Genomic DNA, 281,488 nt, shown 5'->3' on the forward strand with positions numbered 1-281,488 from the left:
ATCTGTGGTGCCTAATACAGTAGCTGCTAATTAAAATTAAATTTAAAATGCAAGTTCTTAATCATGCGTGCCACATTTCAAGTGCCCAGTAGCCACCTAGGGCTCGTGGCTACCACATCGGACCACAGTTGACACCATTTCCCGGAAAGATCTACTGGACACGGTGGTCTAGAGGAATCCCCATTCCAGGCAGGGCCGATGAAAAGCCTCTGTAAATCATCATATAGAAAGGCAACATTGCCACAGAGGATTTCTAAAACTCAGAGCCAGAACATCTTGCCCTTCTTAGTGTGGCTGAAACTCAATGCCGCTGAGCAAGATGCAGGCAGGTCTCATGTAAAAGACAGGATCGCTGGCTGGGAGGTAGGTGTTCATGGACACTGATGAGATGAAACAGGAAGAGGATTATTGAAATATTCCTGACAAAAGAACAAAAGAGCTGACCGGAAGCTACTCAGAAGCGGGTTGAAAGGTGGCACGGCCTGATCACTTGAGGAGAATGGTTGATACTTGTCCTGAATCTCCTGAGCTGGCTTTTTGAGATGATCCCTGGCCTCTGAGAGTCACAGCCATGACACGGGGGGAGCAGGGGTGAAGCGGGGGGAATCAGAGCAAGAAGTCCTGAGACTGCGGTACTCCTTCCAGCGTAGAAACTCACCAGCACAGCCCCTGTGAGTGGTGCTCAGGATGCGCACTGCACGAGGGTGTGCAACTGAGGGGGCGAGTGGGGTCTGCCACCTCCCCACGAGCTCACCGACTGGTGTGCCCACTGATCCATGCACTCATGACCCCACGCACCCACCCCTGACTTAATCCACCCATTCGCACAAAAGCATCACGCAGCTAGCAGCAGCCCAGACTTCTAAAAAAAAGTCCTCTTCTTTAAGGTCTCAGTTATATCTTCTATAAAATGAGTATGATAGGCTTGAAGCTTGTCTATGTCCTAATCCCTGAGACCCGTGAATATGGCACCTCATGCGGCAAAAGGGACTTTGCAGGCGTCATTAAATTAAGGAGGAGACTTGAGATAGAGGGGTTATCCTGGCATGCAGGTGGGCTCGATATAATGACAAGGCTCCTTCCGAGAAGGAGGCAGGAGGTCAGAGAGAAGAGACAATGCTGTGCCACTGCCCCTCGAGGCGGAGGAAGGAGCTCTGAGCCAAGGAGTACAGGCAGCCCGCAGCTGCGAGGGAAGCCGCTGGACCAATCCGTTGGGACTTTTTTTTTTAGATTTATTCATTTATTTTAGAGAGAGAGAGCGAGGACGAGGGGGACAGAGGGAGAGGGAGAGAAAGACTTAAGCAGACTCCATGCTGAGCGTGGAGCTGGAGGCAGGGCTCCATCCCAGGACCCCGGGATCATGACCTGAGCCAGAACCAAGAGTCAGTGCTTAACCGACTGAGCCACCCCAAACCCTAGTTTTGGGACTTCTGATCTCCAAAACTGTATGGTGATACACTTGTGTTGGTGTTGTTTGAAACTACTAAATGTGTGATAATTCGTTATAGCAGCAATAGAAAACCAATAAATAAGGATGTTGGAAAATGTCTAAAATCACTTTCAACAGAACAAATGAATCCCACAGTTTCGAATCCTGCCCCCAAAAGCACATCATATGGATTACCTTTCACTTGAGAAGAGACAGATAACATGATTGCTTTTGTTTTCAGCCTTCTTCGCTCACTCTGTTTGTATCTGTCTATCATGCTTCCACTCCCTTTTTTTAATTCTAAGAGCAAGTCAATTTTAATTGAAAAAAAAGTAACAACATACATTCTCGGATGTTAACGAAGATCAGTGTCCCGGGTCCACGGCACAGCAGTCGAGCATGTGAAGGGAAAAGGGCTTGAGAGTTGGAGAACTGGAGCTGGAGTCCCCTCCAGGAGCCCCGCCTCAGGACCACGGCTCTGTGAGAGGATCACAGCCCAGGGCTGCGGCTGGGGCTCGGGGAGCACGCCACCGGGCCCCCCATACATCCAGGGCGTTAGGACTGAAGGTCCCGCCAGGATAGGTACTGCCATTTTCAACGGCTGACAACGCAAAATCCCACACAGTCACTCCTCCTGTGTCTCCCACCAAGGGAGAGTATTTGATTGATTTGATAATTTTATTTTACTTTAATTTTAATTCCAGTATAGTTAACATAGTGGTTTGTCTCAGGTGTACAATATGATGATTCAACAATTCTATATATCACCTGCTGCTCATTACAAGAGCCCTCCTTAATCCCCATCACCTGTTTCCCCCGTCCCCCTATCCCCTCCCCTCTGGTAACCACCAGTTTGTTTTCTAGAGTTAAGAGTCTGTTTCTTGGTTTGTCTCTCTCTCTCTCTTTTTTTTCCCCCTTTGCTCATTTGTTTTGTTTCTTAAATGTCACATATGAGTGAAATCATATGATATTTGTCTTTCTCCGAGCAACTTATTTCGCTTAGCATTATACTCTCTGGCTCCATCCATGTTGCCGCAAATGGCAAGATTTCATTCTTTTTTATAGGTGAATAACATTCCGTCATCTATATATACCACAACTTCTTTATCCATTCATCAGTGGATGGACACTTGGGCTGCTTCCATCGTTCCCCTCTTGTAGATATAAGGACTGGTTCTTATCCAAGACCACCCCCCAAAAGGAATCTGCTCCTGCCCCAGACCAATGGTCACCTCTGTACCCACAGAGTATCCCCCCTCCAGACTCCTCACCATGGGCATCCCATCCACCCAGAGCCTCGCGATCCCTGGAGGGACTCCCAGCTCCCACACGCAGCAAAGCGAGAGTAGCCCAGAGCCCTGGGAAAGGGCCGCCAGCCCACTCAGTGAGAACCATCTATGCTGTCTGTCCCCGCAGGAGAGAGTCGGTGCTTGGGCTCAGGCGTTACCACAGGGGCAGTCCCTACCCCTCAGACAGTCGGCGCCAGCCTGGACTGACCGGAGATGGCCACAGGCTTCTTCAGTTGTGCTCATTCCGCTATGTAGGAATTCTTTCTCTCTCCCTCTTTGGAGAACACAAAAGTTTTTTGTGCTTATGTGTGTGGAAGTGGGGGAAAGGGCAGAAATAAGAAATTTAATGATCTATTATATTTATAAAGGACAATATTGGAAACTAGAGATTCGCTCCACCTCTGAGCCCCACAGCTGTGCATGTCATCAGCTGCATCCACCTTGCCCCCCAGCCCACAGCGGGCTTTGCAGCGTCGCACCCCGGGCCCCAGACGTCAGGCGTGGCCTGGGCCGACAGCAGACTGCTGGGCAGGTCCCAGGCAGGCTGGGGGGACCAGGACACAGGGGAGCTCTGCCAGCCTCTCTCTGCCTGCTCTTGTCCCCTACAGAAGGATGCTGGTGGCTGAGGTTCAGGACCTGAATGTCTTAGACACCTTGACTCCGGACATCAGGCAGCCTGTGAATCATTTTCCAAATTGCCTCTTAAGATTTCGTTTGGGGGGCAAAGGTGGCAGGATCATTCCCAAGCTGAGAAATTGACAAGACTTACTTATTAGAGATTTCAGGCATTATTGGTGTGCCAAATATCTATAGTCATGATTGAAAGCACGAGGAAAATTCATCGCATCCACCATTTTAAGAAAATTATTAAAATATGTAAAAGCTCCCCCCCCCAGCATTCTTCAGAGAAGCGAACAATTAGGCTACTCATTCTGCGCACTGATTCAAGCCAGAAAGCCCTCGACTGCTTTGTCTTCCTAAGCCGCAGGCGACTGCCCTGTGAGCACTTCTCGGGCCTGCCCCTATCCCTCCGGCACCACCGCCTCAGGCTGAGCCCGGATGCTGCCGGGCTGGACATCCAGCAACCTTCTCCTTGGTGCCCCACAGCTGGCCTGCCCCCCGAACCACGTTACCCAAAGGAGCTAGAGCAGCCACTCTACTAAAGAACCATCAGCTCTCGCACTTCAAACACACCCTGGGTTCTCTGTATTAGGATTCGCATCCATCCACATGGGACTCCACCACGGTGGCCTAACCAAGTGCCGGTTTATCCGGCTCGCTCACAAGCCATCCTGGAGGAGGGAGTGGCCGTGGCTCCCCAGTGCCATCGGCCCCAGTTGGGGGGCTACCCCCCCCAACAGGGCCTCCAGCCACGGCCGCCCTTCCAGGCAGGAAGAGGAAGGAAATGAAGAGGCAGCACAGTCATGTACTCGGGACCAATTGGCCAAAACTCCAAGGAGGTTAGGAAGCTGAGTATTTTCACTTGCCAGTCACTATAGAAAAGTAAGACGGGGCGCCTGGGTGGCTCAGTCGGTTAAGCGTCTGCCTTCGGCTCAGGTCATGATCCCGGGGTCCTGGGATTGAGCTCCACATCGGGCTCCCTGCTCGGCTGGGAGTCTGCTTCTCCCTCTCCCCCTCCCCCTGCTTGTGTGCACTCTCCTTCTCTCTCTCAAATAAAATCTTAAAAAAAAAAAAATCTGTGGGCACCTGGGTGGCTCAGTCGGTTAAGCGACTGCCTTCGGCTCAGGTCATGATCCTGGAGTCCCGGGATCGAGTCCCGCGTCGGGCTCCCTGCTCGGCGGGGAGCCTGCTTCTGCCTCTGACCCTCCCCCCTCTCATGTGCTCGCTCTCATTCTCTCTCAAATAAATAAAATCTTTAAAAAATAAAACAAAATAAAAAGATAATAAAGATTAGAAATCAGGCTATCAAGGTGCCTGAGTGGCTCAGTTGGTTAAGCGACTGCCTCCGGCTCAGGTCATGATCCTGGAGTCCCTGGATCGAGTCCCGCATCGGGCTCCCTGCTCGGCAGGGAGTCTGCTTCTCCCTCTGACCCTCCCCCCTCTCATGCTCTCTCTCTATCTCATTCTCTCTCTCAAATAAATAAATAAAATCTTTAAAAAAAAAGAAAAGTAAGACAAGAAAAATGGGATTGGGACGGGCGTCAAGTGGGCCAAGGCCTTCTGCTCTAGGGACTGGCCTGCATTACAAGCTCCTCACTGATGGAGCCTGGTGCAGTCCTCTAGCTTCATGTCTTGCCACCACTCCTGGAAGCTCGGCACCCCGGGCCTGCTGCTCTTCCGGTTCTCAAAACATGCGGGCCCCTCTCGTCCCCCAAACATTTGCACACATTCGTTCTGACACACACCCTCCCTTGACCAGCTACCTCTGGCCCTTCTCCCTTACAAGAAGCACCCTCCGCACATGATTTCTGCACTTCTCAGCTGTAGATTAGATGACTCTCCCAGATCCAGCCACTGCACTATGGTTGGCCATTGACTTGCACGTACTGTTTCCTACTGCGATGTCCATGAGGCACTGCTGTGCTCGCTGTTACGTTCTCAGGTCCTGGTCCAGAGTCTGCCACGTAGCGAGGAGTGGATCACTGCCTGCTGAATAAACAAGACAGGGGTCCCCCCGCGGCTGTAATCTGCTGTTGTTATTGGCCAATATATTGGAATTGTCTCATTCCACGCAACAGCACTGAGCTGCCTTGTGTCAAGGGAAGGTTTGCAACAGCAAACAAAGCTGCTGGAGATCATCTCCTATTGAGCATGTGTTCGCCAAAACCCCGAGCTCCCGCTGAGATCGTGCGGGAAGTTGAGGGAGACAGACACACGGAGGCAAGCAGGGAAAATGACGAGAACACCCCTGGCTGGGAGAGGATCAGAGGCTGGCAGGTCCGGTGGGGGTCAGGGTACCAGCCCTATGGGGAGGGAGCAGAGTCTCTGCCAGGATGGCTGCGAGATCCCCAGACCTCCCAACCTAGACCAAGACACCTGGGGTCCACCTGGCAGAAGCAGCCGAGGTGCAGACTTTAAGGGCCCCAGAGGGCTTGAACAGTGGGCATCTCAGCAGTGCCCAGTGGGCTTCCAGACTTTTGAGTGTTAGTATAGCACTCCTGGAACCTGACCTGACCTAAGCCTTTTATCATTTGAATGCTGCGATTTGCTGCTGATTCATTCATTATGACAAAGGATAGTTTTGTTGTCTTCTCTGCTCAGTTCATGAAAAACAATGTCATGTCCTCCAAGCCCTCCCTGACAAGGGCTTGTCTGAATTTCCCTGATGATCCGACTTGCTTGCAGTGATTTCGAGCTCACATTGCAACCTGTCTTTCCTAAACGATGGATCCACGTTCTCGCCTCAAAACACAATTCTTAAATGTCCATAATTTAAGGAGGGAAATGAATAATGACCATAAAATGGGAAAACTAAGAAATGCAGTTTTGTGTTATTGAAAGTAGGCAAATTAAACACAGCTAAAGATACATATTTGACTGAATGGAACCATGGCAGGAATTTGAAGCAAATTGTGGAAATTGTGCGTGTGGAAGGGAAAAGTACAGAGAAAAAGAAAAGGAGCTGCCCTGGCACTGGGGTGGTCATCATTCCTGCAATAGGTAGGTGTATCAAATCAACACCGTGTACACCTTAAACTTGCTCACAATGTTCTGTGTCAGTTCTATCTCAGTAATGCTGGGGGGAAAAACTGTCCCAGAGTTAGCTAGTCCAGAATCTGTGACATTCCACCTGCTCTGTCCCACTCCCTCCTCACACACGCACAACCCAAGAAGGTTGAGAACTGGGATCAGTGGTGGGGGTCCAGGGATGGGCTCCTGGCCCAACCTGAACTCATGTGGGCCATTTCCTGGATCACTTCAACTTTCCAGAACAAAGTTGTGAGGTGTGAACCTAGTGACACATTTCCAGCCCCGGGGAAGAACCAGGTGTGAGGGGGCAGAGCACGCAGAGAGAAACATAGGTGAGGGAAAGCCTTGGCAACATTCCAGCCAGGGTCCAGCGATCCTCGGGGCCCAGCCATGCCTCCTTCTTTTGGCAATTTGGTTCCATGACAAGTAGATTCCTGATTTGGCTTATGACGGTTTAAGTTAGGTTCCCTCCCTTGCAACAAAAGAGCTCTGCCTAGTACCCTTTGTATCTATTTAATTCAAAAAACACTTGAGGAACACAGACTGTAATATAGGGCACTGGGTTTTACATTTGGAAAGAGATAACAACACCTACGGGTTCATCTCATCAGACACTGGGCTCTCCGCTCTCAAAGCACTAACGGATCTGGCAAGTAATCCCACTGAGGTTACATTCGAGCTGGTTTTTAAGATGTGTAGTTGTCCAGATATACAAGGCAGGGACAAGCATTCAAGTATAAGAAATACTCTGTGCAAAGTCAGAGGAAGAGCAAATGGTTCATTTTGGGGGGAGGGGTTAACGTATAAAGAGGAAAAGGAAAGACAAGAGAAATGAATAGGTGCAAATTCATAACAGACCTTGAAGTGCATGTTAAGAGACTTGGGATCAGGGATCTACAAAAGGAGTGACCACAACCCAGTGATGTATTCAGGCAAGACCAGCTACGTAATTTGTAGGACCTCGAGCAAAATGAAAATGCAGGGCCCCTTGTTCCAAATATTTAAGAATTCCAAGATTGTTACAGCAAAGCATTAAACTAAGCATGGTTCCCTTCTATGAGCGACTATACAGGTCACACCCCCACGAAGTCACGGGCACAGAGAGTTTGGTGACACTGTCCTGGAGCATGACAAGAAGAACAGCAGAAGGTTCAAGAGAGCAGGCAGACAGAACTCCACTGAGAAAGGCAGAGACAGGACGAGGTTCTGGCTCACCTACACCCGGACATCATGAGAGAAGATAGGAGAGATTGCATTTTTTTAACTCAGCAAACAAGGAACCATCAGAATCTTCAAATATAACCAATGAATTAGAATCTCTCTTTCTTGAAGAGGAGGGGACAGGAAATAAGGTGAAGTCACCTTCAATGTTTCCACATTGCCCTCCTTGAGTTATTTCTACTGACCCACTGGGCCGAACAGGATCCAGGGGATATTAAATCCAGCTGCTCTCCTTGAGAAAGACAAAGCAGTATCAGGGGCGTCCCGCCCACCCCCTCATTTCAACCATTCAGGGCATCAGTCTGGAAGCAACGAGGCTGCAGTTTGTCTTCATGGGAGTGCTTTCAGAAGCTCATGAAATAGGTCAGAATATAACACTAACTCAAAGGCTACATGATCTGGGAATTCATCCTCTAAACTGTGTCTTTTAACAATGTTTAACATTTATTCCACTTTTTAAAAAGCCAGATAAAATGGAAATGCATACTACTAAGTGAAAGAAGTCAGTGTGCAAGGCTACATTCTGTAGGATTCCAGCTCTATGACATTCAGGAAAAGACTAAAGCTATGGAGATAGGGAAAAGATCCATGGTTGCCAGGACTGAGGGTAAGGGGAGAGGGGGATGAACAGGCAGACACAGAGGACTTTCCAGGCAGTGAGACTACTCTATATGATACTATAATGATGGATACACATCCTTATACATTTATCCAAAGCCACAGAATGTGCAAGAGTGAACTCTTAGATATAAAACTATAGACTCTGGGTGATAATGATGTGTCCATGTAGGTTCAGCACTTATAACAAATGTGCCACTCTGGTGAGGGACCATGATAGAAGAGGTATTGCACATGTATGGGGGGCTGGAGATATTTGGAAACTCTTTGCACTTTCTGTTCAATTTTGCTGTGAACCTACAACTGCTCTAAAAAAAATGAAGTTTATTGATTTTTAAAATCAAGATGTATTTATTATGGAAAATGCCAATGATTTTTTTTTCAAAAATTTATTTATTTATGAGAGAGAGAGAGCGTTGAGGGGAGGAGCAGAGGGAGAGAATCTCAAGTAGACTCCCCACTGAGCATGGGGCCAGATGCGGGCTCTATCCCACAACCCTTAGATCATGACCTGAGCCGAAACCAAGTGTCAGATGCCCAACCAACTGAGCCATCCAGGCGCCCAGAAAATGCCAATGCTTTTTTTAAACTGCCTCTAATCCCGTCGCCTCAAAAAAAAAAAAAAAAACCCACTTTTATTGTCTTTTGTTTGAATCCCTTTTATATTTTTCTAAGCCCATGCACATGTATCTGTGTTATGTGCGTGTTTTCCTTATTAAAAAAATGGCAGGGGTGCCTGGGTGGCTCAGTCAGTTAAACATCAGACTCTTGATTTCAGCTCAGGTCATGAACTCAGGGTCCTAGCATCGAGCCCCGCATCGGGCTCCCCGCTTAGCAGGGAGTCTGCTTGTCTCCCTCTTCCTCTGCCCCAATCTCTCCCAATCTCTCTCTCTCTCAAATAAATAAATCTTAAAAAAAAAAAAGGGATAAGTGGATATTGATGTCTATTCTTTTTAGTGAAGATGCATTATGAGCATACGCCCATATCAAAACATTTGAAGATACAACAAAGTAAACTTGGTGCATAATCCCCGTGGTGGATCCTGTGGATTGTTCCACTCCATCTCCATCCACATTCTCTGTTGCTACACTCCACAAGTCCCTGGCTCCCCTGAGCTTAGATTCTGGATATGAATCATGTTCTGCCAACTCAGTGAACTTACATGAAGTTTGGAAAGTGGAACTGAGGTGGAGGCCTCTCTCCTCCCTTTTTCAGATAGATTTTGCTGGCTAACAAAATCATGGAGATAAGAGATTTCTTAGGGGCTGTGTCCCCAGTGCCCCTTCTGCAGTCCTCTGGGTGCTGGGAGAGCAAGAAAAGGCTGCCACTGTTTTTTTGGTTTTTTGTTTTTTTAACTCTCTGACCTAGGATAGTAACTATGGGATTGTGGGGGTTTTAGTTGGTTTTGTTTATTTGTTTGTTTTTTGTTTGTTTGCTTTCCAACTTTATGGAGATATAATTGACATATGACTTTACATTAGTTTAAGGTATACAACCAAATGATTTGATATATGTATATACTGAGAAACAATTCCACAAAATTTTAGTTAATGTTCATCAACTCACAGAGTTACAAGTTTTGTTCTTGTGATCAGAATTTTGAAGATCTACTCTCTTACCAATTTTTAAAAATACAATACAGTATTCTTAACTATAGTTACCATGCTGTACATGACAAGCCTAGAACTTAATTATCTTATCACTGAAAGTTTATACCCTTTGACCACTTTCACCCATTTCCCCCAACTTCTTGCCTCTGACAACCACCTTTAGATTCCACATATAAGTGAGATCATACAATGTCTATCTTTCTCTGATTTATGTCACTTAGCATAATGCCCTCAAGCTCCACCCATGTTGTCGCAAACAGCAACATTTCCTTCTTTCTTACTGCTGAATAATATCCCATTATGTACGTATCCCACATTTTCCATTCATCTATCAATGGACACTTAGGTTTTATCCATGTCTTGACGATTGTAAATAGTCACCCCCAGGCTGCCTTAAATATGGGGGTGCAGATATCTCTCCAAGATAGTGATTTCACTTCCTTTGGATATATGCCCAGAAGTGGGATTGCTGGATCATATGATGGCTCTGTTTCTGGTTTTTTGAGGAACCTCCTTACTGTTTTCCATAGTAGCTGCACCAATTTACACTCTCACCAACAGAGTGTGAGGGTTGCCTTTTCTCCACATCATGGCCAACATTGGTTATCTCTTATCTTTTTTATGATAGCCACTCCAAAAGGTGTGAGGAGGGATTGCGTTCTTGAGCTTGGAGTTCCAGCAGGGGCCTCAATGGAGACCCCCGTGCATGGCTTCTCAGTCATCCTAGGAATCATTCCCATTCCCAGAGGTTATCCAAGAGCCTACTCCTTCAATTCTTCCACAGACTCTGTGAACACTTAGTTCCCTGTATTAAATCCCTCCCCACTTGAGATATTTAGAATGGTTTCTCTTTCCTACATGGAATCCTGACTGACACAATCTTATCACTTCAAAAATTTTATATCAAAGTAATAGAATTCCCACTTCTGCCTATTTATTGTAGCATGAAGTCTGCCCCACTTATCTTGCCTTTTTACAGATTGACCTTTTATCTATCTATTTATCTATCTATCTATCTATCTATCTATCTATCCATCTATCCATCTACCTGCCTACTATCTATGTGCCCACAGACATAAACATGGTTTTGTGTCGCAAAATGGAATTATGCTGCAAAGCTGGTCTGCAACCGTCTTTTTTCCCTGAACGTTTTTCCTGAGCAGTACATCTGTCTCATTGTTTCCTAGGAGCCGCACGATATTCTGTAATATGACTGCAGCATAATTTATTCAACCATTGTCAACAATCCCTGTTGATGAACACCTGTGTTTTTCCAAATGTTTGTTGTGAGTGCTCTCTAATGAGTACCTTTTTACATACCTCTTCATAAACTTTGATCTTACTGATGCAAGATAGATTTCTATGAACAGAATTACTGGATCCAAGAATATGAGCATCTCAAAATTGTAATAGGCACTGTTAAATTAAATTCCAAAAAGCTTCATTTTTACACTCCCAGCAAAACTGCACAAAACTGCCTATTTCCGCATAACTCAGTGATAACTGGATATCAACAACTTTTTTTTTTGCCAATCTAATAACATTTAAAAAGTAGTATACCATTGTTGTCTTTATTTTTGTTGTTGTTGTTTTATTTTTATTTTTTAATTTAAATTCAATTAGCCAACATATAGTACATCATTAGTTGCAGATGTAGTGTTCAATAATTTGTTGTCTTTAAATTGCATGTCTTGGATTACAAGTGAGATTGAGTGTCATTTCAGATCTTTCCTGGCCATCTGCAATATATGTCCTGTGACTGTCCTGTCACATGTAACCGGCTGAACATTTATTTCCTTATCTATTAGTAAGCCATTTTAGTATATTAAAATATACAATTAGTATATTAAAATATCCCAAAGGAGGTACACACACACACACACAGAGAAGAAGAGAGGAGAGGGAATATTCTCCCAGTTTGCCGTTTAGTATTTGTTGCTGTTTATATTGACTTTGGCCTCAGTAGGGCTTTTAGTAGCCATGGATTTCCTGCATTGCTCAGAAAGTCACCACGACCTCGAGATTTTACACATATTTTCCTAAAATTTTTCATATGTTTTGGTGTTTTGTTGTTCTATATATAAAGATTTAGCCCTTCAAATTTTTAGTTTTGTATATTATACAAAGTTAAGATTTAACTTTATTTTAGTTCAAACGGATAGACTGCAGGGGCGCCTGGGTGGCTCTGTTGGTTAAGAGTCTGTCTTCAAGGGCGCCTGGGTGGCTCAGTTGGTTAAGCGACTGCCTTCGGCTCAGGTCATGATCCTGGAGTCCCTGGATCGAGTCCTGCATCGGGCTCCCTGCTCAGCGGGGGGTCTGCTTTTCCCTCTAACCCTACCCCCCACATGCTCTCTCTCTCTATCTCATTCTCTCTCTCTCAAATAAATAAATAAATAATCTTTAAAAAAAATGGAAAAAAAAGGGTCTGTCTTCGGCTCAGGTCCTGGGATTGAGCCCCACATCGGGCTCCCTGCTCCTCAGAGAGCCTGCTTCTCCCTCTCCCTCTGCTGCTCTCCCTGCTTGTGTGCCCTCTCTCTCTCTGTCAAATAAATTAATAAAACCTTAAAAAAATGGATAGACAGCAGCTCCAACACTAATTATTGTCTAAACTACCTTTCCTCCACTAAAATGCATATATACCTCGATCTCTCTCTGAGTTCTTATTTGTGTTCCATTGGTCTCTTGTCAATTCCTATCCAAATGCCATATTGATTCGATTCTAGTGGCTTTAGAGATAGTAAGCTCTGCTGTCTATTAAAAAATAAAAAAACAAGTTCCCCTTACTAATTTTTTTCTTTTTCAAAAATTTCTTGCCATTTATCACACATTTATTCTTCAAGGTCAATTTCAGATTTATTTTCTTTGATTAAAATAAGCTGGAAATTTTATTCAAATTAAATTAAATTTATATATTACTTTAGGAATGATTGACATCTTGGAATGATGGAGATTTTTATCATATGAAATCTCCCCATCCAGAAAGTACGACACATCTCTTCAATTTATTCATGCCCTGTCCTTCAAGAACACTCCTCTTTCCTTCATATGGATCTTGTGACTCTCCTATTAAGTTTCTTCCTCGAGAGATTGACAGCTCTGTAGAATATGACAAACTAGCATGGACTCACGGCTCCCTCCCTTGAACCAAAGTCTGGAGAAGCCACCAGAATGAGAGGGAGGCCACTGGATTCCAGGACAACAAGTGGGAGAAGTGCTTGGGAAGACAAGGTGACTGAGGCCCAGTGGGAAGGGAAAGAAGGTTCCAGCGAAAGGGAGCCAGGCTGCACAGCTGGGGGAGTGTCAGGAAGCAGTCATCCACTTGGGCCTTCTATTCTCTTCCCCACATTGCCGGAGAGGGTGACTGGCCCTCCAGGTACCAGCTTACACAGGAGACAAAGAGCTGATGACAGGAAGTGCATGCAGTCAGGCCAATTACCGAGCTTTCCCTTCCACACCCTCCTCCCCTAGTCTCACCTGGGGAAGAAGCAGCCGTAAGAGAGGGCCTCTGGAAAGAAGAAATACGTAGAGTAGGTGGGCAGGGGGAGCTAAAGGACAGGGTCACCTGGTGGGTGGAATGAACAGAAAATGAGACCATCTTACAAATACTAGAAGCTCTTTACTGTGGGTTCGACCCCATTCCCACTCTCAAACTCGCCAACAGAAGAATAAGCCAGGGCAAAGGCTTCCATCAAATTACGTATTGCCTGTCAAAGTATTTGACGGTCCAAAGGATCGTGAAGCTTGCCCAGAAAAATGTTAGCAGAACAGGCCAAAGACTGTAATCCTTACAAAGGCCTATTTGCAAGGCTGAACTTTCTTTTGCCATAAAAAGATACAAGGGTACTTAAAAGACAAAACAAAACATGGAGCAAACATCATGCTTCACCACAAATTATTGAAAACATTCCCTTTGAGCTTGGGAACAAGAAATGGATGCTGACAATGACCATTCTCATTCAGGTGAAGGTGCTATACAGTAGAATGGAACCAAAAATAACCTACAAGTCCATCCTGGTGTGGGAATTTTCCACCTTGGGAAATTTTATCAAGCTATACACTTGTGATCTGTGCCTTTTTTTATATGTATGTTATTGTAGGGGAGGCAAAATAATTTTCCCTCTATGCTTCTAGGTTCTTGGCTGAGACCCCCTGTAATAAAAGACAGATTAATGGGAGAAAAAACAAATAGAAACTTAATAATATGTGTTCTTCCTGTCTATGTGGAAGACAGACAGGAAAACTGAGAAACTCTCCAAAATGGCCCAAGCCATCAATTTAAATACCTAGGCCAGCTAAAGACAAAGGAAGGCCTTGGGGGTGGGGAGTCACCAGGAAAACACAGTGAATAAGAGTGAGGTTGTTCAGCACATCATCCTGACCTTCTCCACTGATCAGAGGGTCTAGAGATTGAGTCATCCCCATCTTCCTCGTACAGAGAGGGAGACACCCTTATGAATGGAGATTCCCCTCATAAATGCAAATGTCTCTTACAATAGGGTCACTTCTACTCCATTTTCGAAGTATCTCCTATGTTTGCTGTTTTCTTAGAAATAACCAGCTCAAAAGAGTCAATATGCCAAAGAGGTGTGCTTTGAGGTGGCATATTCTGTTCTCCTTCATTATAGTTTGATCTAAAAACAAAAGAGACTCTAGCCAAATTTCAACATTAAAGAGTAAGCACAAGCCTTACACACACACACACACACACATACACACACACACATTTGGGAGAAATCACCCTCCTGTCAAGAAGTTCATTGTGCTGCAATGTCCGTGGGGGAAATTCACCAATCTGTGTCCTGCCTTTTATTGTGGTAATGAGCATTTGAAATACTTCTGTCTCTGAAAAATTGAGAGATTTGTAATGGTGTGCAATTGGCAAATCTGCAATAGGCAGATTTCTCCTGAAGCTACCTGATCCCCCTACAGTCTACCCCACTTACTCTTATAATTTTTTTCTTTATTTTTATTGAAGTACCATTAACATAGAGTGTTATTAGTTTCAGGTGTACGATATAATGATTCAACAATTCCATGCATTATTCAGTGCACATCAAGATAAGCATGCTCTTCATCCCCTTTATCTGCCCTACTCATGTTGCCAGGTAAACCAGGGTAACCCCAGGCCCTGGGACCTTGACCCAGCCAGACCCCAAGGAGTCTCAGAAATTCTTTGTCTTATCAGGAGAATGAATTCAAGAACAGACACACAGCACAGTGGACAAGTTACCTAAGCAGGAAAGTTTATTAAAGGTAAAAGTATACTCTCGAGATAGGAGAGCGGCCAAGCTTGAGAGAAAGAGAGAGAGAGTGCTGTATGCCCTGGGGGTTGGGTTTCTATCTTTTATTGATAGTTGTTAACTAGGAGGCAGAATATTTATTACTTGGGGCGGGAAGCAAGATTTCAAGTTTTTTCTTCCTTATTTGGTCAGGGGTTTCCTGACATGGCATCTGCCATCTTGGGCCTGTCTGGTTTGATCCGGCTTCTTGTGGAGGGCTGCCAGGACAGGCCTCTGACCTTCCCAATAGCTGGCCAGGACTTCCTTGTTGCAGACCTGCAGGTCTCCTGTTAGAACCTAACTAACTGCCTACTCCAACATTTATTCTTAATATTTTTTTAAGATTTTATTTATTTATTTGTCAGAGAGAGAAAGAGCACAAGCAGGGGGAGGGGTAGAAGGAGAAGCAGACTCCCTGCTGAGCAAGGACCTCAATGTGGGACTCCAGCCCAGGACCCTGGGATCATGACCTGAGCCAAAGGCTGACACTGAACCAACTAAGACACCCAGGCATCCCTTCTTAATATTTTTTTAAACTTCCATTTCCCTACCTGCCTTATTCCCAGAAGCATCATGCAGAATCCATTGCGGACTCCAGCCACTCCCTCCCTTCTGTAAGGAGCAAGTTTACAGTCACGCACAGCAGACCATCCCATGAGCAAAATTATGGGCTCACAACATCCCACTCTTTATGCATCTCTCCATCCTCAGCTGCACCTGAACCATTTCTTCCCTGCTGCTGCCTTCTCTAGAATTAATTAATTCATCAAATATTTATTGAGAACATACTATGAGTCATCGTAGAAACTGGGAATACAATAGGCAATAATGTCCCTGCTCTCGTGGAATTTGCAGTCTAGTGGGAGAGGAAACAATATTGAAACCCGCACCTCTAATTTTTTTCAAGTAGTGATATCTGCTTAGAAACTAAGAACAGATCAAGAAAACAAATGATATGGAACCTACCATGTGAGGATCTGGAGAAAGAGCACATGCCAGCTCCTTGTGGAAACATATCACACGTGTGTAAATTTGCTGTAATTGAAGTCCCAGGTGACCGAGACCGCGTCTGTGTGTGTGGTTCTGTCACTCTTGTTTCTGTGGCTTTCCTGCTTATCCCATGCATCTGAAGCGAGTGCCCACCACACCACAGGTATTTGGCCCCTGTTTGTGGAGGAAATGAACAGGCAAAATGGCAGGAGGGAGACAGGACCGAGGGGGCACAAGTCAGAAAACACAGAGCCCTGAGGGCCAGGGAGCACATTCCGGTGGATTCTAGGGGCTCAGGAACCCTGCGCAGGCTGTTCGGTAGGAGGGGGTGGCTCTCCTTTATGTTTGGGACGGTCCTTCTCTCTGCTTAATGGCAAAAGGGAAGCCTGTGTAGAGATGCTTCCTGTTTGAGCCTGACCTCCCAGCAAAGGGTCGGTGATGCTGTAGGCAGTGCCTTTGCTCTAGGGTCCAGCGGTGACCCCCCCATGCCCTCCAGCCCAGCACCCCCCCGACCACCACCTGTCCTCAGATTAGAGTGTCCAGACCCAAAGTGACAGGCTCCATGGCAAGCTGACATATCACCCTCGGAGCTAGAGACTCCCTTCTTCTGGATCTATTCATGGCCGGATCCCTTCAACCTACTGGGTCTCTGATCCAAAGTCTGGGTCTTTGAAATCCACAATTGTGATCAAACTAACAATACTATTAGCAAATCATAGATAACGTGCCTTGAGCACTAGCTATGGGCCAGTAAATGAGTCCCTACGGTATCCCCATTTTATTTTTTGTTAAGATTTTATTTATTTATTTATCTATTTATTTATTTATTTATTTTAGGGGGGAAGGGCCGAGGGAGAGGGAGAGATTGCAAACAGACTCCCTGCTGACCACAGAGCCCAACACAGGGCTCAATCTCACCACCTTGAGATCATAACCTGAGCTGAAATCAAGAGTCGGATGCTTAACCACCTGAGCCACCCAGGCTCATCATTCCCATTTTAAAGATGAAGAAATCTGGAGAATACACCATTTTAAATAACTTACCCAAGGTCACATGCCACTAAAAGATGGAACCAGGATCTGAGCTCAGGGGGTCTGTTGTCTTAGACCCTGGGTGAGAGGGGTGGGGCCTTCAAGAAACTGCAGTGGGCCATACAAATGTATAGAGTAGACCTTCAATAGTCCATCTTTGACCCTGAACATAAGTAAAACATATTGAGAGGAACAGTACCAAGTTCTGCCTATCAGTGCTTAGTGCCCACAGTACAAAGCCCAAAGATTCCAGGCACCAGGACTCCGTTTTTTTTTGAGACGAACCTGGCCCAGCCCCTGAGGAACATCTCAATTTCCAGAGTTGGAACTCTTGGGTGAGCCTGCACTGGCTCCATCTGTAGGCCCCAACCCCTGTGACAGGCTGCCCACCATTCTGTTACTGCTCTAACAGGCCTGGAGTCCTGCCAGCCCCCTTCCTGCCACTTTAGGTGGAGAAAGTCCAGACCTCTCAATGAAGGAGCGTCTTTCTCTCCTTGTGGCGTTTAGAGCTCTGAGGGGACAACCCATTTCCTCTCCTGCACGTTCTAAAGGAAATGAGAAATAGAGATAGGACTCAAATAAGGATCACAGCACCAGCCTTGTCTTGAGGTGGGCCAAGAATGCAGCTGGGATCCAAAGTAAGAAAGGCCTTCCTGAAACCCCTCTCCCCCAGATCTAAGCTCCGAGACAGCTCAGCAAGAAGAGCCTCTATTTACTTCTCACCTGGTGGAGAGGGAAGGGTCCCAGAGCCCCAGGGAAAGCTGTCATGGGCATATGACACTTGACCTTGAACTGTGGACCAGTGGATGTCAGACTTGGGAGAGCTATCAGCACAAGCCCCACCTCTTCCCAAAAGGAGGAGCCTGTCAGAAGCAGATGGAAGCTTCCCCTGCCTAGGATGGTGGAGAGGGAAGGGTCCCAGAGCCCCAGGGAAAGCTGTCATGGGCATATGACACTTGACCTTGAACTGTGGACCAGTGGATGTCAGACTTGGGAGAGCTATCAGCACAAGCCCCACCTCTTCCCAAAAGGAGGAGCCTGTCAGAAGCAGATGGAAGCTTCCCCTGCCTAGGACCCTCTCCAAAAGAATCCATGACCTGGTCTTGCTGGATCCAGCTGCTATTATGTCCTCTCCAGCATTCCTTACTCCACTGATAGAGAAATGAAGACACAGATGACTGAATAAGTGCACCTATGAGAGTCTGGGACAATTGGTGGAAACTGGGGGAGGTGGTGGGCACTTGGACGGGGAGCTGCAGGCTATCGGGGCGGGTGCTGCATGACCGGGACCTCCTCCCATGAAAAGGAGTCCCCAGGTGGCCGGCTGAGGTTGTCAGGGTCTAACTGTGGCCAGGTCAGCAGGCAGGGGCTCGAGAACTCACCCTTCACGCTAGCCTTGAGCAGCAGGACGACGGAAAAGTACTAAGACATGAAAGAACAGTATTTCAGGCATGCAAAAGATTTATTTCAAAAAGATTAATGACAGGAACATTTAGAAAATCTGATGCAGCATGATGCTCTCAAGCAAACTGAAGGAAATAGGGACTTGGTGAAACGTGAGCGTTGAAAGAACATACTAAATCCAAGAAGGAATTCCAGACAGGCTCAAAACGTGCTGTGGGATTTTCAGTGACATTAGAAATAGGAAGGATCCCAGTATGCCAAACAGAAAAACGAATCAGTGATGCGGAGGAAAGCCTTAAAAAAGTGAAAGCTCACATTATAAGGACAAGGCACACAGGTAAGAGTGCTCTGCGTGATGGTAAACAAGGAGGAGAAGTAATGGAAATATCACACAATGAGAACTGGTGGTCCTGAAGAAAAAATAGAACAAATGAAACAGAAACAACAACAAAACATTTCTTTTTAGATTTTTAAATCTTCAAATTGAAAGGATTAAAGAATTAAAGATCATTCTAACTTATAATGACTACATCCTAATGGATGGTGGGTCAGAATGCTGGAAAAACTCTCCCCTGGATTATGCAGATAATTCTTTAAAGCACAATCAAAAGGGGTGGGTTTCCCTTTAAAGGGAAATGCAAATGTTAGCAGGGCTGCAGGTAAACACAGGCAGTCTTCCAGGAGAAAAAAAAAAAAAAAGTTGGCTCAGTTGCTCCTAAACATACTGAAAATGCATGGCTCTCTACCTTGACCAAATACTGGAATCCCTTTGATGCTTGGGTCCCACTCCCAAAAATCAGATTTAATTGGCCTTGGGTGTGGCCTGGTAATTCTATGAAAAGCCCCTCTTCCCTGCACTGTCCCTTGTGCGGAGGGAAACAGGGAAGAGAAGGCAGGGGGAAATACGGTCCCCCAACGCCCCAGAGCCATATGTGTAGGAAAGCGACGCCTCAGAGCCAGGGACAGGGCAATGTAAGGTGTGACCCCCCCCTCCCCACCCCGCCAAGGAGGCAACTTCAGCACAGACAAAAGGGGCTCAGGACCACAGCTGGTTCTTGAGGAACACTTCACCTCGTGTTGAATACTTCAAGTTCTGCCAGTTCAGGAAGTTAGGGCTGAAGACCCCACCAATGTGGACGGTGCTGATATCATGTGGTGACAACACGTAGTCCCACATGTTCACGTCTCCGATGTCTCCCACCAAGGACTGGTTGGTATCAAAGCCCCCACCGAATGAATCCTGCTCCTGCCCTAGGATGATGCTTGCCCCTGCCCCCACAGAGTACCCCTTCTTCAGACTCATCCTCACCATGGGTTTCCCATCCACCCAGAGCTCTGTAATCCCTGTGCTGGACTCCCAGGTAACACAGAAGTGCCTTGGTGTGTAAAAGGTCTCAGGAACCTTGAAGTAGATGTCAGATCCACCCACGGATACGCTGTATAAGCCAATCTTTTCCCTGAAGAGAAGGATCTCATTGTGCTGAGCCCTGGTGGCATAAGAGAAGAGGCTATAAGGGCGGGACAAGGCGGTGTAGGCTCGTAGGCACACGGTGAAAGCACTCAGCGGCTTCTGCACCGGAGGAAACAGGGTCACAAAGGATGTATCTGATTCTCTGGGGAACACAAAGGCCTTTCTGTACGTGCCTGTCAGATAGAAAACAGAGAGAGAAAGTGTCAGCAGCTGAGTTATGTTAAAAAAAAAAAAATTCAGATGAGTACATTTAAAGATCTAGTTGGCTTTAGTCACTGATTCATGAATCAGGAGGCACCGCATCTAGCCGATAGAAAGGAGCTCTGAGGAGCCGTGTCACAGAAGGTTCGGGAAGAAAACGTCTCTAGCAAAGAGGAGATTATTTCAGGCAGTCACCTTCCTATGGGGGAAGGGAGGATTGCTCTCAGGAGGACGACCTCACTAGCGCTGAGTAGGTGATTCCAGATTGACTGGATAAAGGTTACACTCCAAGGGGAGGCTGGCCCTGCAGTCAGGTTAGGTGTTAAGTCTTGGTTTGCTGATGTGGGGCTTAACCCAGGTGATTCCACTGGGGCCAGTGGTCTCTTTTTTAACAGTTTGTCAGGCCACGAAGATGTATTCTCTCTGTATGTATGGATAGAACAGATTTAGAAACCAGATCGCCCTCATCCCCAGACCACCACCTCTCCCCTATGCTGGGCATTTTCCCTGTGGCTTTGCACAATCTAGCCCAGAGACAAGAACTCAGTGACCATCTGAAGCAAGCGCCTACCTCCTTGGAAAAAAGCACCACTGAGGTTAACGATGACCAGGAAACACAGCAACAACTTATCCATGTTTCCTCCCTGTGGTCAATGTATGCAGAATCTGGTTATCGTCCTGGAAAGAAGATCAGCGGCTGAGATCCCCATCTTGGGTCTGTTCCCCCTTGACCTTTTATGGGCTACAGTCAGCACGACTCAGCTGATGGGTAAATGATTTTCCAAAATCTCCCTGTGAAGCCATGAATCAAAGCTCGAAGAGCAAATAAACCAAGAGAAATCACAAAATGAGAGATCAATGTGGGTTATTTATTAAAGACTCCGCAGTGCCTGCTGGTGTTCCAACAACCTGTGTGGCGGTGCTTGGCAAATACACCAGTCACAGTCTGGAAATCCAGTCTCGGGAAGTGCTCTAAAATATCAGTAGTGGCCGGGGGGGCAGAGGACGCTCTACTCACAAAGACAACCACGACATTACTTAGGAGAGAGAAATTAGAAAATTGGGGCATGGTGAAGGAAACCATATGTATCTACATCCACTCCATAGAGCGGATAGCCACTTACAATGCGGGCTGTGACTTTTATGTTACAACTTGTAAAAATGCTTATGAGACTATAAAGAGAACAAATAACATACATTTGTTCATACACTATTTTTTTTAAAGAGTAACTTGCTTGAAAAAAAAAATCTGTAAGGAATACCCCCCAACGATGAGTGTTCTTAACATAGTAATGAAATTATGAGGGGCTTTTTCCCTCACTAACAACATTTCTGTAAGGTGGTTACATGACTTCTAAAACGAAGTGTGTGTGTGTGTGCATTTAATGAAGAAGCAAGGAAAGGGAGACTGGAGATCAGTAGCTCTTGAAGCTCCGAAACTACTCTTTCATTTTATCAACAGGATACCCAGTCTGACTGTGGCTATTTAGCTTTACTCGCAAAAAACCTAGAACGGAGAACAAGATCAGTTTGACATCCTGATTTTGTATTTTGCAGTACATACATTTCTATATAAAACATTATAGTTTCATGTGAAAAGACTCTTGAGCTTATTCGTCATGGTCTCATCATGACTTTTCCCGTGGATATTCAATGAAAAATTGGTAATAAGGGTTATTTTTCAATCGACTGGAAGAACCAACTATCATGTGGGTAGCTTAGTCCAAACATACAAAGTAATGGGACTGTTACAAATGGTTAGTACATTTCTGGAAAACTTTGTTTTTGTTTTTATTTTTTAATGATCTGTAGTTAAGGGGCACCTGGGTGGCTCAGTAGGTTGAGTGTCTGCCTTTGGCTCAGGTCATGGTCCCAGGGTCCTGGGATCGAGCCCCGCGTCGGGCTCCCTGCTCAGAGGGGAGTCTTCTTCTCCCTCTCATTCTCCCCTTGCTACTCCCCCTGCTAGTGCACTCGCTCTCATTCTCTCTCTCTCAAACAAATAAATAATTTTTTAAAAAATAATATGCAGTTAAATTTGCTTTCAAATGACCCTCTCCCAAAATTTTTGCATCTTATTTTTAAAATATAAGATTGGCTTCAAAAGATTTTCTTATTTTAACCATTTGCCCAATGAAAGATAGATGCATAATTTGAACAGAAAAATACATATAATAGGTAAGAGATTGGGACCCAGAAGGAAGAAGTGTTTTCCCTGTGCTCAAACTGCCTTCTTGTTAGCATTGGGCTCCCTGGGTGAGTCCAGAGAATGCAAGTACCAGTAGGATGGGTGGATGTTATGGAAATATATGGATTTCAAGGAGCCCAGCACATTGTCAGAAAGATCTCCAAAATGGATATTCTGAACAAGGCTTAACAATGAAAGACAGTGAGATAGAGAGACATGGAGATAGGGAGAGGGTGGGCTAACGCAATGAAAGAGAAGAGAAAGAACAAGGAAGAGGGACTCTAAGCCCTCTGCAGTGAGTGTTTCACAATCAGCTCCTGGTTCCAGTAACCTGCTGGAGAGCATGGTGACCGCTCACCGGGTCTGACCGCGGCCATGAACCTCATCAGGGGAGAGGTTCGGTAAGTCTGCGTACCGCGCGACCCTTACTCCAGCCTCAGATGTGTTTGCTTGGAAGCTCTCTGCTCCCTTTCTCCTACAGTTCACAGCGCTCCAATAAAAATCCTGAAGGATCTCAGCCTTTCCCCACACCTTGGCACCTCGGTTTCTCCCTGATTTCAAGCTCCAGTGGATGAGACAAACACCTCAAACTGCAGCGATCCAAAGTATCAATTGTGGGAAAAGAAGAACATTCTAAGACAAACAGAATGTTGGTTATCACAATGCAAGTCTATTGAATAAATAAAAATTTGTTGGATGGTAAACATAGGGCTATCATTTTATTTAATCCTGGAGCAGCTAGATGCTAGACTCCAGGGCCTGAATAACGTATTTGGTGTGCTCTCCCAGTTCAAACAGAAGCCACTGTAATGTGAGGGAAAGAGGAAGCAAGGGGCACAACAGGCAGAAGAGCCACACAATCAGAGACAACAGCTGTCTTCCCGAAGCTATCGCTCAGCCTAGAACCGGGGTTCCCCAGCCCCGACTGGTAGAGACCGGCTGCACGTTGCAGTCCCTGAAGGAGCTTTAAAAATTCTGGGTCTCACCACTAGACTTCTGCTGTAGCCAACTATGGTGTGGCCCAGGCAACTGGATTGTTAAAATCTCCCAGGACATTACAATACAAGCATCTCAAGTTGAGAATCACTGGCCTCGAGGATTTTTCATATGCTTCCATGCCCTGGGTAAAGGCTTCCCAGGATATGAGATTATGTCCACCAGCATACATGGCAGAGAAGGTGGGGGTTTCCAAGTCACAGAACTTTGACAAGGTGCCATGGGCTTGCTCTGCCTAATGTCTGTGTTGATTCTGAGGCAGAGCAGAATCTTTATGCGCAAGCCATTCTCCTACACGTGCAACAACAAAATGAAAGCCAGGGAGATTGCCAGGACCCCAGAAATGGTAGCCAACAGCCTGGATGCATGGAGAGACTTCCCCACGAGGAAGCATGCCCACATCCTTACCCTCTTTCCTCCACCAGCCGCGTGAGAGTGGAGGATAAGCCTATGCTGCCAGGAGCAGTTTAGAAGCACGGCCCCCGCAGCAGACCGCCTAGGTTCCATCCCAGCTCTGGGCAAGTTAATTAACTTCTTCGGACCGCAGTTTCTTATCTGTTAAATGAGGACTATAAAATAGTATTACCTCATAGCACTGTCATGGAACAAATAAATATACGTAAAGGACTTCAAACGGCGCCCAGAACGTGGTAAGCAGTCCTCAAAAGACATTTTTAAGATTCTGCCCTGAATGATTAAGCAATTATCATCCCGGGAGTGGGAGTTTATGAGATCACTCATCTGAGTGTATGAAAGGATGTGGGGTAGAGGAGGTCTCACTGAATGGGTCCTCAGAGAATGCACCAGAGGTAGGCTAAGGGATAACCTGAGTCAAGATGTGCTAGATCCTTCTTTAAAGATGACCACCTGCCTTTAAGCTTACTGGGAGCCAGTCATGTTCCCCAAATAAGACATCTGAGCCACCAGGAAGACACTAAAGTGAGGGTTCCAAAAACATATTGGGCAACTGAGCTTGCGAATTGTAGATTCCTGGGATCTAACTCTGGAGCATCTAATCCAGTAAGTTGGCGTCAATGAATCTACACGCATAATGAATACCCCAGGTGGTGATGATGCCTGTAGTCCACAGGCCACAACCTAGCCAGGCCATCCAGGAAACTTGAGCTAGGAGTCTATATTTACTGAAGGAGAAGGCTCACAAGCACACATAGGCCACCTCCTGGTGCAGGAGAAATGACAAGGTGCATGGATGCGACAGAGGCGGGGAACTGCAGGAAAGAAATCCCACCTCCGAGACTAGAAGTTGCTTATCTCAGATAAAGCTCTTCAGAAATCAAAGCAATACTTCTGGAATTCTATGGATCAGAAATCTATACTGGAGACGCTTGATTTGGGTATTTGTATTGTTGTTGCCACTGTTATTGTTGGTGTTTTAAGGATCTGGAGTCAGTTGCTATTTTTGTCAACCCTTGCACATCAAACCAGGAAGAGTTAAAAGCATGGGGGGGGAAATCACATACTTAGCATCCAAATTGCTTTGTCACCTGGGACTCCAAATCCATTTCTCAGGCCCCAGCCCCATTTCTGAGGCAGCCTGCAGTCCCTCCTCCAGGCCCTGGATAGACCTCGGAGATGGGTCCTCATCCACTCATCTGGCTGAAGGCCATGCAAGGCTTGTCACCATGACCAATGGCCTACTATTTCTGCTGGACACGGGGAGATTTTTGGTACCTGATCTGCATGTCCATGGGTGCTCACACTGGGATCAGGCCTGGCCCTGTCTCTTGTCAACATGGCTACTTTCAGTCCCCAAAGTGTCCTATCAGGTAGCAGCCTCCAGCATCTCCTTATGATTTTACATTTATAATCTCTGACATATGTGATTGAGCTACCCCCTCTTCTTTGGCCTGGAAAGGTGCTGCAATATCTCTTCAGGGGCTGGACTACTGCTTCTGTGGGACCTAAGCTCCTTCCCATGGATAGAATTATATAAATCTATTCTCCTTATCCCACCCTTTTGAAAGAAAAATGTTTATTGTTTACTATGCACGGGCCCTTTGTATAGTTTACTTCCTTTTTCTCATAGAAGGCCCTCTATGATAGTTTTATTGCAGGATTTAGGTATCATTTGGCCCTCTGTCCTTTTAACTTCAGCCTTAATGCCTGATTCCACGACTGGACAAACTGGATGCATGATTCCTACTATAAAGGAAAACCAGTGCTGATGACGTGGCTTTATTAACATCAACGAGAAGTGGCCTCAGTGGACAATTAATCTTACTTTCCATTTACTGTGAAGAATTGTTTAGAACCAACTCACCCAAACTAAAATCACCCTTTTGGCAGATGTCACCCAACATTTAATTGGATTATGTCTGACAACTCCATACAGCGTCTCCAGTATAGATTTCTGATCCATAGAATTCCAGAAGTATTGCTTTGATTTCTGAAGAGCTTCATCTGAGATAAATGTGTACAAATGTGTCAGTCACCTTGGGATATATTTTCTACCAAAATTACATGGATGTATCTACCAGTGAGCTAAATTGTTTAAATTTAAACATTCCAGGAAAGCTTTATTGAGAATTTTTAATGTTCACTAAATGCAACTATCAGCTGTAAAAATTTTCCTAGCTAAAATTATTAGGGCCAGAGGCTGTCCACTAAACTATGTGTAGTAAAGTAACAGTAATTGAATTCTGAGGAAAATATTAGCTCAGCCCCCGTCCCTGGAGAGTTGGGATGGTCTTCTATAATTAAGACATATCTCCTGACTGGATTCTTTAACTAGAAAAAAGTGTCAACCCTCTCTTCTGCTTAGCTGAATGTCAGGGTATATGGATCTGCCCTAATTGGACAACAGAGAATATTTGCACTCACATTTTTGCCCAAGAATATATCCTTAACTTGTATGCTTCCAAATAGTTATCAAAAGTCAATTAGGGGACTCAGTATTCATAAATAATTACCTGAAAGATTTGCTGTTCATCCTCCTAATATCCTGAACCTAATCTTTAGCAAAACCTTTGATTGCTGTCACCTCAGACTAATTCCACCACACTATATTTTGATGGTATATAATGAACCTATGTTCAGGGATATACAGCAAAACAGCCTAATGATAATAACAGCAGAAACTGTTTGGAGAGCTTTCTCCATGCCAAGCACTACATGAAGTGCTCTCTATGCGTGATCTTGTTGATTCTTATGACAACCCTTGGAGCTACTAACTTTTGAAGGGGAGCCGAATAAGCCACCCCAAAATATGCCACTTTGGCATAGCGATTATTTTGAATTAAAGTTACTTAAGAAAGAGCCAATGCAAGAAGGACACTCCGAACCTCCTCTGTCCCTCTGAAAGCAGGAAATAAGTCTTCCTTGTGAAAGGTACCCTCCCTGCACCAGGAAAGTAGAAGGCATCCTTATTACCAGAGGTAGAAAATTTAGGGCTAAGAAGACTGTATAAACAAGCCTGTTACTTCCTCACTAATTTGCTATCCAAAGTCCAGATGCCTTTTCTCATCAATTCTTCATGAATTTTTTGTTTCCTTGGCTAACAAAATTTTTTGTTTCCTTCTTTGAGTCTCATATTTTTATAGGAACCCATTGTATGAAACTAAACTTGTTTTCCTCTTGTTAATCCGTCTTATGTCACTTTAATTATTAGGCCAGCCAAAGAACCTAGAATAGAAGAAGGAAAAAGTTTTCCTTCCCTACAGTTTTGATGCCCATCGTGGCCCATCGTGCCCATCTCCACTGGCTGACACTCTTGCTCCGGGGCCATGCAGCTGGGGGATCCTAGGGACTCTGACAGGAGCCAGCAGAAAGTAAGAATTCTTAACCACGTCAGTCTCCTGGGTCTCTGCCTGCAGGGTCTGCTGGGAGCAAGAGTAGAGAGAGTCTTTTTCTTTTCTAAATTTAGATTAGCAGGAGAAAATTTTTGTGTAAACTAATTTCTTGGGTATAGCCATTATGGTAAAGATTTGTTATGAGTACTCCTGTTTGCTCTTGACCCCTTTCCTCCCAGAGATGGTCACTGTTTTCCTTTTTCTATGTCTTCTGTGTCATTTGTGATGAGGAGGGAAACCATGGGGTAGAACACAGACAGAGGCCCTATGAGCCTGCTGCTCAAGCCAGCCTCACAGACTGGTGAGTTCATGGTTCTCACCAGACTGGCATCTGTTTAGACAAATTTTGCTGTGGGTCCCCTGTGTGAAAACCACACGAGGTTCATCTTGTTCTATGTCCTCAGAGGTTGGCTTTGTGACCAGGGATAATATTCTCTCTGGTTTCCACCAGCTGGAAGGTATCCCTTCCAGCGTGCGTGTGTCTAGCAGCACTCTCTATGTCCTCCCATGTTAGCTTGCAGGGGCATTTGTCACAAGGGCTCCAATCCATAAGGGGCCTTTGTCATCTCAACCTTCATTGTCTTGTTAGTGCTGGAGAGATCCCATTTCAGTAGCACCTGCCTGGTGTCGCAGATCAGCAAGTCCAGGACTGCAGGCAGGTCATGTTTTTGGGAAACTGGAGACACCATTTTCATTACACAATTCCTACAACATATGACCATGAAGGGTTTGGGGGGTTTTTTTTAAGATTTTATTTATTTATGAGAGAGAGAGCATGAACAAGCGGGGGTGGGGGCAGGGGCAGAGGGAGCAGAGGGAGAGGGAGAAACAGACTCCCCCTGAGCAGGGAACCCTACTCAGGGCTCGAGATCACGACCTGAGCCAAAGCAGATGCTTAACCAACTGAGCCACCCAAGTGCCCCAAGGGTTTTGTTTTCTTAGGCTAAGTCTGGGAATAAATTTTCTGGATCTTGTAAGGGTTGTATCTTTTGCACCCTCATTTGGTGGATTTTGTGTGTGTGTGTATGCATCTCTTTTGCATCCTTGGTTAAGCCATTAAGGCTAATTGGTTTGAGCCACTATTGAGATTAATATAAGATCCTACTCGGCAAGCCTGGGTGGCTCAGTTGGTTAAGCGTCTGCCTTCACAGCTCAGGTCATGATCCTGGAGTCCTGGGATGGAGCCCCACATCGAGCCCCAGATCAGTCTCCCTGCTCAGTGGAGAGTCTGCTTCTCCCTCTGCCCCTCACACTGCTCTTATGCTCTCTTTCACTCTCTCTTTCTCTCAATAAATAAATAAAAGCTTTAAATATATATATAAACATATACATGATCCTACTCATCAATTGCCAAAGGATCCTTTGAATTGGAAAACTTCTATATTTGAAAAAAAAAATCAGAGCGTTCTAATCCTAAACAAACAGTCTTATTGCTACTTATGGAAAGACCAAATTAAAAAGTAGATACAAACAAGAATAACCGCTAGTTTTAGGAACTCCTGTAAGAAGATGAAAGAACAGAAATTAGACTTAGAACAAAAATTAAAGCCCACATCTGACATCAATTCCCCTTCCTAAAATCCAGCTGCATCTCCTCAGCAAATTTCTTTAACTCCCCCAAACTCCTCCACTTTCCCCAGAAAATCCCCTAAATACCTGCCACCTGTTTTAGCTTCCATTTCCCTACAAGATTTACAGACAGCACTCTGGCCTGTTCTCTAGGCTCAGGGTATACAGGTTACTCATGTAAGTGCTGAAACCCAGAAAGTGAATTTCACAGACGCACCTGGGACAGAGAGTAAGGCTCGCTTTGCTGGGCTCCATCGTCTGCTCTTTCAGCTTCAGGCCTTTCTGTGCAACATTCTTTGTGGATACATCCTGGACCCACCCCCCGCAACCCACCACCACCACAAAGAATTCATGTCCTCTGGATAGCAACAGATCTTCTAAGTTACAATGCCCTTTAACTTCCACTTTCAGAAGACCCTGACAAATTTAGGGAGGAATTAAAAAGATTAGTGTCCATTCACCACACCACTCATGAGGACCTTGATTGGCTGCTAAGATATTCTCCCACCATAATTGTAGTGTGGTTAACAGACAAGCCAAGGGCCCCCTGGGGACAAACGCCTCTCACAAGGGAAAGAGATGGCCAGCATTTCTCCCAGGCCCTCCTACAAATGATCAAGAAATGGATTAACTGGAGGCCAATGTCCAGGGGCTGATAGAAGCAATAGTAGAGTCTTTCCCCCGTATGGCAAATTTGTGTAAGGTTGAATTGTGCTCTCAGAAAGAAGAACATCCAAAGGCCTTTGTTGAATCCTTTATACAGAACTTTCAAAGGCATACTATACTATATCCTGAAGCTCCAGAATATAGAAATCTTTTAATTTCCACCTTAGTAGGACATCTCCCTGACATAAAAAGACATATTCAAAATAATGTGGTTGCATGGACGAGTCCACCTCTAAGCATTATCGTGGAAGCTGTGATCCAATTCTCTGAAGATAGCTTGTAGGAAAGCAAGACAGAAAGGGAGTTAAAACCAATAATTCTTGATCTGTCACTTGAATCTCTGGAGAGGCAAAAGTGTGACTCTGAGAGCTACTCGGAGTCCACTCAGACCTTTTCCTATTTGCCTTCAGACATTTGCAGATCTCACCAAAAAAAAAAAAAAATCCAAATACTGGAAGTCAGTTGTTCTGCATTTTAGAAAAGGAAGAAAAAATTTAAATAGTAATTACCCTAGACTTCTGATAATAGACAAATATCCTTCAAAACGCCTAGGTGAAAATTCACATTCTTTCTCTGTCCCTTCCAAATGTAAACCTTGCCATGTCTCTAAAATGTAAACACCCCAGGAGACAACTAAAACATAGCCCATGACCACTTGAGACTGAAGGGAGGCAGGGAGCTTTTTAAAACACAAGATTTTAGAGATTCCCCTGCCCAAACGCTAGCCCACAGCCCCCCATAAGATCACCTGTCAAGGACAAATACAAACCTTAAATGTCTTCTCCAGAAGCACTGTAAAAACTTTAGCCATTTGAGCAGGTAATCTCAACTTGTTCTGTCTGACAAATACAGTTTGAATTCAACTGTTATTTATAAATTAGTGACTTTTATATTACTGTATCTTCTTCGTGGCTAGAATTTTCAAAACAAGGCTAGAAGTTCTCTGTGTTTATTTGTATGTTTATGTATGTCTGTGTATGTCCATGAACCGAGATGGTATTTTCTTCTACCCCCAGAAGGTATTGTCAAAATTAATTTGTAAAAGAGCTCTATTTAATTGGCTTAAAAATAAGTCCTTATGAATTAAGAGTTCCCAAAACTCAGAAATATAGACACTAACATGCATGTTCTTCAAGTTCATGTGATCTGGGATCATCTAACTAAAAAGCTAGTTTATGTTTGTTGGTTAAATTAAAATATACACGTCTTCAGAGTTATCCAAAAAAAGAGTTATCAACATTAAATCTAATGCAGACATACAACATTTATTCCACCTGCGTTTACTAGTCAAATACATTCATGGTATCTCTTAGAAAATTTGTCAGCCAGGAAAAGAGCTTGGAATCACGGCTGAGTGTCTCGTGAAGTGTGCGTTCAGAGTCTAAACATAATTGTTCCATGCAAATAATACCGATATATGTAAGTAGGATAAAAGTTTATAGATGAACTTATCAGCAATAATTGTGTTTCCCAAGTCTTTTGAGTAACTTAAAACCTTAGAGTTTTACTAAGATAAGTTAAATGGTGGATATTTATTAAATATCTAGGTCATTTCCAAATCTGATAAAATATTGAAACATTAATTACCAGACATAGGTTTATCTACTTTTGGCCTTCTATTACATAGAAATTAAAGGTATTTGGGTCTGTTAGTAATCATGTCCAAATGTGTCATATTGAGAGGTTGTTCTATGAAAGAGCACATGTTTCTAGAAATTATGAAATGTATTCATGAATTTGCCAATCTAGAGAATGCTGATGTAACAGTTCACAAATGCTTACTTCTTAGTTTTTACTAGACATTAAGGGTCCTAAGAGTTAAAGAATTCTTTTTTTTTTTTTATGATATATCTATTTGAGAGAGAGAGAGAGAGCAGAGGTAGGGGCAGAGGAAGAGAGAATCTCAAGCAGACTCCCCACTGAGCGTGGAACCCAATGCAGGGCTCAGTCTCATGACCCTGCGATCATGACCTGAGCTGAGACCAAGAGTCCACCGCTCAAACAACTGAGCCACCCAGGCACCACTAGGGTTAAAGAATTCTAATTAACACGTGTAGTTAAAACTGTTAGAAATAATAAGGAAAGCAACTCTGTATGCAAGGAAAGTGGGATGTGTTTTTAGGTACAGAAAGGTCTGAGGTACAGAGATGCATTTTTTGTTAAGGGGGACAAAAAAGTAAATTTGTCTTGAAGTAAAATTGGTTATTTCAGAATGAGAAGGAAAATAATGGAGGACAAACTAACAGTATATTTGGAGAGAGAGAAAGAATTTTACCTCATGGAGTCAAGCTGGCTAAAAATGGGTTAAAAGGGTTTTTAAAATAAGTATTAGTATGGACAGGTTGTTTATGTAATGTTTTATCTGCTAGAAGGACAAAGTGTTTTTGGACTATTTGTCTGTGCTTAGAAAGACGTGATGAGGGGCACCTGGGTGGCTCAGTTGGTTAAGCGACTGCCTTCAGCTCAGGTCATGATCCTGGAGTCCCTGGATCGAGTCCCGCATCGGGCTCCCTGCTCGGATGTGATGAAAGGGGTTTTTTACCTTTTAAGTCATCTGCCTAGAAAACAAATATTTTGTTTTACTAAAATCATTCCCTGTGCTTCATGTTGTCTTTATCAAGTGTTTGATGACTTAACTGAGTCTTAATATCAAGAGCTGAGTTTTACTTAACACTGTGTAACCTTCTATATTTGCCTTTAAAATAGTTTCTTTGGTTAAATATCATTTCATAATTATCTGTGATTCTATTCAGTCAAGTGTCCAAACCTTTTGATATTTTTAACAAACTTCTCCAAATCAAATTCTAAGTGAAGTTTTTTGACCTGGAAGTGATTTCCAGAAAGTCCCTGAAACATCTCAAAAGATTTGTTCTCTCTCCTTATAAAAGAAAAGACATTAAACTAAGTTAGGCTTATTTGATGTTAAATTACATGGCAAGCACGGTCACATAAGTGATGCAAAACCTTCTTAGTTTATATTCGTGTGGATATACGTTATTAATATAAGTGGCTCCCGAATTTATATAAAATTTCTGAGATCCTAATATACTCTGGTACAACATTATCAGTCATAATTCCAGTTATTATCTTAAAATATTGTGTGTCGCTGAAACAATAATGGATTTTCAACAGATTTTTAACCATGGTCATTTTTTTAAGTCTTTTTATCATTTACAGAAGTTATTGTTTTATTCTGATGTTTTTGCAAAAGTCATCTTCAGAGAAATTCATGAAAACGACATTCACAAAAAGGGGTATCTGATAACTTTTAGATCACACCACTGAAGTGGGTAAGAATTTATAGAACTCTAACAGAGAAACCGAGGGCTTGGTACAACTTCTAACAAAAAAATCAAAATCTGCTGGAATTAATTACATGGAACTAAATAAATGAGCTGATAAGTATGATCATAATCTCTATGATTTTAAATTTTGGAACATTGTTGGTTGTTTTACGTTTGTTTTTCCAGATTTAAGAAAACCTTTCTCTCTTAAACTATCAGCAATTTGCTAACATATACCAATGTGAATAAAGACAAAACATTTGTCTTTTTCTCCCTACCTGTTCCCTCAAGAATTTGGAAACTCTTAGTGCATATTCTTATTTTCATGGCAATATAGGTATTTATGTGAGGTCAATAAGAATCTGCTGTCCTTGTGACAGCATACAATTGGAAACGTTGGGTGTACCAAGGCTTTGACTGAAAGGTCATACTTGAGAATAATCTGCATCGCATCAGACGTGACCAGACAGCTTTCAGAACGAAGGTTGACTTTATGAAATCAATAAAACCCCTTGGAAAAACAGCCTGGTACCTTGCTGACAAGGTTCTCAGCAGCTTCACCAGGCACGTAAGGAAGGTCACCTATTGGCAAGCTCGGGAACCTCAAGAAGAGAGGCATTTACCCACGTGGATAGGTAATACAGAGCTGATGGCAAGTCCTTGGCCTGGCTTCCTAATAAAGACCACCCTCTGCACAATTAAAGCAAAATTCTTAGTAATACAGGAAGATCCTCATGAAAACACTGAGCAGCCTCCCTAAGGGCCAGGAGAGCATGCGGCCATGATCTATAGGCTTCAAAACCTGCTGTGCGTCCCCAGCATGAAACCACCCCATAATACCGTAAGTGCTCAGGAGAAAGCTGCCAAGATAGTTCTCCTGGGTTGATAACATTTTCTGAGAATTAAAGTGACACGCGGGACCAGATTTTAAATTTTGACCAAACCGTGTCTTGGAGGTGATAGCCCCTCAAAGGTCATGGGAGCCCCGAGCTGCAGCTGCAGGAGTGGGGCCGCGGGGCTCTGAGCCTCTCCCAGTTACTTGAGTCAGGGGACCGCGTCGGTGAGCTGGCGCGCAGGTTTCGAGCGGTCCGCCCCTAACCATGTACGGGTCTAATCATCCCACAAGCCCTGCTATTTTTAGGGCACAATTATGCAGAACAGGAAGATTTTCAGGAATGCGTATATCACATCATAGTGGGAAAAAATGCCTGTTATTTCAAAAAGGATGGATTTTAGAACAATGTTGAATAAAAAAGGCAAGTTATAAAAGCTATGTAAGTGTTATCTCTTACTCAGCTTTTAAAATTCAAAACAATAGGATATAATACACATCAGTATCTATATATCTACTGGGTCTATAAAGTATTTTTAATGAATAATTCATCTAAAAACCCACAACTCCAGGCTCACAAGGAGAGAAACCTCAGACACATTTAAATTGAGGGGCTTTCCACAAAATACCTGACCAGTACTCCTCGAACCTGCCAAGATCATGAGATGCAGGGAAAGGCGGAGAAACTGTCACAGACCAGAGGAGGCCAAGGAGACATGATGGCGAGTGGGATGCGGTCTCCTGGACTGAATCCTTGAACATAAAAAGTACATTAGTGGAAAAACTAGAGAAATCTGAGTGAAGACTGGAGTCCAGTTATGAGTAATATGCCAACACTGGTTTTTTTAGTTTTGACAAATGGACCACGGTAAAGCAAAATGCTAAAATGAGGGGAAATTGGATGAAGGGCTTATAGGAACTCTGTATTATTTTTGTAACTTATCTATAAATCTAAAACTATTGCAAAGTAAAAGTTTATTTTTAGAAGTTCATTAAAAAAATACGTAAGAAAGATATAACGTAACCTCATTGCTATGCTTGCATCTGAGACAGAGGACAAAGCTGTCTTTCGATGATTCGAGTTTGTTGTTTTTTTTTTAATCTGATGCAATTTCCATCCTTGGTGGAATCATTTCTCCAAACAAAAAATATAATTTTTTTAAAAAGGAATATTTTAAAGTTACAAGTAACCATTAGAAGAGTATATATACATACAACTTCCAAACAAGAGAGAAAATGTAAGTGTCGGGGTGTAAGGAAGCTGATAAATTGCACTGCTCTCCTTTCCATCTGAGTTCTGAACCAACTGAGAGAAATTAAGAAGTCAGACAGACCGAGGTCAAAACATTGACTTTAAGACCACAGGGCTGGGCTGGTGAAGAGGGCTTCATACTGACCGCCAGATATAGACAGCCTCACTCACCCCACTGCAGGTGGTGCTGGAGCAGACAGATTTCCCCTCCTGGGTGCAGAGTACCTATTGTCAGAGTCACCACAAAGCCAAGAACAGACCCAAACAGGTGCTATCTGCAGACAGGCAGATCCCCAAATACACACACCCAGCCATACACAAAGCAGGGGACAGAAAGGGATGGCCACCCATATGCTCAGTTCCCCATCCCAAAGTCATCAATGGATAAGTCATTCCTTCCAGATGGACGACAGAGGACCCTGCTGCCAGTTCTGTGGAACGAAAACTCCCGACTCGTAGTGTTTGCTGGTTTCCATGCCATCAATAGTCCCACTAGGGCTGACTTCAAGCTACCACTGTGACATCTGGAAGGGGGCTGCAGAGCCTGCCCCAGCCAGCTGAAGAACACAACTACTTCTCCCCTGGAGGGAACTGAGTGGAAGGGGAGTGAGGCCAGGAACTTTTCTCTGATGTTGGTTCCATCTCCTATGAGGAATGAGAAGTAAATATTTCATCCCCAAATACCTCTATTTTTTGTTCTTTTCATCCACAGGGCTCAACCAATACACCTGTGACCAGCCAGAGATGTGGCTGTCCCAGCACTTCTTTACAGATTCTGCTACAACAGTTGGTAGTCAATGTAGACTTTGCTTTAGAAACTGAAATGGGTCTAAACAATAGATTAATTAAATAACTACAAGGCCATGCTACAACCAAGCCTAAAGTTATCTCCCTACTCTTCCCAATCCAAATGATTTCTAGTCATATGGTCCAAGTATAGCTCCATCAAAAATTTTGCAATGAAATTAAAGGACAATATTAAGGTATTTCAGGATTAAATGTCAACAGCATATAGATGCACCAATCAAAATTTTAAAATCTCTTCATTATTAAATTTCCAGGGAGACGATGTTTATAGCAGCAATGTCCACAATAGCCAAACTGTGGAAAGAGCCAAGATGTCCATCGACAGATGAATGGATAAAGAAGATGTGGTATATATATACAATGGAATATTATGCAGCCATCAAAATGAATGAGATCTTGCCATTTGCAACGACGTGGATGGAACTGGAGGGTATTATGCTGAGCAAAATAAGTCAAACAGAGAAAGACATGTATCATATGACCTCACTGATATGAGGAATTCTTAATCGCAGGAAACAAGCTGAGGGTTGCTGGAGTGGGGGGTGGGGTGGGAGGGATGGGGTGACTGGGTGATAGACACTGGGGAGGGTATGTGCTATGGTGAGTGCTATGAATTGTGCAAGACTGTTGAATCACAGGTCTGTACCTCTGAAACAAATAATGCAATATATGTTTTTTGTTTGTTTGTTTGTTTTTTAAAGATTTTATTTATTTGAGAGAGACAGCACAAGAGAGAGCAAGCAGGAGCAGGGGGGAAGGGCAGAGAGGGAGAAGCAGACTCCCCACTGAGCAGGGAGCCTGATGCGGGGCTCGATCCCAGGACCCTGGGATCATGACCTGAGCCGAAGGCAGACGCTTAACGACTAAGCCACCCAGATGCCCCAATGCAATATATGTTAAGGAAAAAAAAAAGAATATAGCAGGAGGGGAAGAATGAAGGGGGGAAATCGGAGGGGGAGATGAACCATGAGAGACGATGGACTCTGAAAAACAAACAGGGTTCTAGAGGGGAGGGGGGTGGGAGGATGGGTTAGCCTGGTGATGGGTATTAAAGAGGGCACGTTCTGCATGGAGCACTGGGTGTTGTGCACAAACAATGAATCATGGAACACTTCATCTAAAACTAATGATGTAATGTATGGGGATTAGCATAACAATAAAAAAATTTTTTAAATTTCCAGGGAGAGATTAAAGTCTAAAAATTAAATTCCCTTGTAAGTAAAGTCCAAATTAATTAAAGTCCAAAGTCAAAGTGTCTCACCCTTGTGAGTTAAAAACCCACAGAAATCCCCCCAATTTCTTACCATGCTGATATCAGCCTGGCATGCTGCACAGCTCCGTGTAGAGTCACATTCCTTCGCTGTCTGCAGCCTGGGCCTCTTCCAGGACAGGAGTGTGGCTCCTTCAAGTCCTGCAAAGTGGGAAGAGCCCTTCCTTTAAAGAGTTCAAAGAGTTGAATGGGACACAAAGATTAACACAGCATGGGCTTCCCCCCGGAAAATGTAGAAAACAAGCTAAAATCACAGCTACTAAATCAGATACCCCTGACAAAAATAATAATAATTAATAATAATAATAATAATTTTCCCCAAACCCAGGACTCAGTGTTGCCAAAGGCAATATTAGAAATTCCATAATGTCTGAGAGAATGAGGATGAAGAACATCTTGGTTTGGGCTTCACAAGATGCCAGTGAATTAATGGTCATTGTTCCGAGTCTATAAGCTAGAAACTCATTGAGAAGAATCTCTTGAAAGACTAACCTGAAATCCAGGGATTTGCCCCAACTGGGATAGAAACCCAGTCCCACACGCTCTGAGAGCAGGACTGGGGCCATTGCCTGAACCGTTTGGGAATCAACAATATTGGTAAAGCCTGTCACCATGTCTCATTTGATGTATCTTGCTTCAAGCCCTTTTGATTCCTACCCATCCCTTTGAGCCTTTTGGTTTTGACGTCCCGTTTCTGACACCTGCTGCGGGCTCTCGGTGAGTGACACATTCTGGGCAGGAACGTCTCCTCCTAAAGAATTGGTTCAGGTTGGGGGCACCTGGGTGGCTCAGTTGGTTAAGCGTCTGCCTTCAGCTCAGGTCATGATCCTAGGGTCCTGGGATCGAGCCCCGCATCGGGCTCCCTGCTCCACGGGAAGCCTGCTTCTCTCTCTCCCACGCCCCCTGCTTGTGTTCCCTCTCTTGCTGTCTCTCTCTCTGTCAAATAAATAAATAAAATCTTTAAAAAAAAAAGAATTGGTTCAGGTGGGAACAATTGGGGAAGGTCCTTCCTGGGTGCTTACTACTATTTCAACTTTATCATCACCCCAAGCAGATTTCTGAACTAAAGTTGCTGTTGATGCTTCTGAAGTTTGGCCCATGGGGCCAAACACCCCCCTTAAGAAATCCCTTGACCAGCTTTTGAATGCTCCGGGCCATCCCTGAGCGGTGTCCTTTCTGTCTCGGCATTTTCTGATGTAGCGAACAAAGCCAGAGCCAGCTTTGGAAGGGATGACTCAAGTCAAGTAAAAAAATAATAATAATAATAAAATATACTTGCTATGGAAATGTAGCTTCAAGATAACTCCTAGTGAAAGGGGAACCCTCTTACACTGTTGGTGGGAATGCAAGCTCGTGCAGCCACTCTGGAAAAGAGTATGGAGGTTCCTCAAAAAGTTGAAAATAGAGCTACCCTATGATCCAGCAATTGCACTACTGGGTATTTACCCCAAAGATACAAAAGTAGGGATCCGAAGGGGTACGGGCACCCCGATGTTTATAGCAGCAATGTCCACAATAGCCAAACTGTGGAAAGAGCCAAGATGTCCTTCGACAGATGAATGGATAAAGAAGATGTGGTATATATACACAATGGAATATTATGCAGCCATCAAAAGGAATGAGATCTTGCCATTTGCAATGACGTGGATGGAACTGGAGGGTATTATGCTGAGCGAAATAAGTCAAACAGAGAAAGACATGTATCATATGACCTCACGGATATGAGGAATTCTTAATCGCAGGAAACAAACTGAGTGTTGTTGGAGTGGGGGGTGGGGTGGGAGGGATGGGGTGACTGGGTGATGGACACTGGGGAGGGTGTGTGCTCTGGTAAGTGCTGTGAATTGTGCAAGACTGTTGAATCTCAGATCTGTACCTCTGAAACAAATAATGCAATATATGTTAAGAAAAAAAAAGAAGAAGAAGAAGGTAGCAGGAGGGGAAGGATGAAGGGGGGGAAATCGGAGGTGTAGACGAACCATGAGAGACGATGGACTCTGAAAAACAAACAAGGTTCTAGAGGGGAGGGGGGTGGGAGGATGGGTTAGCCTGGTGGTGGGTATTGAGGAGGGCACATTCTGCATGGAGCACTGGGTGTATGCACCAACAATGAATCATGGTACACTTCATCTAAAACTAATGATGTAATGTATGGGGATTAACATAAGAATAAAAAAAAAAAGTGATAATTCATCTCAAAAAAAAAAAAAAAAAAGATAACTCCTAGCAACACCGCCACTGGTCATTTGTACATTCTGTCCAAAGCTTCTGCAACCTGAACCAACTCAGGCGTGATTGAGAAGTGAGGGAGAATCGGGGAAACCCAGATGTGATGTCACCATTTTTCTCAGCCAGCTGCTTCTTGCACCACCAAGGAACGGCAACTACCACGGAGGACACCACCACAGAAAACAGCCGCCGGGGAAATCCAGAGTCACATGCTCTCCCTTGCAGCCCATCTGTCTCTGTCCTAGAAGGACCATCTTGTTGTATTTGCCTCTGCCTCTGTTATTCAGTTTTACTGATACAACCTTCCAACTAAGTGAGACTTACTTATTTTTATTTTTTAAGGTAAAGTCCAAAATGTGGTGTATTTTATCTTAATTTATTCACGAAATTAGTTTTATTGGAATAGTTACTGTTTGGGACATTGAGCCCATTACATTGTTGGAGAAGTTCTGCGTGGCACGCCCCAAGCCATATTTCCCCCATAATCCCTATTACCTTTTAGGATATAATTTTAAAGAACAGAAAGTTTCCTCATAATATATTGTATTACACCAGAAATGCCAGCTGAGAAATATTCACAGAGAGATTGAAAATCTTATGAAATTATTTATACAGAGTTTCCTATCTTTAAGATTGGGCTGAACACTTAAGCCAAATACTGATGGTGTAGACACTCTGTACAGAAAGCAAATGGTTGGACTCCCAAAAATCGGCAACAAGTATTCACTGACAGCTGCTAATTTAAGTCTCTTACTGGTAGAAACTACGGCAGAAGAAATATTGTGTAGGGTCTTCGGGAAAGACTTTTCCAGCAGCAGGTAGCATAAGTGGAAAGGATTTTGCTTCTTTAGGAACCAGAACCAGGAACCCAAGCAATTGTCCCTTTCTCTGCATCCTTCAACTCTGCTCCAACTGAAGGATAAGCTCTTGGTCTTGATTCAAAAGTATAAATAGAGGAATAACACACCTAGTCCAGACTAGGTCAGATCACCATTGGTCCAAATCAACTGTTGTCGGTGATTTAAGAGCACATAATAAAAACACTGTCTCCAGGAACCATCCTCCATGTGGGGTGGGGCTCAGTTATCAGAAGAAAGGAGCTGGGAAGAAGCCAGAACACATCGGCCCCCACAAGGCCTCAGAAGACCTGCATCTCCTTCCCCCCCGGGGCTGGACTACTCCCCTCGGGACAGTGCCTTTGCTCTCTCGGTCTTTGGCCTAAAGGGTCACGTTTCCTATTGTGCTGCTGGGAAAACAGGGGCTCTGAGCACGAGTTAGGGATTGCAGAGCAGCTAACACTTCCCACAAGATGATGAAGACAAACAGCTTGAGGAACCCGTGCATTATTTTTTCTGTGCTGTGTTCCATAAGGTCTTACTTGGTATCATGTCTTCAAAAAAAAAAACAAAAACAAAAAACAAACAAAAAAAACCCACATTGTTTTATATGGTCTCTAAGGTCCCTTTAAGCTAAAAAAAAAAAAAAAAAAAATCCTCCGTTCTGATCCCCCACGATTACCACTTCGGTAGGCTGCTCGTTACCCCTTAAACACTCCCTTCAGACGATGGTGCTTTGGAGAAGGAAGGAAAGCAGTCCCAGCAGAGCTGAGGCCGGGTTCTGATAAGTGGGACCCCCCGTGTGGCTGACACCAACACCGAAGAGCCTGACACACACGGGGGCAGGAGGGAGGTTTGATCTCGGAGAGTTGGCCCTTCAGGACTCTGCTCCGAGAGGAGCGGAAAGGACCTCAGGGCCACGTCCAGGACTTGGTGAGCGCACCACCAGACAGACACCTCCCACGATGGTGCCCTCCCGGCCAGAACACGAGGACCGAAGGTGCTACCAGCAGAGACACGGCCGATCTCACCTGGTGACGGCACGAAGTCACACACGTTTACACCTCCAGTGTGTCCCACCAAAGACTGGTTCTTATCCAAGACCGTCCCCACAAAAACCATCTGCTCCTGCCCCAGAACAACGCGTGTCCCTGTCCCACAGGGTATCCCTTCTCCAGACTCCTCCCCGCCCTGGCTGTCCTACCCACCTGGAGCTCTGCAATCCCTGGGCCAGGTTCCCAGCCCCAACACATGTGCTTTGGACCAGGGGCGGCGCTCCGTAGGATCTTGAAATACATATCAGAACCACCCACGGACCCTTCTCTTCAGAGAGGAGGATGCATGTTCTTGCTCCAGGATGTTCTATGCCTAGAGACTGCCCCATGGGTGACAGCAGGACAGAATCTGCCCACAGCTGTGAAGGACTTTGTGGCTTCTCTAGCTGCCCCTCAAGTGGGACAGAGACATCATCCGGCTTGATGCGGAACAAAGGCTTTCCTGCCCATGTCTGTGGGAGAGCAAAGTAGAGGAAAGAAGTTGCATGGCTTGGAACAAACACAAAGACCTCTTCTCTCACTTCTCTGTACAAATGAGGTAACCACACGTCCCACTCTGCCCCTTAGCGCTCCCCCAGGCTGTGGGTTCCCTGCCTGTGCTCTGAGCAGCCTCTATTCCCTCAGACCAGAACTCAGGCACCGCCCCGGGCAACCTCTCGCTTCCTGGGCAAAACCATGGCGGGTGGTGAGCACCGGGAAACAGCAACAGCTTCTCGTGTCTACTCACTGCTGTGCTTGCAGTTGAGCCGCCCAGACATGTCCATGGAGAGGGTGTGGGAAGCCACCGCCCCAGGGCCTTGGTGGCCAGGATGTGACTGTCTCAAGACCTCCCCCTTTCTGCATTTATACCCACAGCAATGGGGACATCCCAGCTGGTATGTGAATGTGGATGGTTTCCCAGACTCAGCCCCTCAGGCCAGGAGTCTGGGCTCCAGAGTCAAGGCAGCAGGATCATTCCAGAAGAGGGGAAGCCATGAGGCTACAAAAGGCTCTTGAGCCTGCCGGTGTTCCAGCTCTGTGAGAAAATGTTTGCCAGCCTGGAAACAAGGGGCGGCCGGTTGTGTTTCCCAGGTCCCGCTACCTTGGGTGGCCATTCTTGGAAAGCCAGGAGGTAAACCACCGAGCCAGAAGGAAGAAGGTCTTCACCTCCATTTTATGGAATGAACGTAGCTGCCCTCCACCCGGGGGCTTTGACAGGTACAGCCTAGACTCGGACCCTCCAGAGGAGTGGAGGGAGCAATCAGTCAGGCCAACGATGTTTCACAACCACAGCAGGAAGCCAAGATTCAAAGCTTTACCAGGAGAGGAAGCAGAGTGGTTCCCCGACAGTGTGGGTTACCCATTGGACATCCGTGTTACTGCAGGGCTTGGCTCGGGGTGGGGGGGTGCAGATCCAAAGTCAAGGACGATGGGCAGGACAGAGGAATGGGCATGACTCCCCCTCCCCCTCTCCATTGCTCCCGTGCTAGGGCTCTGGAAACAACGTGAACAGAGCACCCACGCTTCAGGGGCAAACACATTTGAGCATCGGAACGGGACAGGCATTAGAGGTCACCCAGCTCCAACACCTCAGAGACATCAGGTGACCGGACCGAAACCACACAGCCTGGCGGGCCTGCCTGGTCCAGTGCCCTCGCCCTTACGATGGCCTCCTGGGAGGACCCACAAAGTGCAAGGACTCTGGCCACTTTGCAGGCCAGGAGCCAGGAACAGTGATGAGCAGGGTCTGCTGGAGAACACTGGCTAACAGAGAGCAGGTCTGAGGTACGCCTGCTGTGCGGCCATCTTGCCCAGTGCTGACCCGAGGACCCCCCGGCCCCACCCTCCCCTCGAGGACTCTGGATTCAGCCTGTTCCACCCTCTTCTTCAAAGACCCCTCTCGGTCTCTCAGCTTCTCACTCGACAGGCTACAGAACCTGTGTCTCCTGAGCTCCACTCTGGCTGTTTGCCCTTCCCTCTCCAAGAAAATGCACAGACTTCACTTGAGGTTTTTGTTTTTGTTTGCTACAATAAACAATGAAACAGACATCGGAAATACAAATTACTGACATGAGAAGTGCGTGAACCCTGATAAAGCACGCACAGAAAGAGTTGCCCAGATTCTCTCGAGACTCTCTCTTTGCAGACATCATTCTGTGTAGTTTTATGATTTTGCACTGTACTCCCTGATAGGGTCACTTCATCATCTGTTGGTAATTTCCACGGAAGGCAGGGTAAATTCTGTAAACTTGTTTGGTTCACTCAAGACCCACACCTCCACATCCTAGCTCCCCTTCCTGATCTGCCATACCTGGGAAGCAAAAGGGTACATTGCCCAGATCTTTTGCCGCCGAGTTTGCACGTGTGACATTAAGTTTAGCCAACCAGTAACTCTTACAAGACAGCTGGGTGCACAAAGCCCTTGCAAGTGAATCGGTCTGCAGAGCTTCCGCTTCCGTGTGAGTCAGTCCTTGAGCTGAGCCATCTGAGCACATTTGTTCTCAAGGCAGCTCCGAGGCTGTCCTCTCCTACCTCCTGTTTCACCATAACAAATGAGGAGCATCTGCCACCCCTTAGCTTCCAGACTGATGAGCTTTGAACTATATACCCTTCTCTTTCCTCCAATGTACGGAGAAGTTTAATCATGATGTCTAATGAAGTTAATGGGATGACTTCTGATATTAACCCATGATTCTGACTTACCTGCCTCCAAAAGCCAAACCCCAGTTCTCACACATTTGCAGAAGAAATATTATGCCTTTTATGATATCGTTTCATAAAATTTTCGTCTCACACCACATTGGATTATTACAAACTCAGCAATAAGAAAGAGCACAGTTGACATGTTATCTGATTTTTATAATTTATTATAAAAGTTAATAATCACATTCGATCGACATCATTTTAATCTGGACTTTACTGATTGTAGTAATCTATATCACAAGATTCTTTCCATAAGTTATTTCTTAATGGTTTGTACAATAGCCTTTGGAAATACAAATCTAAGCAGTAAAATATATTATTTGAAAATTAATCATTCATAAACCAAACATACATTGTTATTGGCATATATAAAATTAAAATTTAGTTGTATATTAGTTATGATAAAAAAAATCTTGTGATGCAAATTTTTCCAATATCTGAATAATATCATTAAAACTCCAGTAAAATTTCACCTTTGGATATAAAAAAAAAAAATTTGTAATAGGATGTTGTGAAAGGTTGAATTGTAACCCTCCCAAAAAAAACATACATATTGAGGTCTGAACCCCCAACATCTCAGACTGGGAACTTATTTGGAAATAGGGTTGTTGCAGATATTATTAGTTATGTTAAGATGAGGTCATCCTGCAGGAGAAAGGGGAACCCTCCTACACTGTTGGTGGGAATGCAAGCTGGTGCAGCCACTTTGGAAAACAGTATGAAGGTTCCTCAAAAAGTTGAAAATAGAGCTACCATATGACCCAGCAATTGCACTACTGGGTATTTACCCCAAAGATACAAACGTAGTGATCCGAAGAGGTACATGCACCCCAATGTTTATAGCAGCAATGTCCACAATAGCCAAACTATGGAAAGAGCCAAGATGTTCATCAATAGATGAATGGATAAAGAAGAGGTGGTATATATATACAATGGAATATTATGCAGCCGTCAAAAAAACCCGAAATCTTGCCATTTGCAACAACGTGAATGGAACTAGAGGGTATTATGCTGAGCAAAATAAGTCAATCAGAGAAAGACAAGTATCATATGACCTCACTGATATGAGGAATTCTTAATCTCAGGAAACAAACTGAGGGTTGCTGGAGTGGTGGGGGTGGGAGGGATGGGGTGGCTGCGTGATAGACATTGGGGAGGGTATGTGCTATGGCGAGTGCTGTGAATTGTGCAAGACTTTGAATCACAGACCTGTACCCCTGAAACAAATAATACATTATATGTTTAAAAAAAGAAGAAGAAGAAGAAGAAGATAGCAGGAGGGGAAGAATGAAAGGCGGGAAATCTGAGGGGGAGACGAACCATGAGAGACTATGGACTCTGAGAAACAAACTGAGGGTTCTAGAGGGGAGGGGGGTGGAGGGATGGGTTAGCCTGGTGATGGGTATTAAGGAGGGCACGTTCTGCATGGAGCACTGGGTGTTATACGCAAACAATGAATCGTGGATCACTACATCAAAAACTAATGATGTAATGTATGGTGACTAACAACATAATAAAATAATATTAAAAAAAGAAGACGAGGTCATCCTGAAGCGGGGTGGGGGGGGGTTGCTGATCCATCCAATACGACTGGTGTCCTTATAAGAAGATCCAGCTAAGGACCACCAAAGACCAACAGCAAACCACCAAAGGCCAGGAGGCAGCAAGGAATGCTCCCCATGGGATTTCCAGGGCCCCAGCCCAGCTGTTGCCTCAGTTTCAGACCTCCAGCCTCCAGAACTGGGCGATATCCATTTCTGTTTTCAGGCACCCAGCTCCCGGTGCCTTGTGACAGCAGTCCTAGGATACGAATACAGAAGTATTTGATTTCAGGTTTGAACCCCACTGTCACTTTCTAGTAAAAGGCGTTGATGTTGTATATTGTTTAAAACTGTTGAAATTCGCCAGGCTGTGGCTAAGATTCCTCCTTAGGAATCAGAATCTTGAAGAAAGCAGACATGAGGATTCCGTCGGACACAGAAAAGCAACAGTTTGGGGTTTTTATGGGAGACGCAAGCTCTAATAAAAATATAATGGAAGTTTTTCAACAAGGACAATCAAAGTAGAATTGAAAGCAAAACACCAATACTTACACATAATGACTCTCACCTATAACATGTATTTCTCATAACGACAATTCTGCTTTGTGATCCTCATCATAAAACACTGCCAAACAACAGAATGAAAACATCTAATGTGATGTACAGTAATTTATTTATAGAACATTCAGACTGTAAAATTAAATGAATTAATTCTTTGTGAGGAAAGCTACTGGTAAAATTACCAGTAAGCTTCACATTTTTATACACACACACACACACACATACGCACTTCATTCTAGGTGTGAATAAAATTGAGTTCTTACAGAGCCGTGAAAACCAAGAGACCTACCAGAAGGCCTTCGCTCTCACTGAGCATTAGGACCGAGGATGAGGACAGCCGCGTTGACCCCCCTGTCCACCCCCCGCCCCAGATTGACCTTAGCCCGCCTCCGTACAGCTTCCAGCGGTGTGAGGCTCCTGTGGAAGGTTTCCAGCTTTGAATCAAAGCTATGCTTTCATGTGTCTGCGTCAGACCAGTCGAGTCGTCTTGTGGAGTCCACCGTCCTCATGGAGCTAACTTCTCAAATGCTTTATGTAACACCGTTTGTGCTCATTTGCATGCCTGGTGCACCTGCTCTCTGACACTCATCTGGCTCTGTGCGGCAGACGACCCCTCTAATAAGAAACGTAACCAGGGGCACCTGGGTGGCTCGGTCGTTAAGCGTCTGCCTTCGGCTCAGGTCATGGTCCCAGGGTCCCGGAATCGAGCCCCGCATCGGGCTCCCTGCTCAGCGGGGAGCCTGCTTCTCCCTTTCCCTCTGCCCCTCCCACCTCCCTACTCATGTTCTCACTCCCTCTGCTCTCTCTCTCTCAATAAATAAATAAATAAGCTTAAAAAAAAAAACCCTAACCAGAAGGGCCTGCTCTCTTGTGGAAAATCCCTAGGCTTTGGAGATCGCATTCATATAAGAGTCATGGGAATAGACACATATTAATGTGGCTCCTTTTCTTCGTGGGGGAGAAGGGGGACTCCTCATTCCCTTTAAAGGGGGGGAAACACTGGTTTTCAAAGATGAGACTAAACCTTTATCTTGAATTTCACACGAGTACTTGCAACGAGGGAGGTGTTTAGACCTTCCGTGTTCACTTCAGAGTACTTTCCGTGGGTTCTTGCACAGGGAACCCTTGGCTCACCTGGTGGCTTCTCCAGCCGGATTTGCATTAATCCTTCCTGAGACTGGACGGTTTTCTGCTTTTTATGGGTGCCATTCTTCACAGGTATTAAAGCTAAACCCTCCGCTCCCTCACCATCAGCCTTCAGTGAGTGTGCGTCCTCGTTGTCAGGAATGTGGGGGGATTAACACTTTGACTCTTCAATGAGATACCGGTTTGAAGATCCCCTTAGAGCGAGAGGAGCACATATTAATTTGTGCGGCTATTGCTTCTCGCTGGTCTTCGATGTCCCAGGATTTGGAAGAGGTTCGATTCTAATGCTGGCGTGAAGATTTAGAATCCGTAGCAATCAAAACAATATCCTTCTGGCTCATTTAATGATGACTGCCATGTCCCTGCAGATGGCACCTCCAGTGCTGTCTTCAGTGACCCACACGGGTGCTTGGGCCAGTCGCCAGCGGCAGCCCCACGTTCACGTGTGGCAGCTGGGGGCAGAGAGGACCCAGTCAGTTCCCATTTAAATCGAGTTTTCAGGGCTGGTTTGAGTCAGCTCGCTCACTAGTGTAACTATTTTTCCAGTGAAAAGTAGAAAATCTTGCATAAATATGGAAAGGGTTATGCTCCTGGAATACTGTTAATGGGGAAAAGATTTTATATGCCAACTCTGTCACTGCCATTAAATCAAGTCCATGTTCTGATAAAATTGTAGTCTGTATTGTGAATGAAATGACAGAATAATTACGGTGACAATAATGATAATTATACCAAGAAGCCTTACAGACACCGTTCTAAGCGCGTTGCCATATTAACCTGGTTAGTCCTTACAATTCAGGGTACGTGCATTATCCCCATTTTACCAGATGAGGACACTGAGGCACGAAGAAAATTGTGCACCAGAGTATGGAAAAGATTGTGGTAGATTAATGTCCCATGACTTACAGATAGGAAAACCCACAGATGCTTCCAGTCAATACATTGTGTCCACATTTACAGAGAACAAAATGTATGCAAAGAGTGTCCTGGTGATGTTATTGTTATAATTTGGAAACTCTTAACCACACGGGATCTGGCCTACACTAAGAATGGGACTAGGGTCTCCACGGACAGAACTATTGTCCAGGCCAGCTTCGTGGGGGTCACACAGGGCCCTGCTCTTCGAGGGTCCCTGCCTAGAAGAGTCCATATGCCAGCCTTAAGTCTTCATCGTTGCCATCTTGAAATACTTAACTTTTGAACAAGAGGCCCCAGATTTTCACTTTGCACTGAGCCCTGCAAACGATGTAACCCATCCCGATTGTTACAATGACTATGCAGGAATTAAGTTTCATTCCTTTCATCCATACTTTAAACATTGCTTTAGCTTGGGAACAAGATTTTATTGATAAACAAGGCTTGTTTACAAAAAAAAAAAGGCAAAGTTCTGACTTATAGGGAGTAACGGATGTTGCCATTTAAATTGTAAATATTATAAAATCAAGGGAGTTAAACTTGTCATCTTTTTAAATTGATGTGAGAGGAAATGGGATCCTCTCATCCCAGCTAGTCACTGTGTTCAGAAGTGAGCTGGTTGTCATGGAAATGCATAATAGCATGTTTATTTGGGTTAAATATGAAGTCAGACTTTTTCTGACAGAAGAGAAGTTGATTTGGCTGATTTGTTTGACAATGAAGAGTGGTTTTGCTCATTAGAAAGAGTAAACATAGGCCTCGTTTGTGCCCAGGGGAATCGTTTATGCATGTTGTCCTAGCATGATAACTGACGGCCCACCATCATTAGGTTATATGGAGGATAACTTTCACACAGAGTTAAATCTCCAAGGCGAAGATTTTTTTACTGCTCCCCCTAGAAAGTATATAATAAATGTATGTTATCAAAATATTATATTAACACCAGTGTGTTAAAATTAATATTCCAAAATTTTCTAAACCTTTCTATGTATGTCGGGTTAAACAGAGATTTCTAAAGGGCAATGGATAAAATTAAGGGTCACTCGATAAGTCTTGATAAAGTCTTTTCAGTATAAATCAGAGAAATTGGAAATTAGGGAAATAAATCCATTTGCAAGTCAGGCGGTTTTTAAATGTCTTGTTCAACAAAGTTAAGGAGAATCGAATCAGGGGCTAGAACCTCATACGTAAGTTTCCTGACAGAGAATTTGTGACTTGGGCCATATAACTTGGAAGGAGCTCAAAGGATTAAGCATGGATCGGGATGCGGCGTGGGCTGTTGACCCCGGGGGTTTAGGAAGTCAAGCAAAACTAGCCATCACATTTCCTTAGACGAGGAGAGTAATCTTTGTGTACTTCCTACCATAAAATGTAATCCCCTCACTCAAGACTTGAGGCAAATGGAGTTTCTCTTCCTTAAAGCCAACGGAGCCCAGAAGCTAAGGAAGTGCTGAAAAGTGGTAAGTAATAACCCACAATGAGAAGGGGGGTGTCAGAGTGACACGAGACCCAACTTCATGAAAGAGTTCGAATAATTGCAGCAACAAAATAAAGCAGCATTGGATTACAGCCTAAGATGTAAAATAAATATCTATGAGTTCATAGTGATATAAATCGAGGATTCAGTAAATAAATATGTGGGAGAAGAGACAGACATCTCACGCAGAGGAATTCCAAATGACTTTACATACACACTCCCCCCTCGAGGAGGAGACAGTTAGGAGAGGTTGGGGGGGTGACCCCCCTCCAGATGTGTGGGCCCTGCCCTGTGTCCCCCTTCCAATGAGCAGGGAGGCGGGGAGGCGGGGTGGGGAGACACCCACAAACACCACCTCTGCCAGGGGGCTAAGTCAACACTGACAGTCACAGATCATGTCACAGTTTTGTGCCCCGGCTGTAATGTGATGAAAGTGGTACTTCCCCTCTGATTTCAGCCGCCCCAACCCGGCAACCACAGTCCAATCATGAGAGGAATGCCCCACGAATGCCCATCACGGAGCGCACTACAATATACTGACCAGCACTCTAACACTGTCAGGGCCATCAAAAACCAGGAAGGTCTGAGGAACTGTCACCGCCCAGGGGAGGCTGAGGAGATTCGACAATAAATGTCATGTCACCTTGGATGCAATCGTCCAATAGAAAAAGGACATTCAGGGGCGCCTGGGTGGCTCAGTCATTAAGCGTCTGCCTTCGGCTCAGGTCATGGTCCCAGTGTCCTGGGATCGAGCCCCGCATCGGGCTCCCTGCTCGGCGGGAAGCCTGCTTCTCCCTCTCCCACTCCCCCTGCTTGTGTTCCCTCTCTCGCTGTGCCTCTCTCTGTCAAATAAATAAAATCTTTAAAAAAAAAAAAAAAAAGAAAAAGGACATTCAGTAAAAACTAAGAAAATCCGAATAAACCAGGGGCTTTGGGTAATAATGATGCATCAATATTGGTTCATTAACTGCAACGAATGTACCTATTAAAGTACAAGGTTCATAGTAGGGGAAATTGTCAGGGGTAGGGAGTATATGGGGAACCCTTTCTACTATCTTCCCAATTTTTCTGTAAATCTAAAACTGTTCTAAAATATAAAGTCTATTATAAAAAATAGTGATAATAAAAATGAATGGAGCTTAACAATCAGAATATCTATCATTATTTTATCATCTTTATTAAACTGGGACAAATTTCTACCTTTATATCTAATAATAATGTATACGAAATACAGCATATGGCGGAACATATTAAGTTTTACCATGGGGATCCAATCAGTAAAAAGACCATATTTATTTATTTGAGGTGGGGAGGGACGGGGGAGAGCGAGAGAATCTCACTCAGACTCCCCACTGAGCGTGGAGCCAAGGGGAGGCTCCATCCCAGGACCCTGAGATCATGACCTGAGCCAAAACCAAGAGTCGGATGGCTTAACCGACTGAGCCACCCAGGCTCCCCGACCCAGTTTCTTCAATAAATTACAAGGGGAAAGATGACAAACAGGGAGCCTATGCAGAGGTTTAAGAGACATATAAACCAATGAAATGTGAGGACCGTATTTGGGTCCTGATTTAAACAACCAAACTCCCCTGTCCCACTTTGCTCACTGTCTCACCTGGGCATTCTCATTCACCTGCCTGACAAACTATCTGCACCCAAGCCCATGTCTCAGGGTCTACCTTTGGAGAATAAACTTAAAATAATTTTTTTTTAAATAGAAGAAGAAAACTAAGTGTTCCATTTCCAGTTCTTGGCTGCACATAGCCTTGGAATTAAGCCCAGCTCCCCCTTCCCCAGCCCCAAAAGACATCAGTCAGTAGGGATCAAGATGAAGGAACTGAGCCTTTCCTATTCTCTTCTTTTTGGGGCTTTCAGAAGAACCAGTGTTTGTGGACAAGAAAGAGGAGGGGGTGTAGGAGGGGGAGGAAGGAGAAAGGTAGACATGCTCTAGAGGCTCCTATGGGTACTTTTTTTAGTTTATTAAGATAGAGGACACTGGAAGTTGGAACCACAGACAGAAAGAGAAATGAAGAGCCTGGGAAATGTGAATGGGACATTACAATTTATTTGTGCATTTTTGTGACCCTGATTGTTTCTTAAAACTAACTCAGAGCCATTTCTCTTAGAGAGACTACTGCTGCCAGATAATGAATCAGGTAATTCTTGCATCTGCCCTAACCCTCCTGTAGTTATTCATCAAAAGACTGTCTTCTTCCTGATTACAAAAAAGATTCAGTAGAAAAGATCCTTTAATGAGAAATCAGGGAGCACTATCACCCTTCCAGGTCCTGCTGGGTGGCAGACACTGGGACAAATCACTGAAGCTCTCGGACCTCAGCGTCCTCATCTGTGAAACAGGAACTTTGCCCCGTAAGGTTTGAGACTCTCTTCAGTTTCAAGAATCCTACAGTGCTATTATTGTTGGTGAGCAAACCCTCTTAAGGAAGCTCATTCCTCTCAGGAACGTATCTGCCCCCCCACCCTCCCCGGGTTCCCAGTGGGCTGGAGAGGGAGGAGCTGACCCCGGTGCGGACCCCCCCACTGCACAGCCTGAGCCCCCCTGTGGGAGGAGTCAGCGCCCCCCAAGCTGCAGCGGGATTGGGGACAGCCCAGCCGGCTCCAGCCCCCCAGGCCAGGCAAGGGACACAGGCAGGCCCCGTGCACCGGCTTAGCTGCTCCTGGGACCAACCACCTCAGAGGCTGCCTCCCCATCACCTCCCTCCAAAGACTGGCCCTTGATGAGGTCCCACCGAAGGCAGCCTGCTCTGGCTCCAGGACTCCTCGCAACGTCCTGTCTTAGAGTCTTCCTCTCCGGAGGGCTTCCCTGGGGACAGACTTCACCGGCACCGGAGCGGCTGTGAGCCAGGGAGATAGAACACGGGAACATGGGATCCTCGTGATTCTTGAGAGCCCCCCACACGCGCACAACCGCGCACACACCGCCCACATGCACACATGTGCACACGCATGCACGCACACGGACATGCCCACACCCACACACACACATGCAGAGAGACATGCATAGACACGCCCACACACATACCCAGGAATATGGTGCACACACGCTTTCCCTAAGGGGTGATGTCACCTGGCGGCAGAGGACAGCTAGCTCTAGTTTACAGTGAGATCAGAGGAGACTCACACACGGGAAAAGGCCAACAGAAGCCTCATTAACTGTAGTTTAAGCCTGGTATTAGTCGACTCTTCAGAAAGCCTACAAGCCATTCCCCTGAGGCTTGTAGGAGAAACAAAGCAGCGAGGGGAAGTGATTTTCTCCACAAGCAGAGACCTCAGTCTGCCGCTCCTGTTGTTAAGGAGCATAAATCCCCACCAATAATCACACTGATCTTCACGTCACTTCTCAAAACATAAAATGCCTTTCAGCTCCTCACCTCACCTGACTTTCACAGCAAGCTGTGAGTTACTGGGGTCATGAGGAAAGAAGCAAGGGGATCGGGAGACCTAGTCTCTGCCACCTGCTTGCTGGTGGCTTAAGGGAGTGACTTGTCCTCAGGGCAAGTTTTGCCTTCATTTTACAAACCAGGAAGCTGAGGCCCAAGCAGGATAAGTGACTTGTCCCGACCAACCAGCAATATCAACGGCACAGACTAGAAAGAGTGAGCACTTGAAGCAACAGCTTCTTTGTTACGGGGTCTCTTGTCCACGTAGAAATGATATTCGGGGGCACCTGGGGGGCTCAGTACGTGAAGCATCTGCCTTCGGCTCAGGTCGTGATCCCAGGGTCCTGGGATCGAGCCCCGCGTTGGGCTCCCTGCTCAGCGGGGAGCCTGCTTCTCCCTCTTCCTCTGCAGCTCCCCTTGCTTGTGCTCTCTCTTTCTCTCAAATAAATAAATAAAATCTGAAAGAAAGAAAGAAAGAAAGAAAGAAAGAAAGAAAGAAAGAAAGAAAGAAAGAAAGAAAGAAAGAAAGAAAAAGGAAGGAAGGAAGGAAGAGAGAGAGAGAGAGAGAAAGAAAGAAAGAAAGAAAGAAAGAAAGAAAGAAAGAAAGAAAGAAAGAAAGAAAGAAAAAGAAAGGAAGGAAGGAAGGAAGGAAGAAAGAAAGAGAGAAAGAAAGAAAGAAAGAAAGAAAGAAAGGAAAAGAAAGGAAGGAAGGAAGGAAGAAAGAAAGAGAGAGAAAGAAAGAAAGAAAGAAAGAAAAAGGAAGGAAGGAAGAAAGAAAGAGAGAGAGAGAGAGAAAGAAAGAAAGAAAGAAAGAAAGAGAAAGAAAGAAAAAGAAAGGAAGGAAGGAAGAAAGAAAGAAAGAGAGAGAGAGAAAGAAAGAAAGAAAGAAAGAAAGAAAGAAAGAAAGAAAGAAAGAAAGAAAGAAAGAAAGAAAGAAAGGAAAAGAAATGATACCCAAAGGCTGAGTTGGGCAGGGTGGGTAGGACGCAGGACTCCTGAGGTGCAGAAGACAGGAAATCCATCACTGAAAAATCATTTTTATTGTTTTCTCCTTGTTATTTTTTCAGAGAAATGACTGTGTAAATGTCAATGCCTGTGGAATCAATAAGGAGCAAAAGGAGGGGGTGAGCATGACTCACACATGTGACTCCCCCAAACCCCACGTCTGACAAATAACCTGAGGCCACCGAAGCGTTACAGGCCCCACCTGCCAGTCACAGCTGGTAGTGAAGTGTCTCGCGAAGTGTCTTGTGCAGACCCATCCTCACCGCTTCTAGGCACTTCGACGGGGTGAGAAGAGCAGAGGCCTAGAAGTGCGGCGTCCAGACGCCCAAAGCACCTCGGTTAGAATCCTCTTTTCGGTGTTGTCCCAAATCTACTGCTTGCAGGTCTGAAGCCATGCCTCCTAGCTCTGATGGGATAGCACGAGCTGGTTTGTGCCTACAGAGCCACTTCCTTCCTAAAGAGTCCAATCACACCCTTTTCCACCTTGCTCTTTACCACCTGAAGAGCCCTTGATGGAGGAGCCATTCACCTCAGTACTTGTCTTCCCAGAGGACCGCCCCCCAACTCTGCTGAAGCCTGGAGGAGGGGCTTTCCCCAAAAGAAAAAGGAGGAACAGGAAGCAGAGCAAGAGTTCCAGCGTAGTGCTGGCCCAAGGGCTCTGCCAGCAGCCGAGCCCACGCAGGTGGGACGAGGCAGCCCCTGCCGTTCACCCCCCCAGGGGGACATTCCTATCATGGCCCCGTTGTTGGGCAGCCCATCTGCCCACTGCCTGCCTTCCAGCTGTAGTCTCCCTATCCGGAGTTTTACTTCTCCTGGATTTTTAGTGGGAAAGGTTCAAGACAAGGTAAAGAAATTCGTGTGCATTTTTTTCATCAAATATAGCCCTTTGGGAAGTGTAGTGGGTGTGACTCAGCTTTACACTAGGAAGTCATAAAGTTTGCCAGCGCTAACCTCATCCCACGTCACCCTCTGCGGTGCAGAAGTACCAGTACGACGTGATTCGGTGCTTACCCAGAGAAGGAAGAATCACTGATTCCCAAACCTCTCTGTACCACTAACTGCTGCTTTCCATGTGAACTCTGCTGTGCTGGTTTCACTTGCTCCATTAACATTTATAGAATGTGATTTATGAACCTCAGAGAGTCTGATCCATTGCACCTTATACAACTGGATAAGCCGAAAGGAAAATGCACACACTCATCTTGGCATTAAAAACAAAAAGACAGTTGTCCCACTTATGCACCATCATGGTCGGATGATAATATGCAGAGGACGCACACTGGCCGAGGGGCTGGGGAGCAGATGCACAGTCAGGGTGGGCTCAGAAGCATGGTGAGGGTTGTGTCCGGAGAAATCTCATTCAGCTGTAGTAATGGAGACCCAAATACAGCAGCCTAAGCAAAACAAAGGGTTCATTTTGTCACATACAAGAAATCAAAAGATACAAGGCACAAAGGGTGGTGATGTAGTTTCACAAAGTTATCAACAACCCAAGTTGCCTGGAACTTATGAACCAACCATTCTTATTCGGCGACTCCCGTTCTCAAAGTTACAAGATGACTGATGAGATCTAAGCCATTGTATCTGTTTTCAAAACTAGCAGAAAAGATAAAAAGACTAAGGGCAAAAGATTATGCCCTGGCATTCTGTCCCCTTTCAAGGAAACTTCCCAGAAGTCCCACCTAACAACTTTTATTTTTTTTAAGATTTTTATTTTTTTATTTGACAGGAAGAGTGCAAGCAGGGGGAGCGGGAGAGGGAGAGGGAGAAGCAGATTCCCTGCTGAGCAGGGAGCCCAACACAGGGTTCCATCCCAGGACCCCGGGATCATGACCTGAGCGGAAGGCAGACGCTTAACCGACTGAGCCACCCAGACACCCACGACTTTTGCTTAAATACCATTGGCCAGACTTGGCTTGTGACCAAACGTAAGGGTGATGAACGAGGGTTTACTTCGAGGCAGAATGGAAAAATAGATATTGAGGGGGCAAAAAGCAAATGCTTTCACAGCAATCCACAATCTGTATAAAGTCAGTGAGCTGGGTTGTGGGATCTCAGCTCAGCTCAGCACACAGTGGACATGAAATCGTCGAGATGGTGAGAGGTATGTACTGTAGGGGTGAGCTTAGTAGGACAGCGGGAAGCATGCAGAGTCAGGTGGGAGATTAACAAAGTGAAGAGTGGGACGTAATCTGGGTGGGCTCAGCGAGACAGCGAGGGGTATGCAAAGTCGGTGCGGGTTCAGAGTTAGTTAGCGTCCCTTTGGCCAGTCCGGATGAACCTTCATGAAAGCCGTTAGACCCATTTTGCAGCTTTTGTCCATAAGAACCACTCGCACAATTAAGGGAAGTGAGAAACCCCCTGCTGTCCTCAGTGGAGGCCATGCCCACCCCACTGGCTGTGTACACACTTTGTAACGAGGGTCTGCCTTCATCAGGACAGATGTCACATTTGCAGGGACAGGTGGTCCCTCCTGTCAGTCCCAAGCAGCCTCCACTTTGCTATGGTCCTTCTGTGGCCCAGCTTCCTCAGGTTAGCAGGCTTCATACATCACAGCGGGCAGGTTTATACACCTCGACCCAAAGCCAGAATTGCTAGCAAATTACCTTGACATGTTGATTGCTTGCCTTATCTCACCCTGGAGGCCTCCCCAGTCCTCCTTCACACCCTCAGAAACACTTCCAATTACTGCACTGGTTTATCAGGGACTGCTTTCTTGGTGTTCCCATTCTGCTCTCTACAACCTTGGTTGTCTGAGTGATAGATCTCTGAGTTGTTGCTGCATCCCTCTTAGATTTGCCCCCGCTTGTCTCCGCCTCTGTTCCTCGAGGATGGGTTTTATTGCCCTGGAGATGTGGCTTGCACCCTCTGTAAGACAGATTTCCAGAAGCAGAATGCCAAACATAACACTTCGTCAGACTTCTTGATTTACACAATGGGAGGAAATCTTTACTTAGGATCTCAAAGGACAGCAGAGAATTTCAACATAAACCGGGAATAGTGCTCTGTTGTTGATCCAGCCAATGCCAAGTTGATGATGGGAAGGCACACTGGTGTGTCACAGGACTGCAAAGCACCATCCCAAATCCCTCCCAAGGCCAGCATTCCCAGCCCCCTCAGACCCTGCAGCTCAAACACTGCTACGCCTATAGTCAAGTATGACATTGTAGAGATCAACAACTTTGAGAGTCACACCTGAAATTGCTTGATTTGGGTTAGGAACGTGGTTGATGACATGCCCTTAAAATCATCATAAACTCTAAGAGTTGGCACTGACTCATTGACTTACCTGCCATAAAGTCATACGTTTAGAAATAAGCTCAATGTGAGTTCTTAAGAACAGTGGTCTGAAAGAATGGATATTTGAGGACCCACCCTATCTTTTTTTTAAGATTTTATTTATTTATTTGAGAGAGAGAGAGAAAAAGTGAGAGCACGAGCTGGGAGAGGGGCAGAGAGAAGAGGACTCCCCACTGGGCAGGGAGCCCGATGATTCCAGGACCCCGGGATTGTGACCTGAGCAGAAGGCAGACAATTAACTGACCGAGCCACCCAGGCACCCCAAGGACCCACCCTATCTTAATTTGCATATGCCTTAATGTATTCCCGGAAAATGGTTAATAATTGATCCAGTCTCCTTTGCCCAAGAAATTACCCATGGTTATATATTCTCAACAAACCTGTGAGACAAAGTGCCAGAGCTCTGCTGGGAATCAGATATTGAGTTTTGTTTTGATTTGGGTTAGTTATCTTGGATGGGAAATTCCCCTTCCTTTGATAATACCCCTTGAGATAAGTTGGGATTTCACACAGGTAAAGTTACATCAAAAATCTAGACTCTGTAGGGAAACTGACTTTTGTTCACTTGTAGAATGAGTAAGAAGCAATCAAAATTATCATTCATGAACCCACATCACAGGAACATGTCTGATCTTCTTTGGAGAGGTGGGCTGACCCCAATTTCAGGCCACCACAGGAACTCAGTATAAATTTCCAACACTATGTTATAATTTATAGAAGCCTAGCTAACTCAACAACTGGCAAGAATAATAATTATTGCTCCTTGGTTACAAAATATTTCTTTTGTTCAAGCATTCTTTGAACTCTCATTCCATATAAAACAGCTCCATCATCAAAGAGGCCATGAGAATTTGCCAGTTGCTAGATGGTAACATGAGGTTGTTGAGCCTTCCACAGTCCTCTTGTTTACTTGGCTGCTCAATGAGATGGAATCTCCGTATTGGGTCGGGACTGCTGCTAATGAAGGGTCCTGAGCCAGGGTGGGAAGCCAGGCAGAAAAATAGAACAAATCTGGGAATTACAGGTAGGGGCTGGAAATGGGGAAAGCCAACAGGGCTCAGAAGCCCAAATGAACAGTCAGGAATCAGATGCCTCTCAGGAGTCAAGACTAACCTCTCAGGATGTTAAAGACCCAGCCAGCAGTTAGGAACCAGGAAACCCACAGGCACCAGAGCCTGGCAACATCAGATTTGGAGTCATCATCACAATGGGTTTGACACTGACGTACCTGCTCTCAGGGGAAGAGGCTCTTCCTCCAGTTCTGTGGGGGCAATCTAGGATGTGACCCTTCTGTGTGGTTCAGGTAGAAACAGAGGGTCCGCGTGAGAAGGGATGGAGTTGAATGAGAGAGGCACATGTGTGGAATTACACTGAAAGACACAACACGACATTCAGTGCGGTGCTTGGGGACGGTCAGAACCGCCAGCCGGTATTTAGACACTTATGTCGTGTCAGGACTGGGGGGCACACTGGCCAGGAATAGCCATGAGGGGTCAGGGGAAAAAATGGAAATGGAGAAATTTTACTTTGACACTTTCCCAGCTCCCTCTCTGTCAGTTCCACATCTCCACCTTCTGGCACACTTCCTTGCTGGTTCCCCAGTGCCAAGCAATCCCAGGCTGCCCATCTGTGGTCCACATTCTTCTTCGGAGGCATGGCACTCACATCTCTCCATTCCTCAAAGTTGTCCAAGTTAAAAAAAAAAAAGTGCTTTTTTTTTTTTTTTAATTTAGAAGGCATGTCACAGATGCTAAGAGGAAAGCAGGTGCACCAGAGAAAGTCTAAAGGAGGTATAAATGATGAGTATGCTTTGTGCTCCTGAAGGTATTAGTACTTGAAGGGAAGAACTAATTAATACAAAAGAGCCTCTAGAGCTCTGTCCCCCAGCGCTCTAGATGAATAGGGGTTAAAAAAAAAAGTCTCTCTTCTAAAAAAGAATTACTTAAGCATATGACTTGACTTACATCTTTTTAAAAAGTTGTTGGTTTCCTTCACAATAAAAAAAAAAAAAATCAAGGCTTCTAAGGACGCTGTCTGAAAGGGATAACTGATTCGTCTCCCTTATCTCCCTTTTAATCAAATATAGTTCTAGAAAGAAACACAGACAACTTGAATTTTAATGGTTTCCCAAAAATGATACTTGGCCATATTAAAAAAAAAAAAAAGCAGACATTCTGTTTTCTAGGACAAGAGATAAATTATCACAGAGGCCACACGGCGCAGCGGGGAGAGCACGAAGTCCTCGTATTTTCCCTCCAAGCCCCTCCTTATCACTGGCTCAGCTCCTCACAGAGACAACACTTGCAGAGTCCTTCTGAAGATTACAAATCAGGTATGTGAAGTCTCCAGCACAGACCCGGCACACTGATGGATACCAGCCATTGTTGAATGAGCGTGCTTACCTAAGGGACGCCCAACTGCCTCTCGTAAATGCATTTCTACCTCATCCAAGGAGAGAGCGTGGCAGGAGAAATTCCTGCATAAGATCCAGAAAACTGGGGAACAGTCTCAGCTTGCACCAGCTGGCTGTATGAGTCTCCGCAAGACATTTGTGTCCTCTGGGCCTCTGATTGCTCATCTGAAAAATGAAGGATTTGAACTACACGATAACTTTGGTCACTTCTGGATCCAGGGATCTCTGACACCAATTCATGACCTTCCCAGGCAGAAGGAAGGCTGGTAAAAGGCTGCCCCTTTTAGATGGTTGATCAGAGATCCGATGTGCCCAATGTACCTCTGCATTCACCCTTCCACCTGTGGTTCCCAGCCCTGCCCCGCCTCTTCAGACCCTGCTCAAGACCACAAATGGTCTTTGACCCCCAAGACCAGATGGAAACCCCTCCACTGATACTGCCCTGAGATTTAGGATAATATGCTTAAATTATCCGGTCCTCAGTTTTCTCCTCTGCAAAAGTAGCAGAGTAATCTTCACCTCATTGACCTGTGATTAGGATTAGATGAGACACCAAATAGGGAAATGATTTATAGGCTGGATGGCACAGTGCAAAGCGAATATAGCAGCTGCAGTTATGGGTGGTTTAACACCATTGGAAGCACTCTGTGGGAAGGACCCCAAGAGGATGGATTCTGAGTCTGGACACTGGCGAGCTCCTGCCCTTTGGGGGTTATGTGTGCCCAGAAGAATCTGGCAGAATGGCATTGGATTTTGCTGTAATCAGACATTGTTTTTTTGTCTTCCTAACCAAGAAAGGAAGTTTGTTTAAACTTTCACTTGTAGGCAAGGGGAAGGATCTTGTTTTAATGGCCCGGAAAGGTTTTCACACCATTAGCAATATCCTACCCAACTGACCTGGGGTTTTCCTATTTCAAGAGGCAATTGTGGACTTTCAGGAAAACCACCTATTACAAGTTGTAACCAATTAATCAAGCACAGGAAGGAACTGCAGAGCTGTCCCCACAAAGCCCCACTCTTCAGCTCTGCTGGGCATCCTGTCCAGGGAACACCAGGCTCCCATGGTCACAAGGAGGCTACAAGAAAGAGAAGGCACTCAGAAGCAGGTGAGCACACTTTTGGGCTCCTCAGACATGTCCTGAGATGTCCTCTGTTTGCAGGGCTGCTCAAGGCTGTAGAATTTCTTTCAGCATTCTCTCCACATGGAAGCCGAAGTGCTATTTGTTGATAAAAGGTTTTACGCAGTTACCTCAGAACATAGCCCCATGTGTTGGGTTTTCTGAGCAGTCAGCTCTGTGGAAGCCTTAATTAGCATCTGTCTCTCTCTCTGAGTCCATCCCGTCCACATGTGCAGGTCGCATGCCCTTGGACAGAGCTGGTTTCATAAACAGAAGAGTAAGCAAGTACTCGTATAGTATAACTTGAGACGTGTCACAATCTCTGCTGCCCAAAATATCTTCCCGGCCAAATGCCACAGTGCCTAGAATTCCCAGCATGAAACCCACTGCAGCTACTCCTACCTGCCCTTCACCTCATCCTCTCCCCGGGTGTCTACACATATGAATCACAGCCCCCCATCCAGGCCTGGCTCAGTAGCACTCTTCCGTGAAGCATCCCATGATCCTCCATTTGCAAGTGATCCCTCACTATTCTGAATTCATGCATCGTTTATGATACATATGACTTCATGTTTACACGTGTGCTGTTTCCCACTAGGCACAATCTTGAGGGTCAATCCCTCATGGAGGTCTTATTTATCTTGGTACCACTGTCCCATCCCCAGAGCGGGCCCCTTGTTTGGAACCAGTATCTGACCCGTGGACGCCATGTGGTGAGTGGGTGGTAAGCCAGCTTCACCTGGGCTGAGGTTTTGTTGTCCACCAGCTCCACATACCCCTCAACTGTCACTCTGCTTCTCAAAGTTTCGTTTCCTTCCTATGAACTAAGGCCACCTGAGAGTTCTAAAATGCCAGAGTTCTCCCAGCCATCATCACTAACCCACTGGCTGAGTTTACAGCACACATCGGTTCAGCAAATGCTCAACATGACCCGCATCCATTGTTGGAAGTGGCTTGACAATGTCCACACTGCAGTGAAGTTTTTAAAAAGAAAAAAAGGTGGGCGCCTGGGTGGCTCAGTTGGTTAAGCAACTGCCTTCGGCTCAGGTCATGATCCTGGAGTCCCTGGATCGAGTCCCGCATCGGACTCCCTGCTCGGCAGGGAGTCTGCTTCTCCCTCTGACCCTCCTCCCTCTCATGTGCTCTCTCTCTCTCATTCTCTCTCTGTCAAATAATAAATAAAATCTTTATAAAAAAAATAAATAAAGTTTCATTGGGCGCCTGGGTGGCTCAGTCGGTTAAGCGACTGCCTTTGGCTCAGGTCATGATCCTGGAGTCCCAGGATCGAGTCCCGCATCGGGCTCCCTGCTCGGCAGGGAGTCTGCTTCTCCCTCTGACCCTCCTCCCTCTCACGCTCTCTGTCTCTCATTCTCTCTCTCTCGAATAAATAAATAAATAAATAAATAAATAAATAAATAATAGAAAAAAAGGTAAAGAGAATAATAAAATGAGGCCAAAGGAAGAGTAAACACACAGAAATAAATTCTCTATAGTCCTATTGAGTTATAAAGGTGGGGCAAGAATTCACCTTTGAGCTTCTCAGCAACCAAAGCAAAAAGATTTGGAAGTAAAAGTACATTAGTTGTCCAAGAAAGGGCAACCCTTCCTGATATTAAGATCTCAGAGAAAGTGATGTAGTAGGCATTGCCCAGCAATGAATACACCAGAGAGTTTCATAGAACGGTTTCCTGCTTCATCCTTGCATACAAGAGTGTTCCAGTGATCTAGCGCTCTACCACGACCCCAAAATCGTGGTTCCAGATGATAGCAATCCTTTAGTATTATCTCACTGGGGACTGCCTGGGTTCAGCCAAGCAGTTCTGGCTCAAGTACTCTTAGAGACTGCAATCAGGCAGTGGCTGGGTCTGGAATCATCTGGAGTCTAGAAGTAGCTGAAGGCTAGAACAGCCGGGCCCCTTCGGATACCTGTAGGTGCTCTCTCCACGAAACTTCAGCATGGGAGTCTTAGAGCAGCCAGAGTTCTTACGTGGAAGCTCGGGTGGAAAGGGAGAGGGCCAGGCAGGCTTTCCCACCTCTCGGGAGCCGTCTCGAAACTCACATGGCATCACTTCTTCCTCAATCTGTTTACCAGACACAAGTCACTAGGGCCAACCCACACTCAAGGGCAGGGAGATGAGCCTCCATAGTTCGATGGAAGACTGTCCAAGAGTATGAGAACATGTTTTAAAGCCATCGTAAATTACACAATAGAAATCTGCGGCCCAATAAATGCTCTTCTTTTGAAAGCCTCAGAAGAGATAGTCTGACTTAACCGAGGGGTTAAAATCTACCACATCTAGGGCTGTGCTGCCCAATGTGGCAGGTAGGCACTGGCATGCACGGCTATTTTAAATTATTTAAGATAAAACAAAAAAGTATGAATGCTATTCTTCAGTCTTAATAGCCACATTTCGAATATTCAGTAACCACCGGTGGCTAGGGCTATCATACTTTATAGCACATTTATAGAGCATTCCCATTATTGTAGCAAGTTCTATTGGCCATTACTGATCTGGAATAATGAGACGACTGTATATCCTTTAGCTGTCATGCTCATGCTTCTTATTAAAGCGCTGGTAGGCACTGGGCAGCAGAAATGTCTGAATTTCAACATTTGACAAGAGTATGAACTGCATGAAATCTGTATTGTTAATGAAGGAGAGGCCCATAGAGCTTGAAAATCAATAGGATGAAAGATAGCTTCACTTCCCTTAAAGTAAATGAAGTCCCTAACCAAGACCCGGATTGCTGGCCACCCCACCTCCATGTGGGGGTTTCCAGAAACTGTCTCCTACAAACAGTTAAGGAAGAAAGATAAAATCTAAGCTACAAAGTAAATCTCCTCACTCCTTCATTCAACCAGTGTTTACTGAGCAGGCCTGGATGTACACTTGAGAACATTTCCAAAATAGATTTTACTAATCTCCTAGGCCCCACAAACAAACAAACAAATGTCAATAATGCACCCAAGAAATATCTACTTTAAAATGGCATAATTTTCTCGTGAAGCCACCAGAGAAAAATGGTTGCAAAATATACCCCTTAGTAGCTGAAAGATTGTCCAGCTATACATAATCATCAGCTACAAGCCAATTAAATTGAAAATACTATCTGCCAAAAATGATGATTTGGGATTTAGAAAAGTCCAAGTCAAGCCACTCTGTTTTCCAGTAAGACAGAGAGGCCATTTCTGGTTAGTGACAACAAAATTATTTCACCAGCAGAGAGAATAGTTATTTTTATACTTTTCATAATAGGGGCATGTGCAGCTAGATCATGCATAAATTGTTGCAAATCATTAAGAAACAAATTAAAAAGAAGCACTGGAGGAAGCAGAAGCAGAACACTGTCCCATTTTTTAAAGACTGGAATTACTATCTGATCTGTTAGGAGACCATTCTCATGAAGGCTTTCCATGGTCTAAAGCTCAGGTTGAATGGAAGCATTAGTTACTGGATCCTGAATCCCAGCTGTGCTGAATGTCTTCTGTCTGGCCTCCCCATCTCCTGTGGCCACCTCCGCCCCCTGCCCTGTGCCCCAGGAGACTGGCCCTGTGGACTGCATAAGTAGGCTCCCTTGCCCCTTTGTTTCTGAAACTCCTCCAATAGATGGCATTAACAGGAGGTTAGAGGATGGGAAGATAGAAAGGCTAGGCTCTTTGTGCCCCCAGCTCCCTCCCTGCCAGGCCACCATGGGTTGGCTCTATTTCCCAAGCAAAGGTTACAGTTCTTGTCTCCATAGAGTTGCCCTCTCCAATGCCAGGATTCTTCAGCCCTGGGAGCTGCAATGGCTCCCAAGGTCCTATATGAACGCTTGTAGGCTTTTCTCAACCTCGTTTTTACCTTTGTGTATAATTCCCTTTATTAACCTCTTTTCAGTTTTTCAGTTTGTGTGGGCTGTTTCTGACAAGCCCTGATATGCTAGCCCATTACTAGCTTTATGTACAGAGACCAAAGCAAGATCGATTCATTTATAAGAAATCTTAAAGCTACTCCTGACAAAATTTTCCAACACATAATAGTGTAACATGGTTAATGATGAAATATCATACCTAAGTCCAACCTGTTCCTCATAGAAAATACCAGTCAGAAAAAATCTAAGAAATCCAGAACTGTAATTTATGAAACACAAAACCAACACAACATTTAAGGGAAGAGGCCACCAAAATAATGGTTCTATGATTTGATAGAACAATACTGTCCTTTTAAAAAAAGCAGGGCAAGGAAGACTTCAACCAGATAAAATTAATAAGAGTAAACAAATCAGCTCTCAATTGGAGCAGAACTTGAGCAGTTCTGGTTATGAGAAGTCTTCAGAAGGCACTTTGTAATCAACAGGACTTACATGAGGAAGCAAAACCAGAATCTAATCATGGAAGAGATTCGTTCCCCCAAAGAGAAGTGCAGTCATCCTTGAGTTAAAGACAGTGCACCTGAAACTAATATAACATTTATGTTAACTATACTGGAATTAAAATAAAAGACTTTTAAAAAAGGGCATTGCAGTTGCCCTACCCTCCACCACCGTGGGGCGGGGAATGAAAGTCAGGCAGATCTGCTTTCCCATTTCTCCAAATCAAAATCTCCTATAAAGTAGAGAAAGTGATATCTTCAATGTAGCGTAGGCATGAGAATTAAATAGAAAAATGCATGTAAAATACCAAGTACAATCTTTAATACATTAAAGTCTGTTCAACAAATGGAAATCCAAAAAGGAAACCAAAGAGTTATACCCAACACCAGTCTGAAACTCAGCACGATCAGGAAAAAAAGATGGGAAGGAATAGGCTGATGAAGTATCCCTGGTCTACCATTGGTCATGTACATCTTGAGGACCTTCGTAATAGATGGATTCCCTTCCCAAAGAGACCATAAGGAATAGTCACCTAAGGGAATTTTCTCATAATCTGCCCTGGAAGAGCTTCAACATTTTTCTTCTTCCACCATCTTGTGTTTTGAGGTTAATTGATACTCTTTCCCCACTGCACTATGGTGGTCATTTCTTGCTGTCACAAACTATCCTGGAGGCCAGCAGAGGTGAAAGGGGAATTAGACTGAACTAGACAACTATTGGCAACCATGGTGCCCTTCCAGTTGGCCAGGAGTTCCCCTGGCACCTTATTCCAGAAAGGTCCTGAATATGTGCCCACCTGCATCCTCTACTTCGTTTTTTGGGACCATTTCATCTGAGTGGTGAAACATTGCCTTTGTCTGGGTTGGCCACATCCCAGAAGTAAGACCATCATTTTCTCACAGAAGGATTACCCTCCTTTGTATGTCATGGGTTATGTCAGAGACACATTACTGACTCTACTTCTAGATGGAATTCATATTTTGACAGCAATTTATAAGACAAGGAGGTACTTCAGCAGGACCCTAAGGAAGTGGGACTGAGGACAGAGTATTTTGACAAGTGAGAGGAAGAGTGTTCCAGGGACTGAACCAATGCGCTATGTTGAGAAGACCAAGGAAATCACATATGAGAGAATCCTAACGCTAATTCAGAAATTCTCCTCTATCCCTGGAGTTAGCTAACAGATCCCCAATTCTGCAATCATGGCCCAGTTGCCCCAGCTTTCCTCCTCCTGGGTTTGTCATTCCATGATCCTCAAGGACAAGGTCCCAGTGGACTCTTCAATGAAATGCTGTTTGGTGAGCAAAGCAAACTCAAGAAGAGATCAACATGCAGTGCACACCTGCCATGTGCAAGGCATTACACAGCACATTTCTATAAATGTTATCATAGTTAATCCTGATAGTAATCTCATAAATAGACAATGTAATTCCTATTTCACAAGCACAGAAGCAAAGACTCAGAAGTTCAGTAACCTTCCCAAAGTTAACTTGCAGAACTACCATGGCACTGGGCCTCCCCAGTTTCCTAGCCCATTCTCTTTCCCTTCTGCTCCATGTTCATCAGGACTCCACCCCATTATTCAGCATCTTTCCCTGCAGCTGAGACTTTTAACACCTATCCTCGCTCCATCATCAGTCCTTCATTCTGTACGCAATGCTGCCAATGACTTTCAGAAAGTCGTATATCCCAAGTATACAGCCTCCTCCTACTCTACAATTTACCTGATGTAACTGGGTGCTTAATAAGGGACACCTGTATCATTCATCTATTGCTGCATGGTAAACCATCCCAAAGTTAGAGGCTTAAAACAACGATATATTATATCTCATGTGGCTGTGAGTCATTTGGGCCATTCTCCATTGGTCTTGCCTGAAGCACCCGCCCCCCGAAAAGCCATATTTAGCTGAAGTGTTAGCCAGGTACAGGGCTACACTGGGACTGTTTGGGGTGACAGGGCCTCTCTCCCCATGTGGTATCAGCAGACTTCCTCACAGCATGGTTGTCTCAGGGCAGCTTCCAAGAGGACAAAGCCAGAGTGAAAGCAGTTTTCAAGCCTCTGCTTGTACCACAGGCGCCGACGTCCCATTGACCAAAGCAAATCTTGTAGCCATGGCCAGAAGTCATCGTGGGAGGAGGCTACTCAAGGCATTGATACCACAAGGTGTAACTCATTGAGGGTTATTACTTTAACAATGTACCATAGTCTCCCCTTGTGGCCCAGTGATTCACATTTCTTCCATTTGAAAAATGCACTACCCCTCCCAAACCACCAAAGATCTCAGCCAGTCATGGTGCCAAACTTCCAGTCCAGGACATCCTGATCTGTCTCAGGTCCAGATGTGGGCTGAGGCTGCTGAGGTGAATTTCGTCATGCAGCTTCTCAGGTGTGGCTTTTCATCATTCCAGACCCATGGACTAAAAAAAAAATGTTATCTGCTCCAGACATACTGAGCACACAATTTTGAGAGGGCATACCCAATAGATACTCCCACTTTAAAGGGGGAGGAACAGGGAGCCACATAGCTGTCATTGGTCCATAGCAATTTTGAAATCCAGCTGGACCAAAGTTGCAGGGCCTCCAACTCTGAGTGCAGGAAATGGTTCTTGCATAGAGCTGGCTTTACTCCCTGGAGGTGCCTGGCCCTGCCCCTCTGAAATGGTCTTCCTTTGCAAAAACAAATAGCCTATGTTTGCCACTAAGTGATTTTTCTCTGCTTGCTTCCTGCGCCATTTAGTCTAAACTGGTCAGATTCTCTTATAAACCTTGTGGGCTTTCTACATACCAGGCTATGGTCCATTTCATTACACATAAGCTATACCAACAATTATTTTTGAGACATGCCTCTACTTTGGTCAGCATGTCAAGGTGCTATAAAAAAAAAAAAATGCCCTTAAAATTCTTAGAAGCCCTTTTGTCTAGCTAAGAGAATCCAGTAGACACCATTTGAGATCTTTCTGTGGTCCTCACAAAGTCTTACAGCCACTCTTGATTCGATCTGGATCCTGCAGTCATTTCTTATTTTGAGAATCTTTTGCCAGTTGGAGAGACTGAAAATGTGAAGTGGTTTTCTTTCCCAGCCCAGCATACCCTGGACCCTGCATATCAACTTAAATTCTGCTTCCGAACAGAGCAATTGTTTCTGGAATGCATCCCTCTCTCCTCATACCCTATTAAATACAACTTTTTAAGGTAATTGACCCCTCCAGCATCGCAGATGGAAACCTTAAGCCAAGCCCCCAGCTTCATTAGGTGCCTTTTCTATCTTCCAGGTCCCTGGAGGGGGCAGTGCTGCCGGGTGGGGCTCTGCTAAGTGACATGGGTTTCCCAGGATCCCTCCAGTCTCAGCCTCCTCTCAGGTCTCCGGGCTCCACCAGAAGTCTGCTTGCTGTCCCCACAGCCTCTGCCAGCCTCTCAGTCCCAGAGCCACTGCCACATAGTATAGGATTTTATTACAGCAACATGTCACTTCTGGGTATCTCTGTGTAATAAACTTCCCCAAAACTTAGTGGCCTAACCATTTATTACTTGTCACGATTCTGTGAGTTAGCTGGGTCCCTCTTTGGCAGGTCATGTCTTGGATCACTTGTGCAGCTGCATTCACCTGAGGGACCCTTGGGGACAGACTCAACAGCCCTTTCCTGCTGCATGGTATTGACTTCTGGGCTTCCTCATAGCCCAGTGATCTCAGGGTTCCTGGAGGACAAGGCTTACTGAGGGTGCAAGTGTTTTTTAAGCCTCCACCTCCATCACATCTGTGGGTGCCTCATGGGCCAAACAGGTCATGCAGCTGAGCCCAGCATCATCATGGAAGAGGACTCTGTAAGGGTGTGGCTACTGGGAGGTGCAATTTGCTGGGGCTGTGGCTGTAACAAACTCCTGCAGCACCAAAATGTAAGTTTTGTGGGTTTTGCCCTGTATCTTCATTCAAGTATACAGCCCAATATCTTGTGCACTTGGGCATCTTCGGTGTACACATCTGTGTAACTGAACTGAAGAGGCACAGGATTTTGGAAATGCAAGGACCAAAAAGGCTGAAAACTACTATAGCCTTGGAGATCCCAAACACTATAAAACAAAGGTAACCATTACAAAAACTTTTTCCCCACCAACTTTCCAAAGTTCTTGTGAACCAGATATCTTTTCTGGTTGAAGGTCTTTAGGGTATCACGAATTTCAAATAAATAGCTCTAACACATCAATTGTTTCTGCTATGGTCAGAGGCAATTCTAGAAATAAATTCTATGTGAATTTGAGAAACCCCTGATCCTAAATAGCTGTTTGAACATCTGAACAATCACATAATGTCTATCCCTCAGTATTTGCACAAGAGAAAAGGAATTGAATAGAATTACTGGCATTTCAAAGTCAGTATTTGAATTTTGCTAAGATAAGACACGAGACTTGATTTGTCTTTCTCATTGACGGAAAAGGTATGCTTAGTTTTTCACTAAACTAAATAGAATCATGAATGTGTTTTAATGGCCTCAAAGACTCTCTTTCTATCAATCATTTTCTCCAGAAGAGGTTGGGGTTTTTCATCAACAGCAGTGGGTAATGATGAACACATTTTGAAACTGTCTCTTAATTAATGATGTCTTGCCTTCAACGATTGATAGGCCATAAAACTCTCTGCTAAAAGACACGTTCTTCCCTTGCTACCGGTTGTGATTCTAAGGATCCAGGTATGTTTGCCCCGTTTTTCCCCCACGAAGCAGAACATCCCTTCCAAGGGCGACAAGGGGATTCACTGAGAGCTGGACTCGCATGCGGTGGTTTTCTGTTCTGTTTGTTTGCTTCCTTGTTATACAATTAACTTTCTGCCTCAATTTCCAGCCTTCAAATGGCTAATGATGTTCCGACCCCCAACGGGGGGGGCGGGGAACAACAGGAAGAGTTCCCGAACCTATTCTTTGGGACCAGATGGGGTCACTAACACACTGCAAGCCGAGGGCAGGGGTAATGGACATCACAGTTGCTCTCTCATTGAGATGCCTACTACCAATTAGTCCCGATAAGTACCTGGAGCCTCCTTTGACGATGATGATAACCAGAGCCAGCATTTATTGATCTCTCGCTGTGCCGAGCACTGTTCAAAGCACTTCACATGGATTAACGCATTTAATCCTCACCATCCTGTGAGGTAGGTGCTATGATTATCTCCACTTGATAGAGGATGGCATGAGGGGTAAAGCAATTTGTTTGTTTAGCTCTAAAAGGCAGAGCTAGGATCTGAACCCACCACCAGCTCTGTTCCTTCAAAGATACTAGTCTTGTGAAGAATTCAAAATTCCTTCCTGCATCTATGACCTTGGGGACTGTACCTTCAGCAGCAAGTCACTGACATTTGTACACATGGGATGTTAGCAGGCCTAACTTTCTGAGGATTCGCACAAATGGTTAACAGAAAGGCAATTACAGAAGCTCTGGCCGGTCCCATTAGGCAGTGAACCTCAGGCTATGTCCTGTTCTCTTGGACTGTCTGGACATCTACATTCTCCTGGAACTTGGATGGAGCTGCTACCCAGAGCTGGGACCCTCGTGCCATCCACCCTCCTCAGCCGCCACCACTGTGCCCCCCCAACCAGTCAATCCCAATGTGTTTCCTGAGGACCTACTATATGCCAGGCCCCAGAGCAAGCACAGGAGATAGACCTGCATCCTGGCAGCTTTCAGCCCCCAACAGCCCTGACGCCCAATTGGAGAAACATGATTAATTTGGGGAAATACCAACATGGAAGTAATGAGAGGGGATGTTTTTAAAAGATTCAAACTAAACCACCTTTATGGTCCCTTCCAACCCCACCCCCATCCTGCTGATTTCTCTCTAAGGCAAGCATTTATTAGTTTGATTTCAACACACACACTTGTACTTGTAATTACTATATAATGTCTGTTTACTTTTTTAAATGAAAATGAATTTAAATTAATCTTGTTTTGTGAATTTCAAGGCACCCCCTGAGATAAATGAAGACACTCCAGGGTGTCATCAAACCAGTGCTGGGAATCCTTGCTCTAAAAAGTAGAGAAGCAAGCTCATTAAACCTTCAAGGAACCAGAGGGGAGAAATGTATATAGATATACAGATCGAGCACAGTAAAGAGGGAGTTTTATATGTCTATTACTCACTTATATACACATACACACACAAATACCTATGAAAGGTGGGGCACCAAAATGTGGTTATCTTTAGACGAACTGTCTGTTGTAAATTTAGCACCAATGCCCCCTCATTATTAAAGCCTCCGCACCACAGAGGAGATTCTGGGAACGACATTTCCAAAAGCGGGAAGAGGCCATTATTTTCCAGAGTTGGACAAATGCGTAGAGAGGTTCCACACAGCATCCCGGTAAATCTCTTGACACTCCCCACATTAGTGCTGCGGACCGAGACAACTGGTGGGAATTTTCCAGATGTTCTTGAGCTTTAGAGTAGAGTGGCTTGCAGGCAAGGTGTTTGAGAGCCTCTCACTTAGATGTCATGAGCTAAGATCAGTCATCTGGGACCTTTGCTACCATGGACCATCCCACAGGTATGCAAACCTCTAATGCCCTTATATTGCTTCTCTTTATATTTGGAAAACATAGAGTGGCTTCTCTTTGAATACCAACTAATATAATTAGGTGACAGGTAATCATTTTTCCTTTTTTGTGTATATATATATTAGCAAGAGGCCTCATCCGGGAGAGCTTTCTATGCCAGTCTACAAATGTTGGAATGTTTTGTCTTGAAGGCAGTAAGGAATTCCTGGGGAACTGGAAGTGGGATCTGTGTTCTGTGAGGGGGAATGTGCAGAGGCTGGGATGGTGGAGGCCAGTCCAGAGGGGAAATGTGTAGGGGCTAGGATCGTGGGGGCCGGTCCAGACAGCCATGGAGGTGACGGGCCCTAAGAAGATGCCGCAGAGATGGGGTGGGAAGAAGTTCTGCTGCGGGGCTGGGGGTGGGACAGGGGGTGGTCCATGGCTCCTTCCCCTTTCCCCCAAACTGCAGGGAGGCTGGGGGCACTTAAATTGAAGGATGAGACATCAGGCAACTTCTGGCACGCCCGGAATGTGCTTCATAGGTGGAGAGAGTGGAAAACGATGTTTTAAGAATTCCTCCAGAAAGGAAATCTGAGAACCAAGCCCTTCCTTGGAACAAAAACAGGAAAGTCACAATGTACATCTAAGCGTATTTTTCTTGGACATCTTCCTAACGTGTAGATAAAGCAATAAACTGTCTCAATCAGGGACTGTTGGGTGTTTCTAAATGACCTCGAGCTTCCACCCAGGCCAGTTAGGCCTCTGCCTGTGCTGGGCGGTTCCTCTGACCACCGCCCTGCTCAGCCAAAGCTCCTCGGCTCCAGAGAGGAGACACCTAGACACGGCCTCTTGTGGTCATGTTGGAGGTGCTGCCAAGGGCTGTCAAGCAGAAGGGGGAACAGAGCTGCAGGACAAAGGGGTCTTACACCAGGGCTTCTCAGGCGTAGGTGTGCAAATGAACCACCTGGGGATTCCACCGGTCTGGGGCGGGCCTGAGATCCTGCATTTCTCAAAGCCCCCAGGTGATGCCAAGGCTGCTCAACTGTGGGCTATAGTTTGAGAAAGACAGGTCCAAAAGCAGTCAGAAGAACAGCCAGGCGATTGGTTAGGTGACCAGAGGGAATAAGATGTTGACCATTCCTGAGCTCCCTTGATTCACTGTATTTGCTGCCTCTGCACTGGAAAATGGACCTGTGCAGTCTACAGTTTTGGGCACTGGAAGACTTAAAACAAGGGGGAAAGACACAAGAAATAAGACAGCAATTGAGAAACCTCAAAGATCTAGTATTGCAACCAGCATGTTAAGGATAAGAAAAGAAAGACAAGAGGGCCTCTGCATTCCTTGTCTATTGCTACATCACAAATTGCCACAAACTTAGTAAAGAAATATCCATTTATTATCTCAGAGTTCTGTAGGTCAGAAGTCCGACTACAGTTTAGCTAGATCCTCTGCTCAGGGTCTCATCAGGCTGAAATCAAGACACCAGACCGGTTGGCTACAACTATCACTGGAGGCTCCAGGTCCTTTTCCAAGCTCATTCAGACACAGAATTCACTTCCTTGCAGTTGTAGGACTCAAGTCCCGGCTTTCTTGGTAACTGTCAGCTGGGGACCACTTCAGCTCCTGGAGGCCACCTCACCATGCGGTCCCCTTTGGCCAAGTAACATGACATAATCATGAGAGCCATATCCTTGCACGAAAGGGTGTTGGCCTTTGGAGTCGTCTTAGAATTCTGCCAACCACAGCAACCTATGAGTGCCCATCTCACCCTGGAGATATTTCAGCATAAGTGTAATCCCTTCATTTGTTCTCATCAGGCTCCAAATCGTCCTGTGACAATGGTGGTGGAAGGAGCCTCCATGTTGTGAGCACCACTGATGTGCCAGCACTTCTCTAGGGACTTGACACATTTCTAGCATATTCAGCCCTCTCAGCCCTTAATGATCTATATTATTGTAGACATCTATATTTGTTCTAGGAGACCTAGAACTTCTTTTTTTTTTTTTTAAAGATTTTATTTATTTATTTTAGAGAGAGAATGAGAGACAGCACAAGAGGGAAGAGGGTCAGAGGGAGAAGCAGACTCCCCGCTGAGCAGGGAGCCTGACACTGGACTCGATCCCGGGGCCTCCAGGATCACGACCTGAGCCGAAGGCAGTCGCTTAACCAACTGAGCCACCCAGGCGCCCGAGACCTAGAACTTCTAAGTAACTTGGTCTAGCGACACAGTTTAGTGACCCAGTGACTTTTTATAGAATGGATTGGGTCCCAGTCTGGACCACCTGAGTGACCATTAATTTCCTCACCTAGAAACAGAGAGGTGAAGCCGGGAGATCTCCGAGGTTCCTTCCAATTTTGACAACTACTCCATGAAAACTGCATGTTGAGATGTTCGGTAATTTCTTCCTTTTGGATTCCAGGCAAAGCCAAGGCTGTAGCAGCATGAACAGTGGACATGAGAGAGCTCACCCGAAGGGTTTCCATCACACAGGTGGCTCTTAGCTACCTGAGTGCTCCCTCTTCTCTGACTCTGCTCTCCCCTGCCCGGGGCTGATAGCTTTGCACAAACCAAAGCCCAGCCACGTGTCCTTCCCCATCTCCAGCTCCCCTAATAACAGCTTCTGCTCTAAGGTGCCACCCCCCAACATCCCAACATGGAGTCTCCGTGTGCTCCTGGAATGCTTTAAAGGGAAAAATCAAAGCGCCATGAAGGTGATAGAATTGTCGGAAATACAAGACATCAACGGGTAAATTGTGAGATTTCAGTCATGGAATGTTCCGTAACAGGGTACAAATCACATATTTTTCAACAAGACGACAAAGAGAAATAAGGAAAAGCTATCAGTGCCATCTTGTGGAAAGACCTATATTAAAATGTCCAAGGTAATCTGGCCACACCCAGATCATGTCGAAATCTCCACTCAATGCTGATGATGTGCAGCCAAGGGACGGCAGGATGGCTCCACTCTTCGTTTACAGCAATGGAGCTGATTGGTGGATGGTCCATTCTGATTGCCTACTTCTTGTGCTATGGCAGTTATTAAATAATTTGTATAGCATCCCTCACTATACGAATACCACAGAAACCCCCATAGCTCCAACACCACACACACACACACACACACACACACACACACAAAACCCACAGTCAAGCTGTCTGCCTCAATCCTCTATACAACATGACTCTCCAAATGTGGGAACTTTACATTGACCTATCCCAGCACCTCATCCCCAACAAATGTAAACATATGTGGACCACAGGTGCTTATGGTATAACTTTCTCTTGCAAAAACAAAGTTGATTTTATTTCACTTCTTGAGTTGATTAGAAATTATTTCTCCTCCTTTATTCTATCTGAATATTACCTTCATATTAGTTACCTGTTGTTGCATAAAAATTATCCCAAATTTGATGGCTTAAAATAATAAATAATTATTATCTCATAGTTTCTGTGGGTTAGGAATTCAAGAGCAGCTTAGCTGGGTGGTTCTGGCTCAGGGAATCCATGAGGTTACTGTCAAGATGCTGGCCATCTAAAGTCTCGATGGGGCTGGAGGATCCACTTCCAAAATAGCTAGCTCCCTCATGTGACATTGGCATGAAGGCTCAGTTCCCCACCACATAAATCTCTCCACAAGGCTCCTTGAGTGTCCTCACAACATGGCGGCTGGCTCCTCCAAGGCAAAAACCACAAGGTCTTTTATGACTTAAGAAGTCACATGCCATCACTTCCACCATATCCTACCAGTTACACTTCTATCAGTGTGGGAAAGGACCAGACAAGGTAGGAGGTGGTTCACTGGGACCATCTTGGAGGTGGGACATCACACCACCCCCCTTCCTATATCCAATTTCCAAATCATCAGGTTCCAAGTGTGAAATGTGTTTACACAAAGGAAGATCAGCCTACTTAAGACACTGAGAATTCTGACTGCAGTCCAAGGGCCCCAGGAAACCAACCGCAAGCAATCCTTTGCCTTGATGGGATACAGAGGCCGGCTTGGAGCAAGGAATTCTCTGACTCTGGCTTCACCTCTAACTGCCACTGGCATCAAGCCAGTCTGGGAACTGGAAACAGAAATAGGTCCAAACATTTTTATGGACTGGGGAAGGGGGAGCTAGGATGTCCCAAAACTGTTCTGTTGAGCTTGTCAAGGAAAGTTACTTCTACTGTATCACGATGGAGAGAACAAAACAGAAGACAGGAAGACTCCTGTCTTCATACGACTTTTCTGGTGGTTCTTACCCAAGCTTATCTTTCCCCCACCGACTTCTTTAGTGCTTATTATTTTTATTGCACAATTAACTTTTTAATATATATTATCTGATTGTCTTTGATGAGTAATTTAGTGCTTTATTATATGTTATGAGAACAATTACATTGGAGTCTAAATCCTCTCAAGTATGTTGTAAATTCCTTCAAGTCAGGGAAATTAAGCTTATTACTCAGCTCACCATCAGTGTCAACAGACTGTTCTCCAGGAATGTGTTCCCCTCAACATACTCACATACGGGCATTCACGTACACCCACAATCCCACACACACAGACGACAGAAGAGGAGCTCGACAAAGAGCAAGGCTTATTTATCCCTTATTACAAAAATAGTAATTAGACTTAGCCAGGATCATACTGATGCAGTCATTATTTCCTTAAAAGCACAGACACGTAAAGAGTGCACCTTGAGAAGGTGCTACATGATACCCTTTATGGTCCACAAACTCATGCACTGAAGAAGAGACACATCGTGCATCGTCCCATAGTCCTGGAGACTCACATACACCCCCAGAAATGTGCATTCACAGTTTCGCCTATGCATTCCTTTTTTTTTTCCTTCATTGGCTCTTTTAACATTTTTGAGCACTGTGTATCACTCCTACACTAAGAGGTAACCCCAATCCAATAAAGTAACTGGGACTACATATTTATACAAGGTGAGAAGTGAGCACAGAACAAGGCAAAATCTTCTTGAGGGTCAGGTAACACTTTATAGAGGAGAAAGGAAAGGATGATCAGTGTTGAATTGGCTGGGGGCGGTGTGCTGTGCGCTGACACGCTTAAGTTACAGAGGTCTGAGCCAAAAAACCATCACAGAGTGGTTTTCCTTTCAGTTCAAGACTCCCAGGCCCAAGACAAAAAATTAAATAGCACCCTTGACCATGGGACACAGCCCAAGGCAAGGACACTGGGCCCTTTTCACCCAGGCTCTGTTGGAAGGGAGGGGCACAGCTGTAGAGAAGAAGGAAACTCCTACAGAATGAGCCAGCTAACCTTTCTCTAAAGGAGGTCCAGGCAGGTGGAAGGATGCTCTCCTGCCCATGCAGAGACCTGCACAAGTGGAAAGTCACAGTCAGGGGCTCAGGAGAGAAGAGAATCTCTGTCTCCAGCCCCAGAAATGTCTTCCCTCTGAAAAAGATAGGCCTTGAGGTAAGGAGGCAAGGAAGTGCATGGGGTGTGGGGAGTGATGTGGGAAGTTTTTCTCTAATGAGTGAAGGCAGCAAAGAAAGGAGAGCAAGACAAAGGGACCAAGAAAGGTTCAGCTTGGAAGAAGCACATGCCGGAGTCTTGTCTCCAAAGTCAGGGCAGCCAGAAACCCTGGGGAGCCACAGCAGGCAAGGAGGGTAAGGAACGGATGCGGATGGGCAAGAAGATTGATCAGGAGTTGGTGGGAAATGGGACTGGCAACAGGAAGGGCCTCCTCAAGGCTCAGATCGCAGGGAAGGGGAGGCAAGAGGGGATCGCGCAGCTCCTGGCACCTGGCGAGGGTAGGTGGAGGCAGCGCTTCAGCCTTGTCTCGTTAACTGGTAAGCGGATTTTCCACAGGGTCAGGGGAGCCTCCGAACTTGGCGGAAGAAAAATTCCTTTCCATTTTACTGGAACCAGAGCTTTAAATGGTCAAATGCGTGTCAGTGGCAGGTGGGGACAGGGGAAGGGAAGTACATCTTTATGGCTAAGTGCCCTGGGCTTGGATTCAGAGAGGCCTTGGCTTGCCAGCCCAGCCACAAACCAGTTGCGTGTCCTTGGCCAAGTTAACCAACTTGTCTAAGCCTCAGATTACATGTGTACAAAAAAGACACAAAAATATGGTCCACGTGTTGTTCTTCCAGAAAGCCTTTGGCGCAGGGCCTGGTACATAAGCAAATTCAACAAGGGTTAACTATTTTCATAATTATAATTAGTCTGCATCACTAGGAGCATATTGTTCAAATGAGGATACCGACGGGTCAGATCACAGCCAAGACGCTGCGTTCAGAGCTAGGTCTCTACCTCTACAAACAATACCAGTGAACTCTGGTCTCCCCATGAGAGGGTGACTCAGAGAGCCTGGAAGTCATAAAATATTAAGAGAAATCCTGCAGTTGTTTACACAGATGATATTTGGGAGTGTGAGGATGGCCATGTGAAGAGGCAGCATCCTTCCATTTAACTTTAGGAAATAACACTGGGCGTTAAAAATGCCGGAGCCAGGCTGTCCGGTTTCAAATACCCAGACCATTAGTCACCTCGCTCAAGTTCCTGAACCTCTCTGGAGCCTCAGTTTCCTCATCTGTAAAGTAGGGTTAATTAGATTACCTGCCTCATGAGATTACTGTGGCAATTAAGTGAGTTAACACAGGTAAAGTGCTAAGAATGGTGTCTGGCATATGGCGAATGCTCAATAAACGTTCATTCTTATGTCGTGGGTTATTATCACTGGTCTATAATTACTATCGCGGATAGAACTTCAGGGCGGCAGATGACAGCCCAGTATTTTTTAATAATCCCAGCAATGGAAAATGAGAAGAGTCCTCCGCACAGCGGCGATCGCCCTCACTGGACAGGTTCAGCAAGTCACTGATAAGGGCCAGTCCGTCACCGCAGAGGAGGTTCCTCCCCCGAGGAGGAACCCTTGGGCGTCCCCGGTGAAGAAAGTCAGACCCCAGGAGGCCAGGCCCTGGCACAGCAGGGGCCGTGGACACTGGTGTAATAACGGCCACCAGCCGTCAGGGAGCAGCAGAGCCCGACCCCGGGTTGCCTCGTCCGCACCAGGCGATTCATCGTTCCCTCTGGGTTTGCCTCCCGGCCGTTTGGGTAGCTCCACCAATCCCCGTGCGCTCCGCTGCGGTAGTCCCGCCCAGTGCTGAAACCGAACCAATCAACGAGGGCGCTGCTCCGGACCGGGGCCGGATCGCGGCGCCCGTCCCGTCACTCAGAGCCCCGGGGCCGGCGCTTCAGCCCCGCCCCCGGGGCGGCTCAACCAATCCCCGCGGCGGAGCGGGGCGGCGCCGGACGGGGCGCGGAGCCCACGTGGTCGCAGGGCGCGGGCGCCGGTGGGTGGCGCGGGGCACGAGGGGGCGGGCGGGGCGTGTCCTGCCGCCGCCATGGGCGTGCAGCCCCCCAACTTCTCGTGGGTGCTCCCGGGCCGGCTGGCGGGGCTGGCGCTGCCGCGGCTCCCCGCGCACTACCAGTTCCTGTGGGACCAGGGCGTGCGGCACCTGGTGTCCCTGACGGAGCGCGGGCCCCCGCACAGCGACAGCTGCCCCGGCCTCACGCGGCACCGGCTGCGCGTCCCGGACTTCTGCCCGCCGGCCCCCGAGCAGATCGACCGCTTCGTGCGGATAGTGGACGAGGCCAACGCGCGCGGGGAGGTCAGCGGGCGGGGCCTGCCGCGGTCAGCGGGGGACAGGGCGGGGGGAGGCGGGCCGGGCCCGGAAGGGACCTGCGGGGACGGGGCGTGAAGCCGGGGGCGGGAGGGGGAGGCCGCGGGGAAGCGGCGAGGGGTGTGAGCTGGAGGGAGACGGGGGAAAGCAGAGGCCGTTGGGCGCTCTCCTGATGTCACTTCTCGCCCCTGAGCGCTCTCCTGATGTCACTTCTCGCCCCTGAGCGCTCTCCTGATGTCACTTCTCGCCCCCGAGAGCCTGAGGACCCTGCAAGGCCTGGGCCTGTAGGAAGACAGAGGGGCCCAAGGGCTGGGGAGGGCATCAGGCTCCACCCCATCAAGCTCCCTCTTCCCAGGCCGTGGGGGTGCACTGCGCCCTGGGCTTCGGCCGCACGGGCACCATGCTGGCCTGCTACCTGGTGAAGGAGCGGGGCCTGGCTGCCGCAGATGCCGTCGCTGAAATCCGGCGCCTTCGACCCGGCTCCATCGAGACGTACGATCAGGAGAAAGCCGTCTTCCAGTTCTACCAGCGGACTAAGTAAGGGGCCTCAGCTCCTGTCTGCGTCCCGGGCCCTGACCCATGTGTTCAGTGGGGCCAGAGACACGGACGTGCACTGAAAGCTAAGCCCCCCGGCTCCTGCTGGCTCGGGAGACTGAGTAGCTGTTCCCCGCAGGCCGGTGCCGACTGAGCAGCTGGGTGCAGCCGCACTGGGGGCTGGGGGCGTCCCTCTGCTGCTTCCCTGAATAAATAACTTCTAAGAACCAGCCCATAGTGCATAGCACCTTGCAGTTTACCAAGCATGCCCACACGTCAACAAATGTGAGCCTCACCAGAGCCCTGTGACCTGGGATGGCAGCAAGACCACCCTGCTCTTTGGGTGAGGTAGCTGAGGCTCAGGCCCAAGGCGACACTTGTAGGAAGTGGAAGGGTGGGCCAGGCCTTCAGCCTCCCTAAGATGCTGAGACTCTCGTGTTCTCTGCTGACCTTTGATGTGTCCCCGGGGGAGCTGGTCAATGAAGAGGGCCCAAATCCCCAGCAGCCCCGGGTGACTGATGCTAACAGGCCAGGAGAGCCCCTGTGGACACAACCCCCCAGTCCAGGCCCCCCTGCCCCTCGTGTGTCATCGTCTCGAGACAGAGAAGGCCTGCATGTTGTCCTCACAGATAGCCACCATCTCCAGCTCCCAAGGGCTGGACACCTTGGGCTGCTCAGCTCCCCTGTGACACGCATTCCAGATGCAGTGGAGACGGAGGGAGGAGGCCAGGGTCCCCCTGAGGCCCCCATCCTGCGTAGCCTAGGCCAAAGGCAGGCCTAAGGCACCTGCTCCTGACACATCTTTCTCCTTTCCACAGCCGCCCACCCAACTCAGCCCCCATCCAACACTCTCTCACACGCTATTCCACCAGCCAGAGTCTCACCGTTTGTCTCCGGGAGGGGGAGACAGGCCGCAAGACGTCTCCCCCTTTCCTCTGAGGTGTGTCAGAGCCGAGGACTCCATACTCCATCCTATCCCCTTGGTCCCCACCACCAAGCCAGGCGGGGTGTGTGAGGAACCCCCAACTCCAGGCACGGAGGCCCCCGCACCCCACCTGCTGCTCCCGGCAGCATCCCAGGCTGTTTGTTGGTGCAGACCAGAGCCCCGTCCAAAGGGGAGTGTGTGTGAGTGTGTGTGCGCGCGCGCGAAGGCAGGAAGCGTGCGGGTGGTGCGCTTCCTGAATCCCTTCCCTCCGTCTACCAGGGAGGCTTGAAGCTGCTCCCCGGGGTGCACGTCCGCCCTGATACCGCCCCAGCGGGTGGGACAACCAGTCCTCACCCTCGCTGCCCTCCCCTCCTCCCGCGCTCCCTCCTCCCCACATCTCCTGCACTGCAGGACAGGAACCTGCCCTTCGCTTCCTCCCAAGGCTCCTTCAAAGGAGACAGAACATTTTTCTAACCCCGTTAGAGCCCTGTGTGCAGCCTCCGTCCCCATAATTTAAGCAGATCTCCGCTGCCTCAGGAGTTCCTCCGGGAAATAAACATATAATTATGTGCTTAAGGAAATCGGTTTTTAAATAAGTAAGAGTTGACTTGAAATGAAAAACTCTGCCCTTACCCTTCTTCTACCTTGGGAGGTTAGCCTGAGGCTCCTTCTCGGCTCATCCCCACCCCCAGATGTTTCGCCTGCTCACCACCCCCTCTTCTGTGTGTGGCCACCAACGACGGGTTACAGGCTAGCCGTGACCCTTCCCCAGGCTACTTCCCCGAGGGGTGGGTGTGAGGAACGAGCCGCCTCCGCCGACACAGAACCTTCGCGCCGCCTCACACCGGAGCCTGTCAGCCTCACACCGCTGACATTTGGGGCCGGAGACCTCTTTGTTGTGGGGCCGTCCTGTGCGCCGTGTGGTGTTTAGCAACATCTCGCCTCTGCTCACTAGACGCCAGTAGCATGGCCCCCCAAAAAATGTGACAGCAAGAATGTTCCCAGACATGGCCAGATGTCCTCCAGGAGGACAAAGTTGGTCCCAGTCGAGAACCACTGCATCAAAGCAACAAAGCACCAGCTGCAACGGTAAAGCTTTCGTTTCCTCTGGGAAAGTGCTTGGGAATTTCTCCCGTGGATGCACACGTCTTGAGAGGGGAGAAAGGACCAAACACCATCAAACGCTCTCACCTTCTCGAGCCGTGCCCGGTACCCAGCCCCAGCCCGTCCGCTCTAACCAGGGCGGGTTTTCAAGATGGTGACAGCATTAACTTTCGACATTCAGGAGGGTTTTATTCTCCATGAGCGGCGGGGGGGCACAGCTGCGGTGATATGGACTCGCGCCCCCATGTCTTTAAAGTTCCATTCACGTTTATTCTCTGCACTGTGGCTTGAGTTCCCTGCCGAATGGAGGCTGTTAGATGGGGAAGACATCCCTCCATGTCATTCGAGTTCTGCAGCCAGCACCTCCTTGGTTCCTCTCCCAGAGGATTGTTCTGATGCACAAATAACTGGCATCAGGACAGGAGGGGCACCAGCCACTCTGAGACCCTTCCTCCCTGGCCTGGTCCTCCCGCCTCCACTTCACCCCCAGCAAGCCCACACACACGCGGGTTCTGCTCAGCGGGTCCTGGGTTCCGTGGCCACCTCCCAGGCCTGTGTCCCAGCACACAGCCCCCTGCTGCGGAGATCAGCCTGCATCCTGCCCACTCCCCAAATCTCCCTTGGAGCTCGCATTCCTCAGCACCCCTACTGCCATCCCTAACACATAGGGACCTGTCCCACGGGGCGGCTCATCACCTGTCCTCCCCAGGGGAAGGAAGCCCACTCCTCATGCACGGCGCCCCCACTTGCCCCCCAAGACCCCTCCAGATCTTCCCAGGGAACTGATGAGCATGTCACCGGGGCCGGGATTTGATCCAAATCATGAACTATTTCCCAGAACGAACTGCACTCGTTTGCCAAGCCTCCAGTCAAAACTTCTGCCGACAGTGTTGCCATTCTTTCCAAGAAGGACACTAATTTGGTCTCACAGGATCATTTTGTCACGAAACAATGCCAGTGACCGCTAATGCCTTTCACACTTGGTCGTGACTACTTTGTTTAGTTACATGGTTACAATCGTCATATTTATGAAGCGCCTACCATATAGCAGGTGTTCTTACGTGCATCGCATTATATCATTTTATCCTTACAACCGCTCTGCAAATCAGGTATTTTTCCCTTTTTATAGATAAACTGAGGTTCATCGAGCTGGCTGAGTTGCCCAGTACCTCACAACTGCAGTGAAGGACCTGGGGTCAAATCCAGACGTCCCATCTGCCAGGACCAACCCCCAGCCCCAGCGACACGGGGCAGTCTGTCTTCACAGTCAGAGCTTGGCGTCGAGGGCCATCTTATCAACTCAGCCTCCGATGTCCCCTCTCTCCATCCTCCTAGGAGGCCAGAGAATAAACATCTGACTGAGGCCAACACATCTGAGCTCTGGGCGGTGCTTTAAGATGCAGCCCAAGCATTTACATCCTGAATAGTGAGGCTGATGCATCAGGTGACTCTGTCACGTCCACCACTACCTAACTCAGAACAGGCATTGTCCTCACCCAGCACAACAATCTTGAGGTACACGTGAACGGCACTAAGCCCTTGCAAATGTGTTTTTGTGTCTGATGATTTATTAAAAACTCCAATATCCTCTCTGGTTTTGTTGTTATTTGAGCCCTTAATGCGCTCCAGGCTCCATGCCAAGTGCTCTATAGACATTCATTATCTCACTTAATCCTCAAAACAACCCTACGGACAGGCCTTATTATAATGCCCAGGGCACATGTGAGTAAACTGACGTCCGGAGGGTTTGAGCAGCACGCCCAGTCACATAGCTAGAGCAGGATTCAAACCTGGGTTTATCTAAGTACAAAATGTCTTGTCTCTTGGGAGTGGAGAGGAGCCTTCGCTGTCAGAAAGCACGCAGCAGCATCTGTGTCCCCCAGAAGCGAGGCACCAGGACTCAGGCCATCAGTGGGATCTGGGATCACCACCCCACACCAGACTGGGGCAGTGCCGCTCTGACCTGGGAGTGCTGAGTGCTGACCTGCCAGGCCGGCCACCACCCCAACAGCCTTCCGCTTCAAGCCTCCCGCACCATCAAAACTATAGTCCCCTATCGACTGAGAAATGAGTTATATGAGCACTTCTTCCATTACTTTTAAATTTTTCCCCAGCTATTATGGATTCAAGGCATACTCCTGAGAAGGCAGCATGCTTGTCCAAGCAAGCAGAAATTTGAGAAACACTTGGTGCACGTCCACACCTGAAGTTGATGACTTATTTGCAACCTTGATAACCGAATCCTTTGTGCCAATAAATTCCTTAAATTGCTTCAACCACTCTCTCACCCTATTTTTCCCTTGACTTATTCTGTCACCATGGTTATGTGATCATGAAACAGATTGGTGATGTCACCTCAGAGCTTTCAATATGTGGGATTCAGTATGGCAAACGGTTCTGGGATTCTCCCCCTACCTTTTATACTAAAGATGCCACTGTCTCTTCCTTACTAATATATATGGAGTAGGGACTCTGCTCTAAAACCAAGGTGGGACGTACGGACAGTACTCGGTGTGGCTGTCCCACAGGTGGGTGGCACTCTTCACCTCCTGCAGTGGGTTCTACGTGCCCTTTGGCTCCCTAAGCCTACTCCAAGCAAATTCACCAATTTGCATGTTTTCTGTAGGCACCTTTGTGAGGCTGAGTTGGGGCTGGGTGCAGCCTCGGGCCATGAAATACAATTAAATAAAGTAACCACACTGGGATCAAGCCAGCAGAGAGAACTATGCCATTTTTGACCATGACCTGTGAGGCCCCAAGGAATCCAGTCCCTTCTTCCATCTCCTTCCTCCCTCCCCTATAGCCCTTGTTCTCCCTGCTCTACCTGTTTTGGGGTCCCCAAGACCACCCTCACTAGAAGGACTCACGGAAAAGCTGTCATACTCTCAATGATGGCTCGTTTCGGTGAGATAATCAGCAAAGGGGAAGGGCAGACGGGGCAGAGCCCAAGCAAGCAGGCATGGGCTTCCAGGGGCATCACATGGACATACAGCTCTCCCAGCGATTGTGGAAACATATAAATATTGCCCGATGATGCAGTTCCCCCGAGCCTGGGTGCCCGGGTTGTTGTTGGGGGCAGGTCCCATGGGCACGCAGCCCCTGCAAGACTGACCTTGGCCACTCAGGCTGCAGCCCCAGAGGTCAGCCTTGACACTGCCTGGCCCCAAACAGCCTGGCACATACACAACCACACAGTGAGGACAGACCATCTGCCTGACCCAAGATCTAAGGTCCACAGAGACCTTCTTATCAGGCAGGATGTCCCAAGAGTTCAGCGATCACCTCGCAGGAGCCGGTTGAGGGGAAGGCCTGACAACCTTGGGCATGTGTAAGGTTTGGGCCAGCCAGCCTGCCGAGCGGACCTGGTCCCGCACATGGCTAGGCATTCTGCGCTCTCTCCACACGACAGTCAGGGCAGACTGCCTGGGAGGCATTTGTCCCCAACTCTGCCCAGCTCCCAACTCCCACTCCCCACTGGTCTCAGTTTAACACCATTTCCCCGGGAAAGGTTTCCAACGGCCCCCACATATACTCACACATAGTCCCAAAGCATCTGTCATTCTACCTCACGGGCCCTGGCTCACCTATGATTCATCTCATCGTTTAATGTCTTTCTCTCCTACCAGAGTCTAAAGACCCCGGCCAGGCTGCTAGCACCCAGCACGATGCCTGGCACATGGGCGCTCGGTAAACACGTGACAATGGGCCGACCATCTGCCCAGAGACAAAGAACTGGGCAGGATAAATCGGGGGGGCGCATCACCTAGTGGGGGATACGTGACATGTGCACACACCTCAGTGTGTCGCGAAGATGCTGTGCGTAAGTACTTAAGCACTGCTGGCGTGATTAAAGAGATAAGAGGAGTGTGTCTGGCCAGATTCAGGAAGTTGCTCCTTCGGTGGGAGGCGGACAGCAGAGTCGGAGAGCCTCAGGGAAATGTACCAACGGTGGGTGTTACCGAAGCCACTGGTGGTCTGTGTCAGGTGCAGAGTCCGTACAGGGAGGCTTGGAGAGGTGGCCAAGGTCAGTGGGTGGCCACGCGGGGCGGGGTGACGGGGGTGCTGGGAGTCCGTTGGCATGGAAGAGCTAAAGTCCTCTCCCAGGGAGCAACAGAAGACACAGGGTTGGACTCAGACGGTGGGGGGGGCCGCGGAAGCTCGTGCCCAAGGGTCAGGGTTGTATCTGATCACCAGCGTGGAGGTGCCATGAGCAGAGGACACCTCACTAGGCTCCATTTGTCCTAAGTTCCACCCTGACCGAATGGCCCCGTTATGAGCGGCAGGATGGTGCTTTATGATTTAACACTGCCAAAGAGAGACAAGGTCTCACCGCTGCTAATTTTTAAGACTTTTCAGAAGATGCGAGTTAAGTAAGGACCTGCTTTCCCTGCTTGCTGAAAGTTAATGACTTTAAAGCTTTGCCAAAGAAGGTAAAGGGGTTGTTAAGTCAGAGTGCTCGCCCTCTGGGCTTGCAGGTTATGATTTTTTAATGCTTTTCAAATGGGAAAGGATCTCAAGCGAGTGTCCTCCCTACATGCTGGAAATGTATCTTTCCGGTGGCAGCCGGCACGGCTCCCGAACACCCACCACCCTGCCTCATTCGCTGGCGTCACATCTCAAGGCTTGGGCTGTTGCCGTATCCCAGCTGACCCGATTCAGAGGTCGAAAGGGGTGGTGGCCCCGATGCTGCATTCAGTCCAGTGCCCTGGTATTTGTTCCTATTGTCCCAAGGCCAAGGGCGCCTTGTGAGCTCAAACTTTCTACCTCAGTTGTACCCCTTGCCCCCACCCCACCCTCCCATTATGTCTGTCCCCTGACCTGCAAACTTGTCTTCTTTTGGCCCGGTTGTGGTCAGTTTGTCAAGTACAGAGGAGCCAAGCGGACCGGATGGTATGTTCTCCAGCAGGTGCCGGGTATGGTGTGTGCCAAGGAGGAGCGGTGCCAGGGACTCCAAAGGCTGCTCCCACCACGAGAACACGCAGGTCCTCAGAGGAATCAAGGCAGCTGTGAACGCCAAAGCACCCCAAGCCCCAGAGCACCCTCGGCTGCCCGCCCCCAGCTGGAGACCTGGAGAATAACAGGCCAGCCTGAGACCCAGGGAGCCCTCTCCTGCCCCTCTCGGGAGCCTGAAGAGCTCAAGATGGAGCTAGGCAGGGACGGTGACGGTGGGCAGCCTCCACACTTTGCTCCTCAGTCCTTTGGATCCTGGATCTGGCCTGGCATGTGTGCTCAAAACCCTCCAGGAAGGGAAGGAGGCTGGGAATGCATGGAGAGCTCTAGGCCCATGCAGGTATCAGGCTGCACCCTTGAGAGCTTAAGGGTGACCTTCAACCCGCCCCAATCCACTTCTGCTCATCTGATAACCCAGAAGCCGCAAAGGAAATCATGGGGGGTGGTCAGAAAGGAATTAGGGAAATGCAAATTAAAATAGCAGTAAGATATGATTTTATATACATCCGGTTGGACACACACATACCAAGTCTCAAAACACCAAAGTTGGCAAGGCTGGAGGAAAGGGAACTCTCACGTTGCCGGAGGATATATAAATAGATGCAATAGCTCTGGAGAGCGATGTGGCCAGCTCACCGGAAAATTCCAGTCACTCCACGTCTATACGTATATTCTGGAGAAATTCTGCGTGTGAACAGCCTAGAACCACGTATGAGGAGGCTGTTCATTTATTCATTAAACTCAATATAATGTATTGAACACCTACTGGTATGCCAGGCACACTTCTAGGAGCTCAAAACTGAGCATGAACAAAATGTAAAAACCTCTGCCCTCATGAAGGGTATATACAGCGCTGTTTAAATGGCCAAAACCTGCAAACAATTTTAAAATATGCTGCTAGGAGAATGGATGAACGCTGAACTGGGTATATAGGATATATCTCGGAAACAGTGTTGGGCACTTAAGAAAGAAACTCGCAGGGTACGTACTACAGAGCCATTTGTGTGAATAAAAACAAACACTACTGTAAATTGCTTACAGATGCTTACATGGTTTATAAAATTAATGCTTCGGCTACCCACGAAACCCAGACTCAGGGGCCTGCTGGAGGGTTGGGGGTGGGGAAGCGTTAGTGAAGGAATAGGGAGGAGAACTTCAAGCAAACTCTGGAATGTCTCATTTCCTCAAAAGAAAAGCCTGAAGCAAATACACACGCTAAAATGCTAGCATTGTGCTTCCTGCACGTTACGCACATCGGTGTTTGCTTTCGCATCCTGGGTCCTTTTCAGTTTGAGCGCAAGGCGGGCAAGTTGTTGTTTTCTATTGCTTTCGCTAATTAGAAAAGAGTTGGTTGAGAGAAGGATTGAGGCCACATCCCCCAGCGACCCAGGGCTGGAGCGCCTCCGCACCGCGTCTCTGGGGTCCGGCCCTCCAGGGCACCCCGCGCGTGCAGGCGAGGCCGAGCGCGGCAGCCCCGACGGCCCGCAGTCCCCCGCAGGGGGCAGGTGCACCCGGGAGAGCCCTTGGCGCCCGCTCGCAAGGCTGGAGAGGGGCGAACGCTCTGCTTCCGAAATGCTGCTCTTAAGGGTCTACCCTGGAGAAACAAATACGTGCCAAAGGAGACGTGTGCAAATGTTTTTTGCAGCGGCGTTTAGAATGGCCAAAAATCGAAATCGGCACCACTATCCATCATGAGGAGAATCGATAGTCAGAGGCATGCATCCCATGAAAGGCTGGTGGCGGTGGGAGCGACAGCTAGAGCCCCGTGTGTCAGCCCGGACCCATCGCCCAAGCCACGCCCCAACCTCCCACAATAAAATACCATTTACGTAAACTTTAAACAAGCCCCCAAAACTATCTGTTGTTGACGGACACACACGTGTAGTGCAAGTGTAGAAACAGACATGGCAATGACGTATACCAAGTTCAGGGGTTACTTCTGGAAGGGAGGCAGGAGGGGGGCGGGACTTCAGCTGATTCCATACCACTTTATTCAAGACAACAAAAATCTAAAGCAAATGTGACATTTTGGAATTAAACAGAGCTGGGGGGTGGGTACCCAGGTGTTTGTGTTGTCCGCTTTGATTTCCAGAATGTTGAACACCATTGCACACACATGGGCAGAGCCCAGAGGCGGAGGGAAGAGCCAGTGAGGGCCCAGAGGAGGGAGGAGCTGCGGTTGCTAGCAGAACCCAAGGGGCCTCCTGGCACAGAGGGAGAAGGCCGTGGCCTCGCATAAGGCTGGAGAGGGAGACAGGGCCCAGCCTGCCCCGCAGGATACAAAGGGACGTGTTTTACTCTCTGGTGATGGAGAGACGGTGGGAGTTTTAAGCAGAGGGGTATTTGCGTTGGGTCTGTTTATATTCTGAGTGGGTCACTTCTTTCTTCCGTTGGGAAATGTATGGGAGCAGGACCAGGGGCTGGGAAAAGAAGGAAAGAGGCTCTCCCGGCAGCACTGGCGAAAGCTGTGAGGGCTCCCCAGAGGCGGTGGCGGTGAAGATGGGGAGAGTGAGGGGGATCTGAGGCACACTTTGGAGAGGAGCCTATAGAGCTGGGGGAGAGATCCTGGGGAGAGTGACTCTGGAGTTTCTGTTGGACTCGCGGCTGGCAGAGGAGGAGGGCAGCGGGGCAGAAGAGGGCGCTGGAATGGGCCGTCTGTGTATTTGTTCACCCCCAGTGAGGAGGAGACTGCAGGGTTTTATTTGGGAAATGCTGCTACCCAAGGGCTGGAGGAGAGCCTACCTGTATATTCCAGTCTGAAGTCCACAGGAGAGGTTGGTCATGTCAGGACATAGGAATTTGGGGGTTAAAGCCACCGGACTAGGGCACAATGGGCAGTGGACCGAAGGGAAGGGGAGGGGTGGGGAGGGCGCCCAGGACTGAACTCGGAGGACCCGTCCCCCCACCATGCAGTGTCAAGAAGAGGAGGATCTGGCTAACAGACTGAGAAGGAGCTGGAGGTGGGAGAAAGTCAGGAGCAGGTAGGATGGACACCAGGGAAGAAAAGCCATTGGCGAGGGAAGCAGGGTTCAACGTTGAAAATGCTGCCGCGCAGCCGGGTCATCAGAGGGCGGAGCTCTGCCACTCCAAGCCACCACAACTGAGCCATTGTGATGCTGACCCAGGCGGTTCAGGGGTGTGGCGGTCAAAGCCAGGCCATCCACGAGGCCGGCGACCCCTGAGAGGCGGGGCAGCAAAGGGAGGAGAACGGTGGGGTGGGAGCCGGAAGGGGGCGAGCAAGGCCGAGGGAGAGGTCTGTCTCGTTGGGGATGACATCTGCGCATCCCTGTGCATATGAGGACAGGAGCACAGAGTAGGACTGGTGGGGGGACGAGAGGGTAAGGAAGGCAGGGAAGAGCGCTTTGGGAGGAGGGAGGCAGAGCAAAACCCAAGCCCCAGGACAGATGCAGCTGAGCCAGGGTTCCTGTCTGACTGCAAGTGCCACGCTCTTGCCCAAACATCTCACTGCCTCTTCTTAGTTTGTTCTTGCTCCCGGGCATTTGGCTCCCGGGGCCCAGCATGCGAAACCCTTTATGGCCACCTCCCCTAAATACATGTCTCACAGCCTTTCTGCTTCCATTCGGGCTCCATGTCTACCCAGGGAGCTGGAGGAGAAAATGAGCAAACTGCAGAAAATGAAATCTGACCTATTATATGCATTCTGTACAAATGCATGAAATAGATTATGTTTGACAGTGGTAAACAGAGAACCCAAAAAAATCCAATTTATCACTTTAATTATATATGCTTTTCTTCCTCGATCTCCAGGGAAGAATGTGCCTGCATCCACTTCCAGCCCCTTCTGCAGAGCTGTTCCCTACTTCCTAAGCCTGCCTCCGGGGACTGCAGGCTTCTGGCCAAGGCTGCCCTATCTGGAGCTGAGAAATGTGTAGTACGCTGCTCGGGATGGTGCACGCAGGGAGGAAAGTAATGGGCGTGTGGATGTGAAAAGTAAGGACATGGTGATGGGGGTGGACTCGTGATTCAAAGGAGCAGCACAGATGAAGCTAGCCTAGCATCCAAGTAACTCAGTACCTTTAGGTCAGGAAATACCACCTAAAATCCACCGATTTAGGAAGAAGAGAATGAGAGGGTGGGAGGGCTGAAGGAGGGCACATGAGACCTCAGTTCAGCAGACCTCCCACTGCTCCCACACAGGAGCAAGGCCGACGTAGGATCCGCTTTCCGTCAGTCTCCACCCCACACCCACCCTCTGTGCCAGGCACCAAAGGTACAGCAAAGAACAAGACAAGCGTGATCGGTGCCCTCAGCAAGCCGGCAGTCCCGAGGGGTTTCATAAGAGAGGCGATCAATGCCGATGGACAGATGGATGGGTGGACGGATGGACATGCTACTTGTGGGGACAGGATGTGTGGCACCTGACCCAGCCTGGCGGGGGGGAGCACAGTGGTCAGGAATGTTACATAAACTGAAATCTGGGGCATGATCCGGCTTTCGCCAGACTGGCAATGGGGGCGGACAGCGGGGAAATTACACACAACAGAAATACAGATTGTGCGTACGCGCGCACACACATGCACAATGGCTGTCATCCGAAAGGGTCATATTCAGAACATTTTTGCTGAACTCGTGTGCACTTTGGGGCAGATCAGAGTCATGACACCACGTTTCAGACCTGCACAGCAGGGTGGTGACTGGTGCTGCCGACCAACACAGGCAACATCAGAAAAGGACCAGGTTGGAGGCAGAGGCTGGGTCCAGTCTTGACATGCTGAGTTCAAGGAGCCTCTGAGACCCCATGCATTTTATCCCATTGCCCAGTGTTCTGTTTAAATAGAACTTTCTCTATGTGCCCCAAAGCCAAACAGATTGGGAAGCATGGTGGGTATTCCTAAATCAGTGGATTTTAGGTCAGATTCCCCAACATGAAGGCGCTTGGTTGACTCTGAGTTAGCCAAGCATCCAAATAACTCAGCACCTTTATTCCTTCCTTTGTGGCAGGGGGAGGTGGTCAGTTTCGGGGGGGGGGGGCTGCCACTTCATCCGTGCTGCTCCTTTGAGTCCCGAGCCCACCCCCATCACCATGTCCTTACTTTTCACGTCATGCACGCCCATTACATTTTACCCCCCAGGTAAGTCGTTTCACACTCCAAACACGGGGTTACAGCCTGTGTTAGAAAGACGCGCTTGGGACTCGCCTTGGAGGCCACCACTTAGACCACGGCCACAGATGAGAATAGTTCGTGAGAGAGTGTAGAGTACAAACAGAAAGGGCCTGCGGCCAGGGTCCGCAGAACTCATTCAAAGCTACCAGAGGAGGGAGGCTGAGAGAGCGGGAAGCAGTGGCCAGAGAGCGGGGACGAAACCAGGAGCGGCGTCCCGGGGCCCTGGTGCCTGGTGTTTAAGGAAGGACGGGGTGGTCCGCAGGAACGATGGGGGCAAACAAACAGAGCGAGAACAAACAGCTGTCTGCCGGATGTGCAGACAGAAAAGTTAGTATGACCCTGGGAGTACGCGGCTCCTAAGAAGATGGAGGCTAGGATTCACTTTGAGGAGGAGAGCTGGGTGTACAGGATGCTGTGTGCAACAGTGTAATCGTCTACATGATGCTAGAAATCAGAGGTCATCATTACCTGGTCACAGGTTGTCCACCTGAGTTCAGTGAGATTAAGCCACTGCCCCAGGTCCTCCACTTAGTAAGCCCCAGAATCTGGATTAGAACGCACTCCGGAACTCCTAACAGTTATGCTCTGGTGTATCTCGAAGCTCAGAGTGCGCGAAGCCTGGAGACACAGACAGGAATTAGACTTGGCCCTTGCGTTTGGGAGGTCACGGACTGGAAATCGAGAAAGACAATAAAATAATCGCGATGTGGCAAAATAGAATAATGGAGGCATTTAAAAAATACTTTAAGAGTCACAAAGATTGTACTGAGTATAAGCAGGAGCTAAAAAAAGAAAGCTGGGAGGTGGGCGGGTAGAGAATGACCTTCCGGTATTAATGGGCTCCCTAGCGCGGTGGCTGTCCACGTGGCCACAAGGGGTCGCTGCAGACCTGACACACACACACACACACACACACACACACACACACTCTCTCTCTCTCTCTCTCTCTCCCCCCCCCCACCCCCCCACCCCCACTGGCCCTTCAGGCTCCCTCCAGATGCTTCTAGAAGGAAGGTGGGGAAGGCGGGAGTGAGAGTGTGGTGAGCAGATGCCTCCCAGTGAGCCCTCCCCCTGCAGGCCGGCCCAGACCCCCGTCCCCAGTCTGGCTCCAACCCCACCGAAGCCCCTCTTCGGCATGTGTCCTAAGGGGGAGGCTAGTAAAAGCCGGGGTGGGGGGCAGGCTCCGCGGGCTCCAGGCTTCCGGGCGGGCTCGCTCTCCGCAGCCGACCCCCGTCAAGCACTTCCTACTCCAATGCTTACATTTAAATTAAGTAAAATTAAGAACATCTGAATTTCAGTTCCTCCCCCTCAATGGCCGTTTCATTTCTTTTTTTTTTTTTTTTTTAAGATTTTATTTATTCACTTGACAGAGACAGTAAGAGAGGGAACACAAGCAGGGGGAGTGGGAGAGGGAGAAGCAGGCTCCCATGGAGCAGGGAGCCCGATGCGGGGCTCGATCCCAGGACCCCGGGATCATGACCTGAGCCGAAGGCAGATGCTTAACCACTGAGCCACCCAGGCGCCCCTCACTGGCCATCTCAAGTGTCAGGTGGCTCCGTGGGGCTGGCAGACGCTGACCGGGTGGTCAGAGAACATCTCCACCTGCCGGCAGGAAGCTCTGGTAGCGCCACTCACATTTGATCTCACTGACCCTTCACAACAACCCGATGACGCAAAGGTAATCATTTATCCACCTTAGACACGAGCACCCTAAGGTCTCAGCAGGTTCGGGTCTGGAGCGAGGACTGAAGCTCAGAGGGACAGCTCCAGGCTGCAGCGCGCTGTCCCTATGCCCGGAGCTGCCCCTAATCCCAACTGCTGTGCTCTCCCCTCCCTCTCGTGTGAGTGGGACTGACTTCCCGGTGCTCAACAGCCACTGTCCCTCAGGGCTGACCCTGATGGGAACACCTGGGATTTAAGCACCCCCCCCTTTTTTTAAATTAAAGTGTAGTTGTCATGCAGTATTATATTAGTTTCGGCTGTACAACAGAGGGAGTCACCAGCTCCGTACATTATGAAGCGATCACCAGGATAAATGCAGCTACCATCTGCGGTCACCGTACCAAGTAGTTATGTATTATTAACTACATTCCCTATGCTGCACATTGTCCCCCTTCATATTTATTCACAACTGCAAGTTTGTACCTTTTAATCTCCTTCCCCTATCTTGCCCTTCCCCCCACCGTCTTCCTCTGGCAACCACCAGATTGATCTCTGTATTTATGAGTTTTTTCTGTTTTTGAATTTGTTGTTGTTCATTTGTTTTGGTTTTTGGATTTCACATATAAGTGAAATCATGCTGTATTTGTCTTTTTCTCTCTCTGACTTATTTCACTTAGCATGATACCCTCTGGGTCCATCCATGTTGTCAAAAATGGCAAGATTTCATTATTTTTATGGCTGAATAATATTCCATTGTGTATATATACCACATCTTCTTTATCCATTTATCTATCAATGGACACTTAGGTTGCTTCCATAGTTTGGCTATTGTAAATAATGCTGCACTGAACATAGGGGTAACATATATCTTCTCAAATTAATGTGTTCATATTCTTCAGATAAATACCCAGCAGTGGAATTGCTAGATTGTATGATATTTCTATTTTTAATTTTTTTTTTTTTTTTTTTTTTTTTTTTTTTTTAAAGATTTTTTATTTATTTATCTGAGAGAGAGAATGGGAGACAGAGAGCATGAGAGGGAAGAGGGCAGAGGGAGAAGCAGACCCCCTGCCGAGCAGGGAGCCCGATGCGGGACTCGACCCCGGGACTCCAGGATCATGACCTGAGCCGAAGGCAGTCGCTTAACCAACTGAGCCACCCAGGCGCCCTCTATTTTTAATTTTTTGAGGAACTTCCATACTGTTTTCCATATGCACCACTTTGCGTTCTCACCAACAGTGCACGAAGGTTCCCTTTTCTCCACATCCTTGCCAACATGTGTCCTTTGAATAAGGCCCTTCCAGCCAGATGTGAGGTGATATCTCATTATGGTTCTGATTTACATTTCCCTGATAATTAGTGATGTTGAGCATCTTTTCCTGTGTCTGTTAGCCACCTGTATGTCTTCTTTGAAGAAACATCTGTTCAGAACCTCTGTCCATTTTTTAATTAGATTGTTCGTATCTTTTATATATTGAGTTGTATGAGTTCTTTATATATGTTGCATATTAACCACTTATCAGTTATATCATTTGCAAGTATCATCTCCCAGTAGGTTGCCTTTTCGTTTTGCTGATGGTTTCCTTTGCTGTGCAGAAGCTTTTTAGTTTGATGTCCCATTTGTTTTGTTTTTGTTTCCCTGACCTGAGGAGACACATCCAAAAATATATGGATAAGGGGCACCTGGGTGGCTCAGTCAGTTAAGTGTCCAACCCTTCGTTTCACCACAGGTCATGATCTCAGGGTCCTGGGATCGAGCCCTGCATTGGGGTCCCTGCTCAGCAGAGAATCTGCATCTGTCCTTGTTCCTCATCCTCTGCCCCTCTCCTCTCTCTCTCTCTCTCTCTCAAATAAATAAATAAATAAATCTTAAAAAAATATATTGCTAAGACCAATGTCCCATACTACCTATGTTTTCCTCTAGGAGTTTCATGGTTTCTGGTCTTACATTTAAGTCTTTAATCCATTTTGAGTTTATTTTTGTGTATGGTGTAAGAAAGTGGTACAGTTTCATTCTTTCTCATGTAGCTATCAGGTTTTCCCAACGCCATTTATTGATGAGACTGTCTTTTCCCCATTGTATGTTCTTGCCTCCTTTGTCAAAGATTAATTGACCATGTAAGTGTGGGCTTATTTCTGGGTTGTCTATTCTGTTGCACTGATCCAAGTCTATTTTTCTTTTTTTTCTTTTTTTAAGATTTTATTTATTTTTTAGAGAGCGAGCAAGAGAGAAACAGCATGAGAGGGGAGAGGGTCAGAGGGAGAAGCAGGATCCCCGCTGAGCCGGGAGCCCGATGTGGGACTTGATCCCAGGACCCTGGGATCATGACCTGAGCCGAAGGCAGACGCTTAACCATCTGAGCCACCCAGGCGCCCCCAAGTCTATTTTTCTGCCAGCACTATACTGTTTTGATTACTATAGCTTTGTAGTATCATTTGAAGTCAGTGAGCATAATGTCTCCCACTTTGTTCTTCCTCAAGATTGCTTTGGCTACTCAGGGACTTTTGTGGCTCTATACAATTTTTAGGATTATTTTTTCTAGTTCTAGGAAAAATGCCATTGGTATTTTGATAGAGATTGCATTGAATCTGTAGATTGCTTTAGGGGGTATAGACATTTTAACAATATTAATCCTTCTAATCCATGAGCATGATATACCTTTCCATTTATTTGTGCCTTTTTCAGTTTCCTTCATCAATGTCTTATAGTCTGCAGTGTAAAGTTCTCCTTGGTTAAATTTATTCCTATGTATTTTATTCTTTTTAATTCAATTGTAAATGGGATTATTTTCTTAATTTCTCTTTCTGATAGTTTATGATTAGTGTATAGAAATGCAACAGATTTGTGTATATTCTTTCTGTATTCTGCAACTTTACTGAATTCCCTCATTAGTTCTAATAGTTTTTTTTTGGTGGAGTCTTTAGGGTTTTCTATATAGTATCATGTCTGCAAATAGTGACAGTTTTACTTCTTTTCTGACTTGGATGCCTTTTATCTCTTTATCTTGTCTGATAGCTGTTGTTAGGACTTCCAATAATATGTTGAATAAAAATGGTGAGAATGGTAGTGTCTGGGTCATGCAGTCAGTTAAGCATCTGACACTTGGTTTCGGCTCAAGTCATGATCTCAGGGTCATGAGATCAAGCCCTACATCAAGCTCCACACTCAGTGCAGAGTCTACTTAAAACTTTCTCTCCCTCTCCCTGTCTCCCCCATCACCACTCTCTCAAATAAATAAATAAATAAATAAATAAATAAATAAATAAATAAATAAATAAGTCTTAGGGGAAAAAATGGTGAGAATGGGCATCCTTGTCTTGTTCCTGATCTTAGAGGAAAAACTTTCAGCTTTTTACTATTGAGTATAATGTTAGCTGTGGGTTAGTTATTATAAATGGCTTTTATTATTTTGAGGTATTTTCCCTCTATGCCCCCCTTGTTGAGATTTTTTTATCATAAAAGGATGTTGAATTGTATCAAATGCTTTTTCTGCATCTATTGAGATGATAATGACTTTTATCTTTCATTTTATTAATGTGGTATATCATGTTGATTGATTTGTGTATATTGAAACATCCTTGCATCCCTGGAATAAGTCCCACTTGATCATGGTGTGTAATCCTTTTACTGTATTGTCAAATTTGGTTTGCTAATATTTTGTTGAGGATTTTTGTATCAGTGTTCATTGGGGATATTGGTCTGTAATTTGTGTGTGTGCGTGTGGTGTCTTCCTCTGATTTTGGTATCAAGGTAATGCTGACCTCATAAAATGAGTTTGGAAGTCTTCCTTCCTCTTCAACTTTTTGGAATAGTTTGAGAAAAATAGGTATTAATTTTTCTTTAAATGTTCAGTAGAATTCACCTGTGAAGCCATCTTGCTCTGGACTTCTATTTGTTGGAAGTTTTTTGATTACTGACTCAATCTCCTTACTAGTAATCAGTCTGTTCAGATTTTCTATTTCTTCATGATTTGGTCTTAGAAGATTATATTTTTCTAGGAATTTATCCATCTCTTCTAGGTTGTCCCATTTGTTGGCATATAATTTTTCGTAGTAGTTTCTTACAATCCTTTGTACTTCTGTGGTGTCAGTTGTAACTTCTCTTTGATTTCTGATTTTATTTTATTTTTTTCTTAATGAGTCTAGCCAAAGATTTATCTACTTTGTTTTCTTTTCAAAGAACGAGCTCTTAGTTTCATTGATCTTTTCTATTTTTCTGTCTCTATTTCATTTATTTTGACTCTGATCTTTATTATTTCCATCCTTCTACTAACTTTATTTTCTAGTTCCTTTGGGTTCCTTTCCATCCTTCTACTAACTTTATTTTCTAGTTCCTTTGGGTTAAGTTTAGATTGTTTATTTGAGATTTTTCTTGTTTCTTGAGGTAGCCCTGTATGGCTATGAACTTCCCTCTTAGGACTGCTTTTGCTGCATCCTATATATTTGGGGATGTGCTTTCATTTTCATTTGTCTCAAGGTATTTTTTGATTTTCTCTTTGATTTCTTCATTGACCCATTGATTGTTTAGTAGCATGTTGTTTAGCCTCCATGTTTGTGTTTTTTTCTAGTTTTCTTCTTGGAATTGATTTCTAGTATCAAAAAAGATTCTTGATATGATTTTGATCTTCTTAAATTTGTTGAGACTCATTTTGTGGCCTAACATGTGATCTATCCTGGAAAATGTTTCATGTGTACTTGAAAAGAATATGTATTCTGCTATTTGGGGATGGAATGCTCTATATGTATCTATAAAGTCTACAAACCCCATCTGGATGAGAATTCTCCCTCCATTATCCTCCCCACCTCCTTTTAGCCCTGAATTTTCCTTTGAGTTTTAGTATTATGGGTTTGATTCCTTTCCCAACCCATCTCCATCTCAGTTCAAGATCAGCCTGGGTCCTGGAAGATTCCTAACCTAGCAGCAGCCCCTAAGGTCACCTTCCTCCCCAAGGGAATGGTATGCAGCCATCTCAGCTCAGAGAGCCAATTCCACTAACGCTTTCAAAATGCAGCAACATCTCACAGCTCAGGGGTAGAGTGAGAAGTCAGGAAGAGTTCACACACCCAAGCAGCTAGAACCTGGTGAAAGTAGAAGCAGCTAGGGTAGAGGCTTCAACTGTTCTGCGTGCAAAGCACAATAAGTGCTTGCAACCTAGACCATTTGTGGTTGCCCTGTCTCTACCTTAGCTGCAGCCCTGCAGAGCTGCTGCCCCCACATTCTGGACTTGCAGCTGAGCAAAGGCATAGACAACTCAAGTCAAGAGATCTGTTGGAAAGAAAACAATAAGAGAAAATGTACAAATGTTAACATCTTAAGGTGAGTGGATAAAATATCCATTTCCTATTTTACTTCCTCACCATGTCCACCTCTCCCAATCAACAGAGTCACATTAGAAGTGCCTGCCAGTGTCAGATTGTTTTCCCACTTCCAGTGAATCAGAGAATCTAGAGCACAAAAAGTTAGAAAGTTCACACTCTCCATTCCTGTCTTTGGCAATAAGCACATTGAATTCTTCCCAGACTGTGTGGAACTTCTCACTTAAAGTCTTCCAGGAAAAACCTTACTGTCAGAAAGTGTATCCTGGTATTTTACTGAACGCTCCATGCTTCAGTTTAAACTCCCATGTTCTGTCCTCAAAGAAGGTGAAGGTGTGTGGCCTCCTTCTCTGTTGAGGGCTCATTAAGTAGTTTCCAGATTCTATCTGTTAAAAGTGATGCTGCTATGAACATTCTTGTATATGTCTTTTGGTGTCAATATAAATGTATTTCTGCTTGGTGTGTACCTAGGAGTGAAAATGCTGGGTCATTGGGTATCTTTATGATTCATTTAGATTTTGTCATGCAGTTTTCCAAAGTGGTTGTACTAATTTACACTCCCACTGGAGGTGTACAAGAGTTCTAGCTGCTTTACATCCTCGCCAGCACTTGCCTGTCTACCTTGATAGTTTTAGTCATTCTCTTGGGGGAGGTAGTGGAGTTTCATTTAGTTTAAATTTGCATTTCCACAGGGATTTATGAAGTCAAGCTTCTTTTTATATGTTCATTTGGCACTTGGATATCTGCTTTTGTAAATTACCTATTCAATTATTTTGCCCATTTTTCCAATGGGTTGTCTGTCTTTTTCTTACGGACTTCTAGAAAGTCTTATATTCTGGATATGGGTCCTTTCTCAGCCATGTGTATGGAAACTATCTTGTCACCCTGTGGCTTACCTGTTTACTCTCTTACTGGGTGTTTTAAGGAACAGTTCTCAAAATAATAACCTGACAGTCTTAAAACCTCAGATTCAGAACTTCCAGCCCATTCTACTCCAACCTCATCAATCCCTGAGTGCCTCCTAAACTGATGGTCCTATGGACCATTCTCAGGATTCCACTTTTCCACCTCATTGTAGTGTACAGACACATTTCTCCTTGGATAGGAGGCAAATTTGGAGAACTGGAGGTCACTCAGGGTGAGGGATGGATGATCTTAGTGTTTGCAGAACTGTGCTGCCTTCCAAGCTAAATGATGCTGAAATCACACAAATTCTGGCAGCCTCTGTATCTTTCCATAGCCTTGTCCCATCTTGGTTCATTAGCATGAGCTTTTCAAAACCACGGAGAATGTTCAAAAGTGCTTATTAGTAAATTACCTGACTCCTTCGGGCATCATGGTGAAGAAAGTTCACTTATGTAATACCCCTTCCACCAAAGAGGAAATATTATTTGAACTTTTAAAGTTTCTTCCCTACTTCCTCTATTTAGTGTATGAAGCAGTAACACCACCTACGTCATAGGGGTCACTCACCCACACCTGGGCCTGTGGCTTAGATGCTCTTCCCTCCACCCTGACTTTGCATCTGCCTTTATCTGGACCTATGTCCCTCCTCTGTGCCAGACCAGGCCCCATGCTGCTCTGCAGGATTGTGCTGTTCGTTGGTAAGTCACTGAGCATGAGCTTTCCCTCTTGGGTACCAAAGACTGTAAGTCATTTATGGGACTTCTAATTTCACCTTTCTGGATTCAAGTGGGTTTTATGGCTAGAGCTTGAAATGAGTGTGTGCACATGGGTGTGCTTGACAGAGATGTGGTGTGGTGGGGGGCCTCCCTGATGTTCCCCATCCCATTTTCCTTGGTCCTTGGAAGGGCAGGCTTTCAATGTATCAGAGCTAAATTAGGGAGGCAGAAAAATCACATTGTGAGGCCCAATGACATGTTTATCCTGTCAAATAAGATTAAATTACTCATCAGGCTGTCTCAAAAGGAAAATGAAGTTATAGAAGGAAAGAAGGCTTTGGGTAGGGGGTGGGCTGGAGGGATCAGGGAAATGGAAAAAGGCAGTTCTGTGCATTTTGCTCAGCAATAGGAAATGGGCTTTTACAAAAAGATATATTGTCATGAAGCCTCAGTGTTTTCTTAGAAGCAGTCAACCATGACCAGGCTTCTCATCTGGTCAAGAGGCTTTGCTCTGAGTGTCCAAAGCCCTTTACAAACTGGCCATCCCCCTTCTGCCTACGTCCTTTCTGTCAGGAATGAGGAGGAGGGTCTGTTTTGGGTCTGACTGGTCCTTGGGGAAGGTCTGAAGGATCAAATCCATTCTCCCTGATCTATATCTCTCTTCTTGACCCACCTCCCCAGGGGCCAGTCACCCATGCCAGCGATGGAAAGCCTGCTCCTCCAATAGTAGAGAATTATGGGAGTGGGGAGAGGGTCACTAGACGCCCCAGACTCAACTCAGTCTCAGCCACTATTACCTTTTACACTTAGAAGGAACAAGTCTGGGTGGAGTCACACTTGATGCTTGGGGACCCCAGAAAACCAGATGTGGAGGCTAGATGTGGAGGAACAGTTACCCTAAGTGCAGAGTTAGGGTATTTCCTCTTAGATGTGGGCAGAGACAAAGAAGAAAGCACTGGAGGCCTGCTTTGTAGTGCGTAATGTATCTCATCTAACCTTTAGAATCATAGGGTAGGTATTTTTCTATCCCTATTAAACAATTGAGGATACTGAGGTTCAAAAGGTTATGAAACTTGCATAGAATTACCCTGCTAGCAAGAGCAAAACGGAGATGCAAACCCAAATCCGTTGGTGCTTTCTCCATCCCACCGCGACACCTCCAGCAGGGCTGTGGTTGGGTTCTAATCAAGTAAGACTGGAAAATAAAATTCATTTCAAGTTCCTGGTGGGGTATGTTCACACAACAAATGGTGCCTATTACTATTATTGACTCTCAGAGATTCAAGAGGCCAGGGGCCCTGACGCTGAACATGCTGGTACACAGCTATACACTAAAGGTGTATTTGAAGTTTAGGAGATGAACCCTAATTTTCTTCTGTGCCAGGACTGGAACCCAACTTCTGTAGACATACACACCGCCTATGACAAGTATCTCAGAGCTCCCACAACACCACCACTCCCTAGCACCATGGAAGGCACAGCTTGGCAAAGCAGCATGCTCCAATGTGCTAGAGCTCAGTTATGAGCTAGTCCTTCATGCTTTGCTGAAACCTGCCTCCCTGGTCTCTCTCATTCCCATGAAATAGTCCCACTTCTGCCTGAAGTCTCTCCCCCTCTTTTAAGCTCCACCCACTGAATATTTGAAGACCACCGGGTCCCTACTCTGCTGTGTCTTTCTCAGATAAGTATCCCCCGACCCCTCGGGTGGGGAATGGTTTCTCGGCCCTGTTCATCATCCTGGTCTACTTGGTCTCGATGCACCTGGTCAGTGGGCCAGAAGCTGGGCCTTCCCCTCCCCCCCACCACGGCCTGACCAGCACCAAGGTCGACCGGGCTGCCGCCTCCATTGCCCGGGACTCTGTTGTGTGGCTTATGCAATGGCTGTGTCACCAGCTCATCTTCAGCCTGTAGCAAACTGGGGTCCACGGTCCCCTTTGTAGGAAGGGCTGTAATGCAGCCCCCGCCCCGCTGCGCCCCCCACGGCCAGCCGGCTTCATCACAGACACTGGTTCTGCAGGCACAGCTCCCAGGGGTCACAGCACTGGACAGCAGGTCATCGGGGCCTGGGGACACGAGCTCATCTGAAGTGCCCCCTGCTCTCTGGATGCCTTCTCTCTTGTAGGCTTCTGTGCCCTCAGCCCTGCAGACTCACCACTTTGAAGCTGCAGAGGTGTTTTTCCGGTAAACAGGGGAAAGGAAGGGGGGCATCACTACGTTGCAAGGTTTTAGTCACCCTGAGGTCAGGCCTTCTTTCTCCTTTCAGTGAATGCAGTAACCACATTTCCAGGGAGTGGGTCGCTATACGCAACCCCTCTGTAAGGAAGAAATGACTGTCATGCTTCTTATTGTATAGGCAGAATCAGGAACTGAAGGCTATGGGATTCAAACAGTGTATCCAAGTTCACACAGAAAGAGACGGATTCATGAGTCAAGTTCAGGTCATGTGATTCCAAACCCTGCATGCTTCCCACTACACCAAGCTCAGAGGAGAAGATGTGTTTAGATGGGGCAGGGGGAGATGGAGGGATGGCAAGAAAGACTCATCATGGGCGCCTGGGTGGCTCAGTCGGTTAAGCGACTGCCTTCGGCTCAGGTCATGATCCCGGGATCCTGGGATCGAGTCCCGCATCGGGCTCCCTGCTCTGCGGGGAGCCTGCTTCTCCCTCTCCCACTCACCCTGCTTGTGTTCCCTCTCTCGCTGTGTCTCTCTCTGTCAAATAAATAAATAAGAAAGACTCATCATTCTGCACACACTGAGAGCCTGTGGTTGAGCTAGCCAAGCTGAGCAGAGAAGTGAAGCTGAAAGCCTCCATCTGGGTCCCAGGCCGTGTGGACAACGAGGGTGACAGCATGTGAATCAACATGTCAAACAGCCGCATCTCAAGCCCCTGGTAAGAGGGTGTTCACCCACCCCTCCCAAGGCCACTCCCACATTTCTCCATGTCTGCACAGCACCTAGGACCGGTCAGTGTGAAGGACACAGTAGGGCCTGAGGACAGCTGGCCCAGCTGTGTTTGGCCCTATGACACTCATTGCTTCACCCCTTGTCCCAAAGTCTAGAACACTCTCCACCACTTCGTGTGTGGCTGTGCCCCTCCATCCCTTGGGCTACTAATACCTGTCTAACCTCATCTATCATCATATTGTGGCTTGGCCTCTCTTCCCAGGCCACTTTTGCTCCTCTAACATTCATTCATTTAAAAGCATTAGGGGCAGGCAGCTGGGTGGCTCAGTTGTTTAAGCAACTACCTTTGGCTCAGGTCATGATCCCGGGGTCCTGGGATTAAGCCCCGCATCAGGCTCCCTGCTCAGCGGGGAGTCTGCTTCTCCCTCTGACCCTCCCCCGTCTCATGTGCTCTCTCTCTCTCATTCTCTCTCTCTCTCAAATAAATAAATAAAATCTTTTAAAAAATTAAAAAATTTAAAAAAAAAAAAGCATTAAGAGCACCTGGCTGGCTTAGTCAGGGGAGCATGTGACTCTCAATCTCACAGTCATGAGTTCAGGTCCCACACTGGGCATGAAGTCTACTTAAAAATTTTATTTTTAATTAAATAAAAATAAATATTCTGCTCTGAGCCAACATGGCTCAGTCAGTAGAGCATGCAGACTCTTGATCTCAGGGTCATGAGTTCAAACCCCGTTTTAGGTGTAGAGCTTACCTAAATAAAAAGAAAAAAGCAATAAAGCAAAAAGCATGATTAGGTCAATTACATAAAAATATTTTGGGGCACCTGGCTGGCTCGGTCAGTAGAGCATGTGACTCTTGATCTCAGGGTTGTGAGTTCAAGCCCCACATTAGGTATAGAGATTACTTAAAAATAAAATCTTAAAAAATAATAATAAAATGATGATAGGTAGATAGATGATAGATAGACAGATAGATGATAGATGATAGATAGATAGATAGATAATAGATAGATAGATAGATAGATAGATAGATAGATAGATAGATAGATAGATGATAGATAGATGATGGATAGATAGATAGATGATAGATAGATAATAGATACATAGATGATAGATAGATAGATAGATAGATAGATAGATAGATAGATAATAGATAGGAGCATCAGGGCCGCATATAAAGGTACTGCAAACAGACCAGTGTGATGCACTGGCCTGTTTGTCATCCCCTCACTGATCAAAATGGCAGGCCAGGTCCCTCAACCTTTAGTGATTCTTCACCTCCTTCATCAGTCACTTCCATGCTGGACCCTCCAGAGCTCTATAGACAGATCGGGCCGCCGGACTGCATGGTCTCCCTTTGCTCTCTGAGTTCTGCAGGTGCAGACAGGAGCTCGGACCCACCCATGCAAGGGTCCACTCTTCTCTCTCCTACTTCATGTGCCCTGCCCCACATGGCTGGGCACAAAGGAAAGCCTGCAAGTGTTTACTCAACAGAGCTTGTTGAACACAGACTGTTCCTGGCACAGATCCTAGGCGTAGGTGACGTGACCGTGAACAAGACAAGCAGAGTCCCCGCTCTCGCAGAGCTTACATTCTACACAGAGGGAGACAGGTGATAACAAGGAGGCAGTTTAAAGAATAAGATAACTTCAAATAGAGACAAGTGTTCTGATGATAATACAGTGGGGTGTTGTAATAGTGACTGAGGAGAATTATTTCAACTGGGGGTCCCAGGAAGACCTAAGGGTGTGACATTTGAACTGAGATAGGGCAGAGTATTCTAGGCAGTGGGTCCAACATAAAAGCTGAGTGGCTGGGGGTGCTGAGGGCCTGGGGCGACTGGGGGGCTGGAGAGCTGAGTGGCTGGGGGGCTGAGTGGCTGGGGGGCTGAGTGGCTGGGTGGCTGGGGAGATGAGGGGCTGGGGGGCTGGGGGGCTGGGAGACTAAGTGGCTGGGGGCCTGGGGGGCTGAGTGGCTGGGGGCTGAGTGGCTGGGGGGTTGGGCATTTGGGTAGCTGGATGGTTGAGTGGCTGAGTAGCTTGGTGGCTTGGTGGTTGGGTGGCTAGGTGGCTGACTGGCTGGGGGGCTGGGGGGCTGGGAGCTGGCAGTTGGGGAGCTGAGGGGCTGAGTGGCTAGGGGGCTGGGGGGCTGAGGCTGGGGGCTGGGTGGTTGGTGGCTGGATGGTTGAGTGGCTGAGTAGCTTGGTGGCTGGGGAGCTGGGTGGCTAGGTAGCTGGCTGAGTAGCTGAGTGGCTGGGTGGCTGGGTGGTTGGTGGCTGGATGGTTGAGTGGCTGAGTAGCTTGGTGGCTGGGGAGCTGGGTGGCTAGGTAGCTGGCTGAGTAGCTCGGTGGCTGGGTGGCTGGGTGGTTGGTGGCTGGATGGTTGAGTGGCTGAGTAGCTTGGTGGCTGGGGAGCTGGGTGGCTAGGTAGCTGGCTGAGTAGCTCAGTGGCTGGGTGGCTGGGTGGTTGGGTAGTTGGGTGGTTATGTGGCTGGGTGGTTGGGTGGCTGAGTGGCTGGGGCCTGGATGAGTAGGTGCCCAGGGGGTTGGGTGGTTGGTTTATTGAATGGGTATGAGCACACATTCCTGAGATGACAGGCCTCCTTGTGAAAAAGTTCTTTCTGCTACTTACCCTAATTCTATCACTCTGTTCTCTTACAGTTCCCTGTGTTGGGCAAACTGGTGAATCTTTTCTATGTCTTTTCCAATTCCAAATATGTCTCTGGGCCAAAGATTGATTGATGGGCTGTTGGGTCCCCTGGAAACATCTTCAGAGCCACAGACTAGGCCCATTCCTCAGGAGTTCTGGCTGATGCCCAGGCAGAAATGAGACCTGGGACCCCACTGGGCTCAGGCTGAGGCTATTTCTAGGTGATTCAAGTCCCAGCAAATGGCTCTGGGCCTCATCTTATTCCCTTATAGCTGGCACTGGCCTCTGTCTCCTCCTCTCAGAGTGTCTCTGAAGCTCCTATATTCCCCACTGACCAAGGCCCTGGACTCCCTCCCGTCCCCTGTATGTTCAGAGAAGGCAGCTTTGTCCCTCCACTACCTCTACCTTCCAATCCATCCTGACCTTCATGGGGCTTTCCATCCAGTAGGAAAAATGCTGGCCTATGAACATCTTGACCGCCAAGGACATGTTCTGTGGTGCCAGGGTGGGATGAGGGGGTGCTGGGCAGAATTCAAACCCACGCTTCATGCTCTTAGAAAGAGCAGCAGTAAAAGCAAGGCTCAACATTCAGTTCTGTGTGAGCCTCCAGGGGAGGGGGCGGGTCCTAAGGATCCAGAGCGACCCAGGCAAAGGCAGGCTATGCTGGGGCTCCCCACCCATTCCTCCTCATTGCTCTCAGCTATCAGGCCTGGCTCCTGAGGCTGTCTGGGACCACTGGTGTCTGGCTTGTCAAAGAAGTATGCTCTGGGGACAGGCCCAGCCTGGGACTGCCCTGCAGATGGTGCTGGGCCCCCAGGAGCTCGTCTCTTGTCCACGTCAGGCCGCAGAATGCATTTTAGGAATGAGGACAGACAGAACAGATCCCTCCCCAGGACGGTGGTGGGAATGAAACTCCCTGTAGGGGGGTGGGAATGGGGGCTGGGCCGGGAGAAGGTTGACAAGGAAAGCAGAAGGAGCGAGCCCGGGGGAGGGGGGGACACTCCCCATACCCTCCCCCCAGCTTCTGGCTGGTAGGCCGTGTGCAGTTGTCCTCGGAGGTGGAAGCTGCACAGAGTTGCCCTGGGGGAGCAGGGGGTAAGTAGCCCATCTGGGGAGTGAGAATTGGGTCAAGGGGAAGGAGGTAGAACAACGATGGAAGGAATTCAACTCAACCCAAGCTTGGCGATGTTGGAAGGGCAGCTGGAAAGGAGCTGAGGAGGAGGTACAAGAGAAGAAGACCAGAGAGAAGGCGTGAGGAGAGCAGGGGAGGGGAGGGGAGCGGACTAGAGAGAAGAGGCAGGGAAGAGGAAGGAGGGCAAAAGAAAGCAGGAGACCAGCCCTGGTCTGGCACGAAGGCCTGGGGGACGGGGCGGCCACGCAGGTGCTGCCCAGGAGCCTCCATCCCCAGGGGAGGCCCGAGGCTGGGGGACGGAGGGAGAAAATGGGCTGATGGGACGTGCAGCTCCAGGGTGACCCCGGTCCTATGTCTCACAGGCTGGTTGTACCTCCGAACCTTGCCAGACCCCATGTTTGAGGGCGACATCCTGACTCTGCAGTGCCAAGGATGGAAGAACACAGCCCTGTCCCAGGTCCAGTTCTACAAAGACAGGAAATTACTCCACGACCCGAAGGCCAAATGGTTTCTGCCCATGGGGACAGCAACACTGGAAAGCAGTGGCCAGTACATCTGCACTGGGAAGGTGACCTTCATCCCGGACCTGGGCGCACAAAGGTCAGAGATGACCACGGTTCAAGTTCAAGGTGAGTCACCAGCTTCGGGGGGCCGGGGGGTGGTGGGGACTAGGGTGCTGCTCAGGGATCTGGTCTCTAGAGGTCAGCAGCCCTCCCTCTCGCTGCCCCTGATGCTGGGTGGACCACAGAGCCCTGAGATGTCCACCATGCTGTCCAAGTGCCCTGCCCCCACGGGGTACATCCGGAGCCCGGGGAAGGAGGGGGATGCCCTGGGCCACGGAAGTACCCTGAACCAGCCCGGCCACTCAGTCCCAGAGACCCTGGGCCAGACCCTTCCCTTCTGGGGACCAGATGCCCTATAAGGCCCTCTGGCTCTGGCTCAGGATTCCAGAGGGGCTAGGGTGTAGTCATGGGATGAGAGGTGGGTCCTGGGGGACAATGACGGTGTCTGTCATGGGGCACAGGGCTGTGGCCTGGGATGTGCCCTAGCTTAGACCCCCGCCTCTGGGATCTCAGGGTTCAGGAGTCGCCCCTGAGCCTGGGCCTGCTTCTCCCCAGAGCTGTTCTCACCTCCAGTGCTGAGCTCTGTCCCTTCTCCCGAGCTCCATGAGGGGAGCCCGCTGACCCTGAGATGCCAGACGGAGCTACACCCCCAGAGGTCGGCCTTGGGGCTCCTCTTCTCCTTCCACAAAGATGGCCGCACCTTGCAGAACTGGGGCCCCCACCCAGAGCTCTGCCTCCCAGAAGCCGGGTGGGAGCCTCTGGGCTTTACTGGCGCCAGGCCACCCCCGAGGGTAGCAGGGTCCAGAAACAGAGCCCCCAGCTGAAGGTGAGGTGCAAGGTAAGTGGGGAAGAAGGGGAGACACTCCCCAGGGATATGGGCTTCAGGTAATGGGACCCCTGGGCCTGTGGGGAGGGGTCCCCAGGGGAGGAGGGGCCAGGAGCCTGGGTGGTGTAGGTGAGCCTCCCGCCCCACGTGCTGCCCCAGGTCCTGTGTCCCAGCCTCTGCTCACCCTGAGACCCAGGTCCACTGGCCTTGCTGTGGGGGATGGGGTGGAGCTCCTCTGTGAGACCCAGAATGGCTCCCCTCCAATCCTGTACTCATTCTACCTGATGAGAAGATCCTGGGGAACCACTGTGCTCCCCATGGAAGAGCCGCCTCCTTCCCCTTCACTGTGACGTCAGAACAGGATGCTGGTAGCTACTCCTGCCAGGCTGAGAACAATGTCTCCAAAGAGACAAGTGAGCCCAAGACACTGTCCCTGGCTGGTACGTCTTGTCCCCCACATGGGCTCTGAGCCCCAGCAAGATGGCAGGGGTCAGGTCTCACCCCTCTGTGTACCCCCCACCCACACCTTGCACTGCATGAGTGAGATGGACCCTGCTTGGACTATCTGCCCACTGAACCTGGAGGGAAAGCATGAGATCCATAGGGGGCGGGGGTACTGTACATGGTCATCAGTGGTGTTGCCCATCCATGCTGGTATCCTCTGGACCATCTCTGATTCCATCTACAAGGCTCCTTTAGGGAACCACATGGTTCCCCCTGATGCCAGCCATTCTGCCTCCTCTGTGCCCGTCTGGGGTACATTTCTGAATTTCATCCTCAACGCTCATGGTCACCCCTACTTCACCCCCTAGGTCCTCGGGGCTTGCCTACCCTCACCAGCAGCCCCTGGCTGGTTCCTTGTCTATCTGCGAGCCTGCTTGGTGTGCTGGTCATCGCCACTGCACTTGAGGGCTTACTTCAGACCCTGGAGAAAAACTGGTCAGTGCACTTTTTGACTTTCTTAGTGGCCGAATCCCTATGCCAGGCACTGCCCAGCCTTTGGAGAGCCAGCATCTGAGGGGACCAGCTGCTCCTCTTCAGGGTCTGTGTGGGAGGAGGGACTTCTCTTTACACGTCACACAAAGGAGCCCATGGAGGGATACTTCCAGCTTCCAAAACACACACACACACACACACACACACACTGTCTCATATGCCCATAGTCGCCCAGAGATGTGCACAAACACACAACCACACACTTGGGCCTAAAAAGAGGCATAAACAGAGGAATTCTTACCAGCCAAACTCAATGCACACCAGAGTCCTTCGTGTTTGAAAGACAATCTGGCTGATGAATATGCCAAGAAAACCCCAGGCCGCCAACACTCTGTCAGACCAGAGCTCTGCTAAGCAGAGGAGAAAGAAGGAATGGGAACCCCAGTGAGCATCTGCGTGCTCATGAGCACACACCCATCTTGTCCAGTGCTGGGCCTGAGGGAGTGCTCAGTGGAGGTTCACTCATCAGAAAGGAAACATGGCGGAGATGACCAAGCAATGGCCTGCTCCCAACACTGTCTCCTAATTCTGTGACCTTGGGCCCATTCACTCTAGGAGTCATCAAGTATCTCCCACTTGGGGTTATTGTGAGGGTTTCAGCTAAGGAGATGACATCTACCTGATACCTAACGTGTTGGGCTGGCATCTGCTGGGGTCTCGGTACATTCTCCCTCTAGTCTATGCGGATTCCAGACCCTCCTCCTCTCCCGTCCGGTCATGACAATGAAGCAGGAATGGGGGCTCTCACTGCAATCACCTTGGGTGGCTCCACACTTACTCCTATTCTAACCCTTCTTCACCTCAAGCCACATTTAAGGGAAGGGCTTCCCATGCCAAAGCTTTTTGGTACCAGTTTATTCCTAGTCCTTCAAACCCACCTACAGAGACTCAAATCAGCCCCACCTCCTCCCCCCACCCCAGGGGGGAGAGGAATAAGAATAAGATATCATTATAAATAAGAATATTATTCTTATTTTCCACTTGCCAAGGGAAAAATTGATTGCTCTCACAGACCACCAAAGCTAGGTTTTCTAATTCAAGTTGGCACCTCCGTCTGTTAAAGAATTTGTGGTGAGTTTTTCGGGAGCTGAGCCAGACTACTCTGTGAGAAAGCCCACCCAGTCATGCAATCAGAGTGTTCCTCCCTGAGCGCCAGCCAGGATACCTGAAAGGGCCTCTCCCCAGCCCTGGACCCACTCCCCTGCCTTACCAGCACCCCAGCTAGGGCTTGGGCCAGCCTCCAACTTCCTCTCCCTTTTTAGCAGTCTTTGTCCAACAAATCTTCCCTCTAGTCTCGAGTCGAGGTTCCATGCAGGCTACCTTGCTTTAAGTAACCTGTACGGTAGGAGAAAGATGGAGGCCGGTCCAGAGCTAGATGGGGAGGCAGCTGGAGTAGCAGACCGGGAACTGAAGATGTGTGACTCCTAGCATCCCTGCATCTACAGTAAAGCTTCCTTCTAACGGCCCAGCCATTTACCTGGCCTCAGTAACATGGGCCCTCACTTCTGGGTCAGAGCATTCAAGACAAAGCAACAAGCACAGCTGTCTCCCTCCCAGCCCCCGACAAGATGGCGGAGGAGCAGCCGCTGGTGAAGGATCCTCAAGAGCAAGAAGCCTCTCACGGGGAACGAAAGAACACCCCTCTTCACGTGGAGGCCCTGCCGCTGAGCAGCCCACACGCCCCCCACCCAACCACCACTGCCAACCTGGGAACAGCTGGGCTCCATTGTATTAAGGAACCTGTCTCTCGGGAAAATAGGGCTCCTGGTGGCAGTCTTGGTCCTCTTATCTCAGAAACTCAGAGGTGCAAAACCTTGAGAATGTCACACAGGCCTAATTCCAAAACTTCACAAGAAAAACAGTAGATCAACAGCTTCGTTCCTCACACCCAGCTCTGGAAGACTCTTAACCATCTCCGGATAGCACGTCCACTCCCTCAACAAACAAAAAACGTGCCACCACCAAAGGTATTCGACAGCTGTATCTCTGAAGGCAATTTGCAAACCATTTTGGCCAGCGGGGTCACTGGCACTATGTTAGTCATGCAAGGGGCCCGCTTCCAAAGTAGCACTTGCCTAGGTGTGCCCGCTGCAGTTTGCTTAATAGTGTTCACACCCCACATAAAACAGAGGTCCGTCAAATTCCTGGGGCTCTTCAGTGAATGGAGACTCAAAAACACAGCCCTGACGAATGAGCACTAGGGGATATTTAATAACTGGGAGCTTCTTGGAGTCTCCATAAATGCATTCTTGGTTTTATAGGAAGCACCATTTCCACCAATCCTGCCAGTGATTCTGGTGCCTCCTTGCTATCAGAGATAATAAACATTTCTTGGGCACCAGGCATGAACCAAGTGTTCTAAAATCCATGTGACCCAATCCCTATCCTAGGAGATAAATTTTAAAGTTCTGGGAGCACCTGCTTTCACAGAGGCATCATGCTAGTGGAGAAAAAGCACATAAACTGGATTAAAAGTCTGTCCCTACCACTTACCTTGTGTGACCTTGGAGAAGTCCCCTCTCCCAGCCTCAGACACCTCATCTACATATGATATTATGGTGTCATAGTATCAACCTTTGCAAGATGATCGCAAAGAATATCAGACACCAAAGAGTTAGGAAGGGAGGCTTTTTTTGCCATCCAGCTATGTGCTGGTCGCTGGGTTAGGCCCTGAGCTGTGAAGTAGACATTGTATTTGAATTCCCTGGCATAGTGTGTGGCCAAAGTTATTAGCTTTTCCTTTTTCTGAAATGCAGTCTGACTGGTGAGTCTGGGCCCTCTCCATGCAGGAGTGTGACCCCTCCTTTCGGACCCTGCTTCTCCTAGTTTGTGATTCCCATGGGGCCATTCTACCCTCTAGGGTATTTTTCAAAGGAAACATCCTGTAAAAATTAACCGTGTCTAGACTTGTGAATTAGCTCTCATAAACAAACCAGCCTCAGACCTCCAGCAGCCTCCACTGACTTTCTTTCTCTCAGACTCTTTACCCCCACTGCCCAGCCTGCTCTCTGAAGGATGCCTTTGTATTTCCTAGGGCCCCTCCCAACCCAGAATCCGCCCCCAGCCCCAGGTGGAGAGCAGCACCCACTGTATGGCAATGGTAAGGACTTGCAGCAGGACCATGCGTGGCCTGTCACTGAAGACCGAGAAAGGAGTCTGAGGGGGAACGAAGAGAAGGAAGCCCTGTGAGCCCCAAGTCTTGGGAACCAGTCATTGGGAAAGGAAGTAGATGGCTTCCGGGGAGAGTATGAGGGGCCAGTATTCTGAAGCTGGTGGAGGGACAGGGAAGTAGGAGGGAAGGCCGGCCTCCAGAGGGAGGGTAAGGAGGGTTTAGACCAACGGTTGGCAAACTCTGGCCCATGGGCCAAATCTAGTCCACCAAGTACTTTTGTAAAGAACATTATATATGTATTGTGTATGGCTGTTTTCGCGCTACAGAGCTGAGACCGTATGGCCAGCAAAGCCTAAAATATTGACTCTTTTTTTATAGAAGAAGTTTGCCAACCCCTAGTTTAAACAAAGTCAGGGCTGGTGAAGCTGCTAGAATCTGCTATGGGGGCAGGCAGCTTCCACCAAGATGGATATCCCACAGTAATGACTGCCTCCCACTCCCAGTTACCACCATGACAGAGCCCCTGATTGGCTTCCCTCCAGAGGTGTCTTCAGGACACTGATGTCTTGAGGTGGGAGAGCAGGTGGGTCCTATTCAAGCCTCATTCCTTTTTTCAGTCACTTGGCCGAATGACAATGAGGAAGATGATATTTACTCTTCAGTGAATATAGTCCCAAAGGAGAGTGAAGGTGAGTGATCTCGAACTAAACTTGACATGTTTGCTAATGTAAAAGGGAAGTTTTGGGCCTGGCTTGAGGTAGTTGACTACCATTAACATTACCATTTTACCACAACAACTATTGTTATCATCTCTCTGACCACCACCACCTCTACCACCAACACCACCAACACCACCACCAACAACAACAACAACAACATCAACACCAATACCACCAATACCAACAACACCAACACCAACACCACCAACGACAACAACATCAACAACACCAATACCACCAATACCAACACCACCAACACCAACAACAACAACAACATCAACAACACCAATACCACCAATACCAACACCACCAACACCACCACCTCCACCACCAACAACAACACCAATACCACTATCTCCACCATAATGACTATCTTCAACATCATCTCCACCACACCACCACTGCTGCCACCCTACCTAGAGAGTTTTTTTGCCTTCTTCTGAGCGCTGTGGAGGAACAAAGAAAAGAGAGAAAGGAATGATGCAGTTTGTCTTTGTCCCACAGTATAAGTCTCAGCAGGACAGTCCCAGCTCTGAGAGGAGCCAAGAAGACCATGAGCTCCAACCACAGATACCAGAATCAGATGGCAGGGATGGGGAAAGGCTAGTCCTCTCTCCCACGGAGACGGGTCAACCTGGTGACGTGGGAAGAGTATGAGTTTCTGAGTCAGTCAGACCTGAGTTGAAAACCTGACTGTAGGGCACCTGGGTGGCTCAGTCGTTAAGCGTCTGCCTTCAGCTCAGGTCATGATCCCAGGGTCCTGGGATCGAGTCCCACATCGGGCTCCCTCCTCGGGGGGAAGCCTGTTTCTCCCTCTCCCCCTCCCGCTGCTTGTGTTCCTGCTCTCGCTATCTCTGTCTCTGTCAAATAAATAAATAAAAAATCTTAATAAAAAAAAAAAAAAAGAAAAGAAAACCTGACTGTATATACCCACTGAGCGACTGGGCAAGTTATTTAAGCTCTCTGAGCCTAATCTATAAAGTGGAGATAATGCCTACTTTGCAAGACTATCATAAGTCACTAAGGATAAGAACATAGGTTCTAGACACCTTAAAGATTGTCTGGTGTGTCATAGGTGTTCACAAACAGGAAGCTTTTTGTTTTTGTTTTGCTGAGATTTCTATTCCTGGTCTGTAAGATGGGTTTGAACCAGCCTGGGGTTTCTGCCATGAAGGGCAGTATGGGAAATGGACAAACAGCGAGTCTCCTGAGCTCAGGGCCACTTTCCCCAGGACCCAAGCATTGGTGGGCAGGTAGGAAAACACATCCAGGCACAGTTCCTTCCAGAGGAAAGTTACAATGAGAACTTAAACACCAGAAAGAAAAAAAGAAGCCAACTCTAAATATGTGGTTTTCCTGGACAAAATAAGGAAATGTGGCTGTTTTAATCCTACCACGGCAACAAGGCAAAGGCATGATTCGGGGCGAGGCAGCCTGCTCCCAGCTCCTGCTTGCAAGATGCAGGCTTTCGCTGAGGGGAGGGCGAGGGGGTCTGAAACCCAAAGGCAGGAGAGGCCATTGTGTTCCAAGATGCACAGGAAGGGGATGCTGGATCTGTTATCCTTGGGAGAATGCTTCACGTTTGCAAAGATTTGATATTTGCCTACAGTTGCCCTTCTTATGGATATGACCCTCGGGAGTATTAGCCGCTCTGAGCCTCCGTTTTCTCATCCCAATTTGAGAAGGAATTAGTCGTCTCTACTTGGCAGGACTGGTGTGAGACTAATATAATAAATACAATCCTCACACCTGAAGGACTGCCCGGTGCATGGTAGAGCTGTCTGATGTCTTGGACACGTTCGTTTCTCTTGCTTCTCACCGTCATCCCTGTGAGGCAGTCACCATTACCACCACCTCCTTTCTCCCTGGCTGGGGAAGCTGAGGTCCCAGGGCTAAAAGGCTGGCCTGCAGCTGGGCTGTGGTTGAGCTGCGCAGACCCAGGCCTCCTGGTTCCTGGGCCCACCTGTGTTCAGATGGCAGGTGAGCGTCCTGAGAAGTGAAGAGGGGAACAGTGCTCCCTGGGCTGGGGGGGGGGTGGGACAGCAGGTGCACGGGTGAGCCAGACAGCCTGACCCGAGTGTTTCTCTTTCCCCCACAGCCGGGCCTGCTGAGTCAGCCTAGGGGGCCTGGGTGAGTTGGACCCCTGCTCTTCCCTCCCCCTCTGTGTTGCATCTGCCTCCTCATCCTGACCTAACTCTCCCACAGGACACTTCTGTCATCTACACCGAGGTGAAACACTCGAAACTTGGTGAGGTTCCAGCCAGGGGATCGAATACAAGAAGCAGGACCCACAGAGTCCCCTTGGTAACTTCGAGGAGGTGTTGGGGCATCCCCCCAACACCACCCACCCGAGGCCTCCAGTGCTCCCCAGGAGGCCAGCAGAGACCCCAGTCCCTTCTGCAGGTCCCCAATCCCTGAGCCCAGCAGTGAGGGAGCCCGGCGTCCCGGCCAGGGTTCCGAGGAGACTCGAGGAACACCTAAATGATCTCTGGGCTGCCCTCTGAGTGGAAGAACAGGAACACGTGGGCAAGGGCATCCCCGTTCACACATGAGTTCCAAGCAGTGGGCCAGACACAGAAGCCACAGATGTTTTCTTGCACATGAGTGGAAGGGTTGAAGTGCCTTCTCTCCAACATTTGTAAGGACTTTCTAAGATGGCCCTCAGTCCCTGTGCATGGGCTTGGCCTCTCCCTGAAGGAGAGAGCTAGCCCCTGGGCAGCTCGGTAGAGCATTTCCAGTTTCCAAGCTGCCGCTGAGGCCGCTGAGTGACCACAGGGCTAAGGACCTCTCAGGGGCTCGGGCAGACCAAGAATTGGGGGGAAAGGCCTGGCCCAGATAATAGCACAGAATTCTCAACCCCAAAGCCAGAGCCCCCCTCCCAGGCACTGAGAGCCCGGCCTTCTATGCAACCCATTTCTGCTCAGACCCCTTCCGGCGACCAGGTTACCAAAGTTGCTGGAACTGAGGCTTGCCCCAAAACCCCATTTGTAGAGTATATCAGAAGACTCGGTTACCCATCATGTGTTTACCAAGATACACGCTTGTAGAATCTATTTGTTCATAGAAGCGTATCAGTTTGTTTCATACTATTCACCAATGCTGATCACTCATAGTGCCTCAAGGTTGGTTTGGTTTGGCTTGTTGAGTCCATACTCCTTGATGCTGAGGGTTTAGTCCTAGTAACTACGAGGATTAGTTCTCCCTGCTCTGCCTCCCAGCCCTGGTTCCCTGCAGGCCCCTGCTCCTGAATCACAGAGTGAGGTCCCCGTCACGCTGCTGGACGTCACCAACCCCACCCACCTGTCCTGGGAATAGGCCCACGTCCTGCCCACCCAGAGCTCCCGCTCAGGTGCCCCTGAGCTGCCCACAGCCAGCATTCATCCTTGAACTTAATAGAAATGCATCCACTCAGACTCAGACCCAGACTGCTGAATCCTGATCTGCATTTAAGTAAGATCTGTAAGCTGTTGGTATGCACGTAAAGTTTAAAAAGCCTGGTCTGCCTCCAAAAGACACTTCATGGGAGTACCTCCGTCCACTCGCCTTTGGGAACATCACTGGATAGGACAGAGGGCCCAGAGAACTGCTAAGACAACCCTTGCTAGCATTTCCCAGCTTCCCCGGGGCCTTCTCTCCTCAGGGCCATCCCCCACCTGACCTTCCTCTTCCCCAGCCTCTTCGGCTTCCTCCCCATCTCTCTCATCACTGGTCCAGTCCGTGTCCAGAAGACATCAGGGCCCCTGCCCTTCACTTCTTCATCTGCCAGGCTGGGAAGCACATGCCAGGTCATCTAGAAGCCCAGGGTCCTTGCTGGTCAATCAGGAAGGACCTGCAGGAGCCAAGCCTTGCCACGCCCTCTATAAACAGTCTGGCCCCTTATAAAGAGTCAAGTCAAAGACAGGACAGCTCATGAAGGAGACACTGATGATGGGGAGTGGGAAGGAGCTGGCACTGCCAGTCGTCCCCATGGACCAGCTCCTCCCTGAGCATTCACACCACCCGCCCCCTGCCCCACACCGGTGACACTGGAGCCTGTCTGTGGATGGTGTTTACCAGTGCAGGGCAGGATAAGTGGAACGGTGAAAAGCAAGAACTTAGAAACTTTTATAGCAATCTGACAGAGTAATACAATCATAAAAAATAGGGCTTATATTTTGGATGTCTCTTTTATTTCTTTTTTTAGTAAATTGCTTTTATCGTATTCTACGGAAGTATAAGTCCACAATGGATTCAAAATAAAGAGAAACATTTCCTTTGACACAGGTGAGAAGCCCTATCCTACACACACAGACTCACACTCGCACTCACACACACACGCACACCTGCGGCTCTTCTCTCCTGCACTTTGCTCCTTCCCCAGAATCCCTCCCCACCCCCACTTCTATTTGCACAGCCGAAAATATCCCTCCCCATTAGTTTAGAGAAGAATGAGCTGGGATTTTTAAAAATGAACAATTGCTAAGAAAATTGAAGAAAAAGAAAATCCCCGAAAAGCACATAGAGAAAGCAGAGGCTTCAGAGGAGACCCCAGACTCTCCCTGGCTGGACTAACAGCAGCACAGGTGGCCCCCAGGCTCCCGGCCAGTGCTCAGAGCAGGAACCCACTGCTGGTCCTGGAGGACGCTGGTGGCGAGGAGAATGGGACTCTCCCGGGCTGCCAGGGACAGACCCTGCAGACGCCAAGGAAGTCTGCAGAACGGCCCGCAAGGCTCTGCACCGTTAGTTTTCTCTCCAAGTCAGAGCTCAATGCAGACACTCCTTAGGATGGGGTCCGGCCCGGGGCCCGGGGACATAGGGACCAGGGCTCTGTGGGGTCACATCACCTCCTGGGTAAAAGCAGGGAGGAAAGGGCTCCGTGCGCGGTTGAGAGCTGAGGCCACGTGCGGCTGTCCCTCCGGGGAGAGGGAGTGGGAACGGGGCCTCGCGGCTGCCCTCTGCTGACCCCCTTGGGTCTGACCATCCGTAGGACAGCCGCATCCGAAGGTGCCACTGGACGCCCATCCTTGCTTTATATGTGGCTCAACATTTTAGAGACAAACACTAAAAATGGAGCGTGACCCTTCCCTGAGCCAGGCAGCTTACAGAAACTGGGATTGCTTTCAATTCCAGGTTTATTTTAGATTTGGCTATAAAATAAGGTCTTTGACATTTTTACCTAAACCAGCATCTGCTAAGTAGCTCTGCGTCCTTCGTGTTTGTACGGGACCGCGATGACAGGAACGACAGATGGGGCGCACAGGTCAGGGAAGACCCAGGCCTTTTCATCCAATACCGGGATGCTTCGTGCCCCAAACACAGGTTCCCGTCCTGGCCCGCGCTGCCGAAAGGAGCTGCGGCCGGCAGGGCCTAGGGCGGTCTGCGTGCCTGCGTCCTCAGCGCGCGTCCCGCTGCACCGTCCTCAGAGGGGTCCGTCTGTCAGGCCCTTTGAAAGATCAGCCTACGTCGTCCTACTTGTCTGGGAATTCTTTCTGCCTGGGGTACAGATCGGCATCATGGGCACCAGCACGAGCCCTGCGCTCGCGGGCTTCCCATGCTGAGTGCTCACTACACCTGCTCACCGCGGGAAGGTGCACAGGATGGGGATCCAGCAAATGCTGGCTGAGTGAGTGAGTGAGATTCCAGTTCCTCCCTGGCTACCTCTGCATGGTCATGGCTTTGTCTCTTTTTTATGCAGCCTGCCTTCAGCTCCCTGGGAAACCATGTCTTTGCCTCAAAAGCAGACCCTAAAAAGAAGAAGGCTCCGACCGTCCCACCCAGTTTCTACAGGGCTCTTTCTTCTCTCCTGCTTCCCCTCTCCTGCTGCGTGCACCTTGCTCTCGCGCATCAAAGATCAAAGATTCCACTCGGTCTCCACGTCCCCAGCAAAGCCAGAACGAGGGCGGGGCACGGCAGGTGCTGCAGGCACAAATATTAAAGAGGCCCTCATGCTCGGGGCCGTGGGTGCAGGCGTGAGAGTGTCATCTCAGGGGAGGTCAGGTACCCCACTTTCACACACGCAGGCACTGCCTCTGCTGCCCGAGCTGACTGATGGGGGGAGGGAGGGGCGGGGTTTGTGCATGGACTGCCCCACCCAGGGCAGCCTCTGGGCCCAGCCCGTGCCTGGTGGCATGGTGTCAGCAGACAGATCATGGAGGTAGGTGGTCCACTCTACACAAACCGAGGAGGTGAAGGTAGACATAAAGATGGGGCTTAGAGGGCGCCTGGGTGGCTCAGTCATTAAGCATCTGCCTTCGGCTCGGGTCACGATCCCGGAGTCCTGGGATTGAGCCCCGCATCGGGCTCCCTGATCAGTGGGAAGCCTGCTTCTCCCTCTCCCACTCCCCCTGCTTGTGTTCCCTCTCTCGCTGTGTCTCTCTCTGTCAAATAAATAAATAAAATCTTTAAAAAAAAAAAAAAAAGATGGGGCTTAGATGGGGTTGTACCTGGCCTCTCAGCCCGCATCCCACACCACCCTTCAGAGTTGCCCCCTTCCCTCCCAGAAAGTCCGCTGAACGCCCCTCCTTCCTATCTGGAGCTCCTTCCTGTCTGGAGCTCCCCCCACTTTCCTTCTCTCCCCCAAACACCTTCCCACTTTTTTCTCTCCTCCGTCTCTCCTCTCTTCTGGTGTGGCCCTATTCTGTCCCCAGGCCAGTCCAAGAATCGAGGACAAGTGTGAGTGGGCAGGACACCCAGATTCCACTGGCCCCGAATGAGTCTGGGGCAGCCTGCGTGGCCACCGGGGACACCCGTCCCCCCACACCTGCCCGCAGGGGAGGTGGGCTAGGGGAGAGGGGGAGACGTGCAGATGGAGCTACAGCCAGCCCTGAGCCACAGCCACTCCCTGGCTCCCAGGAAGTTCCTACAGCCCCTCTGCTCTCTTAATTAAGGAATGTGGGCGTGGTGCCTTTGAACTCCCAGCCCAGTGACTCCAGCACACTGTCCCGTGCGGGCTAATTAGCCTGGTCTGAACCAGTGGTCAGCAGTCGGGGGGAGCCTGCCTCTACTGACTTAACCCATCCGGAGCTGCCCCCGTTTGTCTCTCTCCAGTTGCCACACAGCCTGGAGTTCCTCCCTCTGGGGAGGTGGGACGTCTGCTGACCCTCACCAACCTCCTCCTCCCCCTTCCTCAGCTTCCCTGAAATTCCCCTCTAGCAAAAGGGCATGGGGGGCGGGGTGGGGAGCCTGGGAAGAGGGCAACCCGGTTCCCGCTTGGATGGACCCCTACGTAGGTCCAGTCTGCTAAGAGGGAGTGTGACTGCCCACGGTCTGCTCTGTGGGAATTCCGAGTCTCTATCCCCCACGTTCCCGCAAGGGCCCAGCTCCTGCATCCCACACCCTCCCGGTCCCACACTGTCCACCTCTAGGCGGGCTTGGAGGGCTCCCCCGCTTGGGAAGCCTGTCCTTGGCTATAGGCAGGGTGCAGACGTGGAGGGGCCAGTCTGGGACAGATGGAGGGGGCTGTTCACACCCGACCCCCTTGCTCTGCGTTGACCTGCTCTCCTCTCTTCCCTCTCTGGCCCCTTAGTAGCAACGGTTAAGATTTTTTTTGAATGCTGACTAGGCGCCAGACCCCACCCTAAATAAACCCTTACACGCACCGCTCTTGCCTCACTGACTAATTATTGGGTTACACATCCCGTCTCCTCACCCAAACTGCAGCCTCCTTGAGGGCAGGGCCAAGCCTTTCATCTCTGTGTTCCCAGCCCCTGGCACGTAAGTAGATGCTCAATAGACCCCTGATGCGAGAAGGACGGAACTCACAGCGGAGTCATAAATGAGTCCCCTCCCTTGGCCTCTCTGCCGTAAGGCCAGCTGGCTCCCAAGTTCTGTCCCCTGACTCTGCTCTGTCCCTTCCTCTCTACTCTAGATATTTCCTTCCTATTCCAGTCAGGACCATCCCAACAGCTGCTACCCAGGCTTTCCTGCCTCTTCTTTCTCTGCCAACCTGCCCCACACGCTGTCCTTCCACCAGCCAGCTACCCTGGGCTTAGGACGGGCCACATCCCCTCCCTCCGAGCAGACCTTCTCAGAGCCTTCCCTCGGCCCACCAGCTGCAGATCACCTGGAGCAGAGTGCTGGTCAAACTAGATTCCCGGGTCCTGTCCCAGCCCCACTGAACCAGAGTTTCCAAGGCTTTGAGTCCAGCAAGGCCAAGAACTGCTGCCCCCCAGAACAAAAGCCTAATCCCTAAGCCAGTGTTCAAGGCCTCTGTGATCTGACCCTCAAACTCCCTTTCCATTCCTACCACTGCAGCCCTAACAGGCTCCTCCCCTTGCTCCTTCATCATCCCTGGAGCCGACCTGGGACCCCCCCCCACCCCATCTGGCTCTACCCATTTGGCTCTACTTCATGCTCAGAGCCTGCCCCCAGCCTCTGGCTTTCCCCTTTTCTCTGCCTATCCAAATCATGCCTACCATCAAGGTGCAGCTCAAAGCCCACTTTTAGGGAAGTGTCCCCCACCCACATCCACAGATGTGGATCCTCACACTCTCCACAGCAAGAAGGCCCCGCTGCCCACTGCACAGAGCTCTGCCTGTCTGTAGTGGACCTTCGTTCTGGGCATTTCCTGTTTCTACACTTCGGCTGCAAGCCACTGGAGGGCAGGAACCCTGTCCCAGAACCCTCCTGCTCTCCCGCCGCCATGCCTGCCCCACTCTTGGCCGAGTCCCAAGCTGAGGTCAGGAGTTCTGCGGGATGAGACACCATGAGCCCGGCGTGGCTCTCGGGGGTTCACTTCATCTTCCTGCAGGGCCTCCCCTGACTCAAGAACCCGAGTAACTGGAAGTGAGAAGAGACTCGGGATGAGGAGGGGCAGCACTGGCAAAGTGGCCCAGGCTCCCCGGGGCGAGGCTCCAGTCCCAGCTCTCACTCGTGACCTCTGCAAGGTGCTAACCTTGCTCTGGGTTCAAATCAATAAGACCCTCGCGGAGAAGAGCTGTGAGCACGTCTAGAACTCATGTACTCATTTACAAATGTTTAGGAGACACCCACGCTGTGCCGAGCACCAAGGGGAGCACAGAAACGAGTAGGTGAAGACCTTGCCGGCAACCAGTCCGTGGAGACGAGAAAACCGTGGCAAGACAGTGTGCTGAGGGCAGAGGGCCCGCCGGCACTGGGCTCGGGACGGCTTGAGGGGGAGCCGGCCGGCCGCAGCGCGCCCAGTCCAGAGGGCCGATAGGAGCAGCGTGCCTGCCGCACAGCGCGTGGGGGTGCAGGGGGTGCTCCCTGGAGGGGCAGTCCTGCTTGGCATGGCCAGAGAGCGGACTGGGGAGGCCAGCTCGGACCAGCAGACTGGAGTCGAACTTAGGAGTGCCTTGTACACCAGGCTGAGCGTTTTGTCTCTTTTTCGAGGGCAGCAGGAGGTGCGGAAGAATTTTAGAGAAGTAACAAAGGGAATTGCAGTCTAGAGGGTTCTCCGTGGTTACAGCAGGAAGGGCAGCCAGCCGTGGGGCGGTGGGATACGGGGAAGGCTGGCCGGTCCAACCGGAGGATGTGGGCTTGTGCTGGAGCACGTGCCTCTGGCGGATGGCATTGGCCCACCAGGGGCACATGAAAGAGGCTGACTTACAAGAATCCACTCCTGACAAAGCCCAGCCAGGCTGGGAGCCAACTTCCACTTTACTCTGGATATTTTCACTTTCAGGCATCTTGTTCTGAGTCAAGATTCCTCCTTCTGAACATGGGACTTTCCAGAAGTACCACAGCCTCCTCCCGTGTATCAACTTGCCCCCAGATGTTCTGGATTTGGGTTGTTGAAGGAGTCTGCTGGCCTCTCTGGAGAACGATGGGCATGTGGTCCCTGTGGAGTCTGCTTCTCTGGGAAGGTAAGGGGGGCCGGTGTGTGGCCCGTCCTCAGAGAGCTGGAGGTCCCTCTGCAGGGCCCCTCGCTCGCCAGCCGCCTGGGCAGGGGCCCGCATCCCAAGGGAGAACCCAGGGGCTGAGGAGGGACAGGGAAGACTGAAGCAAGTTCTCAGGCAACCTTGGAAGCAGGACAGAGCAAGCTCTGCGGGGTCCTTGGGAGGAAGGAGGTGGTAGCCGTAGCAGCGTCCCTGTCTATGACACACGAGCTGTTCCATGGCCCCGGGCAGTTTCAAAGGCTGGTGGTACCCATGGTTTGGAAAAACAGGGTTGTGAGAAGGGTGAGGGAATTCTAGTACAATCTGGGGAGAAGGAGGGCAGGGCGAGCAGGCTCGTACAAGGAAGGAGGCCTTTCCATCAGCCTGGGGGAAGCCGAGGCTGCTCCCTGCAGGTGTGTGTAAGGGAGGGGGATGTTGGGGAGGGTGGAGAGCGGGGAGCAGGCCAAACAGAGCACATGGGCTTGGCATGTGGGAAGGGTGTGCTGTGGGAAGGGCGACACTTCCCTCCGTGGTAAGCAGGCAGCCCACATGCCAGGGGTCAGCCCTGCAAGGCCAGGGGGCAGGAGTCGGGGCCTGGCAAGGACGAAGCCACCTAGGTTCCCACCAGGAACTCAGAGGGACTTGGAGATGACTTTATCCAGTGTGCCCCTCCTGGGCTCCTGGCCTCGAGGGCTACAAAGGCCTTGAGGATTCTAACCTGTCTAAACACTGGCCGGAAATCCCTCCCAAAGGAAAAGGAATCTGTGTGGTGCCCAAATCTTTCAAGTCCCTAGACGTGGAAGGCAAAAAGGAATTTTTCTGAAGGCCCCTTAATGGTAAACCAGATGAGTACCACCGATTGGGTGCACCCTCTTGTTTTGGGGGTAAGACCACGGACGGGACCAGGGTGCTGTGCTGAAGTCACAGCATGGCTTTGCGGCCGAGCTGGGGCAGGAGAGACCCGAGGGGCCTTGACTGGCATCCAGCGCCATCCTCTGTGTAGGCTGGGCCTCCACCCGCAGTAGCCTCTGCAGCAAGGCCTGATGATTAGGGCTGCAGAAGGCAGTGAGATGGGCAGGGGGCTGGCTGAGTGACCCCCCCTCCCAGAACAGGGCTCGTCAAGCCCGCTCCCGGCGCTCGGGCATGTCCCACACGGGCTATGCTGCTCTGTGTCCCTGAGCCCCACAGTGCCACGTGCCAGGGGAGTCCTCGGGGCCTCCTTTCACTCAGTACAATGCGCTGAGCCTCTCCTCCATGCTCCTCCTAAATATAGCATGGGCGTGGGGGTACGAAGAACACAAGAGGAACTTGTGGTCTCGCGTGGCAGCCCCTGACTCATCCCCGGGCCATCCCGGCCGAGGAACAAAGCACCCCAGGCTGCTGGGCCACACGGAGAAACAGTGCGGACACCGCCCGCCCCCCGACAGAGGGGGAGGTCAGGGGAGGCAGTGGGTCTCCAAGGATGAGCAGCAATTAGCCAGCAAAGGAGTCAGGGCTCCCTCCCGCTAAGGTACCGCCCACAGCCCTCAAACTCAGCATCTCCCCACCTCCCAGCCTGCTTCTCCCCCGGCTCCTCGGGATCACGGAGAATGGCACTCTGTGGGTCCCTGGTACCCTCGACGCCCTCCGCCTTCGCTCCCTAGATTGCACCTCGGACCCGACCCCACTGATTACACACCGGAGTCGCTCTCAACTCCTCCTTCTTCCCCCCCTCACTCTGCAGGCCTGGGCCCTGCCCACTCCAGTGCATCCCCCACACCCCTGCTGGCACGTCTTTCTAACCAGCATCTCATCCTCTTACTCTCTTACTGAACCCTGTGCGAGGCCTCCCAGAGCTCTAAGGGTAAAGCCCACGCGTGCTTTCAGGCGGCAGGACCGGGCTCCCACCAGCTCCACAGTACAGTTTCTTACTCTCCTGCAGAGAGCGACTTTCAGTTCCAAGAACCACGAGAACCACGCGCTCTCGCCCGCCTCCCAGGCGTCCGAACGCGAATGCCATGTTCCCTCGCCCCTGCCACTTCCCCAGCCCTGCTCCACACAGCCCTCCTCCACCCGGCCTGGCCGATCCCCACTCTCCTTCTGCTCTCAGCTTAACCATTTCTGCCCGGATCCTCCCAAGGCCATCACCCTACCTGTGTTCTCCCAGGGTATCTTTTTCACCATCGTGGCACTTCACTTAATATGCTTTAATCACTTGCTTAGAGTCGGACTTCCTCTGTGAGCTCCCAAGCGCAGAGACAGGATTCTCTCCTTAGGCTTTTATTCTCAGCCCCCCGCACAGTGCACCTTGCTCAGCGTGGGTGGAGGGAGTGTGGGGAGAGGGGCCCCAGTGCGCTTCGCAGCAGCTTAGCTGGATGCGTAAGCGGTGGCGGGAGACCGGTGAGGAGCTTGGGGCCGGCAGTGATGGGGTTCTCTTCTTGCAGCACTGCTTCCCCCCAGAGCCTCCAGCGCCCAAGTGCACGGCCAGGTCGGGGGCTCTGTGTTGCTGGCGGCAGAGCGCCCTGCCGGCTTCCAAGTCCGAGAGGCCATCTGGAGATCCCTCTGGCCTTCGGAGGAGCTCCTGGCCACGTTTTTCCGGGGCTCCACAGAGACTCTGTACCGCTCGCGCTTCCTGGGCCGAGCCCAGCTGCACAGCAACCTCAGCCTGCAGCTCCAGCCTCTGGAGTCTGGAGACAGCGGCAACTTCTCTGTGCTGCTGGTGGACACGGGCGGCCGGGCCCGGACCCAGCTCCTGCAGCTCAAGGTGTTTGGTGAGTGCGCCCCACACCGGCTCTCCGGCTGCCCACAAAGCGCTGGAAAGGGGTCCTGTGTCCCAGGAGCTGGGGAGGACAGGGTTCCAGAGACCTCTGGCCTCTGACCGCGCAGCTGATTCGGGACACATCTGAGAAAGCTCCCCAGGTGCTCCCGGGCAGGTGCGCTCCTGTGTGAGGCAGCCCGGCTTTGCCGCCCCACAGTCCTTGCCTGAACTCCAGCGGGGTCTTTTCTGGGCTCGGTGGCCTTGGACACAATGCGAAGCCTCCCTAGCACTCACCTTTCTCATTTATAAAATGGGCATCGTCAGTAATATTACACGTAGCTGCCCACAGAGGCAAGATACACTGCGTTTGGGAAAGCATCAGAGACAGAGGTCTGGCCTACACTCCAAAATTCTAAGATTATAAGATGTGCCATTATCTGACAAAACATTAACAAGGAAAAAAATATTGCCAACCAAAGTAGGACACAATTTTTTTATTAAAAATTGAAGTATAGGGGCACCTGGGTGGCTCAGTCGTTAAGCATCTGCCTTCAGCTCGGTTCATGATCTCAGGGTCCTGGGATCGAGCCCCGCATCGGGCTCCCTGCTCGGCGGGAGGCCTGCTTCTCCCTCTCCCACTCCCCCTGTTTGTGTTCCCTCTCTCGCTGTGTCTCTCTCTGTCAAATAAAAAAAAAAAATCTTAAAAATTGAAGTATAATTGAAGTATGGAATGTGGATTTCATATTGTTTTAAAGAGTTCTTTTAGACGTATTTAGAGATTTTTAACTATATGACATTCATGGGTTCTCTCAATTATTCATTGTTGCAAAACAAACCACCCCAAAACTTACTGCCCGAAAACAGCCATTTTAATTCTCACCACCTGCGGGGTGGTGGGGCTCAGCTGGGCAGGTCTTCTGCTCCCCGTGGTTTGGCAGGATCATTCACACAGCCCCACTCGGCACCTCAGCTGGGGCGGCTGGCTTCACTGGGCACTGGCCCTTCTTTCCAGTAACTTCACCTCCACCCCCTCCAGTCACCTCTTCCACCTTCACCTCCACCACCACCTCCACCATCACCTCCACGACCACCACCACCACCTCTGCCATCACCACCTCCACAATCACCACCTCCATCATCACCTCCACCACTACCTCCACCTCCACCATCACCTTCACCTCCTCCACCATCACTTCCACCACCACCTCCACCATCACCTCCTCCACAATCACCACCTCCACCATCACATCCACCACCACCTCCACCTCCACCATCACCTCCACTTCCTCCACCATCACCTCCACCTTCTCCACTGCCACTTCCACCTCCTCCACAATCACTACCACTACCTTCACCTCCACCACCACCACCTCCTCCACCATCACCTTTACCTTCTCCACCATCACCTCCACCTCCTCCACTACCTCCACCTTCTTGACAGTCACCACCTCCACCATCACCTCCACCACCTCTACCTCCTCCACCATGACCTCCACCACCACCACCTCTACCTCCTCCACCATCAGCTCCACCTTGTCCACCATCACCTCCACCACCACCTCCACCTCCTCCACCATCACCTCCTCAACCATTGTTGCCTCTACAATCACCTCTACCACCATCATCACCTCTATCTCCACCTCTACTGCCTCCCCCTCCACCATATTTCTGCTGATCTAGGAAAAAAAATAGCCTTTTAGCTCTCGTTCATCTGCCTAATGTCTTGGAAAAGGCATGTGTGGTACCTCAAATCACTATTTCAGTAAAACCTCAGAAATTTGATAGGGCAGTGGGGAGAAAAAGGTCCAATGTTAAGAATGAAAAGTAGGAGTGACAGCTGGGAAGAGGAAGACAGTGAGGGAGAGAAAGGCAATAAATTGGGAAGGAGAGGGGACCTCCCACCACCACCACCAACCCAGGGACAGCCAGTCTGTGAGCCATTCGGGGTTCCAGTGCACCATTAGACGTGTGTCCTGGATGCACGCAGCCCTGAACCGAGTTGCACAGCTTGGCAGGCAGAGTGCTGGCTGGATTTCAGCAGCCCTACCCTCACTGGTTGTCCCCTTAGCCCAGGGCCCTTGCACAGTGAATAACCTACACAACCATACAGGCAGCCCTGGAGCCTCTTCCTATTCTGAGTCTCAGCTGCTGCACATGTGAAATGAGGACATTGAAAGTGATAATGCACGCAGCACCCACACCACTAAGCTCTAAAATGCCTTGTTCTCAGCATCTGAATTACAGATTTTAAGGAAATTGCTGTTTTATTGCTTCCAAATACATAGCATGATTAGAACTAATTGCACAACGCTGCCAAGCAGCCGTCCTTGGGAGCTCTGCTTTGACAATAGATGAGAATGATTTGAATTAGCAGATCAGTTACTAGAAATGTCAATGGGTGTTTCTACTGTGCCTGATAGTGTTTGAAAGCAGCTTGCCCTCTTAAGTAGCGTAAATATCCGCCCCACATCCACACACGTAGTCTTTGTTTATACTATTAGTGTGACCAGCAAATCTTTCCTTTTCCATACCACAAATCCCACCAGACTGAGCTGGCATTAATGAGCTTTTAGTCTGCTTGACTCTGGAACGCTGTCAGAGACAGAGCCCTCCCGTTGTCACCAGAATGCTCTCCTGCTGGTCCCCATTGCCACAGAGACTCGGGATGGACTCATCCACCTATACAAGAGAGGAGAGCCACGGCCTGGGATACCGGGACTCCACTGTGTTCACCGGTCCAAGTGGCTGAGCACCTAGAGAGCTAGGTTATGAAGATAACAAAACAGAACCCCCACCCCCTGGTCTCCACGGGAGCTTGGACCCTTGTAATTATGTCTTTAATTATTCAGTCACTTGTCAGTACTTGTCTTCACCAAACTATAAACTCTAATAGTCCAGAATGTGTTGGTTTTCTTGCCTGATTTAATAGGTGCCTATCCCCTGTCTGACTGATATGTCATGAGGACAGTGCTATGACAAAGGACAGACAGGAGGAGTCTTCAGAGCCTACATTATCAGGGAAGGCTTCATAATCAGAACAGTAAGCAATGTGCTCAAACTGGGTCTTGAAGGGTTGGTAGGAGTTCCCCAGGAGGAAGAGAAGAGAAAGGCATACATGCACAGCTGGGCCATATGAAAGCATGCAGGATGTGGAAAAGCATGACATGCTTGGGAGAACCGGAAATTAATGAGGGTAGGTGAGTAAGACCAGCAGGTGGTTACAACTACAGAGGTTGACACCAACTATTTCATGAAGGATTTTGAATACCAGACTAAGGAATTCAGCTTCTGTCCTGTGGGCAATGGGAAACCAGACTAGGTTCTGGAGCAAGAGTGGGCTGGTCAGAGGTGACCTCTAACCCTGCATGGATCCCAGGGCTGGCACGGTATGCCCTGCCCAGCATCACTATAACCCATGCCCGCTCTACTGTTCTTGCCTAGATGCAGTGCCCAGACCCGTGGTACAAGTATTCATCGCTGTATCAGGGGACGCTCAGCCACCCAAGACCTGCCAGGTGTTCCTGTCCTGTCGGGCCCCCAACATCAGTGACATAACCTATAGCTGGCGACGGGAGGGGACCATTGACTTTGGTATTGAACCAAGTGGCCTGTTCATGGATGGACAGGTGCTGAGGGTTTCACTGGGACCAGGAGACAAGAGTGTGGCGTATTCCTGCATTGTCTCTAATCCCGTCAGCTGGGACTTGGCCACCGTCACCCCTTGGGAGAGCTGCCATCGCAAGGCAGGTATGCCAAGGGCCAGGGGTCAGTGGTTGAGGGATTGTTAAGCATCAAACCCCCCTCTGACTCTGCCGCCTGCATGTCCAGCCCCAGGAAAGTCCTCCTACAAAGATGTGCTGCTGGTGATGGTCCCCATCTCCCTGCTCCTGACCCTGGCTGCTCTCCTCTCTGCCTGGCACTATTACTGCTCAGGTAGGAGTCCTGCAGGTGTCAGAGGTGTGTGGAGGAGGGGGATCTCCTGCGGAGGAGAGCAGGGTTGGACCTCCTCTCTTTTAGGCCTCGATGGTCTGCCCTCCTTACCTCTGCCACCTCATCTCCTGACTCATACTCTGGTCTCCAATCAGACTGAACCACGTGAAGCTTCATTTGCAGTTCTTCAAACGAACTCTTGTCTTACATAACTCTTCAGGCCTTTGCACGTGGACCATCTCCCTATCTGGACCACACTTCCCTCGGTTTCCCACCCAGTCCCCCTTCTTCATGTGACTATCTCCTCCACAATCTCCCAGGTGCACCTGCTCCAGGAAGCCTTGCTGATCTCCTGCCCTGGCCTGGGTGGGGTGGGTGTACTTCCTTTAATCTCCATTGCTTATCCTAGTCACGGCGCTCACTGCACCTACTCTCCCACTAAATTCTCGGCCCCTTAAAAGCAAAGACTGCCTCACCACCGGGCATCTAGCAAGGGTTCCTGGAACAGCACTGGTATGGATAAAGGTTTGCTGAGTGGAAGTCTAGATGAATCCCAACCCCTTCTTGCCTAGCATTCCTAGGAAATGCTCTCTGAGGGAAGCACCTTTCTCGCTAGGGGCTGATAAGGCCTCCTTCTCAAGGAGGAGAGAGCAGGAGAAACTCAGAGGTGTGGCTGGATTCTGGGCCATCCCTCTAGCTCAGCCCCTGCCTCGACGCCAGGATGCCCTGCCCCTGATAGAAACACCCCACAGACCTGGGCTTTGTGGGGATGTCCACCCCAGGCTTTCTGGGATGGCTTCAGGTCTAGCCAAGGATGCTAAGATTCCAAACATCAGAGGAGTAACCTTTCTGATCTCTTTGCCAGGGAAAAAGCAGAAGGACATCTGTATTGACAGAGTGACTCCAGAGACAGAGAACCCCCTTGTGTAGGGTCTGCCATGGAGGAGGATATAAACTGCTGTCTGGACCATCAGGAAGCCCACTGCCCAAGCACATGATGCTCTGGAACATAGTTGGTGTCTGGAAGCCACCACGGCCCCCGTACTTCCCATGAGACTCCTGTCCCACCTCCAGGAGCAGCCTAGACAGCTGTTGTGCTGGGAGCCGCCAGACAGAAAACACTAGCACAGTCTTCCACATCCCCCCTCCCCCGCTCCTGGCTCTGCTTGGGGCAAGATAACAGACCATCCCCTCAAAGATGCTGGAAGTTCTCCAGGACCCACAGGGACTTTGATGGTCCAGGGCATTCACCAACCCCACCACCCCCACCACTGCTCATGAAGTATTGTTGTAGACAGAATCTGTCTCCTCCAAGTCCATTGGTTGAAGTCCTAACCCCCAATATCTCAGAATATGACTGTATTTGGAAAAAGGACTTCAAAGAGAAAATTAAAATTACATGAGGTCATTGGGATGGGCCCTAATCCCATATGACTTGTGTCCTTATAAAAGAGGGAGAGATACCAGGGATTCACCCACAGAGAAAAGGTCATGGAAGGACACAGAGAGAAAGAAGACATCTACAAGCCAAGGAGAGAGGCCTCAGAAGAAACTAAACCTGCTGACACCTCGGTCTTGTGCTTTTAGCATCCAAGACTATGAGAAAATAAATTTCTCTTGTTTAAGCCACTCATTCTCTGGTGTCTTGTTATGGCAGCCCTAGCAGACCAATGCAAATATCAACTAACTGACCAAAGGATTGCCTCCAGTCTGGGTCCCAGAATGTAAAAGACATTAGACATTTGAACTAACAGAGAAACTCTGAATCGCCCACTTCCAGCTCTGGCCCTAGCCCAGCCCCTGTAGTTTGAGACCCTGATGTTTCCTGATGTCCGAGGCATTATCATAAGAAAAGATCTAGAAATAGATGAAGGTGAGAGATGGGGGACAGGGGATTCTCTTTCCAGCGTGAAGGACTGTCAGGTCATCTGAGTTCATGGCTGGCTGGGTCAAAACAGAGGGAGTGTGGTGGGGGAGAATGGAATGGGGAGGATCCGAGTGGTGGCCTTGGGCCACAACACGTGGGATCTTGTGGTCTTCAGAACACATGTGCCTGGGGTTAGGGTAGCCAGGAGCACCCCTGTATGTTTGGGAGTCAGATTCTTCCCATGACTACCTTTACACCATTATTTCCAGTTGGCACATAGACCAGAACGCTGTCCCTCTGTTTTCGCTTTTCTCTGTTTTCATTGAATTTTCCTTGAGCCTTTGTACCTGTCCTCTGGGCAAAGCAAGAGCTGATAGGACGTCGGGGTCAGGGGACATGATGTCAGAGAGAATGGAGAGGGGGCATAGCAAAAGGCAAGGCTGAGACAGACATATTTATTTTCATCAGTAGGGATAGGAATACCCAGTGCCTTGTTTAAAAAAAAAAAAAAATTTTTTGCAGGGCACCTGGGTGGCTCAGTTGATTAAGCATCTGCCTTCAGCCCAGGTCATGATCCCAGGGTCCTGGGATCGAGCCCCGCATCGGGTTCCCTGCTCAGCGGGGAGTCTGCTTCTCCCTCTGCCCCTGCCCTCTGCTTGCGCTCATGCACGCGTTCTCTCTCTCTCTCTCTCAAATAAATAATCTTTTTAAAAAAATTTTTCTGCAAATGACATCTCTGGGAAATCTTCCATTTTTGTTAAGAAGTGACATGTGTTTGGTTATTCAGCACTTGGTTAGTTGCTGGTCTTCAGGGCAAGCACCATCTCCTTCCAGATTTGACTCCATGGCTCCCCACATCTTTTCTGCATGCAGCACGAAAACTCAAGTGTCAAGAAGAGAATAACCCACACGGCGAAAAGTCTAGAGACCTTATCATATGAAAAATGATTAAAGAAACTGGTCATATTGAGCCTAGAACAAAAGACTCGGAAGGTCCCCCGTTGTTTGAAGGGCTGTCACGTAGCCAGATTGTGTAACTGAGGCCACTGGAGTATGGCCCTGAGAGGCAGACAATGACTCACATGAGTAATAGGATCTTAAAGCTGGAAGGAAATCTTGTGGTTTCTCAGTTCAAGTTTTTCATTTCTCAGGTGGAAAGCCGAGGCCCAAAGAGATTGTTACTCCTTAGAATTACATAACTGGTCCATGGCAGAGGCAGAATTAGCTGGAGGTTTATCTCATCCGTCCAGTCCCGTCCCCTGCACCATTCCACCAGGGAGAACTTTCTGACAAACAGAGGAGGCCCGACATGAGGTGAGCTGTTTCAGTGAATGTGCTTAAGCTGAAACCATCTCAGAGCGGTATTACAGACTAGAGACTTTTCCTATTAGGTGGGAAGTTGCATTAGATCAGGAATGACAAATATGCAGTACATGTACACAGACTTCCGCCCTCCGGGACCGTGTCGGGCACGGAGAAATAATGATGACACACTGAGTCCGCAGGCAGCATGACGCTTAAGTGACTCGGGCCGATTAATTGAGGTTGGGAGCCAAGACAAAACCTATTAGCCATTCCTGCCCTAGACGACCCGTAAGATCCTCCCCACATCACAAACGAATTATAAAGTAAGGACGGAAAGAATGAGTGGACCGTGGAATAAAAGAGGCCAATGAAAGGAGTCGACTCATGTGTCAGAAACACGCCAGCTTCCTGCAAACGAGACTTCTTCAGGCTCCTTTCCTCTGCCCTTTCCTCAGTGTGCAGCTCAGGGATGCATCAGAGCTGAAAAGAAGGAGAGATCGGCAGAAAAGAGTAATACCACTGCCAGGGAAGCACAAAGCAACAGGACTTGAGCCAAATAAGTCAATATCATACATTTGGCCGTTTAAACAGTCCTGTTCTTCAGAATATCTAAGAATAATGTGAAAACCCTGGAATCAGAGTTCTTTGGATGCAAAGAACAGAAACCAGCTCTGGTTTTAACTAAAGCAAAAGAAGGAAATGTTTAGGAAGTTGTAGGTAGCTCAGCGTCTTCATCAGGTCAGGCAGGTGTAAAAAAATACTGTAGTCCGGGTGGCTTCTAAACAACAGAAGTTGATTTTTCGTGGTTCTGGAGGCTGGGAAGTCCCAGAGCAAGGCGCCAGCAGATTTGGAGTCTGGTGAGAGCCGGCTTCTTGGTTCATGGATGGACGGCCAGCTTCCCCCTGTGTCCTCAAGGGGCGGCGGGAGGGTGAGCGAGCTCTCTGGGGTCTCTTCTCTAAGGGCACTCCTCCCACTCACGAGGCTCCACCCTCAGGACCTCATCTCCTCAAAGGCTCCACCTCCAAATGCCCTCACTTTGGGAATTAGGTTTCAGTCTATTAATTGGGGGGGGAGGGGACAAAAACATTCAGTCTATAGCACTCTGAGAACCAAAGAAAACACTGATGAACTGAGCCTCAGAAGGGACAAAGCCAGGAGGCCCTGGGGATGCAGGTCTTGGGACAACCTCCTCAGGGCCACCATGGAATAAATCTGTTCTGTTTCTGTTCCCATGTGGCTCCCTGAAGATTAAAATTCCCAACAAACAGATAGAGCTTGATCAGCCTAGCTGGGGTCAAGGATCCTCCCTCTAGGGGATGGAGAAGAGTTACATCTTGTCAGAAGGAGTATTGGTTTAACAAAATAAAGGATAAAAAAGCAGTTTGAACAGGAATCGGTAAGGAAGGAAATGCATTTATTTGTTCATTCAGGAAGCACTGACTGCTCACCTGCTGATCCCCCAGTGCACCAGGCCCGACTGGGATGCAGGGAAGTCTGAATCGTGGCATCCCCACCCCTGCCCTCAAAGAGTTCACAGCCTAGTGGGGAAGCAATGTGTCAACAACCATAATACGGCCCCCAGTGTGTCTCAAAGGCTTCTTCTGGCCTGTGAGAACTGTGTCCCCAAGGAGGGCCAGTCAGCTCCCCAAAGGAAGCGGAGAAAGGGGCAGAGACTCTGGCTGGAAGCAAAGCTTCAGTGGGCAGGGATGGAAGAAGGTATGGCCGGTAGATTCTTGGGACAGGTGTCCCAGAGCAGCATCAGGGTTTGGGGTCACTGTGTTCCCAGGCTGGCAGGTTGTCCTTAGGCTCCCCTCCAGGTGGAACAGAAAAGGGACGGCAGTCGGGAGGAGACATAGAGCGCTCACCTATGACTCACGCAGGAGGGAGTCGAACACCGAAGGCCAGAGTTGCCAGCTAGAGCCTCAGCCAACTCCGGGAGCAGTCACTGGAGAGTCTTCTGGGGGTTGTGTGTGATGAGGACAGATAGAGCAGGATGTCTGTCGGTCCATTCCCTGTCCAGTTATTCCCAGAGGCCGTGAGCACAGAGAGTATCCCCCCTCCACCAAGGCAAGACGGCTGCTGCCCTGGGTCTGTACCGCAGGGCCTGCTGGGACTCTCCTCCACAGGCAATGGGCCAAGGCTGTGGCCACCTGGAGCTCACTCTTGCCCTTCTAGAACACGCTCCAGGAATCCAGAATCCTGGAATCCCCTGTCCAAACGGGAATGTGGGACTTGTACAAGCCCCTTTGCCGCATTCGTCCTCCCAAAGATGGACCAAAGTGCCTGTATGTGCACCCATACGTCTGAGGGTAGCTAAGAGGGGGGCTTTGGCGGTCAGTGCGGAGCTCAGACATGGAGCTCATGCTCTCTCCTCTCTCTGTGTCTCACAGAGAGAGAACAGAGCGTGTGAGAGAGGACACGAGTAGTGGGGAGGGGCAGAGGGAGAAGCAGACTCCCCCCGCTGAGCAGAGAGGCTCGACCTGGACCCCGGGATCGTGACCTGAGCCGATGGCAGACGCTCAACCGCTCAACCGACTGAGCTTCCCAGGCGCCCCAATAAATAAAACCTTTAAAAAAGCCAAATACACACAACGTTTAATTAAAACTGTGTTAAGCTCTACGGAGGAGAAGAAGGGAAAACTGCAAGCAAGACTGACGAGGGGGAAAAGTGGTGCTGGTGCAGGGCAACACACGGGGTGTCTCTGAGCAAGGGCCTGGGCGGAGGCCCGCGGGGACAGGAGTCGCCGAGCAGAGTGGGGAGGCCTGGCGCGCTGCGGACCGGGCCGCCTGAGAGCCCCTCTGGAAAGCTCCTGGCTTAGAGGAGGGTCTGCAGGAAGGTCCCCCGCGGCCGGAGGGTGACCAGAAGGAGCTCGCTGGGAGGAGGCAAGGGCAGAGGTCAGCCCATGTGGGGTCTGGTAGGACTCGGTAAGACTGAAAATTTAATTCGAACGTAAAAGGAGGCCACTGCAGAGTTGGAAGAAGGGAAACGACAGGACCAGACTTGCATGTTTGAAAGCTCACTCGGGCAGCCTCACGGAGAACGTCTGGAGCAGGACAGCAGAAAGCTGAGCTTGGGCAGTGGCCCCAGGGACATGGAGACAGAGACCCGGATAGCTCGGCTATGGGGAGGGTCAGGGAGGACACCCGCCCCACGGCTGCGGCATCCTGAGTCCTGCCTGGATCGCCCAGGTGGAGCCCCCGGCGCTGCTCTGGAGAGCCTTTCCACGCGAAGGGACAGCGTCATGCTCAGACACCGCAACCGTCCGGCACGGGCTAAGTCGCACCAGCCAGGTCAAGGCCATGGGGTGCTGAGGACATCAAGAGGACTTGCCTCAGGGTCAGGCTGGCTGGTGGAAGGAGAGCCTGGCGTGCCTTGGCCATGGTAGGGAGGGGACAGCCACAAGCTGGAGTCGGGGTGAAGCCGGGAATATCTGGCTACACAGCGACTCCGGGCCAGAAATGTCCCGTTTCCTCTTGAGGGGCCAGTGAGTTGCCTAAGGGAGGGGGGGCCGGCAGAGGGTCAGGGGTACATGAGTCAGGGCCTTGGGGGGTTGCTCGTAGGCAGAGGAGGGTACTGGCGGTCTGCTGTGGTCCCTCCCTTGGAGCCGTGGCCATCTGGCCACCACTGACCCTGGTGGACATCCTAACCCCGCACACACAGCCTCCTGTGAGGTTGTCCAACCACCCGGTTTGAAGGACACGCAAACATCCCACCACCAAGTTGTCTCTGCCTCAGGGACCAGCATAGCCTCGATAATGCCGTGAGATCAGCGCCTCCTTCCTGGCCCCCACACCCCCGAGAAGAGGAATGCTCCTGTCCTGCCCGGGTCGGGAGGCAGGGGAAGGCGGAGAGGAAGCTGGAGTCCTGGAGGGATGAGGCCCCACTGGACAGTTTTCAGCAAAAGAAATGAGGTTCCTCAGCCTGCAGGATGGAGGAGGGAACACCCCCCTCACAGGCACCCCTACCCCTCTCTGGCCAGCATCCCAGCTGACACGTGTACCTCGCCTCCCCTCTCCCCTGCGAGGGCCTTATGATGGAAATGGCTCGGCAACCCGACCCACACCTTCCATCCCGGGTAGGAGGCTGTCCCCTGAACCTGACACAGTCATGCTCTCCGCCTCTTTTTCCAGGCTCTTCCCATACCTCCCAGGGAGAATATAGCCCTGTATCCATCTTGTTCTCCAGTCCAAGCTCTGAAGCCAGCCCCAGGACCTTTCCCTCAAGTGACCTCAGAGCACCCACTGTCCCAGCCTTGCAAGAAGCTGAATCAACTGTCATGAGCGTTATTCTTTAATTTTTCCCAATGGGGTTAATGGTGTCCCTGGGGAGCCTGGGAGCTCCTGGAAGGGTCAGATTGAATACCCCCTCCCACCAACAACACACGGGAAGTGTGTGGCCAAAATACACTTGTGAACAAAGTGGTTAATGCGGCGGGGGGGGGAGGGGGCGGCGCATGCGGGTGGACAGTAGGGGCTGTTCTTCAGACATCCCCTCCGCCGAGGAAGCCGGGAGTCTCAGGGTGGGAGGTCTTCTATCTGGATGGCCCCCTTGAGGCGGCATCATCCGTGGCTGGCCTCAGACCACCTTCTGGGCCCCAGAGGGAGCTCGCAGCCACTCAGGAGGAGACAGGCTGCTCTACATCACTTCCCACCCCCTCAGGAGCCCTGGGCAGGGCTTTACCTCCCCTTGCTGCAGCTTGCCTGTCTCCCCCCAGCCTCTTGAAATCTTTGAAACAAAATGTATGGCGTGCCTCCTAACTGCCTGGCATTGTTTGCATCTTGGGTACATGAGTGAGTAAAACATAGATCCCCACGCCCGTGGAGCTGACGGGTGGGGGTGTCAGTTAGTAAAACCATGACGGCATGGTAGCAGGGGATGCATCTTCTGAGTTAAAGAACAATAGAAGTGTAGGGCCATCAGAAGTGTGGGCAGCAGGGCCCTCCAACCTTAACTAAGACTCCATGAGACAGTGGAACAGACTTGAAAGAGGTGAGGAGTTAGCCATTGGGAAATCTGGAGGAAAGCCATTCTGGGCAAAGAGACCATGTGGGCTGACCCCCTGCCAATGCCAGTGTTCCAGAAGCTAGAGCCAGTGTGGATCCAGGGGAGAGGGCCAAGGGGAGAAGGGCCGTAGGCTTGGTCCCTGCGGCACCGTGCAAGGTCGGGAGGACCAGTGGAAGGACGTCGGCCTCGGCTCTGAGTAAAATGGGAAGCCGTTTCAGCATTCTGAGCAGAAGAATGGTCTAAGTGTGACTTTGGCTTCTTTGCTGAAGATGGGGTGTAGGTGGGTGAGGGAGGAAGTGGGGGGCCCGGCTGGGACACTGTCGCCGCCACCCAGGCTGGGAGCCTGAAGGAGGTGAGGAGGGTCGGACTCTGGTACTCTGAAGGTAGAGCCAGCTGGACTTCTGACAGGTGGGATGTGGGGGGGGAGCAGAGCGGGAGGGACAGCGCTGCCCTCATGTGCAGGGGCAAGGCGGTGCGGGAGCAGATGGAGGAAGGTCAGGGCAGCGTTGGGGAGCTCGTTGGCCAAAGTCAGGGAGCACAGTGACTGGTCCGGGAGAGCTGGGCCCGGCGCCCTAGCCCCGGAAGCCTGGAGCACCCATTGGTGCTCCCCAGGTCCTACCTGACTTGCTGGTTAACTGGTGGGTAATTTTCACTTTGAGGAAGATGTGGGGGGATTTGCGTATTTGCGTGACTTTTTCCATCACATGCCTCTGAGGCGATCACAGCTGTTGGTTGCTGGTGGCATCCCAAGTTGGGGGAGAAGTATCTAATACAGTCTTCATCCATCACACTAATTTTAAGGAAGGTCAGCTCGGGGAGAGATTCTGAGCTCTCGAAGGGAGTAGATACTGAGAAAGGAGGTGGCCCGGCTCTGCCCTTAGTGGAAGCTTAGTCTGATGGAGATGGGAGGGTTGCAGGACACTCCAGGACAGTTCAAGGATAACAAAGTCAACACCATTTCCCCTTCTCTGGGAGCACAATAGAGCCTGGGATAGTAGAACAAGATATGGTCAGTCTGTCTCAAAAGACCTATGCAGGCTGAGAAAAAGGATGAGAGAGAAAGAGAGAGAGAGACGGTGCGAGAGAGAGAGGAGAAACAGGGGGGAGAGAGAGAGAAGGAGAGAGAGCAGGGAGAGAGCGATTGGGGGAGATGGGGAGAGAATGGGGGAAGGAAGGAGAAAGGGAAAGGAGGGGAGGGGACTGGGAAAGAGGAAGAAGCAGGGGGAGCACTGAGGCCAGGTCGGGGCTGGGGGTGGAGGCGGCGGGCTGGGAGTCTGCAGAGTCAAGGAGCGTACTGAGGCCAGTCATGACAAGTTGGGGCCACAGGCTTCGGGGTGGCCTCCCAGCAGGAGAGGAGGAGGAACACAAGACCAGGGGATGCCCATGGGGACCAACAGGTGGAGACAGGCAGGAAGTGGGACCTGTCCTGAGCTGAAGGAGCTCGGTTCTAAGACGGAACTGATTCTCCCCAAAAATGTTTAAGAAAATCTCTGTGGCCCCTGCTGGGAGGGTCCCTCCTCGGCTTTGGGCAAGGAGTGGAGACCCCTCAGCAGAGACCGCGCACCTGGGAGATGCTGGGGAGGTCAGTGCTCCAGGCGCCAAATCGGGCCTGAGGACTGGCAGCTGAGAGCAAGTGGGTAGACAAGAAAGAGTCTTGTCTCTTTCAGGGAGGGCACGCCCTGGTCGGGGGAGGTAGCCCTGAGGCTCTGGGCAGCCTGTTCCCAGGCCTGACTCTGGGTCCCCGCTGAACTTGTGTTTCTGGTGCTTCCTGTTATTATTAGCATCGCTATTACTAATGAGGATTGTCGTCAATATTAATACATGCACGTGGATTCCTGGTTCTCCTCCTACTTCCCTATTTGCTGCTTGCTGGCGCCTCACCTCTTCCCCCAGATGGGAAGTCACCTCCAAATTCAATCCCGAGGCTTCACTCATTCCATCTCCCTCCCTGCGGGCCTGCCACTGCCCCAGCCCCCACCTCTGTGCAGTTAGATGTCCGCCTGCAAGCCTGCCCTCTTGCCGTATGAAATGCCATACTGAGGGCTGGGGGCCTGGGGGGCAACCATTTGCAGAGCCCCAGCGATGTACTGGGCTCTGTAATAAGCATTCACACAAAATAGCCCTGTTACTATTTCATTTTACAGAGGAAAAAGCTGAGGCTTTGGGGCTTATTACGTAACTATGAACTCAGGTCTGTCTGTCTCCAGAACTAAGGTATCTTCCCTTGCATGTGTGAACGTGACTAATCCACACATATTTATTACAAGTTTTTTTCCCCTCACCTTTCCTTCTTTCTTCCCCGAGACACCCACCATGGGTCCATCATCACCGTGGACTCAGCCCCTCAGCCCCTAGAGTCTCCCCATCCCCCTCCACTCTGTTTCCTGACTTGATCAAGGGCTTCAGTCCCCTCCCAGGCACGCAGTGTCCCAACCTGTCCTCCTAAAACGCATGCAGGAAGGCCACTGCGGGGCGGCACCAGGCTGTCTTGTCCACGCCTCACTAGCCCGCACAGCGACCGCGCCCGAGCGCCCCCAGCTTTACCCAGAGCGACACCGTCCCACCTCGCCTGCATGGTCCCACTTCCCTCTAGGCTCTGTGCCTTCTGCATGTCTCTCCTGATCTAACTGCAAGGAACTGACCGGAATGGGTTTTGGTCCACACCCCAGGAATAAACGAGAGATCGCTGCAGAGGGGCTGGGTGCCGAGGGTGAACTGCAAGCAGGGCTTTCCCAGGACATTCTAGGGAAGCACAGGAGACAAGGCTAAAGTTCAGACCAGTCCCCACCTCCAGACAGTGATTGTGTAATTCTCAAAAACCCCTGGTTTTCAGGGAGGCAGGAAAAACCACCACCCCCTCCCAGAGTCACCACCAGAGTCTGCGGGCCCAGAGCAATCACAATGTAATTGGGCAGCATGATGCTGAAACTTACTCTAATGGAAACCCAGCAAAGAAAATTCACTGGGATTCCATGCTTCTCAGGTCTTAAGAATTGGGGGCTTAAAAGAGGATGACTAGAGCATCACTTCCTAAAACCCGGAGAGACTCAGGAGGAACTGAGTCAGGAGGGACTCGGTGTCTCCCAAATAGATTTCCCAGGGTATCCTGGGAGACGAATTCACGGGAATTCTGTGGTCACCCTGATGGTGACCAGGGACACATAAATGATCTACTTTTCCAGTGAGCAGAGGAGCTAGAATTCCACTCTGGCAAGGCTGGAGAGACACACAGAAAACAGCCCTGGGAAGCAGAAGGGAGACAAGAGATTTTGTGCTGCTAATATCTCCACGGAAAAACAGCGAAGAATCAGGACTGTACTTGGGATTCCCTCTCCTGAGGCAGCATCTGTGTGCATAGCCGTGTGCTTGCCCGGTGACATGGCCCACCCAAAATTTACCAGCCCGTTGTTAAATGCAGCCATTACTAAAAATTAATTTCTATAAATTTACAGTTAAATTACATTAAAACAAAAGAGATAAGTACTCAAATCTCATCACTTCCTAATTATTTTACTAAGGTTCCCTTTTTTTGAGAGAGAGAGAGAGAGCGCATGTGCGCGGTGGGCGGGAAGGGGGGGACTGAGAGAGAGGGAGAGAGAATCTTAAGCAGACTTCACACTCAGCACGGAGCCTGACGTGGGGCTCGATCCCACAGCCCTGAGATCATGACCTGAGCTGAAATCAAGAGTCGGATGCTTGCCTGACCAAGCCACCCAGGTGCCCTTACTAAGGTTCACTATTGCCTCGGTGCTGGAGGTCATTTACTTCCGTGGAACCTGTTTCGTGGAACTAGTCCACGGTGGCATCCTGTGGCACGCTGCTCCCAGTCCGCGCCGGGGCGTCATGTCCTAGCTGGAAACCAGCCCCGCTGGGAGTGCGTGCATCTCAGAAAGGGCAAATGCTACAAATCAGGGCTTCCGGCCCCCCTGCCCCAGCCACCGTCACACATTCACCACCACAGGTGTTCTCCCCCAACACTGACAAGGGGTTCATGAAGGACAAAGAAGAGACTAAGGTGCCCCTAGAGCAAAATGGCAGGAGCAGAACCACCTCTCCCACCCGCCGCGGAGGTGAGCGAGCGCTGTGGGACTGACTGAGAGCCCGCCTGGGGTTTAGGAACTTCCCCGGGTACGCTGGGTCACCCTACTGGAAGTCGTCTCCAGAGCCTCTCTAAAATCTCTCTTACTGCTTCATAATGAGGTTTTCTTGCCAGACCTCGCTGTTCTCAGCCCTCAACGAAGGCTGCCTGAGCATGGCTCCCTGGTTCCCGGAACGGGGAAGATGATGTCATTCAACAGAACCTCTACAGCCAGCTAGCTGTCAGTCCATCCCTCACCGCCTCCCAGGAGGCTGAGCTGGAGGCTCCTCAGACTGGGAGGGCCCCCCCACCAAGTCATCCTGTGCAGGCTCCTGCCTTAGGGAAGAAGTGTGCCAGGCCCTGTGCCCGCCAAAGGTGTAACTATCTGCAAGCAAGTCATCCTATAGATGCTCATTGATGTGTCCAAACGCAATGAGGGGATGCATGATTCCTGCAGTCCTCTGCTCCCCTCACCACTCGATCCCCTTACCCCCTGTACCCCACCCATCCCCAAGAACCCACCCCCACCCCCAAGGCTTTTGTCCCTGGCTCCCTCAGTCCCACCACTGTCTCTCCTTTCTCCTCCCAAGCTCGAGCAAGACAGAGCCAGCCATGCCCGCACCCTCTGGCCAATACCCAAGCCAACCAGAAGGGCTTTGTAGTTGCATATAACCAAGCAGGGTTTCAGGGCTTTCTCAGTTTAGAAACATGGAACCCAGGTAAGTTGGGGTCCATCCACACCCCACACTTCATGCAGTCCCAGGGTGGGAGCAGGGAGCATTAGGAAGCCTCCCAGGGAAGAGGCAAAGAGAAGGAAACGCCTGGGCTCTCCACAGGCAGGTGGCTGGGCAGAGGCAGGTAGAACTGTGTTCTTCAGAAGACCCTCAGCCCCTAGACCGGACACACTCCCAGCTGTTGCCTGTTGCAGCCATCCCGTGCAGAGTCCAACCACTTGGTCCCCCAGAGGCAGCTGACTTGGAAATGTGACGCTTAGGGCTCCCTGAGAGTAGAACTTGGACCAGGGGATAAAAGCTCTAGGGAATAAAAACGGGGTTCAATAGAAGAAATCTCTCTCTGACAGTCAGAGGCCGAATGGACTGCTTTGGGAGATAGTCAGATGCCAGTGGAGGTACCCAAGAGGTTGGAGGATCCTTTGTCAGGAATGCTGTAGGAGGAATTCAGCTATCAGAGAAACAGCCTGATCTCCTAGAGTCAAACATGCCTGGATCAACACCTGCATTATTACCTTTGTGGCCTTGGCCAAGATATCTATCCCTCAAGCCTCGGTTTCTTCATCTGCACAATGGGACATTGCACGACATCCTACGACTAGAGCAAGGATTAAAGAAGACAAAAATATTGGAAAGCACCTGGCACTTAATGGGTTCCCAATAAATGTCCATCCCCTTTCCATTAAAGGGGGGGCCCGCTGGGGGAGGTTACACTGGATGCCCTCGAAGGTCTTCTACCGCAGAGTGTGGCTCTGAAACCCCTCCTGGCAGTTGAGAAGGAAGGCATACGCCCGGGAGAGATGAGGAAGGAGGAGGAGGAAGAAGAGTGCCGAGGATGGCTGGGAACCTTGGGGGAGGTCATCCGGGTCAGTCCCGCGGTTCCCCTCCTCTGCCTTCCGGAATGGGAGGGCAAAGCGGGACGTACGGTGCAGTCGCCCCAGCTACCCCTTCCAGCCCGCCCGCCGCCCGGCCCAGGTGGGAGGGAGGAACCGGCGGAAGGCAGCGGCCGGCGGGGAGGCCCGCCTGCCCGGCCCCGCGCCGCCCCTCGGCGGAACCACAGCCAGCAGTCTGAGGTCTTACAGGTGCTTTATTGTGCTAACACTGCGCCTGGGAGCTCAGATCTCCCGCGCCACCGGCCGGTCCGGGCCCGGGGCCCTCCGCCTCCGGCCTCGACGGCGCTCGGCGCGCCCGCCCCTCCCTCCCGCTCCCGGCCCCGCGCCCCGCCCGCCGAGGCAGGGGCGCCGCCGGGGGCTCCGGGGGCCGGGCGGCGCGGGGCGCGCGCGGCGGGCGCGGCGGGCGGGCGACCCCTCGGCGCGCTCACACCAGGAGGCCGTCGGTGCGCTGCCGCGGGCCCGCGGCGCAGTCGGCGGGCTCGGCGCTCTTGACCTTGACGTAGACCGGGGAGGGGCCCGCTTCGCAGGCGGCGGCGGCGGCGGCGCAGGGCGCCAGGGCCACGTCCTCGGGGCCGCCGCAGGGCGGGGGCGCGGGCTTGCGGCGCAGGGAGCGGCTGGCGGTCTGCGTCGGGTACCCCAGCAGGTGGGCGACGCTGCGGCCGCGCCCGCCGGCCTTGCCCGCGGGCGCCTCGCTGTCCTCTCTGTGGAAACAACAGGCGGGCGGGTGAGCGGGCTCCTCCGGGCGCGGCGTGGGCACGGCCCGGCGGGGGCGGGGAAGGCGGCGGCCTCTCGGCCCCGCGCCTCCCTCCGCCTGCGCCCCGCCCCGCCTCGCCTCTCCCTCGGCCTCCTCCTGGCCGGCGGCCCCGCCGCGGCCCCCGCTCAGGAGCCCTCCGTGCCCGTCCGACGTGCGCACGGCCGCCCGCCTTCGCGGGGACCCAGAGGAGCTGCCTTACCTGTCCCTCTCTCCTTAGCTAACACCAGCCTGGCCCTCTCGCTTTCTCTTCTCCGCGCCTCTGCCCCTCAACGTCCTGCTCCGTCTCTTCGTCCATCCCCAGGGTACTGCAGCCATTAGCACGACTAGTCTCGTTCTACTTTTATTGCTAGTTGGTTTCTAATAGAAGTTATTGGCACTATTCTTACTATTGACTCTTCTTAAATAAGCATGTCCAGAATTGTCACCGGCGCGAAATAGGGGGAACGTGCAAAAATGCAGACCCTGCCCTCCAGGAGCTTACAGTCTAGACAAGATGGACAGAGAGGTGCACAGACAGGAGGGAAACGGAGGGCAGGGGGGTAGAGGTGAAGACCGGCGCGGGAGGGGGAGAGAGGAGCCACGACGAGTGGCAGGTCGACATGCTGCGGTCCCAGCACTCCTGGCGATGGCAGGCAGGGTGGGGGTGGGGATCCCGGCCGGCCGGTGGCAGGCAGGGGTGAGGAGGGGCAGGGCGCCGGTCCCCTGCCGCTCGGCAGCATGCAGCATGCATCAGGTTTTACCTGATCTCACTAGCCAAGTCGCAGCAGGCCCCTCCGCCGACCCCGCCGCGGTTGCTGTAGCTGAAGGCACCGTGGGCGCCGCCGGCCCCGGAGCCCCCGCAGCAGCAGCAGATGAGCCCCCAGATGCCCACCATCAGACAGCCCAGCATGAGCAGAGAGCCCAGCACTGCGCCTATGATCATGCCTATGCGCCGGGAGTCTGTGGAGAGAAGTAAAGACAGTCAGGTGCCTGGCTCACCAGGAGGTGCCAGGGCGCGTCCTCTGGGAAAGAGCAAGGATCCCCCGGGGGATCTCAGGGCCCTGGGACACCCAGTGAGGAAGGATGGGGAGATGCCAGTTACCCCTCAAAGTGCGTATTTCTCCCAGGGGTTCCCAGCCGCCCCCAGCAGAGCCTTACACACTGATGGCAGCGGGGAGGGGGGTCTCCAAACACAGCCCAGCTGCCGCCAGCCCCGCCCTCCCGGTCCCAGGGCCCCCAGGGCCACCGTCACTGCACCCACCTGAGACCTTCACCTCCACCACACACACACTGTAGCCCACGTGGTTGGCCACTGTGCACTGATAGAGCCCATCATCCTGGCGGGAGATGCCCTTCAGCAGCAGGTCACCATTGTTCAGACCTGAAACTGAAGGAACGCCGGGGGCTGGAGCGAAGGCCAGGGGCCTGGTGTGTGAGAGCACCTCCCCAGCCCAGGCCACTGCTGGAGGGTCTGAAGGAGGGAAGGTGCACACACACACACACACACACACAGGCCCACCCCACGCTCCAGGTAAGTCGCTTTCCCAGCACTCAGAGGCAAGGCAGGCCCCTCTCCCAGCAACAGAACAGAGACACCATTCATTCACCCTGTGATCTCAGGGAAACGTGTCCCCTCTCTGGGCCTTGGTGTCCTTCTTTGAACAGTGAGGACAAGGTTAGACCAGAGGAATTCTAAAGGCCCCTCCAGCCCTGATACTGTCTGGTTGTGAGTCCTGCACAGCTTCTCCCTGTCTCCCCCCCATTTCCTCCTCACATGGCCCTGGAAGGTAGACGTCATTATTCCTTCTCCATGTGAGATGAAGCCAAGGCAGAGCGACGTGCAGCCGCTTGCCCGAGCCTTGCAGCCAGCCAGTGATGCAGCCAGGACCTGAGCCTAGCTCTTACCTATCTGTCCCAGACCCTGCTCTCTGCACCCCGGGGCCCGCTGCTCGCCCAGTCCCACCTTGGTTCATGGAGCTGTGGAAGGACTCCTGGTAAGAGAGCTCGGAGTGGAAGCTGTGCTGTGAGTGGTAGGAGCCGGCGCGGTAGGGGTGGGTGTGCCCGCTGATCTTGGCCCACTTGTAGGAGAGCGGCGGGGTGCCCCCGTTGGCAAAGCACTTCAGCACCACGTCATTGCCGTGGGTCATGTGGCCCTCAGACCAGCACATGGGCACCGCGGGCCGTGCTGCAGAGAATGGGGCAGGTGTGAGCCAGGGCCCAGCCAAGAGGCTCCGAAGTCTGGGGAAGGGGCACCCGGAGGCGTCCAGCTGTACCTTGGACGGTGACAATGACCTTCCGGCTGGCCATGGTGGTCTTCTTCACCCGACACTCGTAAGTGGCTGTGTCCGATACCTGCAGGTTCATGAGGTTGATGGAGGCATCATACTGGCTGGGGTCCGAGGCTGCAAAGCGGACCCTCTGCTGCAGATGGGGGAGGTTGCCATGGTTGATCCTCTTGTCCTGGTAACTAAGGAACTGTGAAGAAGAGAACATGGAGATGGTGAAACAGGCAGAGCCAAGGAGCCCCCCATGGCGCGGCTGCCTCGGGCACCTCACTGAACTTCTCGGAGACTCTACTGCTGGTCATGATGCCACCAGACCCATTAACCTGGGAGTGAGTGTGTGAGAGCTGATGAGATGAGGCGCTTTGGAAAGTGTACGCTCAGGCTGGGACTGCCCTGAGGCCTCCCGTGCCCTCTGGAGCAGGTGGGAGAAGGCGGACTGTGATCTGTGATTGCAGAGCCCTCATCCCTGTTGCCCCCATCCCCAGAGAGCCCATGGGGTAAGTTCCAGGTCTTCATTTGCTTATCTGCCCTCGTTTTCCCCTCAGGGTGTTGGCTGCCCTGCAGGTAGACACTGTGAAGCGTTCGGTAAGGGGAACCCTAAGCCCGACACTCACCACATTCTCCCGGTGTGAGGGGTCTGAATTGAGCTGCATCCACTCGATGTCCAGCCCATTGGGACCATAGTCCTCGGGGTCCAGGATGTAGGGGCAGCCCAGTCTCACACTGTCACCTTCTGCCAGGTACAGGACCTCCTGGCCATCCCCGTTGATCCGCACAGCAGACAGCAGCGCTAGGGGAGGGGCAGGGCAGGTGGGGTGGGGGAGAAGACCGGGGGGGGGGGGTTGGCTTCAGCCCCTCTCTCCACTTCTCGGTGGAGTTCCCTAGGAAGCGGTGGCTGCCTTCAGCGCGTGTGCGCGCGTGTGAGAATGCGGGGATTGGTCTGTGAGGTCTGTGCACGCGCGTGTACGCGGGTCCGTATCCTGTAACTGTGGGATTGCTTCGGAGTACTGTTTGTGTGTATACGGCTGTTACGTGTGCGTGTGTGTGTGCGTGGTTGTGCAAGACTGTGCACGCACACAGGTGCACGTAGGGTGCTTATGAGGACTTGCGGCTGCGTCGGCGTATGTAGGGATATTCATGCCTAGAACCAGGTAGGGTATCGTACGTACTTACATGACGTGTGTGTGTGTGTGTGTGTGTGTGTGTAAGCACGTGAAGCCGCCAGAGTTGTTAAGTGCTCTGATGGAGAAGCCTGGCTCGTTCAAAGGCGCCTCTGTCTGGAGACAGGAGGGCGGACACCACGGCCTCCAGGGTCCCTTTCCGGCCCAAGGAGCAAGAGGCTGGACGTGCCTGTGCGTCTGGTATGACAGTGCATGGGTGTGACCGCGTGTGCCTGGCTGTGTAAGTGCTCTGGGTGGCCATCTGAGCCTGTGGTGGCAGGGGGCAGCTGTGACCAGGAGCCTGGCTGCGTTTGTCCGGCGGTGAGCGGTGCTGTGTGCCTGGGAATACGGCCGCCTGCGTCTGTAGCAGTCTGAGCCTCGCGTGACGCCATGGCATTGTGGCTTGCGTCCTTCCCCGCACAGTTGTGTGGCTCCAGGGTAGCTGCCCCCTCATGCTTGCTCCACTTGGGGCCCCTCCCGCTCCTAACAGCCCTCGCTCTACTGAGTCAGCCCGGTGAGGAGCCAGGATCCGGAAGCTCAGGCCTGAGCTCCTTGCCCTCCCTACCCTGAGGCCCCAGGCAAGCACTAGCCCCAACCGGTTGGACCCAGAGAGGAAGACGAAGCGGGGGGGGGGGGGGGTGTTGGTGGTGTGCCGGGGGCCCCAACCTTAGCAAGCAGGGCAGGCAGGCTCCAGCTCCCAGACTCCTGCAGCCCTGGGCCCTGGCCCAGCCTGGCTCATCTCCTCCTGCATTCATGACAGCCAGCAAATCCTTTGGAGTCCCAGCCCAGGTCTCAGCCACTCATTCTGCTCCGCCCGCCTCTCGATCTCTCTGGGGCCCCCGTTCTTGTTAGAGAGAGTGTCACACATGCAGTGACGTGTGCTCACACATTGACACACTTTTGCAGACCTTCAAAATGCAGACGTAGGCCTATGCAGTCCCACCGTCCTACCCACCCAGACACTGGCAGGTCCAGACGGACCCACATCTGCACACAAACACCAGTACATATTAATCCAGAAGACACGCCCACCGCACACTCCTAGAGTCCCCCGACTGCATTCGTTCAAGACGCGACACACCTGCAGAAGCTTAGTTTGGTTCTAAAGAGCCAGAGGGGCCCTTTCAACACCCCCAACCCCTCAGGGATCCCTGAAATTGCCCCTCGGACCCCTGGTAGGGAGCAGCCCTAACCCCCTGGGCTGCAGGGGGACCCAGAGCAGGTAGGCTGGCCACTGGGGCACTAACGGGATCCGGGGCCGCCTCCTCCAGCCGCAGGCCAAGAGAACGCCAGCTCTCCTGAGATAAGGATCCTGATGCTGACTGCCAGATCCCGGGGCAGCTGGAGGCACGCCAGGTAGGAGCCAGAACCCAGTGGAGAGCAGAGGCTCCCCCCAAGGAAGGACTGCTGGGAGCAACCCACAACCCTGAGGCCTGTCCCCATGCCCAGGGGGCTAGTGGGCAGGAGGGCAAGGATGCAGAGAAGGGGACTGGGAAAGAGGGACAGGCTGAACCACACTGCATGAGGCTATGTCCTCCGTGGTCCCAGGCCAGGGGGCCTCACCTAGCCTCTCAACCTCCCCCCAGGGCTCCAGCCTTTCCACACCCCTTCACGCTCCCCTGAGGATGTTGTTCCTGCTGTCTCACCTTGGTCCCTCTTGCTGTGGCACTAAGGAAGTATTCCAGGGAATGGGAGAGAAGAGAGAGGCTGGAGAGAGGGAAGAAAGCCAGGGTGGGAGAGCGAGCTGGTCAGGACGCCCTGGAGAGAGGGAGGGAGGACAGGGGCAGGGGCGATACATGGCCCCTCACGAAAGCCCCAGGGCTGCACTCCCTCTGGGGGTATCTACTCTCAGCTTGTAAATCCTTCGTGAATTGTCAAGCTGCTTCCCCAGCGCCTAACCCTCTGCCTGGATGTGAGGGAGGAGAGAAAAGCAGCCCTTATGAGGGCATTGGAGCCTGGATACACGGGGGGCCGGGTCTGCCCTCCCACACCCACTCCACACCCCACACCACACACCACACACACACGCACGCACACGTGCGCGCATGTGCATGAACAAAGGCTGAAAACGCTCCCCCCTCCCCGAGTTCCTCCCACAAACCCCCTCGTGCCGAATCCAGACCCCACGAGGGTCTCAGAGCCTTTTCCAGCGAGGCCCACACAGAATGGCCCTTGCCGGGACTTGCCCCAGCCTGGCAGGCAGCCACGGCATCTGCTCCTGAGCCCTGCTCTCAGGGTGCGCCCCGGTGGGGCGAGGGGGCCCTGGGAGGCGCCGTCCCTCCCCCCGCCGCCTCATCCTGGGGGTGTGGCTCTACCCAGGAGCTCTCAGAGCTCAGGGGCCCGGAGCAGACGTCCCTGCTTCACCCACGCAGACTACGCCGAGGCTCTGCCTTCTCGCGGCAAGCCCTCCCTGCCCTTGGCTCGAGCCTGGGGGCCGGGGTGGGCCCCTCCTCCAGGAATAGTACACACTGAGGAGAAGGGGTCTTTCCTGGCTCCTCCTCAGCGCCTCCAGCTTTGCTGCTCACCTGACACCCCGGCCCGCCCCCAGGCCCCCCCAGTTCTCAGGCAGGCCTGGACTCCCATGCACACCTTGTGCATGCATGTTTGAGCCCACACGGCTCACAGACACAGCAAAGATCCATCAGGGACTCCTGCCCCGTAGACACGTGCCCCAAACCTTCAGGCACAGGATCTCCTGGGGAGAGGCCCCTTGGCGATATCCAAAGTGGGGTCGCAGCGGGCACCTCCGACCACCTCCGAGGCTCGTCTGCGGGCCCCTTGCTGCCCCTTCCCTGCCCGTCCGGCATCGTGTGGGCATCCCTGCTGGATGCCCGGCCCCATACCTGGGCTCAGGCACACGAGTAGAAGGTGGAATGCTCCTCGAACTCCCATGTCTCTAGGCTTGGCTTCTCCTCCGCCTGGGCTGGGTATCCTGGGGGCCGGTGGTGGTGGGCGTGTGGGGACAGGTGGAGGGAGGGAGGACTGAGGGCCTAGACACTGCCCGGGGTGGCAGGAAGGTGCAATGAGTGCCCAGCCGCAACCGGAGTTATTTCTATAGGAGGGAGGGGGCCTGGTCCCCGCCTTGGGGAGGAGCCCAAGGAACCCTAATTATCAGGGTGACAGAGTGGCCTACCCAGGCATTACCCGGCCCTCACCCAAGCTCTCCCCGATCCTGAGAGTGGCGCAGGGCGGCCAATGGGACTTGTAATTAGGCACCTGTTAAACTTCCACTTCCTCCTGGCCCCATCCTCGGGATAACAACAGTCGCCCCACTTCACAGCGTCCACAGGGCTCCTCTCATCACCACTCATTTGTTGCCTCCTTCCCTGGGGGAAACGGGGAAGCGGAAGGAGAGTCAGGCTTGGGGAGGAAGGGTGACCAGGCCCTGAAGGGTTAATACTGAGTCCAGGGGTCTGACTTCACCTCCCCTGAAGGCCCCAGGGTTTCAGGCCCCCCCCCAGCATCCAGACCCACCGACAGACCCTCAGGGACCTCCCCCAAGTTGAAGTCTGTGGAAAGGGGCTACAAGGAAAGGGACACAGGCTGGAGGGAAGGCCCAGGCAGGTGAAAGGGACCCGGGAATGTCCAGCCCACCTTCCCCCTGAGGCCTCTGGCCCTTCAAAGGTAGTCAAGCCTCCTGAGCTGCCGGGGGGGGGCATCTGGGAATGGGGGTCTTCCCTGGCTGCCCCTCTGGAGCTGTGTCCCCCACCCATACCTGAGGTGAGGTCAGGCCTGAGGGCAGGGGATCCCTGGGAGCGGAGCTGCTGGAGAGATCAAACCCCCATCTCCCCGCAGAACCAACCCCATTCCAGCGGGGCTTGGGAGGAGAGGAGCCAGGTGTCTGGAGGGGGTGAAGGGCATGCATGGGGCAGCGGGGGGGAGGGGGGGAAGCACCAGGAGGGCCAGGGAAGGGGGCTAGCCCATGTGCACCTGCTCACCCGACGTGAGTTATGTCTCTGCTGTGTATACTTATTTTAGGGATCATTTTGTGTCTGCCCATGCTTCTCTGCCCAGGAAAGCAGACCAGGACCCTTATGACCTCAGCAGCTCGCTGGGGGGGACAAGGCCAGCACAGTTCTGGGCAGGTTGGAGCTGGGTGGGGAGGTCCTGGCAGGCAAAGGGAGAAGGCAGAGCACCAGCCCTGGCTAGTGCTCTGGAGGGGTCTCAGGGCTGTCCCGCACACGGTGGTGGGGGTCAGGTCCTGAGTGGCCCTGCTGCAGCAGCTCAGCTCCCTCAGAGGAATCCAGGGTCCTCCCCTTCCCTGGCAGGGGGCACAGGGAGGGCAGGGGTTGGGGGAAGAGTCTTGGGGAGAGTTCTGGGCTCAGGGGCAGCCCAAAACAAGGAAGCACAAGGCTTCCACGCGTCTTTGCGCTCCAAACCTCTCCACCTGCACTCTCAGCAATGACAGGGTGCTCTGGGGCCCACTGATGTACCAATGAACATCCTTATTTCCTTGTTTATTTTGAAGTTTATGGGATTGCCCTGCACGCTTGGGAGAGCAGGGATCATTATTATTCCCCACTTTACAGAAAGGGGATGCAGCCCAGGTGCTGCTGTGGGCCTGACAGAGTGGGGGACACCCAGGCATCCTGACTCTCAATCCAGAGTGGCCCAAGGAAAGGGCTGGGTGGCCCTGTGGGTTCATAGACCCACCCGCAGGGGGAAAGTGCAGAAGGTCAGGGATAGACAGGGGGAGAACGGTAGGCCAGGAAGAAGGGGATTGAACACACTCGAGTATACGGTTGGTGGATTAGGTCCTGGATAGTTCATGCCAGAGTTGGGGTGAAGATTGGATCAGTTAGTTGGGATTACCAAGGAGCTCGAGGTTCAACTTGAGGCCCAGATGGGAACGAAGGCTAGATTAAGCTCGATTAACAGCGTGAGCTGAGGCTGGAGTTTGTGGCCTGGGTCCGTGTTAGGATAAGGCATGAACAGGGGTTTACTTTCACTCACAGCCTGGCTCGGGAAGCTGAAGGCCAGGCTGAAACTGACTTGGGCTGGGGCTCCTGCTAGCTAAGTTTGGGATTTGTTCAATTTGAGTTTGGGATTTGACTTAGGACGGGCTATGGTTATGTTTAGGACATGAGTGGCAGTTATATGGGCAGGGTGATTCGTGGGGATCAAAAGTGAGGTTTTATTTATGAGACAGAAAGACTTCAGTCTCCAACTGCTAAATGCCAGATTGCCTAGAACATTCGTCCCTTTGCTCTGGGAGAACATCAGTGTCATATCAGCATATACCAGTGTGTGAATTGAGGTCCCAAGTTTGGGGAGAGAGTTCCAAGTATGCACGAGCCCACCTGAAGCAACCTCAGCCCCTAATAAATGTAACCTCAGGAGTCCTGCTCCACAACCCAAGCCCGCCACCAGTCCAGCTCCCCAAGTGACATGGGGGGGTGGGATGCAGGAACTATCAGCAGGGAGTGGGGCTCGGGCACCATATTGAACCAGAAGACAGGACCCACCAGAGGCAGTCTTACTGGCTCAGAGGAGGGTCCTGGTTTTGGAGTCTAGGGGATGCGTGTTGGGAGAGGCTGAGGGCCTAGACACTCCTAGAACAGTCACTTTTGAGGGCTCCACACTGGGGGCCCTCAAAGCCTCAAAAGGCAAAGCACATTGTTGTTCTCCTTTGACCCACTGAGGGCTAATTGCCACCTCCTTATAGTTTGGGGCCCATAAATGAAGCTGCCAGCCTTCCAGCCTTGTGCCCTGAGCCCTGCAGGGTTTTGGGGGGGGAGGTGGCAGAGGGAGTGCCCTGGGGTATCAACCTGGTTTTCACAGCATAGGCCCGGCCCCCAGCCCATGTGTCACTCTGGGCTCATCCTCAACACTGGGAGCCCCCTACCCCGACTCCTCCGTCTCCCTTTCCCCCACCCAGTCTCTACCTCCAAATATCCCACGTCCCCACCCACTTTCTTTGCAGGTCTCAGAAAGGTCTGGACAGCTCCAGGGGACTATTGTGGTCTGTCTGTGCCCCAGGGAGAGAGAGGGTGATCAGGAGAGCAGGTGCTCAGGGAAGGGGCAGAGAAATGCATGTGACACCCCGCTGGCTCATCAGAGGCTCTGAGAGACAGAAGAGGGAGAGGACCCAGGCTGTCATCTGTGATCCAGTGCCCCACATTTCCAAAGGGCCTCTTGCTTGTCCCTAAGAAATCCTCTCTCAGGCCCCCCAGTGTGGGTTGTATTTGCTTCTATCCTAAGACAGAAGCAGAATCTCAGGACAGAGGCGTGGAAAGGAGTGAATGGAGACACCGAGAAGAAGGGAAGAGGCAGGCCCAGGACCCAGAGGAGCCCAAAGGCTACTTCTGAGCCAAGGTGCAGCCCAGCCCCACGATGTCTTGGGGAAGGACAGGCAGAGGCCTTGGCCAGCCTCGTCTTCCTCCAAAGCCCTGCACAACAGTTCCACACAGCCCTGTAGGCCCTGCTCTCCAGCCCCGCTCCCTGGGGCCCCAGGCTCAAGCTCAAACTCCCGTCCCCGCTCCGGGGCCCTGGGTCTGCAACCTGCCCCCTACTAAACTCCACACACACACACTCACACAGTCAGCAGGCTCCTTAGCCCCTCACTCAGGTCCCCGTGTAGACGCAGGCAGCAGACCCCAGGAGTGGCCCCAGAGGAGAGGGTCTGGGAGCAGACGTCTGAACAGCCATGGGAGGGACACCAGTATACCAAGTCAGGAGAGCAGACAGGCGTCTGAGGCGCAGGGTCGCAGAGAAGCAGAAGACCCCTGCAGCTGATGCTTTCCAGCAGGTCTCAGCAAGGGCTGGTCGTGGGCGGGCAGCCAGGTGAGGCCATAGGGGGACGAGAAGAGTGGGGGCACGGGGGCACAGGGGTTGTGGTGGGAGACTGCGGAGTTCAGACGACGAAGTGTTGGTTGGTGACTGACAGAAGGCCGAGATCCACGTGTGGGCTCAGTTTCAGGAACTGGGTTGGGGCTGAGGGGCTGAGGGGCTGAGGCCGGGTCAGGGCTGGTGGGCAAGAGCTTCTGAGCCCTGCGGCTCCCCAGCCCCTGTCAGGCCCTCCAAGCCTCCTCGATTCCTGCTGCCCCCGCAGAAGAAGGGAGGCCCCTGGGAGGGGGCTGGGATGTGCCCCAGTCCCTCCCATCAAGTGATGCCCCGGACTGACAAGGGCAAGCTGCACGAAGGGTCCCCATCCCAGAGCGGGGCCTGCCGGCTCCCAGGCCAGGACAGCAGAGGGGCTGGGCGGGCTCAACATTACCAACTGAGCTACTGTCACGGGAACGGCTTAGAAAGAGTATGTGGGTTCCTGGTGAAGAGTGGAGAGACTCTGAAGATCCGAGCTGTGTTCACCTCACGGAGTTCATCCATATCCTGCGGGGTCCTCATCCATTCCACAAGCGGCAGCCATTAGCATAACTTGCTCTGTCCTTCTGGAGCGCCCGGCCTGGGGGGGAGAGCAGCGAGGGAAGGGGTGCCCCCTCGCTCACAGGCTCGTGAGCTACGGCGATGGGCGGCCAGCCCCCTGACCTGGTGGGACTGGAGTTCCAGTAGCTCTGGAGGACCACTCATGATGCGCCCGGGAGCGTGTGTCGGTCCTCGGGACATAAACCAGGGAGGTGCCGGACACGCCAGAGAAGAGGGTGAAGCGGGGAGAGTCGGCCGATGGTGCCTTTCGCACTGAGGGGAAGATCCTGGAGACCCGGACCTCTGGGGAGCTGCTCCCCACTCCAGCAGGGCAGTCAGTGGGATTGGAGCCAGGCCTTCAGGATGGACCAGACAACCCAGACTGGTCGTCCCAGACGCCTGCACGTCTGCGTATGGAGAGACCTTGGGTTGGGTTACTCCACACGTCCAGGGGCACATTGCTTTGAATTTATAGAAATAAAATTTGCTTTTGATTGTGCCATGTGGATTCCCCCCCCAACACATACTGCAGAGGGGCCCGGTGGTCCTCCTCGGCGCCCGGGGCGGCCCCTGACAGTGGAAGCCGGCAGGGGCAGGAGACAGCCGGGAGTGTGTCTGCTTCAGCCTTCTCCACTAAGCCCGCCCGGCCAACCCTCACTCTGCTCTCCTTGTGTTCATTTGTTTCCCGTTGCCCGGACACTGGGAGGGGTGGGGGGAGGCGGTGCAGGGGGTGGGGCTCAGGGGCAGCACAGCTGGGCCAGGGCTGGCTAGGACAGTGGAGGTGTTAGCTGTCAGGATGGCTTAATGCCCAGCCCAAGGGATAAAGATTCCCTGTTTGCCCCCACCCCCGATTCCTCCCTCCAACAACCGCCCCCAGCCCACAAAATGCCCAGAAGAGTCCTGTGTTTCCAGAATTTGAACACATGCCCACACGGAGCCAGACTACACAGGAACCGGGGTATGAGGTACCTGAAGGGGTGTGGTGTGTAAAAGGGGCCTGGACCTGTTTAGTGCGGTCCCAGCCGGCAGGGGGATGCACAGGAAGACGTTCTGACCATCAGGGCTGGTCTGGGATAGCTTGGGTTGCCTTATGAGGTCATAAGCATCCTGTCTCCAGGGGTGTGCAAGCTCAAACTGCCCAGTCGTTTGATTAGAGGTTACAAAGGACATTCAAGCACCAGAGGGTCTTTGCAGGTCCCTTCCAGACTTGAAATTCTCTGATTGGTGCTCACCCCACTAGGCCTGGGGATGGTCTCTCCCCAGGGGCCATACAGAAAAGCTCATTAGCTCTGGGCACTTTCTCTTGCTCTCCATTCTCACCCCCCCACCCCCGACTCCTCTTTCCAGGAGTCTCCTGAAAAAGCCACCCAAAAGCTCAACCCTATGCCTGTCCCAGCCTCAAAGCCATCAATGGGCACTGAGGTGATGGCCACGTGTCTCCCAAGAGGACATGCAGGATGCAAGGAGCGATGCAGAGCTTGAGCTAGGAAAGCTGAGAGAGAGGGAAGGTCTAACTACTTAAAGCCAGGCAGATGAAGAGCAACTTAGTCTTTTCTGGGACTCTGGATTTCTGTGATGTTGGAAATGAGCTTCTTTCAGGTAACCTTGGGTGCTCTGCTGGGATACCTCCCAGAGTGTGGGAGGGGGAGGGAGGGAGGCCGGTAACCTTGGCAGCAGCCTCGGATCCGGGGGAGACCCTGGTCTGGAGCGAGCCATCCTCCCGCACAGCTGTCTCCAGGCTCCCGCTCTGCAGAAGGAACTGTCGGCATAGATGAAAAGGGAGAGCAGTGAGGAGCTCCATGGCCTCCACAGCCAGACCGCTTGTCTGAGACTCCCGCGTCTCCGCTCTACTCTCCTTTTTCTCATCCCAAAAGCCCTGTGTCGCTTTGAACTCTCTGAGCCTCTTTCATCCGAGCCTAATCAAAGTGCTTTTACTGAGACCAGTTAATGCCCGGCTGTGACCCGAGTCACAGATGGGGATGCTGAGGTGCTCGGGGTTGCTGAGGACATCCCAGCACCCCACTGAGTCAGGGACAGCCTGGCTTGGCCACGAGGGAAGGCTGCTGAGTTACACTCCACTGGAGCTGCTTCTTGGGCAGGTGCAAAGGTTTGAGACCGCCTCCAAGCCACAGTGGAGCATGACGGGACTCCAAGCATAGGGAGCAGGCAACTGGCACACGGGCAGGAAGGGACACGGGAGGAGCCAGGAGCCGGGGTCACATGCCCGGGAGGCAGCCGCCTGCACACCTGACCCAGGGCTCCGAGGTGGAGCCCAACCTCTGGATTTGCCAGGCTACACCCACCAGCCCAGTCTGACATTGCCAGGACCAGAAGACCCAAGGAGCAGGGGACAGGCAGCTGGGGAGTCCCTTGGGTACCCATACAACTAAGTCGGTAGCTTGGGCATGCTTCTTTTTTTTTTCCACAAGCTTCTAACACCTTTACATCAACAAAGACAATGCACCAAACACTCCCTGATTCGCCCAGCACGGCTCTCCCCTTTGCAGCTTCCCAGACACCCCTGGGCTGCTTCAGTGGCTTGAGGGGTTCAGAGCTCACTTCCACCTCAGAGCAGAGGAGGGAAAACCAAAGCCTTCCCTAGGGGAAAGCACCGCCCGCCCAAAGGCCCAATCTCTAGCAACAAGACTGAGGCTGGTTGTTCCTGAGCTCTGGGCCCACTAAGTCCTCAAGGAATTCCATTTGTCTCTCTGCTTTGCCCCAGAGTGGCCCACCCCCAGTCTGTAAGCCGGGCTCTGCCACCAAGCTCCTGCAGCCCGACCCCTGAGCCCCCACTAATGCCGTGGACCTCTTCCCTGTCACTATCTCCCCTGCCGTTCTCAGCGAGGGGGCGGAGGGTTTATAAAAGACGCAGCCCAGATGCTCCCTGCTTGCCTCCGAAGCCAGCGGCCTGCCGGGCACTGAGGAATGTCCCAGTTCTAGGAACTGGGTTCCTGCGGATGATTCAGGCCAGTCCCGAAGCCGGAGGAGGCCAGTGCAGGGCTGTTGAGGAATCCCAAGAGGAGCAACCAAACCTCTCTTCCACGTCACGGGCCAATTCCAAGAATTCCCAGAGGGAGCAACTCTGATGGCAGAACTGGGAGATTCTTCCCCAAACTGTCTTCCCCTGCTCAGAGGAGGCTCTGTCCCCACCAACTCTGAAGCCAGGCTTTTATTCTGACCTATAGCTGCCCGCCCCTACCGTGTCCAGGCCAGGTCAGGATGGTCTCAGTTTTAGGCTGTGGGTTCTGCCAGACCCCACAGACCTGCGGTTTCTCAGGCAGCAGTTCTGCCGAAATGCAAGCCTTGCTTTAAGCCTGTGAATGTCACCCGTTTTTCTCCACGTGGCCTCACAAGTTAGCAATGGGCCTGGAACGTCCTTTGTTCTCCACCCTCACTCCGATGAAACCCATTCCTCCTGGTCGTGAGATGGGTGACTCAGGTCGGGGTCTGGGCAAACTCCAGGCACCCAAGGCCCTTTCTGGCTTTCCTGGCAGGAGGGTCCCCCGGAACAAGGAAGGGCTCAAGGCTTGGTCTCTGCAGGTAGGAACTGCAAGAGGCTTCACCCAGGGAGCTTGAGCAAGTGAGCCAGCCACAGAAGGTGCCAGAAACCTCAGTGGTGCTGCCATGAGATCAAGGGAGCCCTCCCATCCTGGGCGAGCACCACATCTTTCCAAGACCTCTGGGAGGAAGGGAGCAGCTTCCCTAGGTAGGAGGGGCGTCCTCAGGAGCACTGAGCAGGAGGGTGAGAGCCCCCCTCCCCAGCAGCTAGCCTGGTCAGGGCGGGGCAGGTGGAGAAGGAACCTGGGGAGGCTTCTCTGAGGAAGAGGAAGGAAGCAGAGGGAGCAGCTTTCCTGCCCACTCTCCCTGGGCCTTATGAAAAGAGGACTCTTGCCCAAGGCCCCTATAACCTGGCATTGTAAACACCCAGGACGCACTCAGCAGCGGCTCCCTGCCTCCTCCAGGGCAGGACCCATCGAGGGAGGCAAGACTGGGCTCTGGATTGGAGGGGAGTATGGAGGGGGCAGGGTGATGCTGTGGGGCTGGGAGCTGGGAGGCAAGCCCTTCCCCACCCCCCAGGCATACAAAACGGGAAAAAGCCTCCATCCCTGAACCACAGCTCTTCAGCCCACAAGGAGCCTGGTAATCTGGCTGCTTCCAAAAACGCTGAGACTATCGTAAAGGCGCAAGACGTGGCGGAGCAGCTGAGGGAGGAACAGGAGCAGATTGGCCCAGAGGAGAAGCGTCCACGAGGGTGGACCCAGGTCTGCTGCACTGAGCGCCCAGCGTGCACCCAGCGAAGGAGGCACTCAAGCAGCATTTGAATGAGGGAATGAATGACCAAGAGTGTTTTGGGGAGACCGGAGGCACGCTAACACAGGCAACAATGGCCGCGGGGAGCCCCCCCCCCCGTCAGGGTGAGGTGGAGTGAGGAGAGCCCGGCCGCTTGAGTGAGGGGCAGCCAGGTCGGGTGAGGAGCAGGGCCCTGGGTGTGCCTGGCGGCTGGAGGGGGGACGTGTCTGTGCTGTGGCAACACCTGGAGCGGAAAGGGCTCTGGCAGGGGAGGGCAGAGCCAGAGGGTAAGCCGGGTGCAAATGCCACCCCCCCACAGGTGTGGTCTGAGTCACAGGTGCCCGGTAGGAGCGTGCGTCTGCAGCTCTGGTCCCTCCTGCCCCAGCCCCTCCCTGAGAGAGCGGCTCCAGCCCCACGCCCTGAAATGCCTTGGAACTGGACTTGGAACAGGGCCAGAGCAAGGCCGTGCTGAAGGTGGACAGGAAGGCAACACCCCCAGGGCCCCCAAAAAGCCAGGGGATGCAGGGCAAGGGCCCGTGAAGCTAGGAGGGACCACCAGCAGGGAGCACCCTTCCATCCCCCCCAGAGCATCACATCGCCCACGGCCCCGGCTCCCATAGCCCACTGGGCTCGCAGCTCATATGTCCTCAGCAGCCACAGCCCCCCGCCCCCCAAGAAAGCTGGGCTGTTGCTTAATGAAGTGGAATAAATTTAATCTGTAACTATAAAATGTCTAGGTTAGCGGCAGTTATGGATGCCCAGAGACTGGGCAGAGCCTGTCCCCTGCAGGCACCCCTGGGGACACGGAGACTCCCCTCATTTCACAGAGGCAGCTGGCTGGATGTTAGCTTTGCGCTCCGCTTCAATGCAGTACTTCTCAGGAAGGCCGGTGGCTCTGCAGGGGGGACACAGGGCGGGTGTGAGGGGGGCATGGGACCAGAGAGGAGGCAGCAGGAAGCGGGCCCCGGAACCGGGGGGCCCGCACCCCCACCCCTGCTCCCACAGTCCGTCCCCCAAACACATTCCCCTCAAGGCTCTAGCCCCCTGCCTCGGAGCTCCCACAGAGCCAGGCAGCCCCAGTCCCAGAGCCTTCAGAGGGAGCCCCCTTCAGGGGGCAACAACCTGTGTGAGCCTTCAGTCAGGAGAAGGGGCCTTCCCAGAGCGCCTGCCACCTCCCTCCGGTCCCCTGACTCCCACACGCCCCGCCCTCGGGGAAGGGGAGGGGAGGTGGGCCGCACGGATTGCAGCGCACCTCAGCTCTTCAATCTTTCTCTTCTTGATGTCATCAATGTGCTCACGCCGCTTCTGGGCCTCCTCTTTGAGGCGCTGGCCCTCCTCGAAGGTGGCAATGCGGTCCTGCACCTGCTTCTGCTGGTTCTCACGTACCTGGCGCCTGAGCTCGTTGGCATGCCGTAAGCGCTCGGTGGCCTTTTTCTCCTCCTCCAGCCGCTCCTTCTCAATCTGCTCTCTCTGAGCCCTGGAGCGGGGACACCGGTTGCCGAATGGACTAGGCCGAGCTGGCCCAGCGAGGAGAGGCACTGAGGAAGCCTTCTGGAAGGGCTTCTCCAGGGAACATGCTTCAGAGACCACAGGCCTGCACACTCCCACCCTCTTCTGAGGCTCAGAGACCAGCCTCCAGGCCGCCTCCGTGCATGCCGCCCCTCTCCTCAGCCAGGCCCGGCGCCGTGGGCACTCCATGTCAGGGGCATGCTTAGACGGGCCCCGTGCTTGCTTCCATTCTGTTCCGTCACCGTTTTGAAATTCTCAATATTTTTTGAACAAGGGATCCCCCAGGCCCTGCAAATTATGTAGCTGGCCTGTACTCAGGGCTTCACCCACTGGAAGCTATTTTATTCCAGCCTTCTCTTTTGCAACGATGCACAGCTCCTCTCTAGCTGGTTCTAAGATATCCTTCTTTCTCTCTCTCCCTTTCTGCCTTCCCACGAACAATCCTAATGACATTAACAAAACTGCAAAGGGGATGCTCAGAAGTGACAAGTGCTGGTGTTGGTAAAGCTAGCTCTCCTACTTGCTGGAAGAAAGAAGGAGTTGTCCCTGGGGCCTCTTAGTGCTCCAGCTCTCCAGCTCTCCAGATTCCTCATAGGAGGCTCTTTGCAAGGGGATTTTCACGGGCCCTAATATCCTGGAGAAAGCAGCCAACGTGGGCCAGACAGACTCCAAAAAACCTCAAATGAAATGTATTCACATCTCAGGGGAAGCGCTGAGCTCGGCCACCCTGAGCAGTCATCTTAGTTCTTTCTCGACATAACCAAAAACGAGAACAACATGTAAAATCATCTTGGGCAGGGATTTCTCACCTGCTCCCTGCCCTGAGGGCACTGGTACCCCACAAAGCTCCGAAAAGCACCATGTCACTTATCCACTTCCCTCTGGCCAGCCATCTCCCCGGCCCCGAGAAACACCAGTGTCGTCTCAACTCTCGGTAACTCCCGCACACCTGCGGTCACCTGCACCTGCCACAGGGCCCCCCAGTCTGCCCGGAGACACCTGCCGACTTCCTCACCCCTCTCCATTTATACTCCAACCCCAACCACTCAGACGCCCCCGTGATAGCAAGAAACCACACCTCCTCGCTTGCCCTTGTATTTTCCTATACAGAGAATGGGGTTCTGTTGTTTCATCTCAAGCAAAACAGGCTGGAAACGGGAGCCTGCATGTGTCACTAGGGAACCCCTGGGCAGCTGGAAATCTGAATGGGGCGAGCCTGGTCACTTCACAGGGTTATAGCCGTGACCTTGGAGCCTGACTGCACTACAGTCACCCGGGAGCTTCCAAAACCTGCTGCTGCCCAGGGCCTCACCCCAGACCAGTTACATCAGAATCTGTGGGGGTGGAGCCCGGGCCACAGGACTTTATGTGAGCTCCCGGGTGTTTCTGAGAGCCACCGGGTAGGGTAGGTCAGCTATCTCTGCTTAGTCAGTGGGCTCCCAGGCAAAGGCATCCCTCTCTCCAGAAGCAGGAAGCACATACAGAGGCCATCTACGAGGTCATGCTTTTGAAGGAGGAAAAGTTGGATTGCTGGCTACAGCAGAGACGCTCCTAGAGCTAAAAGAAACCCGCCCTGGTGGTCACATGGCCCTGGAGACAGCAGGTCTAAATGCTAACCTAGGACATCGGGTGAAGCTGAACGTGTCCAAAGGGCTGGTCTCACTTTAATAACTGGCTAGTGCACATGCTTTGGGCAAACAAAGCAAAGAAGGGACAAATGGGTCAGTGGCAGAAGTAGGACCCTTAATTTCTTCCCATTAATATTTATTAGTGCCTGCTAAAGGCAACACAGGTGTCCAAGGGCACACAGGCTGGTGAGGGCAGACATCTGAGAGGTAGTCTGGAGCCCAGGGGCGGAATCTGTGGGGCTGTTAAGGAAGCCACTTCCTTCAGAAGGTTTCCAGGGACCATGGCACGACCCTTGTGGGCAGGCAAAGCTACGGAGCCAAAGGGCACCGCAGCTGGTGGGGACAGGCTGGGGGCCCACGGTCCAATAAAAGACCAGGAGCCTGGCTCTGACAAGGGCAGAGGTTCCTACAGGTCTGCTCTGCCTCTGGCTGGTGGGTCTTGGGTGGGGGCCCAGGTCTGGTCTGGCATGCAAGTACCTGGGGCCATGCCAAGGACTGAGAGCAGGTAGACCAGAAAGCCGGGCTGCACCACTGCCTCTCCACTTACCTGAGCGTAATTTCTGTTATTTTGTATCTACACCCCCCATTCCAATTTTGTTTTGTTTGTTTCCTTTGAAAGCTTCTGATCTTACAGAGTCTGAACCAGAGCAAGAAAGGAGTCATTCCCAGTTTGTCCAGAACAGTGCCAGGGGGACACCCCCAGGGCCGGGTCTGGTGGTGGCAGATCAGACTGAGAGACGCCAAAGCAGCTCTGGCTGCCGGCAGCTCTGGGGGTGGACGCGGGGCGGGGAAAGTGACAGATGTGAACACTTCACTTCCACTTACGGGTGGGAATTTTCACTGAGCCAAAAGGGAACAAAAATAAAAGGATGAAGGGTTGGCAAGGCAGGCAAGATGGATAAATATAGGTGAGGTCCATCCAAACATGAGTCTCCCACATCCTCCCACATGAACTGGCAAGGACAGCATTTTGTTCACCTCTAATGTCTCCTGAAGCATCCAGCACAGTCTTGAATTTATACGCTTAAAACATATTTATCAAATGAATGGCAAAGACCCCAGCCCCCAACCCAGGCTCTTCCCCAGTGACCCACGGCCTTGGTGTTTGAAGTTCTTTCTGTCTCTCCTCGACCTCCCGGCTGCAGCTTCATCCCTAACTTACAGGGGGACATGGCGGCAGGGGAGGGCAGAGGGACCAGACATACTTTTACTTACACCTTTAATCCTCCGGGACAAATAATCCCGATAATACCCAATTCCTTAGCTATGTCAAGGTGCAGTCTTCCAAATCCCTAATCAGAAAATTCTTGGCTCTCAGTTCTTGTCTTTGCGCATTTCAGCTCTGCATCTAGCTGGAATGACTCCGCCATCCCAGGCAAGATGAATGCACATCTGTCTGTGGACATGCCAGCAAGTCCTCTCCGCCCAGTAGGGGCCATCCCTGCCACAGTACACGGAAAGGAAGCCGAGGTTCCCAGCCCCACCTACCGAAGAATCCTCTCGAACTCATCCCGGTCCCGTTGCACCTGAACGGCCAGAGCGTGCTCCTTGAAAGCCACCTGCTCCAACCGGCTTTTACGCAGTTTGGCTTCTGTCTCCACCTTCTTCTGCGCATTTTCCTTTTCCTTTCTGCGCCACTCCCTGTCTGCAACCTCCTGGTTGCGCTTGGCCCGCAAGGCATCCTGGGAAAGGAGAAGGTGGGGAGACCCGCGAGGGTGCAAACCGACCTCGGAACTGACCGGGTACCTTAGGAAGACCCCGACTGCAGACTCTGACACAGCCCTCTTTGAGGAGTGCCGTGCATTTCTCTGGCAGCAAGACTATTGCGGGAAAGCGTACGTGGAATCTTGTAGAACTTTCTGGTCAGAAGATACCCTGGGGGGTCTTGGCTTGTCCTCCCCCACCGCTGATCCCAATTCTTTCCCTACACCTCCAACACCTCCAGGGGCCCTACAGTTGCCTCTCATTTTAAAAACTGCTAATGATGGAGATGCCACAGTTCCCCTGGTGACACAGTTCAGTGATAGTTACAGTTGAAAGTTCTTCACGTGGCAGCCAAAAGCTTTCTCTTGAACCTTCAGCACATAATGCCCTGAGCAGTCCTCACTGCCGCAAGCACTGGGGGCAGCTCACCCCTTAGCCCTCAGACGACTCAAGTCTAGGTAACCAGCACGCCCCACCCCTTCTGCAACTCTGTCCGTCAGGTCGGTTTTGCAGGCTGTCAAGGGAATAGTTAAGGGAGCTGGGGAGCCCCAAGGAAGCCGAGACCAAGAAGGTACCTGCTCTGCCTGGTAATCCTGGGCCTTCTCCTGCATGGCCCTCAGACGGGCGATCTCCTTCTCTTTCTCCCTCCGTATTCTCTCCTGCTCAGCCTCAAACTCTGCCTCTCGAGCCTGCCAGGAAGAAAAGGTCTTGTAGAGCAGCTCCCGTTGCCCCAGCCTTGCAGAGAAACGAAGTTCCTGCCACAGTCTGTCCAGTATCTCCCATATCACTCCCTGACTCTTTTTAAGGTAGGGCAAAATAACTAGCAATGCATGAATAAAGTCAATTAGCATTGCAAAATCCTTCACTGTTTACCAAATGCTTCCTCCTATATGATCCCAGAGGGCCCCTACTACATTTTACGGGACAGGTATTATAGACGAGGAAACTGACATTCATTCAGATCAAGGGTCCTGCCCAATATCGCAGAGCTAGTCAACAACCAAAGAGGATTTGAATGCAGGTATCCCAAGCCCAGCCTTCATGCTCCTTCCACTGTATTGCAGACAATGTCTAAGTTGCAAGGCCACTGGGCCACGTTTCTGCAAGTAACAACTGTGGCACCCTGCCTGTCTTGTAAAGTGCAGCAGGTGGAAGTTACCTCATTAGTCCCTGGGCAAATGGCCAACCATGCTTTGGGCAGTTCCACTGTGGTTAGCAGATACGCAAGGAGTGAACCATCAAAGTTAGCTCCCTTTGCCACTTCACTGGAAGAACAGACATAGCCCTAAAATCTTCCCAAACCCAGCCTCCCAACTACCATTCTTGGGTAGTCATAAGACTAATGGCTTGAGCTGGGTGGAAATGTGATCTCCGTTCCCATAAAGAATATTCCATAGCCATCATTCTACCCGCCCAGACTCCTGGGCAGCCCAGTGAGTTGCCTACTTGTGAGCTATGCACAGGGGCTGTGTGTCAAAGCTGGTCTCTGTTCCACCTCGCACCGGATGGCAGGGTAGGGAACTCCAGAGGTATCCACAACCAATCTCTGCCCTTAGCTCTAACGGGGCAGCCCCAGCTGCAAGAACAGAGACCACCACTCCATCTAAACTGGGCTTAGAAGCTTTTTCACCCCCATTCCGCACTGCCCCCAATCACTCCGTTCCTCAGCCTGGCTCCTGAGTGAGTCCGCGCAGCATGAGCAGCATCTCCCCATTCACCATGAGCAGGGTCACTCTCTGCCCCGCGATGCATTTATGCTGACAGCTTCCACAGCAGTGGTGGGAGAAGCTCTACTCTCAGAGTCTAGCCCCCAGTACAGGATGCCCAGTACAGGAATTTTCACAAGAAATTTATGGGGCAGGTGACCCGTGATCACTGGGGATGTAATTATGCATTCCATGAGGAATCCACAAAAACTTTCCTTTCCTCAGTAGTTTTCATTTTCTTCCCAGTTTGTACCTGACCTTCATCCAACTTCTAATCAAAGATGTTAACAAGGGTATAACATCCTAATTTGGGTGTCCCTTCCAGCCTACTCTCTATTAATGAACCAGTGGCCAAGATGAAGAGAAGAAGGAGCCAGTCCCTTGAACGAAGAACATGAATTCTGGAATGGACACATGGCTTCCTGTCATGAGTCCCCTAGATCTCAGGCCTGACGCTCCCCGTGGCCAGAAGTCCCGGGCATCAGAAACCTACCATCTTCTTCTTGGTGAACTCCATCACCATCTGGTCTGCCAGTTTCTCCTGAGCCAGCAGCTCTGCCTTCTGTTTCTGGTTTTCATCATTAATGCGCTTAATCTCAGCTTGCATCTTTAGTTTTTGCTGGTGCCTCCGTTCCATGTCCTGCCATCAGAAGGAAAAGAGCCTCCAAGTAGGAGGGGACAAGACCCAGAGACACTGGCCCATAAGGACAGAGACACAGAGGCAGGGGCACATGCCCCATCTGCAGGCCAGCTGCCGCCGCTAGCCTCTGGTCAAGCCTCACCAATGACCCCTCGCAGCCAAATGGCCTCTTTGCAGTCTGCACTCACGTGGCTGGTGGCAGCCCGACTCGGATGATTTCTATACACTCTCGGGGAAGTGGAGGCTCTTAAAATTCTCCCCGGTGTCTCCCACATGTCATGAGAAGTCCTACCCATTGTTGCTGGTCTTTTCTCCTGCCTTCAATTTCCCTCTCTTCGTCAAACCCTAGCTTCTGGTCTCTATTCCATAGTGATGATTGAAATAATAAAGTATTGCTAACTGAGTATTTTCTATTCACTGGGCCCTTTATATAGCCTATCTCTGAAACCCAAATACATCCCCAAACTCTGAAAGGTAGAATTTGTTCTCTCTCATGCAGGTGAAGACACTGAGGCCCCAAATTTATTTGTCCAGGGCCATCCAGCTAACAAAATCCAGTGCCAGAATTTTGAAACCTGGTCTTTCTAGATTTTATTATTTATTTATTTATTTGACAGAGAGAGACACAGCAAGAGAAGGAACACAAGCAGGGGGAGTGGGAGAGGGAGAAGCAGGCCTCCCGCAGAGCAGGGAGCCCAATGCGGGGTTCGATCCCAGGACCCTGGGATCATGACCTGAGCCGAAGGCAGACGCCTAATGACTGAGCCACCCAGGCGCCCCAAAACCTGGTCTTTCTAAATTAAAGTTCCAATCTTCTCGGGAAGATTGCCCCAACTTCCAGTTCTCTCTTGATTTCTGAATCCCCTCTGCACGTAAGACGGTGCCACGCCTCCTGGGATTTGGTTAGGCCCTGCCTTGTAGGTCCCCATTCATTCCTGTGTGTTCATCCTGTCCCTGCCAGAGGACGGGGACCATGTCACACTTCCTGTCTTCCCTGGCAATATGTGTAGCCCAATGAGAGGAAAACAGCAAATAATCAACTAAAACAGGGCAAGGGGGAACCAAAGTGAGTGGCATGGGAGAAAAAGGGAAAAAAAAATGGTAGACACAGAGAAAGACAATGAATGATGGAGGACAGGGTGCCAGTGTGACCCTGAGTGACAAGATCCCTTCTAAGGAAGGAGCCTGAGCCTTTCAAAGCCTGAAGATCAGAGCGAGCACATTCTCGGGTCCCAACGTAGAATCTTATGCAGCTGGCCTACCTATATCCTCCCATCAATCTCCACCTCTTTCCTTCAAATTCTTCCACCCAACAACTCCCCCCACGCACCGTTTCCAGCTCCCTCCATCCCTCAAAGGCTATGCCCCACCCTAGACTTCCAGCTGCTTCTCAGCCCAGCTTCTGCCCTGACTCATCCAAGACAACTCTGCTGGCTCTCCCCGAGCTGGACTCACAGCCACGTCCAGGCCTCCCGGAACGCCTTCTGCACCAGATCGGCACAGCACCCACTGCCTCCCACCCGGCTGTGGTGCGTGAGTCACAGCGGCCAGCATTACCTCACTCTCCCCGCGCCTACCTCTTCACTCACCCCACTTTTCCCCACCTGGCCCAGTGACTCTCCACTCCTTTCCCCTTCTCCCTTTCTTCCTTTCCTTTCTACCTGCTTCCCACCAGATTTAGGCCTGCCATCAGTACCCATTATTTAATCCCATTGACCAGCACAAGGAGAAAACCTGCTGAACACTGATCTAGGACAGATATACCATCATGCATTGACCTACTTCTTTGCCTATTTATTTACTTTTCAGGTTGTTGTTTTTGTTGGTTCCAACCATCATCAAATCACTGGGGGATGACAACCCAATCGTCCATTAACGTGGGGAAAGAAGAGAAAAAAATCAGGAATACAGATCCCACTAGTTAAATGACACCATGAGGAAATAATCTGACAGATCAGAATGGGGGAAACGCTTCAAGTTGACTTGCCTGGGTCCCTCACAAAACCAGTGCCAAAAAAATCAAGGAAGGAACGAACGAGAACTCTTCTAGGTCAAAGCACATGAAAGAGGCTTAAGTGAATGCAAGGCAGGGACCTTGATTGGATCTTGGTTGAAAAAAAGAAAACTGAAAATACATTTTTGGAACACTTGGGGAAATCTGAATGTGGATTAAGTATTAAATGATATGACAGAATCACTGGATTCCAATTTTTCACGAGGGGATGAGATACCAGTACTGATGACTGGTAAGAGAGCATCTTTGTTCTTCCGAAATAAGGGCTGAACCATTTAGTAGCAAAGTCTCAAGATATCTGCTGTGAAAGAGTTTAACAGTAACAGAATACGTATAAGCCCCCAAAAGAGACAAACAACTATGGCAGATTCACAATTATGAAATCCAGGTGGAACATCGATGGATGTGATATATATAATTCTTTCAACTTGTCTGTGCGAACAAAAATTCTCAAAGGTAAAAAACTGAGGGGGGGCAGAAAGAATAAACACCCCAAAGGCTCCCCTTGCCCCCGCACTGTGCGAGCGGCCTTTATGTATTGCAACAGACCGAAGCGGGCAAACAGAAGAGGGTTTCTTTAAGTTCACTGGTTTTGGGCAGGTATGTCATCATTTCTTTTGCAGTGGATATGCCTATTGATTTTACCTAGACGAACGGAGAAAAAAGGTTTGGCTCCTCCACACAATTAACCACGTTCGGATGCTGTGTACTTGGAGTGAGGGAACAGCAGGGAGCCTGAGCCTAAGACAGAGCTAAGACATCTACAAAGTGTATCACATCCCTAAATAGGTGCGGGAAGACTATTAAACATCCCTGTGTTGGAAACAAACTGAGTGTTTTTGGAGTGGGGGGTGGGGTGGGAGGGATGGGGTGACTGGGTGATAGACACTGGGGAGGGTATGTGCTCTGGTGAGCACTGTGAATTGTGCAAGACTGTTGAATCTCAGATCTGTACCTCTGAAACAAATAATGCAATATATGTTAAGGAAAAAAAGAAGAAGAAGAACGTAGCGGGAGGGGAAGGATGAAGGGGGGGAAATCGGAGGGGGAGACGAACCATGAGAGACGATGGACTCTGAAAAACAAACTGAGGGTTCTAGAGGGGAGGGGGGTGGGAGGATGGGTTAGCCTGGTGGTGGGTATTGAGGAGGGCACATTCTGCATGGAGCACTGGGTGTTGTGCACAAACAATGAATCATGGAACACTTCATCTAAAACTAATGATGTAATGTATGGGGATTAACATAAGAATAAAAAAAATAAACCAAAAAAAATAAATAAACATCCCTGTGTTTATGTGTGCAATGCACATGGCTGTATATTTCCTTTCTGTGTCCATGCCCACGGATGTGTTGGTCTCGGACCCCAAGTCCCCGGGAGGCAGGGACAGAATCTGTCCAAGTCCCTGTTCATCCCCCAGTATAGCGCCACAGCCAAATGAACATTCAACAAGGCCATAAAAACTGATGGCGATGGTGTTGCGAAATGAGCATGTGCCTGACAGAAAATCAGTCCACACCCTGACACCCCCAAATCTCGGAGAGCTTTGTTGCTGTTGCTGGTGGAATTTGGCATCATCTGTCCAGCGTGTTACCCTTAGATCCTCGTCCTGGAGCTGTTCCATGTACTCCAGCATCTGGTCCCTCTCCTGCTCCCGCTGCTCGGCAAGCAGCGACCGCTCCTCCTGGTTCTTTTCCATCTGTTCCACAATATGCTGTCTTCCTCTAGGAGTGAGAAGTACCGCAGGGGCTTAGAAACCCACGTCCACGTTCCTCTGCTCCAGCCTCCACCCAAATAACCCCCAAGATGGGAGGTGTCCCAGGGACAATTGGACAAGCACCCCCTACACATCGCTACTCTTCATGAGCCCAGACCAAAGTCCTTCTCGAGTGTCCGGTGTCATGAGGGTGCTGTCCTCTCCTCTTCCAAGCCCCCCTTCTTGAGGCCCCCCTTCTTCATTTGTTTGCCCAGGAGTGCACCGCACCTCTGCAATGCACAGTCTGCCTTTCAGTGTGTCAAGAGCTTCTGAAATCCTACCGCCTCCCAAGCCCTCCCTGAGCAACCGTGGGATGCTAGGTTCCTAGCCAGCTTCGCAGTCAGAAAGCCCAGGACCTCTCCTTCCTCCCGTGCCTCGGCTAGCACCCAGTGTGTCCTGTCTCCCACCCACCTCCCACACCCACTTCGTTAGCTGTCTATCTTATGCCCCATCTCACGTGCCACGGACCTCCCACCCCTGGGTCTGAACAAGCCTCTGCACTCAGCGATGCCCTTGCTCAACAGTAAATAGCAGAGAACTCAGAGTTTACAATCCCTGCTGGTGGCAGTGATTCCCTATGTGTTGTTGGGATGACAGTAAACTTAGACGCATCCAGACCCCATGATGTATGAGTAAAGGCTGGGAGAATGAGAGAAGACACAGGTTAGGGTAGAACTGAGAGGAAGGACAATGAGATTCCCATCCAGGTGGAGCGCTTGAATGGCTTCATGACTCCAGATGAAATACACAGGAGGAATGAGTAAAAGAGTTACATGGAAGCGGGCTGAGGCTCAATATAAGGACCAACTCAGATCATTAGAGTGGCCTGATGAGGCAGAGATTTTTCTTTAATTGGAGCTGTTTATGCAGAAGATGAAGAGCCACTTAGCCATTAAATCCACATTTATGGGGAGCCTGCTACAGTCGAGCAGCTGCCTACGTGAAGCACAGAGGCGAATGGTTCAAGAGCACAGACTCAGAGGGGGAGAGAGCAGAGCCAGTCAGTGTGGTTCAAGGTAACTCTCACCTTATATGGTTGATGTTCTAGACCTGGGACACTGTGGGCCTATAATTTACCTGTTCTGGTAAATCTACTCGTCCTTTTGGTAACTTTACCCGCTCTGGTGAATTTGGTAAATAACCTGCTCCGATAAATTTACTTGTCCTTTTCTGCAAAAGGAAGGGGACTGAATTTTTCACCCTAACGTGTGTTAAGCACCTGCCACAGGCCAAACGCTCTGCTAGGTCCAGGAGCTACAGGAATGAACCAAGACAGGAATGCTGTCTGGTGAGGGCCAGAGAGCCCCAGTGTGAGAAGCCATGTGCTGGAGTATAAACATGGTGTGGCAGGACGCAGAGAAAGGGACCCCGGAGCCTGCCTGCTGAAGGGATAGAGCTTTCCAGGGGAGGTGACAGCAAAGCCACATACTAAAGGAAGAGAAAGTATTTTCCAAGGGAAAAGGAAAGAGAAGAGTATTCAAAGCAGAAGGAACAACAAAAGCATAAACCCTGAGGAGTCCAGGCGTGCTGGGGGACGGGGAACCACAGAGGGATGGCAGGAAAAGCTAGGAAACGAGGCTGCGTTGGGGCCAGACTGTGAGGCACCTGTTATGATCTGAGGAATCAGCTTTGAGAAGCTCTGCGGTTCTATGAATGTCATCATAAGGTTTTGAGATCATAGTAGATGGTAGTAATGACCATTTCTCCTCTGTTCCCTCTTGGCAAGGCTACTGGGACCTAAAGACCCATGGAAATGACAGGGAGGGAGATGCCAAAACCACCGCTGTACCTGATTCTTTCCTCCCTCCTCTTCCTATCCAGCTCCTCCTGCCTTTGAATGGATCTCTGTCGTTCCACCTCCATCATCTGATCCAACCGCTTTTCCTCTGCATCCAATTCTCTTTGAATCAGCTGCTTCTCCAGGATTTGGGCATCCCGGATGGCATGGCACTTGGCATTGAGGATGATCTGCAGGGGGGGGCGGAGGGGGAATGACACGGTGGCACCAGGTCTAGGCACAAGGACGGGGAGGGATGCACCATGGGGTGTGGAAGCTGGAGGGGAGAAATGGGAGCAGGGCACTCCTGAGCGTGCCGGACCCGCGCACAGCCACGCGCAAGCCCGGGAGAGCAAGAGCATTCCTGTGCTCACCCTTCCCTGAGTGTAGCTCTGTGTGAACACTCACTGGCTCCTAAGAGTGCTAGCCTATGCAAGGAGAAGCCTCACTAGCACCTCTCAGGGCATTGGGTCTTCGTGTTTTGGGGGCCATGGACCACTCTTTGAGAATATGAAGAAAGCAATGGGCTCTGTCCTCCTTAAGATTCACTTACATACATACACATAAAATTTCCATAAAACTTCAGAGGTTCAAGGTCCCCCTTAGGGACCCATGAACCCCAACATTAGGCCCTCTGTTCTACTTCTCAGGGAAACTGAAACACTCGTGCAGAGGCCAAGCGACTAGACTTTTTAAGCTGGAAGAGCCCAACATGACACATCAGGGGACAGCCTTCCATAAGAACGACCAAGTGAAAGCTCTGGAAAATAAAAGGAGGCATGAGGACAGATCAACCTGGGAGAGAAGTGTAGATGACGGGGTTGGGAGTCAGTGGTGTTCGTGTGCTTGGGACGTGAACCACATGCCAATGAGAAAAAAAAATCCACCCGAGCCTCTTGTCTTCATGCTCTCAGCTAAAGGAAGCCCTTTGGGCTCCTCAGGAGAAGCCCGTTTCCCGGCAGGAGAGAAAGGGAAGGCAGGTCCTCACTTGGCAAAGCTCAGTTCACCCCGAGAATCACCCTGCTAAGTAGTTTTACCACTCTTGTTTGACACATGAAGAAAATGAGGCCCAGGGCGGATGAGTGACTTGCTGAAGGTCACACAGACAGCATGTGGCAAGGCCAGTCCTCCCTCTGACCACAGCAACTCCCCCCTCCACCAGCCCCTCACCCATCACCCCCTCCTTGCCCCAAGTCCATCTGGAGCTGAGGCCATCCAGAGCCTAAGAGGAGGGCGGGAGGAGGGGAGGAACGAAGTCCCCACCTTGCTCATGTCCTTGAGCTCCTCCTCCTGCTGCATGCGCAAGGTGTTGGCTCTCTGCAGGAGGTTCTGGGCCCTCTCCTTGGCCACCTCCTCTAGGTCACTGAGCTTCTTGTTGTTTCTCCACACCATTTCCTTCTGCTTCATGATCTTCTTGCGCTTGGTCACCGCGTCCTACGGGAGACAGTCTGGATCAGTAGGGGACTGCCCGGGGTGCTGGCCCGGCTACCACAGGCCACCCAGGAGGACCCTCAAGGTGGCTTCACCCATCGTGCTAGCAGAACCCAGAAGTCTCTCGGCCTGGCTTCCTCCTCACCCGTCCTCCGCCCCCCAGCTGTTCCCACACCTGGTGTCCACTCTAGCACGTCTCTGGTCTCCATGAAGCACACATTCACGCCTCCTTCCAGGACCCACAGACTAGAGCTCCCCCCTCCCATCTGCAGAGATCAGGGCTCGGGGAGGGCAGCTACCACGATGGCCTCCTTCTCCTTCTTGAAGGCCTGCTCCCTGGCCTCGAGCTCTTCTCTGGTCAGCAGGTGGGATGCCCATTTGACGCGTTCAAACTCCTCAGGGCTCATGATGAGGGACTCCCCAGAGGGATCCTTGGCGGGAACGCTGCCCCAGGGGATGAACAGTCAGTGGAGAGGAGTGGGAAGCTCTCAGCACCGCACCACAGGTGCTCGGCCCTCCGCCCCTCCCTCATCACTGCTGGCGTCCCACGATGCCACCCCATGGCGGGAGAGACGGCCCGCTGCACCACCGGCCCACTGGGGAGAAGGGGTCCCAGGTGAGGCATGGGCCAAGCAGAGACATTTTAAGGACTTTTGCTGAAAGGCCTAGTGTGCATGTCACCTTCTCGGTGCACCCATCAGAGACCCTCCCCCGCCCCTCATGTGCACATAGGCCAATCCCCCCACCAGACCGAGAGCCGACCTCCTCGGAGGCCACCGCGCTCTGCTGTCACGGCCTGGGCTGTGCCTCCCACCCCCGGGCACGGCCTGTGCGCGGACCACGCACTCCTCCAGGATGCAGCCTCTGCTGGCCCCGGTGGCCGCCTAGCCTCTGGCTGGGCCCAGAGGGAGAGCGCAAAACCACGCTGGTGAACTGGACTTTAAAAATAGCTTATTCTTCAAGGATGACATAAAAAGGGCAGGGGGGACGCTAGACAAGGTTGAAATGGATGCTGTGAGAAACCTAAGCATCCCTGTCCATCCGGCCCAGAGAGAAGCTTTGAGCCCTAAATATTAATTAAAATCTCTCATCAACAACAGTCAGAAGCATGTCTGCGGACCTCTCCTCCTATCCGCCCAGCACATTCAGCAAACCAATAGCTAATTATAATGATTACAAACAAATGACATACACTGAAGGTGGAGGCGGCAGGAGCAGCCCGGGCCGGGAATAAAGCTGCTTCTGGGTGAGGCCATTTAACAGGGACACGGCAAGGAGACGCAGACCATCGGAGGCAGGAAGTGAAACCTCATCTCATAAAATGCGTGTGTGTGTGTGTGTGTGTGTGTGTGTGGTGGGGAGCAGTTCAGGAGGAGGGCCGAATGAGTGAGTGGATCCGGGGCTTGGCCCGGGACCTGCAATGACCAGGACCGATCTGGCCCACCCCAAAAAGGAACCCTTCCTTCGCCCCACCAGCGGCTGCAGGAGGCGGACCATGCATGGCCGTTCGCCACCAGGGCCGACCAGACTGCGCTCCTGGGGCAGTGACCCAGCCGCGCTGCCCCAGCTCATGACACAGACAACACTTCCTGGGAGCTCGAGTTCTCCGCGGGTGGAACCAGGGCTGGGAGGACGGTTTCAGAGAGTGCAGCTGGAACCAACCCCCACCGCCCCCAGCGACAGCTGTTCCCCCTGCTGAGCTACAGACCTAAACCACAGGGGCACCGAGCAAGGGGGCAGCTCTAGTCAGGAAGCCACGCAGAGCCAATCCCAAAGGAACCCAAGAGCCCCGGGGAATTTCCTCTTCTGGCCCCAGAGCCTGGGAAGAAGCCAGGGGGCCAATTAGCATCTGGTCAGTTTCCCTTTACTTCAGATTCTTGGTACAGCCAAAAGGAGTTGACTCATCTGGACCATTTCTCTTTACCAAGAGCACTAAGGGGGGCTCAGAGAGGACCCACCAAGCACGGCCCCTCTCGCAGTCCCATGAGTCCCACCGCAGCCAGGAGACAGGGGAAAAGAAGAAGCGGGGGATCGAAGGCAAAGGCAAGAATCGATATAAGAGGGGGAGCAACAAGAGAGGCCAAGATGCCAAGGAAGGAGAGCTAGGAAGAGAACAGGGGAGATGAATAGGACAGAAGTGGGGCTCGACTATCTGGAGGAGATCAGATAGCCCCTCTCCCTGCACAGGTCCTTAGCAGAAGTGCAGGCTGGGATGGGGAGGCAGGGCCCTGAGCCCTGGGTACTCACATGAGCTTCCGGACCATGTCCCGGGTGATGAGCTGGATGGTCTCCGGCTTGTTTTCCAAGCCCAGGGCAGTGAGGGTTTTCCGAATGGCATGCTTATCTCGGAGGACCACAATGGGGCTGTCGCTCTGGGCCTGAGGCTGTGGGGTCAGGAAGCCGGCTTAGAAGCTGGTCAGCCCACATCCTGCGGGTCAGTCCCAACTTCTTCAAGGGCAGCCTTCCCCTGTTTCTTCCACCCCATCCAATGGCAGAAAAGGCTGACTGCGGCCCAGATGGCGGAACCACCAAGAGTTTCCAGGGCACTGAGAAAGCAGTACGCTGCTCTGCCCTTGAATATGGCTGCCTTCTTACTGACCAGCGCCTCTGAGAACAAGGCCTTCCCATGTCTTGTGCAAATAGTCCTGGAAGGATGGGGAGGGGAGTGGCTAGTGTGTGTCCATTCCTAACCTGAAACCATCAGGCACGAAAATCTGGGGTCTCTAGGTTCTCCTCCCTTTAAGATTTATGAAAGAAGAAATAATGATCTCTCTTGGACCCACATCGTGGTTTGAGATAATACGATTTGTTACAGACTCATGCAATCCATTATATTCGGAATTTTTAATCCTTCCTTATGATTAATTTACTTTGGTCCCCCCGCCCCCGAAAAAATCATATGGAGGAGGTTAGAAATGGCCAAATGGCCTGGCGGAGACCTGCTTTTACATGGAATGTGGTTAGAAAGTCAGGGAATCAGCATTAGAAGGCATACATATTAAATGTATGATTTTTTTTCCAAAATATTCCAACCATGAAAGAGTCAGGTAATAAGAAAATGAAAGCACTTATTTCAGGAAAATTTTGAACGCAGGAGAGAATTTCATTTGTCATGAAGGCAGCGACCGTGATCCTGCCTCCATGGAGGTCGTGCTGGTCCTTTGGGTCCTGAGCGCCCTTCGCCCTTTGCACAGACCGTCCCCAGAGTGTTACCACCAGCTGCAGTCCATCTGCTTCCGAGAGGGTGCGACTCAGGCGCGCCACGGACCGCTTCTGCCCCCTGCTGCCGCTTCAGAGACCTCCGCTCCCCCAGCGAGGAGGCCAAAGAAAAGGGCCCGGAACAGGCATTTCTCTGACTGCCCCTCCCGCTGTCCCAGCTGGACGACTCCTGGAGAACTCGGCCATTTCCAAACCCTTCATCACCCCACGGGCCCAAAACAAAACCTGTCTGTAAGTGAGGGTGCATTCCTCCGATTCTGTCCCTGTGGATAGGAAAACCGATGCAGATGGCCGTCTTCTAAATGGAGAAAGGCGGGGCGCCTGGGTGGCTCAGCTGGTTAAGCTGGTGAAGCGTCTGCCTTCTGCTCAGGTCGTGATCCCGGGGGTCCTGGGATCGAGTCCAGCATCGGGCTCTCTGCTCAACGGGGAGCCTGCTTCTCCCTCTGTGTGTGTTCCCTCACTGTCTCTCTCAAGTAAATAAATAAATAAAATCTTAAAAATAAGTAAATCAGAAAAAAATAAATGGAGAAAGGTGCCTTCTCGAACCCTCTGGAAGGTCCTGTTTGTTTGTTTAAAGATTTATTTATTTCCTTGAGAGAGAGAGCGCTCACATGCGCAAGTGGAGGGGGTGCAGAGGCAGCAGGAGAAAGAATCCCCAAGCAGACTCCCCGGGGTCACGGATCACACTCCCCGAGGATCGCAGATCACGGATTACCGGTCACAGATCATGGAGCTGGAGGTGGGGCGGTGGGCTTGATCTCACACCCCTGAGATCAGACCAGAGCCAAAACCAGGACTCAGATGCTCAGCCGACTGAGCCACCCAGATGCCCCTGGAGAGTCCTTTTTGGTTCACAATGAGGACAGCGAGGAGCACGGACATCCGCTGGGCTCCCACCACCTGCCGGATGCACAGGTGTTCCCACCAGCATTCACACCACTCCTGGCATCTTTCCTGTCCTTTACTCTGTCCCTCCGTCTCTCACTGCCCTCTCTCCATGTCCCATTCTCCTTCTGTCCTTCCTTCTCACCTGCTGCACTTCCCGTGTACCAAGAATATTCCAAGTCATGCTCTCGCTAGCTCTCCTTCTCTACACAGAAGAAGCTGTCGGCCTCTTAGTGGGGACAACACCTGAACATGAAGACCTGCTCGGGATTTCCCAAAGCTAATGAACCCTGTTAGTTGAGCAACTGGGAGAGGAGGATCTGTGGTTTTCTCTGATGCTGTTCTTGGACGGAGGGGCAATATGTTGCTCCAGGTCTGTGAGCTCGGTCCGTGGCCCTCACACGTCTTCATCCTGAGGCACTCACTGAGCAACGACCTGCTCTCTGCAGCAGAGCCCCCCTCAACATCACAACAGATTTTAAATGCAGGGCAGATGTGAAGATTGCAGGGGTGGAGGGGCCAGGTACCCCTGATCACAGGGCCCCACTAGATGCCAGCGTCCGGCTGCTCGGGTCTCCCTCTGAGAGTCATCTGGGTGACTGGCTTCATCCCGAGCAACACCAGTCCTGGTCACTGCCTCCCAGGGCCAGCTACCTGGAGGGGCTGGGTGACAGTTACCTTGACCCCTCCGAAGAGGCTCTCATCCACCTCGGAGCTCACGGCTTTGGTCCGGTAGCGAGCCCTATTCCTCGACCTGTTGGAAGTGGTGGAGGACGAACTCAGGACGCCAGTGGTGCTTAGCGGCTGCAGGGAGAGGCAGAAAGGCCGGGTCGTCAGTACCGAGGGGTCGGCTGGACCCTGGGCAAGGGAAACACCTCGCATTTCCTCGTCCCCACACTGAAGATGGCCAGGTCATCGTGTGATACAGAAGGGAGGAGGAGGGAAGTGGGGATGGCAAGAGGACGTCATCGTCATCCTGGTCCCAATTTCCCCCAAGGACACTGTCTTGAGAGGCCACGTGGGCTGCCTCTCCGGAAAGGTAGCATCCTCTCCCACCTCCAAGCCTCTTGGCCTGAGCTCTGAGCCCCTTTCACGACTAACACTGCTATCTGACATCCTCCGTGTCCCCACAAGCTCCCAAGGTTATGGTGGGGACCAGAGGACACTGAGGATGGAAAAGCACCTTCCTGCTGCTTGGCTCACAGTTCGTGCCCAATAAAGTTCAGTGGATGAAGGCTGAGTGATTGCTTCACGGCTTTCACTCCTGGGACCCCAAAAGCATGCACTTTTAACCAGCCAGTGTCTTCCTATTTGGGGAGAATTCCTCATCTAATGAGTTGAGATAAGGCCTATCTCCGACTGTAGACGCTAAAAACACCAGATACGCTCCTTCTGAGCCTGGGCAAAGGGCCTCGGCTTCACCAATCGGATCCCCTGAGCCGGAGAATGGAGGGGAGCGGGTGGTGCCAGGAGAGCCCGGGGGAGCTCTGGCCGAGGCAGCGTGGTAAGGACCCGCGGCAGCACCCCACAAAGCTGCCGGGGCTGGGCGTGCCACGGTGCAGCCAGGGGCCTTGCCAGACCCGCTCTGGGTGGTGATTTTGGCTCGGGTTCCAGCTGCAGTGCCTCCCTTTGTCCCCGTTTCCCAAGCACAGTTTCCCAGCCGGGGAGCTCCCCAAAATCCACCCCCCTCTATGCCCTCGCACTTAAGTCAGAGTTCTGGCCCTGTTGCCTCCAGCTAGCAATACTAGTACTTCCTCCCCTCCCAAAGCCCAGCTCAGCCCCGAGAGGAGTCTGTCTCCGGGAGGTGACTTCTGCGAGGACTGGGGGCGACTCCAACCTTACTCTAAAGCTGACCCAAATCTCCCTTTGGAGGAGCCAACCTGTCCCCCAGTCCTCTAAGCTGGGGTGTCTCGGCGGCATGAGCTACCCACTGGGGGTCTCCCAAGCCTGGGAATCAGCAGCCGTCAAGAGGACAGCGCAGACAGGGAGAAGGACCCTGTCGTTGCAGGTCACTAAGCCCTGGACAATGTGTTTTGAAAGCTCTCTCCGATCCGCCCTGACCAACCAGATTCGGCAGCACCTGTTTCACCTGCCTCGGGTTTTCCCGCTAAATCAGGCGATTATTCTCCAGCTGCGCCCGGCTGTGCGTGCCCTCCCTTCTTCCTCACTGCCTGGCCCAGCCGGCAGGAGGCTTACGGTGGGGGCCTCCCTTTACAGCTTCAGGCAGCCCTGGGACAGCAGAGCAGGAAAGCTTGGGTTTATTAGAAGGTAAATATAGCAGCCCCGAGGATGCCTAATAACAGACTCGGAAGGGTTATTGTATGGTTAGTGGTGAGCAACTGCTCCCCTTTCCACCAAAAATAGAAGCAGAGGAAATGAAAAGAACCTGCAGTAGGTGGGACTGAGGGCAAGCATTGGGAGGGGAAAGGTGGAAGGTACCGGACCAGCAGGGATGGTGTGAGTTCTGCCTCTAAGTAAGGAAGAAGGTGTGGTGCCTGGCCCATCAGAGGAGTGCGACACGCATTAGATGAAGCCCGGGTGAATGAAAGCAAGCAAGGCGGCCTCTCGCGGGCCGCAGGCCAGCTTGACTGGAAGCCTCCCCAGAACACGCCTGACTCTGCGCCACTCCCCGACTCCACATCTTCCAAATCACTGTGGAAAATAACGTAGTGACGGGGCTTTGGAAGACAGATGAAAAGTATTATTATTGTTTTTGCATGTGTTCTCCTGTTTCTTTTCAAGGGCTCCTGCAGGTTTGCCGTTTACCCTCAGGTGTCCACCGGGCGACAGGTTCCTCCAGGGCTGAGACCCCGTCGCCTCTTTCCTGTGCCCTTGGCACCCAGGTCAAGAGCAAGCCGCGCAGGAGATGCTCCACTGTCAGAGCCTAGAAGTCAGAACAGAGGAAGGAAAAGAGATGACCGCAGGGAAGTGGCCACTGGGCAGGGCAGAGGGAAGCTCTGAGCTCTCTAGGGTTGGGTGGCTGAGAAACCTCACTGGAGAAATGCTGACTTTTAAGCCATAAGCCCCAGCCCCTGTAGCCAAGAACAACAAGAAGGATTGGGGAGGTCACTGTGTAATAGCACTCGAAAAAATGAAGAACCAAGCAGAAACGGAAAGTTAGAGCCCTCTAGGTCAAGACAGTAGCCAAAAGGCTCTTTTAGGAAGTGAAGGGCTGGTTTGACTTCTTGCATGACCAAATAAATATCCCCAAGAGGGTGAGCAGCGCCCAGAGACAAGCCTGTCTAGTGCCTAGTTGCACGGGCGGAGATGAGGAGGGCGGACAGATAAAGATGCCAGTCCCACTTTGATGTTTCCATTCTTGCTGACCCAGCTGACTCCCTCTCTTCAAATACCCTCCCACCCCAGGACCACAGGAATTTGGCCGCCACTAGGAATTTGGGGAGAGACTCCGATGCCAAAAGATTAGCTGGTCAATCGGATGATTTTCACTCTGTCATTGATACAGGACAGTCTCTATAATGTATTAGGTTTTGAAGAAACCAGATTGGAAGGCACATGTAAGTATTCCTGCGAAAATGTCTGTTTGAAGGGTGTGCACCCCGAGTGCGTATTGAAAGAATGTTCACAAAAAAATGTTGAACAGAAATTTTGGATGAACATTATCTTCAGATGGTTCTCGCAGTGAATGATTTTCTGCAATTGAGGAGGTAACTCTTTTTATAGGTAACACACTGTATTTATTTGAAAACCAAACTTAGCCGGGGGGCTGGTGCCTAACTCTGAACACAGAAGTGTAGCCCTTAAAAACTGCAGCATTGGACGTCCCCGATCCAGTACGTTCAGCCCAAATCCGGTGAGAAGGAGCTGGTACGGGGGTGGCGCGGACAGCTGTGGGTTTCCTTGACGTAACCTTAACACCCGTCAACGGAACGAAGACCTTTTGCGTCCTTTCCTGGACATCCTCCTCACCCTGCCGTCCAGTTTTCCTTTTGCATGTAGGTTCCTCACGGGCTGGCAAAGTCAAGCTCCCAGCGCTCGGCCCGATTCTATTTCCCTTTCTGTGGGCTTTGGTTACCAAGAAGGTGAGGATGCGCCTGCACCAGGCATCTGCCTTTTACAGAGTGATGCACCCGAGCCACCTCTTTCCTCAAATGGGAGACAAGGTTGGCCATCAGCGGAATGCCATCTGAAGGTGGCATCCTAGTCAGGACTGAGGTCCCAAGCCTCTTTCTGGAGGATGGTGTTATTCATTGTTTTTGGAAGAGTCCTGGAAATCTGCCTCATTGTGAGCCCCAGCCTCCCCGCCTCCGCCAGCACCTCTCCCCACTCCTCCAAACACTCTCAAAAGCTAGCGAGCGGCGCACACACACGCACACACACACACACACAGCCTGCCAGAAGAGTGGAGATCACTAACTCGACCCACTGCTTCTGAAAGGTGCCTGCAGGCCCAGTCCTGTCCGGGGGATCTCAGAAGGCCTCCGTCAGCAGGCCGACCCCTGCCCTGAGTGGCCCGTAGGCAGGGAATCCCGATCTGAGTACACTAAAGCCCACAAGTCTAGCCTAAGTGCAATGCACTGATTAATTTGCACTGGAAAATATGAATAGTTTTAACCGGAGAGAAAGGAAGTAAGAGCTGCTATGTGCTCTTGGTTGCCTGCCGGGAGGCCTGACGCAATGCTAGGCCATCACAGACAGACAGACACACAACTTGCGCTTATGAAGCACTGAGGAGAGCCCGGAATGACTATGCCTGATAAAACGGATCCGTGAAAGGGGACCCCCACCGCAACACCACAGGGAGTCCCCAGAAATTGGGGACCGTTCTTTGTTGGAGACTTGTTTGCATATAATTAACAAAGCTCTTCTGAAATCCCTACCTGGGGACCCTGAATTGGAACCACTGAGCCCTAGAAAAGCAGTGTGACCTATGGGCACGAAATGTGTCCACTGAATACCCAGGGCACCATCTCTGCCCCCTGGTGTGCCCCAGAAATTCTAAGGTTATTTCCAACACCCTGAGGCTCCAATGACTATCCTCTGTCCCGCTGCCTTATCCCTCAGGGACCAACACCCTCCTTACTGGAACCCAGACACCCCTTCATAGCTCCTCCCAGGCCTGGTGTCCTTGTCAACCCTCACCACTGCGGGATCCTTCCCACCCCAGGGAACCCCAGGCCTGCCAAAGCACACCTGATCCCTCCCCAGGGCCTTTCAAACCTGGTACCTACCCACCCATTCATTCAATCAAATACTTGTTGAGCCCTACTGAGTGAACCAAGGCCCCACCAACAGAAGAGAAACCTGAGGCTCAGGGGCGTTAGGTGACTTTGTCACTCTGCTCTCAGTGGCCGAGCAGGTCCTATAACCCGGCATGTGGCCTCCTCACCTGCGGTTGACCCACATCACCACCCATCATCCCCAGCCCGTGGAGGCTCCAGCCTGAAGGAGAGGGAAGAGAACGTCCCTTTCTCCGCAACTCCCGGGCCAGCACCCCTCCGCGCTTTCAATCCCTATCGACCCCACCCCTAATTCCTCCCGTGGACCCTCCTCGGGACTTCCCTTGCTGCTTCTAGGCATGTCTTCTTTGCCCCTGGGCCTTCCTGACCTCAGACCCTGACTCATTTTCTGCCCTCCCCAACGCCTCGCTCTTCCCGCTCAGCACCCCAACCCAGGTCAGGACACAGGAGACCCCCCCTCCTTGGTGCTCCCGGGACCTCACCATCTCAGCCGAACGCCCTGGCTCTGCGCCTGCGCCGCCTCTGCTACCCACCGCGCAGCCCGGGCGCTGGATGTTGATGCGTTACCATAGCAACGAGAGCGCGCGCACGCCGCGGCCCCGCCCCCGGGCCCGCCCCGGCCCCGCCCCTCAGCTCCCGCGGAAGCACGCGGCGTCCCGCGATTTGGGGGACCCGAGCCCCTCCCTTGACTGGGAACCGCGCCCCCGAAAGACTGAGCCCCGCCGGCGAGCCCGGCTCTTCACTCTGGCTCTGGCTGGACCGTAGGGTCGGAACCCGAACCCTCAAGGGCCTGGCACGGGCCCAGGACGCATCTGTGGGCACTCCTGCGAAAGCCAGGCCCGGGGACACCCCCTGGTTACCATGGTTCCTGTTGCCAGTGCTGCCCAGGAGGTGCCCGCCAACCCTGGATCAGAGGAGACAAGTTTCACAACAGGAAAGTCTGGTTAGACCGCAGAAAGTCCTTCCCGCCTTGAGGACGTGTGTGTAGTTTCAGGAGCAGTTCCTCAGACCTCCAGCTCAGTCACCTGGGAGTTTATTAAAAATAAAAGGCAGGCCTGGGACGCCTGGGTGGCTCAGTCGGTTAAGCGGCTGCCTTCGACCTGGGTCATGATCCCAGGGTCCTGGGATCGAGTCCCACATCGGGCTCCTTGCTCAGCGGGGAGCCTGCTTCTCCCTCTCTCTCCCTCTGCTTGTGCTCTCTCTGTCGAATAAATAAAATCTTTTTAAAAAATAAAATAAAATAAAAATAAAAGGCAGGCCCTATAGACTATCTGAATGGAAATCTACGGAACTGACCTTAGGAAATCTGCCCTTGAACGCTTCCCAGTTTGCGTGGACTGTTCTGGAAGAGTTCTTAGGAGTTTTATGATTTTCCCAATTTGGTTTGGCCCGCATACCTCGCAACCTGCAGGGACGAAACTGAGCTGACCCCCCCAGCCTGTGTGCCCCACGCCTCACCAAGCCTCTGCATGCACCAAGGACGCTCTCCCCTCCAGCCCTGATGAGCTGAACTCGGGCCAGAAGGCAGTGATGACTGATCCTGCTCTCCCACTCGCGGACCTCTCCCCAGTCCCTCACAGCCCGCCCTCGGAAGCTCACTGCAGCTTGGCTTCTGTACTTCAAAGCCACTGACGGCATCTGAGACACACTCAGGGCCGGACTATATGCAGAGCTAGGGGCACCGAGGGCTGTCCACAGCCCCAGGGGATGGAGGAAGGGAGCCGGGCTCACCTCCAGTTGTTCTTAAAAGGACTTAACTCCAGCAGACCTCACATTCCTTCTCTGGATTTCCCAGCCTTATCTCCTTTGGGATCCGCAAAAGAACACAGGGGCGGGACAGGGGTGGTGGGGAGGCCACCGTGTGGGAGGTGGCATCCGAGGGGGAGGTGAGAGCAGCTACCACGCCCCGTGGGCCTGAAGGGGGAGCACAATCCTCTGGGCTTGGGAGTGAGGCGAGGGAAGGAGGGACAACGAGGTGAGCAGCCTGCTGTGGCTGGGATGCTCCCCTAAGTGTTCCTCCGAATCCTCAGCCGCATCTCCGTGAAATCATCCCCATCACCAGAGAGGAGACTGAGGCCAAGAGGGGTCACCGTCCAAACTCAAAAGTTGGTGTTCTTTCCTCAACCCAGGCTGCCTCTCTGAAGGCAAGGTCTTAAAGTCGAGGCAGGAAGGAGTGGGGGACAGAGTGCCAGGTAAGGGAGCCCCCTGCCAGGCTTTGTTTGAATTGACCTCAAAGCTCCCAATCCTTAAGGTTCGGGCCTTCGGAGTGGAGTGCTTGAGCCCCTTACAAGGGTCAATCACCAGGCCTCTTAGCTGCGTGTCTGCTTGGCTATGTGGTTTGTAGATTTGCAAAAGTAAGTTGAGTTAGGGATCCATTTATTCTGGATTCCATGAAACGTGTTTGTGTGGTTCCCCATCACCTGTCTCATTGTGTTACTGCCTTCTGTGCAGCTGTCAGCAAGGCCGCCTGGGACGCTCCCTCCGGCCGCCCACCCGGCCACCTCAGCTGAGGTCCGGACGGGAAAAGGCTGGCCACATTCTCTGTGGGAACATGTGCTGTGGTGCCTGACCCCAGAAGGCTTTGCAAAGTGGAAGAAAAACAAGGTTTGACATTTTTTTAAGAAGCCAGCGGCCAGGGGCGCCTGGGTGGCTCAGTCGTTAAGCGTCTGCCTTCAGCTCAGGTCATGATCCCAGGGTCCTGGGATCGAGCCCCGCATCGGGCTCCCTGCTCGGTGGGAAGCCTGCTTCTCCCTCTCCCACTGCCCCTGCTTGTGTTCCCTCTCTCGCTGTCTCTCTCTCTGTCAGATAAATAAGTAAAATCTTAAAAAAAAAAAAAAAAAAAGAAGAAGAAGAAGAAGAAGAAGAAGAAAAAGCCAGCAGCCAGTCCATGAATAAATTCTAACCCTCCCATTGTATAAAATTGTAAGTGCAGATTCTGTTCTTATCACTGCCTGGCCAAAACGGAAGTTCTCTCTGGCCAAGAAGAGACCTAGTAATGCAACATATATAATTATAAACACATTATACATCTCACCAGAGAAAAATCTGTCTCCAGAGGACCTAAACTTGTTGACGGTTCTGTTTTTCTAACAGTGATACGGTTTTTCCTTTTTGCATTCTTCTCATAGATAATTTCAAACCCACATGCCCACTTGAACTCTTCTGAGTATAATGAGACAGTCTTTCCATTTAAAAACTGTCCAAGCCTTGTGTGTTAGTTTTCTACTGCTGCTGTAACAAATTACCACAAATTTAGTTGCTCAAAACAGCACAAATTTATGATCTCATGGTCCTGGAGTTCTTACCAGACTAAAACTAAGTTCTCAGCAGGATCACATTCCTTACAAAGGCTCTAGGTTGAATCCTTTGTCCAGTTTCTGAAGGCCACCATATTCCTTGGCTCACGCCCCCCTTCTTCCATATTTAAAGCCAGTAACATTACACCGCTGAGCACTCTACACAAGTCACATTTCCTTCTATGGGGACGTTTCTCTGATTTTAGGGACTCGTGTGATTAGGTTGAGCCCACCAGGATAATCCAAGAGAATCTCCCCATCTCAGGATCCTTACCTTATTCATAACTGCAAAGTCGTTTTACCATGTAAGGTAGATATTTAGAGGTTTGGGGAATTAAGAGGTAGATATTTGGAGGAGAGGTGGTGCATTATTCTGCCTACCACACCTTGCTAGGTACAATCCTTTTAAGGATCTGTAACGTATTTTCAAAGGCTTGGGAGAGAAACACAAAAAACAAAATGCAAAAATATTTATTCAAAAAGTTGATACAACTTGAACATGCCTTTCTAAACTGATCTTGGAAAATTTCTTTGAAGATTCAAATAATACAAATGAGAGTGAACAGATTTGGACATATATCAAGAGTACATCCTCTTTGGGGCACCTGGCTGACTCAGTTGGTAGGTAGAGCATACAACTCTTGATCTCAGGGTCGTGAGTTTGAGCCCCACGATGGGCATGGAGTTTACTTAAAATTTTTTTTTAATTTTTTAAAAAGAGTACATTCTCTTCTTCCATCAACTTTAAATGTATGTGTTAAAGAACAGAAAATTTACTTTAAAATTAATGAATTTATTTTGTACAAGAAAGGAAACAATCAACAAAATGAAAAGGCAACCTACTGAACGAGAGAAAATATTTACCAATCATGTATCTGATAAGGGGTTAATAGCTAGAATATATAAAGAACTCTTACAACTCCACAGCAAGCAAGCAAGAAGAAAGAAAGAAAGAAAGAAAGAAAAAGAAAGAAAGAAAGAAAGAAAGAAAGAAAGAAAGAAGGAAGGAAGGAAGGAAGGAAGGAAGAAAAGAAAGAAGAAAGAAAGAAAGAAAGAAAGAAAGAAAGAAAGAAAGAAAGAAAGAAAGAAGAAAGAAAGAAAAAGAAATCCACTTTAAAAATAGGCAGAGGATCTGAGTAGATATTCTTCCAAAGAAGACATACAAATGGGGGCGCCTGGGTGGCTCAGTCAGTTAGACGTCTGCCTTTGGCTCAGGTCATGATCTCAGGGTCCTGGGATTGAGCCCCGCATTGGGCTCCCTGCTCAGCGGGGAATCTGCTTCTCCTTCTCCCTCTGCCCCTCACCCTTGCTCATGCTCTGTCTCCGTCTCTCAAATAAATAAATAAAAAGATCTAAAAAAAGAAAAAAAGAAGATATACAACTGGCTCAACATCACTGATCATCAGGGAAATGCAAATCAAAACCACAATGAGATATCACCTCACACCTGTTAGAATGGCTAGTATCAGAAAGACAAGAAGTAACAAGTGTGTAGAAAAAAGGGTGTAGAAAAAAGGAAATCCTCCTGCACTGTTGGTGGAATGTAAATTGGTGCAGCTACTGCGCAAAACAGTATGGAGGTTCCTCAAAAAACTAAAAAGAGAACTGCCATATGATCCAGCGAACAACTTGTGGGTATTTATCCAGAGAAAACAAAAACACTTAAATCAAAAAAATATACACTCTTCTATGATACTTGAGGCATTATTTACAATAGCCAAGACATGAAAACAACCTAAGTGTCCACTGATGAATGAATGAATACAGAAAATGCGATATATATATACATATGGAATACTAGTCAGCCATTAAAAAAAGAATGAAATCTTGCTATTTGTGATAAGGTGGATGCATCCTGAGGGTATTTTGCTAGGTGAAGTAAGTCAGACAGGGAAAGACAAATGGTATGATCTAGCTGTTGGGGGAGGTCATCAAAGACCTGACCACTGGTTGACCCGTGACCTGGACCCAGGCCATCAGAGGCTCCCCAGTCCCACTCTGTCCTTGGAATGCGGGTTCCACTTGGCTTTGCCACTCCCAGAGGCTGTTCCAAGGACACAGCCTTGGATGATGATGTGGCACTGAGAACATTTGGCCAGTACATGTGACTGAACCCAGCTAAGGCCTCTATAGAAACTTTTCAGATTTGGGGGGGCAGGTGCAGGATCTACTTATCTGGCTCCCACCCAAGACAAGCCTCTTAAATCTGCCACCTTCGAACCTGGAGTGGTCATCTCTCTCTCTGGCCTCTCTCTGCCCTCCACATATGGGGCCGGTTTGAGATTATATCCAGGAAGCTCCTGAGAGGGTTGCAAAGCAACACTCACTTAGGTGTGGAATCTAAAACAGTGGCAAGGAAACAAAACCAAACTCATAGATCCAGAGAGGAGATTTGTGGTTGCCAGAGGTGGGGAGTCAGGGGTGGGGCAGTTGGGCAAAGATGGTCAAAAGGTACAAACTCCCAGTTATAAAATAAGTAAGTCATGGGGATTAATGTGCAACAGGATGACTGTGGTTAATAATACTGTGTTGTGGGGCGCCTGGGTGGCTCAGTCGTTAAGCGTCTGCCTTCGGCTCAGGTCATGATCCCAGGGTCCTGGGGTCAAGCCCTGCGTCGGGCTCCCTGCTCCGCGGGAAGCCTGCTTCTCCCTCTCCCACTCCCCCTGCTCGTGTTCCCTCTCTCGCTGTGTCTCTCTCTGTCAAATAAATAAATAAAATATTTTTAAAAAATAAATAATAATACTGTATTGTACATTTGGAAGATGCTAAGAGAGTAGATCTTAACATCTCTCATCGTAAGAAAACAATGTGTAAACTGTGTGTGGTGACAGATGCTAACTCGAGTTCTCGAGGTGATCATTTCTCAGTGTATACAAACACTGCATCATTATGTTGTACATCTGAAACTAATATACTGTTATGTGTCATTATATCTCAATAAAAGAACTTAATAGGTTTATGAAAAAAAAGTGATAAAAATGAACCATGAAATCAGTACATATTATTAGGAAATTGAAAAGTAAATGGTAACAAAAATGTTCAGACTCTATCAACAACGTAATTCAGTAAGAGAAATAGACGAATTTTGAATAAATAGGCCCTTGGATTGTTTAATAATCCAATTAACAAGGAGAAAAAAATCCTATGAACACATTGGGAATATATTAGATTTCCTGTTGATTTGACATAAAATATTGACATTGACAGAGCTTGCATAAAACTCATATCGGTACCCTAAAATCAGAACCTTTGACAAGTTGATTAATGAGTGCCCTCAATTCAAAGAACATTTAATTACTGAACAATGTCCTGAAATTTATAGCTCATGTAAGAAATTTAGCACCGATTTTTCCAAATTTGACAATTACGAAAATTGATACGATTTTGCCAATGGCAAACTGAAATGAAAGAAACATCCTAATCTATTAATAATAATAAAAGTGTCGATCAATCCATATCAGAAGAAGGAATGAATTATCACTCCATCCTGCCTATACAAAATAATATAAAATCACTGTCGTTCGGACACAAAGAATAAACGGCCAAAAAACGGAAGGAGGAAAGCTATTTTAGAGTTGTCTCAGGCAGTGAATTCACTTAAATCTTCTGTTACTCTTCCAGATGTTATGATTTTTACAGTATTTGCCAGATTTTGAAACATTTCTAATTTGTCATGATTTATTATACCAAATAAAGGTTCACTCTTGCAATTAATTGTGTATTAATAATTTTGCCTCGGGGCACCTGGGTGGCTCAGTCGTTAAGCGTCTGCCTTCGGCTCAGGTCGATCCCAGGGTCCTGGGATTGAGCCCCACGTCGGGCTCCCTGCTCCGCGGGAAGCCTGCTTCTCCCTCTCCCACTCCCCCTGCTTGTGTTCCCTCTCTCGCTGTGTCTCTCTCTGTCAAATAAATAAGTAAAATCTTTAAAAAAAAAATTGAAGTATAGGGGCACCTGGGTGGCTCAGTCATTAAGCGTCTGCCTTCGGCTCAGGTCGATCCCAGGGTCCTGGGATCGAGCCCCACTTCGGGCTCCCTGCTCCATGGGGAGCCTGCTTCTCCCTCTCCCACTCCCCCTGCTTGTGTTCCCTCTCTCGCTGTGTCTCTCTCTGTCAAATAAATAAAATCTTTAAAAAAAAAATTGAAGTATAGGGGCACCTGGGTGGCTCAGTCGTTAAGCGTCTGCCTTTGGCTCAGGTCATCAACCCGGGGTCCTGGGATCGAGCCCCACATCGGGCTCCCTGCTCCGCGGGAAGCCTGCTTCTCCCTCTCCCACTCCCCCTGCTTGTGTTCCCTCTCTCGCTGTGTCTCTCTCTGTCAAATAAATAAAAATAAAATCTTTAAAAATAATAATAATTTTGCCTCGTTCCTCTTCAATGGGGCTTCCCAGACTGCACGAGCTTCGGGCCTCACAAAGCCTGGTTCCACCCCTGATAAGCAGGGAGGCAACCTTCCCCTTCTCAGCAAAACTTGGCTCCCAAGTGCAGCCGTATCCGGTGGGGCCGGCCTGGCGTGCCCTTGCTCTCCCCTCGCAGCCTCAGCCGGCTCTGCCCACTCCTCCCGGGCCCTCTCCCACCTTCTCCCCTGCGCCCTGCCCTCCCTTTCGTCGCGGCCTTCCTCCTTGCTGTGCATCTTGCGCGTCCGCTTCCTGCGGGCCCTTCCCCAGACTCTCGGTTCCCTCTGGTCCTCCGCTCCGCCCCTTCGCAGCGTCCCCACTGCACCAGGCGGGCGGGAGAGCAGTCCGGGGCTGGGGGCGCTGGGGAGCCGGAGGAAGAGGGCGGTCCCGACTCCCTGCCCTGCCCGAATCCCACCCCCGCTCCCTGACCCTTCCCACCGCGTCGTCCCTCGGAGGAGCCTCCCCGGGGGGCGCTGGGCCCCCGCAGCTCCTCCTCGCCCCACTGGGCCGGCCCCACCCTGCAGGCGTCCCGAGGTGCTCCCCGCGCTGGTAGGGCCGGAGGGGCGAGAATTTTGACTCTGATTAATAAGCACATTTTAGATGGGAGGAGCCTGGGAGATAAGAGCGGAGGAGCCGATGGTTAAAATGACAGGTCTGGCCGCTCCCTGGAGCGTGTCTCCCGTCTAAGAGCAACGAGAGGAGAGACTGATTCCCCGCTTCCCTCTCTCTTCCTCTCTCTCTGTCTCTCTGCGCTTGAAATGCATTTAGAACCCACACTTCGTAGGCCGGGGATAGGCGATGCTGAGGCTCTAAGGCGGGCCTTGGGGGTAGCAGGGCCATAGGAAAGAATGGCCAGCAGGGATGAGGCTTCCCACATTTCCTGTTGGAGAGTTTGTGTCGAGCGCATGTAGTTCTTTGCTAGCTCGTGTAGTCTCTGAACGCCTTTGATACACGTGTCTTGGGAGTTCTCCAACATAGGGTCCCCAGCTCCTTCCTCCGGACCTGCCTCCATCACCCTACCAGATTCTGCTCCCATCGTCAGGGTGACCCGCTGTCCATAAAGGGAACTGTGGGATGCTCAGTTCTCAGGAAAGCGTATTGTTTCCAGGCTGGTTCATAGCCAAGAAGTCCATCTAGAACAGCCCGGAAGAGGCTCTCCCATGATCTGTGCTCCCCCGGCAGCACAGTGAAGAAGGAAAGTGGTGACTGATGTTGGAGCCAGACTAGCAGGGTTACAGCCCTGACCTAGCCGCTCACAGCCGAGAGCCCTTGGGCCACCTGCCCAACCACCTGGGCCTTGTGAACTCATCTGCGACACGGGGCAATAGCCCCAAGAGGCACTGTGCCGACCAGGCTCGAAAACCAATTTGCACAGTGCCCGGTGGTTTTCCTTCCTTTTCCGCCCCCCAGAGCAGGGGGCTATGTGGGGTGGGGGACCTCTTTGTCCTCCGTGTAGTGTAAACACGGTCAGGAATCAGACTGTAAATCCTCTAAGTTGCAAGGATGCCTGAAAGCCTATCTCACTACCCCCTTCTTCCTGGAGCACTTGAACTCTCAGAAGGGCCTTCAGTTCTTCCCAAAGCAAAGTAGAGCTGAACACATAAATAAACACTTAAATGCATGAATTGTTTTACTCAAAGAATTTGCTGCCTTCCCTCTTTCTCCAGATCTCTCTTTCCCATCCTTAAAAACTGGGAGACGAGGGGGCGCCTGGGTGGCTCAGATGGTTAAGCGTCTGCCTTCGGCTCAGGTCATGATCCCAGGGTCCTGGGATCGAGTCCCCACATCGGGCTCCCGGCTCAGCGGGGAGCCTGCTTCTCCCTCTGACCCTCTCCCCTCTCATGCTGTTTCTCTCTCGCTCGCTCTCTAAAAAAATAAATAAGATCTTTAAAAAAAAAAAACTGGGAGACGAGGCATGGGGCAGGGAGTGGGGAGAGAGTTGGAGAGCCATGGAGAAAGATGGTGAGCCCCAGGGAAAGGGGTGGGGGGATGGGGAGGAGAGAGGGGGAGGAGGGTGTGGGAGGTGACTGGAGGCCCTGGGTCCAGAGAGAAGGAGGGGAGAGGGCATTGGCCAAGGAGGCACCATCACCGTCCCACCCTCGGGCCTGGAGGTGGTGACGGTGGGGAGTGGGGCGCTGAACCTCCAGAGCGCTGACAGAACCACGCTGGCCACACAGCCCACCCCCTACCTGGCCCCAGCACCCCTGGGCAGAGAGCCCCCAGGCCAAGGAGAAAGACATTAAGGAATCTACAGCCTCCACCCCTCTTCAAAACCACATCTCCACCCTCCCGCCCATCCCAGGTTCTCCCAGGTCCCGGGTGCCCTGGACACGCCTCCGCATGCCTGGCACCAGCTTCCCCTCCTACGTGACCAGCACGGCCCCTGGACTGCATGGCGGATGTTAAGATAAGGCCAAGGAGGGAAAGCAGCCAAAGCCCGGAAGTTACACAGCCTGTTTCCCCTGGCAACCCACCACAGTCTCCAAACAGTGCGGGGGGGGGGGGGGGGGGGGGGGTAGGGACAACTCCCATCCAAGGCCTTGGGCCAGGGCCGTCCCAGACCTCAGCTTTCTGTTGGAGAAACTTCGCTCTGCATCTCTGAGGACAGGACCGCCTAAGAATTATGGGGGAAGCCAGTTTAAAACGCGAATTCAAGAGAACACCCCCATGAACTCCCCCACGGATTCTGAGTCTCAGGGGTCTAAGAGGACAAACTGGAATCTTCATTTCTAACCAGCACCCGGGGTGATGGCAGTATTGGCAATGTGAGGACAGATGTCACTCAGAGAACAGAATAAGTCTGAGCAAGTTGGGACTCCTTGTGGTGGGATTAGGGGGATACAGGAGGGGGCCTAGGGTAGCCCAACCATCCAGTGTCTGCTGGAGCCTGCAGTGAGCCCCAGCCCCAGGGATGCCTCACTTTGGGTATTTTCAATGTCCAGGGAGTGACCAGGAGTCCAGAGATCTGGATTCTAGAACATGCAGAACCAGTGCAAAACTATGAACTCCCACTGAGCTAGCTTCTGGGCCAGGTACTACCTTGCTGAGCACCAGGAGCCATAGGCAGATACATAAGGGGTTCAAGGACGCTGGGTTGAGCACACCACTTAACAGTGGTTAGGTATGTTTTTCTCTTTTCTCCAAAGGGTATACAAATATTAAAGCCTTTCCAAGAGGTGACAAGCCCCTCCAGAATTAATAGATACGGGAGTGCTTCTCTGTATGTCCTGGTTGTTGCGAAAGCTTTTGTTGCTAGAGGTAGAAGTTGGGCAGTCAGAAAGCTCCAGAAAGCCAGAGAGCCTTGAGGACAGCAACCCCGAGTTGCAAGATCCAGGGGCTGGGCCTCAGGGTTTCTCCACTAGCCTCTTTCTGAAGCTGCCAGATCTGCAGTAGCCTTGGAGGGGTGGCTGCCTTGGAGCTGAACTTCCTGCCCCACTTCTGAGGCCTGACCTCCCACTTCCTCACTGCGGCCCTGGCCTCCACCCACAGAAACACTGCAGTTCACGCTGGCTACCCGCCGAACCCTTTCCCGGGTCAGCCAGCTCACAGGAGAGCCCAGAAAGGGGTACGTGATGAGCTTAGACTGCTTTGGTCATCCGCTCAAATCCCAGTTCAGCCACCAGCTGGGCTCTGAAGTTACTTTTGCCCTTTGCCTTGGTTTCCTGACCTGGAAAATGGGAGAGAAGCAGGGAAGAATCTGTGGTAGTATCAGGCCCCTGTTCCTGGATTTCCCATCCCGGAGACCACAGCACCACTCACGTAGTTGCCGAAACCCTCTTCAGTCTCCACAATGCATGAGCCAGTCTGGAAATCCATCCTCTCCTTCTCATGCCTGCTGAGCCCCCTTGGCCCAGGCTGTTCTCACTCCAGCCTGGACCAATGCAGTAGCCTCCCAAGGTCGGCCTGCCCCCGGAGTCTTCCCAACCCCAGGCCTTTCTCTGCCCTACAGCCTGGGAAAGTTTTCTAAGTAAGACACAACTCTCATCTCTTCAGCTCCCTGCTTAAAATTCCTCAGTGGTGCCCCCAGCCCTTAGTGAAATGTCCAAAATCTTTCATTTGACTTTGAAGCTCCTTGGAAGAGCTGGTCCTGGAGGAGCCCCCCAGCCCCCAACCAGCAGCCCCACTTGCCTGAGCGGATTCCTGAGATATGCAGCCTCAGCTCCCCACAACATCACCACCAGCCTCCACTGCAGAAATGACCCAGGGCTGCTGGAGGTTGGCGAGTGATCCTCCCAAAGAGCCCTGTGTGCATTTTTCTGAAGGCACAGAGCGCTGGCTTCCTGAATGATTGAGACTCGGCTCATATCTGTTTTATCGCCCCTGCAGGACTATGTGTTCTTTGAGCAGAGAGATCATGTATTAATAATCTTCATCTCCGGGCGCCTGGGTGGCTCAGTTGGTTGGGCGACTGCCTTCGGCTCAGGTCATGATCCTGGAGTCCCGGTATCGAGTCCCGCATCGGGCTCCCTGCTCAGCAGGGGGTCTGCTTCTCCCTCTGCCCTCTTCCCTCTCGTGCTCTCTCTCATTCTCTCTCTCTCAAATAAATAAATAAAATCTTTAAAAATAATAATAATAATAATAATCTTCATCTCCCCCATAAGGCCTGACATAGAGAACCCCCATAAGTGTTGAACGAACCAACACCTGAATTTAAAAAAAAATGGGTGTATGTATATGCATTCCCAAGCAGAATTGCCCATTTTCTACCTTAAGAAGATGGGATCTGTCCTATTATTGAAAACATTCCTCTTGATCCTTAAGAGATGCCAGAGGCTAATAACCTTCAGAGTCAAGAGGATCGTTTTTCCTTGTGTAACCTAAATTTCTCTAGATGCAACTTCAGTGCATTTTCTTTTAATCCACCTCTTGGCCACTGGGACTAAAACTCATTTCTTTGCATGGAGACAGTTACTAACTTACTCTTTAGGCTTCTCTTCAACAAATTTAATCCCAAACCCTTTATAGTTCCCTCCCTAGGGCCCTATTGCCCTGGCTTTTCCCTGTTCTGCTGCTCCTTGGGCCTTTTGCCAAGCTCTCCAAGGCTGCCCCCGGCTGTAAAGGCAGGAATGGGACATATTGTTCTCCACGGAGCCATGTGCAAACTCACAGATGCTTACATCCTGCCTACGCACACAGGACGCACACCTCGCTGTGCCCATAATCCCTGCTCCTTGGCAAACATGCTCATAGGCGGCCTCCACACTCGGTCACAGATTCCTCTGCTCCCACCTGCTGAGCCCTAGCCCTGAGAATTCTCACACATCTGGACACACACCCACGGGAAGGGACCACACAGACCTATGCTTTTTCCCCAATGGTGAGCCTAGCTAGGCTGAGCACCAGGAGCCCTCTTCCTCTTCCTCCCCTCCCCTCTGCCTCCCCCTACCTCTCCCTGCCTTCCTACTCCAATTCTTTCCATTGGGCCACAAGGAGCTGAACCTACTTTCTCTCCACCTCCGCAGTGATTTTGCACTTCAAGGCTGAAGGCAAGGAGTAAATGAACCAAAGTTGTCTCCTACCCCTTCCTGCCCTACTCCCCTGTCTTCCCCCAAATCCTCAGTGTGCCTTCCATTTGCCCGGCGCACACACGGCTCTCTGCCCCTCCCCGACCTCACTTCTGGCCGTCCGGAGCCCTGGCGTCTCAGGTTTTCACCTGCTGGAAATGAACAATGGGGGAGTATTGGAAGGAAGCTGACGGATGAGCTGGTTCCATCTCAGACCCAGTGACAGGCTGGCTTGCTGAGCTCCTGGCCTGGCTGGGCACCGTGTCACTGGGCCAGGGGATTCAGGAACATGGGAGTGGGGTGATATTCATTCATTTGTTCGACAAATATTTATCCAGCACCTACTACATGCCGGGCACCTCTCCACATCAACAAAACCAACACAAACCTGCCCTTAAAGAGTGTACACTCTGTGGGTGGAGACAGAAGATAAATAAGTAAAATACACTGCAGGTCAGGTGGTGATACGAGAAAGCAGGGGAGGAGGATGGGGAGCAGGCCGAGGGTGGAATGTGCAATGTTAAGTAGGCTGGCCAGGGAAGGCCTTACTCGGAAGGTAACCTTTGAACAAAGACTTGAAGGACAAACCGTGGTGAGATCTAGAGGGGACAGGGGTCCTGGCAGCAGGGACAGTCCTGCAGGTAGGGCGTCAGGAGACACCAGTGCAGGGAGCCATGGAGAGCGAGGTGCCACACAGAGGAGCGCCTGGCCCCTCCAACCCCCCCGCTAGGACTCCGAAGGGGGTGAGGCCAGGAGAGGTGAAAGAGGCCAGATTCGGTGCAAAACTATAGCCTCCGATGGGACAAAACACTAAGCAGATTTTGAGGTGTCGGTGCAGGCCATTTCCAGAAGGAATCTGCTAGAGCTGCGGCCAGGTGGATTGCGGGGAGCCGTGGAGATGGCTCACAGAGGCTGTGGAGGGTGGCGGTCCAGCCAGAAGCAAGGCGGCCCCCTAACCAAGCACTTCTCCTATCCCGGCGCTGTTTGCCTTGAAGAGCCAGTTCCTCCCGGGGCGGGGGGTCCGGCTGCTGCCTGAAGCGTCTCCGAGCACCACCTCTCTCCCTGCGAGGCGTCCACGCAAACCGTGCTGCACCCCACACGTCCGTCCCTGGAGCCCTTGCAGGCGAGGGCCCGTGCTTTCCGCACAGGGCTGGCACGATCCTCACAGCACCAGGAAGAAGGAGCCAGTACCTCTAGCTTTCAGATGAGGGGCACCCACCACTCCCACTTCCCTTTTGTCCCCCCCGTTCCTCCACGGCCCCACTTCTTGCTGAGCCTCCAACTGCCCAGGATCACAGCCAGGTTGACCCGGCCTCAAATCCACGTCCCTCCCTCTACTCCTGACGTGGCCGTGGGATGCCCTGAGACCCGGTGTGCTCATGTGGGGCCAAAATGGGGGAAAGAACACAGTGATATGCACCTCGTGGACTACTGCGGGAATCCACTGGGGGAGGCCAGGGGGTCTCAGTCTAGGCTCTGGAACAAGTTGAGTGTCTCAGAAAGTTGTGAGGCGCATGGCCCGCAATCTGTAGCTATAAATGGTTAAATCTGGGAAGGGGGCAAATGGTTCAGTGTTCTAGTATAACAATTAGTGAATTCAAGGTTTTCTCTGCAATGACATCACTCTCCCTCTCTGGCCTCCCGCGAGCCAGAGATAACGGGGCAGAATGACAGCTAATCCGTGGGAATTTGCATAGAGGCACCAGCCTATCTTATCTGTGCCTCAGCCAGAGGGAGGGCAGCAAATTCCATCCCTCCCGCGGGGTCAGGTCAGGATCCCCCAGGATCCCCGCTGAGCCTTCCAGCTGACCTTCCACAGACAGCCCAGCACGGGGCCTAGCACACAGTAGGTGCTCCCTGGCAGAGGGAGCCACAGTGAGGCAGTGGGAGAAGAGAGAATTAAAGCTCTCTGGTTAGCAACCCGGTCCTAATCTGTCCCCCTCAGGCACAATGCTGGGGCTCTGCCCTCCTAAGGAAACAGGCGCTGAAGTAGAAAGAGGGTAGGGGGGAACTTGGTGTGGGGGGCTGGCCCAGGGTCTGTCCAGTCCTCCCAGGGCCTGATGGGGAGGCCATGGAGTCAAGGTGACACCTAGGAGTTGGAAACGAGGGAGGCAACATTCATGCCTCGGTCAGGGTGAGCTCCGGGCAACCTGACCCCAAAATTGATTCTCTTGGTTACAAGGCCACCTGCCCAGAAGGCAAGTTCTCTCCTCTGCACTCCCAAGTGCGTGGGATCCCTCAACAGGGCCTCCTCCCTCCAGCCACCACCACCAACTCCCCCCTGCTCCCTCGCAGCCTGGCAATTCCTCCCCACCACTGCCCCCCTGGCCCCTGGCCCCCAAGCTGGTGTGGCCAACTCCAACAGGGGCCACCTTGCCCCAGGCCTGCCTGCCTGAGGGGCCTCCCGCCGAGACTGGCCAGGACTCAGGCCAGGGCCAGCAGCCAGGCCCACCCTCCTGCCGAGGCAAAGAAGCTGTTCTGGCTGGGCGAGGGGCCCAACCAGGAGCACCAGGTGGGATGCCCAATTCCTAGGCTGGTATGTGGACACTGCCCACATCTCTCCTGCATTACGGCCCCTGGCCCAACGGCAACTATCCTCAACCCAACCTCCCCTCCCTTAAAGCCGGGGAGGAAGAGGACAGGGAAGGAACTCGGAAGATGGGTGTGAGGACTGCAGCCTTTCATCTCAAAGCCCTCTCTCCCACACCAGTCACGGTACTGCCCCCCACATTCCTCCCTTCCCAGTGGAGGGCTCACGGCCCCAGACACAGCCAGAGACCATCCAAAAAAGACAGAGAGATTTATTGAAATCAGCAAACTCAGGTTTTTTGAGCCCCAGCCCATGGTGGGCAGCCGTCCCTCCCTGTCCCCTCACCCCCACCCCTTAGCCACAGCAAGGGAAATGGAAAATGGGAAGCTGAGAGAGCCCCTGCCAGGGGCAGGCTGCCTTGATGTGTGGTGAACACAGAGGCAGTCGCCACAGGCCTCTCCCTATAAATTAAGTCCTGTGGCCACAGCTAGGGCCGAGGCCTACTTGTGGAAGCGAGGCCAGGAGGCAGGGTCCCTAACCCCCAGCCAGGGAATGGACTGAGGACAGAGCTCAGGGGGAAAAGAAGCCGAAGGGAAAGAGAAGAGGTATGAGGGTGGGGGGTGGCCAGGCCCCCAAATCTTGGTCCCAGGAGGGAAGAGGCCCATTGGTCCAGTTTTGGTGGGTTTAAAGAAGGGAATGTATTAGTAAGCACGGGGGAGAGCCTGCCATCGGACACCCCCAGAGGCCGGCCAGGCCAGGCCCCCACCCTGGCCAAGGGGCGTCTGAGAGCCCCAGGGGATCTCAGGGAATGTCACTGCTAAAAAATATATATATATATTAACCATTCGTGGGAAGGCAGGAACAGGGCTGGGGTGGGATCAGAGGATCTGGCGGGGCATCCCGTAGCCGGTCATGCCGGCCTGGGATGCCCCACGGTTGGTGCCCATCTGCAGCCCAATGACGTTCTTGCCCTCTTGCAGCTGGTTGTCCGAGAAGTTCCGAGGGTTCTCCTTAGACTTCCTGGGTGGAAAGGGAGCGCTGGTGAGGAAGAGGCTGGAGGCTGCCCCAGTACGTGTCTTCCCTGGACGGGGCAAGGCTTCGCTGGGGACTCGGGTGCCAGTGTCCACTCTGCCCTTGAGAGGGCTTGAGCGCTCTCAAGCCACCTCTTCGTGTCTCAAAAGGGACAGTCCCTTGCCATCCCAGGAGAGTTGCGAGGACTCCGGGAGATGAGGGATGGGAAAGTGCTTTGTGCGGGACCATTTGCTTGGGACAGGGACAGGCCTGGGCCGCCCTGCCATACTCACTTAGGAAACCAGTTGGGATCCCCAGAGAAATGTCCATCGTCCCGGGCTACCGCCAGTCCACCCAGGTTCATCAGCGTCCTCTGCACACAGGCCATGTTCTTTCCTGGAAAGGGGGAGGGGGTGTGTTGGCCTCGGCGGCGCTGGGGTCCTGGGAGCCAGGGTCCCACCTCTACCGCTTAGGTCAGCAATTCCCTTTGTCCCCATACCCTCCTCCACCCCACCCCCCAACATGGCCCATTCCTCCAGGAAATACACACACACAACCGCTCTTTGTCCTCAGGGTGCCATAAACCTGCCCCCTCCTCCTGGGCAAGATGGCCCGGCCCGGTCTCTGGTGTTCTGGGTGAGAGTGCCCTGGCCCTGACCCACCTTCCCAGAGGTCCACAGTCTGGAAGATGTCAGTGGTGTTAATGCCATAGCGCTCAGCCGCCTGCAGGAACTGAGAGATCTGCTCCATCTGCTTGAAGGCCATAGTGGAGGCCTGGATCTTCTTCACTGGGGGCTGTCCCTCGGGGTACAGCCCGTTGATGAGCTCGCACAGCACCTGGGTGAGGACAGCAGGTGTGCAGAGGTGAGGCCATGCTGGCCCCGGAGACAGTGAGCCCCCGCGGTTCCTGTCCTACCTGAAGGCAACTCCTACTCCACCTGGAGTGAGCCCCAGGCTCCTTCCTGCCCGAGCCCAGAGTGTTTGCTGGTCCAGCATCACTGCCTAGAACACACCCTCCCGAGCTTCTTTCCTTGGAGCTATTCTTCCTTGTGTCCCCCAGGGCCTCCCCTTTCACTCTGTGAGTTCTCTGCGTGATAGATACCCAGGCTCAGAAGGAAGAAGTAGAACAAGTCCAGGCCCCCCCGGCCCCCCCCCCCAGGCCCCCCAGGCCTCCCACTGCTCCCTGCACTTCCAGTCAGAAGTGCTCAGCTCTCACCGTGCCATCCTTAAGCCAGTTCTGGAAGTTCTCGCGCCCAGGCTGGGGCCGGCCCACATCCTTGCGGCACTGGGTGGTGATCCACTGGATCAGGATCTGCTCCAGGTCTGCATCATACTGTTTCTCAATCTTCTGCTGCACCTCTCGGCTCAGGCCGTAGGCAGGTCCCCTGTTGGCCATTCCCAAGGGCAGTGCTGGCTGTGGGACTCTGGGGAGAGGACGTGGCCAGGCCTGCAGTCAGTACCCTGCAGCTTGCAGGGACACACTCCATATCCCCAGGGCGGGACCCAGAGGTGGGAACCACTGTCAAATGAGGGGACTCTCACCCTGACTCCGGAGCATGGGCTGAAATAACACTGCTCAGAGCTCTGGGGTTAAGGGCCCATGCAGGCCATCTCTGGCTTCCCCCACCCCCACAACAGGCAGACTGTTACTGAGTCCTGCCACTGGACTTCATTTGAATGGCCCCATTACTAGAATGAAATAGAAAACCCACTGGAATAGAATATGGGGTAAATGAGGCCAAGTCTGGGGGTCCAGCCCCTCATTTGGGGTGGTTAGCTTTAGCAAAGGCAAACTGGTCATTCTAACCCCAGCCCTGGGAAGGAGGAGGACTGGGGGACAGGAAGAAAACATGGCTAGGGAAACTTCTTCCGGGAGCTAGAGAACTAGACACACCCACCCTCAGTTAGCCTCTGGGTTTAACTGAGCACCTACTCTCTGTGCTGGGGACTGTGGAAGAGAAGGAAGTTCTTGGTCCTAGAATGCCAACAGAGAGACAAAGAGAGCACCCAGGAAAAGGTAGGTCTTGTCCATGGTGAACACTGTACAAATCTGCAGTCAGACCCTTGGTCATAGAAACGCAGAGAAGAGTGTGGGCAGAAGCACCCTGGAAGGCTTCCTGGAAGAGGAGGTCTGAGTAGGCCCTTAAAAGATTTCAGCAGACAAAAGGAACTTCCCATGAGGAACCAAGCAATCAAAACCAATCCTACTTCCCCTTCTAGAAGCTATGGTGGGCAGAATAATGGTGCCGCCCAAAGGTGTCTACATCCTAAACCCCAGAACCTGTGAATGTTACGTAGCAAAAAACGCCTTTGCAGATGGGACTGAATGAAGGGTCTTGACACAGGGAGAGTATGCTGGATCATCCAAGAGGGCCCAGTGTCCTCACAGCAAGGGGCTTTATAAGCGAGGGAGGGAGGCAGGCAAGTCAGAGCGGGAGAAGCAAGAAGAAAGCAGAGTCAGGGGAGAGCCATGCAGGTGCCTCCAGAGGCTGGAAAAGGCAAGCAAAGGGGTTCTCCCCTACACCCCACAAGAAGGAAGACAGCCCTGCTGAGGATTTTAACCTCTGTTGAGGTCTCTAAACTGCACCATGTGAAATGTGTGTGGCTTTAAGTCACTAAATTTGTACTAATTCGTTACAGCAGGAATAGGGAACTAACCCAGGAGTGTGGGTGATATTTTTAGGGAAACTCTGGAGGGGAGGGAGAGTTGGGGAAACACATGGGAGGATTTAACTTCGTTTGAGAACCTGTGTTGGGAAGAAGTGGGCGGTTTCCAGACCGCCGGCCCAGGGGCAGTCTGTCCCCACTTCCTACCTCATTGCCTACGTCCCACTCCCGGGACCCTGTTGAGCAAGTCCCAAAAATGCTACCCATGCCAGGGAGGAGCCAGGAGCACAGAAGGAACAGGACCTCACTCCCTGTCCCTATCCCCTCTGCAGATGAGCTTCCCTTTCCACTGTGAGATCCAGCTAGCTGTCTGCCGCTCAGACAGGGGGATCCCCCAGAACAGGCACCTATGTGCAAGGACAGGGAGGGGAGACTCCTGCTCCCCACACCTGGCTCCAGGACAGGTCAGACGGTAGGGATGAAGTCACTCTGTCTCACTCTCTCCCACACACCCCAGGTTCCACAATCCTGCCACCCCCTCCATGGGCCTCGGGGCTCAGCAGAGGAGCCAGGCATGGGGCAGAGCCGCCTCAAACCCCTCCTGCTCTCAGCCTTTGGTCTCAGGCCGGTCCCCTCCCCCACACTCCAACAGCGCTGCTCCTTTCTCCGCCAGCTTATCCAGCAGCACATTTCCGGCAGCGATCCTCCCCCTAAATCAGTTATTTTTATACCTCATTAAGACCAGCCCACCCTCACTCCCCCCCAGCCTGAAGGCTGGCCCAGATAAATGTCAGTCTGGGCCTTGACCCACACCACCAGGCACACACACTCTCGGCCGGGGGAGGGCAAGCAGAGAGCAGCCGAGGCCTGCAGAGCAAGGGGGACAAGATTCTCTCCTGCCAGCCCAGCCCCAGCAGCTCAGCCACCACTCGCTCTATCTCAGCCCGGGGGCCCGTGACACACAGAGGCATGGCTGGGAGACCTGGGGGGAAAGGGGGAGGACGGGGCGGAAGCCACCAGTAAGCCCCCTTTTCCCAACCCAATGTCCAGACCTCTCTCCTGGAAGCAGCTTCACTAGGGTCCCCTGGGCCTCGGGGCTGTGTCTCCTTGGAGCCAAGTGGCCTAGGGCCAAGGGATCACGATGGCCCAGGGAGAGAAAGGGCAGAAGAATCATTAACCCCGACACCAGGGTCAGTAGGGGAGAGCAGGCCTGAAGCGCCACCCCCGCCCCAGGGGCAGAACAGACTTGGCCTCCCAGCCCCACCTCTGGGCTCCGGGAGGATGCTGGGGGCCCCGCCCCACTCTGGAGCCTGGACACCAATGGCCGTGTCACAGCCTCCAGCTGCAGCATCTCGGCTCCACTTGGGGGCCACTGCCCTGGGGACCGGAGGTGCCAGAGCTGTGGGGCTGAGCTCCGGGAAGGGGCGGCCCGGCCAGCCTGCCTGCAGGGGTTTCTCCTCCCCGCCCCCTTGGGCAGCCGAGGCTGGTGTGCTGGAGCTGGGGTGGCCCGCCCTAGTGACACCCAGGGGACCTTCCGCAGCCCTCCCTCAAAGGAAGGGAAGAGGGCCAGGTGCCTGCTGGGGTGGGGAGCTGTGTAGGAGATGCCCAGGGCTGGGGATCCGAAGAGAAGACAACAGCCGAACCACTTGGGGGGGCGGGGGTGACTTACCCAAGCCAGAGCTGCCTGCAGCTGTGGGAACAGCCCTCACCCCACCCACAAGATTACAATGGTCCGGGAAGGGGGAGGGGGAGGGGCCCCCCAGACCCTGGGCAGGACGCTCACCTCGCCCCACCCCACGCAGATGTCAAGGGCAAGGGTCCCCGCTGGGGAGGCTGGGGGCCCGGGGCGTCTCACAGGGGAAGACAAAGAGACTCTCCATTCATTGGGCACACAGGTCGCAGGGGAACTTCCCAAGTCGAAATCGGGCTTAGGGCTATTCTGAAGGGGCCAGCGGGGGCCCCTGCCCCCAAAGGGAAGCGCAGAGGGGGCAGGCAGGGCAAGGGTGGTGGACACCTGAGACCGAGCCCCTCACCATCACGTCAGCGAGCAGAAGAGAAAGCTGAAGCGGCACAAACAGGAAGCCGCAGGCTTGCGGGAGGAGGGGTGAGGTGGGGCCGTTGCCATGGCTTCTGTGTACCAAACACAGGAACCCGGCAGGGTGGGGGCACCGGGCAGAAACGCGCACTCAACACACACGCACGGTGAGGAGGCTGCGTGCGCCCGGGCCGGAGGCGGCCTCCGGGGAAAAAGCCCGCCCCCCCCCCGGCAGTTCCCGGGTGCAGGCAGGTGCGAGGGGTCCCTCCCGGGGCAGCGGCGGAGGCTAAGCTTAGAGGGCGTTTGGAGGCGTGGGAGGTTACAAGTTGGGGGGTAGAGAAGACATGCTCTTTGAACGGACGGTGTGCTCGGAGTCAGAGAGCCCGCTCCCCGAAAATCCTGGAGGGAGAAGGGCTGGGGCGCAGGAAGGATTCGAGGCCAATCCAGGGCGCAGAGGAGGGCTGGGGCGCTGGAGGCGCGCTGCAGTCCGACAAAGGCTACCGGTTGCCCCCCGCAGGGCCGGGCCCCGCAGCCCCACGCTCCCCGGGCCTCCCCTGCAGTTGTAGGTCTCCCCGCGCGCGGGACGAGGAAGGGGAAATCGGGAGGGGCGCTGGAGGGGGGGAGCTGTCCCTCCGTCCGGTGCTCTGGAGTCAGAACTCGGGAGGGCCCAGCCAAGGCACCGGGCTCCCCGTCCCCGGGACCTCCGCCGCCCCCCACCCCACCCCCCACTCCCGCCACGCTGGCTGCTCCCAGATGCCAGGCTGCCCCGGAACTCCCCGGGCACGGGCTCCAGGAGGCTCCACGGGGCCTGCAGGGCCGGGAGGGCGGCCGTCCACTTCCGGTCCTGCGGGTCCGGCCCCGCCGCCGCGCCTCGCCACACCCTGGGCCGTTACAGGCGGATGAGTCACCCACCGCCCGCCGCTGGGGTGACGCAGTGGTCTGGGCAGCCCGCCCGCCCGCAGCCCCCGCCGGCTTTCCCAGCAGCAGGGGGCGCGGGGTGGGGGCCCTCGCGGGCGCGGGGGCAGGATCGCCCGCAAGCAGCCCCCTCCCCACCCCGCCCGCCGGCGCGGGCGGCAGCCCCCGGAGCCCGAGGTCGGGGGCTGTCCTCCCCGGCCCGTGACCCCGACTCGCCAGCGGGTCGGCGGCGGGAAGAGGAACGGACAGGGCGGCCTTGGGGCCGCGGAGCGCGGGCAGCTCCCGCACGTGCTCCTGGGACCGGGAAGTGAGGGTCGCGGGGAAGCTCCGAGGGCGCGCCCGCCTTCCGGGCACGCCAGCCAAGCCCCGACGCCCGCCGCTCCTCTCCCCCGAAGGCCGAGTCCCCCCGCTGCTCGGGACGGACGCCCCGTCCGTGCACCCGCAACCTCGGCTGACCTCATCGCCCAGCAACGCCGGGTCGGGGCTTGGGGACAGGACCCGACAGCACGGGGCGAGCAGAGCTGTCGCCGGACCCTCGCCGCATCCGGGGAGCAAGTCGCCAGCGCTGGCCTCCCGCTTCCTGGGGGCGCGCCCCCCGCCCTCCCCCTGCTCACCGTGGGCGGGCCGGCGCGGCACACTCCTGGCAGGGGCTGCGGGCCGAGTGGCGCGCCCGGCCCGGGCCGGGGGGTTTTCAGCGGGCTCCCGCCTCGGACGGGGCGGACCCGGGGCGGGGCGAGCGCCCAGAGGCTTTAAAGGCGCCACAGCGCGGGAGCGGAGGGCAGAGCTTTGGGGAGGGGGGCGGTGCGCGGGAGCCTGGGCGAAAGGATCTGGGGAGTCCGGGCCTACGCGGGCCACAGTAGTGGTCTCCACCCGTGAGGACCGCGGCCTCCAGCCCAGAGCTCTTAAACTTACGCCTTGGTGGGAAGCGTTTTGCCTGGAAGGTTAGCTCAAGACTATGGTCGTGTTTATGTGGGAAGAGACCTCTTGATGTAAAAAGGGTGGTTAGGTAAAGGGAAGCGCAGGAAGACCCTCCCCGCCCCCCAAGTGACTAGGGTGTACCCCACGTGCTCCTGCTCTCGCCTTCTTCAGGCCTGGGCAGGAACTCACAGTGAGGTCACTCTTTGCCCAGGGCTCAAGAGGTGTGATCAGCCTTGGGACCCAGGGTTCAGATCTGACTTCTCTCCCCTTAGTCTCCTCCTCCCTGACCTGGCGTCTCTTAATCCTGGAGGGATCAGAAGAGGAGGCCTCAGGAGAGAAGGAGGTGGGCAGTTCTGTGTCTGAGGGTGGAGGGGAGCATAGTTTAGCGGTTGAAGGAGCGCCCCTCTTCAGGTTTCTCCTGAGCTGTGCCCCTCGGGTGGAGTCCCTACCTTCATCAGATAGTGGGGTTCTTCCTGTCTGGTAGAAGCTACCCGTTTAGCTTGGTTTCCAAGGACATCAACCACCAGTGTCCTCCCTCCACCTCGCCATCCCTTCTTCCCCAATCTTATAATCCAGTGCCAAGTGAGTCCCTGGGAGACCAAGTGTTTTCACTCCTCTGTGCCTTCTGCCTGGGGTGCTTTCCCTCTTTTAACCAACTTCTGACCTACCCTACTCCGTACCCGCTGTGTGACCTCTGAACAAATTCCTAAAACCTCTATGCTTTAGTTCCCCAGTCTAGAAAATGGAGCCCGGCATTCTACCTACCTCAGAGTGGTGGAAAATAGCGTGTAAGGAGCTTAAAGTCGTCCCATGAGCACATTCCCAGCGTGGCCCATGCTCCGGGCCCTGAAGCCCGCTGCGCTGCCCTCCGGGAGTTCTTGGCTTTCCAGCGCCGCCAAGAAAGTGGGGGCTCAGCTGCTCGCTATTGCTGTTACTCCCACTCCATGAGGACCTCCCCATAGGTAGCACTGTCCCAGCACATGCTGTAAGCACTCATTGTTGACGCCTTCCTTTGTGCGACCACAATGTGCAACACAAAGCTTTATCACAGAACTTATCACATCACACTGTAACTGTCCCTTTGCCTGCTTCACTGACTAGAAGGAACTTGCCAAGGGCAAAGGCTTGACTTAGTGAACTTTGTTTTCTCAGCATCTAACTCAATGGCTGGTCTTAGTAGCTGACCTCAGTAGGCACTCAATAAATGCTTTCTACAAGGATGTTGAATGAACCTCTGTTCATTCAGGAAGAGTCCCCTCCTTTTTAAGGGTTCAGGGATTTTCCTCCCTCCCTCTCAGATTCAAAGGCAGAAGACACATAGAAACATTTTTCAGACTTTCTTTATTCACCTGTAAAAAACCTCACCCACACCACAAACACCTCACCATCAACACACACACACACACACGGGCAGACCTAAGATCTCTGTTTCAGTCCTGGGCTCTAGGGGCCCAGCAGACATCTCATACCAAGCCCACCCCTGCCCACCATCAGGGGCTGTGCCTGGACACCAAAGGGGGGCAGAAACAGAGCTGGGTCTTGTGGGGCCCTCGCGCGCAGGGCCTGTGTGCCTTCACCCAGCCTTCACAGCAGAGTGGCCTGTTCAGGATGGGGGACTGGCTGTCTGTAGACCAGTAACCGGGCCCTAGTGGCATCTCGGCGGCGCCGGAAAGCCAAGAACTCCTCCCGGAGGGCAGCGCAGCGGGCTTCAGGGCCTGGGGCATGGGCCACGCTCGGAAGGCCGCCCTCCTCCAGAGTCTTCACATCTGCAAGGGGAGGGCAGGACAAGGACAGGGAGAGGTCTGAGGGTCGTTGGCACCACGAAGCCGCCCAGGCCCAGCCGGTGCAGATGAGGCACAGGAGTGGGAGCAAGCCTAGGGCATGGGGCCCGACTGGGACCAGATGGGAACCAGACGGGCAAGACGTGGAACAGCAAGGCCACACGGCCTCTCTGGAGGGCTCTCACACCTAGCTCTGGCTCAGCTTCAGGTCGGGGGCGAGGGCCAGCCAAGCCCAGGTGCAGAGTCTCCAGCAATTCCATGTCCCCGGGGAACTCTGAGTCCCACTCGTAGTTCTCATCCACAGACGTGTTCCTCCTGTTAAAAGGGACAAATGTCCCGTATTGGGTGGAGGAACTGAAGGTGACCAAAAAAGCCCCAGCCCAGAGTCCCCAAGCTCAGGTGGGACCATGCGTCCCTTGAAGATCCCTGGACCTCAGCAAAAGCTTCTAACAGGAGACAAGTTCTCCTGGTCCCAGGGTGGGGGTGGAGCCCGGAAGGCACAGGGCATTAGGGGAAGTCTGGGCAGGAACTGGAGCCTGGGCAGGGATGAGCAGGGACTGTCCTCACCTCTTGCTGACTGTCACCACATGCTCCCTCCGGGGCCACCTCTCAGGGCCACTGGCCCAGCTGCTGGTGTCTCCCGGAGCAGGGCTGAGATAGCTGCCTCCTGCAGAGGGGGCCGTAGAGGGGGGCCGAAGGAACGAGGCGCTGCCCCGCCCGCTGCTCTGGCTGGTGAGGCTGCCCCGAGGGGCAGCAGGGAGAAGGCTTGGCAGCAGCCGGTCCCTCAGCGTCCAGTCAGCCAGTGCTGTGTACAGGGGCTCTGGGGTGGCCCCGGCCCCCGTCACAGCCCCAGGAAGCGCTGCCCTGGGGGACACCGTGTCGGAGTCCAGGGGGTGAAGGAGAGAGGAGGTGGGGCAGGGCCGGGTGTCCATGTAATCTGGGGGTGGAGCAGGAGCGGGCTCCTCGAAAGGGGGCCAGTCCCCATCCACATTCATCTCCCGGAAGAAGGGCAGGCTCAGGTACTGGAGCAAGGGTCCTGGACCAGGCAGAGGGCTAGGTGGGGCTGCGGGAGGGGGCCCCACAGGGCTGATGTCTGCAATGCAGAGGGGCTGGGGCATCCCACTGGGGCTGCTGCTGCAGTCATAGGACCTGGCCTGGTGCTGGGCGGGGGTCCGAGGTTCAGCTCGCTCAGAGCCTGACCTTTCTTGGGGGCTCCCCACATTGGGTCCCATCACAAAGCGGCCATCTGGTCCCCGGCAAATGGGCTCCAGGGGTAAGGGCCCCCGACTAGGCAGAGGATCTGGAGTGGGGCTGGGGGGGCCAGCAGGCTCCCCCCAGAGCAGACTCTGGCGCAGGCTGGGGACTGGGGAACCCTGGAGCTTCAGCTTCGCCACACTATCGGGGCTGCCCGAGCCCGGAGCAGAGCTGGGGAAGGACAGGAGATCAGGCTCTGTGGCAGGGGGCCAGTCCCCCTCCCAGGAACCAGCATCAGGCCTTGAGAAGTTTGCTGCACAACAGAGCAGAGCCAGGGAGAGTACCCGAGACAAGGACCCACACGGTGGAGAGGTGGAGAAGAGGCAGAGGCAACAGTGGACAGGCCCCAAGCTGGGGTCTCTGCACTCCCACCCTCACCTCGTTCTCATTCTGTTCCGCCCCTCCCAGCCCACCCCAAGGCACCACCACGGAAGCCGAGATAGTGGGCGCAGAGGGCAGGCAGAAGGAGGCCGAGGAGGTGGAGAGACTTACTGTGGAGCTGACTTCCCAGGCGGAGAGAAGATAAGGGGCGCATCTGTTCGGGCAGGAGAACCAGAGAGGACACCGGCAAAACTCAGGCCCTCCAGGGCCCCAGGCGCTGAGGCTCAGCCATCGCCCGCTGGCAAGCCCTCCCGCCCCGGGGACTGTGCAGGACAGGATGCACCTGGCCGCGCGCAGAGGGGCCTGGGGGTGGGGCCTTCCACCCCCGGTGGGCGGGGCCTGGGGAGGCGGGGCCTCGGGAGGGCGGGGCGCGGCCTCAGGGGCCTACCTTGGCGGAGGCGCTTGCGGCGGCGGCGGGCTGCCCTGCGCCGGTTGGTCAGGCAGGCGGCCAGGATGCTCACGAGGACAGCCACGCCCAGGAAGCAGACCCCGCCCACCACGCCGGCCAGGACCGGCTGGGGCAGGAGGCCCGGCAGCTGTGTGCGCGAGGGGTAGACCTCCAGGCCTGGGCGAGGGGCCACGAGGGGGGGAGGGGGTCGGTGCCCGCGACGGTGGGCTTGGAGCCCCCCGTGCCCAGCGCTCTGCCCTCCCGCCCGGTTCTCACCGGAAGTGGAGACGTTGGCCGTATTGCTGGGATCGCTGACATAGCTACCCGCGAGGGCCACAAGGCGGAACTCGTACAGAACGTCCTGGGGGTGGGGGTCCAGGAAGGGGGTCAGGGGCCAGCGCCGCCCACCCCAGCCCCATGCAGAAAGACTGCACTTGGGAGGTTAGGGTGGGAAGCTGAGGTTTGGGGGCCGGAGCTGGGGCCTGGACAGCTGAGAGGAGGAAGCTCCCTGTGCCCGCCTCCCCCACACACCTTGATGAGTCCGGGCACCAGCAGCTGCATTTCCGTGCCTGCCACGGCCTGGTCTAGCACCTCCCAGCCCTGGGAGTCTTGCCGTCCCTCCAGGACATAGCCATCCAGCATCTCAGGGACCAGTTCCGGGGGATCCCAATGCAGGAGCACCCCCCGGGGTGTCCTCACTGCCACCAGGCCTCGGGGAGGTGACAGGGGAGGTGGCATCTCAGTCGGCGGAAGCCTGGGGGCAGCTGGTGTGGTGGGAAGCCCTGAACAGGACAGATAGGCATGATGGAGATAGGGCTCCCAGTGCCCTTCCCCTGTCCCCTGACCATTCCACCACATGCCAGCCCTCCAACCCCTCTCTCACCACCACCCCTGCCCCCACCTCTGTACCCAACCATTCTCCCAGAGCCCCTAAAGACGAATCTGGATCTTGTTCCACAAACTCCTGTGGACCCCAAGGGGCCCGGCACCTCTGACCCCTCCCACCCAGGTCATCCCACATCTGGGTTTTCCCTACCAGTCCTTTCCCACCCTGTCAGCTGCTCTCAGGGCAGAGGTCTCTCACCTTCAGGGGCAGACAAGACGATCTCGCTGAAGGGCCCACTCCCCAGCTTATTCTGAGCTAGGACACTGAACTGGTACTGGGTATGGGGCTGCAGCCCTGGCACGAGGAGGTAAGCAGCCCCCACAGGCACTGCCAGGGACACCCAGTCATGGTGGGTTCTGTCAGGACGCTTGGCCCTGGAGGACATGAGGAAATGGGGGCATCTCATGAACTAGAAGGGCCAGGAAGGTTTGGAGCCCAGAGATCTGACCTGTCCCCTCCCCCCTCAGCCTTCTGGGGTCTGAGGACCTGGGCCCTGAACACCTCAGATCCCCTGGAAATAGGGCAGAGTTAGGGCAAGGTTGGGCTGGAGGGGTGGGGGAAAGGGCAGAGGGTCAGATGGAATGGGGGAGGACAGGAATGGCAGGGGCAGGTCACTCACAGTGGGGTATACCAGACACTGAATCTCTGCAGATAGCCACCATCAAAGCCAGGCTCCCAGGAGACATTGGCACCCTTGGGCAAAGGCACCACGGACACATTGGTGACAACATGGGGGCTGGTGCCTGGGAAGGGGGAATTGAGGGAGGGATGATGGTCAGGGCCCTGAGGGAAAGTGAAGAGCTAAGGGGAGTCCCGGGGCCTCTGACCTCTACCTATCATCCCAGCTTCCCTCAACCACTATGCCCACGAGGACCTCCAAAAATCATCCCCCCATCTCCTGTCCCACACGGTTTCCTCTAGCCCCCCGCCGGCCCTCCAGCCACTAACCCAGCACGTAGACATGTGTGGAGGTGGCCACTCGGGCCACAGCGTTGCTGGCGGTGCACTCCCAGCGCCCATGGGCCTCCTTGGTCAGTGGCCGCAGGATGAGGCTACTGTTGCTGTCTACCTGGGCCTGGCCCTGCAGCCCCCGGCCCACCTACAGAACCACTGGTCAGCCCTGAGGACACACGCAGCCACCCCTCACCAAGGGCAGCTCCAGTGTCCTCCCCACCCTGCCCCCGACCGCCCCCTCCTTCCCACAGAATGACCAGGGGCAGGGAGAAGCAGGGGCGTAGTGGGCGTGAACGCAGGCAGAGCAGGATCGGGAGCCTTACCTTGGCCCAAGAGATAGCAGGAGGGGGGTCTCCTTGGGCTGAGCAGGGGATGAGTAGCTCTCGCCCTACTTCTTGGAAATATTCTTCCTTGGGCCGTTCTAGAAAAGCTGGGGGAGCCTGCAAGCCAGATCTGGCATCGGGAGGGGCCTCTCACCCTGCTATCTAAGGACCACACTCCTCTTTCGGGGGGGCTCCGGTCACACCCCGTCTCAGGCCCCATCTCCCTACCTGTAGTCTCTGCTCCCTGGCAGGGCTGAAGGGAAATGGGGGGCTGCACAAGGACTTGGGGGCTGGGAGGCCTCTCTGGGGATGTATAAACCTCCACAGAACTTCCACCCTCCCCTCTGCTACTCACCCCTGCCCCTCCAGAGAGGCCAAGGTTAGTGAGCTGGACCGGCGGGGTATCTTACTTTGGGGATGTGTGTGCCTCCCATCCCACCTCCCAGCACCATCTCTGCAGAAACCTCTGGGACGGCGTCTGGTAGCTACGACTGTGCCCACCGTGGGAAACAGACTCGGAAGCCCCTCCCCACGCTGACTGTCCCACCCCCTGGTCGGCCGGCGTCAGCCAGGGCGCATCCCCAGCCACCTGGCCCAGTGCTGCTGGCCCGGCCACAGCCTCACCTTGAGCAGCACGCGGGTCACCGGGGAGGGCCCTGCGGTGCCGAGACTGTTGTAGGGTGTGCAGGAGTATTCTCCCAGAGCATCCTCATTCCCCAAGGCAATGATCAGTGAGCCCTCCGGGCCCTGGGACCAGCCAGGGAGCTGGAGGGAAGAGGAGAGGAGATGGCCACTAGTCAAAGCAACTGGGCAGGGGCGGGAGAGGGAGAAGAAAGGCGCCTCCCTGCAGAGGACTCCTCCCCCAGGCCTGACCCCTCTCTGAACTCCAGTCCTTCACTTCTCTTTCCGGGGGCGCCCCCTGGAGCTGAGCCCTGGTAGGGAGCTCCTTGCCTGCTGGGGTGTCCCCCACCTGTCTTTCCAGCGCTCCATGATGAAAGTCAGCATCTTCCACGCCAAAGCCCTTCCTTTCCCTATTTCTGTGTTAAGGGCCTCACTGTCCCTACTAACCACAGACTCCTAACTCCCCACTCCCCCATCCAAATGCTCACCAGCTCTGTCCTCTGGGAAGGCGTTTGTCTAGGCGTCAAGCCCGTCCACCCCCATGACCTCCTCACCTCTCCCCTAGACCTTCTCAACAGCCTCTGAACCCCTCTCCCTGCGTCCACTCTGTCCTCCACTCACTGACAGACTCAACTCCTGCTCCAAGCTCCAAAACTATCACACCTCTGCTCAGACAACTGCCTGCACACTTTTTTTTTCTAACGTTCAACAAAAATGTACTGAGTCCTATTGCGGAAGCCCTGGGGGGCACTGGGATTCAAGGACGCGGTGGTAGCCCACGCAGAATGTGTACTCTTTGAAGACAAACAAAGATTGCCTGGGAACGAGGGAATAGTCACTTGGCATCCACAGTGCTCCCTTTTGGCCCCAACCTGCCCCGTGAGCTTTCTCGGTAGCCTCATGTCCCCACAGGCACTGTGACCCCCCCCCAACTCGACAGAGCGTGTGCGCTGTCCTACCCCTCCAGGCTGTGCCCTCCTTAAGGACGGATGTGGTGCTCCTGCTCTCCGAACAGCCCACACAGCCCCAGGGAAGAAGCGTGTCCCTAGTGGCCGACCTGAATTCCACGGAACTAACCCCAGCCCAGCTGTCCTGACCAGAACAGCAATCTATGCCCTTCCTTCCCCCGGCCCGAGGCCCCTACCTTATCCAGTTGTAGGGCCTGCCCGTCCTTGGTCCAGCTGACAAAGAGCAGTGGGGGGTTGGCACGGACTGGGCACCGGATCACCCCCCGCATGCCTATGGGCAGGGGTGTCTCAGGAGGCATTGCTGTCACCTGGGCTGGGTCTGGGGGGGCGGGGGAAGCAGTGGCAGATTGGAGGGCAGGAGCTCAGCCTGGCCCAGGGGAGAGGGAGCAGGCTGGGGAGGGAGCTGGGTCAGGCTTACAGAGCACCGTGAGGTAGGCGGAGGCCGAGGGTGGGCGCAGGAGGCCGTTGCTGGGCACACAGGTGTAGCGGCCCGAGTCATCGGGCTGGGTGGCCTGCAGCCGCAGGCTGCCGTCCACCAGGATCCGCACTCGGGGCTGCAGACGGCTGCAAAATGGCACATGTGGGCCGGGCTCCAGGCTTGCTCAGCTCGGGGGCTCCTCAAAGGCTGCCTACCAGTCCCCCACCCACCCCAGAGCCCCACCTAATGTGGAATACATTGATGCTGTCCTGGAACCAGCTATAGGTGAGGTTAGTGGGGTACGCCTCAGCCCGGCAGGCCAAGGAAACATCCTGGGAGGCATTGACCGTGCTGTTCTTGGGGGGCACCACGATGACTGGGGGACCTGTGGGGGGAGCATAAGAGGAGAGAGGGGCCTCAGCACACAGCCCTCCCAGAACCCTGAGGTCACTTCTGCAGTTCCTCCCGGATCTGCCCTTGGAATACAGAAGGGGCTGTTACAGGGCGTCGGGGAGCTGCAACGGGCCCTAACCCTGTAGGTGAGAAAAGTTCCTTCTCTCCCCCAGACCAGCTCCCCTTCCCTCCAGGAACACCACCATTCACCCAGGTTCCCCTGCCTAGAAGCTGTGTGTTCGTGCACCATGCATGCAGTGTGTGTGCGGGGGGGGGGGGGGGGGGGGGGGCGGGGGAGGACAGATTCGCCTGCCTAGAAGCTGTGTGTTCGTGCACCATGCATGCAGTGTGTGTGCATGTGCTTGTGTGTGTGTGTTGGGGGGGGAATCGGTTTTATTCTCTGCTCACTTACCCTTTACATCCCTCATCTGTCACATCTGAAGTCACCTCTGTGCGTCCTACCCTACTACAGATACCCAATACCTTACCCCAAGATACTGCAGCAAGCCCTGACCCCGGCTCCCCCAACTCTGCCACTCCAGTGGCCATTCGTGCAGAAATGCCCCCTTTGGCCACGGAACGCTCCTGCTCAAGAACTCACAACTGCTCCCGGCCTGGCCAACCATTAGAGACTCTTTCAGGTCAGTATGGGCAGCGGGCTCTGTCCCGTGCCAGCCTCATTCTCACTGCCCTGCCTCTGCTCTCCGAACCCCGTCCAGAATGCTCTTCCCACAGAGTCTGGCCAGGCCACACAGTCTCTCCCATCTGCTGCTCCACTGCCCTCACCCCTTCCCGGGCCCCGCTGCGCCAGCATCAGTCCTAAGAGGTAACAATTCGAGCTGGCGTAAGCACGTTGCCGCACCATCTCTTTTAATCCTCACCGGCGCCTTCTGTGGGAGGAATTACTGTCTCTCCTTCACAGATGAAGAAATGAAGTCTCAGAGGCCAAGAAGTTTGGAGCGCTGCCCAAGGTCAGCAGGGTAGGCAAGGCTCGTTGGGGCCTTGGGGCCGCCAGCCGACTTCGCCCACCCCCAGTACCAAGGAGAGCGACACTTGGATTGGTCCTCCCCGCAGCAGAGTCCAGGCCCTGGGGCTCAGCTTTCCTCAGAAGGACTTGGGCAGGGATTACTAAGTGCTGATCACTGTGCTCGGTTAAATTCTTGTAATAGTCCTAAAATGCAGATCTGAACCTCCTTATATATAGACGAGGAAACTGGGGTCGGGGGGGGTCACACACCACACTGCTGGGCGCTAAATATCTACTTGTCCATTCACTGATCCTTTTAAAATTAAGATGCTGTATTTACCCCAAAGATACAAAAGTAGGGATCCGAAGGGGTACGGGCACCCCGATGTTTATAGCAGCAATGTCCACAATAGCCAAACTGTGGAAAGAGCCAAGATGTCCTTCGACAGATGAATGGATAAAGAAGATGTGGTATATATATACAATGGAATATTATGCAGCCATCAAAAAGAATGAGATCTTGCCATTTGCAACGACGTGGATGGAACTGGAGGGTATCATGTTGAGTGAAATAAGTCAAACAGAGAAAGACACATATCATATGATCTCACTGATATGAGGAATTCTTAATCGCAGGAAACAAACTGAGTGTTGTTGGAGTGGGGAGTGGGGTGGGAGGGATGGGGTGACTGGGTGATGGACATTGGGGAGGGTATGTGCTATGGTGAGCGCTGTGAATTGTGCAAGACTGTTGAATCTCAGATCTGTACCTCTGAAACAAATAATGCAATATATGTTAAGGAAAAAAAAAGAAGAAGAAGAAGGTAGCGGGAGGGGAAGAATGAAGCGGGGGAAATCGGAGGGGTAGACGAACCATTGGAGACGATGGACTCTGAAAAACAAACTGAGGGTTCTAGAGGGGAGGGGGGTGGGAGGATGGGTTAGCCTGGTGGTGGGTATTGAGGAGGGCACATTCTGCATGGAGCACTGGGTGTTGTGCACAAACAATGAATCATGGAACACTTCATCTAAAACTAATGATGTAATGTGTGGGGATTAACATAAGAATTAAAAAACATAAATAAAATAACCAAAAAAAAAAAATTAAGATGCTGGGTTTGGAGCGCCAGCCTGCATTGGGAGCCCCCTCTGTCTCCACACACCCGTCCCCACTCCTGCTGTGTGCACCCCCCCAGCCACAGGTCACACAGGTCACAGGCCCGGTTCCCAGCCCTCCCCACCGGACAGCACCTAGCACCAGCAGCTGGGTGGCGTGGGAGGCGCTGCCCTCGGTGCTGGAGGCTTGGCAGGTGTAGACTCCGGAGCTGCCTCGCTCCACCCGTCGGATCCACAGCGTCCCATTCTGCACCTAGGGTAGGAGGGGATGAGGAAGGTCCCACGGGCCTCCCCTCCCCTCCCGCCCCTTCCCTCGGGCCGCCTCAGACCCTGCACTCCCGAGGCTGACCGGCAGAGGGAGGCAGCACGCCAGGCCCAGGAAGCCAGTGCAAAGCCAGTCTCCCAGCATGGCCTTTGCCCCTGTCCTCTAGCCACCACCCCCATCCCCGCCCCCAGGCCTCCACCTGCCCCTCACACTCTAACTACTCCCCTGCCTAGCCCAGGACTCACCTGCACCTGACCCTGGCCTTGGCCAAGGTCCTGTCCTCGGAGCTTCCAAGTCACACGCGGCTGTGGGCTGCCGTGGGCCACACAACGCAGGGTCACAGCCTCCAGTTCCCGAACTTCCAGCACCTGGGGAGGCGTCTCCAGGAATTGAGGGGGTGCTGCAGAGAGAGAGGCATCAGGGGGTGCCAGATATCAGTCCAAAGAGCAGGGTCCGAGGGCCAAGGCGGCAGGTCAGCCCGTCAGCCCAGGGCCACCCTGCTGCACTCGGGGCCAAGCGAGGAACGCGCCAGCCCATCTCTGCACAGGCCTGTAGAGTTGGCAACGGGAGCTGCACACGGGCCGGGGGCTGGGCGGGGGCAGCTAGTGGCCTCTGGCACCGCTCTGGGAGACTCTGCTTTGCCCCGATCCGTGGCATGATCCAGTCTCCACAAGGAAATGGGAATGATCAGGACACCCCTTCCTTCTTAGGGCTGAGAGAGAATTCATGAGGTACTGGGTTAAAAGGTGTTTTGAAAAAACAACATGCTGTGTATATCAGTGAGCTATGTCTCAGTCCAGGCCCAACAGCCCCCGTCCCATTCCCCTCTCCTGGCCAGAGAGGCAGGAACAGGGAAGACGGGAACAGAGCCTAGCAGGCAGCTGGGACTTAGACTGAAGCACTGGAAGGGCCGGCGTGGGGGTGGGAGGGGTAAGATGCAGACAGCAAGCCAGCAAACAAGGGGTGTCAGCAAGAGTGGGGCATGGGAACCACACCCCACCCCCAGGCACAGGTCCCCATCATGCTGCTCTCCTCCCTTCTCCACCACCTGCTCCCAGCTTCATACAATTCACTGTGAGGTGCACCCAGGAGCCGTTAGCCGAGTCGTCCTCAGGGCTGTGCTGGTCCAGGAAGAGCACTCGGCACTCATACCAGCCCTGGTCTTCCGCTCGGAGCCCCTCGATCTGGAGAGATGCCCCCTTCTGCAGCCGGATTCGCCCTGGGAGAGGAGCCCCAAGGCCCTGGTCACGCTGGTTATTCTCAGAGCTCAAGAACAGGCCCAGTCTCCTCCAGTTACCCTGATCAAGTGGGGCCTGGCCCGGAGAGACACAGTGGGGTTGGGGTCACTGAGGGCAGATCCCTCCATTCAGCCCAGGTCACCTCTGCCTTTCAGCAGCTGGGACCCAGTTTAGGCAAAGAAAAACCCAGAGTGGCAGCAGGTGGGCGAGACACTCCACTGAACCGCAGGGGGCGTCAAGGGCTTGGGGTAGGGGGGTTTAAGAGCCATACTTAGTCTCCCCGTGATTCTTACAGGACCTGCCCCACCCCACGACTCTTTATAGGGGCAAGGTCTGGAGCCCAGAGTACTCCTCCTGCCAGAGGACGGTCCCTGGAAACCTCAGCAGTGTTTGGGGCCCTGAGCAGGGACCCAGACCTCGCCTCCTAAAGCCCCTAATCCGTCGGGGCTATTATCAACGGCCTAAGCGCCTTAGGGTGGCCAGAGTCCAGCCCAGCCAGGCAGCAAGGTCAGCAGCCTCCTCACCCCATCCCCTCACGCCCCAGGGCACCCAGGCCCCGGCTGGCTGGCCACGTGGAGCTTCACAAAGACACACAGCCCAGCACAGGCAGACACACATGTCCACCCTCAGTCAGCATCCGGCACACCACCAGGCTCAGACGGAGGCCGCCCCCACAAATCCCTCAGCACACTCCCCACACCACTTCGGGTGTCCCTGGCAGGGCGGCCTAGTGACAGAGGCCCGCACTCGGGAGCCAGAGAGACTCCCTTGGACAAGTTAGCCAGCTTCACTTTCATCTGTAAGAGAGGGAAGGCAAATCTGGACGGGCTGGAGCTCAGGGAACACGGGCCTCAGCAGGTGCTCACATATTGTTGAGCAAACACATGAGCACAACATTTGAAATCAGAAGCTGGACTCGAGCTTGACCCTGCCCCTTGCCTGGTAACACATCCTCTCCTTTGCCCCCAGCAGTGGCCAGCTCCATGAGGCACCAAGCTGCCCTACCAGAAACCTGGGACCGCCTAGACTCCTACCCGTTACCTCCCACACCTATGTGTTCAGTAAATCTTCAAAATTCTGCCTCCTCAATATCTGTTTCTTCTCCAGCATCCTCACCTTAGTGTGGTCCTATAGCACCTCTCCCCTGAGTTACTCCACAGCTCGCTAGGTTGTCTCCCTGCCTTGAGCCTACCTTCTGTTACTTCTGTTACAAGCATCAGTCCACCACACCTTGACCTTTGATGCGGACGGATGAGATTTTCTAAATCTTTGGGGTTACACAAAACCACTGCAGCTCTAAGCCAAGTCCCTTCCACGTGCCCATACCAACCGTCCAGACAGAGGCCCTAATCGGCCCTTCCTAATACTAGAAATTCTGACGCTGTGTGTCCAAAATATAATCGAAGCCTGCAGTGCTCCTAGTGCTGTCAGGGAGGAGGAGGAGAATGATCCCATTCAGGCTGGCCTGGTGACCTTAGGCAAGGGACTTTCTTCTTCCAAGGATGAGGTCCAGGGGTGTAGATTCTCCAGAATGGGTGTGGACTAGGTACCTCAAGGGCTAGGTGTTGAAATCCCCACCCAGGAGATAAGCCTAGACTTTGCAGGTAAATATTTAACATAATCACACTCCTCTGCCCCGCTTCGGGATTCCTCAGTCACCCTAATCGGCCTGGCCACAGAGCCCTGCAGAGCCCAGCATATGACCTCTCCAAAGTGCCATAAGATAGCAACTTTTCACGATGGCGACCCTCACATTCTACAGGGAAGGAAGGAGAGAGAAGGGAGACTGAGCACTGAACCTGGACCACGGGCATTAAGTACCAGCACCATATTTAATCCTCCCAAGATTTCATTTAGAGGAAAGGACCCGCAGGGCCAGAGCCTGGTGGGCTCCAGACCTCCCGCAGCAGGGGTGTGTAAAGAGAGCAGGAGACCCAGACTCTGCTCTCAAGCTCTCGGAAGGCAGAGAACCCACACTCACATACATGTACAGTTCACATACACACAGTTCAGGAAACGGTGCTTGCCGTGTCCAGATATTCCAAGGACCGCCGAGCGAGAGGAATACTGAGGGCTTCCAGGGACCACGGGAGGGTAGCAAGGGGAGATGACTGGAGAGAGCAGGGGTTCTGAACAGAACAGAAAGTTGTGTGCTTTGAACCACACAACTCAGGGCAGAGAGGAAACCCATGACTTTCTGCCACGCGGGCTACCTTCAAACTCCCGAGAAAGACAGCATGAAAGTCAAAGACCAAAGACCAAAGACCAAAGCCGGCGCCTGGATTAGAAGAGCAGGTCCCACCCGGGGAGGTGGTGTAAGTAAGTCAAGACCGCCATCCCTCTGGGCTCTGGGGCCACGGAGGCACCCCGTGTGGGCTCTGTGCCGGGGGACTGATAGACGGTCGCAGCCTTCCTCCCGGATGCTCTCTCAGCCTGTCCATACCGCTCTTTCCCACTCTGTGCTAGTCTGTAAATCCCGGCTCCTCCACCAGATGGATTCTGGAGTCCTCAAAGATGGGAAGCTTTGGTCACAGGCGCGGTCCCTCCCACATTCTAGGCCACAGGCCTCACACACAGGTCGGGTCCGGGACCATCTCTCCTTCGCTTGCCCAGAGGGCTTATGACAGGACAGCATTGTCCTTAGCAACCTCCACCTCCTGTTGCCTAGCAACCGCAGTTCCCGTCCCCTACACAAAGGCTGAGAGGCCCCTTCCACACTGGGAGGCAGCAAGAGAGTTAATGGGCGCGGGCGGGGGGCGGGGGGGCCTCCCCCCGGGGCCCTGACTCCCCAGACTAGCGCTGGCCAGACCAGGAGCTCCAGACTGGGGGCAGGGGTGGACCCAAAGGGCAGGGTAGGAAGAGCCCCAGGGGTGACTGCTCACAGCCCTTGCAGCTCCAAGGAGCAAGAGAGAGAAGGGAAACCCTCCGGTCACAAAGTTCCCAGCCACCCAGTGGCTTGTCGGTGGGAGGAATCCCAAGCCAGGACGGAGGGTAGAGAGACAGTTTCACATACCCCAGGAAAAGCCCTCTCCCTCCACCGCCCCACCTGCACCTGCTCCGTCCTCAGGCAGGGAACATTCTGTAGTGGCCCAGCCTCCGCCCCAGGACCCAAACTCCTCCGGGCCAGCCTGCAGAGGCAGGGAGGGAGGGCTGGTGGGCACAGCTGTTTTTCCCCCACTGTCCTAATTGGGGCCTGCTTTCATCAGCTCTCACAGGGCCTGTGTAGACACATACGCTCCCACCAGGCTGTTTGCCAACAACTGCCCCCAGTTTGAAAATAAACTCTTCCTTTGGCAGCACCTGCCTGAGCTCAGCCTGCCTCTCAGGAAGAGCTCAGCCAATCCTAGGGCTGCTCTCAGGATTCAAACTCAAGAGGGAAAAGGTGGGGGTCTCCTCCCCCACCAACGTTACCCAGGTGGCCTTTCCCGGGTGTCTCTCAGAAGAAGAAGGCACAAAGACTGTCTTGCGCAGGAGCCCCAGCCCCCACCTTGGGCCCTCCCACACACTGCCCTCTGAGGCCTGCAGAAAACCTGCTTAGATTAAGGATCCATCTGGGATTAGGAGGAAACCAAGCCCTCTGAGGGAGCCAGCCAGCGGGGGCGCAGAAGGCATAGAAGGCGGCCCCTCGGAGGCCTATACACTAGTTTAAATCCGGACAGGAGCCACCTGAAGCAGGAACCCAGCCTGGCCCCATCCATTCCCTGATCTTCAGGGAAACTGGCCCTCACAACCCCCGCCTCCCCACGCACATGCTCTTCTGTACTCAGACCAGACTGAGCCCCCACTGGAGAAGCAGATGGGTCACAGACCCACCCACCCTGCTGCCCATCAGCCCACTCCCGAGAGGCCTAGAACCTCCCAACTGGCATTTGAGACAGTGTGGGGGGGGGGGGGGGGAAGCAGAGCAGTAAAGAAGAGGTCTTGCCCTCCACCCCCAGCCCACCTTCTTTGGTGCATTGGTAGCACCTCCCAACCTCCCACCTGAGGACAAGTCTTACCCACGTAATCAGGGTCGATGCGGGGAGAGTAGAGGCCGAACTGGATGAAGATCGGAAGCAGGAATCCAAAGCGCAGCCACTCGATGACATGCAGGGGGGGCCGGCCAGCCGGGGGCAGCAGGTCACAGCCCAGCACCGCACTCTCGCCAGCCTGGCCCACCACTGACACGGCCTCAGGCTTCCCTCGACCTGCAGGGTGGGGCCGACAGCAGGGACCCCAGTCAGGGCTGGGAGAGGACGCTCCTCGCTGGCTCTGAGGGCTCCCCAGGACTTTGTGAAGCGACTGAGAGAATCCTCCACTTCTCCAGAACCAGCCCTATTCCCCCTCTACCCCTCCTGGGGAATGTCCCCCATTCCAAGGCCAGCGGGGAGCTCCTGAGCCCAGGGAGTCCGGCTCACCGTCAGCCCCCTGGCTGATGATCAGGCTGAGGATGACCACACTGAGGCACCAAACCATAGCCCAGCTGCCTGCTCGCCCGGCCCCTCCTATCCACGGGGGCCCAGATGGAGGGGCCCGGGGGTGTCCACAGCCCAGCAAGCCCCACAAAGCCTTCTGATCGGTGGCAGGTTTCAGCTCTCACTCTTCTGGACGATTAGGACTTGGCTCACATAACACCTGATGAAGCCGCTCCCTGGAGCACCACCAGATCTAAATGCAAAATGCAAGGCAACGTACAGAGTTGGCCAATACTTGGGACCAGAAGACACCCCACAGTTACAGAAAGGCCAGGAGAAGAGCAAAGGAAGAGAGAGAAGAGCAGATAAGTAGGGGAGGTGCACAGAGACTAGAGATCCTGCCAGCCTAGGGAATAAGGGCCCCCCAGGGCCGGGGTGGGAGCGCTGGAAGAGCCCGGGAGCACTGGGTGGGGAGACCTGACAGGTGAGGACATGGGGAGGGTGGGGCAGAGGAGGAGGAAGATCTTAAGAAAGGCAGAGGAACTCCAGGGAAACTCGGGGTTACTTAAGTGCTCAGAAAGCTGAGCTGGGATGGAACTGGGGTTCCTATCCACTTGGAAAAAGATGTGTCAGGAAAATGGGAGATGAAGAGGCCCCGTGGCTCAGCCTCTGTGCTCCTTCCTTAGTCCTGCTGCTAATAACAAGATTGCAAGGTAGAATGGGTACCAGCGCCTCCACCCCACAGTGACAAATAAGGACCCCAAGGATCCCAGACAGGCTTGCTCAGGGGCACCGAGCCAGTGAAGGGCAAAGCCTGGATCAGAACCCCCACAAAGCGGCCCCCAGGGAACCCACACGCACAATTCCTTGCCCATTTCCCCAGCCACTGTGAACCCTGGAAGCTGGAAACCTTGCCTCTCTTTCTCCACTCAGGCTCTCAATACTGCTCGGGCAGTAAGTGAGTCAGGCACTGGGAGGAGAGGGGCGGCCTCCCCAACCCGCTGGAAAGCAACCCCCACCCCCAGCATCCTCCAGGTCTGGGCAGGTCCATGGGCAGGCGGCTGGTACTACTTTTCCTTCATGATGCTGCCAGGCAGCCCTCCACCATGACCCAGGTGCCTCACCCCAGGGCTTCCCATTCACTGTCCTCCAGTGACCTGGGGGCCCAGGGTTTGCCAGACTTTCCCTTCCCCAACCCTAGAGGCAAGACTCAGAAGCCAAAAAGCCTGCGAGTCCCTAGGGTGTACAGAGTAAGCCCTGGGGCACGGATGGTAGGAACCCTGGCTGCTCCAGCCCCAGAGCATCTAGGGTAATCACAGTGGGCTGGGGGCAGGGGTGCGGCTGCCTTGGGTGGGCCCCGCAAACCCAACTGGACTTTGCTCTGTGGTCTCCACCCCACTCCAGATCTCCCAGTTCTGGATCGGCCATAAACCATCCTCCAAGTCCCTCAGCCTGACCCCGGCTTCTACTTGGGGGCCCCGGGTATGGAGCTGACAACTCACCAGCAAACATTCCCCCTTGCTTCCCTCTGCCCCCAGCCAGCTCTCCCATTCTTCCCTGACATCATTTTCCAAGTGGATAGGAACCCCAGCTCCCTCCCGGGTTTCCCCCGAATTCCTCTGCTTTTCCTACATCTTCCTACTCCTCTGCCCACACCCCCCACCATGTCCTCACCTGTCGGGTCTCCCCAGCAAGGGCTCCGATTCCAGCTACCCCTACTTCTCACAGTCCCCCCCAAATTCCCAGTTTCCACCCCTGATCTCCAACTGCACCAGGTCCTCCGCGCTTCAAGGAACTCCCTTCCTGTCTCCTCCAGAATCCCCATCCTCCCCCTTCTCCCATCCCCTTCCCCGGAATCTCCCTCCCAAAATTCTCCGGCCTCAGCCCACAGTACCCCTCTGATGCCCCACCCCAATTCCCTGCTCCGGACCCCTGAACTCTCCCTCCCGGAACCCCCCAGGACCCACCCCCTGCACAGACGCGCGCGCGCGCGGACACACACCCACACCCACACACACGCGCGCGCATGCACGCGCACGCGTTACCTCCAGACGCCGCCGGGTCTCGGGGAACCCCCCACCACCCGCCCACCAAAAATCCCACTTCACTCCCCAGAACTCGAGTTCCGCTCCCCAAAGAATCCCACGGTGCCCCAGCCCCCGCCGGCTCCGCGCCCCCGGGACTCCGAGCCCCGCCGCCGCCGGCCCTGCCCCCGGAGCGCCCCCGCCCTCACCTGCCCGGCGCCGCGCGGCCCGGCTCCCGCAGCCACACAATAGGGGGCGGGCCCGCCTCCCGCCCGGCGCCCCAGCGCCCGCGTCGCCCTGGAGACCGCCGCGCCCCGCCCGCGCCGAGGGGGCCGGCCAGCGGGCGGGGCGGCCGCGACCCCCGAGCGGCCTGGGAGTTGTAGTTTCGGGAGGGCGGGACGCTTGGCCGCGGGCTCGGGTCGCCCCCTGGCGGAGCTCCGTGCGTCGGGCGCAGCCGGGGCTGCGGCCGCGCAGGACCCGGGCCCCCGTCCCGGGCCAGCCGCCCGCGCTCCGCCGCGGAGAGCCGCGGGGCCCACCGCCGAGCCGGGGCCGGAGCGCCCGGCCGGCAACAGGACCCCCCGGGGATCCGCGCAGCTCCAGGGCCCCGGGCTCGCCTGCCCCGCCGCCCCCACCCGCTTCTGCCGCAGCCCGACTGGAAATACCTGTCCGCGCTGGCGAGCTCCCAGGTCCTGCCCCGGCGCCTCCCACAGGGTGCCGAGGGGGCCGCGCGCCCGGGCCGAGGCTGCCAGGTCGCCCCGCTGCAGCTCCCAGCGCCAGCGACCCAGCGAGACAGGCCCAGGGGGCCAGGACGAGAGGCCTCCTGACGCGGGGCCTGGAAAGATCGCCTCCTGAACTCTGCAGGGTGCCATCCCCCGGACTACAGGCTTTGTAGCTCTTAGGTCCCCTGGGCGGAGACCCTGGCAAGTAGGCACGGCTCTGCCTTACTAATGAGAAAAGGGGGATTTGCCCCAGCCTTTCCATCTCGGACTGCGCAGAGCTGAACGCACACCGACCTGGACTTCATGAAACCCACTTCCTGTGAGACTTAAGGCCAGAAGATATCTGGCACTTCTGCCCCTCAGAGCGTTCTCCTTGGTCAGCTGGGGGCCCCCTTAGGGATATAGGGTCATCATGCCTTCCTCAGCAGGCTTAAGCAGCCGTATCTGTCCAGGTCCTCCCCGTTCACTGCCCTCACCCCAGTCTGGACTCCTGTGACTCCAAAGGAGCCTCCCAGGCATCTGATTCATGGAATCATGGCCTCAACTTCTTCCAAGAGAGACCCTGCAGGATGCACTGAACCACTCCAGGATCCCAGCCACATCCTCCTTCCAGGCGGCCCCTGGCCCCATCGGCCCACATCCTGGACCAGGAAGCTCACCATCCCCCCTAGTAATCCATTCCATCCTTAGAGACAGACTGCTGGAAAGTTCTTCCAGGTGTGAACAGCTGGGGGCTTCTTGCCACAGCCTGAGATGAAAATGTGACGGGAAAGGGTGAGAAGGAGGGGAGGCAGGAGCCGTGGTGTGGTCTCTCCCACCATCCCTCCAGCAAAGTCTCCCAAAGTGGCAGCTTCCCGCATTACTTGACCAGGTAACAGACTTACCTGGCAGTGATGAGACCGTTCGGGGCACAGGTTAGGGGACACCATGCGAAAGCCAGGCCAGGCTTTACCCCGTGGCCCCTCACTAGCCAGCAGGGAAGATCTCCCTCCCCCCCAGGTGGGATCTGCACACCTCTGATCCGAAGGTTCACTTCTGCTCTTTCCAGTGTTTTTTGAGGAAGAGCTAATTTCGTTTGGTTGTTAAAATAACTTTTTGTAAACTTGGGATTTAGAATAACTTTCCATTTTTAAAAGTTTATGATATGGTCATCCCCCCCCCCCCCACACCGAATGCTTATTTTGTGAATTGTATTATTATTGTCATTTTGGTCTGATTCTGAAGTATCTTATGGGCTTTTGGGAAAGAACAGGAACCTAGCCCTGAAACTTGTTACGTGTGTCAGAAGTGAAACTTGATAAACATAGTCCCTGAGGCTCAAAATTAAGATTTTCTTCTGATTCGTCCTCGATCTGTGATTGTAACTCTCTGGGAAAGTGTGTTCAACCAACAAACTAGGATTTCATGTAACCCAAGTATCAACTGGCCCACGTATTTTCAACTTGCTGACAAGAAGGTCAGACAATGTGGTCAGTTCCAGGGACACTGCTGACCCCTGGGAGCACTCGCCCTATCACCCGGTGTGGTCTCTCACAGACTGTCCCCTCGCCGCGGGCGTGCCTGTCTTCTGTCCCCGTGAGGCTGTAGGTCCAGGAGGGTGTGGCGCTTGACTCGTTCGTGCTTGAATGCCCCCACAGCCCTGAGTCCGTCCAAGGGGCCCGGCCTCTCCAGACACGCTTCTTACCTCCGCCTTTGTCCCCACACCGGGCGTGGCCTCGCCGGCCCTAGAAGTCACTGTGCTCTCCCACAAACCAGTGTCCTCCCATTCATCTTCTGTCAGGTGAGAATGTCCCTTCCCGGGACTCCCTGCTAATCTGGGGTCAGAATTGTGTTCACCTCTTCTTCCTCCGGGGCACGGTCCCGCTCCTCCCACCGGGCCCTCACCTTCACCCACGGCGCATATCACACCCATGTCACACCTCGTTGTAATTACATCTTCACACACCGCAGGAAAACTTCCTTGAGGGCAGGCAGTGTCCTTCCTGCCCCTGCAGTACTAGCCAATGCCTGACTCTTAATGGATCCCTAAATAGTACCCTCCCCCCCACTCCACTCCCACCCCCCTTTGCTTCCACCTATTTCAAAGGACAGGCAAACGTTGCAAAGTGCTACCAGATGATCATTATCCTGGCTTCCTGCAGAGGGAGAGGCCCCGGGCCTCCCTGAGCTGCAATTCCACCTTCTGAGGGGCTCTGCCTTCGTCTTCCAGGTTCCCCCTGGACGGTCTGGGGCCTCAGCCCTTCTCTGTTCAGAGATGGTGGGAGAAAGATTTGGCCAGCTCCCAGGGAGAGCCCTGGATCAGCTGCACAGGGAACGTCCATCTCTTTACTCACTTTCCATGGGCCTGACCCTGAGATACAGGAAAAACCAGCGGCCCCGCATGTCTTCCCAGTCAGCCTCCAGAAATGGATTACAGGAGCTAGGGGAATTGGGGCTGCAGGCTTGGCCCTGAACCTCAGGCCTTTTTGAAGGTGGGCCTTCTTGGGAGGTGGGGCAGAGGTGCAGAGAATCGGCTGGCCTCGGGGCAGCAGGGACTGTCTTCCAGGGGGACAAGGGCTCAGGCCCTCAGGGGGTAGTAGAGTTGATCTGTTGCCCACCTGAGGAGCTCTTTGGGGACTGGTTTCCCAACCTCACCAACTCCTTCCCAGGCCCCAAGGGGCTCCATCTCCTGCATAGAAATGGAGGAAATCCCTGCTTGCCTCCTGGCCCTGCTTCCTTTCCCGTCTGGAACCCGGAAAGAACCCTCCTCCCGGGTGTCCTAGTGCCTGGCCCACTTGTCCTGTCTTCCCAAAAACAGTGTCCTGGGTCCCCACAATTCCCCTATGCATCCCACTGCCCCTGCACAGTCCGATAATCCTTTTCTTGGAAGTCACTTTGGAGATCAGCATCCTTCTCACTGAAAGAGGGGAAGACAAGCAGTAGGAATGTCAGGCATTCTGCCACTGGCCCTCCCCTAGTCCCTCAGCCTCCACGGAGATTCCCAGGGGGAACCAGCCAGCCCTCCTGCGCCTCCATAGCCACCTTGCTGTAAGAGCCCACTCAGGGCCACCTACGCCCGCCTCTCCTTCAGAGCGCTCCTTGTAGAAAGGGACCGGAGCCTGAATGGGTGTTTGCTGAACAAAGTGTCCCAGGCCAGTGGCAGAGAGGGGCCCGGAGCTCCTGTGATCCCACCCAGGGCTCTACCCATGTCCTACACCACCTCCTGCAGCTCACTGACTACCTATGTGTCCTGTCACCTGGTGGCCTCCAGTGCCCTCCCCTCACGCTTCCCCACCTGCCCGGCCTGCATAACACCCACAAGACAGTGTCCGGGGAGGATGACCAAGACAGGGCTCAGCAGGCCCAGGTGAGGGATTCAGACTGCTGGCGGGGATCAGCGTAAGGGCCTTGGCCCGGGATGGGTATGTGGGGAGGGGGTGGGCATGCACTCAGGACAAGAGTCCAGAGAGAAGGTTTGGGACATGGAAATCTTAAGAGGCCAGGACAGTGATACTAACCACGAACGGCGGTCAGGGGTCCGGACGTCAGCTACCGGTCCAGCCAAGTTGTCGTCCGTCTGCGGCCGGCCCCAGAGGCCCAGCGCGGCTAGCGTCAGGCAGACACGAAGATGACTGAGGGTCATCGGGCTTGACTCAGCCCCTGGGGAGGACGAAGGACAGCCCAGGACGCTGGACACGTCCCTGTGCCTCACAGTCTGCACCGAGCCAGGGCGGAAGCCGAGTCTGAGAGCAGAGGAGTCTCAGCGGGAAGACCCCCCGCCCTCCGTGGCTGCTCAGTGCTGGGAACTCTCCTGCTTAGGGGTCACAGACTCAGTTTGGGTCACAGGGATCGCTCACTTTGTTGTTGGAAGTGTACGTGTTACGTGTGTGGGTGGGAATGGGCTAGGCGTTGAAGAATAAATACTGTTGTGAAGGGGGCTTTGGACTCACTCTCCTTAGCAGAGGCAGTGTGGAAAGCACAGGGACTGGGGGGAGGACACCTAGAATGGAAGGGAGGTCGGGGAAGCAGGTTTGTGAGTCACCCGGCGAAGGACCAAACGCAGCTGCTCCAGAGTGGCTGTCACCTGATAGGACTTTATTGCCAGAGAATCATGCCCCCTGACCTGAGGAGTATGGCCCTTTGGATACCCAGCCCGCTGCCCCCTGGGAGGAGAAGCCCCCAGGTGGGGCGGGGGAGGACTCCCCAGGGGTTGGGGAGAAACAGTGCTCAGGACAGGGGTCCCCAGGGGCGCTCAGGCCAGTCTGGGGCGGGGCTTCTCCTTCTTCTTCAGTCTGAGTCTGTTTCTCTTGAGCTTCCTCATCCTTGGCGTTTGGCATCGTTTCTGGGCTCGGATGAGCCAGAGCCCCACGGCCAGAATTACGACGAGCAAGAGAAGAAGCAGTCCCTTGGCCAAGAGGCAGAAGTAAGTCGCCTTCTCCGAAGGAAAGCCGGGATCTGGGACAGAAGAAGGGAGGGGGGGGGGGTCCCCTCGCCAGGGGGAGGGGAAGTCCGGATTTGGAGGCAGACACCCAGCCCAGATCCCACAGAGGGGTCTCAAGTTCACAGTCAGTTGATATTCCTTTGCCAGTGTCTCTGGACCTATGTGTTCTGCTCACAGAAGCTCAGGAGCTGAGATGCGAGGAGCAATCTCAAGCTGAGCGAGAGACTCGAGAACCTTTGGAAGGTGGGAGCACCAGCCCCCGCCCCAGTCCAGGGGACAAGGCCCCATGGGGAAGAGTGCGGGTCTGGGTTCCAGGTACACACCTGGGAAGAACGGGGGGAGGGTAGTGGTAGCCCGGAGGCCTGCGGTCGCTCGGAGGGTGTCCCCGGGGGCCTGGTACCTGCACAGAAGGGCCCGGCAGGGATGAGGCGGGAGGCGATGCTGCTGACGGGGTTGCTGGCCCTGCAGATGTAGGAAAGGGCATCGTCCCCAGGCCGCCAGGATGTGCTGAGGGCAGAGCTCTCATGGACTGTGTCCATGCCATCCTCCCAGGAGATCCAGCTGTAGGTCACATCCAGGCCTGCCTTCTCCACAGAGCAGGTCAGAGATATATTGCAGCCATCTTCCTGAGCAATCTCAAAGTTCACGGTGACACGAGGCTCCGACAGCCGTCCTAGATGAAGGAAGGACATGAAGACCCTCCAAGTAATCAGGGGTCGGGTCTGTTCTCTTAAGGTCCTCAATCCTGGCGTGACGGGTGTGCCTTCTGAAGGTCTCTTCACATAAACAGAAACTAACATAACCCAGCCGCCATAAAATCTGGTGCCAGGGGCTCCCAGCAGCTGCTAAGGCAGAGAGAGCTGCCTACGGCATTTTCTACGTGCCCCCCCATGTCCTTGCTTTCTCTCCCTCACCTGTGCACCCCACCTTCCTCCAAACCCCATTCTGCCTCCTTGATCCCAGAAAATATTATCACACCTCCTGGGGGCATTTATAGTTTAATCAGTGTCTCTGCAAGATTCAAGTTAGAATATCAGTCAGTGTCACAGGCACTGAGAAATCTGGCTCAGGCAGAGAGGAGATATTGATTAGTAGCCCTCCCATGGCATAGGAGGATAAAAGGCTCGGGAATAAAGATGGCATCCATCCCCAGGATGCAGAATCTCAGTGGGGGAGAAGGGGCCCTGGAGGTCTGCACACGAAGCTCTGGACCCCTTCCACTCCATCAGGAAGGTCCAGGGGAGCAGCCTGCGTGCCCAGGGCCTCACTGATGTGGGTCACTCCGCCTGTGGCCGCAGCTCAGACACTGGGCTTGGGCACGCTGGAGACCGTTGGCCTTCCAGTCCCCGCCCCTCAAACCATAATTCAGTCCCGAGACCACCGCTCCTTTGTGTGCAAAGCTCAGGAGAGCCAGAAACAAGCAGCGCTAGAGTTCCCAGCCTAGACTCACGGTAGACACGTAGATTGTAACGCTGCATGGTGGAGATCTGCGATGTCCTCAGGTTGACCTGAGCCTGGTACAGCCCTGAGTCCTCCCAGCTCAGATTGTTGATGTGCAGGGAGTAGCTGGGGTCCAGGAAGCTCACTCGGCCCTCGTATCGAGGGTTGGTCACCATGACGGTAGCTGGCTGTGTCTCTTTCCCCGGAACCACGGTGGCAAGTCTTACGTAAGAGAACCAGATGATGTTCTCAACCTCTTCATCGGCTGGTATTTCCAGGCGGAGGCTGATGGACTCCTGAAGGACTGCAACTACTTCTTCTGTATCCACATCATCTCCAGAATACCCTTTGGCTGCAGAAAAAGGAAGAACAGATGGAAACAGCCCAGCTCATGTCTTCGGGCTGCTGAGCCTGGCGGCGGGACACTGATGTGGGCGCACCGGGCTCCACCGCGCGGCTTCCGTGGCCCCGTGCTCCATCCTGTGCTCCATCCCGCGCCCAGCTGCCTCTCTGGCTCTCCGCTGCACCTGACCTGAGCACCTACCAGGGCTTGGCTTCTGGCTGGGCCCTCACCCTCCACATTTTTCCTTCGCCATTGGCTGCGGTGGGCTGGTCCCCCTTCTATATTCCAGGCTTCCTCACCTCTTGGCCCTGCACCGAAGCCACACCCTATTCTCTCTACTGCACAAGAGCCAAAGCATCCAGCCCCAAGCCTTGCTAGCCCAAACCGCGGCGGGACAGGAGAGCAGAGGGACGGAGACGCTCCCATCCCAGGACTGCCCTCTCTCTCTCTCTCTCTCTCTCACCTGCCTGGAGCCACAAAAGCAGGAGCAACCACAGAAGGGCCCCCATGTCAGCCCCGTGCCCCAGTAGGTTGACCTGCTCGGCCCCCAAGCCAATGAAGAAGACAAGCTGTCAGGAAGCTCCTGGAGACAGTGACTGATTGGCAGTCTCTAGGAGGGGAAATGCTTCTCAGCCCCCAGCAGCCTCCAACTTCCTTCATCCCCACTAAGCCCCTCCCTGTCCATCTTGGGAAGTTCTCTCTCCGAGCCTGATTGCCCAGCTCGTTCACCCACTGACTCATGCTTCCTGTCCATCAAACACCGCTCAGATCCTACTTCCTACAAGAAACCTTCCTAGACGCCCTGCCCCCTGTGTTCCCACACACCCCGCCGCTGCCCCACCTGGAGCTCTTGGCCCTCAGCATACTCTGGGTCAGCTCTCTCTTGGCACTTCCTATTTTGCTATGATCCTTTGACCTTACAAGCATTTTGGTCTCCCCAGATGGACTCCGTCTTTTGGGACATCTCTGTATGTCCCATGCTAGACGCATGTAGCACCCAATTGGTATTTCTGGAATAGATGAATAAATGAAGTAGTCCTATGTTAAGCTTGCTAGGTTCCCACTTGAGAGACTATTCAGAGGAAGAAAAATTTTAATAACCCCCTTAAAAAAAGCACACTTTGGGCCTGAGAACCCATCGAGGTTGTTAATATTATGGAAAGACTAACTTGTTCTGTGAGACTATGACGTGGACCAAAGCTGGAGGAGATCCAACAATGAGTGCTGCCCAGGACACCGTGGTGGCCTTGGGAGGCACCAGTCTCCATCGCTGGTGTTCACGCTAACACAGGCCAGTCTTGGATCGGTGGATGTCTACAGCATCTCTGGCATCGGATGGGTACTCAGACAGGAGAACCTTTACGTTTTTTCGAATACTCAATCCTACAGGTCTGTGCTGTGATCGGGAAGCAAGAGTGAAGCCTTCAAGATAGATGATACCACAGAGGCAGATCTATCAGCCCCGGTCCTGTGGCAGCACCTCATATCTTCAGGGTATCAGATTCAGCACCCGTCAGATACTTACTGAGCAGCATCCGTGGCCCAGGCACTGTCCTAAATTCTGAGGGATTAGCAGTGACCAAGAGCTTTAGATCATGACTTCGAGGAGATCAGGGGCTAAGATCTGACTATGGACAACTAACTGCGAGTTTGATGAGTTTCACCCAAGGACTCATCTGGGGAGCCGAGGACAAGGGGATTTAGCAAATTTGAAGTCAGGAGGTCGGAGAAAGCCTTCCAGGAGAAATGACCTCAAGGGTACTAGGATCTGCTAAGTGAAGAAGAAAATGAGGTGGGCAGTTCTGAAAATTCAATTTGGGAGCGTCAAACCTCAGAGATTGTGGGGTTTTTTTAAGTGTAGATGAAAACTTTCTTATGTAGTCTTCCTATTTAAAAAAAATTAAAGCAAAAAAAAAAAAAGGAGAAAAGAAAACATAATATCTGCATAATATCCAGAGTCTAAAGTGTGAGTCTATCAGTTGTGGTCTCTCAGAAGCAGGTGCCGGGGCTAGGTTTCCTCTTCGTGGAGGGGAACGCCCTGTAGAAGATAAAAAGGAAGGAAACAGAGTCGGGCAGGGGGAGCCCCTCCATGCAAAGCAGATCATCTCAGTCTCCGCTAAGTCAAGTTGCTAAGTTGGTGGGGGCTCTGGGGCAAAGATCCCACCCCCTCACTGTGCTATCCCGGCTGGGCCTGCCCAAGAGGAGCGGGAATGCTGGAGGCTGCATTGGAGGCCATCCGTCAACTACACCCCTGCAGCGGAAGACAAGCTTTCTGGAAAGGGGATCCAGGGGCACCTCACGGCTGTTCCACGGGGATCCACCAAAAGGAGCTGTGTTCGGATTGATTAGACCTGTCTCCATCAACAAGAACAAACAGCACATCATGCTTATTGAGTAGGAGATAATTTTCACACACACACACACACACACACACACCCCCTCCCAGTCCAATGTGGAGAAGAGACTTCTCAGAAGATGATTTTCAAACACTCTGAAAATCTGATTTTCATTCTGGCTCATGGATTGTGATCCAAACTCAACTCCATTTCTGTCTCTAACCACCCCTTCACTTTTTAAAAAAGATTTTTATTTTTTTAAAATATTTTTTAAAGTTTTTTTATTTATTTGAGAGAGAGCGAAAGAGCGAGAGCACGAGCAGGGGGAGGGGCAGAGGGAGAGGGAGAAGCAGGCTCCCCGCTGAGCAAGGAGCCTGACCTGGACCTCCATCCGAAGACCCTGAGATCATAACCTGAATGGAAGTGGTAGGCTTCACCAACTGAGACACCCAGGCATCCCAAAGATTTTATTTTTAAGCAATCTCTACACCGAATGTAAGGCTCAAACTCACAACCCTGAGATCAAGAGTCCCGCATACTCTGCCAACTGAGCCAGCCAGCAGCCCCCACCCCTTCACTTTTATTCAGTAGGGTGGTCTTCTCCTGCCCCAAATGAGAACTCTGGTCTTAATTTCTGTCTCAGTTCAGAAATGAGAACTTCCTGTCTCTTGTAATATACAAAATTCCAAACTTAAATTCAAATCACTCTCCCCTTCCCCCTGCTTGGGTCTGTCTCAGGTTGGAAGCCTACACTGGGGAATGGGAAAGATAGATTCTCTCTCCTCACTCCCAGCTTACCCCTGCACCTCTGCTGCCCTGAACTTCCTTCCCCCAACTCACTTCCTTCCCGCCCCACCCCCCCATCTCCAGGAGGGCGGGCATGAAGGAGAGGTGATGGAATCGTACTCACCTGGCTGAGTGGCTTTGCTCTCTGTGGGTCTGGCAGATGGTTACGATGGTCTCTTCTTTAGAGGAGCAGTTTTATGGGTTCTTAAGAGTTTCCACCGGTTCCATCCCTCCTACCCTTGACCCAGGGTGGATACATCTCTATTCTGGGTTGGTCCTTTGAAGGTCCTCCCACAGCCCCTGGACATCTGGCCAACTGTCCCCACTGTGTGGCACCAGACCCAGCAACAAGGCTGTGTCTCATGGCTGGTGCTCGGTGGCCCGCCATATTCCTTGCTTGACACCAAAATCTACAGCATACACCGCATTCTGCCTGCCTGCAAGGACTCTGATCTCAGTGTACGATGGTTTCCACTCTCTCAGGCCTGGTGTAGGTCCCTGTCCCCTTGGACCCACCCCCGTGAGGCCCACGTGTCAAACCTCCACAAGTCCTCTCTTTGACACCCTCTCACTTGGCTCGCATCCCTCCATTGGAAGTGGTGCCGACTCACAATAAAGTAACAGCTGTTTCCAAAGACATCTCTTTCCAGTCTCCCACTGTGAACTCCCCACCGGGGTGAGGGGTTCCAGAGCAGTGAACAGGTTCCCCTTTGTTCCCGTTGACCTGCGGACACCTGTCTCCTAGACACCTTGGAGGGACCACGCGGGGAGGCTTCCAGCTAACATCCTGCATGCAGCAGACACTTGGGGTTCCCCTCCCGCAGCCCTGGGCCCCACTGATTTCTGCTCTGCTGTTAGACAGCTCCATGAGGGTTCCCCTCCGCCCTGTTTGCACCTCTGCTTTTCCCTTCTGGGCCTTTCTGGGAAGCAGCGGAAGGCCACTCAGCCCCGGTGCAGTGCTGCGGGATGTGTGGGGAGTGTGCAGACCCCTGAGCGACCCCAGCCACCGATACACCCTTTATTGGCTTTCGTCCCGTTCCAGGCTTGTGTTCCTCATTCTTCCCAGCTGGCTTCCTGGATCACCTCCCTTAAAGACGTCCTCCACCCAAGTCCATGTCCAAGGCCCTGCTCTGGGAGGAACCTAGATTATGATACTATTGTACATGATAAAGTAGTTGAGCCAGTAAAATTTAGATCTTCTGCCTGGATTTTTAGGGGCAAATACGTTAATGAGAAATAAGCCCCCCACCCCAGTTCTCCTGCCATAACAACCTTGGGAAAGAGGAACCAGGGAGAAGCCCGTCCTGCTCTGACAGAGGGGAGGGGCAGCGATATAGGGTCAAACCTTTCATCAGACTGTCTCCTTGGCTTCTCTTTGGGTCTGGAAAGACGGGGACCCACACAGAAAAGCCATGATCCTGGAGGAGCTATCAGCAGGTAAGTCCCAAATAAGTCACTTCCCTCCCAAAGCAAAGCGAGGGGAGATGTGCATGTCTTCTATTCTATTCTACCCGCAGGGTTTGCCTTCTGTTTTTAAATGTCAGGGTTAACAGGCTGGTTTTTCAGCCGCACCAGGAAGGCAGCAGGAGAGCTCTGAAACAGCGTGCTGACAGTCGAGGTGCACCCAGAGGGGCCACTAGGGACAGAGGTGACGGCAGTCCTCCCTGCAGAGGAGGGACCAGCCCTTGCGGGGTCCCTGAGGTGGGAGAGAACAGCACCCACCCATGAAAGCGCACAGATTCCGCCTGGTGGGGCCGAGACACTGGGGTGGAGGAGCTGAGCGGGCGCAGAGGGGGCAGAAGTCAGCTCCCTGGGCCTCACGGGCCGCTTGGGTTGATAAGGCCCCTCTCTCCAGCATTCACCTTTCAGAGGCAGGAGAAACACAGCACAGGAGGGGAAGGGAGAGCGTGGGGTAGAGGGAAAGTTGTATTGCTGTTGGTTTGGTTTTTTTTTTAAGATTTTATTTATTTATTTGAGAGAGAGAGAATGAGAGACAGCATGAGAGGGAGGAGGGTCAGAGGGAGAAGCAGACTCCCTGCCGAGCAGGGAGCCCGATGCAGGACTCGATCCTGTGACTCCAGGATCATGACCTGAGCCGAAGGCAGTCGCTTAACCAACTGAGCCACCTAGGCACCCTGCTGTTGTTTTTTTTTAAGATGGGAGAGATCTGAACAAACTTAAATGCTGAGCAGGGAGTGGGGATGGAGAAGCAAGACATAAAGGAGCTGGTGGACAGAACGAGGCCCCCACTGCCCCCAGAAGAGGTGAGGGACTCAGATTCAGAGCCCAGCAGAAAGACCCAGCTTTAGGTTGCAAGATGGTCTTTTATTATAATAAGCTGGTCAGATATGAAGGGAGATTTGTCTGAGGCAAGAAGTTAAGGGGAGTCCTGTCTAGTGGTTTCCATTTTCTCTGCAAAGTAGAGTTCACATTATCGGCTGAAACTGAGGTTGGAGTGTGTGTCAAAGGCAGGCATTTTGGGAGAAAGGACAGGCTTTGAAACAGATGAGGTGACTCTGTGTCCAGGTTTCTGGGGACTGTTCCAGTTTAAGCCTCTTGTCCAGCCTGATTATCAATAATCACTCTTAGAAAGTGCCTTGTTTGTAGGATACATTATGTGCTTACTCTAGAACAGGAGCAAAATGTTACTTGGTGAGCTAGCTAAGCTTTGAGAGTCCGGGGCCACCCTTAGCTTTTCTGGACAACGAATTGCCCCACAGATCTGGAGGGCGGAAGGGGGCAGGGGTAAGAGAATGACCTGCAGCCACGCTGCTTGGGTTCCTCCATCTGCGGAGCGAGGTACTCACCACACATGCTCCGTGGGGCAGCTGGGCAACGAAAGGAGATGACAAAGGAAATGAGCCTGCAAAGCACGGGGCCCGAGCCTGGCACACCGCGAGGGTCGGCACCTGTGAGCTGTGCCTATCACTGACGGCTGGTGAAGTGGAAAGATCGAGGGCTTTGGTACCAGGAGGACCCGGAGCCCCCGCATCACTGGCCAGGGTCTCTGACTACTGAGGAGAATACCCAGGAAGTCTATGATACAGGACACATGAATGGGTTTATTCAAGAACGTTCTCTGGCAGCACCAATCAGCCCCAGTCTGGGAGGCAGTGGGCTTTGCTGCGGGATGCTCAGCCCAGCTGGGAGTCGGCATGCCCCGACCCTGCGCCAGGTCAGCCTGGCAACTCATTCCTTGTCTCATCCCGGATCCCAGAGTGGGTTCCCACACCCCCCTTTCCCATGACTCCTTTCCCAAGTGCTCTCATTCTCAGAATGCGGGGTTTGGAGCGTGTACAGGTGGGAAATCACACGCAGTCCCGGGGAGGGCTGGTCACAGTGCTGGTTCCCTTGGCCCCACTCCAGACCCAGGGAATCGGGTGGGGGTTGTGGAGGGAGGGGCTGCAAATCCACCTGCTGCTCCAGGTCCCCCGGGGGTTCCACTGTGCGCTAAAGTTTGAGAAAACCACCCTCTGTCTGCTCTTGTGTTTCACTGAAACAGAGAGGAAGTTCCCCAATGTTGGCCTTTGTCTTGTGTCACAAAAGGTTTCTTTCCCCGTGAGTAGGGCAGTGAGACTGCCACCTTCTTGGGCTGGGCTTCCTAGAACATGAGAGGGGCTCTGGGGCTTTCCGTCTGTCCTCCTGGGGGGTCCCCGGGGAACTTGGGAGCACATCTCCCGGACTGCGGCAGGAAGCAGGGGTGAGGCCTGGGAGCTTGCACCTGACATGTGTGCTTTACCTGTCGACATCGGGGGTGCCAAAGCAGAACTTGCTGGGGACTAGGGCACTGTTGCCAAAAGAAGAAAAGTTTAGAATCTACTGGTCTTGTCCAGCCCCTTATTTTACAAATTAAAACCACGAAAAGCAAAAACAAAAACCAGAGGGCCCAGAATCAGAGGCCTAAGCAAAGCTGAGCCCAAATCCAGGTCACCTGGTGTCTTGCTGGCGGGACTGGACTGGACTGGACTGATTCGGGAGGTAACAGACCTGTATCTGGTGATGTCCCGGCGCACAGAAAATCCTCAGTAAATGTCATCATTGTTGAAGGAATTGTTAGTTTGTATTTGTATTCATTTGTTACTGCTCATTGTATTCGAGACTGGAGGCGCTTAAAGGGGAGGGCGCAGAGAAAAGCGGGGGCCTTGGTGGGGGGATGGGGGATGGGGTAACTGGGTGACGGGCGTTAAGGAGGGCACGTGATGGGATGAGCACTGGGCAGTATATGAAACTGATAAATTACTGAACACTACATCTGAAACTAATGATGTACTTTAAGTTGGCTAATTGAATTTAAATAAATTTTAAAAAAAGAAAGAAAGAAAAGAAAGCCGTGGCGGGGAGCCCACTCAGGTCTGTACCTGACGGTATTTTTCTTACGGATCAGACCCCGGCTTTCACAGTGCAGGCTCAAAACTCCAGCTCTCCCGTGTCCCAGGGGTGATCAGAATCTGGGAGGCAGCCTCATTTTACCAGAGCTGTCATGAACTGACGTATACAATTATCCCCTCATCCTGCAAGTATTTATGAAGCTCCCGGTGAGCGCCAGGCACTGCCCTCGACGGGGACCGCAGCAGTGAGCAGGAAAACATGGAGGCCACATCACTGAGTGGGGTTGGGGGAGATCAGCAATAGACAGCAAGCAAACAAACATATAACATCAAGTAATAAAGTGAGAAGAACTGAGCTGGACAAAGGAATGACCAGGGATGGGGGCAAGAAGTCCACGTGGTTGAGGGCACTCGGATCCCATCACCAGCTGCAGCTCCCCTGCCCCGACGTCTCCCACACGAACAGTCAGTATGAGGAGTTATCAACAGAAGGCTGCCAGGAGCATGGGGTCTGGGGCAAGGAGATGGTCTGGGGTTCAACAATTTGCTGACGACCTACTGTGTCCATCTCCATGGCGCTCCTTCTGCCTGGCTCTGTCTGGGCCGCCAGAGCCCCAGACAGAAGCCAGAAGCCACGGTCAAGGCTCACCTCTGTGACTCTCCTCGCAATGAGTCCACAAGCACCCCATCTCCTTTTTCTAATAAGGTAGATACTTCGATTTGATCATTTGTTTCTTTGGGGATAATTTGCAAATCTCATCTCTGATCCACTAAGTATCAATTTACTAATTTGGGACTCAGAAGACAACCTCATTTTCCCCTTCTCCAGGGCTACCTGGTCCTCCCCCTGCCCCCCCACCGCCCCCCAACACACTCTAAATACTTTTCTTGAGAAAGGTTTCAGTTCCTCATCTCAGATACAAAACACTATCACCAGGGAGAGTTCCCTTTTCCCTGTCCAAAGAGCTGATCCCCTCGAGAGGTTTCATGACACCCTATGGGGTCAGTCTGCTCTCTGGGTCAAATCTTCCTTCCTCAGCAAGAGAGGGGCTGTCTGGAGTCCTGACCCAGAACGCCGAAGGTGGCTTGGAGGCTAGGTGGTCTCCTGGAACAGAGAGATTTCCCTTCTCCAAGAGGACAGCAGCTTGGTAACGGAACACCAACAATGAGACATTTTCTCTCCATCTATGGAAATGGCTGAGGAATGGGGAAGGCTCAGGGATCCCCCCGTCTCCTAGAAGAGGAAATGGAAGGTCATAAGGAGAAGTGAAGGATTGGGGGCAACCACCAGGCCGCTCTGTGGGAGGGGGAGAAGCGGTGGAGAGAATGGTCCCAGGATGGACAGCTCCCGGCTCCAGAGACGTCCAGGTAGGCTGACTGTGTGCTGGAAGGGCGCGCAGGAGGGGCAAAGGGCCGAGCCCCGAAAGCTGAGAGCCAAACCACGTCACACAAGGACCCTACCCACTTGCCCTTCTCCCAAGTGCTTTGCTGCAAAGCCCAGAGCCTGTGTGGAGGCGCCCAAGAAGTAGGAACAGTCGGCGGGGCTATGGAAAAGATGAGCTCAAGGTACTGTTCGCTGCCGCCAGCCAGGGCCGTTGCCCTGAGCAGTCCTGTGATTGCATAGACCTCGCTGCCCTCCCAGAGTCCTGCCGTCAGGGGACAGCCACACCTGCCGCCCGGCCACAGCCAGGACAGAGCACTAACGCATGCTGTTTGGATCCTGACCTCGCTCCTGGCTCCAGTTCCTCATCCCACCCTGCTTGCTTTGAATCTCATCTTCCTGGCTGATTGGTGTCTTATCCCGCGTGCATTTTGCAGACCACATGCAAGAGGTTAGCCCCACGTACAGTTAGAGAACACAGTCCACCCAAGACCACCAAGTGCAAGGTCCAGGGGTTCCCAGAACCACCGTGGTTTCAGTAATCAGCTAGAAGGACTCCTAGAACACACTGGAAGCTTTTACTTTCACAGCTGTGGTTTATTACAGGGAAAGGCGACAGACTGAACTCCGCCCAGGGGAGAAGTGCGTAGGCCCACGAAAAGAGACGAACCTGTCGTCTCCCTGGGTTACACGCCTGGCGTCCACGTGACAACATGCACGGAAAAGCTCATGCCAGCCTTGGCGCCCATCGCTGTTGGAGCTCGAGGATGTGCAGCCCACGTGGCCGACTGTCAGCGTCTGGTCTCTCCGAAGGCTGGGCTCAGACCTTTAGTGTCCAGACCCTCTGTGGGTAGACTTGATACCACATGGCCCAGAACCCTCATCATAAATCACACTGTTAGACTGTCTGGTGGCCAAGGTCCCCACGCAAAGAGAGACACCCCCATCCAACATGACATATCGAAAGATCAACCCAGTAGCCCCCGGCAAAGGCCAGACCTCTCTTCGGGGAAAGTGAATCCTTCACTACACAATGTGTTACATTCGTTTTTCAAGCAAAGTGAGGAGAAGGAAAGACAAGATGAGCCAATCTGTCACATCGCCTCCTTCCAGGCGCGACCGACTCCTGACGATAACAGCCCTGGGGAGCGACGAGGGACAGGGGCTCCAGCAGGGACACTGGGCCCACAGCCTCTGAGCCCCTCGGCGAGCTGTCTGCGCTCGGCCCTGAGTGGGGGGAAGGGGGTCATCTCTCGGTGCCCTCGGAGAGCAAGGGAGGCTCAGACGTGCTGACGTGGACAGAGGCAGACGAGGCAGAAGAGGCCTCGCCCCATCTCGTCTATGCCAGCCAAGGGATTCCCAGGCAGAGTCGGGGCCGTGGGCATGCTGCGGTACAAAGGGAGTCCTGGCAGCTTTGCAGAGCTGTTGGAAAGGACGCCGGGTCAAGGTCACAGCTGGTACCTAGGGTCCAGAGCCTCAGAGTTGCTCTCATGAGCGTCCCGGTGGCGACTTCTCTCCTGCACTTAGGCCATGGGCATGCCATGTGCCGAAAGTTTGTGTCCCCCAAACTTGTCTGTTGAAGCCTAGCCCCCCAGTGAGATGGTACTTGGAGATGCGGCCTCTGGGGGGTAGGCAAGGTTAGAGGAGCTCATGAGGGTAGGGCCCCCACGGTGGGACTAGCACCCTGATAAGAAGAAGTACCGGAGAGTTTCCCCCCTCTGTCCATCCCTCCTCCCGTCCCCAGGCCTACAGAAGAGTGCCCTGAATGAGACAGAGAGCGCTAGCATCTGGATAGCAGACTTCCAGCCTCCAGGACCGTGAGAACACGGATTTTCATTGTTGAACACCCCCCCGCCACCCGGTCTGTGGTGTTTGGGGATGGCAGCTGAGCCGAGGAAGACAGTCGTGACACAGAAAGGTGGGGAGGCACGCACTGGAAAGATGTGAGCAGGGTGACGCGGGAGCTGGAGTCTTGTGTGCGAAGTGGGGGCTCCGGGGACCCAGAGACCCGCAGGAAGATCTGCCACCTGGCTCCATTCCCCTCCGGGCCTGCAGGCGCCCTCTCCCTGGAGCCGGCCGCATTGCCTCTCCCCTGTTGCTGGAGTGGACCTCTCTGCAGAGGGGCCTCTGCCACTCACCCTGCACCCTCACCTTCAGCTGGGGGCTCTGTTTCTGGACCCTGCTACCCTCAGGGGTGGCCTGGCGCCAGTAAAGCCCAGAGGCTCCCACCCGGCTTCTGGGAGGCAGAGCTCTGGGTGGGGGCCCCAGTTCTGCAAGGTGCGGCCATCTTTGTGGAAGGAGAAGAGGAGCCCCAAAGCCGACCTCTGGGGGTGTAGCTCCGTCTGGCATCTCAGGGTCAGCGGGCTCCCCTCATGGAGCTCGGGAGAAGGGACAGAGCTCAGCACTGGAGGCGGGAACAGCTCTGGGGAGAAGCAGGCCCAGGCTCAGGGGCGACTCCTGAACCCTGAGATCCCAGAGGCGGGGGTCTAAGCTAGGGCACATCCCAGGCCACAGCCCTGTGCCCCATGACAGACACCGTCATTGTCCCCCAGGACCCACCTCTCATCCCATGACTACACCCTAGCCCCTCTGGAATCCTGAGCCAGAGCCAGAGGGCCTTATAGGGCATCTGGTCCCCAGAAGGGAAGGGTCTGGCCCAGGGTCTCTGGGACTGAGTGGCCGGGCTGGTTCAGGGTGCTTCTGCGGCCCAGGGCATCCCCCTCCTTCCCCGGGCTCCGGATGTACCCCGTGGGGGCAGGGCATTTGGACAGCATGGTGGACATCTCAGGGCTCTGTGGTCGGCCCGGCATCAGGGGCAGCGAGAGGGAGGGCTGCTGACCTCTAGAGACCAGATCCCTGAGCAGCACCTTAATCCCCACCACCCCCCAACCCCCCGAAACTGCTGACTCACCTTGGACTTGAACCGTGGTCATCTCTGACCTTTGTGCGCCCAGGTCCAGGATGAAGGTCACCTTCCCAGTCCCAGGCCACCTCTCCTGCCTCCAGATCTGGGACATTCCATGGCACCGATGGGCACAAAGCCTGAGCCCTGTAGGGTGGAGCCAGCCCTCTGACCAATCTAGAGTCAAGGGCTATGCAGACCTCAGCCAGACAGTGGCCCCTCAGACAGAAATTCCAAACAGCCAGGGTGGTCAGCATGGATGCGAACACTGGCAAACACATAGGAACAGCGGGAATGTGAAATTCAGGATGCACGCAGCTTTCCATCACGGCAGACAGAGTGGTTACATGTGGGAACAGTGGGCACAGGAGGATAAGTGAGCCCCTGACTTCATCTTCCCGCGCAGATCCGGACAGTGCCCCCCACTCCTGGTCGTAGTTCCCGATAAGCGTCCCAGGAAGCTTCCCGCACGGCGTCTGGCCACACTGGCTTCAGGGGCTCGGCGGAGCAGCCCCAGGGCCAACCCCTCCCCACAGTCTGTGCGCCCGACCTCAGGAGGCACACGGAAAGGAAGCCGATGACAGCCACCTTGTCCCCTAAGAAGCCCAAGCAGGACAAGCCCCAGGGCCAGGGTGGGCACTTAGCAAAGGAGAGCTGACTCTCCTTCAGCTTTGCAGGAAGAGCAGCTCCACGCAGCACACCAGGTCTGATGAGGTGGGTCTCGGCGGGGGGACATCCCTCCAAATCCCTCGGGAGCCCAGCTCCAACCTGGAGTCACGGGGCTGACAGACGCTAGGATGGCACTCAGACGGACCAGGAGCTCAGAAGGGAGGCAGCTAAAGATGCCTAAATCATGTCTCATAAGACAGCTTCCTGGTACTCTTATTTTTTCCTCAAGTTTCTCTTTTGCTTACCCCAGTCTTTAGTAGATGCTTGTCCGAAGGGGTCAGCCATGTGTTGGAGGGGAAGCACGGTCCCCCAGAGCCCAGCACGGGAGACATCGGCGGTGAACCACGGAGAGCCTCCGAGAGAAGGCGAGCCTCAGGGACGGAGAGAATGTGGGGTCTCTGGGGTCCAGCTGCCTCCCCGAACCCCACCAGTCGGGTTCCAGGCCCAACTTGGCTGAGTCCTGAATTCTGTTACTATCTAAGAAGGCAACGCTTCCTTGCAAAAACACAGACTGAGCGGTAACTGGCCCTCTCCTCTTGCAGGAAGAGGGCTTCACCCACTCCATCTTCTCCCCAAACTGCTCCCAGAAAATACTTCATTTGACTGTGAAAATACAGGCGGCTTTGGGTTTTGAGGTGTAGGGGATTCATTTGTGCTTATTTACCACGAGGCGCCCCCTGAGTCCCAGATGTAAATACACGGGTCCCCTGAAGTGCAGCTTTCTGTCCCTTGAACTTGTGGCTGGCTGTGTTCAGTTCTCCTTGTCCGTGCCTCGCTGGGCACGGCTGCCAGAAGGAAACCTTGCAGAAGTGGGGTGGGGGGGTCTCAGGGGTTACAGAGCAGGGAGAGTAGAGGTTGCAGGCTGGGGTCCTCCCAGTTGTTTCGGAGAAACTCCTCCAATCACATGTCTCTGCGGTCCACCACCGCACCCCCCCCAAACACACACGAAATTCCACTGATCTCCTTCTGGTCACTACTTTCCCCAAGTTCTTCTTTTAACATGCAAACAGTGCTAGGAAGATAAGAGGAAACCATAACATATCTCTGTTCTCATATGTTTGTAAATGTGCAGAAAAATGTAAATCTCCCTGAGCGAGCAGGCTTAGATGAAGCCATGAGCTCATTTAGGCAAATGTGCTTACGCATTTAAAGCAAAGGGCTTTAAATCAATCTAAGCTTCAAAGGGCAGGAGTTAAGAGTCAAAGGACGGTCGCCAAAAAGATACCTTCTTGACTGGAAGAGCCCCTCGTGGGCCTCTTTGCCATGAATGACCCAGAGAAAATAACATCTTCTTCTACTTCAGTTCAACTCAACAAAGATCTCTTTAATGCTACCACAAGTAAGGCACTGTGCTGGCTGGAAATGGGGACAAAATGGCATACGGCGGCCCCATTCCCAGGCAGTCTGGCCACGCAAGACCAAACACACAGACACACAAAGCCGAGGGCTGGAGGAGCAGGAGCGGGAGAGCTGAAAGCAGGGAGGCAGCCCACCCAGTCGGAGGGCTCAGCCAGCGTCCGGAAGGGATTTGGAGACAGCCCGAAGTGGGATACACTGTGTGGTAAGGCACCAGCAGGAACAGGGCACAGAGATGGGAAGTCACAGGACGCTTCAGGAAACATCAGATGGTCGGGTCCGGATGGAGCATGGGGCAGGAGCGGGGAGTTAGGGGAGTGTAAGGCTGGGGGCAAAGACTGGGACCCTCAGAGCAAGACCAAAGTCAAGGGGCTTGGGGCCAATCAGCAGCATGTCTGCCGTTCCTTCCTGTTTCTTCTGCTGAGAACTCCTCCCTAACTGCCTGCAAGAAGGGGGATTCCAGGCGCACTCGCAGGAAGGGCCATGTAATCCCTTCTTCCTGGGACATTGCTCTCCGTTCCCCAGCACCCGTCCCAAACAAGACACACACACAGAAGAACACTGACGGTGCGGCTCCCATACTACCATCTTGCTCAGGCACCAGGCACCCCGGCCAGGCTCCTCTTAGTGACGCATCCTGCCGCTCAGCACCCGCCTCGGGGCACTCACAGGTCTGTGATTCTTCGTCCCCTGCGTGGAGTCCGGCACATATGGCAGGTGGGTATTTGAGGAACCACAGTCTGAAGCATCGTAGGTGTGAGTGTGTGCTGGGGGTCAGAGGTGGACAGGGAGGTTTCCCTTTCTAGAGAAGGAGTCCCCGAGTTACCCCAAGAAAAGCAAGAGATCAGATCCCCCCAAGGAGACGTTTCCTGGCCACCTTTTTCTTTTTTTTTTGCATGAGTTAAATCAAGTCCGTTTCTATTACTTGCTACTAAAGGACTTTAATGAATTCATTTGAAAGATCTTTGTTAGAAAGGAAACGACCTGCTCGAGAGGTCAAGCTTCGGTTGCAAGTCAGTGTTGGCGAGAACACAGCAGACAGGGTGGTGGCAGGGCAGGGCTGGGGGGCAGGTTGGATGACGTTTGAGGTCCCTTCTAGGAGCACAGAGGTGCCTCTTCTGGTCCATGATGCTGACCAGTCTCCTCCCTCTTGTACCCCCAAAATGAGGAGCAAAAAGCAGGAATAAGGACTCCTCACAAATCTCCAGTTCCCTTGGAGGAGGGACGCATGTAAACCCCGACAGAGTCACTCATAGCAGCAAGCCACCAGGGCCACGGGAGGGACCGGAGTGGCCATAGTTCCCCCAGCAGCAGCCGGTGCTTCAGATCTGGTGGAACAAAATCCCCCTGCTGTGATTATGAAAACAGAGGCCCTGTCCCTCCATCCCTCCGGGCAGGCTGCATAATGTCCCCTCAAGGTGTCCACACCCTAATCCCAGAACCTATCACTGCTGCAGGATATGACAAAAAGAGACTTTGCAGATGTGATTAAAATAAGGATCTTGCAAAGCGGAGATGATCCTGGATGATCTGGAAAGGCCTGATGTCACCACAGGGTCCTGAGAAAAGGGACTCCAGAGAGGTCGCCATCAAAGGAGGCCAGCATCAGAAGATACTATGCCATGGTCTCTTTAAAGACAGAAGAAGGGTCTGCAAACCGAAGCTACACCTGCACTCCTTAGTAGACGGCAACCGCCTCGAAGCATCGCTACCCCGAGTCAATGAGGACTAAGTGATTAATGCCCGTCGTGGTAGCCGTTCAATAAATGCTCATTGTTATAATTATCCGTGGGTCTGCTAGAGCTGCACCACCCACGACAATGGGGCCACAAGCCACACGGACCCAATGAGCACTTGAAACCTGGCTCGTCTGAACTGAGGGAGGCCGCAAGTAAAATATACCCAAATGTCAAATGCTCAGTACCAAGAAAAACAGAACGTAAAATGGCTCAATAATTCTTATATTGAGTACACATCGAAATGATCATATTTTGGATGTATTGGATAAGTAAAAAAATTATTAACACTAATTTCACCTGTTTCCTGTCACCTTGGCATTACTCTTATGGCAAAGTAGCCGTTAGAACATGTAGGTTTCTGTCCATGGCTCCCACTGTGTTTCCACTAGGCAGTGTCCTCGGAGTCTCGGGCCCCTGCTGGCCACAGTACAGAGGCAAGCCGGGCGCATTCAGGGAAAGTGACTCCCCCCAGGGCTCACCTGCTCCTTCTTTTCGGTAAGTCCATGATGCTGACCACCGGACGTTCTGGGAGCACGTGACTGCCAAGTACAGCGAGACCAGGAGAGCAAGTCCAGGTGGCCTCAGACCCAGTGTGGGATCGGCCCCCGGGGCAGTGGCAATGGGTAACCGTCACCGTGTCTTTGAGACACCCAGTGAGCGGGGAGCACCAGCCTCACGTGGGGTTCAGCTGGCGCCTGGACCCCCCGCGCCGGACTGTTCTTTTAATCCCGGCCGTCTGCTCCAAAATGTTTACCCCCCAGCCTGCCCCAGAGCTGAAAGTGCACCGTTTGGGCGATGCTTGTGAAGAGGACGTTGAACCCCGTCTGGGTGCGGAGCATGGGTCCTACGACCTGTAAGTCTCCGGAACCCGCGGCCTCCGCTCACTTTCCTGGCTTCTCCGGCCCCCAGAGCGGCCTGAGGCCAGAAGCTCCCAGCCCCTGTGTCCACTCTGTCCCTGAAGACACGCGCGCAGCCCTGCACCTGCGGCCTCACTTCCACTCACGACAGGGCGCTGCCCACGGAGGACAGAGCCGGGCAAATGGGCCCCCCTCGGCTCTTGGCGACCAGTCCCAGCTGCGGCACTGAGGTGGGTGGCCGCCACTGCCCAGACTGCTGGCGGGGGCTCACCACCCCGGGCCCGAAGGCGGCTTCTGGTCTGGGGGATGCACACTTCACCCCCTGCTCCTACCGCAGAACACCCCTCACAATCCCCATGAAAGTCTGTGTTTCTAAGAAACAGAGAATTAGCACAGATCCAGCAATTCTCCTTCTGGGTCTAGACCCCAAAGAACCGAAAGCAGCGACTCCAAGCAGATATGAGTGCGCCCACCTTCCGAGTATACGTACAGCAGCGTTATTCACTGGGAGCTACCTGCGTGTCCATGGGCAGGTGAACAGAATGGGGTCCATCCACGTGGTGGAACAGTCTCCAGCCTTAAAAAGGGAGGACGTTCGGACACCTGCTGCAACACGGATGAGCCCCGAGGACATTGTGCTCCATGAAATAAGCCAGACGCAAAATGACGGCTACTGTAGGACCCACTAGATGAGGTCCGAAGAGGAGTCCAACGCCTAGGACAGAAAGCAGATTCGAGGTTGGGGGGGCACTTCCTGTTTAATGGTGCAGAGCTTTAGTTTGGGATGATGAGGAAGTGCTGGAGGGTCCTGGTGGAGGGGGTCACGCATCAGTGTGAACGTACCTCATGCCACTGAGCTGGACGCTTCTAAAAATGGTTAAAATGGTAAACTTTATGTTATGGATATTTTGCCACAATTTAAAACAAAAAGTGCCTCCAACTTAGAAAAAGAAAAATCTGAGTTTCTAGATCTCTAACCAGAGCCAGGTTGTGACCAAACAGACCTCTCAATCTACCAGTCTGGAAAACTCCTCGTGCGCCCCTCCCTTTCTGGAGTAGGGGAGCCCCCATGGGGGACCCCCGGGCCTCTCTCGGCCGCTCCAGGCACTCCTCCTGCTGGGCTTCCCTCACACGCTTCTTGGCCTGCCCTTGGGCCTCAGGAGTGCACGTGCGACCGCACAGCGGGGCCCGCACGGGGGGCAGGGGGCGCAGGGGGTAAACCCGGCTCCTGAGAGGCTGGCAACACCGTGGGCCTCACAGCTGACAGCAGAGCCTGGTCGTGATAAAGCCGAGATCCATCTCTCCTTCTTCTAACCACGGATGTTCCCATGGCTGGCTCGGAAGTCAAGCCCACGGCAGAGAGGTATTTTCCAATGACCACCTAAAATCCCAGCGCTGCCCATATTGGACCAGAAGGCCACTTGCAGAGTTTCCTGCCAGCCGAGGCTTGGGCAGGCTTACCTAAGGAAGGTGCACGCTGGCTAGGAAGGTATTGTCTCCAGGTTCCAAGCGTGCCCTTTCCTGCTTGCTTTGTGGTGCTGGGTGCACGGCTCTGCAAATTAGGTTTCCCCTCTGCCCGCTTGAGACTGTTGGGTTCTGCCCACGAGGACGCTGGACAGGGGCGGGAAGGCAGAAGGAGGGAGCACAGTTCTTCCCCAGGCTTGCTCCTCCTGGCAGGTAGGCCCAGCAATGGCAGCAGTGGCCCTTTAAGCTCACCACCTGGTAAGCCTGACCTCAGCCCTCCTGTGCGTGCACCCGTTGCCCTTGTTACCTCGCTACCCACCGTTGGTCTGCGTTTTTAGTCCTCCAATAACTATTTAACCCATTTCTTACATTAAATATTTTCTGCCAGAATACCTAGCAGGGTGGGGGTTTTGGTAGCCGGACCCTGACTGCAATGGGAGGGGTTAAGGTCTGTGGCAGATAGACCCTTAGAGTGACCCCTGTGACTCCTGCCCCATGGTGTGCAGGCTCCGTATGATGTCCCTTTGTGCATGAGCAGGACCTTTGACCTGCTTCCAACCAGAGAACACGGCAAAGGTGAAGGAATTCTGCAGATGTAATTAAGGTCCCAGAGCATTTGACTTTGAGTTACTAAAAAGAGAGGTGGTCTTGGGTGGGCCTGACTTAATCAGGTGAAAGTCCTTAAGAGAAGGACGAGGTCCTTCCTAAGGTCAGAGGGATCTCCTTGCTGACCTGACGAAGTAAGAGCCGTTCGGAGGAAGTCCACACGGCAAAGAACCGAGCATAGCCTCCAGCTGACATGGAGACTATGACCCCAAGGGAATTGATTCTGCCAACAACCTGAATGAGCTCAGAAGCAGAGGTGCCCTCAGCCGAGCCCCCAGACGAAAGCACAGCCCAGCTAAAACCTCAATTGCTGTCTGGGGAGACCGTGGCGGAAGACTCTGTTAAACCATGCCCAGGCTCCTGACCCTCAGGAACTGTGAGTTAATGAACATGTGTTTTTCATGCTGCTAAATATGTGACAATTTGTTACACAGCAAGAAAACCATTAATACAACGTCTGCAGACATTGCATGAGGCAGAGGAAATGCAGTGTTAAAATTACGCAAGAAAATCCCTTAAGAAAGCCGACATGAGAGCTAGGTTTTTCCCTTCTAGATTGGAACTTATGGTACCAGTTGAAGTAGGTGGCTTTCATTTAGGGACCATGTGGTTCAAAAATATATGTGTTTTTCAACACCACAATCACACTCAGCATACCGCGACTCACACAAGAAAGCTGAGATTAATGACGCAAGCAGATCTGTGTCTCCTCTCATCCCCTTCCCGGCGGTAGACACTGAATGGGACAGCAAGTGCAACCTCCCCTCCTATGCAAAGTGCTCTCTGGCTCACTATACTCTCACATTTATTCATTAAACAAGTATGTCGTGTAATTCTCCTGTATTTGAGCTTTGGTGTTCGCGTTTTTAAATGAATAAGACATTTGTAATAAATTTTGGAGAAGCTTCTTTTATAATTTAAGACACCTCATTTAGCCAAGACGATATGGAGCCTGCCAATAATCCATTAGTAAAAGAAACGAGAACAGTCTCCCAGGAGATGGCCCCAGCAGAGCACGAATATTTAAGGACTAGGGCAGGTCCTCCATCTCCACCCAGGCCAGAAATAATTAGTGAAAAGTGAAAAAGAGCATGTCACAAAAACGATCTGTAACTCAGGCCTAAGAGATTTCTAAGAGTCTCCCAGTGCGGCGCTGGGCTTGATGCCTATCGACTGGGTCATTTCACAATACTTAAGAAGCTAACTTGAAGTTCTTCATCCAATAAATAATCTATTTTCAGGTGGAGCACACAACCCTGAAGGTTGCAGCTTATTGCCCTGAAACGCTTGAACCCGTTCTGAACCTAATCCAGCATCTCAACTTAATACTTTCTTATTAAACCGCATATCTGTATCTATGTATCTATATCTACTTCTCGCACGCTCTTTGAACCCATTTGAACACCTTACTGGTTCCCATATTAATTCACGAGTTGGCCGAATAAAATTTTTTTTTAAGATTTTTTTTTATTTATTTATTTGACAGAGAGAGAGATACAGCGAGAGAGGGAACACAAGCAGGGGGAGTGGGAGAGGGAGAAGCAGGCCTCCCGCCGAGCAGGGAGCCCGATGTGGGACTCGATCCCAGGACCCTGGGATCATGACCTGAGCCGAAGGCAGATGCTTAACGACTGAGCCACCCAGGCGCCCTGGCCGAATAAAATTTTTGACATGGCTTATTTTATATTTGCATGAGAATAGGGCTTTTATCTGTTTGAAAAACTATACTTTAACCAATGTCCAAAGAAGACTGCCAAACACACGCCGGCAACTTCGGTGCATCTACATGAGACAAGCTCCGGTGGGACTGAGAGCCTGGAGAAAGACGACAGGGTGGTTTTCACCTCTCCTCCCCGAGGAAGCACAACCGTCCCTCCTCCCCCAGCTCTGCAACTTCCCCTGCTCTTGCGCAGGCAAGGGCCGACACAAGGGCAGGCCCCCGGGGAGGGCTAGGAAGGGTGCAGCTGGAGTCCAGGGAGACCGCTTCCCCAGGAGCCACGCAGGAGGCCCAGCAGGAGCAGCTACAGTAAATAAAAAGCAGCAGCAGCAAAGAAGCAACATGAATCACGTCTGGGTTCTATGGGGCACCACCAGCAATGAGGCTGGGCACGGACGGGTCTACAGCCTAAATGGCAAGTATTTCCTAAATGTAAGCAAACGCATACAAGTAGATTTCCATCTTTGCCAAGTATGAGGTTTTAGTCCTCACGCCCACTGATTCTCTGCTTCTCTGGCACCAGGGGGGTGCCCTCCCCCGCCACGCCGCACGCTTCCCCTCGATTCTGACACTGGGTGCGTAGACTCAGTGCGCGAGCCCGCACCAGACCCACGCGGGCGGGGCTCAGCCCCGTTCCTCTCTCCTCCCTTCAGTCAGTTCTCGGCTCACTCACCCTGCCGTCCAACGTGGCTAAAACTCAGGAATTCCCACAAGCCCGCCCCCAACCAGGTCCCATAATTTGCTGGAAAACTCCCAGAATCTGGAAAATTCTATATTTGCAATTACAATTTATTACGGTTTGGTTAATTAGACAAAAAGGCAGTTAGACTGAGGTAGCTCTAACTCCTCTGGCAGCCTAGAGAGCAAACCCAAACCTAAGTTCATAAATGCCTCCAGGTTAGGAAACCAAAGCCTAAGGACAAACACAAACAGCCAATGAGCTTGAAGCTATAGCTGATCAATACTTTCCTTTCTTGCTTCTGCACCTTCTCTGTATGTCTTCAGCAGAGCGCTTCTTACCGCTTCCATGTTTGTGCAAATAAACTCTTCAAAGTTTTAATATGCTTCAGATTCTCTTTTACCATAAAGCTCACAAGTGAACAGCCAGATGAAGACGGTCAGAGGGCAAGGTCCTGAGGAGTACTGCCGTCTGGGAACCTGTGTCCCCGTGGGATGGCCCGAAGCCACTTGCCCAGCATACGGATGTTTTTGCCAACTCAGAAGCTTCCCAAATCCCATAATTTAAGGGCTTTACGGGGTTTTGTTACAACGGCATGATTGGTCAGTCATTGGCCATCGGTGATTGACTCAATCTCCGACCACCGCCCCCCCAACTCCCTGTAGGTTGGGGGCAGGGTGGTGGGCCCAGAGGTGCTGAAGGCTCCAGGCTTCTGGTGACCAGTCCCCTATCCTGAAGCTTTCTAGGGTCATCTCATTACTGTAAACACACATGGTTGAAAGGGGCTCCTTACGGGGCACCTGGGTGGCTCAGTCGTTAAGCGTCTGCCTTCGGCTCAGGTCATGATCCCAGGGTCCTGGGATCGAGCCCCCGCATCGGGCTTCCTGCTCCGCGTGAAGCCTGCTTCTCCCTCTCCCACTCCCCCTGCTTGCGTTCCCTCTCTCGCTGTGCCTCTCTCTGTCAAATAAATAAAATCTTTAAAAAAAAAAAAAAAGAAAGGGGCTCCTTATGAGTAACAAAAGATGTCCCCGTCACCCCATAGTTGCAGAGATCCAGAGGTTTTAGGAGCTTTATGCCAAGAATCAGGGACAAAGATCAGATATTTTTTTCTTATTATGCCACACCAAGGGACCCAGACAAATTCATCAGAAAGTCAAACACAATAGTTGTGACAATATGTCTAAAGGTTATACCGCCCTGTGAAGTGACAAAGAATCTCATGCTGAATCCCACCAGATATTGCCCACAAAGACACTTCCCAAACAAATAACCCCATGTTCAACAATAAAAAGATGGGATAAGATATATTAAGCAAAGGAGAGTTAAAGATCCAGACTTGAGGCAAAATAAAGAAGAATTAATGAGAACCAAGATCTGCAACAAAGACGTGTTTGTCATGAAACTTTAGTTTCTGAATAACGGGGAAAGTGGTCGAAACACAACTGCTGGGGTGACTTTGTCGGTTCCCACTGATGGAAAAAGGAAACACAGAGGTGTAGAGCCTCTGACAGAAGTCATTGCTGGAATACGGGCAGCAAATGGGAACTGAGTAAAAAAGAACACACTCTTTTTCAATGTCCATGGGATTGTTTTAAAAATTGATTATAGGGCCCCTGGGTGGCTCAGTTGGTTAAGCATCTGCCTTCAGCTCAGGTCATGATCCCAGGGTCCTGGGTTCGAGCCCCGCATCGGGCTCCCTGCTCAGCGAGGAGCCTGCTTCTCCCTCTCCTGGTCCCCTTGCTTGTGCTTTCTCTCTCTCTCTCTGTCAAATAAATACATAAAATATTTTTTTAAATTAAAAATACATAAATAAATAAAAATTGATTACATATCAAGGCAACCAAAACTTTAAATTCTAAACCCAGAAATTACACCTGGCTACATCCTATACCACAATACAGTAAAACCAGAAATTGGAAAAATATGTAAATAAAAAACGTCCAACTACTTGGTAGGAAAACACTCTTCAAAATAAGCCATGGATCAAAGAGGAAACCAAGACTGTAATTTTCAGAAGCCTTGGAAAATAATGGCAATGAAAATACCATGTGTCAACATCAAGAGGAGATCGCCAAATCTGTAATTAGAAGCAAGTTCGAAGTGCTCAATAAAAATAATAATTAACATTTGTTGAACACTTACTATGTGACAGGCACTGTGCTAAGTAGTTTCTCAATTATTTCTCATGACCTACCTGCAATGCTTTTACTATCAAATAGGAGAGTAAAAAAATATGAATCAAGCATGTAATCAAAGAGGTTAAAGAGAGGAACATTAAAGCTCAAAAAAAAAAAAAGACATAAATTAACAAAGCTAAAAGATGGAATTAATCTTTTATTTATTTATTTATTTAATCCCATGAAAGGGCGGAATTGATAAATAAGCCCCAGAGGGTGTGTAGCAGCGACTTCCCATATACCCAGGGCACAATCCCTTTGGCGTCTTCTGGAGAAATCCCAGCGTCAGGATCTGCATCCTCTTGCAGGACACGACAGCTTTTTCTGAGACTGTGGGAGGCCTTTCCACACATGCCTAAGCCCCCCCAACACACCCCACCTCCACGCACAGTAGCCCTCAACCAATAACTGTCAGAGTTGTGTGTAAATCACTCCACTCCACCATCCCTCCGGTGGGATGCCTCTGAGATAGGCTCTCCTCCCCAGAGTCCCCGGGATCACGGTCCAGCCCCCATGGTGGGGGCTGGCTGAACAATTCATCTTTTTTGGCTGCTTTCCTTCCCCAGGGTCACCTCCCTGTTCCCCTCCGGTATTTCCCTGCACCAACCACATAAACTACTGGAACTCAGGGGCGCCCGGCAGGCTCAGTCAGTGGAACACGTGATCCTTGTTCTCAGGGTCGGGAGTTCAAGCCCCATGTTGGGCATAGAGTTTACTTAAAAAAAAAAAAAAAAGAAAAAGAAAACCTGCTTGAACTCAAATCTTGTCTTGAGGAAACCCTAACTGTACACCAAATAAATATCCAAAACAAACAAATAAACGAAAGTCTGCACCTATAGAGGGAGGAAAAAAAGAAAGAAAACCAAAATGTACCAAATTAGGGATAATAGCCACAGATTTAAACTAAAGGTTATAACCACACATATACGGAGTAAATTTTTTAAAATTCTTTGTAAAACTTTATGCCAGCTTATTTGAAAATCTTAACAAAATGGCAAATTTATGGGGAAATACAATTATCAAAATTAACCCCAAAGAATGTAAGTCTGAGAAAACTAAGAAGCATGGGAGAAATTGTAAATCATTGCCAAAGAACTACATCTTCCAAATATGGTAGGTCTAGACAGAGTCCCCTAACATGATGAAAAATATATAGCTCAAACGAACACCCAGTTGTTAATGCTAGCAGAAAAAGTAAGTAGACTCTACAATATTAATAGTGGATGAGCTAGATTTCAAGTCAAAAGTCTGACTAAAATAGCACCAAAAAGAGAAAATTACAGACCAACCTGACTTATGAATATAGATACAAAAATTCTGAATAAAATATTAGCCAATTAAGTGCAGCAGTGTGTTAAGAGAATAACACACTGTGATCGTGTAAGTTTATTTTTAGAAAATACAGTAAGGACCAAAATTAGAATATCTATTAATATGTTATTGCCCATAAAGAGAAACATTAAAAGATTAACTCAATAGACACTATAAACATTGCTTTCTGATATTAAAAAAGAAAAACTTATGTAAACTAGAGCTGAAAATATACTTATTTTTTTCCTTTTTTTTTTTAATTCTTATGTTAATCCCCACACATTACATCATTAGTTTTAGATGAAGTGTTCCATGATTCATTGTTTGTGCACAACACCCAGTGCTCCATGCAGAATGTGCCCTCCTCAATACCCACCACCAGGCTAACCCATCCTCCCACCCCCCTCCCCTCTAGAACCCTCAGTTTGTTTTTCAGAGTCCATCGTCTCTCATGGTTCGTCTACCCCTCTGATTTCCCCCGCTTCATTCTTCCCCTCCCGCTACCTTCTTCTTCTTCTTTTTTTTTCTTAAAATATATTGCATTATTTGTTTCAGAGGTACAGATCTGAGATTCAACAGTCTTGCACAATTCACAGTGCTTACCAGAGCACATACCGTCCCCAGTGTCTATCACCCAGTCACCCCATCCCTCCCACCCCACCCCCCACTCCAACAACACTCAGTTTGTTTCCTGCGATTAAGAATTCCTCATATCAGTGAGATCATATGATACATGTCTTTCTCTGTTTGACTTTGAAAATATACTTATTTAATAGGAAAAGGAACATCCATTTCAAACCAATAGGCAATGTTGGATATAAAGCAAAACTTTAGGGGGGCCTCAATGGCTCAGTTGGTTGAGTGTCCGACTCATGATTTCCGCTCAGGTCATGATCTCATGGGTCATGGGATCGAGCCCCTTGTTGGGCTCTGCGCTCATCAGAGAGTCTGCTTGAGATTCTCTCTCCCTCTCCCTCTGCCCCTCCCCCCGTGTGCATGCACACTCTCTCTCAAATAAATAAATAAATCTTTAAAAAATATAAAAATAAAAAATAAAGGCAAAACTTTAGAAACATTCCCAATACAGTAAAGAGTAAGAAATCGCAGTTGCTACTGCCCCCATCAGGTGACACTGTGGTGGTGGTTTCAGCCCCACGTAATAAGACAGGAAAAGACATAAATGTATAGCTATCGGGAAGGAGGAAGTCTTAATTGCCGTTCACACAATTGCCTATCTGTAAAATCCAAGAATGTTGCGGAAATAAATGAAGACCACCCAAATGAAAACAGAGGCTATTTTGCTCAGAGCTTGCTATCCCATGGGAATTAACCACCTTCCCTTGCTTTGGCGGAAACTCAAAGGCAGGTCAGGGACAGGGAGGCTTTAAATCAGAAACAGGGAAGGGTTCAAGTGTGCTCAGATAGGAGGCTGTTGGCATGAGGAGGCTGGGGGCAGGCTAATGAGGTGCATCCTATAGGTTTGGTTTGGGGAGCCTATTTGGTTTTCTCTGGTTGGTCTTGAGTTGGAATCAGGGGCAGAAACTGGGGGGGATGGCTGTCATTGAGCAAGTCCTCAATTCCTGAGCTGATTGTTACAGAGGTTTTGGTTTGACATCCCTGGTTGGTTGCTGCAAAGGCTGTGGGTCAGAGTGCTACAGTCATATATGATGGGACTGTTGTTCATTTGTATATTTAATCTTTTAATGTCAGCCAAAAAAGAAATGAAAACCAATAACATAATAAGGTAATGCAGTACAGTTGTAGCCTAGATTTCTGCCACCAGAGTATCTGAGTAGTTCAGGCTTCTTGAATTACCTTTCTCATTAATTCAAACAAAACAGCTTGATCCTACATCCCATGTGGAAAACTCAGCATCCAATTAAATGAGATTCTTAGAGGAATTTATATTTTCCCAGTTATCTATCTCTTGCTGTGACTCCTACATTTCACTGGATTCTTAGTCTTTGCCTCTCATGACAATTTTATTCTTCCATCATCCCTTAGCTCCACCCTGGTCACTGCCTATTCCTTCATTCACCAAAGCACTTAATCCAAACCTGTTGTATATAGCAGACTGTTAGCCAAAGCAACTAAGAAAGAGACTTCTTTATTGCAGAACAGTGTGGGTGACAACATTGAATATAAGCATCATTGTCTTAAAAATGCATCTTTTATTCCTCAACATGGGGACTTTCTCACTGACCATAATCTTTGGGTGCCAGTCTACACTAGCGTATCAACCTTGGGCACTAGTCTACACTAGCAACTTGACTTTGGGTGCCAGTCTACATGAGCATCTCATCCTCTTTCTCTCCAGTCCTCCTCCTCCTCCCTCTCCAGACGTCCCTCATTCTCCTCTCACCCTCCCGCTCTTGGCCCCTCACCCCATCTCCCAGCCTGCTTGCTGACACTTAAAATTCTTCTCACTTAGTGCTTGCTTCGGCAGCACATATACTAAAATTCTTCTCACTTTATAATAATGTCATTCAGGCCTCTTTGAGTTTTGCCTAACCAAATATGAGGCTGTGACTTCCTCAAGCAAAAATGCCCATTTAGGCATATGCTTAAGACACAGATCCATGGGGGCACCTGGGTGGCTCAGTCTGTTGAGCATCTGCTTTTGGCTTGGGTCATGATCCTAGGGTCCTTGGATCAAGCCCCATGGCAGGCTCCCTGCTCAGCGGGGAGCCTGCTTTTCCCTCTGCCTGCTGCTCCCCCTGCTTGTGCTCTCTCTCTCTCTCTCAAATAAATAAATAAAATCTTAAAAAAAAAAATACACAGATTCATGAACTCCGAAGATGAATTACGACATTGGGCTAGAAGGCAGAAGTAGCAGTTCTTTCTTTAAATCTACTTTTGTCTGCTCTCTTACACAATATGAATTTACAAAAATCAACTATGTTTTAGTGTAAGAATTTATGGGGATAAATTCTGTTAACAATATAAACAATAAAAAAGATGCTCGATAATAAATATAAAAAGTATATAGAACTGATATAAGGAAATACTATAAACCTATATTGAGGAATATAAAAAAGATTTTAGAGAGACATATCATATTCCTGGGTGATAAAATTCAATATTGTAAAAATGTCAGTGCTCTTATATAAACTCATAAATTTAATGCAATTTCAGGGCGCCTGGGTGGTTCAGTCGGTTAAACGACTGCCTTCGGCTCAGGTCATGATCCTGGAGTCCTGGGATCGAGTCCCGCATCGGGCTCCCTGCTCATCAGGGAGTCTGCTTCTCCCTCTGACCCTCCTCCCTCTCATGCTCTCTGTCTCTCATTCTCTCTCTCTCAAATAAATAAATAAAATCTTTTAAAAAAAATTTAATGCAATTTCAATCAAAACCCCAAGGGAATTTGTTTACAAATCAACATAATTATCATAAAGTGTAAAATGAAGAATAACAAATGAGAATCACCAAGAAAATATTCAAAAAGAAGAAAGACAGGTATCTGCATTGTCACCTACTCAAGTGTGTTACAATGTTGAAATCAAATGGCATAATGTTGTTACATGAATATGCAGATACTAAGGGAACTTAAAAAGAAGCCCCATCAATTAGAATTTAGTTCATCTGCAATGACCAATAAAACAGCCTAACAATGGTTTAGACAGTATGGAAGTTTATTTTTCTCTCATTTACCAGAAAAAGCAATTAACAATGTAAGATAACAACAAAACCAAACAAGGTAAACAATCCACAGCTGATAGGAAGTCATCAAGAACTCCTTTGGCACCAAGACTTCTATTTTGCAATAATGTTCAACAAGAAACTTGTACTCATGGTCTAAGAAGGCTGCCAGAATTCTCTTCATTGCAGTACATTTGTCAGAAAGGAGGAAAAGACATCAAGAAGAGCATGGTCCTTCTCATTAAGGACAAGTCCTGAAGCTACATGACCATACTTACCAGCAAAGGAGGCTGGGGACTATAGTTTTGAATTGGGGGAACCACGTGCCCAGCTAAATTAGGAAGTTCCATTACTAAAGATGAAGAGGAGAAGGGGTATTGGGATGCCTCTGGTACAGACCAACATACACTTGAGCATTTAGTGTAATCCAGCATAACGTAGAGGTGGCATTTACAGTCAGTGGAGACAGCTGGTTATCTAATAATGGGTGCTGAGAGCATCAGCCAGCCCTTAGAGTAGTTAAGCTAAAGAGCCACTTCATATTTTTTATCAAAATAAATTCCCACTGGATTAAAGAGTTGAACATTTAAAAAATGAAATCATAAAGGAGCTAGACAAAGACTTGTAATCTTGGGTTTGGAAGACTCTTAAACTATAACACCAAATCCATAAAGGAAAAGATAGACAATTTTGACTGCAGGAAAATTTAAAACATCTCTCAGTCCCAAAATACCATAACTAAAATTAAAGGCAGATACTAAATCAAGACAAAGTGCATGCAATAATTAACCAGTAGAGGTACATTCTTTTATTATTATTATTATTTTGAGAGAGAGAGTGCAAGCAGGGTGGGGAGGGGCAAAGGGAGAGGGAGAGAGAGAATCCCAAGCAGGCTCCACGCTCAGCACAGAGCCTGACATGGGGCTCGATCTCACACCCTGAGATCATGCCGAGCTGAAACCAAAAGTTGGACACTTGACCGACTGAGCCACCCAGGTGCCCCAAGGTACATTCTTATTTTATGAGATGACAAAAGTCATTAAGAAAAAGATGCTCACCCTAATAGGAAAAATAGGCAAAGGATGGAAACAGACAATTCATAGAAGTAAAATGTTGATGGGCAAAATAGCATCCAAACTCATAAGTAGTGACCAAAAAACAAAAATATAAATAAGGCTATTTTTAAACTATACACTATGGGGAAAAATGAACTAAGGATATCACCCAGTCTTGGGAAGGATAATTGGATGGTTGAAGTAACATTGATACCACTTTTGGGAAAGACAATTGATAATGCTAGTCCACATTCTGAAATGCTCCTCGGACCCTTATAACTCCACGTCTGGGGTTTTAAAGGAAATAATTAGGGATGTGGGCAACCAGCAGGTACAGAGATGCTCATTACAGCGTCACATGTGTATCTAGCCACAGGGTCTCTATCTAGACTCCGGGGGAGAGAAACCATACACTCTTCCACCACATTTGCACCTGGACTGTAATTATTGCTAACTCGTTTAATATTGTCCTGAGTCTTGTCATCCCTTCAACTGTCCCACCAGAAATGCTAGTATTTGAAAAGTGCTGTGACTATCAGGCTGGGGACCATGGGGATGTGGAAGACTATCAGTGATGTGAGGCTATGCTGTTGATACATTTTTTGCTAAACACAAAAATGACACAAAATTCTACATGCCCAGTATATTCTGGTTACCCACAGTGTCCTCGCCTGGCCTCTGTGCCCCTGCTCCTTTGCTCTCTTGCCTCTCTACTTTATTCCATGCTTCGTTTCAACCAAAGCAACACAACCCAAGGGTGTTGTTAATAGCACACTTTTACTGAAATATTGAGTCATGGCAGACATTACGGCCCAGGGCAGGAAACCACTTCCCGTTGAACAACAAACATTGCCCGCGATGGAGAGGCCGTGCTCCTCTGGAGGTTCTACCGTTTTCTATGCTGGCAGAGCTTTCCCCCGCAGGCCCCCTGTTCCCTGTCACTCTGCACCCCAGGCCCTCGGGCGTCCCCATCTCTTCAGCTGCCAGCTCAAACTTGCCATTCATTACTCTTTCAGCATCGCCTCTTCTTTCCACTCCCTGGAAGGGAGGAGAGGTGGGAGGTGCCCACCATTCACACCGTATACACACGTTAGGAATGTCTCTAAATTAAAATAGATCTTCCTTGAGATGAATTCTATTGTCCTCGTAAAGGCAGAAGAAGCTGCCATCCTGTGAATGCATGTGTGTCAACATGGATCTCTTTCCTTTACACTTGCATACCCCAAGTATTAACAGTGGTTACTCCTGATGGTTGGGAGTACAAGAGCATTTTCTTTTCTCTTCCTGTTGATATGGTTTTCCAAGTCTTTTGCAACGAGTATATATTAATTTTCTGTGTATGAACCTTGTATTTTCAAGTAATCAAATGTACCAACAAAAAATTCTTTTGTTACAGTTTTACCTCTCAAATGTAAATACCTTTCACTTATTCTTAGGTTCCTTTACACCACCCGGCCCCCCACCCCCGACACTCAGCAATACACTTAAGGAAGAACAGTTTATAAACACCTAAATAGTATAAAGTATGCATTTCAAAGATGTGCACAGGCAAAGATGAATAAAAAGGAACTATTAACTAATGTGCAACATTGATTCTTAGGCTCAAAATGTGGACGAAGACTCTCCTGGATTTATGCCACCTACTTTTTGGATTTATACTGCGGGTTGTCTTCCAGCAGTGTTCAATCAAACTTGTAGACATTTGGCCAGATTCATGGCCCATGAATTTTAAGATAAAATTTGATAAAATCTATCAATCTTGATGTTTAGTTTTCAAAAAATATTTATATCAGCCATTTGTCTTGATAAAGTATATAAGGGACAATAGACAGGCTGAGATCAGGTATGTATGTGGATGACGTACAGACTGTGGTGGGAGGGCACGGTGCATGGAATAGCGTCCCCCAAAACCTATGTCAACCCAGAACCTCAGAATGCATCCTTATTCAGAAATAGGGTCTTTGCAGATGTCGTTAATGTATTGTGAACTTAGAAGAGAATACATGCGAGATGAAAGTGTGGTTAATTAGCAGGAGAGACTATACTAAGACTCGGTTGAATTGACGTGAGTCCCGTTGAGGTGGAGTAAATAGCACTCAAGCCCAGGTCTGGGAGCCAGGGAGCCCCCACACTACCGGACGCCCTCGAGGAGGAGAGCACAGGGGTGTAAGAGCACTCGCTGGGCAGCCCCGGCCTCCGGGCGAGAGAGCTGAGGCCTTGGGGATCGGGATTGATGGGTGACCTCAGACTCCCACCACAGAGAAGAAAGAGCAGGAGTGTGGAGAGCATGCCGCTGCTGGGGGAAGAGGTGCCCGCTTCTGGGTGCAGTAGAGCATCATTAGCGGGGTGAGTGCCAACTGGAAACTAATCCAAGGGCGCGTGAATCTGACCCATCAGCCTCAGCGCCTGCACTGCCTGGCTGAGAAAAGATTGTGAAAAACTCAGGGTCAGGTGCTATTTTTATATTCAATACATTCTGCATGGAAGTATTCAATTCATAAACGATGATGATGGAAACCTTGCTCCCTTCCCCGGAGGCAGAAGGACCAGGCGGCCGGGGTGCGCGGCTCTGGATAGCGCTCCCGGCCTTCAGACAGGGATTGAACGACACCCTCCCGGCTCTCCAGCATGCAGACAGCAGACTGGGGGACTTCTTGGCCTCCATGATCACACGAGCCAAATCTTATAATAAATCTCTGCATATATCTGTGTATCTCCGATTGTCCTGTTTCTTTGGAGAACCTCGACTAATACAGGAGGCTTTCACTGCTCTGAAGAGGTACAATATAAGAGGAAGGAAAGGGCCTCAGTTCAAGGCAGCCGGGAAGTGATGAATTTAATGTAATTTAATATAAATGACTCTCTGCCTCTCAGTTGGAGAGCCTGAGCTTCTCTCTATTAAGCCAAGAATCTTCCACTTGGCCCCGGGCTGAGAAGGCAGTGACGCTGGAGGGGAGCCCAAGAGGCTGCCCGGGAAGGCTAGCTCCTCCCAGACCCCATGCCCACCACCCCCCAGCCCCGGGCCTGGGAGCCACCCACCCACCTTCCCAAACAGCAGGGGCTCCCCAGCCTCTCAGAGCAGCTCTGGCATGGGGCATCCCAGAGCCACAGAGTCAGAGCCTCCTGGGGTACTTGCTGAAAATGCACAGTCCTCGCCCTGCTGAGTCAGAGTCTTTGGGGGCAGAGCTTTGGGGGTAAAGCACCCCCAGCCAATCTAACCCACACTACAGTTTGAGAGGTGCTTGGGCAGTCTCTGAGCAGCTAATGGGTATTGACTGACCATCTACAACGACCCCTCGTATCCTCTTGTCCCTGATAAACCGATGAGGTCTCCAGGATTTCTTTATAGCCTCAATCCAGGGGGTCAGGAGAAGCCCGGGAAACTGCTGGAGAGAGACCCTCGCGGGGAGCTAGCCCTGTGTGGACTGGGTCTGCAAGGTGCCCCAGAGCCACAGGGGGCATGAGAAGGATCTGGAACAGCCAGGCCTCTGGGGCCCGCTCACTATGGGGTTGGAGGCTGCAGCAGCCCGGCTGGGAATCAGGGCTGTAGTGACCCTCGACCCCGGTCTTTATGGTTCTAAGATGCAGATCATGGCCCGGGGTCTTCCAGGGCTTCCTTCCAGGAAGGGAGAGAAGGTGGACCTGGAGATAACTCTGGGGGGCTCCCCGGGCAGGGGATGCCGCGGAGATTCTGAGCAGCAACGGCACTGGGCAGTTGCCAAGGGAGGCAACTTCCATCCCTGGGAACTTGAGGGGTTCCTGGTGGGTTAGGGAGCCTCTGCCCACAGGGATTTCGGGCTTGGCTCTCAGCTTACCCCAGAGACAGGAGCAGCAGGTGGGGAGGCAGAAACCCATCCACAGCGAGCCTGGGGCCCAGTGACCTTGGCTGTGGAGGGGAAACAGGGGTGGGTAGGTAGGCTGTCTATGAACTGAAGGAATCATGTGAGGATGCACGGTGGGGGTGGGCCCACTCCTTCCTGGGGGCAACGCCATCACATCAGGGGCCTAGGATTAGGCAATGGTTTTGGTTCGCTGAGGGCACAGGGCTGCACTCACCCTCTGGCCTCTCCTTGGTCCCCCCTCCGCCCGTGGGAGTGGGGTGGGAGGCAGGGGAGAGGTTCTCACGGCCTCAACCGGACCACGGCTTGTTGAAATTTTGCAAACTTGTTGTGGATTACTTGTGAAAACAGAACGAATAAAGATAAAATTTAAAAACAAACTGAACAGTTGGGCAGGTAAGTCAACAGGTGAAGGATTGTTTTGTGTTTCATTAGTTTTACAAATTCAGATGGTGACATATCCCGTCTCCCCCCACGGGGAGGGCCACACCTGTAAAAGATTAGCAGGAACATGTCTTGTTTTGCATAAATCATTGTATTGTTATGGAACTGTGACACTTAATCAGAGAACCCAACCAGACCTCTCACGCCCCAGTGGCCACATTTTGGAATGAAAGCTTGGACTCTTCAGTAGTTTTCAAACGATCTTAGCTCTAAAAACACCTGTCGCTTCTCGGCCTTTTGGCTAGGACCAAATGTCAAAACGCCTGCAGCGAGTGAAATAATCCTAGCTAATTTAATGACAGTCGGTCTTTGTGTTTTCACTTCACGTGTTGGCTCACCTCGCCCTCACAGCACCGTGGAGTCAGTGTCCTTGCGTTGCAGTTGAAGAATCCAAAGCTACCTGAGCGCGAAGTCCCCCAGACCACCCGGCCAGCCACAGAGCCTGAGTTCAAACCCGGTTCTGTCCCACACTCTGTATCATGTAAAGCCTTCTCTGTGAAGCAAAGAAGGGGGACTCTGCTGATGGCAGAGAATGTGGGGACCACCCTGAGCCCCACTAACTCCACTTCTCATCCCAGGAGTTAGTTCAGTTTAAGAGACACCTGTTTTCTTCGATGAAAATGAATTAAAACCAAGAGTTTTGCCATTACACCTGGTTAAATAACTCCTTAAAATTTCTCATCATGATTAAAACACAATTTTGAAAATTCTCATAGCTCTCCCGCGCTCTCCACCCCCCAGCCCCACCCACAAGAGATCCAGGGACTCCCAGGAGTCTGCAGACCCACAGTTCTAAAATTCAAGTAGAGGCAGGTGGAACACCGGCTGCACAATAACGTAGCACATAGTGACATCTACTGGTCAATGTTGGTATTGCAGTCAATTTCCTTTTCTAGGAAATGAGCCAGTTAAGGGTGATCCTACAAGTCTCCCGAGTAAATCAAAATAGGAGAAATTCCTGTCATACAGAGAAAGCAAAGGGGAGATCTTGGAGTCTTCCAGAACAGTTACAAGCCCAAGTTCTGGTCCTCCCTTTGCCAGCATAAGCTGAGTTGGGTCACTTGGTGTCCTAGCCAAAGGAGCCTCATCTTGAATCACAGGGGATGGGGATCACAGCATCTCAGAGGCTATATCCTTGTACCCCTAAAGACACCCCAGGGCCGTGTCAAAGAGGCATGGCCAAGACAGGCTCCTCTCCTTCCCTCTGATCTAGGTACTTCTCTTTTGTCTCTTTATATACTAATTTTTAAAATAATATTCTGATTTCAAAAAGAATTTCACAGCTCTTTTTAAGTTTCCAAAAATTCTCTTTCTGCTATAAAAACCTGGCCAATTCACGTCAACAACATTTCCTGTGCCTACCACATTCGAAGGTCCTGTACTAATTCTCTATGAGCTACAAATAGGAGTCCCTTCTCTTAAAGAGCTTACAGTTTCATTGTGGAATAAAACAAGCACATCAGCTACTCCTTCCTTAGTAAAGCATTTTTGCCAAAGCAGTTGGGGTATTTTTTTCGATGTGATCGTATCTCTGATTTTATAATACAAGTCAATGGGAAATGAAATCCTTTTTATAGTCAGTCTTGCTGGAAGTCATCCCCACTACAAAATGAGTGTTTCAGGAGTCTCTTGGGAAGAACCCGTCATGGAGCTGAGATTCACTGTCACTATGTACCTGTGTCCTTCTCATGGGAAGCCCATGGGATTAAGAGACTTTGTGAGCATTATCTATCGTTCTTAAGCAAAGTATATAAGGCTCTAGGCGTCCCAATCCAGAAAATAGACTATATATCTACAACAAGGGAAGACACCTAAGATATCTTTGAATTTCCCATTCGATGAATTTCCCATTCATCTTCATTCAGAATTCAAGTTGTTTAATATTTAAACATTTCTATTAAAGTATAGGGAGAGGGGTGCCTGGGTGGCTCAGTCAGTTAAGCATCAGACACTTGATTTTGGCTCAGGTCATGATCTCAAGGTTGTAAGATCAAGCCCCACATTGGGCTCCGCGCTGGGAATGGAGCCTGCTCTGGGATTCTCTCTCTCCCTCTCCCTCTGCCCCTCCCAGCCCCTTCCCCCTTGCACTCACATTCTCTAAAAAAAAAAAAAGTATAGGGAGAAATTTACTCTTCAGTGATCCAAATAAGCTAATAATAATACCATGAATAATTAGTATTGATTAAGTACTTACTCTGGCCCAGAAACTGTTCCATTATTAACTCATTTAATTCTCACAACATCCCTGGAAAGGACAGTCTATTTTTATCTCCATTTTACAGAGGAGGAAACTGAGGCATGGAGTCATTAAATAACAAAGGAAGTTACCATTGGCTGACGGGGCTGGTCCAGAATTTCTGCCCCTGGGAAAGCATACAGGGGGGTCAGACCAGCCCCGTCTGCACCCATGGCCCACCGCTTACTCTCCGAGGCTCTGCTGTGGGCAACGGGCACCCAGCTCTGGGCTCCAGGACTATTGGACAGTTGAAGAATCCCACCTTCTACACAGAGCTGGAGGTGGTATGGGCAGTGCCTGAATATTGCTTAGCACTGTGTCCAGTAAGAAAAAAACATTTAAAAAGAGACAGTTCAAGTCCTTTTGGCCGGTCTCTGTGTCTTGGCATCCTGTGCCCATCTAAATTTGGTAAGATTAGATTTATCTAATCTAATCCTCTTTTAGATGAGAGAAAGGAGGCTTATCTAATCCTTCTCAGGTTGGGCCCACCTGCCTGGTACTAAAGTCAAAGACAAGAGCGTCTCGAGACTCCGACAGGCATGAAAGAATCAAAGAATTATTTTACTCTCCCCTTTTTTTCCATCCAAGAATTGATGGCCATATGTGTGGTTTCCAGATCTTGGCTGGAGATGCCCTGCCCTTCCTGCCAAGCCCCACAGACACAACGGGGAAGGGTTCTCACCCTTGAATCATCTTCGCGGTAGCGGGAGCTGCGAGCTGGAGACTCCGGATCATAACTCAACATCTGAGACGAGCTGAACAGACAGGCCTGTTCTGCTAGACACTTTATGCAGTGAGCGGGAAACAAAGAACCCTTCCCTCAGAAACGTTGTGATCACTGTGCTTTCACCCCTTGTTGTAATATGTATGATTTATCTTCTCTTGGAAAGGTGCATATAAATTTTAAGGCACTGTACTTAGGAACAATGAACAAAGCCACGGTGTGCTCCCCCCTCCCCCCGTGCGTTTCCCAGGACGAAGGGGAAGTCATCACAGCACAACGGGTGTTAGGGGGACTTCAGGCCCATAAAGGGGGCTGTGACTGGAGGGCCCCCGAAGGGAAGGCATCTCTGATCTGTTAGGCCCTAAGACAATAAAAATATCTCTGTGATCACAAGACCGCCCTATCCTTCAAAGCCCAATGACAAAACCATCGGTGACATGGAACGAGCCGGCACTGAACATCAGGACTCCAGGATTGGAGAGATGGACTCCCCTTAGCAGCCAAACAAAACACCAGCAACAGCATTTCTGGACGGGAAGGATATGAAGGACACCGTCCGACCCCCCGCCCGCAATATCCTTGGCAGACGTGTGTTGTCCTCCCGTGTGTTGTCCAGGAACCAAGAGGAAAGACGTCTAATTCAACTTGGGAACAAACGCTTCCCTCCCGGGTGTCTGCAAACCCCAGGCCACCTTCAGACGGGCTCCCCCTAACCCGCTGAATAGGCTCTGACTTTCTCAGCGTGTGGGTCGGAAAACAAAGCTGCCTGCCCACCCCTGCCCTCCACACCGGCTCTGAGAGGCCTCACAAACACCCCGAAGGTCCACGAGTCACTGTAGAAGTCAGCGCGGGGGACATGGGCCGTGTTTCCTGTCCAACACGACCATCCGAGTGGGTGCGTTTAACACTCTCCCTTCGCAAGATGAAATGACCCGTGACACAGACAAGAAGGCCCTCCAGGCCTCAGTGTGACCCCAACCAGGCCCGAGTGAGCCTCGAAGCCTCTAGGGCGTGGAGGGCGCTGCCACACGGGAGCCCTGCGGCCAGGGGCGGGACTGCCTGCCCGTGGCCACCCCCTCTTGCCCTCACAGACCATGACGTTTGTAAGGCCGTGGAAGTCAGGAAAACAGAAACTTGTTTCCTTTGCCGAGACTAAAAGATTCAATGGAACACATCATCTCTAACAGAACATCCGTCATCCTCTGGCTGGACAAACAGATCTTCCCCAGCAAGGATTAGAACCTGCAGAAAAAATCACCAGATATAGAAGTAAAGGGGCCGAGATGAGAAGTGCCAGGCAAATTCCATAAAATAAGTTTAATCCGGAGAGATTCTAGCAAAGATTGAATGTCAAAGATAAAGAAAAAGAAGTCCTGTAGCCATCCAGGTAGAAAACAAAACGAACAGACTATTGATCCTGAGAAGGAGCAGGTTTCTCCTTTGCCACCTCAAATGCAAAAATGTCATTCAATAGCAGAGCAGATAGTAAGTTTGTGGACTGGAAAATGACAGGGCAGAGATCACGAGCGGGGGTGAGCCGCACACACACCACGCGGGGCACAAGGGGTGCCCCGAAACTGCAGTGTGATTCCACACACGCGGGGTCAGACACCTCAAGGCAGGACACCACCGTGTTTCAGGATGCGTAGCTAAGAGGGGAGACTGGAGGCAAAAAGCGAGGACACACTAACTCGAAATTCGGGAGAGTGGGTCCATCTGGGGGAGGGGTAGCGGGGATGCCATTGGAAGGAACTTGCAGGGCTCCTGGGGGCTCAGTTGGTTAAGCGTCTGCCTTCGACTCAGGTCATGATCCCAGAGTCCCAGGACCAAGCCCCGCATCGGGCTCCCTGCTCGGCAGAGAGTCGGCTTCTCCCTCTGCCCCTCACCTGCTCCTGTTCACTCACTCCCTCTCTCTCTCAAATAAACAAATAAAATCTTAAAAAAATAAAAAATTTTAAAAAAATTAGACATCACAAGCAGTAAACAAAGGAAACATATAAATGAAAAATTAACTTCTCGCAGGTTTAAAGAACGTATCAGCTGACATAAAAGCTGACGAAGCCTGGGCAGCAGAAGGAATACCACCCGCAGCGGATTTCAAGAAACAACCTGACAGAGTGCCAAAGAGAAAGAGAGGAAGACTACAATAGACGAATCTCGTTCATGAAAATAGATGCAAAGTTCTTGTGTGTTTTTTAAATAGACAATTAGAGTGAGAGGTGTATATTAGGGCTCATCGTGTCAGTCACTGTGAGCGTTTGTAATAAAAAAGCACACACGCTTCAGCATTAGAAAATCTCTTATTATAATGTATTAAATTTGGAGAAAAGTCTCAGCACACACTGGCAATTCATTTGATCAAATTGAACATATTTTATTAATTTTAATAAGGAATGAGAACATCAGTGACCCACGAAAGTATACATCCTGGACAGAATGAACACCATTTAATTCAAACTTAAACATCAAACGCTAGGGGCATTCCTATTAAAATCTGGTGCAATATAAAGACATCTGCTATCATGACCATTATTTGAAATTATTAAGAAGTTTTAAACAAGTGTAATAAGGTAAGAAATAAATAATTAGGAAATATACATATTGGAAGAGAAGGCAAAATTATAATTTTTTGCATAATTACCCTAAAAAATCAAGAAAATTAACTGAAACATGATTGGTACTAAAGAGCTCTTGTAGTATGTTCAGTTGAGTATGTTCAGTTGCAAAATAAACATACATGGTAGTGATCATGCCCTCAAACGCCTTCCAGCGGACAAAGTGAACGGAGCTTCCGTGACGATCCGAGGCAGTAGATACACATTTCATGCAAGGGGGAAAGTGAGCCCAGATTTGTTATTCTGATTGTTCAAGAGAACTTGTAAAACCAGCTTTCTGTATCAAAATTCCTAATTTCTTTTTTTTTTCTTTCTTTCTTTTTTTTTTTTTTAGAGAAACAGCATGAGAGGGGAGAGGGTCAGAGGGAGAAGCAGGCTCCCCGCTGAGCCGGGAGCCCGATGTGGGACTCGATCCCAGGACCCTGGGATCATGACCTGAGCCGAAGGCAGACGCTTAACCATCTGAGCCACCCAGGCGCCCCAAAATTCCTAATTTCTATATGCGCATAAGTAATTCAAAAATTGTCTGGACTAAATGTGTCCATAGGCTAGATATGACCACGGACTAAATGTGTCCAGTGGGCAACTTCTGATCAGCACTTTCCTGTATAACCCAGCTGAAAATACAATGGAAGCAAATGTAAAACAGGACAAAAATTGATTAATTTTTCAATCAGAGAAAGACAGTTATCATATGATCTCACCCATATGTGGAATTTAAAAAACAAAACAGAGGATCATAGGGGAAGGGAGGGAAAAATAAAACAAGACGAAATCAGAGAGGGAGACAAACCACAAGAGACTCTAAATCATAGGAAACAAACTGAGGGTTGCTGGAGGGGAGGGGTGGGGGGATGCGGGTAACTGGATGATGGGCATTAAGGAGGGCACGTGATGTCATGAGCACATCATAAGACTGATGAATCACTAAACTCTACCTCTGAAACTAATTATACATTATATGTTAATTGAGTTTAAATTAAAAAAATAAAATACATTTTGGAGAAAAAAACTGATTAATTTTTGAGTCGCTAATCATTTGAAATAAATTGAATTAAACTACTTTCTCTTACATGACACCAAATAAAGTCCACAGAAGAAAGATTTAAATGTAAAAAATGAAACTAAACAAGCACTGGAAAAAATAGATAGTTAAATATTTATATGATCTTGGGGTGGGGAAGCCTTTCTACAAATAACAACAAATACAGAAATCAGAAAAGGAGAAGACTGACCTTGATTATATATACTTTTTAACCATTTTGGGTCAAAAAATAAAAGGTCATTGGCAGACTAGGAAAAATATTTAAAACACATAGGATCGATATCCCTTAGATAGAGAGACTGGTCTTACAAATCAGTAACAAGCACCTACATTCACACTGCAAAACTCCTGGCATTTTTAGTCTGAAAAAGTCTTGAAAAATATTTATTTTTTTAAAGATTTTATTTTTTTAAGTAATCTCTACACCCAACCTAGGGCTCGAACCCACGACCCCGAGATCAAGAGTTGGACTCTCCACCAACCCAACCAGTGAGGCGCCCCGAAAAGTATTTATTATTGAAAGATACAATACGTTGCTAAGGGTTTTTTTTTTTTTAAGTTTATTTATTTATTTTTAAAGTAGGCTCCACACCCAGCATGGAGCCTAATAAGGGGCTTGAACTCATGACCCTGAGATCAAGACCTGAGCTGAGATCAAGAGTGGGACGCTTAACTGACTGAGCCACCCAGGTGCCCCCTAAAGCTTATTTTTAATTAAATTTATTTTAAATTAAAACAAATAAAGTTAAGTTTAACTTTAAATTAGTGCCATTTGAAACTACACAGTCTATAGAGACATAAGAAAGGATACTCCCTAAGTGGTTACCTCTGAACGGTGCACTTAGAATTATTGTGTTCCAAATTTCCTTTTTAACATTCTGTTTGTCTATAAGGGACATACTGTTTTGATTTTTTAAAAAAAGAGGAATACTTTATTTTAAATTAAAAGAAAAAAGGTTGGGGTCCTCAGGTAGGCTCATTGATTATTATACTTAGTCGTGTTAAGAGGAGCTAGACATTGTTCGTATGGTTTAGTTTGCTGTGTGTGTATAAATATACATACTCTATATAATCAGCAGGCTTACCTGTCTACTTATGTTTTGCTTGGGCGGCTTTTAAAGTCAAGTCATATGCTAAACACGGGTAAAGAGAGCCGCTCCAGAAATATGCAAAGTGCCGGAAGACAGCTTAGGCAGGCTTTAATAAAACACTCTGAAAAATTAAAATTTTATTGCAAATAATCCACAAAGTGGGTTTTCTGCATGTGGCTTATGAGAATTGCCTGTCAGTGCCTGGTTTATCCATGGCAACTTAATACAGTTAATGGACCTTATACAAATATTTACAGGCCCAGGGAGAGATTTATTGGCAGATTTGGTCTTCCTTCCAGGCCCAGTTAACAGGGAATTCCTGCCAGACCCTCAAATACACGGAGAAGCTAGAGAGGTTCTGCCAATGATTTAGGCAAGGAAAAGTGTGGAGCTGGGAAGGGTGATAGTTCCTAGATGAATCTGAGGGTGGATTCATAAATAAAAATGCAAGGGTCCAAAATAAACTAAGTGGTACATGTCGAAGCTACAAATGAAGAGCCCACGCTTTAAAAACAAAATGGCATTTCTCTGACCTGACTGACCGCTTCCTCTCCCCTCTGCCCGTTGCTGTCCAGCCAGACTCCCGCAGGTGGGAGGCACCCTCCCAGGCGAGCCCACATCTGGAGTCTGGCGGCCGACTCCCTGACCCTGGCCACCATCGCCTCTCATCTGCAAGACTGCAGTAACCTCCAGATGGATCTTTCTAGAACACGTTCTCCACGGGGTTGGCAGAGGGATTTTATTTAACGTAAATTATGTGCCAGAATCCCTCCAACGGTTTTCTATGGCACATGGGAAACCCCTTAACTTCTCACCGTGGTCCATGAGGTCTATGGAGGCCCTTCCTCCACTCCCCAGTCCTGCAAATTCTTCTCAGCCGCATGGGCCTTCTTTCTATTTCGGGGACTCCAAGTTCATCCTGCACTTTTGTTTCCTTTGGGTGAAACTTCTCCCGCCCCACTTTCACCCCATTCCTATTAATTAGATTTTCAAACAGTAAGGAATTAAGAATATGCATCGAAGGCATGCACTGCGTGACCAGCTGTTGGAAGACTTGGCTACGGGTCTCCCACTCTTTTCAAGAGAGGACACCTGCTCCGAGCCAACAGCGGTCATGGCTGCAGCCAACCATGATGGTCTCCTCTTCTCTGGGACCCGTCCCCACAGTCACCTTCCTTCCTGGAGCTCTAAAACCCAGACACAAAGATCCAGGAACTGGAGGTCACTCGGGAAGTCCCCCAGCTGCCCCGTTACTTGCCCTGCAGACTTCCTCACTCAGCTTCTTCCTTGGAGTTTATGAATGTCCCAGTATTTGTCGGAATAAGCCTCCTAGCTAAAGTCGGTTTCTGTAACTGATAGCTGAAAGGATCTTCTAGGAAAACAACCAAAGGACTCCATCTACCTGCCTCGTCTGCTTCCTAGAAAGCCTTGCAGGACCCTTCTCTTACTCCCCAGGCCCCTGGGGACCTAAAGTCAGCATCCATGTTGGCACAGAGCGATTTACACTCTCTCTCTCTGCCTCTCTCCCTCTTTCTCTCCCGGCACTCCCATGACCCTGTGTAACTTTTCTCCAGCTTCCTTGAGGCTGGACTCTGTCCTGCCTGATGTTTGCTTACAGCTTGTCTCCCCACTGTAAGCTTGTACACACACACACGAAGGGGCCTCATGCGTGCACATCAGTAAATCTGAACGCTGAAGAGAAGCCTCTCTCTCCGGGCAGGAACTCACCTCCCTTGTCTTCCCTGCGTTCTCTTCTTCCTATCTCATTGGCCCAGGAGCTGTGGGCCAGGGCCCACACTTCGGCCCACATCACCAGGGCCACTCTTTGGAGCTCAGGGGCCCCTTTGATGAAGGCTACAGACATTTTCCACCAAAAAATGGGCATGCACACACACACAATTTTGCATGCAACAGCAGTTCTCGGCTTCCTGGTGAAGGATCACTTCGCTAGGAACAGGACTACCCTCTGCCCCTATGCACACCCTCTGCCCACCCTCTGCCGCTATGCACATGCGCCACCATTAATTCCCACGCTCTCTGGCTTCGCTTCCAGAGCTACCGAGGAAGTAAAGCTGGTTCCTTCCTCCTAGAGCTTATACACACACACACACACACACACACACGTATGCACACATCCTTAACAATTACAGGCAGTCACCCTTACGTGTCATCAAAAGCTTCCCCGTTAGGCCACTTCCCCGGGACAAACATTTCAAAATTTCCTAGATTACAGTGGATCTCACATAAGTGGGTTTTAAGTGCTTCCCTTCGAGGGGAGGCATTCTTGGACCCTGACGGAGATTAGGAAACTGCCAAGCCTTATCAGCAGCAGACTTGGCCAGAATTTCTTAGGTGGGTTCTTTCCTGGGAAGATTATCACAGTGATTAATCTCACCCGCTTTTTGTTGTCAGTTTCAGAAGCTGACATTTCTGGCCTTGTTCCCAGGTTCGAGGGATATTGTCAGTTCGAAACCTGCAGCTTCTTATATACTGACTCTACCTTCTGGTTAGGAAAGGGTTCCGAAAGCGCAGGAGGGGTGTGGGCGCCTTCTCCAAGTTAACTGGAGGTGCCGAGGGAAAGAAAAAGTGAAGAGAAGATGGAAAGAAGAAAGACGGTGTGGAGGCAATAGAGAAAGCAGCATCAGGGGCCAGTCAGGGCTGGGCAGGGAGCCCTCATGCCCACCGGGGCCCGAGGCTCAGGATCGCCCCCGAGCCCCAAGGCTTCTCTTCAGCCCAGTCAGTGTCCTGATGTCCTTGTTTTGGTTGGCTACTTGCTTTCCAATGGAGTCAAGAAAGTCTGGGGCGGGCTTTCTCCATCTGGGCACCGCTGACGTTTGGGGTCAGATGCGTCTTTGTCATGGGGGCCGTCCTGGGCGGGGGGGCTGTTCCGCAGCGCCCCTGGCCTCTGCCCACTGGACGTCAGTGAGCCCTCCCACCAGTAACAACTAAACATGTGCCCCAAGTTGGGGACAAGACCGCCCCTGGCTAAGAACCGGTCAATTGAGGAAAGTTTTAGCCGGAGAGACTTAGGTTCCAACTCTCACTCCATCCCTTGCACGCCTCTGACCTTGAGAACACCCACTATTGATTTGAGCCTGTTTTCTTGTCAGCAAAGAATATTTCTCTCAGAAAGTTGTTTTGGGGATGAAATATGTGAAAAGCACATAGGTTCACAACAGGGTCTCAACAAACATTCGTTCCCTCCCAACTGCAGCCTCATTTACTTCACAAATATTTACTGAGTACTTAGGATATAAACACAACACACAATTCTTGTCCTCCAGGAGCAAAGAGACTCACAGAGCAGCAGCCACTGGAAGAGACCACGTGCATTAGCAGAGAATACTTACAAATCTTGTAACTCTGGCCCTCTTTTTCTTTTTTTTTCCTTATAGTTAACCTCTCTCCATGAACTCGCTGTACCTGCTTCCTAATAGAGGAAGGGGCCCCTGAGTTGGGTCTTGAAAAATGGGAGAACCACACAGGCTTGGAAACAGCAGGGCCAAGGCCAATGGCGCGGGAATCTGGGAAACCGTGTTATCCTGTGGGCGAGAGGGAGGGCGAGTGGGAGAAGCTGGTGCAAGGTGGAGGAAGCGAAGAGGCTTGGACTCTCTCTGGCAGGTCAGGCGGGGTCCCCCAGGGTGCTGCTCTCAGGATGGGGACAGGATCAGACCTGCTCTGGCAAGCCAACCCTGGCAGCAGTGGGACGACAAAGGAGAGAAGGAATGCAGGGCGGAAGAGCTGGGGAGCAAGACCAGTCAGGAGCCATTGATTCCAGACGAGCACTAATGAGGGCCTGAGCTGTAGAATCCGCAACGAGGCGGCGAGATGCCAGGAGGCTCGGGGACATCAGGATGTAGAACTGACAGGAGCTAGTGACTGATTAGATGAGGAGACGGGTAGCAAGTGAAGAAGGAACAGAGGTGATTATAAGATTCCAGCCTAGAAAATTAGGTGGATCCCGATGGCATTTAGAAATGACAGGCACCCAGGAACTGCTCCTTTTCTCTTTCACGGCTGCTACCACTGACACCGTGCAGAGGGGCCAGTCCCCGGCTCCCACCTGACAGATTGGTGCACAACTCAGTTTGGCAAACCCGGGAGCGTGTGTGGCCGGCCCCGCCCAGCAGCCCAAGGCCGGGTTAGCCCTGTCCGTCTTTGCTTGGTTCTGGGCAGGCCCAGGGAAAGCGTATCAATGGACAATCGTCACTGTTGGTGGGGAGCTCACAATCCAGACGGCATGGACACACAAAGGCCGAGTACAGCACAGCGCGCCCCGTGCTGCGTGTGGACGGGCTGCGGCAGAGAAGGTTCCATGAGGGGCATCGGCAATGGAGCACGAACTGGGGAGAGAGGCGAGGGGACGAGAAGAGTGTTCTAGCCGGAGTAACGGCGCCTGCAAAGGCGTGAAGGGGTGGCATAATTTGGCATGGCTGTGGGGTGGGGTGAGGTGAAGAGAGGCTGGACGTGCAGGCAAGAGCCAGATGGGAACAGGTCTGGGGAGCTAAGGATTATCAAAGGTAGAATCATCGAGTGATGGGACGCGGGGAAGTTTCCGAGAAAGCCCCCAGCGCCTGCCCAGTATTGGAGAGCAGGTAAGACACCAAACATCTCAGTGCTTGGTGCTAAAAGATAAACTGAGGCATGTGAAACACTTTCGGGGCTTGAGTAAAAAATAACTCCAGCCGGGCAGCGTCAGACTGGAAGTGGTGAGGCTCGCTCCAGCGCGGGGCCTGCCGAGAGGCGGACACACAGCAAGGACGGTGTTTGGTTGGCTGTCGCTTAAGCTGTTGCATTATTTGGGAAAGCCCACGTGGCTGTTTGTGACCGGCTGGTCTTAAGTTTTGATTTCTTCACCTTGAGGCACTGGCAGGCTTAGGGCTGGGTGTGCTTCCGTAGGCTGCTGGGGTATCGGACCCACTTCAGTCTAACGGCCTCCTTAAGGCCAGGACTCTGGTCGTCCCTGTACCCCCAGCCCAGCTGAGGGACCCCCAGCCCAGCTGAGGGCCGGGCACAATCGGCCTCGTAAGTGTGGACGAATGAATGATCTGTCTGACAACCTTTCCTGAACGTCCTGCCTTCTACGGTCCGGTTGGGTCATCTTGCCATATCTAAACGACAAGGGCAGCACAAGGAGTGAATTTGGCTCCAGAAGATCTGGGTTCTGCTACTGTCTCATGCTAACGTGGACCTTGGGCAAAGTACATACGTCCTGATCTGAGAATCTAGGGTTCTCATCTGTGAAGATGGGATTTTAAAAAAATCCTGGGAATCTCAAAATAATGTGTGAAAATACTTCATAACACTGCTCAAACGTAAGCTGTATATATTATGCATTATCCTCTTCTTAACAAATACACCTGTGCTTAAAAGTCAGAAAAAATATGTTGAGCTTGAAGTTATTGTATTACAGGCCAGTAAAAATACTGTTAATTGTATTTTTCCACTGGCATTCATGTTGTCCTACTGGAAACTGCACATTAAGACTCTGGTTGTTCCTCGCTTGCTCCAATCAGTTACGCTCACCTTCTTGGTGTACCTTAAACACGCCGAGCAGGCTCCCACCTCAGGCCTCCGCCCCGCTGTTCGCTCGTCCCCTGATAACACAAGAAGGTCATGTCTGCACTTCCTCCAGGCCTCCGCCCGGAAGCCGCCTCACGGGGCCTTCCCTAAGCACTCCGTGGAAAGCGGCTCCCACCTTCCTTAGCCTGTCTTCCTTCCCTTGACGGCAATCATCACAGCCATGTTTTTGCTTCTTCTTGGCCTCCCGTGAAAATGTAAGCCCCACGAAGAGAGTGCTTCCCTTAGAGCTGCATCCACAATACCCAGAACGGTGCTCGGCACATGGAAGATACTCGGGGCCTTGTGCTAGGTAGTCTGCTAAAATGAACGACACTGGGCAAAGAAATGAAGTTTTTCACTGTCACCTGTCATCAGGTGGAATGAAAAAGGACTTGCAAAATAAAATAGGATAGAAAATAGCAGGATTAGAGGAGATCTAGTCTTGCCATTGCCCGGAAAGTCATTGTTTCTGAGCCTCAGTGTTCTTATCCGTAAAACAGGAGTAGGGATACCCTCCACTTGCCCGCATCACAAATCTCGGGACTGCTGTGGAACTTAACGGGGTCTCACATAGCATTTAATAGGGTGCGTTTCTGTCTTTACTGTTCACTCTTCAAGAGCAGGGACCTGGTCTTACTCGTCTATTACAGGACTTGGCACGGACCTGGATCTCTACATAATTGCCTAAAAATAGAGAACAAAGGTTGAAACTCTCCTTTGAGAAATGAACTGGGCTTCAGATATTCATGCTCCAGATGATTTTTATAGTCACTGTGTCATTTCATTTCATACAGCAGACAAAACAATTAATGCGTCTGAGCAGATAGGAAGATTCTGTTAGTCTGGGTTTTGTTCAGGATAAAGAATACAAATGCTTGTTTTTACTAAATGAATGGTTCTCCTGAATCAGCGCTGAAAAAATGCTTATGCTCTTCTGATGCTTCTGACACAGGCAGAAGACATGTGCTCCCACCGACAGAGCGCCAACCCTTGAATGAGTCCTTAACACAATGGAGAATGAAGTGCTAACTCAGGGGTACGAGCCAAACCTCCACTGCTTAGTTGGCTGTCCAGCTGGAATCAGACATCTGAAAATTCTGCACACTTTCACAGGTAACTACTCTCTTTTCAAAGAACCAGATCAAGATTAGGAGGAACAAAGTTATAGTAGCTGGTAGTTTAAACAATTATTTAGTATAAACCCAGGTTCTTTTCGTATATCCATTAGATTGGGGAAAAGGGGGTGCCCGGGTGACTCAGTCGGTTAAGCGTCTGCCTTCGGCTCAGGTCATGATGTCGGGCTCCCTGCTCAGTGGAGAGCCTGCTTCTCCCTCTTCCTCTGCCCCCTCCCCCCCAGTACTCTCTCACTCTCTCTCGCTCTCACTCTATCTCAAATAAACAAATAAAATCTAAAAAAAAAAAGACTGAGGGAAAAGGCTTAGCCCTAGACTCCAAAAGTAGCTCCTTCTTCAAAAGCTTGTGAACAGACAGTAAAGCTGGGGAGGCGATGGGGAATGGCTTGTTCTGTGCCAGCATCGTATATTAACTCACTTAATCCTCACAAACCATTCTCTGAGGATTACAGTATCATCCCCATTTCACAGACAGAAAGCTAGTCTGTCTAGATAAAAGCAGCTCGCCCAAGGTGGCGCACTGGAATTTGAACCTAAGCGGTCTGTGTTCTCATGTGCCACACGCAGTCATGAACTGCAAATGGATGAATGCACACTGCACACCATACACTGGAATCCAAGAGGAATCCAACAATGACCATTTACCTTTTGGAAATCATGGTCACATGGTTTCCATAGTTTGATCTACCACAGCTGGGCTAACGTGCTTCAGCAAATCCACTTAGACTAGGCTAGGTCGAGTCACCAAGAAATGATGCAATTTGGTGAGAGGATTTGGATGTGGGAGGGGATTATTAAAGGTGAGGAATTATTGAAAAGAAAAGTTTGGGAGTAACAGGAACTCCTGCACAAGTGCAAGACTGCCCCTCAAACAAATACAAGATGAAGAGGGACACGCTAGCAAGCCTTAACGAGAGTGCTGAGCTCCACTCACTTTGTAGTAATCTACATCTCCTGGGCCTGGGCACTTTCTTTATTACAAAAGAATGAAAAAAAAAAGCCAAGACTGATAAGAATGTCATGGTTAGAAGGTCACTAGTGAACAATCACATACAAAGAGCCCTCAAGATAAGACTAATGTGGGACATGAGACTAGGTGCTATAAGAAAGGTCACTGTCCTCAACAATTAATGGTCTCTGCTATTTGCACCTAACAACAACCCCTGAAAACCACCCATTCTTCCCTTCTAATGGCAGGTTCCAGAAGGTATCCATCAAAGAAGTGCTGCCCATAAGAGCATTCTTATTTACAACCAGCTTATACACATCTTATTCTCAAAGTCTTTTTTGACCTGCACCGGTAAGAAATAGTCTACTTCTCGGAAGTTGTTTTTGTTTTTTACTGTGAAAGAACAATGTTGATAAACTACTCATCTTTTAAAACCACAATCATAAAGTCAAACTCCTATATTACTACTGCATTTTTTTAGAGTGTTAGGGAGTCCCCAGCCTAGATGGGCTATGTTAAAAAAAATTTTTTTTAGGTTGCTCATTTAAATCTCAGAAAGCATTTCTTCCCTAGAAATATTCATCATAGTAATAAGGGAAATGGATCTGCTCATCAAAGCCTCATTTCCACATTCTCTCCCTCAATTTCTTGGTCTAGATTTATGGCTACTTAGGATGCTTCTAGGCTTTCCAGAGCCTCCCAGACAGGTCTCCATTTCCACCATGGAATTTTTTTAAGTGGGGTATTTTTAAGCTGGGAAATGTCTTACTAACAATTTAGTTTTCTATCACTTAAAATCTACTAGTTTTCATTTTTACAACACAGATTACACTTGATTGCCTTAAATTCTGTATGAAAAATATTTTAAGGCAATCAGAAAATTAAAAACAAAGAGGTATAAGAGAACACTAAAATGTCCCTAATGGTTTGTGGACTTCAAACATCAAAAGCAAGAGGCTATTTTGAAATATGTAATGACTCAAGTTTAAAGATGGGTGAATTTTAATTTAATCCTGTATAAAACCAAATGGTAGTCTAATACCACTGAGACTAAGTGCTGAAAAACTAAGTAATAAAACAAATACGTGAAACATGATTACAATTTAAATTCTTTGGGCTCTTTTTCTAAGCCCCCACTTTTAACACAGAATGAACTCTCCCAACCTAAGCACAGTGGTATTACTTAACACTTGACATCTAAAAGCTGTACTTTAGGAATGTTCCGTGAGTTTTCACAGCTATTGGGAAAGCTTTAAAAAGAAAAAGTGGGGCTTAAAAAGACATTTTCGGACTGTAGCATAGTATAACTGATACGAATACCGACTTAAGACTTTATGTCTCTAACGACATTCCTCTATTTTTCTACAAAAACCTTTTATCATCTGATAGTTTCATCAGATTTTCCATTTTCAACAGGTAACCTTTACTTCCGTTTCATCAGATTTTCCATTTTCAACAGGTAACCTTTACTTCCCATCATG

At 51.5% G+C, this 281,488-nt stretch overlaps 10 protein-coding genes across 23 annotated transcripts in view; 3 read left to right on the top strand and 7 right to left on the bottom strand.

Annotated features, from left to right (window-relative positions):
* Positions 1-18,458: 18,458 nt before the first annotated feature.
* LOC123845297 (C-reactive protein-like) lies at positions 18,459-80,617 on the bottom strand. Of its 9 annotated transcripts, none has more exons than XR_010412158.1 (3): positions 80,480-80,613; positions 36,901-37,007; positions 20,037-20,168 (listed from the first exon to the last, which is right to left on the bottom strand). XR_010412158.1 is itself a non-coding variant. In XM_045876069.3 (2 exons), the coding sequence occupies exons 1-2, from the start codon at positions 20,829-20,831 to the stop codon at positions 19,561-19,563; spliced, it is 672 nt and encodes a 223-aa protein (XP_045732025.1). In that variant the 3' UTR covers positions 18,459-19,560. The 9 variants fall into 9 exon arrangements, 1 of the variants encoding a protein (XP_045732025.1); XR_010412159.1 differs by lacking the exons at positions 20,037-20,168; positions 36,901-37,007 and adding exons at positions 53,717-55,108; positions 58,243-58,384; XM_045876069.3 differs by lacking the exons at positions 36,901-37,007; positions 80,480-80,613 and adding an exon at positions 20,768-20,831 and having other exon boundaries at positions 18,459-20,168.
* On the top strand, positions 78,783-83,211 carry DUSP23 (dual specificity phosphatase 23). Of its 3 annotated transcripts, none has more exons than XM_064593767.1 (3): positions 78,783-79,049; positions 79,417-79,598; positions 82,754-83,211. In XM_064593767.1, exons 1-3 carry the CDS (start codon positions 78,783-78,785, stop codon positions 82,755-82,757), a joined length of 453 nt encoding a protein of 150 aa, XP_064449837.1. In that variant the 3' UTR covers positions 82,758-83,211. The 3 variants fall into 3 exon arrangements, with proteins under 3 accessions (XP_064449837.1, XP_045732649.1, XP_045732650.1); XM_045876693.3 differs by lacking the exon at positions 82,754-83,211 and adding an exon at positions 80,414-80,554; XM_045876694.3 differs by lacking the exon at positions 82,754-83,211 and having other exon boundaries at positions 79,417-79,823.
* Positions 83,212-100,221: 17,010 nt separating this feature from the next.
* Positions 100,222-112,563, top strand: FCRL6 (Fc receptor like 6). Its single transcript, XM_064593568.1, is given in 13 exon segments — positions 100,222-100,282; positions 101,982-102,163; positions 102,423-102,481; positions 102,564-102,571; positions 105,869-105,889; positions 107,352-107,618; positions 108,108-108,290; positions 108,293-108,394; positions 108,538-108,657; positions 108,660-108,818; positions 109,191-109,282; positions 109,284-109,317; positions 112,409-112,563. Coding segments are annotated over 13 exon segments (1,443 nt in total).
* Positions 112,564-122,762: 10,199 nt separating this feature from the next.
* Positions 122,763-132,018, top strand: SLAMF8 (SLAM family member 8). The gene is made up of 5 exons (XM_045876071.3): positions 122,763-123,008; positions 125,444-125,770; positions 129,199-129,504; positions 129,586-129,690; positions 130,553-132,018. Exons 1-5 carry the CDS (start codon positions 122,864-122,866, stop codon positions 130,615-130,617), a joined length of 948 nt encoding a protein of 315 aa, XP_045732027.1. The 5' UTR covers positions 122,763-122,863; the 3' UTR covers positions 130,618-132,018.
* Positions 132,019-143,990: 11,972 nt separating this feature from the next.
* On the bottom strand, positions 143,991-151,054 carry VSIG8 (V-set and immunoglobulin domain containing 8). Its single transcript, XM_045876072.2, has 7 exons — positions 150,588-151,054; positions 147,199-147,374; positions 146,573-146,774; positions 146,263-146,484; positions 145,561-145,680; positions 145,061-145,259; positions 143,991-144,267 (listed from the first exon to the last, which is right to left on the bottom strand). The coding sequence occupies exons 1-7, from the start codon at positions 150,634-150,636 to the stop codon at positions 143,991-143,993; spliced, it is 1,245 nt and encodes a 414-aa protein (XP_045732028.1). The 5' UTR covers positions 150,637-151,054.
* A 9,030-nt stretch (positions 151,055-160,084) lies between these two features.
* CFAP45 (cilia and flagella associated protein 45) lies at positions 160,085-180,171 on the bottom strand. Its single transcript, XM_064593768.1, has 11 exons — positions 178,338-180,171; positions 175,809-175,945; positions 173,861-174,005; positions 173,394-173,564; positions 172,143-172,321; positions 170,192-170,321; positions 166,437-166,583; positions 164,813-164,926; positions 164,022-164,215; positions 160,649-160,873; positions 160,085-160,291 (listed from the first exon to the last, which is right to left on the bottom strand). The coding sequence occupies exons 1-11, from the start codon at positions 178,545-178,547 to the stop codon at positions 160,213-160,215; spliced, it is 1,731 nt and encodes a 576-aa protein (XP_064449838.1). The 5' UTR covers positions 178,548-180,171; the 3' UTR covers positions 160,085-160,212.
* An 18,670-nt stretch (positions 180,172-198,841) lies between these two features.
* Positions 198,842-205,899, bottom strand: TAGLN2 (transgelin 2). Of its 2 annotated transcripts, none has more exons than XM_045876696.3 (5): positions 205,771-205,899; positions 200,816-201,023; positions 200,262-200,436; positions 199,893-199,995; positions 198,842-199,608 (listed from the first exon to the last, which is right to left on the bottom strand). In XM_045876696.3, the coding sequence occupies exons 2-5, from the start codon at positions 200,993-200,995 to the stop codon at positions 199,467-199,469; spliced, it is 600 nt and encodes a 199-aa protein (XP_045732652.1). In that variant the 5' UTR covers positions 200,996-201,023; positions 205,771-205,899; the 3' UTR covers positions 198,842-199,466. The 2 variants fall into 2 exon arrangements, with proteins under 2 accessions (XP_045732652.1, XP_045732651.1); XM_045876695.3 differs by lacking the exon at positions 205,771-205,899 and adding an exon at positions 205,613-205,636.
* A 1,499-nt stretch (positions 205,900-207,398) lies between these two features.
* Positions 207,399-224,775, bottom strand: IGSF9 (immunoglobulin superfamily member 9). 2 transcript variants are annotated; one of them, XM_045876697.3, is made up of 21 exons: positions 224,655-224,775; positions 222,425-222,674; positions 222,026-222,214; positions 217,856-218,008; positions 217,035-217,189; positions 216,660-216,777; positions 214,292-214,433; positions 214,049-214,194; positions 213,807-213,949; positions 212,666-212,806; positions 212,042-212,158; positions 211,713-211,863; positions 211,384-211,507; positions 210,963-211,138; positions 210,410-210,660; positions 210,155-210,239; positions 209,879-210,055; positions 209,602-209,644; positions 208,423-209,280; positions 208,043-208,170; positions 207,399-207,840 (listed from the first exon to the last, which is right to left on the bottom strand). In XM_045876697.3, the coding sequence occupies exons 2-21, from the start codon at positions 222,480-222,482 to the stop codon at positions 207,659-207,661; spliced, it is 3,537 nt and encodes a 1,178-aa protein (XP_045732653.1). In that variant the 5' UTR covers positions 222,483-222,674; positions 224,655-224,775; the 3' UTR covers positions 207,399-207,658. The 2 variants fall into 2 exon arrangements, with proteins under 2 accessions (XP_045732653.1, XP_064449839.1); XM_064593769.1 differs by having other exon boundaries at positions 209,879-210,239.
* A 4,305-nt stretch (positions 224,776-229,080) lies between these two features.
* On the bottom strand, positions 229,081-232,029 carry SLAMF9 (SLAM family member 9). 2 transcript variants are annotated; one of them, XM_045876073.3, is made up of 4 exons: positions 231,831-232,029; positions 231,035-231,376; positions 229,985-230,257; positions 229,081-229,598 (listed from the first exon to the last, which is right to left on the bottom strand). In XM_045876073.3, the coding sequence occupies exons 1-4, from the start codon at positions 231,874-231,876 to the stop codon at positions 229,396-229,398; spliced, it is 864 nt and encodes a 287-aa protein (XP_045732029.1). In that variant the 5' UTR covers positions 231,877-232,029; the 3' UTR covers positions 229,081-229,395. The 2 variants fall into 2 exon arrangements, with proteins under 2 accessions (XP_045732029.1, XP_054363748.1); XM_054507773.2 differs by having other exon boundaries at positions 229,455-230,257.
* A 46,639-nt stretch (positions 232,030-278,668) lies between these two features.
* The window catches only part of PIGM (phosphatidylinositol glycan anchor biosynthesis class M), a 4,655-nt gene continuing 1,835 nt past the window's right edge, over positions 278,669-281,488 (bottom strand). The window contains exon 1 of the mRNA XM_054507888.2: positions 278,669-281,488. This exon is cut by the window's right edge and continues 1,835 nt beyond it. The gene's annotated coding sequence lies outside the window, so the exon portion shown is untranslated.

This window comes from Mirounga angustirostris, unplaced genomic scaffold (assembly GCF_029215605.1).
Source record: "Mirounga angustirostris isolate CCGP_5_RB_7025 unplaced genomic scaffold, mMirAng1.0.hap1 SCAF_6, whole genome shotgun sequence".
NCBI classification, from domain to species: domain Eukaryota; kingdom Metazoa; phylum Chordata; class Mammalia; order Carnivora; family Phocidae; genus Mirounga; species Mirounga angustirostris.

Coding starts and splice junctions, on each gene's coding strand:
- SLAMF9 (XM_054507773.2), bottom strand. CDS start 231,876: ATGGGGGCCCTTCTGTGGTTGCTCCTGCTTTTGTGGCTCCAGGCAG. Junction 231,377..231,830: donor GCTTTTGTGGCTCCAGGCAG/GTGAGAGAGAGA, acceptor CTTTTTCTGCAG/CCAAAGGGTATTCTGGAGAT. Junction 230,258..231,034: donor TTACAATCTACGTGTCTACC/GTGAGTCTAGGC, acceptor TCCTTCATCTAG/GACGGCTGTCGGAGCCTCGT.
- LOC123845297 (XM_045876069.3), bottom strand. CDS start 20,831: ATGGATAAGTTGTTGCTGTGTTTCCTGGTCATCGTTAACCTCAGTGGT. Junction 20,169..20,767: donor TGGTGCTTTTTTCCAAGGAG/GTAGGCGCTTGC, acceptor TCTATCTGACAG/GCACGTACAGAAAGGCCTTT.
- TAGLN2 (XM_045876695.3), bottom strand. Junction 200,437..200,815: donor ACTGGCTTAAGGATGGCACG/GTGAGAGCTGAG, acceptor GTCCTCACCCAG/GTGCTGTGCGAGCTCATCAA. Junction 199,996..200,261: donor GACTGTGGACCTCTGGGAAG/GTGGGTCAGGGC, acceptor CCCCCTTTCCAG/GAAAGAACATGGCCTGTGTG.
- VSIG8 (XM_045876072.2), bottom strand. CDS start 150,636: ATGGGAGTTCGAGGAGCATTCCACCTTCTACTCGTGTGCCTGAGCCCA. Junction 147,375..150,587: donor ACTCGTGTGCCTGAGCCCAG/GTATGGGGCCGG, acceptor CCCCTCCCCTAG/CGCTGCTGTCTGCTGTGCGG. Junction 144,268..145,060: donor GACTTGGCTAGTGAGATCAG/GTAAAACCTGAT, acceptor TTGTTTCCACAG/AGAGGACAGCGAGGCGCCCG.
- DUSP23 (XM_045876693.3), top strand. CDS start 78,783: ATGGGCGTGCAGCCCCCCAACTTCTCGTGGGTGCTCCCGGGCCGGCTG. Junction 79,050..79,416: donor AGGCCAACGCGCGCGGGGAG/GTCAGCGGGCGG, acceptor CCCTCTTCCCAG/GCCGTGGGGGTGCACTGCGC. Junction 79,599..80,413: donor CAGTTCTACCAGCGGACTAA/GTAAGGGGCCTC, acceptor TCCTTTCCACAG/CCGCCCACCCAACTCAGCCC.
- SLAMF8 (XM_045876071.3), top strand. CDS start 122,864: ATGGGACTTTCCAGAAGTACCACAGCCTCCTCCCGTGTATCAACTTGC. Junction 129,505..129,585: donor GAGCTGCCATCGCAAGGCAG/GTATGCCAAGGG, acceptor CTGCATGTCCAG/CCCCAGGAAAGTCCTCCTAC. Junction 129,691..130,552: donor CTGGCACTATTACTGCTCAG/GTAGGAGTCCTG, acceptor TCTCTTTGCCAG/GGAAAAAGCAGAAGGACATC.
- CFAP45 (XM_064593768.1), bottom strand. CDS start 178,547: ATGCGAGGTGTTTCCCTTGCCCAGGGTCCAGCCGACCCCTCGGTACTG. Junction 166,584..170,191: donor TCCAGGACGAGGATCTAAGG/GTAACACGCTGG, acceptor TTCTGATGGCAG/GACATGGAACGGAGGCACCA. Junction 160,874..164,021: donor GAGTTCGAGAGGATTCTTCG/GTAGGTGGGGCT, acceptor TCCCCGCTCCAG/GGCTCAGAGAGAGCAGATTG.
- IGSF9 (XM_064593769.1), bottom strand. CDS start 222,482: ATGGTTTGGTGCCTCAGTGTGGTCATCCTCAGCCTGATCATCAGCCAG. Junction 222,215..222,424: donor CATCAGCCAGGGGGCTGACG/GTGAGCCGGACT, acceptor CCCACCCTGCAG/GTCGAGGGAAGCCTGAGGCC. Junction 209,645..209,878: donor CCGCAAGCGCCTCCGCCAAG/GTAGGCCCCTGA, acceptor CTGCCCGAACAG/ATGCGCCCCTTATCTTCTCT.